This window comes from Equus przewalskii, chromosome 3, assembly GCF_037783145.1.
Source record: "Equus przewalskii isolate Varuska chromosome 3, EquPr2, whole genome shotgun sequence".
In the NCBI taxonomy this organism is placed as follows: Eukaryota; Metazoa; Chordata; class Mammalia; order Perissodactyla; family Equidae; genus Equus; species Equus przewalskii.
In genome coordinates, this window is record NC_091833.1 from 3,412,891 (window position 1) to 3,698,557 (window position 285,667).

Consider the following 285,667-nt stretch of genomic DNA (forward strand, 5'->3'; position numbering starts at 1 on the left):
TTGGGGTTACAAATAAATTTCAGCGAGTAAGTGAATTTGTAAGTAAAGAATCTGTGAATAATCAGAACCAACTTTATTTACTCGTCTATGCCTCCAAGTATTTGGTTAACATCTGTTTCCACCAAAGCACCATCTTTTTCACCAAAGATTGTTTTGTAATCCCAAAGGCCCCACAAAGATAGGTGCTTGTTAAACATCTGCTGAGTGGCTGAACAACAGCACATTCCTGGCCTCCAGCTCCAGCCCCAAGTCGGCCCCAGCATATGGCCTGCTCTGGGCACTCGGCGCACCTCTGAAGATTGGTTTCTTTTTTTTTTTTTTTAGGAAGATTAGCCCTGAGCTAACATCTGCCACCAATCCTCCTCTTTTTGCTGAGGAAGATTGGCCCAGAGCTAACATCCATGCCCGCCTTCCTCTACTTTATATGTGGGACGCCTACCACAGCATGGCTGATGAGCAGTGCCATGTCTGCACCCGGGATCTGAACTGGCGAACCCTGGGCTGTCAAAGTGGAACGTGCGCATTTAACTGCTGTGCCAGCGGGCTGGTTTGGCCCCTGATGATTGGTTTCCTGATGGGGGAACGTCCCATCTCACAGGGTCCTGCTCAGGCTCATTAACATGGTGATTTTGCTGCCAGGGATGGGAGCAGCATTTGGACAGGCTGAAGACCAGGAAGGTACTGGGATGCTCTGGGTAGCACAGAGGAAAAGACAGCACAACTGGGCCGGCCTGCGGGCTCCCAGCCTGGTCCGGGTACATGGGTCCTGGGTGACTCTGAGTGGCTCAGTCCGCAGCACAGATCCTCTCCAGAGGAGAGGGTGCCCGGCCCTCTCAACCATGGTCACCTGATTCCATGTCCTCTGACTCTGTCCTCAAACAGCAGCATCTACTTGTGGTTTGTTCAGAAATTTCTAGCCAGAATATTCTACTGTGGTCCGTGTGACCTTTTCTCCTCCCTGCTTCCTTCATCGTGGAGAAAGAGTTGAGCCTTTGAGTATCTCACTCCGTCTTGCTGTGCAGTTTAGTCACTGCAAGTCAGTCTCTGGGGTTTGACCACTCCCTGGTGACAGCGAGCTGCTAAAATCAAGCCCGGTCAAGGCTTGGGCAGAGCCAAGGGTGACCCAAACTTGGTACTGACTGCTCAGGAGGTCCTTCTCAGGCCCAGCTGGGCTGTCCCGGGACCACACCTGTCCCAAGGTCATCTCCAGTTTCCTCTACCCATCCGTACTCTCAGCTAGTTACTCAGCAACCGCTGCGTGTCAGGACCCACGCTCAGCCCTGAGGAAAACAGACATCCTCCCTGCCTCCCTTCACAGAGTTGTTGGTCTAGTAGGGGGACAGCTGTCACACAAAAATGACATTGTAATCAACTAGGATAACTTCTGGGGAGACATATGAGGGAATAACAGAGAGGATATGATTACAATTGGGGGCTGGAGAGGGCCTCTCCCAGAAGCCACATTTAGGTAGGAATCTCAAGGATGAGGAAGAATTAGCCAGGTGAAAAGCTAGAGGGAACAGTTTGTGCAAAGGCCCTGAGGTGGGACAGAGGGTGAGCCACTGGATGAATGAATGGAGGCCAGTGAGGCTGAGTGCAGAGAGCAAGGGGGAGGCCCCGAGTGGGCAGGGCCTGGGACGCCGTGGCAGGGAGTTTGCTCACGACCCTGAGGACATATCAAGGAGTCAGAAGGTTGCGGGGGGATGGGGGAGACGATAAGGTGTGACCCCCCTGGCCACTGCGTGGAGAAGAGATTGGAAACAGCAGCCTGGAGAGGGGCTCTCATGGTAGGACACAGTGGTGCCTGGTGGATACAACTTTCTTACCCACAGAATTGCTAAGGATCCGCTTGTTTGGCTACACCTGGGACCTGCGATGCCTTCCCCGCTGTTGAACAGCCTCTTAAGTGGAGGAAGGAACAAAAAAGTAAAACTGGAAAGAACAAGAGGGCACAGAGGCCGAGAGAAGGAGGCCTCCATTTCCTCTGTGGTAAGCGCTGAATTGGCGCTCACTCGGGCAGGCGCAGAGGCCGGGGAGGCCCCTCCGCCAGGAGAGGGGAGAGGGGAGGGGAGGCACGATATTGACTCAAGCGTGGGAGATTTAAAAGGCCCCTATGTTCCCACCTTGTGCTTCGCTTCTAACAGGCAGCCGGGGACCTTTGAAGTCGGCCGGCCCAGTGGGGAGCAGGCTTCTGTGGAGACAAGATGCTAAGGGGGCGGGGGAAGGGGGCCAGGGGGCGGCCGAAACTCTATTAGGCATGCTCTAGCAAAAAGAAAGGCAAATCCAATGATAATGTACATCTGTTTCAGGGAATTTATAAGCTTTGAACATTTTTTATGGGCAGATAAGTGGGTCCTTTTCTTACCATAACTTAAAACTTCAAAGCTGAGTGTGTGGATAATGCAAATTGCTGAAATATGAGATTTTCCCTACAAAGAGGTTTCCAAAAAAGACGAGGAAGAAAAAAAGAAAAGGGGAGAGGGAGCACGCAGGCTAATTGATGCCACAGTCTTTTATGTACACGGCCAAAACGGGACAGAAATGGATTTTTATGAAATAAGAAATTGATGGGAGATTCAGGGAGAGGAGGAGGCCACGAGGCAGGCTGGGGGCTGGGACTGCGGCCAGGCAGGTCAGCCCAGGCTGGGGGTTGGCCCTGGGTACATGGCCCCCTCCCCGTCGACCTCACCCTTTGTGAGGAAGATAAGACAAATGGACACAAGGACATGGACAGACACAAGGACACAGACGGACACAGACAGCATCAGCCCAGGACCTGGTTCATCCAAGGTCCCAGTGGGCTCAGGGCAGGGCGGAGCCTGGAGGCAGGAAACCTCCTGGAGGAAAGTGGCTCTGTGGGGCAGGCGTGATCCTGGGGTCGGGCACTCTAGATGGTGAAATAGCTGAATCAGGGGGTCCCTGGGGTTATGCCTCTGCCCCTCAGGCCCCACCACACTCAGCCCTCTATGCTTTTATTGTCTCCCCACCCTCACGCCTAAGAAGTAGCCCGTGAGCTCCTGAGGGCAGGGACAGAGTAAACACTCAGTACGTGCTTATTGAATGAATGAAGGAAGGAATGGCTGGATGAAGGAATGGATGGCCTGGAGGGTCAACCAGCCACTCTTTTCACTATTTCACCTGTCTAGGCAGGAAGATTCAGACTGGAAGGGAAGATGGGGTGTGTTTCTGTCCTGTGGTTGACCCCAACATCCTTTCTGCCCCTACGTGATTCGTCTAAGCCAGTCTTTTTTTTTTTTCACTTACTACAGTTTGGTTTCAATATTTACAAATTAACCAAATATGAATTTTTGAGCTTATAAAGTTCTTTCGGCATTACAAATTTGGGTTCTTTTTTTTCTTCTTCTTCTCTCTCCCTCCCTTCCTCTTCTTCCTCCTTCTCCTCCTTGTTCTTTAGCAAATTCACAGAAGTGGGGCACCTTCTCTCTTAATTTTATTGTCTGCCAAAGCCAGTCTTGGAAAGCCATCCCCTTTGCCAGTGATTGGGTCAGGGAAGGTCACGTGACCCTATTCTGACCAATGAGAGCTGAGAGGCAGTCTGTTGAGGGGCTTGTGAGAGTCCTGGTGGCCACCTGTCTTGCTACCAGCCTGAGGACGGCAGAGCACAGGCAGGCAGAGACCAAGTCCTGGGGATGTCACCGAGCTGCCACCTGGACGGCAGCTGGCAGCTACTCAGCAGCTGCACTCCAATTGTTTGGTTTTTTCTCAGGAGGAGATTCTGAGATGAGGATTTGAGAGCAAGTCGTTTATTTTGAGGTCAACTGGGAAATGCTGGCGAGGAAGTGAGATGGAGAAGTGACTACGGACAACTGGAGCTTAATCCTGAGGGCAACCCCGGGAACCCATGCGAAGCACACCTCAGAGTTAGCCACCTGAGAGCAAGGGAGCGGGGGTATCTATCCACCCATCGCTGTCGCCGTCAGTGAGGCTGCTCCCGCCCACAGGAGTGAGCTCTGGCGGCCAGACGGTCTTCCTTCTGCAAAGGGTGACGCAGGCGCTGGCGCTGGAAGGTGGACCGGCAGACACAGACGTGATTCATGAGGGGCTCAGGGCCGGACCCTGCCATTGTCTCTTCCTTGGGGTTTCTGGTGCTAAGAGCATCCTAATCCATGCCAGGTGATCATGGAGAGCGTCAGAGGAAAAGGTGCAGGCTTTGGCCATTTCCCTGGGAGGCCATGGGCAGCCATTGGAGGTTTCAGGCAGTGTCCTGACCGAGAATGTTGGAGGGGCTTGTTGGAGACGCCTGGGGTCCCTCTCAGGAAGCTCAGCTTCTGCCTCTGCCAACATCCTGCCAGCATCCTGGGGATTTCAGCACCTGTCTGGACCCTGAGCTCTCAGTTTTGTCACCTTCCCGCTTCAAGACCTCCTTTTTCCCTCTTGTCTAGCCACCCCCTCCTGCGCCCCACTGTGGACCCAGAAGTGTCCCACCTTGGAAGCCACAAAAATTGTCCCCTCCCGCTGTCCTTGCTCTTGTCCTTCTCACAGTCCCTCTTGGCTTTTCCCAACACACCAGCTCCCTTTGATGCCCCCATCTCCACCTCCTACTCCCCTGTGATGGCCCACGGTCTGGGCTCCCGCCACTCTCTGACCGATGCCCTCCGCTCCATCACTCCATCTTTCTGTCCCACCCCCTGACAGAAGCCGACTCTGGAGCACTCGAGATCGAGGGCTTTGTGATCAGATGGACAATTGTCATTATCCCTACCAAGTCATCGGCTTTTTTGTCCCTAAATCTGATGGGTATTTCAGTAGCTACCTTTCGTGACTTCTTGGCTGTATTTCATGACGGCAATCAGACCTCTCTTTCAGAACACGCTCTGCTCTTGGATTCTGGGAACAGGCTGCTAGTTTCTCCCCTGTATCCATTCTCCCTTTCTTCTTGGTAATAGAGCCTTTGCTTTTGAGTTCAAGAATAAAGACTGTAGATAGTTCTCAGACTCATTTGCAACTAAATTTTGTGACTACATCTAGTCAGGAGGAAGTGTCATGTGGCAGCTCCTGGGACTCTTCCGTAAGAAGTAGCTTATTTATTTCCATTGTCCCTGTTCCATTCTCTGCCTAGAAAGCAGATGTGATGGCTGGAATTCTAGCCACCATTTTGGACCATGAGGACAAGGACAACACCCTAGAGATGCTGGAGCAGCTGGAAGCAGCCTGGGTCCCTGAGGGCTTTGAGGAACAGGGCTTCTAGTCCGACCTGGGCACCTGCATTTAGACTATTAAATGAGGTAGAAATCAACTTCTCACTTGTTTAAACCACTCTCACTTGCAGCCAAACTAAATCCTACGTGAGATTGCCACCCTGACGTCCATGCTGCCGGGTGTCTCGGGCCTCCCTGGGCCCTTTTAGCAGGCGGCTTTGCCTAATCCTCCTCTAAGAATCACAGCTTTGAAACTGGGCACATGGGACCTCTCTGTACTGTCTTTGCAAAATCTGTAAGCATTTCAAAATAAAAAACTTGAAAAACAGTGGTGTTGCCCTGATCCCAGCCCTGGCGCCTTTATCTTCTCCAGGGACTCACTTCCTGGGATCTCATCCGCTGCCGTGGCCTTGATGACCATCTCCAGGCTGCTGACAAGGAGTTCCAACCACACGCCCCAAAGCGAACTTGTCATCCTACCCAAAACTTGTCTGAGCTCAGTAAATGGTGAGACAATCCACGCAGCAGCCCAGCCAGAGCCCAGGGCCCTCTCTCCTCCTCTCCCTCACCCCTAATCAGTGACTGAGACCCCTTAGTTCCACATCCTGAAGAGATTTCGCCTCTGCCCAGCCCCTCCGTCCCAGCGTCACGGACCTGGTGGAGAGCCTGGCAGCTGTCCCCTGGCCTGGTCACATCTTCCTCCAGCATTGCTCCCTCCCTCGGTCCCCAAACCTCAAACAGAAAGCGCTTTTTCAAACACCAGTCTGACCAGGCCACTGCCGCAAACCCCGCCGTTGCCCTGAGAACATGGTCCCAACTCCCCACCCAGCGGACCAGGCCCTTGGCCGGCTGGCCCTGCCCACTTCCCGCCTCACCTCCATCACCTCCTACCTTCCCTCTCTGCCCTGCCCGTCTGCACCTCCTGATGGTCCTTGAACAACCGAGGCCTCCGCTTCCCCGTCCGTCCCAGAACATGCTGCTCCCTCTCCCTGCCAAGCCTGTTCTTTCCCTGGGCCTGGCCGGGGTTCCTCAGGGCAGAGCCTGAGACAAGGACATGCATGGGCAGCTCATGTTTGTTAGAGCGCCGCCAGGATGAGGAGGGAGGGAGCAGGACTGAGAGGGAAGGCGACCGACGAGCCGACACAAGGCTTGCAGCCAAGGTTGCTGCTGGAGGCAGGGGCCCCTGGGATGTGCGCAGAGCGCTCCGGGGTGCCCACCTGCAGGACGGAAGGCTGGAGCGTGTCCACTGGTCCCAGCCCAGGTCTTGCGCCTGCCTTCCCAGGGGTGTGGATGCCTCCTCACTGCCGGCCGTGTGCTTGCAAGCAGGCTCCCGCAGGACTGCAGAAGGCCCTGGGAATCACCAGGGAGACGAGAGACAGCACCAGATGCGGTTCTCGGGGGCACTGCGAGCTGAGCTTGCTGGACTGTCCCTGGCAGCCACAGCTGAAGCTTCAGGGGGCTGTGGGTCTGCGGTGCATCTGCCCCACCCCTCCTTTGAGACCCTCTCCTCCAGGAAGCCCTCCCTGACCCCCAAGGCTGGGGTCAATGCCCCTCCTGGGCATCCCACGGACCCCCATATCAGGACCGCTTCTCTGCTGTCCCTGCTTGGCTGTAAGCCACTTCAAAGCATCCGCGAGTTGAGGCGATGGGGCTTCGAATAAGGGGGCAGAAGCCAAGGAGGAGCAGAGGGAGGCGCTGTAGAGACGCTTGCGTCCGCGGAGCAGTCACAGGGCTGCCGCGGTCTGGAGGAGCCCCCGGGGCGAGACCCCGCTGGAGGCAGCTGGAAGCGCTGGCCTGGGAGCCTCGCAGGAGGCCAGCTGCTGGGGAGGTGGAGGAATTGAGCCTGAGTCCCAGCTCGGCTGCGCATCTGCTCTGCCACCTTGAGGAATTCATTTCTCCTTTGTGAGATTAGTTTCCCCCTCTATGCAAGGGGGTTAATAACGCCATAAGCCACTGGCTGGTGTGGGCTGGGAGGGAGGAGAGAGCCGCAGGGTTTAAAGTAACTTCCGGTGGCACAGTGGTTAAGTGCGCACGTTCTGCTTGGGCAGCCCAGGGTTCGCCGGTTTGCATCCTGGGTGCGGACATGGCACCCTTTGGCAAGCCATGCTGTGGCAGGCGTCCCATGTATAAAGAAGAGGAAGATGGGCACGGATGTTAGCTCAGGGCCAGTCTTCCTCAGCAAAAAGAGGATTGGCAGCAGATGTTAGCTCAGGGCTAATCTTCCTCAAAAAAATAAATAAAATAAAAATAATAAAGTAATTCAGAGGGTGGTGACTCTTTATCCCTGCCCCGCCTTGATTTAGATCCAGTGCCACCTGCCCCGGGCTCCAGCCTGACCAGCTTCGGGGGCGGCAGCCGCCTCGCCTCCAGGCCCGCTGAGCCCCAGAATGCTCTGGAGGCCTCAGTGGCTTCCCCCATCTCATGGCAGGGATGGGGGTGGGGAGGGGGCGTCCTTCCCACAAACAGGCAGCCGAGTCACGTGCCACTCGCCCACGGCTGGCTTCCGATGTAGGGATTATGAAAAGAGAGAATACAATTTCCTGATAAAATAGAGGAGGCGATTAAGTTAATGAGGGCTCATTTTGCGGTTTGAAAACTATAATTAATAGGCATTAATTGCATATTTAGGGTTTAGCATGGCATGGGCTGGGGAGCCGGCATCAAACACGAGACCACGAGCACCTCCTTGGGCCCAGACTGTCCCCGAAGCCCTCGGGAGAGCTTTGCCGGGGGCTGTAAGGACCAGTGTGCCACTTGCTATGCTGCTCCTCCTCTCACGGCCGTGTCCTTTCCGAGATGCTCCTTATCACTGTGATTCGTCTTCGCTTAGATAGCGCGAGGCCCTGGCTGATGAACCCCTCTTTGGTTTTAACCAGTGACTCGGGACCAGCTTTCTAGTGGTGATGGTGGCGGCCTTACCGTCCCGTGGTAAGCTTTTCAACCACATCTAAGTCTGGAGAAAGGGCGGTGGGGGCGAGGGGCTTGGAGCTGGCCCTGTCTGTGTCCCAGGTGGTGGGAGAGCTGCTATGGCTCTCCTGGAACAAGCTGAGCCAGGAGCCGGTTCCGGAGATGCCCCGGAGGTCAGGATGGGCTGGCTCAAGCTGTCTTCAGGGGACCAGGCTGGCTGGAGGCCAGGCCGGGATAGCTTTGGCTGTGGCTGGGAGTCGGGCCCTCAGATCCTTTCCTCTGATAGAAAGCTCAAAGGTAGATGGAAGCTCCGCAGGGGCCACCCACCCAGGGGGAGGACGGGGGGCTGCTGAAGAGACTCGAAGGGAGTTGGGTGGATGGCCTTGGAGTTCTGGTTTCTTGCCCGCGGCCGCGAGGCCTCTCCGACCTGAGACTCGCTCTTCTCGTTACTGTGGGTGACTTCTATTTGGCTCTTATTATCCCCATTGTACAGATGAGGACACGGAGGTGGTTCATGGGTTGAGAACTGACTGAACTTGGTGAGCCAAGAAGGATGCTGATGCTGCGGCCAAGGGGGACACAGAAATGGGGGCCTGGGGAACTTTGCTGAGGCTTTGCTTGATCTCCCACCTCCTATCACCTGCTGTGAGCTCCTTAAGGCCTCGACCGGCGTCTGTCCCATCCATGGTGGTGGACGCAGGGCTGCGCATGCAGCCGCCTCTAAGTCAGTGCTCAGTAGGTGTTTGGTGAGGGAATGACTGATCCCACAGTAGGGGGTGGCTGAGTGGACCAGGGCCGGGGGTCCCACAGGTAGAGGTTTCTACTGCTCACCAGCCCCGCGTGCTCCCATGGCCCAGCCCTCAGCAGCTACGTGAGCCCGTGAGGCTCGTCCTGGCCAGTGGACTGCAAGTGGCGGTGACCTGGGTGGAAGTATGTAGGAGCCCATGTGTGTCCTCCGGTCCTCTCTGCCCCGAAGCCTTGCAGCAATGGTGAGCTGCAGGAGCGCAGCGGCCTGGTGTGCTGGGATGTCCCACGGGAGGAAAATGTCCTAGACAGTCGCTCGCCTTGCTTGGACTCTGGAGGACAAGACAGCGAGGTGTGCCGTATCGAGCCACGGGGCTCCCAGGCTGTGTTACTGCCACACAGCCCAGCCTTATCCTGACGCCACGAGGCCAAGTTACGGCACTGGACACGGGGACATCTGACCAGCTCAGCAGGCTGAAGGCCATCTGACACTCGGGCCCTGTGCGCTGTCTCCTCTCCGTGTGCCAGGCCTGGGGTCCCCTCGGGGCAGAGGGTCCTCGGGGGAGGCCAAGGCAGGTGGGCTTGCAGGGATGTGGAGGTGGTGGCTATCCCTTGCCTTGTCACCTTGCTTGGTGTGGGCCTATGGGAGAGGCACGGGGCCTACGGCTGCTGAGGGCCCCCGAGACCCTTGTGGACATGGAGTCCCCACAGCTGGGCTCCGGGCACCCCGCAACTCTTCTCCTCATGGAGCATATTTAATACATTTAAATGTGTGAACCAGTGGCGCTCAAGCTTTATTCAGCGCAGGAGTCCCCTGGAGGGCTTGTTAAACCGCAGACGTACCCCTCCCCCCACCACCACAACCCCACCATTGCTGACTCAGCAGGGCTGAGGCAGAGCCTGGGAGTCTGCAGCTCTGGAAAGTTCCAAGGTGATGCTGCTGCTGCCGTTCCGCAGACCGCACTTTGAGAACCACTGGTCTGAGGCATCGGTGGCCCAGTTCTCGGGAGACCAGGCTCTCTCCTGGGGGCACCTTGCCCTGGAGTCTGTACCCATCCTATGCATCCTGGTCTCCACCCAGCCAGCCTTCCTTCCCACGCTCCCAGGGGCTCTAACCCACCTGGATAACTGGGGAAATCCACGGAACGCCTGACCTTCCTGTGACAGGTCTTCCTGACCTCTGTGGCTGACTGGGTATAGCTGTTCCATTTGTCCCATGACACAGAGCCCCTCAAATATTTGAAGGCAGCTATATAATCAGGACTCTTTTGGTTGATTAAATAACAGAATCCCAACTCAACCTACCTTAAGTCTCAAAGAGGATTATTGGCTCTTGAAAGATCCAAGAGATAGGTGTAGGGCCTTCAGGCACAGCTTGATCCAGGAGCACAATCCATGTTGTCAACACTCAGTCTCCCTCTCTCCTAGCTGTAAGGTGGAGGGTTAAGTGCTGAGGGTGTGTCAAGATAAGGAGATGAGAGTAGGAGTGTCAGATGTTTCTTGTCCCTGCTACCTCTGTCTCTGAACCTGTCAAATGGGACTGTCAAGTTCAAGGAGATAGATACAGGTTGTAGGAGTCACAGGACTGTGAACACTTTTTATCCTCTCCTCTGGGTTGTCTCCTGGGTGGGAAGGTACCCAGGCAGAGACAATCCTAGAGGTGTGACCCATCCCAGGAGCTCTCCCTGTGGTATCCCACTTCAGTGGGCCTGGGTTTCCCCATCTGGACTTGTGCCCTCACAGACACTCTTCCAGTGTTGGTGAGTGATGAGCCTGGAAGGGGCTGAAACTGTGCCTAACAATGCGGCGAAAGTAGGAAATCGGATTTGCCAAGTCCTTGGGAGGAGGGAGGGGGCACTGTAGGAAGGGAGGTGCCTGAAGACACGTGTTCAAGTAATAAAAGATGAAACGGCCGTCTTTCGTCACAATGAGAGAAAAACCTCAACTCCACAGGTTAATGGAAAAAGGGAGTTTATTTCTTCCATATTCAGGTACAGTTTGATCTAGGAGCTTGAGATCATCAGGACTCAGTGTCTGTCCATTTCTCCCTCCATTTCTTGGCTCCATTTCCTTAATCCCTCTTGGGCAAGCTTGCTGGCGGCGCCAGGCCTGCACCCCTTCCCATCAAGACGGCTGCAAGGCTGCTCCCTCTCCCAGGACTCAGTCCAGTCAGAGCCCCAGGATTGCTTCCCTGTGGTTCTGGCTGGTTCGCACGCCCACCCTGGGAGAATGCAAGATTCCTCTCGGCTGGGTCTGAGTCACACGCACAGCCCACAGCTGGGGCAGGCGCCGACACCTCCTGCCAGAGGAGGGCGGAGGGAGCGAGGTTAGCAGAAGGCCCACTCGAGAAGCACTGCTCTGAAGAAGGGGAAACCCATGCTGGGGCGCCCACCCACCCTGTGCCAACTGCCGGCGCCAAATTACCCGCCTGCCTGAGGTCCATCCTCCACCCTTCCCGTAGCCTCTGCCCTTATCTCTGGACCCACTCCCCCAGCCCAAGACGCCCTGCCGTCCTCCTTCCTCCAGGAGAAGGAAGGGGGCGGCCATCGCACGCTCTCATTCTCCTCTCTGACATCTTTTGTCACCTATCATGGGAACAAGCAAGTCCTCTGATCACAGCAAAAGGAGAAGAGTATTTACAACACAGCCTGTGCGGATTTGCTGAGCAGAAGGTGGGAAAGGCAACCCGTGGCAGTTTTCAAAGCAGAAGCCCGATTCTGGTCTGCAGACTTGCCTGTCTGAGGATCGCGGGGGAGCAGGTGCCTGCAGCTCGGGGTTTAAATGGGCCCAAACCCCTCAGGTGCTGGGGGGGGGACCCCTAAGGGCCCTGGTCGGAGGGGTTCTTGGGGGAAAGCAGCAGCCTGGGCTTTGACCCATCAGGAGTCGGAGACCGTTAAGGCTGAATGGCCAGCCGGGGGACAGCCCAGAGCCGGGAGTCCGGAGAACCGGCAATCCCACTGGCGCTGTGTGGCCTCCAGACACGCCCCCTCCTTGCTCTGAGCCTCAGTGTCCGCTCAGGGTCAGGGCCGGGACCAGAGCTCAGAAGTGCCCTCGTCTTTCTCTCAGGACCCCTACAGTTCTGCCATATCCTCACCACCAGCCACTATTTACAAAGCTTCCCTTTTCCTAACGTAAACGCCTTTAACTTAAAGCACACTGATGTCATGACGATAAGTGAAAACACGAGACAAAACACTGTCATGCCCATAATAAGAAAAATAGCATAAAAATAAATACAGTGAAAGGCAACACGTCATCAAGTTCCAGCCAGAGACCGGTGCCCAGCGGACTCGCATGAGGAGGCCAGCTCCCTCTTTGTTATAACGGGAGATGGCGTCTGTGGGGGCTGTCTCCTGGCCGTAATCGGGAGGCAAAGGCATGGGCCTCTCACTCTGGGGCTCAGGTGGTTTAAAGAACTGGGCGGGCTGCACCCCACCCTGGGATAGGCTGGACCGATGAGCAGGTGGCCCCTCCTGGTGCTGGCCATCCAGATGTGCACCTGCCCATCCAGCTGTGCCCTGCTGACTAGGTGGGTCTCTCGTGTGGTCCCTGAGTGGCAGGAGCAGCAGGGCGGTCCCTGCAGCTGACTCCCCTCTCCCCAGCCTCAAAGGACTCTCGGCCCCAGGGCTCTGCTGCTGTTTCTGAGGCATCTTCAGGGGCCCAGGGACAGGGGCGTGAGGTTCGGTGTGGGCTCAATCAGATGAGGAGCTGGCCCGAGGGCAGCCAGTGCTCCAGCCCACCGAAACTACGTGCATGGAGAATCAGGGAGGGGTGGCTCCCCGATAGAGAAGAACCAGATGCTGTTTCCAGAAGGAGCCAGGCAGGTAAAGCCCAGAGACAACCAGGGCACGGCCCCAGCTCCTCGCCTGGGCTCTCTGGCTCCTCGTGGACTGGGGACTGCTCTGGAGCATCTTCCCACATCTGCAGACACCCGCAGCCTGTCTCTCACTCCAGGAGGTAGAGGAACTTGTGAAAACTCTGGGGAAATCTGCTCTGGGGGTAGCTGCTCTGCAGGGAGCTGGCCACACGAGGGCTGTACAGTGAGGTGAGGTGAGAGGAGTCAAGGGAGATGATCTCAGGAAAAGGAGTCCAGGGTCCCAGTGGACCCCAAGCTAAACATGACAAAGTAATAAACAGGGTCCTGAAATTTGAAGACTGAACAATTCTATCCTAGCAACTAGATGAGAAGCCAAGTACACCATTTTGGATAGAAAACTAAATTAGAAAAAAAACCTGGTTTATGCCTTCCTTTTGGAATCAGTGTTTTTGTTTTGGAATACCTGGAAAAGAAAGGCAAGCTCAGGGCTGAGAGGCAGGTGATCTGAGTTCAAGTCTAGTGCTCTGTGACCTGGAGACTCTTTCCCATCAGCAAAACGACCAGACTGGGCACCACAGTGGTTCTCAAATGGTGCTTCACGGAGCCCCAGGGGTGCCCCAAACGGGCCTGAGGCAGAGCTCCCCGGCCTCCCAGCCTGGAAAGCCTGGTTTTGGTCTCTCTTATGTGTTAGGTTTCTATATCAAATTTCATTTGGAGGAGTCTCTGTGGCTTAAAAAAGTCTGAAACTTGGACTGGATTAGCTCTGCCGTCCCCTAAACCCAAATAGTCTAAGATTCTCCATCAGAAGGACAAGTGTTCCGATACACTTCATCCTGTTTAGAAGCTGCTGCAAAGCATCCTTTCCGCTGATTGTTTCCTATAAACCGGCCTCCTGTTTACCTCTGGGAACCACTGTCTTCAGGGACACGACTGCTGTTGAGCACCATCTTCATGCTGGGGCACTGGGTGGTCCCCAGGGAGAGGGAAAGGCGAGCAGAGGGAGGGGTGGCCTTTTTTGAGATCCCGGAGTCTTGGTGTCCTGAGACTGGGGAAGATGCTCCCAGGCGAGCTGGCTGGGACGGGCAGGCAGGATGGCACAGTGGGCAAAGCACAGGCTCTGAAGCCAGGTCCCGGCTCTCTCTCATGGGCCAGGTGGCCTGGGGCCGGTCATCGAACCTCTTGTCCTCGGTCTCCTCATCTGTAACCCCGGTGGTAATGGTGCCTGCCCCACAGGGCTGCCGTAAGGGTGAAATGCGAGAGGGCGTCAGGTGCCGGAAGCTGGGCCTGGCCCAGGGGCTCTGCACTCCAGGCGTCAGCGGTCTCGCTGGTGATGTGGACGTGGAGGCTGCTCGGAGCTTCACAGGGAGCCCAGAGAAGTGGGTGCTGGGCGGACGGGTGCTGATCACTCCCCACCTGGGCGCCTCCTTTCAGGAACCTCTTCCAACGAGTCCTCGGAGCCCACAGCTGTCTACGGACAATGTATCAGTTAGCTATATCTACACAACAAACAGCCCCCAAATTCAGTGGCTTAAAACAACTTATTATTCCAGTTCACGAATCACATGATTGAGAGCCAGCCGATCTTTTTTTTTTTTTTTAAAGATTGGCACCTAGGCTAACAACTGTTGCCAATCTTCCTTTTTTTTTTTTCCTGCTTTATTTCCCAAACCCCCCCAGTACATAGTTGTATTATCTTGGTTGCAGGTCCTTCTGGTTGTGGGACGTGGGACGCTGCCTCAACGTGTCCTGATGAGTGGTGCCATGTCCGCGCCCAGGATCCGAACCCTGGGCCACTGCAGCAGAGCACGCGAACTTAGCCACTCGGCCACGGAGCCGGCCCCAAGCCGGCCGATCTTGACTGAGGTCCCCCATGTGACTGGGAGTCGGTGGCTGTCGTCAGGTCTCAGCTGCTCTTGGCTCTGCTCCCTGAGCCTCGCATCCTCCAGGAGGACACCCTGGGCACCTTCTTCCCCTGACAACAGTGCAGCTGAAACACCGAGGTATCTGGAGGCCAAGGCTTGGAACTGGCACACGGTCCCTTCTGCAACATCACAGTGGCCAAAGCGAGTGTCTGGGACAGCCCAGACTCAAGGGCTGGGGAAATGGACCCCGCCTCTTAGTGAGGGGAGCTGCAATGTCACATGGCCAATGGCCTGGAGACAGAGAGCGACGAAGCACTGGGGCTGTCCCTGCACCGACCCCGCACTAGCACTCGACGAGGCCCCGTGGGGCTCTCCCTCCCCCAGCTGACTGCAGCTCCCCAGCCGCCTTTTGGGACTCATTCCTGGGGCTCAGGGAAGGTGTGGATTTGGACCGGAGTCCCACGCCAGCTGTGTGGCGATGAAGTGTCTTGGCCTGCACTGTCCACTAGTTTGAATGTTTGTGTAATAACACGCCCCCCCCCGCCCCATGGTTTAGCCCAGGAGGCAGCACAGGCTGCGGGCGGAAGCCTCTGCTCACGCTCTGAGCGCCCAGTACTTGGTGTGTAATATGTATGGAGTTCATATCTGCTGCATCCTTCATTCTTTTGTTAAAATATCTTATTGTGACATATAACGGGAACAGAAAGTGCATAAGTATAGGTGTACAGCTTAACAAATTACCACAAAGCAAATATCCTCTAACTATCACCCAGAACTAAGAATAGACCATGGGCCTCACCGCTGAGATTTCCCCCGCCCACAGCCGCTATCTCAACTTTCACAGTAACCCGTGTCTTTTAGGGGTTTTGCATCTGAGTCAGCATCCTTAGCCCTCTGGTTTAGTTGCTCTTCTTCCTGGAGCCCTACACTGGCTCCCTGCAGCCCTGCAGGCTCTTCTCTTCTGAGTCTGGCTCCTTGCACTCAATCCTGCTGCGAGACTCGTGCACTCACGGTGCAGCCGTGCAGTGCAGCCTTTCACGGCTGTACCACGGTCCGGTGTTGACCGCACCACAGTTCACCCTGTTTTACTGCTGATGGATGTTTCGGTTGTTTCCCCGTTGGGGGATACTGGGAGGAGTTCTGCTCTGAAATCCTAGCTCCCGTTTTTGGGTGAACGTGCTGCCCATCTAGCTGTAGAGGATGTCCTTGAGAGGGGACTGGGGGTCCTCCGTGTTCTGCCTCAGTCCATGGTGCCAAATGGCTTTCCTTAGCGGTTGTGCCGATTTACACTCGAACCAGCAACGCAGATTTCTGTTCTCTCCCTCCCACTCTCTCTCCCTCTTCCTTCCTTCCATTTGCTTGCTCACTCAACCCGCCTTTACCAACAGTCTGGGACCAGGCCCGGGTGCCTAAAGGTGAAAAGAAGTCAAGATGCGCGGCCCAATTCAGGAGGCGGATAGATGGGGAGCCACAGAACCATCCAGGTCTCAAATGGGCGGAGGTGGGGTCTGGGGAGGAGCACGGCCCGCAAACCCTCTTTCCTGGAAAGCCGCGGGCCCACGCCCCCCCTCCCGCGATGGGGAGAAAGGGCGTCTCCCCCCACAGGGAGGGAGGCTTCGTTAAGCCCGGTCCCTCCGGAGCCAGCCGGGTAAGCGTCCCACCGAGCGGGGCGGCCCGGGCCCGGCACGTTCCTGGAGCCCCCTGTTTGATGCGCACCACTTTGTTAGCGGTTGTGGGTTCGCTTGCTTCCTCCCGATCAGCCGGAGGAGGTGGAGGGGCGGCGGCGAGGGGGCCTCTTCGGCCCCTTTGGGTCTCTGGGCTGCGGGAAGAGGATGGGGAGCAGAACCCCAGAAGCAAGGTCCTCAACCCCAAGTGGGGCTCCCCCGGGGACCCCAGCCAACACTGGCGGTGGGGCGTCGCAGTTAAGGAGGCAGCGAAGCATCAGCGCTTCCCAGCAAAACGCGCTCTTTCTGGCAGTATTTCAAACTCCTCCGAACGGTTTTTCAGTCTTCTCTTTTTCTTTTTAGAGAAATGCTCCATTTCCCCCGCGTTTCGTTTCTCCACCGCGGCGGCCGGAGCTTCCGGAGCCGCCGAGTCGGCAGCGCCATCTGCTGGCTGCCTTTTAAATTGCCGGATGAGATCCTCGGGTCCTTCGCCCCAGAAATGACCCACGGAAAGGAAAAAGAAACGTTTTTATAATCTTGAGTACAATAAAAATGAAAGTAAGGGGCTCGCCCGGTGGCACAGCAGTTCAGTTCACATGTTCTGCTTCGGCGACCCAAGGTCCACCAATTCGTATCCTGGGTGCAGACCTATGCACCACTTAGCAAGCCATGCTGTGGCAGCATCCCCCGTATAAAATAGAGGAGGATGGGCATGGATGTTAGCTCAGGGCTAGTCTTCCTCAGCAAGAAGAGGAGGATTGACGGTGGATGTTAGCTCAGGGCTAATCTTCCTCAAGAAAACCCCCAAACAATGGAACTATGAAAGATAAGGCAGAAGAATATTATATGTTACAGGGGTGTATGATATAAGATGTCCCTGCTCATGATATATATGTACATAAAATTTAATCATGCTCTAATCATACTTCAACTTTATTGTACTTGGCATGATATTAGAAAGGTGGATACCTGCCAGCGATGGATACATTTGTCCAAACCCATAGGAGGTACACCTCCAAGGGTGCACCCTGATATAAACTACGGACTCTGGGTGACGATGAGGTGTCAGTGTAGGCTCATGGATGGTAACAAATGTCCCACTCTGGTGGAGGGTGTTGATAACGGGGGAGGCTATGCGCATGCGGGGACATGGGGTATATGGGAAATCTCTGTACCCTCCCTCAATGTTTCTGTGAAATAAAACTGCTCTAAAAAGTAAAGTCTCTTTAAGCGTTTAAAAGCAGACTACAAAACCATGTGTTCAGACCCGTTTGTGTCGCGGGCTGTGGTCGCTGCCCTGGGGGCTGCCCGCCCGGGCTCCGCGGGAGGGGACAGACCGTGTTTGGTGCGGATCCTCCCACGGGGCCTCACACACCCTGGCTCGGGCTGCTGAGAAGGGAGCATGCGCGCCCTGTGCTGCTCCAGCCCGCTTGCCTCCAGGAGGAGAGCTTGTACAGAGAGAGGGCAAAGCGCAGGCAAGCAGAAGCAAGAGAGAGAAAGCGAAAGTGAGGGAGAGAGAGCGGTCTTGAAGCCGGTCTGTTCCTGCCCTTGGCAGATAATAAAGCTCTCCCTTGCCACATCACTCTGGCTTTCTGTCGCTTGGAACCAAGGGGGTCTGTGTGCCCAAAAGGCAAGCTCCCAGCTCGTCCACTTTGCAACAAGCCGGTTACTGGAGACGGCAGCAGCACAGACCTCTGTCGCACCCAGAACCTTCCTCTGGCAGGCACAGCAGGTGGCACATTGGGCAGGCGCCGGCCCAGGCCTGCCTTTTCTCCGGCTCTGTCCTGAGTCCCCAGGGGTGGAGGAGGTTCCTGCCTCAGGGTTGTGCTTCTGCACTCCCTCTGCCTAGAATTCTCCCCTGCCACAGCCCTGGGCTGCTTCCTTACCTCCCCTGTGGCTCCCTTACACACTGCCTCCTCTGAGAAGCCTGCCCTGACCATCTGGCTGAGGGAGACCATTCTGTCCCAGTGTCTGTTTGCCCTGTGAGTGGCTCCCACCTAACATGTCACCTTGATGAGGGAAGGGACTGGGTCTGTCCTGTTCCTTGCTGCATCCCCAGTTTTTCCCAGGGTCTGGCACATAGTAGGAGCATCATCAATTGTTGTTCACTGAGAAAATGAGAACATGTAGAGATAGGCAGATATGGCTGATGAGAGGGCCTATTCTGGGTGCTGACTGGGAGAGTGGGGCTGCGGCAGGGCCTCTTCAGGGGAGGGGCATTTTCTTGTTCTTATGGGGCGGGGCACAGTGACACCAACCAGAGGACATGCTGCCCGTTCAGGCTTTGACTGACCCAGAACTCCCTTCCATGAGGGGGGTGGTCTTACTGATACCAGGGTGTGTAGCCAGGAGCTGAAGCCAGTGTACCACCTCCTGACTGGGGTGTTGAGAGCCAAGGATGTCAATCAAAGCCCAAACCAGGCCCATGACCAAGGGGCTGGGGAGCACGCAGGGCTGAGGACAGGGCTTGGGGACTGGGGTACCAGGGCCAGGGGGCCAAGGAGCAGATGTCAGGGACCATGCGCGGACAGCATCGGAGGATCCTGCCACGTGGTCAGAAACTTATTTCCTTTGCAGTATTTTCCAGTCCTTCTGAGTAAATCAAAGAAGAGTCTCAGCTGGTGGTAACAGGTCTCTAACACTTGTCCCTGGGTCTGTTCACAAAGGCCCGGGGCAGCCTCCAACAGAGGCTTGTCTCAGACAGAGGCCTGAGGTGTGACAACAGTCATGGGGTTCACTGTGGTTATTTCTATAGTTACCTTCTCTAATTGTAGCAATTCTAATTCTCCATTTAGGGTAGTAATAGGGAGTTTCTTTTTCAAATAAATTTACAAAGGTAAAGGAGACCACTAAGAAGGAAATAGCAAGTGGATGCTAGAACAGGTGGTGGCATTGTTGGGCCCCAAAGGGAGGGGGGTGTGACTGAGCAGAGGATTCTGGGAAGATAGCTCCTTGTAGCTGCCGCAGGGGGACAGGAAGTGTCTGGAGCAGCCTGTGAGAGGCCGGCTGGGGCCGTGGGGGAGCCCCCTCCCCACCAGCAGGTGCAGTTGGAGCTGGTTTAGCTGCTCAGAGTTACGACCCTAGGGAAACAGCGAAGAGCGAAGGGCAGGTAGGCGTTGGGGCCTGGAGCCCACCTCGCACCGAGCCTCCTGGCTGGAGGGCTAGCCAGCCTCTGCCCAGGCCTCAATTCAGACCCTGCGACCCGAGGCCTGGCTGAGTGACCACCAACGGCCTCTTAGAATTCCAACCTGGGGTTATTCTTGCCAGATCCTATCTCTCTGATGTGGACACCCCAGTTCTGGTCCTGGAGCTGTCCCCACCATGTGGCCTTGAGTGAGTTCCCCTCTCCAAGCCTCAGTTTCCCTACCTGTAAGCAGAGACGAGTGAAATGACCTTTAAGGACCCTTAAGGGTGAGACGACCAGGGACATCCCCAACTCTCTCCTCCTGCTCCTCCAACATGGGGCTCGGTGAGGAAAGCACAGTGTGGGGTCACACGGGCCTGTGCTTCATTTCCTGCTCTACCTGATGTCAGCTGTGCAACTCTGGGCAAGTCACTTAACCTCTCAGGGTGTCTGTGTCTCGTCTGTTACATGGGATAAGAACATCTCTGAGCCGGGCTGGACTTGCAGCAATGAGGGAAGTCCTGGACACGCAGTAGGGCTCTGAAAGTGCTAGCGAGCTCTGGTTTTCAGTGCACAGGCAGCCACTGGCAGTGCCCTTTTTCCATCCTGGCTTGGAAGGTTAGCGACCTGCCAGCATCCCAGGCACGGGTCTCACAAGGATGCCTCAGGGCTCCGCGTCCATTGGGGAGATCCTGGGGCTCCACATCCAGTGGGGAGACCACGGGCCTCTGTGTCCACAGCAGAGACCCCAGGGCTCTGCATCCACAGGGGAGACCTCGGGGGTCTGCGTCCCGGCCAGCCGGCAGGAGGGAGCCTTCATCTGCACGGGTGCCCCTCAGGCACTGGGCCGAGTGCCCAGAGCTGGTTCCTGGGTGTGGGGAGGCTGGCACGGTGCTCCACCTCGAGCCCCCGGGCCCAGGCTCGGGCATGTGTGTGGAGAAGATGCACAGGAAGGAACCCGTACAGCAGACTGTCCAGGCTCTGCAGCGATTTTCCTCAAGGCAGCTTCAAGTCAGTTCAACACAGGGCTTCTCCAACTTGAACACTTGTGAAGTAAGGGAGGGGATCTTGTTAACACTCTCATTCTGATTCAGCAGTCTAGGGCGGGGCCTGAAGTTCTGCATTTTTAACAGGCTCCAGGGGATGCTGATGCTTGTGGTCTCGGGCCCCAGCCTGAGTATCAAGGCCATGTGCTCTTGCCTCTCCTGTGGGCTCAGCTTTTGAGAAGACAGGAGAAGAGGGTCCAGTCCCAGCTGCCACCAACCAGCCTGCCAGAGTCCCCTGGAAACACAGACTAAGCTATACAGGTGGGGTGGGAGGGGGCCCAGGCAAACAGGGCAGTGGGGTCCCGGTGGGGCACAAGGAAAGCTTCTGGGAGGAGGGGGCTTGAGGAATTCAAGGACATGTTCCAGGAACCCAAGAAATGAGTGGGTCTCTGACTTCTGCAGCAAACGAGAGATGCCAGGAGGAGACAGCCATCACGGGTCACGCCAGGCCCTTGGACACCTGTGGTGCTTGGAGACACAGTGTGTGTGGCCAGAAGAAACACCACTGGGCCCGCAGGCCAAGGCCTTCCAAAGAACTGGGAGCACCGAGTGCCACCAAGAAGAGGAGAGCTGGGAGCCCTGGAGCTGCCTGTGTGCAGTTCCTTTTCAGGAAGCAGAATAAGGCCATCCCCTGTGCACTGTGTATGGAGCCGGCCTTCTTCAGGAGTCCTGACAGGGAACTCCCCCATATGATCTGGTAGGTCCTTTCTATCTCATACGGGTTTTAAAAATTTTCTCTCTCTACCCTTCCCCCCATATATAAGTGATTTTGAGATGCACATTTCCCCCCACGTTTGAGCACCTCTGAACTCACTGGCACTGTACCCTGTCTATTGGCCTGGATCGATGCTGAGATCCTTCAGAAAGAATTTGCATTTGCTGGGCCGGTACCTGGAACACCTCCACCAGAGACCGCTGTCACGTGACCTCTCCGCTGGAGGTATTTTGGCCCATGCTGTGTGTGTTCAGACCCCAAACCTTGCAGTTCGCATTCTAGGAGGTTCCTGCCTTCCACCCAGTGCCAAGTCTGACTCCTCAAGTTCCCCTGTCCCTTTCTACGTAGCTGGCTTATTCCACGTTACCTTACACAGGGGTCTGGCTCTTTGGTCTCCCCGCATTTTGCTGGACTCTCCTATTAAACTCCCCATGGTGGGCATTTTTTCTTTCTTAGTGAATGCTTGGTGACTCTAACAGCTAACAGCATTTTATATTTGGGAAATAACGTGTAAAATCAGTGTGATCTTCACCATTACAAATAGAGTCACCGCTCTTTTATTTTTCCATTTAACACTTTAATTTTCTATTTTAAAGATTTTCAAGAAGTCCAATATCTCCCGCTTGGAGTGTCCTTCTGGAATAGATGGAGACACTTGAAGGCTGTCTCCGTGCAAAGGTGTCAGCCCGTCTCTAAGCTCCAGGATGCACCTGATGGGGCCACTACACTCGCAGCCACACGGTGTCGCTGTTGGACACGTTCTGGTGCAGCGTGGCGAATGCCTTCCACTCCTGCTGCTGTGACTTTGCTGAGCCAGATCCCTGCACAACCAAAGTGGTGCCCAAGTTAGAGCCTCTTTAGTTCACCCTCCTAAGCTGGGCCAGATGGTTTAGGTCTTCAGGGACTTCCAGCCTTAAACACATATTGGGCCCTAACCAGCCTGTACCATCAGCTTCAGGCCCCGTGTGGAACCAGGTCATTGGTCCAGTCTCCTCTTCACTTGGGAACCCTCGGTGCCCTTTCCTGACTGCAAACTTCAGTCAACAGCATCCCAGCCCATCAGACAGGTCCCGAGAACATTGTCCCTCAAATGGGGAGGCATGTCTCTTTCTACCCAGGGGCCCCACTGAGTATCTCCCCACCCCCCTTCAGGGCCACATCTGTATAACCCAGGGAGCCCATGCAAGGGACAGCTGCCTTGTACATGAACCCACCCCTAGGCTGTGAGTTTATCATCCTAACCTAATGATAGATCCTAACCATTTCTCTAATCGTTGGCCACTCCCCTCACTGAAGGCACCTTGTGTCATAGGATCTGACAGCACGACTGCATTCCAGCCCAGGACGCTCCCACCCCTCGAAGGGCGGCACACACCCCACCCCAGGGGTGACGCTGGCCTTGGGGAGCCGTGGATGAGCTTCTGTTTTGCTGAGTTGGGTCTACACACGAGGAGGGAGGAGCTAGAGTACTTAGGGCAACGGCTGGGGATATCTGTAAGCAACATGGAGGGGGAGGAGCAGAGAGAAGAGCATCAGGACAGCTGGGGAGAGCTGTCAGCCAGGAACAGGAGCACGCTCTGTCCGCGGTGTGCTGTGAGCCTCCCCTCCAGCCACTTACAAAAACGCCAGCAAGGTGGATGTCTCTCTCCCGTGTTTTTGCAGCTAGGTTTGTGGTTTTGAGATGAAGTGGGACTAGCATCACGGGGACACAGGCCAGAAGCAGAGACTTCCAAGGATGCCCAGGAATGCCTCTGCCCAACACAGATGGGGGACCGGAGGAGGGGCTTGTCCGAGTCGCCCAGCAAGTTACGGCCCAAAGAGGCTCTTCCCATTAAAAACGAGCCCCACACAGCCCGCCGAGCACGGGGCTCCCGCATCTCAGCTCCCCGCCAGCGCGGCTCAGTACAGATACTCTCGGACGGTGAGCTCCTTCAGGGTGAAGCCCAGGGGCGTGGGCTTCCGATGCTGGCTCTCCTCCAGCCTCTCCTGCAGCGACACGAAGTCCTTGCCCAGCGTGTAGGCCAGGCGGATCATGGCGTCCAGCAGCGGGGCGTAGTAGCGGTGGCCCTCGCGGGCCTGCAGGCACTGGAGGGCCCGCTCGCCGGCCGCAAAGGCCTCCGCAGGGCGCTCGAGGTCGCGGTGGCACACCAGCATGGCGCAGAGGGGCGGGACCAGCATGGCGGGGCAGTGCGTCGTCAGCTTCTCCTGCAGCGGCACCACGCGCACCAGGATGTCCAGGGCCTTGGTGTACTGGCCGGCGCGCAGGCAGCCGAAGGCCTCCTTCAGCTCGGGCCGCGTGAGGAAGTCGATGAACTCCCGGGACCGGCGGACGCAGCGGATGGCGTAGAGCAGGCTGAGGTACTCCTTGAAGGCCAGCTTGCGCTCGGAGATCATCTCCTCGCTGAAGTTCCCCATCAGGTGCTTCTTGGGGAAGACGACGTCTTCGATCTCTTCTCGGAAAGTCTTCAGGAGGCTTTTCTGGAGCGCCTCGAAGTCTGAGTAGCGCCGTTCCAGGACGGCTTTGTTGCTGTCAAAACTGCCTGTCTGGATGACGACGATTTGGTACATCTGCGGTGCAAAGAGAGAGAGCCTTTGACTGCATCCTGACGGAGCGTTTCAGCTGACAGAGAGAGCTCCGGCAAACAAAAATAATGCTGATGGTAATTTAAAGCATACCCTGAAAATGGGTTAGGGTTGTGTGCAATTCTGTGTTCAATCGCCGTCAGCATCAGCTGAGCTATAAAGCGAATCATGACAAGAGTCAGCCTGAGAATAACGACACAGAGACGTGGGGGCATCTGAGGAGACAGGGTGCAGGAGCACGTGCAGGGGCCTGGGGCGCTCTCGGCTTTCCATCGTCAAAACTGGGCCTTGGTTCCTCAACTGGGGTTAGACCTGAGCTTGGACTAGGTCTGTGCTTTCCACGTATGGGACACTTGGGAGAGGGTTTGAGGAGATATACTGGCGGTGATCTTACCTGGTAAGAAAATTATTCCTTTTCAATTCTCTTTCAAGAGAATAGTGATTAAGGGCACAGACTGCCTGGGTTAGAGTTCCAGCCCCACCACGGCCCAGCTGTGTGGTCTTAGGTAGGTAATTGAATCTCTCCAAGCCTCAGTTTTCTCAGCCATAAAACAAAGACAGTAATAGTACCTACCTCGCTGGGGGAGGATTAAACGAGTTAATGCACTGAAACCAGGTGGGACTGAGCCCTGGGTGCGGTCAGCACTCGGCAACAGCTATTGCTGCTATCCTGGTCCAACCTAAGGGCGGGAGGCTGGGTGTGGCTCTCCCATAGTGTCAACGTCTCCCCACCACAGGCCAAAGCGGGCAGCCCCAAGCACGGAGCTTCTCACCAGCCACAGCAGCCGGCTGGACTTTAATCATAGCACTTAGCTCTCCCTGTATTTCCTTTCATGATCACCTTTTCTTTATGCCACGTGGTACTGGTTTTCCATTTTAGGTATTTCCCCTTGAAATAAATATATGTAGTATTTTAAAAAAGTGATACAATTTAAAGAAAAAATTGGGTAATTAATAATATAAATGATACAGGGATATGGCAAAGACGGTGAAGAAGAGACTCAGGTGACTAATACTGGACAACGTGGGGTCGATCTGGGCTAGCTCCTTCTTAGGATCAGGGATGTGACTCACATGTCTCTTACAGTACCTAGGTGCTCACAGCACCTAGCACAGTCCCAAGTGTGCAATCTTGCTTTTTGACCATTTCCTTCAGAAGAACTCTGAGTTACACTGCATCAGCCCATGTCACAGCTGGGAAAGCTGAGGCCCAGGGCTGGGAAGGAGGCTGTGGAAGGCACTCCATCCTTTCTTGATCTCTGCTTACCACGAACTTGGAGACCTTCCTCTCCTCGATGCGGGCGGAGCTGATCTCAAAGAGCAGTTTCACGCGCTTCCAGCAGCGCTTCTCCGTCCGCCAGTAGTCCTGCAGCTCCCGCGTGGTCATGCTGGAGTTGGAGCTGGGGCTGCTGTGGGCCTCTGGAGGGACAGCATCGGGTCAGTGCGCTTTGGGGACAAGGGCTTGGGGAGATGGCTGGGTCTGTCTGAGAATCTGGAAGAGCGGTGGATATCTGCCTCCCCGATCCTACCCTTTATGGGCTCGATTGGGCATCAGCCAGACCCTGTGCCCAACCTGGCTGAACCCACCCCACCACGGACAATTCCAAATAGCCTGTGCTCCCCATGTGGCTTCGCAGTTGTGAAATGCAGTGTGTTTGTGTTGCGTCGTCCACTTCCGGCCATTGTGGACAGATTGGCCATTGTGAAACTCCACGCTCCCGACATGCAGGGACTATGGTTGTGCACTTCTGCGCTCCCCACAGCACTGACTCAGCGCCTGCTGCCGGCCACTGCACATCGCTGGGTGGTGGAGGGAGCTGTGAGGGTGGTGGGCTCCCCACTCTGCCTGGCTGGCCTCTCCTACCTCTCATCCCACTTGCCACATTCTAGGCTTTTTCTCGCACAGGCCCCTCCTTCTGCCTGAAGTGTAATCCTCCCCTTCCCCAGCCTGGGAGACAAACGCAGTGTTGCTTAAAGCGCACTTGAGCGTTGAGACTGTGAGAATTTTAGGAAAGATCAGAATCTGTCTCCACCAGAAATGTGCAAATCCTTGTGCACTTTGTCTCGAGGCCCACAGGCCCCAGGAGCCCTTCTCCCATGTGTCCTTCAAGACGCAGCGCACGTGTCACCTCAGCTGCCCCCTGGCCTTAGAGTAAGAGCCCCCTCATCCCTAGAGCCTTTTCCATGGCATCTCAGGTTACTTCTCACGGATGCGTCTCCCTAGCAAACTCGAGGGCAGCGCAGTGTTTCATCTGCCCATTTCCCCAGGGCCTTGCACAGGGCCAGCGCAGAGCAGGCGTTCAACAGGCACATGCTGCACGATTGCACAAATGAGTAAATGACTGAGCAGAGACTCGCTCCAGGGGCGGCGCCATAGCGGACGCTGTCAGTGCTGGGCCTGCCCCTTGGCACTCACAGTTCTGAACACCCCACTGGCTTCCTATCGGACTGTCGGCTGTCACCCTGTGGGCTTTCTCGGGCCACAGCAGCGTGTTCTGGAGCATCCCTCAGTGGATGAGGGATGGCACTGGTGGATTACAGCCTGGCCTCCTCGCCTCTCAGATGGGACAACTCTGCGGCTGTTCCAAACAGTCTCCCAGAGGACCCTGTTGGGACCGAGTCCCAGTTGCCCTCAGCGGTAATGTGTTTATGCACACCCTGTACTGGCTTCCTGCCCTTCCCTTCCTCACTCTTCACTGCCCTGCGATAGCTCCTACGATCATCTCCCAGATAAACCACTTGCACCAAGTCCTTGTCTCAGTGTCCACGTTGGGACAACTCAAGTTGAGAGAGCTGCACTGCTCTCTTGTGTCATTCATTGAAGTATCCACATCTGTATTTCAAATGTCTTCAAACCTCTATCCCTTGACCAAACCCCAAGCCTCGAACCCACCTAAGTGCCCTTCAGGGCCTGGACGTGGGAGGTCTGCGCCAGTGGCTGATGCTTCCTGCTTGGTCCCTGCCATGCACTGGGCTCTGGGGCCCATCCATCCAGGGCTCCCAGGGTGCTTGGGACTTGCCATGCTCCAAGGCTGCCGGAGGGACAAGAGAGAACAGTGAGTTCCCACTCAAGTTGGGGTTCCTGGTGGGTCCTGAGGTGCCCAGCATCTGTGTCATGGTCTCCACTGCCAACCCCTCCGCTGCCCACTAGCTGTCCACCCAACCACCAGATGCTCAGCCCCGGTCTGGCCTGTTGCTGGCCTGAGCCCTCCAAGGCTGAGCCGACTGTCACCTTATTGTTCGTTTTTCTCCAAACTTTAAATGAGGTGATTTCAAGCACAGCTAATGGCTTCTGTGGTTACTTAGGAGAAAGATTCTGGCTTGTCCAGAAAAAGTCCCAATACTCCATTTTCTATTACACGTGTAAACCAAATCTCAGCGTTCAAAGCAGGGATGCTCTCTCTACTGACCGCTTGTTACACCCACTTCATGCTCACGTAGGTTCTTCACAACCACCGTCTTACTTAACACCCGCAGAAACCTACCATGACTTCCAGTAACAGACGAGGAAACTGAGGGTTAGCCCAAGGTCACGTGGCCGGTGCATGTGCCCAATAAGCAAAGCCAAGTGCTCCTGACGTGCCAGGCTGTGCGCACCGTACTCAACACGCACTCTCTCACTTAATCTGACTCTGTGTGTGGTTAGAATTTTTAATCTTCATTATGGTAAAGGAACCGAGAATTAGAGTTGCTCACGATCGAGAGCCAGCAAGTGGTGGGCAGGACACAGACGCAGGCTGGTCTGACCTCAAAATCCTCTCCACCCCCTCGGGGGAGGCAGGCAGCCGGGGTCCTGGGTTGAGTTTGTGCAGTAACTGTCTGTGACCCAGATAAGTGAATGAGATGACCTGGTGCCTGGCAAGTTACTTAACTTCCCTGTGCCTCAGTTTCCTAAAAAGGGGCATAATAGAACCACCTTCACAAGGCTGGTGCAAGGGCTAGGTTAGGCCGACCACAGGGGGCATCAGCTCGGGGCCCACACACCAGGCACTGCCTAATAGTTCCTCTGATGTGTGTCTGACGCGTGGCAGAGGCTGTGAGAAATATGTGAGAAATAAATGACTCTAGAGTAAGGTGTAAGTTGGAATAGAATTTAAAATGTCTGAGACAAATTAGAAAAAGGAACAATTAAAACATTAGCTCAGATGGGGCGAGTCGCTGGGGCATCACTTAGGCACAGAAATTCAAAATAAGACGGGTGCAGTGAGCTCGTCTCCCTGACGGCATCTGAGAGCTGCGAGGGCCCAGGGGGTGCCTGGAGCGTCAGCCCGGGTCTGTCCGGTTCCAGCGCCCAGGGGGAACCCGATGCTGACTGTGGCCTAGAGGGAGGTGGGGCCCCTGCTGCTCCAACAGCCTTTGCCACGTCCCTGGGTGTGGTCAGAACCTGTCCCCACTCCAGGGTGAGTGCCTCCTGGAGTTGGCCAGGCCTGGGGAGAGGAGAGGTCAGCTGGGGCCAGGAGCCCACGCTCCAGGGGCAGCTCTTGCTGTGTCAGGTGAAAGGATCCCTGGGCATTCTCCAGGTGGCTCTGTGCAGTTGTCCAGTGGGCAACTCTTGGGTACTCTCCGTCCACCCTCACCTTCTACGGATGGGAAGCTGGGCATAGGGCGGGGCGGGGCTGGCTCAGGGCTGCACACGCTTGGGCCTGCCATAGCTTCGTACCTCGTCTCTTTCCCATCTTCCCTCCCTCCCCTCTTGCCCAACTGTGGGTGCATGGCCCAGGTACTTAACATTTCTCCATCTGAGAAGTGTGGCCATAGCCCTGTCCTGCCAACAAGACGATGGATGGCTAGGGACAGGGTCCCTACATTCTGGTAGGTGTCCAGAAAGGTAGTTTGTGGTCCACATACTCTCTTACCTAATAGACTCTTGGTGGCTGAGATTCTTGGGGACCCAGTGTTTCCTGTGGGCTCTCCTATGCACCTGCCTCAGTTAGCACATCTGTAAAATGGGTGATGGTGAGTGGCATTGGCCTCAATGATCCCAGCCCTTCCAGCTCTGCTGTCGTGATCAGGCAGCTGGTGTCAGGTCAGCAGCAGGGTACTGTCTGCCTAGGGACCCTGTGAGACAAGGGCCTTGGCTGGACATTCCAGTAAAGATCTGGGAAAGCTGAGCATGAACCCAGGGCTGAGAATTAAAATCAAATTCAGCAGCCACAGGCAGCTCCCTTATGTTTTGTCATATGGGATCGACCGGGAGTTGCCCCCTACAGAGGAGTGAGGAGGAGAAAGTCATGCACTGGTGCATCCACGGAGTCTCGGGCAGCTTCCTGTTCCTCTCTGGGCCTCACTTTCCTCATCTGTGAAGTGGAGAAAGCGATCCTGTCACTCCCAAAGCTCTTTGGGGACAGCTACTCAGGGAGTTCTGTGGGCCCTTCCCGCCCCTCTCCACACCCTGGGTAGCAAAGATTTCTCGACTTTACAAAAAATACAGCAAGTGTTGGTGCTGTTGGCTTAGGAGCCTGTCCTTGGTCCAGGGCACAGAGCAGCTTCCCAGCCCCCTTGGCCATCCATCTCCTGTGTGCGGTCATTCCGCTCCTTCCGTCCCAGGTGCCCCGAGCATCGCTCCTCCCTCGTTGCCTGCCGTGGCCGTGGCCAGTCCTCTTTTTTTTTTTTGAATCTTGAGTTCATATTTATTATGAGTGTGGACATTGGGGCCACTTAGAACAATATCCGATGCCAGGGGAGCTGAGAGGACATTTGTGTGTATGTGTGGGTATATTTAAAAATGCACATCAAAGGTAAGTCATGCATACAAGACTGTAAATCATATACAATTTCAGTTTAAACAACATTGATAAAACAAACACCAATGTGACACTATCAGCCAGCTTAAAACGTAGCCCATCAAAGTACCTTAGAGCCCCCGCAGGCCCTCCCTGCCTACCCTCCCCCACCTCCAGAGGAAGCCGCTGTTCTGAGTTTGGGGTTAATCATTCCCTTGTATGCATGCGTGCGTGTGTGTGCGCGTGCGTGTGTGCGTGTGTGCATGTGTGCGTGTGTGTGTTTTAAATAGTTTACCCAGGGCGTATGTATCCCTCTAAACAAATTACTCAGGTTTGCCTTCTTTGAGCTTTATTACATATTGGACCATACTTTTGCACTCGTCTGTGCCTTATTTTTGCTAAACACTATGGCATATTATTCTTTTTCTGCTGTGCTGTATGATATTGCATGAATATGCCACCATATATTTGTCCCTTGTCCTGTCGGTGGACATTTGTGTTGTTTATTTTTTGTTGCTCCCACCGCCCCCAAATACTGCACTGCGGATGAGGCACAGCCTCATGGGCAAGACGTCACCCATCCCAGGAGTGGAAAGTTTTGTCATAGGTGACATCCAGTCCTTCTTCTGCTGGGCACACTGGGCCACCTTCAGAGCCCATGCTACCTTCGTGAGGGGGCGGCAGAGAACTTTCCATCAGGGGTGGGGGTCCAGTGGAGCAGAGTGAAGCTCCCTGGCCTGACCTGGGAGACACACGATCCTGGACATTAGATGGGCATGCTCCCAGATGTGACTGTGCAGCAGAGCCTTCTTGGGGGGTGGGGGGTGCTGGGTGCTTGTAAAAAGCGTATTTCCTGGCCCCCAACATCAGAGAGTCCCGTTTGCAGGTCTGGGAGTGGGCCCTGGAGTCTGCATTTTGCACATGTCCCCCCAGGGATCTGCTTATGCAGGGGGTCCTGGCACCACTTTTTGAGAAATGAAGGTGTGGTGCATTATTCCCCAGGCTCTGGAGGGGAGTTCTGGCACTTCAAAAGGAGCTGGGGCAATGGAGGATCCAGGGGCCATCCCTGCTCTGCCCCGGTGCGCTAAGGAGAGCCCTGCACATACAGGCTACCACCAACCCTTCTCCGTCCCACCCTACCCCCAACAGGTACTGAGGGAGGCTCCCAGGAGGAGGGGGCGCAGAGGCCCACTGAGCCTGGGCTCAGACACTGACCTGAAGCCTCTGCCTGCGTGTGTCCAGGGGTCCTGGAGGGGCCTCACATGGCCTCCTTCAGCTCTCGGTTCTGAGCTGGGGGCCAGCAGTCGGTGGCTGCCGCTTCGCTCAGTTCCCGGTTTGAAAACAGGAAATAGGCTGTGTGACCTGCTGCTCGTCGCCCCAGCCCATTGGCTGCTGAAAAAGGATATATTGAACCCACTGACAGCCTGAGGCGGCCTCAGGGCGTGCAGGACGGCAGGCGGGCTCCAGCTGTGAGGGTCCAGCTGGGCCTCTGGTTTCCACGGTCCTGCCACAGCCCGGCTGCTCCCCGGAGTCCTTGACAGTCTCTGGCATTGGGACAGGAGCTCCCAAAGCTCTTTAACATTCATTATGCTACCCTACACACCTGGCATCATGGGCCATCGCGCCCCAGTGACAGATGGGGAAACTGAGGCTTGGAGTACAGAGTTGGTGGGCGCGGGCCAGTGCCTGAGGTGGAGGGGAGGTAGGCAGACTCACGGTTCCAATTGGTGCCCTACTCTGGGCAAGGGTAACCCCAAGTCTCCCTACAGAAAGGACCAGGGCAGCCAGTCCTCTGGGCAGCGGTGTGACTCACGCCAGCGGTACGGTGGCCTTGAGGGCAGGAGGTTGCGACAAGAAATTAGGACCTTGCCAGCCCCCTGGAATCTACCATGTGTCTCCTCCCTCCCTCCCCTGCAGAGGTGGTCACAGCCCTGATTCTGACGGGGGTCACTTCCTTGCCTTTTTGGTAAACGTCAGCTAGGAACAGACCCCAAAACAACAGAGTCTCATTTTCGAATGTTATGTAAATTGAGCCCTACATACTGTTTGTACGCTTTGGGATCTGCTTCTTTCATTTCATATTTATGTGAATAAGATTCATCAGTGTGTTTTTGAGTAGGTGGAGCGTTTTCATTTTTATTGCTGTGTTGCTACATTATTTGAATACATCATTATCCTTTTTTTGGTCTGTTCATGCGTATTTGGGTTGTTTCTAGTTTGGGTCATCATGATCAGTGCTGCTGGGAATTTCTTACACAATTATCCAAGTGCACGTTTGTCTGAGGTGAAATTACCGGGTCTCAGAGCGTGAACAGCTTCAACTGCGCCAGAGTGTACTAGATTGTGCCAAGCCCTTTCCTGAGCGGCTGCGCCATTTTGCACTCCCACCAGAGGATGTGAGGGCTCCCTCAGCCGCACTTGACAGGGTCAGTATTTTCTGTTTTAGCCATTCTAATGGGTATGCAGTGTTTATCTCATTATGGTTTAAGCTGCATTTCCCTAATGACTAGCGATGGTGAGCATCTTTCACTGGCTTATTTGCCATCCTATACCTTCGTTGGGGAAGTGTCTCTTCAAGTCCGTGGCTCATGTTGGGATTGGATCATTTTCTTTATGGTTTGCAGGTGTTCTTTATGCATTCTTCTGGGTGCAGGGACTCAATGTGCTTTCCCATGCTGTGGGGCATCTGTACTCTCTTAGCAGGGTATTTTTAAAAAATTTTTTATTGAAATAATGGTAAGTCACAGTCTTGTGAAATTTCAGTTGTATATTATTGTTTGTCAGTCGTGTTGTAGGTACACCCCTTCACCCTTTGTGCCCACCCCCCCACCCCACCTTTCCCCTCGTAGCCATTAATCTGTTCTCTTTGTCTACATTTTTAAATTCCTCATATGAGTGGAGTCATACAGAGATTGTCCTTCTCTATCTGGCTTATTTCACTTAACATAATTCCCTCAAGGTCCATCCATGTTGTTGCAAATGGGACGATTTTGTTCTTTTTTACGGCTGAGTAGTATTCCATTGTATATATATATACACCATATCTTCTTTATCCAATCATCTGTTGATGGGCACTTAGGTTGCTTCCACATCTTGACTATTGTAAATGATGCTACAATGAACCTAGGGGTGCATGGGACTTTTGGAATTGCTGACTTCAAGTTCTTTGGGTAGATACCCAGTAGTGGGATAGCTGGATCGTATGGTAGTTCTATTTTTAATCTTTTGAGGAATCTCCATACTGTTTTCCATAGTGGCTGCACCAGTTTGCATTCCCACCAGCAGTGTATGAGGGTTCCTTTTTCTCCACAACCTCTCCAACATTTGTTACTATTAGTTTTAGATATTTTTGTCCTTCTAATGGGTGTAAGGTGATATCTTAGTGTAGTTTTGATTTGCATTTCCCTCATGATCAGCGATGATGAACATCTTTTCATGTGCCTATTGGCCATCCGTATATCTCCTTTGGAGAAATGTCTGTTCACGTCTTCTTCTTAGCAGGGTACTTTGATGAATACAAGTTGGCAACTTTAAAGTATTCAATCATATCAACCTTTTCTTTCACAGCCGGTGTCACACTTTGAGGTCCGGAGTTTTCTTCTTTATTGTTTTTCTTTATCGTTGCTTCTGCAACAACTTCACAGGCCATTGTGAGGCTTAAGATGAGTTAGGATGTGCAGAGCACTTAGAACGAGGCTGGTATGCAGTCAGCACTGGACCAGCGCTGGCAGTTCTTGTTATCCTAAAGCCTTCCTAGTCTGCCTGTCTCCTTTGGGCTCTATCATGCACTCAGAGTGGACTTTCGTGTATGGTGTGAGGTGGGAGGGCTGGTGTTTTTTTTCCCGTTTACCTATTTGTCCCCGTTTGTTGAAATGGTCATCCAGTCCCACTCTCTGTGGCGCCATCCTTGCTATAAAAAGAGGACCCACTTGCGTCAGGGTCTGTTTAGCTCCAGGGGAGAGCCGTGCACATGTGCCTCTGCTCTGCTAGCTGGTGAGCCCTGAGGGCAGGGCCTGCTCTCACTGTCTCTGCCTCGCACTGCCCCCCACACGGCGGAGGCGAGGCTCCTACATAGAGTGAGGCTGGAACTCCCTCCCCCCGCCTCCCTGGGTCCGTCCCACAGCTCTCCAGTTTTTTCCCCCACTCTCTACCTGAGCCTAGAGTCTGCGAGAGGCCAGGGTAGACTCTGAGCCCTTCTCTGCAGCCCTGTACGCCTCTCGCCAGCAGCCAGCAACTGCGGGGAAGGGTGTGGAAGCCGCTGCTTCCTCTTCTGGAAGCGGGAGACACTCTTTGGAAAGCCCCAGACACGCAGGGGTGTCTGGCCTGCATCGGAAGGACCCAGCTGGACCAGAGCGGCTGGGAGGACAGGCAAGGGCCCGCTGTCCTGGTGGGAGACACAGGGTGGGCGTCTCCCACTCAGTACTGAAGCCAGGTGGTGAGAAGGGGAGGCAGGAAGGGAAACGCTGCGTCTCAGCGCCTAGGTGTCTCTTGTCGTAATCTAACTCTTCTAGATTCAGACTTCTTGGATCCTCAGTGGCTTCCCACCACATTCAGAGTAAGTCCAGACTCTCTACTGGGGCCTCTGTGGTCCGCTGCTCGCTCCCTTCCTGACCTCATTCTGCACCACTCCCAGCATCGCTCACCACACCAGCCATCTCGGCTTGCTTTCTGTTCCTCAAACACCCCTCCTGGCCTTTGTCCTTCAGTCCCTCTGGCAGCAGCACTTGGTCCACGACCGGTGCGCTCATCCTCACCTCGCAGTGTGGCTGCCTCTTCTTTGAGCAGCCTTCCCTGACCCCTACGCCAACATTGATCATTGTTAAGTTTACTTTTTTATTGCTGGTCTCAAATGCCGTGATGGCGGCGAGTCTGTGTCAGCATTCTGTCCCCAGGGCTTGGGCAGCGACTGCCCCATGCTGGGTGCTCAGAGATGTCGTGTGAACGAATGAATGAGTGTGTGAATGTAGAGGCGTGGTGACCACGGCTGAGGCTCCAGCTCAGCCCTGGCTCACTGTGTGACCTAGGCAGCCCACCGCCCTCTCTGAAGCTCAGTTTCCCTAATTGCAACGTGAGATTAAGTTAAGGATCCTCCTAGCACCCCTGGGCCAATCCTGAATCCTGTAAACCACCGCTCACCACCGCTCCGGTGTCTGACAAGCTGGGACTCCAGCACCGACATGCCTCCTTCGAGAAATTCAACAAGACTCGATCGCTCGCGGCTGTGCCTCCATGGGTCTGGCAAAGAAAACCCAAGCCGGCGAGGTGTGTGTTTGTAGGCAACACAAAATCCAGTCACATCGATCTTGTTTTTCCACAGTTGGGTGTACACACATAAACCACTTAAAAATCTCAAAGGTTTTCTGCTATATCATTGAGCAATTCTGCTTCTGGGTATTTATCTGAAGAAAACAAAAACACTAACTCAGAAAGATATATGCACCCTCATGGTCATTGCAGCGTTGTTTACGAGAACCGAGATGTGGAAACAACCTAGGTGCCCGTTGATGGATGAATGGATAAAGAAGAGGTGGTTTATGTATACAACGGAATGTCATTCAGCCACAAAAAAAGAGTGAAATCTTGCCATTTGTGACAACGTGAATGGACCTTGAGGGCATTACGCGAAGTAAAGCAAGTCAGATGGAGAAAGATAAACACGTATGATCTCACTTTTATGTGGAATCTAAAAAAAAGCAACCTTGTAGATACAGAGAATAGATTGGAGGTTGCCAGAGGTGGGAGGTGGAGGCCGGGAAAATGAGTGAAGGGGTCAAAAGGTACAAACGTCCAGTTACAAAATAAATAAGCCATAGCGATGCAGTGGACAGAGTAGCAACTATAGCGAAAAATACCATTAACAATACCATACTGCAGATTTGAAAGTTGCTTAGAGAGTACATCTTAAAAGTTCTCATCAGAAGAAAAAAGAATTCTGTGATTACGTATGGTGATGAATGTTAACTAGACTTATTGTTGTGATCATTTCACAATAATATACAAATACGGAATCATTATGGTGTCCATCTGAAACTAACATTGTTGTTAAAAAAATTCCCTTTCAGAAAAGAAATCTCAAATTTTCTTAATAATGTAGGATTTTAAAATTGGGGCCACAGACAGAGCAATGCGGGGCACTGCTCTGGTTCTACTGGGACGTAACGGGCGGGACCGGGCTGTGGGCCTCGATTCTACAGTGCAGGTTGGGAGGACGCCTCAGCCCCTCCTGGGCCTCGCTCAACTGCAGGAATGTCAGTGCCTCTGATCTGCGTAAGCACTCGGGCGGAGACGCAGAGAATCTGACTTTATCGGCAGAGTGCGCACACTGTGTGTTCCTGGGAAATCTGTTTGTTTGGGTGAAGATTTTGATGAGCGGTTTGGGTGGGGGCTTAGGGCCATCGTATACAGTTTTAAGGTTTGTGCCCTACACAGAGCGCATGCAAGGGCATGAGCAGGGCTGAAACCCAGCCTTCTCTCTGCTTTTCCAAGCCAGCACCTGTGTCCGCACAGAGGAAGGGGCGCCTTTTTCGATTTGAAAAGAAGCGTGATACGGGCTGGCTGTGAGGAAGTGTTTTTCCAAGACAGTGAGTTCAGCTGGTGGAACATGTTATTTTGCTGAAGTGGAATTTGCTAGTGGGGTTAGAATGGAAGAGTTTGGGAAAAGGGAGGTGATTCCAGAAACCATCTGGGAGAGGAGAAGAAGAGAGAGGAGGCAGAGGGGGGCGTCTGTCCTTCACGGTAGGTGGGTTATGTTTGCTGGGTGTCTGATCTTCAGCAAAACCTGCCTAGCTCATGGGTGAGCTTGGAGCTGGGTTAGGGCACAAGGTGGGGGAAGCGACAAAACGCTGGGTCTGGTCTCAAGGTGGGGATGGGGTGAGACCAGAGACTGCCCCAGAGACCCAGACACATCGGGTGCCCCAGGTTTGAGGCAGCTCAGGAGAAAGCTGCGTGCTCTGATGCGTCCTTCCCTCATGCATCCCTCTTTTAATAAGTCACTCAACAAACAAACTTGGGCCAAGCACGGGACCAGAGCTGAGGTCCAGCAGTGATGAAGGGATGTCCGGAGCCCTCAGGGACTTATAGTCTGATGGGAAAACAGGATGGACACTTCAGCTGTGAGCTGAAACAGAACGCCATCCAGGCTGAGGGCAGATGAGAGTGCCCGCAAGCTGCTCCTTGGCCGCTCAGAGGACTGGGAGAGTCCCGTGGGGACAGCGGGGGTCCGGGCAGCTTCCTCGAGGGAGGCAGGCAGTGAAGGATGGGTAAGGTCCCAAGAAAAGAAGGGAAAAGTGGGCTTGGCCCACAGTTCCGCCATTCTGTAGCTGGATCACTATAGGGAAATTACCCCTCAGAACCTCAGTCTCTTCATCTCAAGAGTGGGGACCAAGAATAGCCCCTTTTCCGTAGATGCTGTGAGGATCACATGACGGATGAGAGTACGGTGCCTGGCATACAGTAAGTGCTCAACAAATGGTAACGTTCATCTCATAAAGTGTTTAGCGCTTTCTCTGGGCAGGAAATGTGCCAAGTGAGTTGTCAGCACCACTTGACTGTTTGGGGAAACTGAGGCCAACGTTAAGTAACTGGTGCAAGGTCATAGAGCTAACAAGCAGCAGAGCCAGGATTCAAATCCAGGTTCCCTTCAGTCCAAAGTCCATGCTATTTCCACCTGTTGCCTTCCAGTGGGGCACAGAGTGAGCAAACCACAGAGGTGGGAGGACCAAGAGCGTAGAGATGCTGTGCATCTGGGGGCGGCCGGGAAGCCTTCTGTGTGTGCATTCATCGGGGCCCGCCTGTGGAAGGGTTTGGACTCCAGTGGGTGGGTGGGCTGCTTGGAGTGGGGGAGCAGCATGGTGACTGCTGCCCCGTGTGAGGCTGGAGTGACCACCTGCGTGGGCAGCAGCAGCTGTGCTGGGCAGGGCCTCTTCCATCCCAGAACTGCCAGAGATAGTCCCGCCTCCTGGGGCATCCCTTGGGCATAAGCCGCTGGCAAACCTCGCTCCAGCCTCCACCGGCCTCCTGACCTGGGAGGACTTTAAATGACACAATCTAGAGGGTTCCTCCTGCAGAAGCAAAGTCTCGGGCCTGGGGACCCCTAGAAGCTTTGTCCCCTGCCCCTTCTGAGCACTGCCTGACTGGTGCCTGGGTCAGAGCACACGGAGCCAGCAATGTCACCAGGGGCTCCCCAATGCCTGGTGGCACAGGGTCCTGCATACAGGGAGTTGTTAATAGATGCCCCTTAACTCACTGAAGTGAAAAGTTTTATAAAATTATTATTATACAAGTAATACATATTTATTGGGAAATATACGTTAGCAAAAAAGAGGTTTAAAAGTCCACCTACAATCCAACCATAAATTTGGAAAGACAGTCTTTTAGATTTTTCAACACACATATTCATAGATTTTTATTACAGCCTAGGAGCACATTACACAAAACATTATTGAAACCCACTTGTTCTGTGTTGAGATATGATTCAAATACGATAAAATTCACCCTTTTAAGGTGTACAATTTAGTGGATTTTAGTACATACACAAGGTTGTGTAACCATTAACCATTATTATGATCTAACCCCAGGACATTTTCATCATGCTGAAAAGAAACCTGGGGCTCGTGAGCAGCGATTCCCCCCGTTTCTCCCTCCCCCCCCCGGGCCCTGGCGACCACAGCTCCCTGGGTTTGCCTATTCTGGACAGTTCACATAAATGGACTCATACCATATGCGGCCTTTTGTGTCTGGCTTCTTTCACTTAGCATAATGTTTTCAAGGTTTGCCTATGTTGTAGTGTGTTTCAATACTTCATTCCTTTTTATGGCTGAATAATACTCCATCCTAAGGATGTACCGTTTGTGTTTTTCCACTCATCCATTGATGGGCTTTGGGCTTGTTTCTGCATTTTGGCTGTTATGAACAACACTGCTGTGAACATTGGTGTAAAGTCTTTGTGCGCATACATGTTCTCCATTCTCTTGAGTATATACCTAGGAGTCGCTGGGTCATATGGTAACTCCATGTGGAAATTTTTCAAGAACCACCAAACCGTTTTCCACATCAGCAGCACCATTCTACATTCCTACCAGTCACGTGTGAGGATTCCAACTTCACAGCCCCGTCAACATTTGTTATTTTCTATTTTTTTGATTATAGCCCCCCTTTTGGGTGTAAAGTGGTATCTCCTTGTGGTTTTAATTTGTATTTCCCTGATGGCTAATGATGTTGAGCATCTTTTCCTGTGTTTATTGGCCACTTGTGTACATATCTCCCTTGGAGTCATGTCTATTCCAATCCTTTACTCATTTAAAAAATTGCATTAGTCTTTTTATTGTTGAGTTTTAGGAGTCTTTTGTATATTTTGAACATGATTTGCAAATATTTTCTCCCATTCTCTTGGTTGTCTTTGCACTTTCTTGATAGTGTTTTTTGAAGCACAAAAATTTGTGATTTTGCTAAAGTCCCATTTGTTTATTTTTCTTTGCTTGCTTGTACTTCAGGTGTCATCTGGGAAATCACTGCCTCATCCAAGGTCATGAAGATTCACACCCGTGTTTACTTCTCAGAGCTTTAGATGTTAGCTCTTACATTTAATCCATGTAATCCATTTAATTACATTTAGTCTTTGATCCATTTTGAATTAATTTTTGTATGTCGCCTGAGGTGGGGGTCCAAATTCATTCTTTTGCATGGGGCTATCCAATTTTTGCAGCACCATTTGTTGAAAAGACTGCTCTTTCCCCTTAAGTTGTCTTGGCACTCTTCTTGAAAAGCAACTTGCCTTTTAAACTTTGTCTTATATTATGGGTGTCTCTCTATACTAATAAACATACCTCTACAGCATCTTTTAAAAATTAATTTTTATTAAAATATAACAAGCATAAAGGAAAATGCAAACATCATTAAGTATTTAGCTTAATCAGTTTTCACAAAGTATTCATACCCATGTGACCACCACTCAGATAAAAAAATAGAAAGTTACTAGCACCCCAGAAGTTTCCTTTGTCCCTTTCCTCGTCGTAACCGCCAACCTCCTCCCCAGTGGCAACCTCTATCCTGGCTCCCATCACTATTACTCAGTTCTTCCTGCTTTTGAACTTTAAGTAAATGATGTCAGACAGTATTATGCCTCTGTATCTGGATTCTCTCACCCAACACAATGTTTGTGAAGGTGCACTTCCTGTGGGCTGGAGTAAGTCATTCATTTTCATTGTTTATTAGAATTACAGCATCATTTTTGGTATGCTCACATAACAAATATTTATTGCATACCAGGCCCCATTCTAGGCCCTGGGATGAGGCAGGGAGCAAGATAGAAAGGTTCCTGTTCCTTGGAGCTCCTGTTCTTTCGGGTGAGAGACTGACAGCAAAGACAATAAATAAGTAAATATATAGTACGTTGTGAGCAGATAGGTGCTGTAGAGAAAGATGCAAAAGAAAGCAGGGGAAGGGATGCAGGGGGAGGCAGTCGCAGTTGTAGACGGGATGGTCAGGGAAGACCTCACTGAGAAAGCCACATTGAAGCAAAGGCCTGAAAGAGGAGAAGGAGGGAGCCATGTAGACTTCTAGAGGAAGAGCATTCCAGGCAGAGGGAAGAGCAAATGCAAAGGCCCAGAGGTGGCGGCAGGCCTGGCATATTCCAGGAACAGCCAGGAGACCAGGGGCTGGAGCAGAATGAATGAGGGGAAAGAGTGAGGAGGGGGCCAGAGAGGGCACTGGGTGCAAACAGCAATTGTAAGGACCGTCATTGACTTTTACTCTGAGAGGGGACTCAGTGGAAGGGTTTCCGCAGAGGACTGACATAATTTGACTTTTTTTTTAAACAGACTCATTGTGGCTGCCATGCTGAAGAAAGATTGCAGCTGGGATCATAGAGAATGGCTGGCAGCTCTTGCCTTGACCCAGGTCAGACACAGTGATTTGGACCCAGGTGGCAGTGGTGGATATAACAAGCAGTGGCTGAATTCTGGATATATTGTGAAGCTCAAGCTGAAAAATTTGCTCCAGTTTGCTCCCAGGTTGGATGTGGGGTATGAGAGAAGATGAGTTGGTTAAGTTTTCCTGGTTCAGTTGCTCTGTTAATTTTCTTTTTTCTTTGGTCAGGAAGATTGGCCCTGAGCTAACGCCTGTTGCCAATCTTCCTCTTTTTTGTATGTGGGATGTCACCACAGCATGGCTTGATGGGCGATGTGCAGGTCCATGCCAGGATCCAAACCGTGAACCCTGGGCCACCGAGTGGAGCCCGCCAACTTAACCGCTAGACCAACGGCTGGCCCCTGTTAATTTTCTTAAGTAATCTCCTATTATTGGGTAATTAGGAGCCTTCCGGTTTCTCACCGTTATAGAGAAGATAGTGGTGAACATCCTTGGAGACAGATCTGTACACCATCCAGAGGGATTTCCGTGGGGTGGTTTCAGTCCTTGTAATGCAACATTCAACCTTCGACAGCCAACTGCGCGCCCCCGTGCAGGCATTTACCTGGAGGCAGTGCACGGTAGCGGTTAGAGCATGACTTTTGGCGCCAGATACTGGGAGCAAATCTTGGCTCTGCGGTCACTACTTGGGCAGGTGAATTGACCTTTCTGTGCTCAGTATTTTCATCTATAAATTGAAGATAACGACAGCCACTACCCTGTCGACGGGATTAACTGAGTTAATGTGAGCAAAGCCTGGCACACAGTAAGCACTTTGTAAATGTCAGTTATTTTCCTGTAAATTGACTTCCATTTAAAATTTTCCAAATACAAGTGTTTTAAAAGGAATTTTTGTGTTAATATCTTCAATGGAAAACCAGCGTCACTTGCTCGGAAGAATAAGAAATCATAAAACGAAGCGAACTTAATTTAAGGGGAAGGACTGGGCCGTTCAGCGTCGGTCGGACGTCGCGGCAGGTGGGCGCCCCTCCTGGACCGGCAGAGGTGCAGACAGGAGCCGCGGACGCCCCCTGCCCTGGCGGAACCGGTCCCGCCCGGGAGAGGCTGTTCGGGACCTCACAACAGCAAGGCTCTGGAGGCCCGCGGGCGCGCTGACCGGTGCTCGGAGGCTCTGGGTCCCCGCGGCTGGAGGGGGCTCTCGGGACGCGGCTCACCGGCCACGCGGGCCGGCCCCGCAGCAGCCCGGCGCTGCCTGCCCCTCGGCCGGGCCCGGGGCGGCTCGGGGCGCGGGGCGGGCGGTGGGGGTGTGGCCGCGGGCGCGGGGCGGGGAGCGGGGCGGCGCCCGGGGCAGGGCCAGTCCGCGGCCGGGGACGGCGGGGCGCGTCCAGCGCCAGCACGGCTGGGCCAGAGCGCAGTCCGAGCCGGAGTCGCGGCGCCGACCGCGTGGAGGACTCTGACGCCGGGGGCCCGTGGTGAGTGCTCCTGCGCCTGGCGCGGGGATGGCGGGGAGAAGGCGCGAGTGCTCGGACACTTGGCTTCGGAGCCGTCCGGGCCGCCAGGCTTAGGAAGGGGCTGCCTCGGTTGCCCCTCGGGGAGTCCCAGGGTCTAGATGGGAGGTAGAACGAAAGGGGGCGTCGGCTTAGGGAGAGCCTGCCTCGGTTTCCCCGTGGGGAGTCCCGGGGTCTAGATGGAAGGCAGAAGGAAAGGGGGCGTCTTGAGGATGGGGAGCACCCTGGCGGGCTACGGCTCCGGAGGATGAGGTGGCTTGGGGATGCGGGCGGAACTCCCAGGCCCCAGGAGCCTTTGAGGTCAGGAGAGAGCTGTGATTTGGGGTGAGGGGCTGTGGAGGGAGAGCCTGCGGGATGAGAAGTCCTGAGGCACCTGGCCGGCCTGGGAACGAGGAGACCAGGCTTCAGATCTCCCCCAAGGCTACTCGCTGTGGAGTCCCTTCCTCTCTCCGGGCCTCGGTTTCCTCATCTTTCCCATACCTGTGAATGGAAGGGTGTGAGAGACTGCCTGGATGACCTCTAACCCCATCAGCGACCTTGTAACTCCTGGCAATCTCCTGCCTCCTCCTCCCCCTCCGTGGGTGCCCAGACCCCTCCTCGTCCCTCAAGCCAGACAGGCCCACACCAGGGGCTGCCCAGTGTCACATCCTCTGTGCCTTTGGCCCTCTTCTATGCCCGGCATGTTGAGAAGCAGCCGTCTGGTTCTCCTTGCTTTCTAGCAAATTAAAAACCCACCAAATCCCCTGGGGAGGGCCTCCCACAGCTGGACCCCTGGCACTGAGTCTGCTCTCGCTTCTCTCCCTCTTTCTGAGCCCTTAGCTTCTCCCTGCCAATGGCCTTGGTCTCCCTGTGGGCTGTTCCTGGCCATAGGGTGCTTGTTCCATAGAGGGCAAAAGCCTGTCGTATCACCCATCCCTGGCCCCGTGGTGAGGAGGACCTGAGTGACGTCCCATGGTCTCTGCTCTCCTGTCCCAGTCGCTCCACCCCTAAGTTTGTTGCTTACTCAGATCCCCTTTGCCAATCTGCACACTGGGATCTGAGACTGGAAGGGACCCCACCCAGCCCACCTCCTCCCCGCACAGTGCAGGACGCCTCTGCTGCATTTGCTCAGGGACAGCGAGCTTGTCTCCTTTGTGAGATGGCTGTTCAGTGTCCTGTGGCTCTGGTTTCATCCAGCTAAAATCTGTGCCTTGCAGATTCCGCCCCTTGGCTGCATTTCTGCCTCCTGGGAACTGCAGAGTAAAGTCATTCTTTTATTCCTTCAAACAATCTTTATCAATGCACTGGGTGAGACACTGGGAATATTGCAATGAAAAAATCAGACCCAACTCCCTGCCCGCGTGGAGTTCTTACTCTAGAAAGGAGTGGGAAGCAGTCAAATAAGCAAATATATGATATGCCGGCTGGTGGGAGGTCCTATGGAGAAGAGTAAAGCAGGCAGGAAGGATGAGGTGTTGGGGTGGGTATTGCAATTTTATATCTCATAGTCAGGGCTGGCCTCCCTGAGATGGTGACAACTGAGCAAAGCCTTGAAGGGGGGCGTGAGCTGGGGGCAGGGGGACAGTGCACTTGCAGAGGGAAGAGCAATGCAGAGGCCTCCAGGCAGAAGCATGACGGACAGGAGCAGGTCTGGCTTGTTCTAGGAACAAGGAGGAGGACAGTGGTTGGAGCAGGGTGGGTGAGGAGCCCATGGGGGATCAGTAGGAAACGAGTGCAGAGAGAGAAGGGGGGATGTGGGGGTCAGTGCGTGGGACCTCGAAGGTCACAGTGAGGGTGGGGTTTTCACTGAGTGCGATGGCAGCAGATGGCAGCAGCGAGGAGCAGAGCCACCTGCTCTCACTCGGGGATAGCAGGCTCGGCTGGCTGTGGTGGGAGAGTAGGCTGGAGGACGTGAAGGCAGAAAGCGGGGGCCAGCGAGGGGTTTGCTGTTGTCATTCTGGGGAGAGCCCATGGGGGCTTCTACCCGTGCCCATGGCACAGAGGTGGTGGAAACATCTCAGATTGTCAGATTTGGGGTATGTTTTGGAGATAGAATCCATGGATTTGGCTGCGAGAGAAGAGTGGAGTCAAGGTGGAGTCAAGGACGACTCGGAGGGTTTTGGCCTGAGCGTCTGGAAGTTTTGAGCTGCCGTCAACTTCAGGCATCCACATGAAGAGGTCCAGTAGGAGTCGGGTGAGGTTTCGTGGAGAGGTTGGAGCCGGAAATAAATTTTGGGCGTCCTCGCCCTGTAGCTGATATTTAAGGCCGTAAGAGCCAGTGGGCTCACTTAGGGAGAGTGATACGGAGGAAAGCGGTCTGACCAGGGACTTACTCCCAGTGTGAGGAACCAGACAAGGAGACAGTCAGGGCAGCCAGTAGATGGGTGGAGAAATCAGAGGGCTGGGCTGTCCTGGATGCAGTGCGGAAAGTGCTCAGAGGAGGAGGGAGGGAGTGAGTATGACAGCTGCCTTTGACAGAGCAAGCAAGACAGGGGCTGAGGACGAAGCAAGGTGGACCTCACTGGTGACCCCGAGGGAAGCAGTCTGGGGAGCCGCAGAGGCCGGGTTGGCAGGGGGTGGGAGGGGAGGTCTTGAGGACAGCAGTACAGACGACAGACAGGGAGTCCGGCTGTGAAGGGGGGCAGAGAAATGAGGTTAGGGCTGAAAGGGGAAGTGAGGGTAGAGAGAGGGCTTGACTTTTAGAATGGAGGGACGTCTGCTTGTATGCTGGTGGGAAATGCTTTCCCAGAGGGACGCTGGGTGAAGGGGGCGAGAATGGAGGATGGCTGCAGGAGGTCGGGGGATGGACCCAGTGCCCCAGGGAGGCTCGGCCCTGCTCAGCCGGGACAGTGCAAAAGCTGGCCGTCCCTGGGCCTCCCTCCGGCTCCTGTGTGCAGGCGCCCAGTGGACTGAGATTTCACCACTGAAGCACATTAACTGGCTCAGGGCCCCAGAGAAACCAGGCAGGCTGTGGTCTCAGGAAGGAAGGGAGTGTCAGGGCTTGGGGACAAGGGAGGACCCACGTGGGTGGCCCCTTCTGCTGGGCCCTCTCCTTCAGCAAGGAAGTGCCCCTTTCTTCGCATGGATGGGCTTCACCTTCCTGGAGGAGAGACTGTAATGGCTCCACAGGTGTAGTAACTGACGTGGAAAAGAGACGGCAAGGTGATAGACTGACGTATCTAGTCTGAAGAGGGGGGTTCTGAGCAGGCGATCAAGGGCAAGAGGCAGGATTTCAGGGACAGTTTTCATGAAATAGGTGATGAGTGGACATCTCTTTTCTCTCTTTCCCAATTTAAACTGAAGCAGGAGAAACTTAAGTTAGATATAATGAGGAACTTCCTGAGCAGGTTAGTGAGGCCAGCAACAAGGCCAGATCCTCCCCACTGGCTGTTTAAGATGAGAAGGGACAATGCCTGCTCAGAGACAGGGGCCTGGCCAAATTGGTCCTTGGGGATTCTCCTTGCTCTGAGGTTTCTGGGAGAAGGCCAGGGCAGAGATGGAACTTTCTAGCTGCTGCTAGGAAGACAGAGTTTCAAACCTTGTGGCTTGGGCCCGCCTCTCCCTCCTGGTGTCCACAGAACCCTGATGTCGCTGGCTTGGGTGTGTGGGGCCCGAGCATCCATTGGGCTGCCCCAGACTTGGTGTGTTCAGGAAGGGCCTGTTCACTCACAGCTCATCCCCTTGTGGGCGTGCACGTCTGTGGGCGTGTCTCAGGTCCCAGCCTGGTCTCTCAGTACAGGTCACGGTGGATGCACAAGGCTTTGTGCCAGAACTGCTGAGAATTACTTATGTCTGCACAGCTGGTTGGCCAGCTCTGGCTGCTGGCTCATCCTTCCGGGGTTTCCCCGGGCAGGAGGTAGGGTCTGTGGGCAGATCTAGGCCTGCCGGTCCTGCGCCTTTGCCTTCTTGCTCAAGGCCTGCCCGCCGATGACTTGGCCATCTTGCTCTGCCATGCCTAATGAGCTCTGCTGGAGGGCGGGATGCTCCAGGCTCTCCCAATGCGGAGGAGAGAGCAGCTGTCGTCCTTAGGGATCCCCGGGGTGCGAGAAGCCAGCACAGTCCTGTCTCTTCCTAACTTTCAACCTCGTTAATTCCTGGCTATGCACATGCCCTCCGAGCGTTGGGTCAGAAGGAGAGGACTGACCCCATTTCTGGGCTGTTCCCGTTTCCGGGTGAGTGGTTCTTTTCCCCAGGACCTGGGTGGGGGGTGTGGTGGAGCCGGTGTTTCCACAGCTGAGAACCACTGCAGGGCCAAGCCCAGAGCTCCTGCTCCCCTTTCCTGTTCTCTCCTCCCTCCTCCCCACCTCTACCCTCTTGGCTCCTCGGCTTGGCGTGGGCACAGAAGGCAGCCTGCTTGGCTGGAGAGAACTATTTTCGTTCCTGGTTTAGAGTGCCGTCTGCATCGGGGATGCTCTCCCTCCCAAGCTGCCAGACACGCAGGTGACCTTGCTGCCTCCAATTCTTTTTGTTTTTTAAAGATTTTATTTTTCCGTTTTCTCCCAAAGCCCACCGGTACACAGTTGTGTATTTTTAGTTGTGGGTCCTTCTAGTTGTGGCATGTGGGATGCCGTTCCAGCGTGGCTTCATGAGCAGTGCCGTGTGTGCGCTGGGCCCCTGCCTCTGTCTCTTATCTGGCCAGCACAAGGCCTCCAGCCTGAGTGTTGGCAGCATCCTGAGTTGGAGATTTCCCCTTTCTCTTACCTTGGCCAGCATATGAGGGTGGCACAGAGTGTTCCAGCCTCTTCCCTTGCTCAGTGGATTTTTGATTCATGAACATTCCCGCTGTGCCTCCCCTGGGCCCAGCCCTGTGCCAAGCTTACGGATGCCAGGATGAATAAGACCCAGGCTTCCACTCGGGCCAGGAAGGGAGTGAGACACGTAAACAAGAAATAGGAAAGAGGCAAAATCCCCAAGCCTTTTGGCGTCTGCTCCCTTGAGTGTCTTGGAATGTCCCTGTTTTGTAAAAAGCGGCAGATGTTTCTCCTTTTTCCATGCCCACACTCTCACTTTCGTTTTCTCTGGGCGCCACACCAGCCCACATCCCTGGACCCTGTGACACTCGCAGAACAGAACCTGCTGAGCGACTCTCTGCTGCTTGGAACCCTCCCAGGGCTTGGAGCTCCGAGAGATCGAGTTCCCTCGAATCCCCAGAACCCGGAGTCTGACGGCTGAGGCCTGTGTGAGCCAGTGGCAGAGACGACAGCATGTAACGTGTGGTGGTGAGGGGGTGGGAGGGAGGTGACGCTGGGGGGCAGGTGGGAAGGGGCAGTGATAACTGGGGGCAACACACCTGCAGCTTTGAGACGGCTTAGCTTGCACGCAGACTTTTCTTTCACCTGGGTTGGGATCTTTATAGCCATGTCCTGGGTCTGCCCCTTGTGGTAGTGGTGGGTTCCTACACAGGCCTGGGCTCTGGGCCCCTGTGCCAACCCAAATATAAGGGAATTGAAGGCATGCATTCTGGTGTCACCCTGCTTGGGTTCAAATCCTAGCTCCACCTACTGTAGCTGTGAGCCTTTGTACAAGTCACTTAACCTCTCTGTGCCTCAGTTTCTTCATCTGTAGAATGGGCTGATGGTAGCACCTACTTCAGAGTGGGGGGCGAGTTGAATGAGTTCACATGTGAAAGCGCTTAGAGTGGTGCCTGGCACACTGCGTGCGCTAAGAAATGTAGCCATTATTGAAGAGAGAGCTGCTGTAGCCCCAATCCAGCCAGCAGGTTAAGGCCCCTCACAAGGCCTCAAAGAGAATTAATTCTCTGCTTCCTTGGGAGACATTGCTCCTAACGTTAGCTCCATATTTTGAGCTTCTTAACTTTTTAAACTTCTTAAGCCAGCGATGTAGCATGGATGTGGGAGCCAGGTCTTTTTTTTGTTTTTGAGGAAGATTAGCCCTGAGCTAACATCTGCCGCCAATCTTCCTCTCTTTTTTGTTTTTTTGCTGAGGAAGAGTGGCCCTGAGCTAATATCTATGCCCATCTTCCTCTATTTTTATATGTGGGATGCCACCACAGCATGGCTTGATAAGCAGTGCGTAGGTCTGCACCTGGGATCCAAACTGGTGAATCCCAGGCTGCCAAAGCAGAGTGTGCGAACTTAACCATGCGACACCAGGCTGACCCCGTGAGAGACAGGTCTTGATTTAACTCTTGGCTGCTTCAAATTTTCTGTGGGACCTTGAGGCAGTTTTTTGACTTCTCTGGGCCCCAGTGTGTACATGTGTACAATGGGGAGCTAGGGTTGTGTGATGTCTAAGGGGAGAGCTGTGGCCAGCTTGGGCTCAGGGTGGGGCTGACTTTCGGCCTCCACTGCCCCCGCCTGCTTCCGGAGCAGTCCTGCCCTGACCTCACTCTCCTCCCCAGGTTGTGAAATGTGCACGCAGGAGGCTTTCCAGGCGCAGAGGAGCCAGCTGGTGGGGCTGCTGGTCTCGGGGTCCCTGGAGGGCTTCGAGAGTGTCCTGGATTGGCTGCTTTCCTGGGACGTCCTCTCCTGGGAAGACTATGAGAGCCTCAGCCTCGTGGGCCAGCCCCTCTCCCACTTGGCCAGGCACCTCCTGGACACTGTCTGGAAGAAGGGTGCTTGGGGCTGTGAACAACTCGTCGCGGCTGTCCGGGAGGCCCAGGCCGACAGCCAGTCTCCCGAACTTCCTGGGCACTGGGACCCCCACTCACCCCAGCCAGCCCAGGACCTGCAGAGTCACCGGCCAGCCATTGTCAGGAGACTCTACAGCCATGTGGAGGGCGTGCTGGACCTGGCGCACGAGCGGGGCTTCATCAGCCGGTACGAATGTGATGAAATCAGGTTGCCCATCTTCACGTCATCCCAGCGGGTAAGGCACTTCTCTCTTGGGTAATCAGAATTCACCAGAAAACGGTGCTTAGTCACGAGACATGTTTGTCTTTGTGAAGTCAGCCCTGTCGGGAGACCTGGGTCATGCGATTCCTCCTCAAAAGGTAGCCAGGCCAGTAGAAGTTGCTCAGGACTTTTGGTATCTTACCTCTTGTGATGATAGAAGGTGTTGTGTGGGGGCCAAGCGTGGATTCTGGAGTCAGAATGACGTGGCTCAGGGCCTGCTCTGTGTGGCTGCTGGCTTCTCTAGGGACACTCTCCACCCTTCATCTTTCCTGTTCCAGTTTCCTCACATGTAAAACATCCATAAGGCTCTTGGGAGAATTCAGTGAGTTGATCTGTGGGACACTTAGAACAGTGCAGTGCACAGGGAGCTCTCCTCAGCGTGACCAGCGGCTGCTGTCAGTTCTGTTATCAGTGGCAGTCTGCTTGTACACTTGCATTGCCGTCTGTTCTAAAGTAACAGCTCAACAGATCATAACAATTCATTGAATTAGACCTGTATTCAGCAGTTGTTGTAGCGCCCCGTGTACTCCCATAGTTTGAACACCCGCATAGGATTTCCCATACGAAATCGCATTAGATCTTACACGTTCCGAGTTAGGATGTGACTGCCTCTGAAAACACCGTTCCATGAGAACGGAAAAGTGTCCACTGGGTATTTTTGAAACTCTTTGTTTTATTTTCCCCTAGACAATGACCCTCAGGCCTCCTGTGATGCAGCAGGAACGGTCATTAACATTCCACTTCATAGACTGGGAAATTGAGGCCCAGCAAGGTGGTTTGAGTAAGCTCACAGTAGTTAATGGGAAGGCCAGGGCTGGCCCTGGTGCCTTGGTTCATTCATTTATCATTAATTTCTTCATTCATTCATAGATGCCTTCTATGTGCCAGGCTCTGTCTTAAAGCTTATTGTGCTCTGAGTGCCTTGCACATAATAGGCACGCAATCAATACTTGTGGATGAAATACATGAATTACTGAGTGAATGAATGAATGGGAATTACATTGCAGTGTTAGGATGAGCTGGGTTGGGGGGCTTTCTAGTTTTTATTTTTGTCTGTTTTGAAAAAAATTTATTTACTGTCCAAGTGAGTTTAGGTAAGCCTAGGTTGAGACTGATGGAATAAGCCAGTCTGTCTTCAAGGCCATTTTAAAGCCAGCTCAAGGTGGCCAAGTAGTTAGAGAGCAGACATGGTGTGGTCTGCATGTGAAAGCTACAGTCACACACTGAGCACCATGTCTGTGAGCCTGGCCCTGTGGGGATTACAGAAGACGTGTTAGTTATTGTACCTACCTTGGTATCTTTTGTGATCTGTTGGTGGGATCGAATCAGCCCACATGGGAAGTTAAAGGGTTGTGTCTTACCCTCTTTGGTCAAGGGCCCAACAGTGTGGTCTGGTCTGGATGCTCTAAGGGGTTTGGAGAAGATGGCCTGGAAGCCTGGGGCCCAGGGGAGCCAGGGCATGAATGGAGGAAGTGTTTGGATTGAGGAAGAAAAGAAAATAGGATGACTGATGAGTCAAAGAAGAAATCATAACAGAAATCAGAAAATATTCAGAACCAAACAGGAGTGAGAATATGATTTATAGAAATTACAGGATACAGCTAAAGTAGAACATAGAGGGAAATTTATAACCTTAAATGCTTATAGTAGGAAAGAAGAAGGGCTGTATTTTGATGAGCTAAGAATCCATCTTAAGAAAGGGCTAGGTAGACAGCAAAAGCGTTGAGGGCTGGGATGGAGCTGAGCACGTGGAGAGGATGGCAGACGACGTCTGAGGGTTATAGGGGTTTGTAAAGGGCCTGGGCTGCCTGAGGTTTGTGTCTGTAGAATCAGGGCTCGCCGAGCCTCCCTTGAGCTCTGGCGTTCTATGAGTCTCTAACTTAGTAGCTGAATTTCTGATTCACTGTGGGTGGCACTTGTGGTATACCCAAGTAACGTATCTCCCCAATCCAGGACTGCCATGTATATTCTCGTAATAATTTCCTATAAAGAGGTGATTGTCATGGATTGTGGGTTGGGGACTAAAAAATGTTGTGGAATGAAACAAAATGCAAGTAAAAGAACGGGATCCCTAAAATGCCCGTGGCTGCTGTTCACTGAGCAGCTGCCTCCTGCGTGCCAGGCCCCACGCTCAGCCCTTTCTCTCATTTAAGCCACACCTCAACCTGCCAGGGTGTCGTGTGGCTCCACTGTTTCTTAACCATGAAGAAGCTGCCCAGTCACCCATCGGGGAAGTGGCCCAGCTGGAATTTGAATCCAGGCCTGTTTGTCTCCATAGCTCGTCCTCTTCTCTCTCTGTCATGAAATGTGAGGACTTCATGGGGGTAAACTTGCTCTGCTGGGCATAACAGTTGTTAGCAAACCTGAGGCTCGAACACCAGCTGTAATACCAGCTGTCCATCTGACTCGTGCAACTGCTAAAGTTGATAGGACTGGGGTGTCAGACTGAATCGTTTGGCTCCTTCACTATATTAACCCAACAGGTTTAATGTGGGAAAGGTACTGTGCCTACAGAAAAGTGTATAATTTCATGTTATGGCAGAATCGTATTCCCATCACCCAGGTGAAGAAATAGAAAGTCACTAGTACCTTACTCAATTGAAACTACTAGTGTAACAAGTAGCCCAACTGTTATGTTAATCATTTGTTTGCTTTTCTTTATAGTTTTAACACATTATACAATAAATCCCCAAACAGTGTATTGTTTTGTTTTGAAAAACTGCACAGCAAGCACAAACATAGCTGTGTCCGGAAAGGGCAGTGTTGCCTTTCCTTCTTGGATGAAGGCTCCCAGGAACAGGGAAGCTGGACAGGGTCTCAGGGTCAAGGTCGGGCTTTACCTTCTCGGGGAGCTTATAAGGGCCCCTGCTGGGAAGTCAGTGGGCAAAGTCGATAGTGAGTCCTGGGAAACAGAGGGCTCCCCACAGCTGGAGGATCTGGTGGGGTGGGTGCGAGTCAGGGGCCGGATGTCGAGCAGGAATACGGTCAGAGGAAGTGGGCTGCTCTGTACGTTCAGCTGTAAGCTTGCCAAAGGCTCTTCCAGCTCCCAGGCATAGGGCAAAGCCAACCCTCTGTGGGGTGAAATGAGTGTCCTCAGCTGATCCAGGGAGCAGGGGTTGACAGAAAGAATGGTATTAGCCATGGTGCAGACAAGCCAAATACAGATAAAGCTTAGAGCCAGGCCTGTCTGGACATCTCATGGGTAACTGCCTTCAGCACGTCTGTGTCTTGGGTCACACTGGTCCAGTCTGTCTGGCCGGCGGCCCTCTACTTGTAGTACAGAGCTGTCATCCTGAGATTTCCCTTTCTAGTCCCCCTGCGTTGGTTCTCCTGTTTCCTGAATACCGTGTCTTCTTTCTTGGTTTGTTCCAGTTTGGTGGATCACGTCCTCCAGTCACTTCTTCAGAGTGAATGTATGGGAGTTAAAATGTCTGAGCTCTTACTTGAAAGGTTTCCTAAGGCTCAATCGATAGTTTGGCTGGGTATAAAATTATGGGTTGGTCATCATTTTCCTTCATAATGTTGAGAGTGTTACTCCCTTATCTTCTCTCTTGTAGAGAAGAATTGCTGGAAGGATTCCAAAACCATTTTGTAACTCTTTCCGGAAGCTTACAAAATTTTATTTTGGTCCCTAACATTCTGAAATTTCACAACTATGTGCGTGGTGTTCTTCCATTGTGCTGGGCACCCAAGAGGCACTTTGCACCTGGAAACTCATGTCTTCATGTTCTGGAAAATTTTTGTGATTAGTTTATTGATGATTTCTTCCTATTTCCTCTCTTCTATCTTTATGGAATTATTTGAATTTTGAACTCCTGGACTGATCATCTAATTTTCTCCTATTTCTCATCTGTTTTCCATCTCTGTGTCTTTTTGCTGTACTTTCTGTATGATGCCCTCAACTTTATTGTTAAACCCTTGAGTTTTTCATTTTGCTGTCATTCTTTTAATTCCAAAAGCTGTGTTTGAATGTTCCTTATTATAGCATCCTGTTCTTGTTTTATGGATGCAATATATTCTCTTACTTAAGGATCATAATGATAGGGTGTTTTCGTAATTGCTTTTCACCCTGCATAACCTTTTTATCCTACAAGTTGCTTTCCCCTCCCCTACTTGTTTGGCTTATATCTCCCATATTAGATGCTTTCTTTGGGCTTATGATAATCCTTCGTTGTCTGCTCATGACTGAAATAGAATACTTTAAAACTTACTGGAAACTCAGAGCACGCAGCTGAAGCTTGTCTACTTTGAGTTTCACTGTAGAAATCTTGGGAAATGGCAGTGTTTGTGTCTTTAGACCTTTCCTCCTGGGTTGGTCAAGTTCCCGGTGTAGACTTCCCAGCCCTCCCACCTAGAGGTAAAGGTCTGACTGCCAGAGCTGTGGAGCCAGTGAGTGGGAGAGCTGGGCAGTTACAGTCGTGGGATGCTCAGCATTCAGTATTCACTTTGCACATGGTCTTTGTTTTGGTGAGGAAAGTTGGCCCTGAGCTAACATCTGTTGCCAATCTTGCTCTTTTTGCTTGAGGAAGACTGTTGCTGAGCTAACATCTGTGCCCATATTCCTTTATTTTTTGTGGGACGCCACCACAGCATAGCTTGATGAGCAGTGCTAGGTCTGTGCCTGGGATCCAAACCTGTGAACCCCGGGCTGCCGAAGCGGAGCATGCAAACCCGACCACTATGCCACCAGGGCAGCCCCCACACTTGGTCATTTAAAACCTCTGTTTGGGGTATGGTCCCCACCTCCTTCATCTGTACCTGGTACCTCACAGTCCAGGGGCTCTGTTTTAGCTTTTCCAGGATATAACTCTCCACGCTTTGCCATGGCAGGGCAAGCACAGTTGCTAGTGGCTTGGCGTGTGTAAGGGCAACTGGAGATCCGTTTCATCAGGCACTCTGACTCAGCCTTCCTTGGTTTAATCATTTCCTTGGTTCCAGAGGTCCCTGGTGCTCTTAGTTCTAGCAGGCTTTGCAGATTCTGAGACACAGATTGTGCGGTTTTCAGTTTTCCCATTGTTCCTTAGGATTGGGCGTCCTGGACTCTTCTAAATCTATTACTATTCGTTCATTTGGCAAGTCCTGGATCACCAGTTCAGGCACTATTCTAGGCATGGGGGTTACAGCAGTGAACAAAACAGACAAAACTCCTTGTCCTGGAGATGCTAAGATGCCAGTGGGGAAGAGAGACAATAAGCCGGAGGAAGTGAATCACAGAGCGTGTTGGAAGGTGGCATGTGCTGTGAAATAAGTAGAGTGGGTTTGAGAGGCGCAGGGGCGGGGGTACGTGCTCGCCTATTAGAGCCGTCAGGGAGTTCAACCTGAGAAGGTGAACTCTGAGCAAAAACCTGAAGGAAGTGACGGAAGTAGTCATGTGGCTAGCTGGGGGAAGCGCATTCAAGGCAGAGGGGACAGCCAGGGCAAAGGCCCAGAGGTGGGGGCCTTCTTGATATTTTCAGGAAACAGGAGGCTGGTGTGCTGAGTGGCATGAACAAGGGGAAGAGGAGTGAGAGGTGAGGCCTGAGAAGTAACCAGGCTCCAGATGGTCGCAGGTGGGACTTGTCTGTTGGGGCCTTGTCGGCTACTGTTGGGCCTGGGTTTCTACTCTGAGAAATGAGGGAAACATTGGGACATATGTAGTAGGAGTGGTGTGATCGGGCTTTTATTTTTAAAGAATTACTCTCTAACTGTGGTGTTGAGAACAGATGGTGGGGACAGGGACAGGCACAGGCAGCCCGGTGATGCAGCCTTTGCAGTTTTCCAGGTGAGCCATGCTGGTGGTTTGGACCAGGACAGCAGTAAAGGAGATGATAGGAAGAGACAGGGCTCTCCTGCTGTGCATCCGCCGTGGTAGACACTGGTCACTTGTGGCTGTTGGGCACGTGAAATGTGGCCCGTCCACAATGACATTCTATTTCAAAGACTTAATACGAAATTACATGTTGATATGGTAATATTTTAGCTATGTTGGATTAAAGAAAATATATGATTAAAATTAATTTCATCTTTTTTTATCTTTAATAATGTGGCTATTAGAAGATTCAAAATTACACACGTCTTGCACGTATCTCGTTATATTTCTACCACGCAGTGCTGTTCTGGATCCACTCTGAAGGTGGAACCAGCAGGATTGGCTGGTGGCTTGCAGAGGAGAGGCTTCAACGATGACTCCGAAACTTTGGGGCTGAGCAACTGGAAGGATGGAGTTGCCATCAGCTGAGATGAGGAAGGCTGTAGGTTTGGGGTGTGTGTACACTTGGAGTTTAGTTTGGATATGTTAAGTGGTGGTGTTTATGAGACATCCAGGTGGAGGTGCCGAGTACACGGTTGGATGTGCACATCCAGGGTTCAGGGGCGTAGCTCAGGTTGGAGTTGGGAACACGGGAGTCCTGCGCAGAGATGGCGCTTCATCCAGGAGACTCAGTGAAATCACCTCTCTTCCAAATGATTTCCAGCTTCTAGGATTGTTTTCCCTACCCTCGTAGGTTTGTAGGTTTATGTCTTTTTTTTAAGTAATTTGCTCTTTCAGTGGGTTTTGGGAGGCAGCCTGACTGGATGTGTGTGTTTAAGTATTCATTTCACCCCCCAGTGCTGTATCAACTTCTTTAAACCCGTCCTGTTGTTTGGATGTTTTTCTGGTCTTTTATTGTGGTGGAAGAGAGAGGCCTATGAAATTGTGGTAATCAGTAGAAACCTTCCCACACCTCTCTATCATCTTTTCTGGAAAAATAATGGCTTTTGCTTTCCCCATAGGCAAGAAGGCTCCTCGATCTTGCCACAGTGAAGGCGAACGGACTGGCTGCCTTCCTTCTACAACATGTTCAGGAATTACCAGTCCTGTTAGCCCTGCCTTTCCAAGGTATATATATGGTCTTCTCAGCTCATCAGAAAGGGAAAGAAAAGCCATATGGATTTATGGTTAAGAGCCAAAACTCGGGAGTGAGACGTGTCTGTTAGAATCCCGCTTACTGGCTGTGTGAGCCTCCGTTTCCTCATTTTAAGGATAACACCACTGCCGTCTCTCTGGGCTACTGGGAGGATTAAAAGGATGAACATGTGTGATAGGGGTTAGCTTTTATTACTTCCCACACTGCAGAGTGATCACTGAAGCTGCCTTGTTTTGAGGGCTAATACAGGAGTTCCTTACGAGCCAAACATTATCTGTACTGAAAAGATGTGCATACACCTTTTGAGACAGGGCTGGTATCTCTTGATCTCTGCAGTTCAGCTGCTCACTATCAGAAACGCAAGGACCGGGGCTGGCCCCGTGGCCGAGTGGTTAAGTTCGCGCGCTCCGCTGCAGGCGGCCCAGTGTTTCGTTGGTTCGAATCCTGGGCGCGGACATGGCACTGCTCATGAAACCACGCTGAGGCAGCGTCCCACATGCCACAACTAGAAGGACCCACAACAAAGAATATACAACTATGTACTGGGGGGCTTTGGAGAGAAAAAGGAAAAAATAAAAAATCTTTAAAAAAAAAAAAAAAAAGAAACGCAAGGACCAAATGGATTTAGATAATGTGGGATCTCTCATTGCACATGGTCACAGCCGGAGTCAGGACTGAGAGAGGTGGATGGCACAGCCTGGACATCCAGGCATCCTGCTGGGTGCTTTGTTTACGCTATCTGTCCTTTGCCTTGAGAAGTAGGTATTGTTTTCTCCACTTTGCAGACGTGAGAACTGAGGCGGGGAGGTTGAGTGACGAGGTAGGGGTGGGGGGGGTGGGTCTGGTTTTGGACTGTCTCCACCTCTGCTTTCTCTTTTCTTGGGAGGAGAGCTTGTCAGCTGTAAAGAGAGGACGCAAGCCTGGTGCTCTTCCAGTCTCGTTCCCATGTCACCGTAGGGAAAGCTCAGTTGCTGGGGGCCCGGACCTGTGCGGGTGCTAGCAGGTGGATTTCTCTCCCTGGGCCCTGCCCTCTGGGCAGTGGGCATACCTGTGGGAGGGATGGCTGGAAGCCAGTGCGCAGCGCCTGGGTGTGCACCCTCTCACCCGAGGACAGCACGCAGATGTCAGTGCAGGGCAGGGGTGCCCGGCCTGGCCCTTGGTTAATGTCCACTCTTGATCTCATTGAGCACACCTGGCCGTCCATGAGTCATAGCATCGTGCTGTGGTACCAGACTCCCCAGGGTGATGAGCTGAGCGGTGACGACTGACATATGTGTGTTTGTTTTCAAAATGAGAGACAATTTTTTTTTCTGGAGAATTTTGATATTATTAGTGATGGCTGGAAAACCTGCATTGGAAATCAGGATATTGGAGAGGAGACAAGCTATTTTGTGGTCTCCGTTCAGTGCTCCTGGTCTATCCAGAGGGCATTAAGAGCAATGAGCATTGTCAGCCCTGGGAGCAGGAGAGGAAATGCAAGCACAGGGCACGTCCTTTGTGTGACTGCAGATGCAGCTTCCGTGTGCGCAGAGCTCTCTGCAAGAGTTAGCTGTTCACCTTAGGGCTGAGAACAAATGTACAGAACTTGGTTGGGGGCAGTGAGACCGTGGTCATGAACCATGCTCTGAGGTCCCACCACCCTGGACTCTGGACTACCACTTCCCCATTTCCTAAAGGGGGAACCAACCCCTGACACAGGAAGTGGTTTGCTCATGTTGGCATTAGGGTGATAAAGGAAAAGCAGCAGCCCTGTGGACACACCCTCCTCATGAGAGCTCAGACTGCAGACGATTGTGTGAAGAGGATGGGGAAGGGGGTCTTGATCAGGGGACCTTGGCCAAGTGCCTGCCCTGGGCATCCCGGTGACCCTGAGGCCATCCAGTCCTGGCTCCACGCAGATAATCCAGGATAATCTCCCCATCTCAAGGTCTTCAGTTTAATCACCTCTGTCTAGTCCCTTTTGCAAGTAAGGTAACATATTCATAGATCATGAGGATTAAGATGTGGACATCTTTGAGGGGCCCCTGTTGTGCCTACCACACTCACTCATAATAATGGTAATAAACACCATTTTCTGAGAGTCTGCCATATATCAGACATTCTTCTAAACTCTATTTTATCTCATTTCCGCCTGAAACAATCCTTCAAGGTATGAATTGTCCCCATTTTTACAGATAAGAATCTGGGGGCAACTGGGGCTGGCCCAGTGGCATAGTGGTTAAGTTCGTGCTCTCCGCTCTGGAGGTGGCCCAGGGTTTGCCAGTTTGGATCCTGGGTGCAGACATGACTTATCAAGCCATGCAGGGGCAGCGTGCCACATACAAAATAGAGGAAGATTGGCACAGATGTTAGCTCAGGGGCAACCTTCCTCACCACCACCACCAACAAAAAGACTATGGAAGCCAGAAAGGCTTGCCTAAGCTAATGGCAGACCCAGGTTTCAGGCTCGGGTCTGTTTGCAGAAACTGGGCTCCTGAGCCCTTAAACCTCCTGTTTCCCTTTACAAAGATGCACCTGAGGCTGAGTGGACTTATCTAAGGCCATTTAGTCAATATGGCAGGACAGGCATCGGAATGCAGGTCTTGTGACCCCAGCCAGGTGCTCCTCCTCCTCTCCAGCCCTTCCTGATGTAGTAGTTACAACAATGCCAGCTAGCGTCTTTGGAGCGCACACTTTGTGTTGACACTGAATGAAGCATTGACATGCATTATCTTAATTGATCCATGTAGAAACCCTATAAGGTAGGGATTGCCATTTCTTTCACTTCACAGGGAAGGAAACTGAGGCATAGGAAGGTTACGTGACTGTCCTCAAAGTCCATGTGAGTGGAGAGCCAGACTGGCACCTGCTGGCTGTTCCCTCCCATCTGTATCATCACATTACCCCACGCAGCCCACTCTCTGGTCAGGTCCCATCTTCCCCCCGGTCCCACATCATCTCCCTCTTCTGTCTTCCAGATGCCGCATGTAAGAAATTCATGTCCAAGCTGAGGACCACGGTATCTGCTCAGTCTCGCTTTCTGAACACCTATGATGGGGCAGAAAATCTTTGCCTGGAGGAAATATACACAGAGAATGTTCTGGAGATCCGGACGGAGCTGGGCATGGCTGGACCCCCGCAGCAGAGCCCTGCCACCCTGGGCCTAGAGGAGCTCTTCAGCACCCGTGGCCACCTCAACAAAGATGCGGACACCGTGCTGGTGGTGGGCGAGGCGGGCAGCGGCAAGAGCACGCTCCTGCAGCAGCTGCACCTGCTGTGGGCTGCGGGGCGGGACTTCCAGGAGTTTCTCTTTGTCTTCCCGTTCAGCTGCCGGCAGCTCCAGTGCCTGGCAAAACCACTGTCCGTGCGGGCACTGCTCTTTGAACACTGCTGTTGGCCTGACCTTGGCCAGCAGGACGTCTTCCAGTTTCTCCTTGACCACCCTGACCGCGTCCTCTTAACCTTCGATGGCTTTGACGAGTTCAGGTTCAGGTTCACGGATGGCGAGCGTCACTGCTCTCCGACCGACCCCACGTCTGTCCAGAATCTGCTCTTCAACCTTCTGCAGGGCAACCTGCTAAAGAACGCCCGCAAGGTGCTGACCAGCCGTCCGGATGCGGTGTCGGCATTACTCAGGAAGTACGTGCACACGGAATTCACCCTCAAGGGCTTCTCGGAAGAGGGCATCGAACTGTACCTGAGGAAGTGCCATCGCGAGCCTGGGTTGGCTGACCGCCTCATCTCCCTGCTCAGAGCGACCTCAGCCCTGCACGGTTTGTGCCACCTTCCTGTCTTCTCATGGATGGTATCCAAATGCCACCAGGAGCTGTTGCTGCAGGGTGGGGGGTCCCCAAAGACCACCACGGATATGTACCTGCTGATCCTGCAGCATTTTCTGCTGCATGCCTCCCCACCAGACTCAGCCCCCGGTGGTCTGGAACCTGGCCTGCTTCGAGGCAGGCTCCCCACCCTCCTGCACCTCGGCCAGCTGGCTCTCTGGGGCCTGGGCACGTGCTGCTATGTGTTCTCAGCCAAGCAGCTCCAGGCAGCACATGTCGACAGTGAGGACATTTCTCTTGGCTTCCTGGTGCGTGCCAAAAGGGCTGTGCCTGGGAGTGCGCCCCCCATGGAGTTCCTGCACATCACTTTCCAGTGCTTTTTTGCTGCATTCTACCTCGTCCTCAGTGCTGACGTGCCGCCATCCTCCCTCAGATACCTCTTCAGTTGTGGCAGGCCAGGCAGCTCGCTGCTGGCCCGGCTGCTGCCCGCCATGTGCGTGCAGGGCTCGAGGTGCAAGGAGGACAGCGTGGAAGCTCTGCTGCAGGAGGCCGAGCCTCACAACCTCCAGATCACAGCCGCCTTCCTGGCGGGACTGTTGTCCCGGGAGCACCGGGGCCTGCTGGCCAAGTGCCAGGGGTCTGAGACTGCCCTGCGCCAGCGCCAGGCCTGTGCCCGGTGGTGCCTGGCCCGCAGCCTCCACAAGCATTTCCACTCCATCCCACCAGCTGTGCCAGGTGAGGCCAAGAGCATGCATGCCATGCCCGGCTTCATCTGGCTCATCCGGAGCCTGTACGAGATGCAGGAGGAGCGGCTGGCACAGGAGGCTGTGCGTGGGCTGGATGTCGGGCACCTCAAGCTGACATTTTGCAGCGTGGGCCCAGCCGAGTGTGCTGCCATGGCCTTTGTGCTGCGGCACCTCCGGCGGCCTGTGGCCTTGCAGCTGGACCACAACTCTGTGGGCGACGTTGGCGTGGAGCAGCTGTTGCCTTGCCTCAGCGTCTGCACTGCTCTTTAGTGAGTGCTGCTGGGCGATGCCGGCTGGGCACGGTGGGGATGCCACCATGGAGGCGCCGGTGCAGGAGCACCATGCTGGGATGCCCTGCCACCCTTTCTGTGCAGCCCTGCCCGGGCCCCCTCTCCAGTGTGGGTGTTAGTTTAAACAAAGGATAATGATGGGCGTAACTCATTGAACGTCCTATGTGATGGTCGCTGCGCTGGACGCTTCCCGGAATTACCCCGTTCAATCCCCACAACCACTCTGGGCTGCAGCAGAGACATTCTTAACCCCATCATCTTAGATTTGAGGCTCAGAGAAGCGAAGTAGCTTGTCCAGGGTCACATAGAGCTGGGATTCACAAATTATGCCTTTCTGGTTAGAAGCCCTGCTCCCCCCAAGCAAACTGTCTATGGACGGGCTTCAGAGGCTCCGTGACAACCTTGAAGTCACGTGCACAGTTTTGTGTAATATGTGTCTGTATTAGGAACGACCCCACATCAGAGGTGACGAAGATCCCAATGAGATGGGAATTTCGGGACCCAAGAAAGAGAAGTGGCTGCAGAGTTTCGTCTGCACCTTTATTCCCTATGTAGCGCTGTGTCCAACGAAATCTTGGCATCACCCATGCTACTTTCTGCCCCCTGTTGGAAGGTGTGGGGTCCCCCCTCTGGAATGTCGGTGCCCAGCACTCGGGGGCCTCTTTCCATGTCTTGGGCCGGGTGAGGGCCGAGAGCGTGCCCAGGTGTGGCAGCCAGCTCGCCACAACCTCCCAACTTCTTGTCCAGCCTTGAAGGGGGATGTCCTGCTCCGTATTTGTAACCTCTGAGAAAGCAGAGGTTGTAGCTTAAGGTTAATGTCTACTCACAGCTTCCCAGGGCTTTTGGTCCTCTCCGGGTGACCTTATTTGACCCTAAGCAAGGGACTTATCTCTCCTGGAATATATTAGGATGACATACCTTCTCTAGGCCAAGGCAGCAAGCTTTCTTTTCTCAGTGAAGCAGACACGCAGATATCTACTAGAGACTGTGTGGTGACCTTTGTCATCTCTTACATAGGGACCGTGGCCATAAGTTTATAAATATGTAATAATAATAATATAATCTATAACATATAGCAAGTTAATGTGTCTATTATATGTAGTTAATACATATGACAAATATGAATATATCAGGGGAAACAGAAGATACACTTAAATCGGGTGATTTGAGAAGAGTTTAACAAAGGACTGTCTACAAAGGCCTGGGCAGGCATTAGGAAGAGCAGAGAGGACTGGGGCAGGGTGCTGGGGCGGGGTGGGCGGGGTTGTTCTCCTCCTGGGGCCTGGATGGGCAGGGAAGGAGTAGTCACTGGCTGCGAGGAAGGCATGGGGTGGCAGCCGCCCCGAAGCGGGGCCTGGGGGAGAAGCCTGGCCCCTGCTCTCGTCTCCCCTCCTGCCTCTGCCAGGGCCTTCTGCTGGCTTGACTAAGCAGGGGGCCAGAGTGGGTGCCTGTCGCTGCCGGTGACGGGAGTCCGCCCCCCAGGGCTGAGAGCCAGGCAGAGAAGACATTTGAATGTGCATTTTTCTGGATAGAGGATGCCTGGTTCTCATAGGGGTCCTTGAACCCCAAGAGGTCAGGAACCGCTGGCCTGGCTGCTCCTCACAGAGCCTTCCTGAGAATGAATGGATCCTTTCTCCTCGGTTAGGAAAGCCCACGGGACTCCCACGGCGTGTGGAGCTGAGGGCCTGTCTCTATTTTCAGAGAAATGCGAGGACGGTCTGGCTGTAGTGCTCAGAGTGTGGTGTGCAAAGGGGCTCGTGGAAGGCGGCTTCTTGGGCCTTTCCCAGCAATTCCCATCCTGTAGGCTGGGAGCCCAGGAATCTATGTTGTTAACCTAGTAATTCTGATACAAGTGGTTCAGAGGCCACGCTGTGAAGATGACTGGTCTGTGGGCACCAGCCTCCTGTTCCGTTAGCAGTTAAAGTCCTCGACCACGTTCCACTGCTCTTTACCCTGCGCTGTGGGGGAGGGGAGGCAACCGTGAGGCTGCTGAGTGGGCCTTTTCTGTGTGTGAGAGAGGGACGGAGACAGAGACAGACCAAGACTCAAGACAGACAGTGGTGGGGGGGCCGCACAGAGAGACTGTGGGAGGCGGGGAGGGAAGGAAAGGGGAAGGGGGGCTGGAGACAGGCCTCTCCTCGCACACAGTCCCGCCCAGCTGCATCTCTCCCACTAGAAGTGTTTCCCTGACAACCGAAACCCTCAGCCTCCAGGAAGCCCCGGAGACAAAGTGTCCCTCTATAGGTTTCTTTAGACCCTGGCTCTGTCTCTAGGGGGATGGCGTTCAAAGTGTTGTGGCTGTGACCCATAGTGAGTAAGTAAGGCATGTAAAGCTGAAACAAAGGCTTCAGAGAATGACTTTCCCTTATTCACTCTGATACACTCTGCTCTCTTCTGTCCTTTTTCTGTTTTAAAAATGCTGCTCAATACCTTCAAAGTTGATTTCATGACCCATCGGTGGGTTATGAAATCTGACCTTAGAGCCCAGAGAAGGCCAGAAGGAGAGCCACACAATGCCATGGTTAAGAGTAAGCTTTGGGGCCGGACCACCTGGGCCCAAATCCTTTAGGCGCTGTGCAGCCTTGGGGAAGTCACTTCACTTGCCCTGCCTCAGTTTCCTTCTGTCTAGTGGACGTCTTCATAATCCCTACTTCATGGGCTTTGAGGATTAAATACTATTACTCTTGGGAAGTGCTTGGGACAGTGCCAGCACATCAGATGCGCTGTCCATGTGACCCATCATGGTTACAGGTAGCTTTTACCTGGTGCCACGTGCTCACTGGGTGCACTGTCCGGTGCACTGTCTCTAAATCCTCACCTGGCCGGTGAGGTCAGCAATGCCATCCTTCCCTTTCGGCAGATGAAGGGACCAGCAGATAGTATAAGTGGCCACTCAGGATGGGCACTTCCACTGAGGGAGTCCGAGCGAGCCTGAGCTGTCACCTTTATCACTTAAACCCCCCCCAAGTTTGCCTGAAGGGGAAGACCATGCGGACCCCACGAGACGGTATTTCAGGGGCACTTTCAGACAATCTTGTCATTGGGTGAGTTTTAGGAACGCTGCCCCAAGAGGAGCATCAGAGGGGACCTGCTGGGCGGGATCTGGCCTGCAAGAGTGATGTCATTGGAGTGAAGGGCTGGTCAGTGGGGCCTCACTAGCCGCAGCTTGCATGCTGGTTTTCCAGTTTTGGCTGCTCTCCTCTAGCTGGTCTGCCATGTGCTCGCCTGGACAGCGGTCACCACCACTGCCCCCAGGGGTCCCCTGCCTGGTTCCCTGGCACCTTCATGGGCATCAGGTGCTTCCCACCTCAGAACCTTCTGCGAGGCAGCTGTGATTCTCGTGTCCACTTTGCAGAGCTGGAAACTGCCTCGGATTGGGGCGCTGACTCCCGGGGGTTCCGTGTCTGTCAGCAGGGCTCTGGGTCCCCACTTCCTGAGCCGTCCCCCGTGTAGTGTGTGATGTCAGTACCCTGCCAGGGGTGGAGGGAGTCTCCCCTTTGCTGGGGTGCTCCGTCTTTGTGGTGTTTCCCAGAAGCACAGATGCTGGCACTTTGCAGACGAGTAAAAGTCTCTTTTGGGGTTTTGTTCAGGATCTCATCAGCTCGTTTTCAAATTTATTTATTTTGTCTCTTTTAGCTTGCGAGATAATAACATCTCAGACCGAGGCATCTGCCAGCTCATCGAACGTGCCCTTCACTGCGAGCAGCTGCAGAAGTTAGCGTAAGTCAGGCTGGCCATGGACCTGGGGCCCAGTGTCCCCAGCCTCACTCTCGGCCGTGCCTCCTGGGGTGGGGCATTCGGGAGGCTGGAGGGCTGGAGGGTGCCGGCTGACTCCTGTCCTGAGGGAACAGGCTACCAGGGGTTTGGGTGGTCACTCTCCTTGTCCATGCTATCTCCATGTCTCCTCTTTCATGGAACTTTCTAGTCTGTTCAACAACAAGCTGACGGATGGCTGTGCACACTCCATGGCCAGGCTCCTTATGTGCAAGCAGAACTTCCTGGCCCTCAGGTGAGCCCAGGGCTTCCCTGCTCCCGAGATTGTTTCCCACAGCCAAGCAGTCGCTCTGCTCTGGGCCCTGGCTTGCCACTGCTGGCTCCTGCTCTCCCAGCTGGATACTGGTGGGGTCTCCTTTTGAGCAGGGTTTGCAATGCTATGACTCCCCAGCAAACTCCCGGAGCGCTCTGCTGAGGGCTCCCTGCCCTTTGACCTTTAGTCTCCAGGGCTGAAGAGGGTTCTAGGCCCTTTTCCTTCCCTGTGTCTAGGAGTATCACAAACTCTCTGGGCTTCCCTGGTGTCCATGGAGCCCGTGCTGCGGGGGGAGGTACACGCCAGACACTTGCCACCTCAGCTGTGACAGCAGTGGCCGAAGAGCTCTCAGGAGGCCCCATCACTGCTGGCGGGTGCGGGGTTCCACGCAGCCTGGGAAGTCTGTGCTTCCGCTCCTCCTCACTCTCCTGGCCTCAGCGGGAGCCTCTCTCCTGTCTGACACCATTGCATCCCTGCTCCAGCGGGTCTCCACGTTGGCCTGGCTTCTCTTTCTCTCTGGGATATTCTTGCCTCCTGGATTCACGAGGCAGTAAAAGAAGACAAAGTGACGAGCTGCTTCCATCCATTCTTTCTACCCACGGGGCTGGGTTTGGGCATGGGAACCGCCATTTTTAAATTGTTGACCACGTAGCTCCGTCTCAGGCGGGGCTGCTAAGGCCAGTGCCAGAGGTGCCATTCTAACCAAGGACTCTCTTCTGCCGCCACCACCGGCTCCCCCAGACTCGCAGACCTGAGAGTGGCTGTGGCCAGACCTGGGCTAGCCCAGCCCCCTGGGAGGGCTGTGGGCAGCGGGAAGGTGCTGCACTGGGAATTCGAGGCCTGGGGTTTTGGCTAAGAGAGCATCGTGGTTGAGAGCATGGGGCTCTGGAGCCAGATGGAGCAAGGTTTGAATCCTCATTAGCTGTGTGACCTCGGGTCAGCCCAATGTCTCTGTGCCTCTGTTTTCCCTTCTGTAAAATGGAGACTAGTGGTAGCTACCTCACAGGTTGTTGTGATGATTAAGCCAGTTACTCTACGTATACACAATATAGTGGGTGCGTTACAGGGTGAGCTCAGTGGCTGAGAGAGCGAGAGTGAGTCACATACGTTCTCAGTGTGTTTATCCTATTTAGTCCAGCCTCCCAAGGAGGCCTTCGATGTGTAACACATTTATTGGGAAAATGCCTGTGAGGGGAAACAGGGAAGGGAGCCGCAGAGGTGGGGAGAGTCATCAGATTGCTGCGCAGGGCTGACCCTGAGCGAGGGAGAGAGGAAGGGAGCATCTGAGACTTCCCTGCCTTTCTGAGAGAGTATGGAAGGTTGCTGGGGAGGCCTCCAGCGAGTCTGCCCGGCGGAGGCATCGCCTGTCTCCTGGCACTGGCTGGGGGCAGGCTGTGGGAGGCAGGCCCTGGTGCAGAGGTGGCAGTGAAATTCCCAGCACTGCAGTCACGAAAGCTGGAGGTCTGAGGGGCTGACACACCCCTTCTGGAAGGGGATGATAATGCTGCCCTGTAGGAGTGTAGTGAGTGGGAGTGGCTTAAAGGATGTGAAAATTCTTTGAAAAGATGAAGGCGTGTTATTATTCCAGGAAGCCTGAGTTTGTGGGTGAGAGTTCTGGGGATCTCTCCGAAGCTCTCTGAGGTGTCTGGATTTTGCTGAAACCCCCTCCCCACCCCCCGCCGGAAGGCTCAGGAGGATCCCTGCCTGTCTCTGAGCCCCTGGGCCTGCCCCAGGCTCTTTCAGAACAGGTAAATGCTACCTACAGTGGCAGTGGATCCTGAAACGCTGCAGGGGGCATGCAGGAGTCTAGTGCCAACAGACCAGCGGACGCTGAGACAGGAAAAGATGTGACAGTGAGTCACTCGTGCTCCCCCGGGGGAACTGCCTCCCGGGACAGCTGCCCACTGTGCCTCCTGCTCTACTGGTCGCACTGCTTTGCAAAACAGGCTCCCCCACTCCTTTCCCTCTGCTGTGGAACACGAAGTCGCGGGAGCCAGTGCGTAGGCTCCCCGCAGCCCCCAGCACAAGCAGCACACACTGTGTCTGCTGGGCAGCGTGAGAGGAGCGGATGGCTCCTGTGTCCCAGAGAGGGCCTCCAAGCTTTGTTCCATGTTTCTCTGACCAGGCCACACCTTCCCCACCAGCCCAGGCCTTGAGAGCACTGATGGTCCTCATGTCCTGCCCCCTTTCTCAGCCTCCTCTGTCTTCCCTTCCAGGCTGGGGAATAACCACATCACTGCCGCGGGAGCCGTGGTGCTGGCCCAGGGGCTCAGAGCCAACACCTCCCTGCAGTTCCTGGGGTAGGTTGGATTCCGGGCAAAGGGGCCGCACAGAGGGGCTTGGCGCTTGTGACGATGTAGGGGCAGGTGAAACCCTTCCGCCAGAGGGCCCCAGAGGCAGCCCGGGCTGCAGTGAGGAGGGCGAGGCAGGGAGAGAGTGGGTGGCCCTTGGCTCCCTCGGTGCTTGCTTGTCACTCGATAAACAGGAAGTTCAGGATGTCTGGGTTGGGGGAGGGCAGTGCCCACGCAGTGGCAGGAAGCGTCTGGTCCTCGGGGTGCTGGCGCTGTGATTCTCACCTTTTTCTGTGCGTTCTAGCCACTTGGGAACTTCTGAAGAATGCCTTTGCCTGGGCCCCACCCCAGATGAAATAAATGAAATGCAAGGCCCAGGAATCAGTAACTTTGAAAAGCTCCCAGAGGCTGTGCAGCCAGGGGTGAGACAGGAGGGAAGAGGTGGAAGTGGGGAAGGCTGGAGACTGGAGCCAGGATGGGAGGGGGCTTTACCAGCCCCTTCCGAGCTCTTGCTTGCTGCAGGGCCTGACAGGGAGAGGAGGGGAGTCAGACACAGGTGGGAGGGTAGTCCGGCAGACCGCAGGGCCCCAGAGTGGGGCTTCCTCTGTTTGCTGGCCAGAGCAACTGCTCGCCAGGGTGCCTCCCATGCTGCCTCCTGCAGCCCCTCTCCTGTCCAGTCTTGCCCTCGTGTGAACTGGGATCCATTTGACAAGAACTGGGGGTTTCAGAACCCGAGACTCCAGGAAGACAGAATAACCATATGGCCCAGGTGTTCCAGCCCATTTCACAGGCAGGGAAGTTGCCCACAAGCTGAGTTTGAGCCAGGAGAGTGTTGCTGGAGAGATCAACACCTTTTCCCAGCTGCACTGGTAGCAGCAGAGTCTAGAACGAGGTGGGCCACAGCCTCACTGAGCACTTTCCTGCTTGAGGTCACATCTGGCAGACCTGGGTCTTTATCCTTAGTATTTATCAAGGCCCCTGTCTGGGCCAGGCACTGTGCTAAAACCCCAAACACTATCATGTGATACAAACTGTTCTGTAACTTGCAATTTTTTTCTTAACAATATATAGACATCTTTTCACACCATATGACCTCATTTTTCAAAGACTAGCTGCTTAGTGTTCCACTGGTTGGATGTCGTAATCTATTTAACTGGTCCCCTGTTGGTGCACACTTAGGACGTTGTTTGCTGTTACGGCATCATGTCCCTGGAGCACAGAGCTCAGTAAATATTTGCCTGATGGATGGGAGTGCAGGGAACGTCCTGGGTCAGCTCTCTCGCTCGCTCGTGCGCATACCTGTGCAGGCTAACTTCCCATATGGAAAATAGCTGGTCCCACGGTGTGAACTGGGCTCCCCCTCTGAAAAGGGATGTTTCCAAATTACAGTAGGTCGGAGGAGGATGACCTCCAGGGTGAAGGAGCTGGATACCACGCAGGAACTGGGGATGTTAAGAAAGAGCAAGCAGTAAAGAGCCGGCCGTGGGAGAAGAGTTAGACTTCCGGGTGGTCCCAGAGGGTAGTTAAGGATTTGTGGGTGGCAGTTACCAGGAAGCCGATCTGACCTAAATGTGAGGAAGAATGTCACAACCATGTGAATTGCCACGGAGAGTGAGGTCCCCGTCCCTGAGGGTTTGTGCTGGGTGGGCCTCTACTATTCTGTAAATCTAATTTAAAGCAGTTAAAAACATCTGCGTGAAATTTGGCCATCCCTCCGAAAAAAAGGAGGCAGGTCTACTTTGCTGGGACCTAGGAGCCCCATTGAGACCTGTCTGGAATCGAGTGGTCCTGCCCCTCTGACTGGGACCCTAGAGAGGAAGGACATTGTTAGCGCCTGTCTAGAACATGTGCTCACGGATGCTCTCTGTTGACTCCGTTGGCCTTTTCAGGTTCTGGGGCAACAAGGTGGGTGATAAGGGAGCCCAAGCCTTGGCTGAAGCCTTGGGTAATCACCCCAGCTTGAAGTGGCTCAGGTAAGCGTCAGTGTCTGTCCTGTAATTGTCATGGGGGAGCCAGCATGAGGAGGGAGGGGCTTGAGGAGCTTGGGCCAGTTTCGAAGGTCCTTGAAGTTCAGTTTTACCCTCTGTGTTAGGCAGTGAGGTGAGAAAGAACGACCATGTCTTTGGAATTGGAGTCAGGACACTTGAGTCTTTGTGGGTGACTTTGGAGATGATGTCCCTTCAGCTCTCAAGAGTCTTGGTTCCCTATCTGTAAATTGCAGATCTTGGGCTGGATCAGATACATTTTATCTCAGTGACCAACTCCAGTCCATCAGAGGTGGCTGCCCAGTACACCATGTTGGGAAGGATGCTAAGCTGCTTCTGGGCTTAATGACAAAGAGCACTGTAATCAATTAGTGATGTCTGAAGTGGAGCAGCTGAGGACGTGGGGCTGTGTGCCGCGCATTTTGTGCTTCGTGGGTCAGCTTGTCTCTGAGGTCCCTCCCTGCTCTGGCACATTTTTGTTCCTTGGTTACATCCAGCCTGGTGGGGAACAGCATCGGCAGTGCGGGTGCCCAAGCCTTAGCAGTGATGTTGGAAAAGAACGTGGCGCTGGAAGAACTCTGGTGAGTTTGGGGGAACCCCTTCTCTGGGAGGCAGATAAGAGCCTTTCCTCCTCCCCTGGCCTCATCGCGGGAGCAGTTGTGTGGATAAGACAAGGGCGGGTGATGGAGCAGGTGGGTGATTAAGCTTGTCTGTCTGTGTCCTGAGTGGCACGAAGATTCTGGAGCTTGACATATAGGCGGTAACTCTTTTGATTTAATTCTGTGTATTAGTTTGTTGGTTTGTTTACTGCTTCCGTGTGGCATAACGGTTGAGAGCAAAGACTCTCGAATCAAGCAGGCTGAGCTTCAAGGCCTGCTGTGATCTTGGGCAAGTTAAATAACAATCTGAATCTCAGGTTTCTTTCCTGCAAGATGAGGGTATGAATGCTTCCAACTATAACACACTTCTGTGGAAATTAAATGAGGTAATGAGTGTAAAGAGCTTAATATAGTGCCTGGCGTATGAGTAAGCACTCCATAAATGTTAAATTGTAATAGTATGACTACTGCATTAGTTGTGTTACTACAGTATTGGTACTACAGTATTAATAGTACAGTACACGGCATGACTACAGCATTAGTTGTATTACTACAGTATTAGTACTACAGTATTAACAGTACTGTACACGGTATGACTACAGCATTAGTCGTATTACTACAGTATTAGTACTACAGTATTAATAGTACTGTACACGGTATTACTCCTACTATTGCTGCTGCTGTTGCTACTACAGCTACTACTAGTACCATGACTGCTAGTAGTGTTTTACTATTTCAGAGTGAAGAGGATGGCCAAAGAACAGTGGGGATTAGAGTCAGGGTCACCTTGCAAGGTGGAGTGGAGCTTGGGGGAAGCTAAAAGATGAACCACGAGTCCTATTTACACTGTTGACCCAAAACTTATTCCAAGTTTTCCACGCTTCCGATGCCTCTAATCTAGTCTTCTTGTGACATGTTCTTGGCAGTTCCAAATTATATCAGGGAGATAAAATGCTGAGTTTTTCGGAAAGCAGAAGGGCCCTGAAACCTATGAGCACTGTCACCGATGGTGTTGTCCACGGGCCTTGGCTGTGGGCAGAGCTCACTAGCTCCGCTTTGACCGTTGATTGGATCCTAACTGGATTTTGCCACCTGAATTTCTTGTTAGAGGAGTACCCTGCTGTGAGCGTCTCAGCTATGACTAGAGTGGGCTGCATGTAACGGAACCTCTGTCTACAGTGGCTTAAGCCAGTCAGGATTTAGTTGCATGTACAGGCAGTCTGGAGGTAGGCAGCCTAGGGCCAGTGTGATGGCTACACAAGGCCAGCAGGGGTCTGGACTCTCTCTCTCTGTGCCATCACATCCTCAGTCTGTGGCTTCATCCTCATGGTTGGTTGCCTCATGATCACAAGGTGGCTGCTGCACTTGCAACACTACTTCTATATTCCAGGATTTAGTCTGTATATCCAGAAAGGGCAAAAGGCACAGGCCAGCTGGCTCTCTCTCACTTAAAGGGCAGTTGCTGGAGCCCCATCCGTCAGCTTCCCCTTTGTGTTAATGGATGTGGGTGTCGCTTGGCCAACCCTGGCTACAGGGGAGAGTGGGAAATGTAGTTTTTCACCAAGCACACGGCTGCCCCAAACAAAATTAGGCTTCTATTAATAAGAAAGAAAGGGAAAATGGATACCGAGTCACGGGGACATGAGGGAACTTCTTATGCAATGGAGCCCTGGGGCAAATTCTTTCCCAAAGATGTCCCTGGAATTGAGAACCCTGACACCGTCTTTTGTCTGTTCTCACTTTATTTGTAAATGTAGGGTTTCAGATGTGGGATTTTCCAAATGGGGGGTACGTGGGTTCATCTTGATTGACATCACCTTTTATAGTGGACATTCCCATATCCATTGGGCTTTCTCTCTTGTTTTTGCCAGTCTGGAGGAGAACCATCTCCAGGATGAAGGTGTGTGTTCCCTCGCTGAAGGACTTCAGAGAAATTCAAGTTTGAAGGTCCTGAAGTAAGGAACCGTAAGCAGGAGCCGGGACAGTGCTGACTGGCCTTGGGAGGGGGGTTTCTGCATCAGAGATCTGGGCAGCTCCCCAGCCTGCCAGCTCACACACGGTGGCCTGGTGGAAAACAGCTGGTGTTGTCTGGGTTCCCCAAGCGCAGGCAGGGACGCCAGTGCAAGTTGTTTCCTTCGAAGGTGATTCCAGCCGACACTGGTGAGAGACTAGTCAAATGAGGCGGGGAAGGGAAGGGAACCAAGAAAGCGGGTGTCATCAAGCCAGTTGTCACTGAGGGCAATGGACTCGTCCTGCTGGGGAAGCACAGGCGCCCCGGCCCAGCAGGGTGTTTATCCACCCACTGCCTGTCCTTCGCATGTTGAAGTATGCTTGTGGGGTTGTCAATTTTCCAGCACTTCCGGTTTGCCCTGTGCATGGCTGAGCATGCTCCCGGGGTCCGTAGAAGGGTCTCAGGCAGAGAGTAGAAGTTTTCCCAGCAAGCGGCTCTCGGAGTTGGAGGTGCAAGCTGAGCGAATGTGTACAGGTTACGGACCCCCTCTGCTACAGGGCTTGCAGAAGAGCCCCTCCCCACTCCAGGGGCCTCTCTGGCTCGGGAAAAAGAGCTCCTCTTCTGGTCATCTCCAGTGGTTCCTGTTGTGCTATGCAGGAGTGCTTGCATTTATTCACGTGTGCATTCATTCGTTTGTCATGCGCTCATACATACATTCATCCATTTGTGTATTGATACAAGAAATGTTCCTGGAGCACCCACTTTGTGCCAGGCACTGACTGAGGCACCTGGATAGAGTGGTAGAAAAGACAGAGCAGGCCCCTCCTCTCATAGCTCTTGAATTCTAATGAGATACAGATAATGAACAAGTAAACAAATACATAGGTAATTTCTGTTAGTAAGTCATGCGTCGTGCAACAATGTTTTGGTCAACAACGGACCACATATACGATGGTGGTCCCATAAGATTAGTACCATATAGCCTGGGTATGTAATAGGCTATACCATCTAGGTTTGTGTAAGTGCACTCTATGATGTTTGCACAATGATGAAATCACCTAACAACACATTTCTCAGAACATGTCCCCGTCATTAAGCTGTAATAAGGGCTCTACAGAGAATTTGAGAAGGTGTGACAAGGAGGACTGGAGAGGGTGGGCTGGCTGCTGCTTGGGCAGGCCTCTCTGAGAAGGTGGCATTTGCTTTGGAAACTGAATGACAGGAAGGTTTCTGCCCTGCTGAAGTCTCAGGGAAGCGCATTCCTGCTGCACAGAGCAGCACATGCAGAGGCCCTATGGCAGAAACGAGTTTGGAGGTTTTGAGAACAGAAGGAGGGCCTGTGTAGTTGGACTGTAGTGGAGAGTGGAATGGGGCAGAGGCGGGGGACAGGCCACATGGGCCTCAGAGCCTTGGAAAGGATTTCAGGTCTATTCTAAGGGCATTGAGAAGCCTTTGGAGGGTTTTAATGAGGGCAGTGACATGATCTGATTTGCATCACAAGATCTTCCTTGCTGCTTTGTGCAGAACAGGTGGAAGAGGGGCAAGACGGAAGCAGGAAGACCAGTCAGAAGGCTCCCTCTGTCTTCCAAAGGAGAGAAGGCGGAGACTTGGCTCTGGCGGATGGCAGTGGAGAAAGCTGGTGGGAGGGGGCAGGAGCTCGTGAAGGTCCTGTGGGCCCAGGGGCTGCAGGGCTGGACAGTGGCAGTGTTGGTGAGGAAGTGATCCGGGACCACTGGTGGGGGACTCAGCGGGCAGGGACCCATTCCACGAGGAGAGGGATGGCTGATGTGAGCAGGAAACCAGCTAGTAACCCTCACAGGCTTGTGTCAATGCTCTTTGAGGCTGGCACCACACCAGCCACGGTGCCAGAGGTCCCATTTCACAGAGACATCATAGCATCATCAGATGGCTCCTTTTGCTAGAGGAGGCTGGCATTTGCCCTGGCAAATATGGCCCAAGGAAAACACCCTCCTTCAGAGGCAGGCAGACAACTGCCTCTGGGAGAGCATCTGCTTTGCTGCCAGCCTGCCATCCACTCTGGCAACACTTGTTTGTGCTGCTTTGCAGGGCCTAGGAAGTTGCCAAATGTTTGGGGAAAACACTTCCAGTCATCACATGGGTGACAGTGGGCCGAGAGGCCCGGGGGAGGCCGGGATTTGTCTGAGCTGGGATGCCAGGCTTGGTACACAGGGGGCCTTTGGCAATACTGGTTTATTATTGACCAGGCGTGGACATGGTGAATTTGTCCTCCTTCATTGTCACAGATTTACCGCACCCGACCCCCATGGTTGCCAGGCAGTGGCAGCAGGAGTTGTCCCACGCTGCCTTCTTGAGAGTCTTATATTTCAGCATCACTGAACTATATCATCCCCCACTGTTTCCCCATAAAAATCGAGCTCCTCATATATCTTAAAAAAGAAAAAAAAAAAGATGCCTACGTGCTTCTTTTTCCAGGCATAGTCATTGCCAAGCATTGGTTATGAAGCAGGCTCTGGATCCTGGCGGCCTGGGTCTGCACCCGAGCCCCCCGTTACGTGTGCTTCTCCTTGGACTTATGCCTCAGTTGCCTTGAGTGTAAATGGGGATTCTAATGGGACCCTCCTCCCAGGGCTGTGCGCGTGCACCGAGGTGACGTAGGTGATGAGCTGGCACGTAGTAAGAACTCAACAAATATTGGCTGTTGTTATTGTCGGCATTGCTTTGTGGTCAGCTTTGGAGAAGTTCCTGGAATTGTGGAGGTGGAAGGCAGGGGGTAGGGATTATCTAGAAGCCCACGCTCTGAGCCAAAGAACAGCATGGGGAACTGCGGCTCTTCTGCTGCTGCCCGTGACAGTGTGCCATCTCCCTCCCATCCCAACTTCATATTCTCCCTAATCTGTGCCCCGAAGGCCTCCCAGATGAAAATGTTACTGATCGTGGACTGTTTTCTATCAAAGTACAGCGTCAAGTGCTTTCGAATAGGCCATTCTTTAATTCTTATACTCCATGACGTGGGTACCCTTTCAGGTCCATTTTACAGATGAGGAAATTGGGACTAATTTGCTTGAGATCAACAAGGAAGTGGTATAAGCAGGATCTGAACGCAGGACATCTGGCACCCAGGAAGTAAAATGCCTGTCCTTGCCCGCCATGCTGTATAACATCTTCCCAAGGGAATAGCTACTGAATTAGAGAAACACATCTGGTGAATGGAGGAGAGAGGGGTGCATTTCATCTTAGGCATTGAGCCTTGTGGACGAGCTCATTGGGAATCTCGGACAGGAGAGGGGCAGGCCGGGGGGCAGGTGGCGTGCAGTGGGCCAGTCAACTCCCAAAGCCTCCTTTAATTGGACAGGCTCAAGAGGAGAAGTGAGCATCCTTGAGGCTCACCATTCCATCTTCCTCTCCAGGCTGTCCAACAACTGTATCACCTACCGAGGGGCAGAAGCCCTCCTACAGACCCTTGAACGGAATGACACCATCCTGGAAGTCTGGTAAGGGCCCTGGGCAGGCCTCTTTACTTCTGTGAGCCTCAGTTTTCCCATCTGTAAAGTGGGGTGAGGAGAGAGAGGAAGTTGAGCATTTCTAAGACCCCTTCCAGCTCTGACATTCCGTGGTTTTCTGCATGTGATGGATCTTGTTCTCTGTCTGGGAAAGCTGTCTTCACATCTCTAAGCAGGGACCAATTCTTTTATTTTCAAATCATGAATTCAGAAACATCTCTGTTCTAGTCAATAGTGTGGGAAGAGGGATGTGGTTGAGGAGTGAAACAGAGAAAACTCAGCTCCTGCCCTCCTGGGCATTACATCCACCTTCACGGGTCGAGGCTGTTGTGTCAGACCGTCTGCAGTTCTGGATGGAGGCGACACGGTGGAAACGGTTGCACAGTGTTCCCAAATCTTTATAATTAAAAGCCATATTCCTTCGTGTATTTGAAAAAAGCTTTGAGTCACAACTTCAAAGATTTATCCTCCTTCTTTCCATCACTCAGATGATAAGTAGAAATTTTTCCGTTGGTTTAACATGGTATGAGTGAATGTCACTATATGTGTTTCAGGCACTGGGCTAGAAAGCAGTATTTTAAAACTGGGAGATTCCCTATAAAAATCTATATTTTAGGATTTTCTCAGAAAAACTGGCAACTCTGGACCACCATTCAAAATGCCAGTAATTAAGTAGAGGAAGGCCTGACTCCGCTGAGCTGGGCAAACCGGCTCAGGCTGACCACAGACCTGCCCAGCTGATTGTTTTGGTCCAGGTCCCGTTGGCTGCTGTCTCTGACCTGCCTCATCCCTGGAAGCTTGCGTCCCCTGCTATAAATACGCAGACTTGTCCCTCCCTCAGAAAGCATATCAAGGCAGCAGATATCAAATAGGTAGATATCAAATGATGAAGTCAAAAATAAAGACTTCTAAAAATCTGTCCTGTGATGGAGAGATGTTTCTCTGTACAGTTGTGTAATCCCTGTACCCTGTGAGATCCTCAGGTCCTGGGCAGAGTCAGGATATTTTTTTAAATCCATTGCACAGTCCTGAGGAATGTCACCTTCTGTATCCGGGCGGAGGAAGCCAGCATCGGGTTGATATTTTAAGGGTTCTGATGTTATTTGCTGCCTGTTGGTGGAGCTTGGGAGGCATCAGGACTTGCTCATTGCATTCTTGACAGATTCTGCTGTTGCCTGAAAAAGAATCACCGGCCTTGGGGAGTCGGGGCCGACTGGGCCACTGTGGACTCTTTGTGCCGAGTCAGGGAGCCTTGTTTCATCCTGCACGATGATTCATGAGCCGCCCCAGCCGGCAGAGGGTAAAATGAGCACAGACTTCCCTTGCAGGAGGGCCGCAGCTGGGCCCAGGGTCCAGCCGTCCAGGCACGGGTTTAGAAAGCAGCGGCGTCCATTTGAAAGCGCTGCTCTGATTCTGCCCTCACTCCCAGCTCTTTGCTTCATTCCCTTTAGGCTCCGAGGAAACACTTTCTCTCCGGAGGAAATTGAGAAGCTCAGCCACAGGGACGCCAGACTCCTGCTTTGATGTCTCTGGGCCAGTGTTCCTCTCACTTTGTTTGCAAGCAGGCCGGGGGTTTGGAGCCCAGCGGCTGGATTCCATCTGGCAGCAGCCGGTTCTGGCAGAGGAAGGAGCATCGGCGCCCTTCGGAATAGACTTTTCCACAGCCTACCTTTGCCATCGAGTTCTTCCCGAGATTCCATCCATGGGAAATAGCAGAGGGGCAGCCCTGGCTACGTCATGGGCTAGCCTCCTGCTGATCTGGCATGGGTCCGTGGGCCACGCATGGTACTGAGTACCTCCTGGGGTAGAGCCCTGGCTCCACGTGAGAGGCTCCTTCCTACTTCCTTCACAAGGAAGCGGGATTCAGGAAGAAACTTTCTGCCATGTCTCAACTCATGGTCATCCCTCGCAGCTGTTCCCCACATATGGTTCCTCCACTCATCCTGGACCCCGCACATGGCACTTCCTCTGTGGTTGAGGATTCAAAATATTGGTGTCTTCGGCTTTGTTATTTCCCTAATAGCCACGCCCTACCCCCTACCCTTGTTACCCAGAGTGGGAGGGGCTATAATTTACCCTGCTTTCCTTCCTGGTATTTAAGACATTATTGGAAGGGGACACACGGCAGCCATTTATTCCCCAAGATAGTCTAGATTTGCAGGAAAAATATGACCACACTACAGCTGGTATCACACGTGGACTTTTATTTCCAGTAAAATCAATTACTCTTTGGTTAAGCCTTTGGAAGCCAACCCTGGTGGTCTAGTGGTTAAGATTCGGTGCTCTCACTGCCGTGGCCTGGGTTTCCCAGTCAGGGAACCACACCATCTGTCTGTTGGTTGTCACACTGTGGTGGCTGCGTGTTGCTGTGATGCTGAAAGCTGGGCCACTGATATTTCAAATACCAGCCGGGTCATCCAAGTGGACAGGTTTCAGTGGAGCTTCCAGACTAAGACAGACTAGGAAGAAGGACCTGGACACCACTTCTGAAAAAATTGTCCATGAGAACCCTGTGAATGGCAGTGGACCACTCTGATATGGCGCCGGAAGGTGAGAGGATGGCGTAGAAAGACCGGGCAGGGTTCTGCTGTGCTGTCCAGAGGGGCGCCAGGAGTCAGAATCGACTCACTGGCATGACTACAATAAGCCTTTGGAAACAACTTCCCTCCAAATGTAGGCGTTCAAAATTAATCTGGGTCAGAATCTTTTTTTTTTTTAAACATTAGCACCTGAGCTAACATCTGTTGCCAATCTTCATTTTTTTTTTCTTTTTCTTCTCTCCAAAGTCCCGCAGTACATAGTTATATATTCTAGTTGTAGGTCCTTCTGGTTGTGGCATGTGGGACGCTGGCTTAGCATGGCCTGATGAGCGGTGCCATGTCCGTGCCCAGGATCCGAACTGGCAAAACCCTGGGCCACCGCAGCGGAGTGCGCGAACTTAACCCCTTGGCCACGGGGCTGGCCCCTGGGCCAGAATTTTGAATGGCTTCACCAGCTCTCTGGTGGATGCCTGTGAGCTGAACTCTGACAGCAGATTTCAAAATATATTCATAAGAGACACTTCAGTTTTATTTGTGCCAGAATGTTTTAGGATATAAAGTTATGGATCAAAAGTTTACAGGGGCAAATTGAAGGCCCTCCTTTATAAAACAACTATTTTTCTGGATTTTTCAAAATGATGCATGTTGAAGCCTTTGTAAACTGTCAAATGCTGTACAAGTGTTATTATTTTAAACATTATTCATGAAAACTGGTTAATGTTTGTAAACCACTGTTTTATTCTCCCAAGATTATATTTTTATAAAAAACACGACTATGAATTTTGTGCTGTAAATAATCACAGAGGAGAAAACCACTGAGTCACCCAAGCTATCTTCATTGTGACCGAACATTTTAAAATATTATTGAAACGTGTCAAATCTTAGAGCACAATTTTCTACTTGAAGGGAGAAAAATGATGTTTTCGACCAGATAATTTATTGCTTAAGGCAAAAGCAGTTCTTAGAAATAGGCTTGCAATCAGAACACGTTTGGCTTCTGCTTAGAAAAGTCTGACTTAGCATGATGTTTTGAGCTGTGCTGGAGCCGCATGTTGCCCAGGCCAAAAGGCTGCAGTAAATGGGAACAGGCCCCTGGGCCTCCCCTGACTCTCCAAGTGGCTCAAGGAGTCTTTTACCAGAAAGATGGAGACGATTTGGGAAAGCTTTCCTCAGCAAGCAGCCTCCTGTGTAGGCCTTGTTGAAATAATTCTTAGCTGCATTTAATGAGCAACGGCTCAGGTGGCTGCTTACCTTGAAAGGTTTCATGTGTGCCTGGCTCCCTAAACGGCGTGGCATCTCCCCGGGCTCCTGCGTGTGACTGTGTCTATGCGGTCTCTTTGTTGGTGGTGTGAGGTTCTGTGCAGACCGTTGCTCCCGATAGAGAAGATCAGGAGGAAGACGGAGAGGCTTCCTGTGAGGAGTAAACACAGAAGCCTATTTGCATGGCACCATCTCGGATTGTAAATTCATCTTCCTTAAATTCAGTCAGCAATCTTGTGTTAGCCAGTTATGTGAGGATAATCGGTAGATGAACAAAACAGACACGGCCCCTGGGCTCAAGGCATTTATGGTGAGGGGAGAGGGAGAGGCAGGCAGAGAACAAGTAAACTGGAAAATATATGAAATAAGGTCCACTGTGGTAAACGCTAAGAAGGAAATCAAGAGAGAGGGAGACCTTCAGATTGAGGGTTGGTCAGAGACAGGTTCTGTGAGGAGGTGACAGGTGAGCTCTCAAGGATGAGAAGGGGCTGGCTGTGTGAAGAATGACAGGGAGGGGAAGAAGCTGTGTGAGGACCGGTCACAGGAAAGAGCCTGGTGCGTGTGGTAGGCTGGATAACGGCGTCCAAAGATATCCAGGGCCTAGTCTCTGGAACCTGTGAATGTTGCCTTATATGGCAAAAGGGACTTTAAAGATGTGATTAAGTTAACGATCTTGAGATGAGGAGATTATCCTAGATTCTCTGGATAGACCCTAAATGCCACCACAAGCGTCCTTATAAGAGAGAGGCAGAGGGAGATTTGACACAGAAGAAGGTAATGTGGCCACTGGGCTGAGATGCTACCCTGAGGGCTTTGAAGGTAGAGCGAGGGGCCCATGGGCCAAGGAATGCAGCTCTAGAAGTCGGAAAAGGTGAGGACACAGGTTTTCCCCTAGAACCTCTGGACGGAGTGCAGTCGTGCTGCCACCTTGGTTCCAGCCCATTTTGGACTTCTAGCCTCCAGGACTGTAAGAGAATAAATTTGGGTCATTTTAAGCCACCAAGTTTGTGGCAATTTGTTACGGTAGCATAGCCAACAAATGCGTTTGAGGAGAGCTAAGGGGAGAGTGTTGCCAGATGGGTCTGAAGAGGTAGGTGGGGCCAGTCACGAGGGGCCTAGTTGGCCATGGCAAGAGTTTGCTCTTGATCTTAAAATAATGGCAAGCCATTGGAGAGTTCTAAGCAAGGGGGATGCAACCCAATTACATTTAAAGAAGATCTTTTTTGTCCTGAGTGGAGAAGGGACTGGAATGCATAGGGGTAGGGGTAGGGGGAGAGAAAGTAGGGAGACCACGTAGGACCACCTAGGAGCTACTGCAGGTGAGAGGCAGTTGGTGGCCTAAGGTGGCATCGGTGGAGGTGGAGAGAAAAAGACAGACTCCAGAGACAGTCTAGAGGTAGATTCCCAAGGGTTTACAAATGGATTGGATGGGACGGAGGAGGGAAAGGGAGGAACCAAGGATGACGCTTAGATTTCTGACTTGAGTAACTGGGAGACTGGAGAAGACAGGGAGGAAACTAGTTTGGAAGTGGGAGGGACTTCTGTTTAAGATTGTCAAACTTGAGACACCTAAGTGGAACTAACAAGTTATGGTGTGAGTCTGGAGCCCATGAGAAGTCACCACCGGATACAATAGCATGGGTGTCCTCAGCATCGAAAGAGGAATGGGGTCCTTGGGCTTGGAGGACATAATCCAGGGGGAGATTATGGAGAAAATAGTTCAAGAGGGCCCAGGTGAGAGGGCTGCTGAGATTCTGATATGTGAGGAACACAGGTTTCCTAACTTGGGGAAGTCCAGCAGATCCACTGAGAGCATTCTAGGCCTGTGCAGGTAGCCCGTGACCCAGGACTCTTAAGCTTAAACTTCTCTGATAGAGAGGTTTTCTGGAAGGTGTGTGTTCAGGGCCAGTGGCTTATCTGGGAGCAGACAGACCCTAGATTTGTGGCTAAGAATATATGCAGGAAAAAAGGTATCAGAGCAGAAGAATTTTTTAAAGAGCCTCATACTTTGATTACATTCACCATCATCCTAGAAGGAAAAAAAAATGTCAGTCTGAGTGTTTTCCCCCCGTAGCGTCCAAACCAGATGCTGAAATGAATACACCCCACAGAAATGTGGGAGGTGAATCGTATTCCGAGCAAGCTGAGTTGAGACTACAGCATCATTTCCTTATTGCACCAACACATCTTACCGCCTCCCTCCCCACTCAGGGGATTGGCGCAGCCCAGGGGGTGAAGCACACAGAAGTCAGGGTACACACTCTGGAATGCCCACACATGAGAGAGTGCGTGGCCTTGGGCCTGGGTGGCAGGTTACAGGTGAACAGCAAGGACATGAAGGACATCGGGGACTGGTCTGAGCATTTGGAGAATTACATGGGGAGAGACAGCAGCTGTGCAGACTGGCAATCCAAGTCTTGGGATTCCCCAAGATACCGTTTTTCTTTTTGCTCTAAATTTAACCCCAACCTATCATCGCTTCCAGAAAAATCCACAAATCCAATCCCCTAAACGTCACCCCTCCCCCATCAATTCCCCTGAAAATCCTTCCTCTCAGGAGGGCAGCAGCTCTTTTTCATTTGCAACTTCTTTCTTGGCACCTTCAGTTCCACCTCTCCCTCCTCCTCACCTGCTCTCCCCCACCCCCAGGAAGCAAGCGGCTCCTTTGGGGCCCACCCCTGCCTGGATTACTGCATCAGCATCCTGACTGATCTCCCTGCTTCTGCCCTTGACCCTTGGACTGAGCCTGTTAAAACATAAATCAGATCAGCCACTGCTCTGATCTAGGCTCTCCAGGACTTCCCATCTGGCGCACAGTGAAAGTCAAGCTTCCATGCAGGCCTGGACCACCCCTGTGTTTTCTCTGGCCTCCCCTTTGCCACTCACACCCCCATTCTCTGCAGTCTGGCCACACTGCTCCTTGGCTGTTCCTTGACAATGCCAAGCACACTGCTGCTTCCAGACCTTTGCGCCCGCCTATTGCCTCTTATGGGAACACTCTTCTCTAGATAGCGGTATGGCTGGCTTCCTCATTTCCTTCAGGTCTTTGCTCAAATGTCACCTCATTGACGGAGTCCTTCCCCAAACAATCTACTTAAAATAGCAGTCCCGACCACTCTCCTCTCCGCAGCCCTGCTTCATGTTTTCTTCTCAGCATGCACTACGTGATGTACATGTGTTTCTTCCTTCATCTAGAATGTCAGCTCCAGGAGAACAGAGGCCATGCTCACTGCAGTGTCCTCAGGGTCTCGCAGTGCCTAGGGCATGGTAGGTGCCCAAATATTTGTCGACTGAATGGTAGGTGCCCCTACTTAAAGGGGGCAGATTATAATAATGGATCATCTCTTTCCTGACACTGGTATCATCTCCTTCCTAAGGGGGGAAGGTTTCCTGGGATGTGGGGTCATTCCTAACGTATCTACTGCCCAAAATGGGATTCCAGATGTGGCGCAATGGTCCCAAGGAAGAGCATTAGACCCTTTTTCTGTGTGTGTGTGTTTTTCAAATCACATAGAAATCATTTGTCATTGATAACAGCAAATAAACAGGAGAGCATGGATTTATAGTTCAGTGGGATTAGTTTAAAGATGATTAAGGTAATCTCTTTTATCTTATCAAAAAGAGCTTTTAGGTGGCTGGAGGCAAAGCTCCCAGACAGAATGTTCAGTTGCACCTGGAATTTTCCCTCACTAAGAGATAAGCCCGCCCTGGAGACAGAGGACTCTCAACTCACCCATTGATTGATGCACTGGGCTGGACTGGAGAAAGCCCTGGTATGGTGCCCCGGCCTGCGGGGATGCTGGCCACTTAGCCCCGTGGTTTAGAGTTCACTCGGAATGTGCCCATTCTCAGGAGTGCTGGGAAAATGGTGGGAAGCATGGGAGACTGGATGACCAACTGGAAGTTGCCATTTACTGAGACGGGGAGGGCAGAAGGACAGCAGTGGGAGTGGGGAATATCAGGAATCCACTTTGGCTGTGTGCAGTGGAGGTGCTGAGTAGGCAGTAGGGTATAAAATAAACTGAATTTGGTGAGGCGGGAAGTAGGAGGGGGCCTGTGGTAGCCATTTGAGAAACGGGGGGCAGGGTCTGATTAATAACCATGACCAGTGCTACTGAGAAGGATTTGTTGAGTCCTGACTAGGTGTAAGTTGTGGGTCCCCACAGGCTCCCAGGAGGTTCCCAGCTCCTGGGGGAGAGAGCTCCATTCCATTCAATGGCTTTTGGTTGGGCTCCTGCTTCTGCAATGAGAGAACTATGCCACACGGTTTAGAATTGCAATTAGCTACCCTGCCTACAATCCTTCAAACGGTTCTCACCACTCTTGGGATCAAGACCAGCACTTGGCCGTGGCTCACAAGGCTGTGCCTGACCGGCCCTTTTGCACCCCCATTTTCTGTGCTCTGCCTCTTTCAGTTCCTTCAACGTGTCACGCATGTTCCTGTTCCCTCTGCCTGGAGTGCTCCCCCTCACCCTAGACCACCAGCCACCTTTCCTACCTCCTCTTAAAGGTGACTTCCTCAGACAGGCCTCCCTGAGTGCCCAGCCTCCCCGAGTGCCCAGCCTCCCCCTGTGTGTGCTCAGAACAGCACTCCTTCTGAGGCTAACTCTAACCTCAGTAATTAAGCAGGGGATCGGGTCATTAGTTGTTTAAGGTCTGCCTTCCTTGCCAGAGGGCAAGGGGGCATCTGTCTTATAGCTGCTGTTTCCTGGTACCTGCTCAGTAACTCAACCACCGGTCATGTGAACCCAGGGCCAGGCAGAGTGGAACAGGCTGTGGAGTGGTGGGCACACAGAGGTGAGCAGCGGGGCCTGGAAGCATCTGGAAAGCCCCTTGGAAGAGGGTGGACTTTGGCTGGGCCTTAAATGAAGGGAGGATTTGGAAGGCAGAGAGGATGTGCGTTTCACTTGGAGAATCCATTTGAAGAGCCGTGGCTTGAAATCAGGAGAATCAGGGTCTCGGCTCATCTCCTGGGTGAATGGGGACAAGTTATTTTGCCTGTCTGGCCCTTAGTCTCTGATCTGTAAAATGAGAAGCTGGCTTATCAGGGACTGCAAATAATAGCACCATGACACTGTTCCCCCATCGCACCCCCTGGCAGACATCTCTCTTCCCCGTGAGCCTGAATACAGCTTCAGAATTGTTTTCAACACAGTGTTCTAGGCAGCCATTACCAATTGATAGGAGACGGTGATTGACACAAGCCCTGTTTATCAGGCCTGGCTTAGAAGAATATCTCTTGGATGAAGTCAGGCCCTGACACTGTCTGAATCAGGGAATGCGTGACAGGAGGACTGAGCAAGGGATCTGATCACCGCTCAGCAGCACCAAACGTCATCATCAGAAAGTACAGAAAGTTGTTTTAGATCAAGGGTGGCAAATTCAAATACCTTCAGGGGTCAGTAGACAATGTAAATGAGAGAAGTGGGCCAGGAGGATAAAATAGGGAATGGTGAGGAGTGTGGCAAACCAGAGAGAGGAGAGTACTGACCTAGTCTAAAAGGATTCAAAATCTTCCTCTCCCACTCTGTTCTTCTCATTCCTCCTCCTTACTGTGTGCGTTAAGGAAAAAAAAGGTTTCAGGCTGAATTTTTCTCCTTGACAGCCGGACTGTGACCTCAGAGTCCCACTGACTTTATTGGAGAATCCAGATCCCGAAGAGACAGTGTTGCCCAAGGCCACACTGCCAGCCACGCCTGCTGATGCCCACTTTATTGCTTTCCACTGCAGTATGGTCAGGAGGCTTGGGAAATGGGATAAGGATGGACTAAGGAGGGACAAGAGCGGATTGAGGCTGAGGTTTTCAGAAGATGTCCATTTCATTCTGGGTGCTTATAGAGAGAGGTGGTCTGTTTACTACCACTGTTAGTAATCACTCGTGTCGTGTTTTACATACTCACTGGTTTAAATTCCCCAGATCTTCGGAAATGTCACTTTCCACTGGGGAAGTTTTCCCTCTCGTGATTAAACACACACACACACCCCTCTTCCTCCCTCAGTATTAATCACCTTCTCCTATAATTGGTACTTAAAATGTCAAAAGAGAAGGAATTAATTAACGGGAGTATCCAGTGCAGCAAGGCATGCTGCAAGGCTCTGGGACCGATTATAAAAAGCACTTCCTTAAATATTTTGAGCACTTTTGGGAATCAGAAACCTCCCTTCTAATTGAAAGATCCTTAACTACACCCCAAGTTCTGGCTGGTGGCCAGGGGTGCACAGCTGAACGAGGCGGTGTTTTGAAATCCCTTCTTCACCACCCCAGGGAGACCTCCCTCGGAACCGGGATGGGAAGCAACAGAGGGCCAGAAACAGCAGGGTTCCCAGGCCAGATCTGAGAAAGAGAAAGAGATTTAACACGTCTGTGCTGCTGCTGTGTGTCAGGAGCCTTACACTCGGTATTTCACAACAATCCTGTAAGATAGGTGATTCCATTATCTCCATTTTACGGATGACAAAATCGAGGCTCAGCGTGGTTCTGAGTTCTCTACGTCACGCGGTTACTAATTGGAAGCGCAAAGACTTCAAACTTAGGTCTGATTCTAAAGCTTTGCTTTTTCATGGAATCCTGAAATCCTATTCCCAGCTCGAGTCTGGACTGCTCCCCAGCCCAGCCCCAAACTCAGTCTGCGCGGGTTTGACAGCTAAGCCGAGAGCTGAGCCCGGCCCCGGAGGCGCAGCGGCGAGCAACCGAGCGCCCCGCCCCGCTCGGGCGTCGACCAATGGTACGCGGCCCCCGCAGTCGGCCGTCCAATCAGCCAGAGCTCTCCGCCCCCACCCCCGCGCCGCCTCCCCGCCCCTCCGCTTTCCCTTTGGCTCGACCGAGCTTGACCGAGCGGAAAGTCCCTTCAGTCCGCTCCGGGCCGGCAGCCATTGGAGGAAGGTCTGTCACAGGGCGGCCCAATCAGAGCGTGCGCAGGAACGCAGCTCGGGCTGCGATTGGGTGGCTCGATGGGTTGCCCCTCCGCCCACGCTCCCTCCCTCCCCGCGGGGCGGCTCGGAGGCGGGGCAGGTGGGGGCGGGCCCAGGTAGCAGGTTCGGCTGCGCGGGGAACGCGCATCGGAGGTAAGTAGTAGGGCGGAGGTTGTGGGGCGCCGGACGCGGGCTAGCGAGGCCGGGAAGGGGCGACGGCCGCCCCCGAGGTGAGCGAGCGAGCGAGCGGGCGGCGCAGCCGGCGACCGGCGGCGGCTCGGGTTCCGCGGGCGCCCCCAACCCCGGCCCTCGGAGCCTGGAGCCTGGAGCCGCGGCGCGGCCGCCGGGCCCTCAGCGCCGGCCCGTTAGCTGCGCCGGCCCCAAGGCGGCCCGGCCCGCGGGGCCCGAGCCCGCTGACGTCAGCCGGGCTTCCCCCGGGCGTCCCCACCCCCGGCCTGCCCGGAGGGCTCCCGAGTCGGGGAGCGGGGGCGCCGCCGCCGGACCTGCGCGCAAGAGGGACGCAGAAGAGAGCCCTGTCTCTCCTCGGCCCCCTACAGCTGGGGAAACTGAGGCACGGGCCGCTGGCCGGCCGCCGACGGCCCGGGATGGCGTCAAGAGCCGCGGCCGCAGTGTGTCACCTCGGTGCCGGGGGCGCATCGACCGGGCGGTTTGGGGTGTTGGCGGCTCCGGTCCAGGAAGAGCTCGGGGCTCTGGCCGCGTTAATGGCGCGTTCTGCTTTTTCTTTCAGTTTCCCCTTCCCGGGGTGAGGATGGCTTTACGCGACAGCCGGGAGTCCTTTAGTTGAAAGGTGCTCTCTGTTCACATAAGGTACTCTTTCTTTTCCTTCTTGTTTTCTTTATTGCCATATTAACGATCTGTGGGGAGATCGCGAAGTCTGGGCGGAAGACAGTGTTTCTGAGTTTGGTTCTGCGCTGGGTCAGCCGCCCGGTTCTTCGTGTTCTTGGCGTCTTTTCTGTTCCACGCCGCGCATTTACAGGTTTCAGGATGGTGGTCACCTTCCAGCCGCCCAGCCCTCCAGCCTCGGCCCCGTCGCTCCTGCCCCTTGCTCTCCCCGGTCTCCCGGAAAAGTTGGATCCTTAGCTGGGCTGAGGAGCGTTCCCTGCGTTGCTTTTATTCCGGCTAATAGGGATCTTAATAAGATTGTTCCCTCTGCAGTCATTGGCTCCCAGAGGAAAAATCCAGGCCTTGAGAGAGGGTGTTCATTCAAATGTTGCTTTTCTGCACACCCCCTCACGCCCCGAGTGCATTGAATGGCCCTAAGAATTTAGCCTGCCAGTTCCCAACGGGGAGTGGGTGGGTTTGAACTAGAACAGTATTAGGAGAAAATGATTTGCTGGAAATTCTTGTTAAAGTTCATGTGCTGTGAATGTTGATAACACCCAGAACGTTCTCTGATGTTCTGCTGCAGAATTATACAGTATCCATGCGAAGAAGGCTTCCTTTGGATGGTTACTTTTGTGAAGAGCTGATAAGACCAGGGCACTTGTTATATAAAACAGCAGACGTTCAGCAGCAATGATTTCTTGTTGGCATGCCCGACGGAGCTGTGATTTTGTTTGATTTAAGGACGTCTTTAACACAAGAAGAGAAACAGGAGTAATCATCATATTCATCAAACTATTAGTATTTCGTTCCTGATTTTCACACTGTGTTCTTAACTTTGTTGAGGTATTTTCATTGGTTGTACAGAATTTATAGGCATCAGACATGGTTTGAGGATCTAGGGAGCCAGTTTCAAATGAATCTCAAATTGTTTTCATAATTGTGAAGTTTTCCTTATTTGTTTCTTCTTATATATGTAACGATGAAGTGGTGTAGAAATTGACCATGATTTATTTCATCCAGAGAATTAGAATTAGTATTTATCCAGAGAATTAGGTAAAAAATCATTAAGTACTGTCAACTTCTGAGTCTTTTTCTTTTCTCTTTTTCTCCTTTTAACTTGCAAGAAGCTTTTGGTCACTTAAACAGTTGGGATAGGAAATGAAATTATGGCTTTCACTGTTGTCACCTGAGTTCAGCAAGTCATTCATTGGTTTCTCCTGAACTGATGGCCTACCATATTGTCAGGCACCGGTGTGGGCGCTGGAAACAAAGATTAAGGCCTTGGGGAATTCACAGTTTGGAAGTGTAGTGGCCAGGTTTAGCTTTATCGAGACAGCAGTGTTCATAATTTTCTTCTGACATGAATATGCAGATACGGGAGCAGATTTTTTTTTTTAACCTCATACATCCCACTTGTTTCAGGGACTGAATACTCATGTACTTGGGTCACAAGTTAATCTATGAGGAAAATTAAAACTGTCTCTTTTCTGGTCATGGATTCTCTGTATTTCTATTCTTCAGCTTTTTAGGAATATGACAAATTGCTTTTTTAGTAAGAGATATTCTTTCTTAAAATGGTAATTGTGCCAGCTCTCTAGAAGCGTTGGGAAAAAGTCCCCGTGTGTCTTCTTTCTTTGGTATTCACACTGACCTTCCTACCTCTTTGACATTTATAATTAGGGGCAGTATTTTAGTATTGTCATTTTTATTCTGAGTTAGATAGCCTCCTTTGATTTTTAGAACAAGTCAGATTATCTCAGGAGATGCAAAACATTTTTGAATTAGATCTTTGTTTTCTGTATTGAAGTTCTTTGAACAGTATCTTGAGAATCAAAATGGCATTTATCTTCTAGATAGTTAACTGTTGTCAATTTTATGTATCTAATACTGTTCCATTGTACTGTAATCTTTTAGAACATAATTCTGACCTTTAATATTTTTGTATCAAACTTATTTCTTGATCGTCTTCTTTTCTTTGCACTGGCAGGAAACTGGTATTTGTTCCTTCAACACTCATCTTGGTTTAATGACTTTATTTTAATACAATTAAATTCTCCTTTACTCATAATCCAGACCATCAACAAGCTCAGATAACCAGATATATTTTCAAATCTATGTGACCCTGAACTGTTCCCTCATCTCTAATGTGCTCAAAAGAAAGGCCTTCTGTTCAATATGGTTTTAGGGTTAAATATGTTATTGTATTCCCACTCTTTGGTAATCTTCATTTAGTACTTATAATAATTATCAGGATATTCATAACCAGTCAATCTTCCAACCTAAAATAAGTAGGATGGTATTTAGTTGAATCATAAAGTGAAGTATATTATTAGAGGCAATTTTTAAACAATGACCTGAAAAGTAGTAAGAGAACACAAATGAGGGCAGCCATCGTATCTTAAATCTTCTGTATTTTTCAGTGTCTTACGCTGTGCTGAGTGCATAAAAATGCTAAACAAAATGATAAACCTTCTTGATTGATAAAGAACTCATTGACAGTTGATATAAATCTTTCCCATGTAGTCTGCAGTCAGTTTTTACTGCTTGGGGCTCTTAAGACTTAGTTTACCTGTTGTGTCTATCCCAGTGAAAGAAGAATGTTGGCATTATATTCATTTCTGCTGTGGGAGGAAAGTCTCTTTATTCTGCTGTATCGTCAGTATATTGAAATATTAGTGATCATTAAATTTAATGTCTTGTATACGTCTAGTAGAGCCATGAAGTTCCCCATTCAGCTTTCTCTGTCAGTTGCAATGAAGAGCATCAGTTGTTAATATGGTAGTTCCAAACCTATTCTTTCTAAGAGAAGAAAGACCACATCCTTTTTATTTTTGGACAATGCTTTTTAAATATTTTATAACTCTTGCTCTGGCTGTTGTAGTTGTCTCACGTGATCCATCCTGTTATTGAGTTTAAGCTCTCTCCCTCTTGTGCTATTGCGGGTTAGAAAAAGGTTACTGCTCCTTGTAGAGTTCACTTTAAAATACGGTTTTTGATAACTATTGTTAAATTGCTCTCTATCTTTTTATAAACCAAAGTAGTTAGATCAGATTTTGTTGTGGACTCTCTCTTGGATGACTTGCAAAAAGCACTTTGGTAGTCCAATTCATTTAAAATACAGTGACCTAATGCATGACACAGAGTAATTTGGTTTTGTCTTGGTAATATTTCATTAGCACTGGTTGTTCTTATTGTAAGTTGTGACGTGAATTGTTAAGCTGGAGAACCAATAGAGTAGGAGTTCTTGGCATATAATAATTATTAAGATGTAAGGAAGTTATTAATTTTAACATTTGAAGGTATAATTTTTAGGAATTAAAAAATTTTTTATTTTCAAAATAGAATTGCCATACTTTAAAAACAATTTTTGGCCAAAAATATTTAAATAAATTTTAAAGAGAACAAAACATCAACTCAATTTTTTAGAAGCTGCTTTTTGACCATCTCAACCTGCCGGGAGCAACCAAAGGAATGTCTATGCCGTAAAGTCTGTGTGCTTACTCCCCAAAGACCTGTTCAGAATTTATGGATTCCTCTTTTTGTTGTTAGTTATTGTTATTGTTGTTTTGTTTGTTTTTCTAAACACTCAAACGTGTTGTCATCACCTGGCTTCTCAGAACTGGTTAGAAGCAGTCGGTTGGAAGGCCGCAAGGTCATAAAAGGAGTCAGATGCACACTGCAGGGAACTGCGAAAATGGCTGAGTGCAGGGGAAACTACGGGTGGAAAACCTACAGAAAGCAGACACCAGAACTCAGAAAGCACAACGGAAAGCCTTTTAACCAAGTACCAAACACCTTTACATACTGAGAGTCATACATAATAATTTATATCTATATGGATAATTCAGTGATCAAGAAAAAAATGAAGCTATTTCCTTGTTGAAAGATGTTGACATTTAGAAAGAATTTTATTCAGAAATAGCAGACAGTTCATTTTGGTATTTTAAAGAGAGAGAGCCAAATTGAGGGTTTGGGTCTGTTTGGGTAGCCCTCATAAGGGGTTTTGCTTATATGGTACCAAGATAGAGGTTTCCACAGGTGTCTTGTGTAAGTGGCAAATATAAATTGATCCTATTCCTGCCGAAGTAGACAGTGCCCTCAAGTGGAATTAAGACAAACATATTATAAAAAACGAAAAAAAAAAACCCAGAGAACCACTTTATGCTAGCTCTGCCCCTGCCCTCGCTAAATGGTGCTGGTGCGCAGATATTTCAGTAAGGGTCGTGCGAAGGGGTGCCAGACTCTTTACCCTGTCTTTGGTGATCTCCATGTCTCAGTTTGGCTTGTCGAGGGACGGACTTTTAAAAACTGCGCCTTTACAGGGTACCTCATTATCAAGCAGCGCATTCTAAAAGAAATGCTGTTCTCTGTATAGGTTTGCCAGATTATTTAATTATTAATTTAAATGGTTAAACTGAAAATTTGGTTCTTTAGTTTTAGAAGTAATTGTTTTTTAATTCCAAGAATAAGATAGATAAATATGATAGTGCGATCAACTGCTGCTGTTACCCAGAATAATGGAAATGGATACCTCTGCCTCCAAGAAGGATGGAATAAGTACCCTATTTTGAAACCAGATAGCCACAGTTCGGTGGCTGTTGCATAGGAACTCTTGTTTTCAGTGAGATAATTAATTAATGAATTTTAAAGTCTTAATTTGAATTAATGAAATTGTATAGTGTTTTTCCTTAAAGATTGGCACCTGAGCTGACAATTGTTGCCAATCTTCTTCTTTTCTTTCTTTCTGCTTTTTCTCCCCAAATCCCCCCAGTACATAGTTGTATATTTTAGTTGTGGATCCTTCTAGTTGTGGCATGTAGGACGCCGCCTCAGCATGGCCTAAGGAGTGGTGCCACGTCCTTGCCCGGGATCCAAATCGGTGAAACCTTGGGCTGCTGAAGTGGAGCTCGTGAACTTAACCACTCGGCACCGGGCCGGCCCCTGAAATTGTATAGTTTTTAACCATCAATTAAAGTAGGGTTGAGAAGGCTATTTTAATTGTGAAAGATTAGTATTCTTGTAAAAATTTTAAATAAAAATTTGAAACTGAAAAAGAAATCATCTTTTGTACATTCCTTTCTAGTATACATGGTTAAAATTGTGGTATGAAAACATTTTGTTCCATACTATACTGCAATTCTATTTCCTTGTTACATAGTGTGAGTTTTGATGGCTACAAAATTGATATTTAAAGATATCTTTAGTATAATCAGATTTCCAATATCTGATATTTATGATTGTAAGAATTTTTTTTTTTTAAAAGATTGGCGCCTGAGCTAACAACTGTTGCCAAGCTTCTTTTTTTTTCCTGCTTTTTCTCCCCAAATCCTCCCAGTACATAGTTGTATATTTTAGTTGTGGGTCCTTCTAGTTGTGGCATGTGGGACACTGCCTCAGCGTGGCCTGACGAGCGGTGCCATGTCTGCGCCCAGGATCTGGGCCACGGAAACCCTGGGCCGCCGAATCAGAGCACGCGAACTTAACCATTCGGCCATGGGGCCGGCTTCTGATTCTGAGAAATTAAATGATAGCTATGATTGATGTGATTAACATTTGCCTATCTTAAGGAAAAAATGTATAAGATTAAGGAAATGAAACTGAGTCAGAGATAAAATGTTCCATTTTCAAAATATGGCGCACAGATAAATGAATTGTGGTTAACGTTTCAGAATGTGATTTTATGATATTATTGATAAAGATGTTTAACATAATAATTATAAGTTTTTACTTAAACTGCATGTACAGAAACAATAGCCTTTTTGATGTATGTGTGTTTTGCCCAAACACAGCAGCTTATCCATTTAAGTTAGACAAGGATCTATTACAAATGCTACTGTTTAAGGTTTAAAAATGTCAGAATATGTATATAAGGTTATGTTTTACTAGAATTTGACTTTATAAATTTTGGTGCCTTGGGAACAAACATTAGTGTATTGTCTTTGAAGATACTTTACAATTGGATCTCCTTAACTGAACATGCAAAATTATAGTAGATACAAGTAATATTTATCTTTTAACCTTTTTAGATATTTTTGGAAGTATTTCATTTGTGTGTTTTTGCTAGTCGAATGAGATTTTCGAAAGTCTTTAACCTTAATTGTAGCTCATGAATGAAGTGTAAAGTTTCTGTTTGCTTGTCCTCCAGGCGTTTTGATTTGCTGGTTTTTTACAGCATGGACACCAAATTGCTAAAAACTTGCTTTGGAACTGCCAGTGAATTTGTCTTTTGCGGTTTTACTACAAACTTAGTAGTTCCCTTTTTTTTGAGTTAATATTTTGGAGTTAATATCACAATGAGTTCGGGTTTATGGAGCCAAGAAAAAGTTACGTCACCCTACTGGGAAGAGCGGAGTTTTTATTTGCTTCTTCAAGAATGCAGTGTTACAGACAAACAAACACAAAAGCTCCTTAAAGTACCCAAGGGGAGTATAGGACAGTATATCCAAGATCGTTCTGTGGGACATTCGAGGATTCCTTCTGCAAAAGCCAAGAAAAATCAGATCGGATTAAAAATTCTAGAGCAGCCACATGCAGTTCTCTTTGTTGATGAAAAGGATGTTGTAGAAATAAATGAAAAATTCACAGAGTTGCTTTTGGCAATTACCAATTGTGAAGAGAGGTTCAGCCTGTTTAAAAACAGAAACAGACTAAGTAAAGGCCTCCAAATAGATGTGGGCTGCCCTGTGAAAGTGCAGCTGAGATCTGGGGAAGAAAAGTTTCCTGGAGTTGTGCGCTTCAGAGGACCCTTATTAGCAGAGAGGACAATATCGGGAATATTCTTTGGAGTAGAATTACTGGTAAGTTCGATAAACCATTTTAGTGAGCTGTGTGTCTTTGTGTTTGTGTGTATTTGTATCTGCACATTTTTTCCCCTTTTAAATACAAAATAAATTTTCCCAGAAATCGTCTGTAAGTTTTATAATATTCATCATCCTTAGGATTTACTTTCTAATGATAAATTGAGATGATCCAAAGATGACGCATTGAAATCTTTTGAAAAACTACCCACCACAGTAGGAAGTACAAATAGATCACGTAATTATTGAAGACTTTCGTGTCTTAGAAATTTTAACATTGTCTATGTTAAAAATGAACTCTACCTATTGTAAACTAATTAATCACTTCACAAAATTGCTAATTGTCTTGTGACATTATCATCTGCATGTTTCTCAGTTTTTCTTAATGTGTGCTATTGGGTAATACAATTTGGATGTAAGATTTTTTTTTAATGAGTAGCATCAATTTTGACTTGCTTTTAGTTGTCCCTGATAATATATGTGAAAATCATCTTAGAATTTATTCCTACTGAAAAGAGAACCAAGAACTCTGTGATACGTTTCCAAAATTAATATTAATTCTCAAGAACTTAAATGTCAGTTACATTTTGACGTTCTTGCAAATAGAATGTCATGCCTTGTTTGCATCTTGGTTTAAATTTAAAGCAATAATTGTAAAACAAGTGGAGATTTGAATCCCAGCGAGTCCCTTTACTAGCTGGGTTGCCAGGTTAGTTAACCAAGCTGCTTCTCTAAATCTGCTTCCTCATCTGTAAGATAGTGATACTAGTACACGGCTTGCAGTGTTTTTGTGATCCATTGATTCAGGTTCAGCACGGTGGCTGGCTCAGAGAAAGTGCTTACCAAATGGAGCTATCATTACTGTCTTTTAAAGTAAAGTTTTCTTTTTATGACAGAATTACTGTTAAAACACAAATTAGAATCCAGCCCAGCTCTCTCACAGTGGAATTATATTTGAAATTATCAAGTAATTTTACTTCAACATCAGATACAACTTCTTCCTTATTTTTTAAACACCCTAAATCCAAAAGCAACTGCTAATAATTATATTTCTTGTGTGTCATTTAGAATTTTTCCAGTGATTTCCCTGAAATTCCCTGAGTAGATATTTTATCTTATGGATCATCTTTATCTGTCTGTCTGTCTTATCTATCAATTGATATTTCTCTCTCTCTTCCTCTCTCTCTCTCTCTGTCTCTCTCTCTCTCTGTCTCTTTCTCTTTCTCTCTCTCCCTTTCCCCTCCCTCTCTCTCTCATTTGAAAACTAGGACGAAGGTCGTGGCCAAGGTTTCACTGATGGGGTGTATCAAGGAAAGCAGCTTTTTCAGTGTGATGAAGATTGTGGAGTATTTGTTGCGTTGGACAAGCTGGAAATCATAGAAGATGATGACAATGGATTGGAAAGTGACTATGCAGGTCCAGTGGACACAATGCAGGTTGAACTCCCCCCTCTGGAAATAAACTCCAGAGTCTCTTTGAAGCTTGGAGAAACTATAGAATCTGGAACAGTTATATTTTGTGATGTTTTGCCGGGAAAAGAAAGCTTAGGATATTTTGTTGGTGTGGACATGGTAAGAAACTTTTGTATTATATTATCTTTGTGACTATATCTCTTAGTTTTATGGCCAATTTAGATACAAATTAAACACTTTGAATATTTAAAATGGACTAATTTGGAGTATGTAAAGAATATGTTCTAATTTATCTTTAGTGAAGGAACACTGCTACGGGACAAGAGTCTAGATGTAGAATTACATTTCTTCTTTTTTCCAGTTTGAATAAACTGGAATAATGTTTTCAGTCTTTAAATTTGCTGTGTGATAGCTGACCAGTAGACAGAAAAAAACCCACCCAAATACATTACATGATGTCTTATTTTTCTTTATTTTGAAAGGCTTTTTTCTTTTTTTGGTAATCTGTGTTTCTCTTTTTGTAATATTTTGCAAAATTTTATTGACTGATCTGATTTTAATGAGTAGTGTAAAAATCATATGCAGAAAATACCTGAGCAGAGGAAAAGCACATTGCTTTACAGGAAAAGACAATTTGAATATTTTCTTAGGATGTAACTCACTCAAAAATATATTTTTTTTACTGTGGTAAATTATATGTAACATAAAATTTGTCATTTTAACCATTTTTAAGTTTACAGTTCAGTGACATGACGTACATTCACATTATTCTGCAACCATTACCCATCCATCTCCAGAACTTTCTCCTCATACCAAACTGAAGCTCTGTCCCCATTAAACCCTAGCTCCCCATTATTCCTCCCTCAGCCGGCAGTCTGCTGGAACCAGTATTCTGCTTCTTGTCTCTGGGAATTTCCCTATTCTAGGTATCTCATATAAGTGGAATCATCCAATATTTGTTCTTTTGTGTCACTCATTTTTAATGTTACCTTATAATCATATTTGTTAATAATGGATACATTCCTATATGGCATGTTGAATGATACCTGTGGAGTTAAGAGAAGGAGAAGGAAAAAACTGAGAACATTATAGATTATAATTATAGATTGGAAATATGGACAAGAACTTGTTAGATATAAAGAAGGAGATTCACACAGAATTATTAAACACTACAATGAGTTAGGAGAGGATGTGAGTAATAGACTCTTGTCCTCACGATGTTTTCAGTGAGTACTCACATCATTTTAGTACATTTAGTTTTATCTATTCAGTTATACTTTTTGACAGGGTCTGAACGTTCTAGCATAAGTTTCTGTTATCCTGTGCTTGGAAATTCTATTTGATACCCATTAGTTAGACAAACATCGCTATGTTGTTCAGACAAACATCTACCATGTGAAAAGTTAGAGCCAGAGTAAAACATGTGAGTCCCTCAGGATAGCGAACAATAGAGCACACCTTGAAACCACTCTTCTTTAAATATTCAGTATTTGTTTAGAGGAGAGATTGTGGGCTGGTAGAGGGATTGGAGAAAGAGGACCACTAGCCATTGGGGTTAGTTTCCCCTTGCCGCAGGTCGTTTGGGCCCTAAACTTGGTTAAAGCCAGGTGGGCCTTCCCTTCCTAAGCTGATAGACTGGGGATCATGTTGTTTACTGGGGCAGGCTGCCTAGAGGTTTGCCCCAGCAGCCCCTTCCATGCCTCTGTCTGTCTGCCAGCTAGCTTGTGCAAGTATTCATTCCAAACCTTTCTACTGTACTCCTGGAAAGGAATGTTCTGGCAAATGCAATATTCTTCATCTTCTCTTTCCAAAGACATTTAGCATGTTGTACTTGGTGGTGCTTAGGGCAGTTGTCTGACTGTCACATCTCTTAATCTTGCTCCAAGAAAAGCACTGTGCTAGTTGGTGCTACATTGGAATATAAGATAGTTAAATATAAAAATCTCCATTTTGGAGGGAATTCTTACAGACCCATAAAATGACGAACAATTAAAAAATGGACTTTCCAAGTATAGAAAGGCGTACAGGAATTCAAATTGAAGATTTAAGAGCTCGGGGAATATAAAGGAATGATTAGAGCAAGCTAGGGTTAATTAGGGGCAGGTTTCTGGGTGAAATAATGTATTATTAATAAATCTTCCCATGCAGATGGATGTTATTATATAGACTGATATTTGTTGTCCAGTAAAGTATGACAAATACTTTTGACTCCTTGCTCATCTGTGGGTTTACTGTAGTTGGTTATTCTTGGATCTCATTTTTCCAAAAACAAAAACAAAAACAGAGATGAATAAACATAAACAAAACCCCTTATTACTGTGGCAATTATTCCTGATATATTCTTTTTTTCTTTTAGGAAAAATGGTTAAAATTTACCAATGTAAATGTTTTGGAGGATCCTTTTATGGAAAATACAGACTTTTATATTTATGCTTTATTGGAGAGGGTTTTAAAGTTTATTCTATTGCTTAACTTGTAGGATAACCCTATTGGCAACTGGGATGGAAGGTTTGATGGCGTGCAGCTTTGTAGTTTTGCAAGTGTTGAAAGTACAATTCTCTTGCATATCAATGATATCATCCCAGGTATGTTTTCTTTGTGTTTTATATATTAATAAGGCAGAGTTTCTAGGATGTGTTTTGTTATGAGGGTGTAAATATAAGCTTCAAATTGCGTTTTTGGAACTTTTCTATTATGGAAATGTTATTAAATAGAATATCCTTTCTTACCCCCAAATGAAAACAATACTTAAAGATTTTTATTTCCAAAAGTATGTGAGTATGGGTTAGTATTTATACCTTTTCATTCACTTTTTCATCACCTGTCCATTCTAAGTGGGGAAAAACCCCTTTCTGATAATTCGAAGGGTCAAACAATGTGATGAGCTGCCCCCTGTGTGAGTGAAAGCCTGGTGGGGACTGGGAGCCCTTAAGCAGACGCTGGTCGGTCAGTAGAATCTAATGCACTGTGGGCAGGATTCTTGCTGGATGCCCTACGAGATCCCTTCCAGTTTCGAGACAGTGTAATTCATCAGCCTTCATGACTCTAGTCAGAAACAGATCATTTCAACTTTACATCTTAAAACAAGTCAGAAGCAACCTTTTGTTTTACCTCAAACAAGAGCACCTATTGGCTGCTGTCAACTAATGAAGAAATTCCTATTGGTAGCCACATCAACAGTACCTTCCCCCTGCTCTCAGTAGAATTCTAATTATAGGCTAGTCAATTAATATTATGTTAGTCATAAAACTAACAGAGGCAACCAGAGGTGGTGATTCGTATTAAGCATTATACAATTATGAGTAAATGTCAGAAAGCTTGCATTCAGTAGCCACAAATATATGAATCCTTGAATTAGATAACATCTACTTTTTTACATTCTTGACAGACTTATTAGGAATGTCTTAATTATCCCCATCTTGCTGATAAGAAACTGGGGCTTAGATAGGGCTAAGATTGCCTAGGATCAAGTAAGTGGTGGAGCCAGAATTCAGATGCAGACCTGTCTGATTATCAAGCTCTGCTCTTTTCAGTACCTCCTCACCCCACATCCCGTGTGTGTACATAGGTTGTGAAGACCTGCATAGAAAAACATCCTTCTCAGCCTCGCATGTATACTTGGGAATATTGTTTCCATGGAGATGTATTTTGTCTCTAATTCTATAAAAGCTGAATTTTACTATAGCAGGGATCACAGCTGAACAGAATGATTTTTTTCTTCCAGTGTTTTTCCGTTATTGCTAATTTTGACACAACACTTTTCGGTTCCCCACAGGTCGTTTCAGATCCTCAGTTTCTTTTTTTTGTAAAAATAAAGAGGCTAATACTAGATGATCCTTAAGGTTTCTTCTAGCTTGCACTGTTTGCTCTTCCTGTTTTCCTGTTGGCTTGGCAAGTAAGAAATGCTTGTTTTGCTGAGTTAGTAAATGCTTTCTACTTTAGCTTGTAGCTTTACAGAAAGAGTACATTAATTTAATTGGAGGCATGGGATCAAATTACTTAGACTTTGTAAAAGTCTAACATACTTTGCTTTTCTTGATTTCTTTAAAATGAGTTTTTAATTTCTTGCAAATTGGATTCATAAGTATTTCTTTGCTTCCTTTTGGGAACTAATGGTTTACATTTAGGGGAAAGCATATCTGTGCTTGATGTTTTATCTAGTAATATTTAGTTTACCTTTTCATGCTTGTTTTTGGAAAAACACAATTTATGATTTTATGTATCAGAATACTTTTTGGTGTTATAACAAATGCTTATTGTTTAAAAAGCAGCTTTCGAAAAGGTTGTTCCTTCATTCAAGTATTATAAAGCCCTTACTTAGGCTTCTTTTGGGTGTTGAGGATGTATATGGTAGAAAGCAAAGTAGATAAAAATTCTCCCCGCATCGAGCTTTCATTCTAGTGAGCGGAGGCAGCCAATAAATAGGTAAAATATATGGTCAATTAGATGGTGGTTGATGGAGAATGATAAACAAGGTAAGGGGGAAAACGGGGTGCTGGTTTGGGGGATGGGATTTCCTGTTTTCTCTTGTGTAGTCCCAGTGAGCCTCTCATGTGGTGGCATTTGAACTCCTGAGAGGAAGGAGATTTGAGAGTGAACCATGTGGATTCCGAGGGAAGGCCTGAGGCTGCACCTAGCTTGGCTAGTTTGAGAAGTAGCAAGGGATTCCTTGTGGCTGGAGCAGGTCGAGCGAGGGACAGGTAGTGGGAGCTGGACCAGGCAGGGCCAAGGGGGCTGGTGTATGGATTCCTGGCTTTTGCTCTGCGGGAGATGGGGAGCTAGAGGTGGGTTGCGAGCTAAGGACGTGTTACCTTAATTGACGTTTGAAAATGATCCCTCGGGCTGTATGTCAGAGGGCAGGAGCCGGGAGACCAGGGAGGAGGCTGTTGCAGTTATCCGTGCGCTAGATGATGTGGCTTGATGGGGGGTGTCTAATATGTTGTTTAGGTTAACCTGTTTTTAAACCTGATGTAAATAGAATCATACTGACTGTCTTCTCTAATTACTTGCATCGTTTACTTAAAATGTATTTTGAGATTCTTTCCTGTGGATGAAGGTATTAATGGTTTATTCACCCTCTCTGCTTCATACTATATTTCATTGTGTGAATATCTCACGATTTAATAGCCCATTGTATTGTTAATGGGCATTTGGGTTTTGGGTTATTTCCATAATCGTCTTCAACACTGGTGCTGATTAAATTTTTTGCCAATATGATGCCTGAGAAATGGTGTCTCAAGGTGGTTTTAATTTGTAGTTCCCTGATTAAAAGTAGGATTGAATAACTTTTCATATGTTTATGGAACATTTGCGTCTTCTATTGAATAGCCGTTTGTGTCTTTCTCATTTTCCTGTTTATTGATTCATGAGTTCTCTATTTTAAAATTTCAATAAAATATTTTTCAACATTTTATTATGAAAAGTTGAAAGAATTTTGTACTCAATATTCCTATTTCTACCACCTAGTACAATAAACATTTAATTGTACTTTATCATATATCTATCCATCCGTTATCCTTGCACTAATCCATCTTGTTTTTTTATGCATTTCAAAGTAAGTTACAGGCATCAGTACACTTCCTCCTAAATACTTCAGCATGCATATCATTAACTTGAGATAAGTATTTAGGTTTTTTTTCTTTGAGATAAAAAACATTTCATAAAATGAAATGCACATTGTATCATTTGAGTTTTGACTAATGCATATACCCTTGGATTTAGTAACTATTAAGTTACTAAAATAAGTTTTAATAAGAAATACATTCACATATCTCAAATCAAAATAATAAAACATACAGTGGAATGTCTTGTTTCCATTCTTATCCCGCTACCTCATTGCCCCCCACTCCGTCCCTTGCCTCCCAGTAGTAACTTTGTAGTAGTTTCTTGTATATCTTTCCAGAGTGTCTTTTTACAATATAAATACGTATTCTCCCTCCCTTTTTATGCATAAAGCATAGTATTTACGCTATTCTGCACCTTGCTTTCTTCTCTTTATATCTTGGAGCTCTTTGTGTGTCTGAATAGAGGGGTTCTTGTTTTTTTACAGTGTATAATTTTCCGTTGTACTGTAGTTCCATAATTTATTTAACCAGATTCCTATTGATGGGTTTTTGGATTGTTTCTAACTTTTTACTATTACAAACAATGCTGCAGTAACCTGTACGTATGTATTTCCCACATGTGCTAGCATATTTATAGGATAAAGTCCCAGAAGTGAGTTGTTTGGTTAAGAAGTGCATGCGTTTGTATCGCTCTAGATATTGCTAAATTGCCTTCAATAGTGAATATAACAATTTATATTCCTACAAGCAGAATATGAGGGTGACTTTTTTAATAATCTTGCCGTGAGAGTATGTTGTTAAATTTTTTTCCCAGTCTGAAGGTGAAAAATGTATTTCAGTATAGTTTTAATTTGCATTTCTCTGATGAATGAGGTATGAACATCTTTTCATGTGATTAAGGGCAATTTGTATTTTTCTTTCTGTGAACTGTTTATTCATATCATATGTGTTATCTGTTTTTTGAATTGGGTTATTGTTCTTTATTCTTACCAATTCTTTATGTGTTGAGGAGGTAAACTTTTGTGGTATGGGGTGCAAATGTTCCCCACTACTCAGTCTTCATTTGTCATTAGTTTTCTGTCATTTTTTAAATTGTTTATCTGGTTGTCCTCATGTTTTAAAATTGTGGCAAAATATACGTAACAAGATGTACCATTTGAACTATTTTTAAGTGTACAATTCAGTGGCATTAAGTACATTTACGATGAAGTGCGGCCGTCACCACTGTCTCTTTCCAGACTTTTTCATCATCTCATGCAGAGACTCTATACCCATTGAGAAATAACTGCCCGTTCCTCCCTTCCCTCAGTCCCGCTAACTTCTGTTCTCTAATTTCTGTCTTAAAAATTTGCCTGTTATGGACACCTCATATAAATGTAATCCATACAATATTTGTCCTTTGTATATGGCTTGTTTCATGCCATCTTTTCACTTTGCTTTAGGTGTTTTCTGTCATGCAGGACTTTTTTGTTTTTTTGTAGTTGAACTTATCAAATTTGTTAATGGCATCTGGGTTTTGAGTCACTCCAAGGTTATAAAGGAATTTCTCCATATTTTCTTAGTACTCTTGTGGTTTTATTTTTTACAAATATATCTTTGATCCACTTTTATATGTCATATGATGTGAAATACGCATCTAATTTAGCTTCCACGCCCCTGCCCAGATAGTTACGTAGTTGTTCCAACATCATTTATTAAAAGTCCATCTTTTTCCGAGTCCTTTGAGATGCCATTTTCATCCTAGGAAACTTCCACGTGTCCTTTGGTGTTTTTCTGGACTTTGTTTTTGTCTGCTCGTGCTTCAGTGCCACATTGTTTTAATGATTCTTCACAACACGTGTTAATATGAGTACCAGTCCCAGCTCGTTGCTCTCAATTTCCCTGCTGTTCTACATTGTCTTGTGAAAGTCTAATAGTTTTGCCTTTCACGTTTGGTCTGTAGTCCATCCGGATTTGATTTTGTGTGTGGTATGAGGTGTACATACCCAGTTTGATCGACCGTGCTTGCTGTGCGTAAGTCAGGTTTCAGCATATGTAGTCTGCATCTCTTTCCGGGCTCTGTGCTTCCCTGCACTATGACCTAGAGGTCTTCATTATCAGGGCTCCAGAAGTCGTCTTGATAGTCGTCAGAGTACATTTCCCTTCTGGTTCTTTTTCTTAATGTCCTGGCTGTTGTTGGCCCTTGACTCTTCATTGTAAATTTAACAATCACTTCTCAAATATTATTAGAGTTCCTTTGGGATTTTAATTGGAATTGCAGTTAATCTGTAGAACAGTTTGAGGAGAATTGCCATTTCTATTATGTTGTAACCTCGAATACATGAAAACAGTATAGCCTTTCATTTATTTAATCTCTTTTTAGTAAAATTTCATACTTTTCTCCATTTCTTGCCTGTGTTCTGATACATTTAAAGTAAAACATATTTTCTAATAGTTTTTTTATAATATATAGAAACTGACTTTTTTAAAGAAACAGCTGTTTTGGGATCTAATTCACATACCATATAGTTCCCTCACTTAAGCTGTATGATTCAGTGTATTTTAGTATATTTGCAGATATGTGCAATCATCATTCCAGTCAATTTTAGAACATTTTCTTCTCTTCAGAAAGAAACTCTGTACTTTTTAGCTATCGCTCCACTATCCCTCTACCCTCCTTAGTCCTAGGCAACCACTAATCTGTTGGCTGAGGAAAAAATCACTGCAATTTAAACAGCAGATATTTCTTCGGGCAGTTGGAATTTGGGAGACACAGATTCGGGTAGAAACCTAAAATGTGCTCTGGGAAGACACAGGTGGCAAGGGTTTATAAAGGAAAAGAGCGAGACGTTACCCAGGTTGTTCTGCTAGATTCGTGATTGGTGCCGGCAACAACTGTGACTTCTTGGCTGTACGTGGTTGGTCACTGAGGCCATCTCTAAGGCAAAGGTTCTTATCTATGGGAGTAAGCACATTTCTTGAAAGAAGGTCAGGGTGACAGTAAAGCACAGTTTAACAGTTACATTTCATCTGGATAGAGACATGCGTAAGCCCCACTTCCTTAATGGCCTCCCAGCTCCATTTTAGAAGTCTTAATATATGTTACTCCATTTTGCTATCACTGTCCACACTACTTTCTGTCTCTGTATGTTTGCCTATTCTGGAATGTATAAATAGAATCACATAATATGTGGTCTTTTGTGACTGGCTTCTTTCACTTAGCGTAATCTTTTCAAGGTTCATCCATGTTGTAGCATATGTCAGTACTTCATTCCTTTTTATGCCTGAATAATATTCCCTTGTATGAATATATCATATTTTGTTCATTCATCTGTTGATGGATACTTGAGTTCTTTCCCTATTTTGGCTATAATATATAATGCTGCTACAGACATTCATGTACAAACTTTTGTGTGGATGTGTGCTTTTGTTTCTTCTGGGTATATATCTTGGAGTGGAATTGTTGGGTCTTACGGTAAATTCTGTGTTTAATCATTTGTGGTACTGCCAGACTTTTTTCCACAACTGCTGTTCCCACCAGCAGTGTAGGAGGGTTCTGATGTCTTCACATCCTTGCCACCGCTTGTTATTATCTGACTTGTTGATTTTAGCCGTCCTAGGGGATGTGAGGTGATATCTCAGTTGACTTTTTTTGTGGGCTGGGTTTTGTTATAAACAATTTTATTAAAATCTTTTATTCACAGTTTGTCTGTAGATTACTTTTTAAGTGACCAGTCATATCATCTGCAGATACTAACAGTTTTGCCGCTTCCTTTTAATTCTTCTATTTTAAAAATGTAGTTTCTTATCTTACTGTCCTAGCTAGAACTTCTAAATATAACATTGAATAGAAGTGGTGATCACAGGCATGTTGGTCTTGCTCCTGATCTTAAAGGGAATGCCTTCACTAGCAAGTATGAGGTTTGTCATAGCATTTTATTGTTGCAGCTGTCATTGGTCAGGTTAGAGAAGTTACCTACTGTTCCCCATTTTCCAAGAGTTTTATCACGCTGTTTTTGTTTTGCCAAGCTGTTTTTCTTTATCTATTGAGATAATCCTCTATATTTATTTTCTTTTAATCTTCTAATTTTCTAATATTAAATCAACCTTACGTTACATATACATATATATATATATATGTATATATAAATCCAACTTCATCATGATTCATATGCTGCTTTGTCTGGTTTGCTAATTTTTGCATGTTAAAAGTTTTTTTTTGATTTAAAAATTGCATATATTTAAATTTAAAAAGTCTTTTTCTTGTGATAAAATACACATAACATAAAATTTACTATCTCAACCATTTTATTTATTTATTTATTTTTTGTGAGGAAGATTCCCCCTGAGCTAACATCTGTTGCAGTCCTCCTGTTTTTTTAAAATTTTGCTTGAGGAGGATTAGCCCTGAGCTAATATCCGTGCCACTCTTCCTCCGCTTTCTATGCAGGATTCCTCCACTGATGAGTGGAGTAGGTCCGCACCCAGGATCTGAACTCGCGAACCTGGGCTACCCAAGCACAGTGCATGGAACTTTAACCACTTGGCCACGGGGCTGCCCCCTCATCTCAGCCATTTTTAAGTGTACAGTTCATTGGTATGAAATGCATTCGTAATGTACAACCATCCATATCCATAACTCTTTTCATATTGTGAAACTGAAACTATACCCGTTAAACAATACGTGCCCCTCCCCAACCTCCAACCTCTGGCAACCACTATTCTACTTTCTGTCTCGATGATTTAGACTACGCTAAGTACCTCATATAAGTGGAGTCATACAGTGTTTGTCCTTTGATGACTGGCTTATTTCACTTAACGTAATGTCCTCAGGGTTCATCCATGTTGTAGTATATGTCAGAATTTCCTTCCTTTTTAAGACTGAATAATATTCCATTGTGTGTGTATACCACATTTTATTTATCCGTTCATCTGTTGATGGACTCTTGAGTTGCTTCCATGTTTCAGCTATTGTGAATAATGCTGCTATGAACCTAGGTGTACAAATATCTCTTTGACCCTGCTTTCAGTTCTTTTGGGTATAGACCCAGAAGTGGAATTGTTGAATTCTGTGGTAGCTCTGCTTTTAATCTCTTGAGGAGCTGCTGTACTGTTTTCCTGGTGGCTGCCCCCGTTTGCGTTCCCATCAGCAGTGCACAAGGGCTCCCTTTTATCTACGCCCTCACCAGTAGTTATCATTTCTTGTCTTTTTGATGATAGCCATTCTAACTGATGTGAAGTGATATCTCATTGTGGTTTTGATTTGTATTTCCCTGATGATTAGTGATGCTGAGCACTTTTTCACGTGTCTGTTGGCTCTTTCTGTGTCTTCTTTAGAAAACTGTTCAGGGGCCGGCCTGGTGGCACAGCGGTTAAGTTCGCACGTTCCACTTCTGCGGGCTGGGGGTTCGCCAGTTCAGATCCTGGGTGCGGACATGGCACCGCTTGGCAAGCCATGCTGTGGTAGGCGTCCCACATATAAAGTAGAGGAAGATGGGCATGGATGTTAGCTCAGGGCCAGTCTTCCTCAGCAAAAAGAGGAGGATTGGCAGCAGTTAGCTCAGGCTAATCTTCCTCAAAAAAAAAAAAAAAGGAGGAAAACTGTTCAGTTCCTCTGCCCATGTTTTAATTAAATTGTTAGATTTTATTTGCTATTCAGTTGTATAAGTTCTTTATATATTTTGGATATTAACCCCTTAATTTGTAAATATTTTATTCCGTTCTGTAGGTTGCCTTTTTGTTTTAATGATGGTTTCCTTTGCTATGCAGAAGCTTTTTAGTTTGGTGCAGTCCCACTTGTTTATTTTTGCTTTTGTTGCTTGTGCTTTTTCTGTCATATTCAGGAAATCACTACTGAGACCAACGTTAAGGAGCTTTTCCTTTGTGTTGTTTTCTACGAGTTTTACAGAGTCAGGTCTTAAATTTAAGTCTTTAGTCCATTTCAAGTTTGTTTTTGTGAGTGGTGTAAGATAGGAGTCCAATTTCATTCTTCTGCATGTTGTTATCCAGTTTTTCCAACACCATTTATTGAAGAGACTATCTTTTCTCCATTGAGTTTTCTTGGCTCCCTTGTCAAATATTAGTTGACCGTATATGTGGGGCTTTATTTCTGGGCTGTCAATTCTGTTTCATTAATCTGTGTGTTTATTTTCCTGTCAATACCCTACTCTATTGATTACTGTAGCTTTGTTGTATAATTTAATTGGGAAGTGTGATGCCTTTGGTTCTCTTGTTCTTTCTCAGGATTGCTTTGGCTATTTGGGGTGTTGTTGTGGAAGTTTTATTTTGTTAATGAATGTTTCCATTTAATCTTTGTTTTCAAAGTTTTTGGTGTACAGTTACACCTTGGAGGTACTGCCCCTTCAGTTCCAGACCACCACGGTAAAGTGAATATTGTAATAAAGAGAGTCACGTGAATTTTTTTGTTTACCAGTGTGGATAAAAGTTATGTTTACACATGGTAAAGTCTGTCAAGTGTGCAATAGCATTGTGTCTAAAAATACCATGTACATAGCTTAATTAAAAATAGGCTAACCGTCATCTGAGCCTTCAGGGAGTCACAATCTTTTTGCTGGTGGAGGGACTTGCCTCGATGTTGGTGGCTGCTGACCGATCAGGGTGGTGGTTGCTGAAGGTTGAGGTGGCTGTGACAACTTCTTAAAATAAAACAACAGTGAAATTTGCTGCATCAATAGACTCTTCCTTTCATGAACGATTTCTCTGTAGCAAGTGGTGCTGTTTGATAGCATTTTGCCTACAGTAGGACTTCTTTCAAAATTGGACTCAGTCCTCTCAAACCCTGCTGCTGCTTTGTCAACTAAGTTATGGAATATTCTAACGTTCTAAATCCTTTGTTGTCACTTCAGCAGTCTTCACAGCATCTTCACCAGGAGTAGATTCAATCTCAAGAAACCTCTTTCTTTGCTCATTGAAAATAAGCAGCTCCTCGTCCATTAAAGTTTGATCGCAGATTGCAGCAATTCAGTCTTATCCTCAGGCTCTGCTTCTAATTCTGGTTCTCTTACTGTCTCCACCACATCTGCGGTTACCTCCTCCACTGAAGTCTGGAACCCCTCAAAGTCATCCACGAGGGTTGGAATCAGCTTTTTCCAAACTCTTGTTAATGTTGATGTTTTGTCCTCTTCCCATGAATCATAAATGTTCTTAATGCATCTGGAATGGTGAATCCTTTCCAGAAGGTTTTCAATCAACTTTGCCACAAACCTTCAATTTATAGAAAACAAAGTATCTGTGAAGCACAGTAAACGAGGTATGCCTGTAGCGTTGTTCATAAAATCCTCTCATTTTGTGTTAAGTATCTGCAGCATCTGCAGTTATGTCCCTGTTTTCATCCAAAGAATTGTGCCCTTCTATTTGCTTCAACAGTCTTCAAAGTGAGAAACCTATTTCTCACTTTCATTTCTTCATAAAACTGTCTTTTGGCTTTCTAATCCTTTCTAGATATATTTGTTTTCTATTTTAGTAATTTGATTTTTTAATTATTTTTCCTTTGTCTTTTTATGGATTTATTCTATTTTTTCTAACTCCTTAAGTTTGAGAGCTTAGCTTATTTTTAATCTTTTTTCTAGTATAAAGCATCTAAGGCTATAGATTCTGTTTATGTGCCCACTTACACAATATTTGAAATGTATTTATCTTATCACTAAATTTGAAGCCTTTTATAAAAGTTTCATGATTTTTTAATGTAACTTGAGCTGTTTTAAAATGTGCTTTTAAATTTTCAGGTGTCTGGTTTTCTTTTTTGTCATTATTAATTTTCAGTTAATTCGCAGAATGGTCAGAGAATATGATACCATCCTTTGACATTTGTTGAGGCTGGCTGTACGACCTAGTACAGGATCAGTTTTCAGAAGTGTCTGTGTATACATGAAGAGAATGTGTTTTCTCCAATTGTGGTTTCATGCATTGAATGCATATTTTATGTGTCCCTTAGGTCAATTTGATTTATTTATGCTATTCAAATTTTATGTATCATTACTGAGTTTTTAATTGCTAGATCTATCAGTTACTGGACAAGGTATGGTAAAGCTTCCCAATATGATGATGGATTTGTTAATTTTTTCTTAATTCTTTAAGTATTTGCTTTAATTTTGAAATTGTTGTTTACTGCATCTAAGTCTAGAACTTTTAGATACCTAGAGTTTGGAATTGTTATATTTTCAAGGTGATTTGAACTGGTTTTCATTATGTAATGACCATCTCCATCTCTAGTAATGCTTTTTGCCTTAAATTCTGTTTTGTATGATATAGATAGGTTTTCTTTGATTAGTATTTTCCAGGTATTTCTCTCATTCATCATTTATGTTTTATGTATGTCTCTTATGACAGCATATAGTTGGTATTCTTTCTTAGTCTAGTTTATCAATCTTCATATTTTAACTGAAGATTTTAATCTGTTAATCTTTATAATTATTGATAACTGGATTTATTTCTAACATCTCATGTGTTTTCTATTTGTCCTACTTTTTCTGCCCTATCACTAATGTGCTTTTGGATTGAGATGTTTTTCCCCCTTCCTCATTCCATTTTCCCATTGTATTCTACATCATTTTTTTTAGACAGTATATAATTTTTTAATCCATTCTAATGATCTGTGTCTTTTCAATGTTGTGTTTAATTTATTAATGTTTAATGTAATTTGTTACCATTATTGGGTTTAGAACTATCTTTTTATTATCTCTTTCCTATTTGTCCCTCTGTTTTTCATTCCTTTTATACTCCTTTTATGCCTTTTCTGTAGATTATTGAAAAATTTTAATTGTATGGTAATCTGTTGGTTTTTTAGCTACGTTTCACGGTGTTGTTACTTTTAGTGGTTTGCAGTATATATCCTTAACGTTTCGGTCTAGAGTTAATATTGTCCTGCTTTATGTAAAGTGTAGAAACCTTCCAGCCGTGTAAGTCTAGTTACCTCTTCCCCGTTCTTTTTGCTATTGTCACATACATTACACCTATGTACATTAAAAACCTACAAGAAGATGTTATATTTTTTTGCTGAAATAGTCGTATATTTTTTAAAGAAATTAAAAGATCCAAGTATCCACCTGTTATCATTTCCCTTGCTCTGGAAGAACTCTGTGTGGTGGTTATTGAGTGCAGGTCTCCTAGAGATGAATTTCTTTAAATTTCTTCTGTCTGAAAATGTCTATTTTCCTTTCATATTTGGAGGGTATTTTGGGTGTATATAGAATTCTGGGTTAGTATGTTTTCTTTTCTTTCTACTTCAACGTTGGTTTTCTAGTACTTTCTGGCCTCCATAGTTTCTGATGAAAAGTCAGCAGTCCTTTGAATTGTTGTTCTCCTGTATGTAACGTAACATGTTGTTTTTCTCTGGGTGCTTTGAAGATTTTCTCTTTATGTTCGGTTTACAGCAGTTTCACTGTGATGTGCGTAGCATGGTTTTCTTCATTTATCCTGCTTGGAGTTTGCTCAGCTTCTTGGATTTGTAAATTTGTATCTTTCAACAGAGCAGGAAACATTCTAACCATTATTCCTTCGAATACTTTTTCTATCCCTTTCAGTCTTCTCTCTTTCTGTGACTTTAATTAGATAGATGTCAGGATTTTTGATATTGTCCCTTAAATCCTTGAGGCTCTGGTAATTTTTTTCAAAGATTTATCATCCTGTTCTTTAGGTAATTTTTATTCTTCTATCTTCAATTTTAACTGATTTTATTCTCTTTTATCCCCATTGTGGTGTTTAGCCTATCCAGTGAATTATTTTTCAGATATTGTCTTTTTAAGTTTTTAAAAGTATTTTTAAGATTTTCTATCTGGTTCTTTGTTAGTTTCTTTAAATAATTTTTATTTCTCTAATGAGATACTGCTGCCTTCTCCTTCACTGTGAGCATATTTTCTTTTACCTCATGAAGCATAGTTATAAAAGCCTCTTTAAAGTTCTTCTCTCCCAATTCCAGCATCATCATCTATGGCGTTTTCTTTTGAGACTGGGTCACAGCTTTCTTTTCTTTTGGTATGTTGAGCAATTTTGGACTATATCCTTGTATTGTTTTCTTCTTCCAAATTTTGACTCTTCTCCATAATCTGCCTGCTTTTTTCCCCACTCTCCAGTGCCTGTAGGTAATTGTTTTTAGTGTTTTGTTAAAGTTTTTATCTGTTATTTCAGGAGAAATGGTCTGGTATGAGCTTACTCCATCATAACAGTTATATTTTTTTAATATGTATTTTGGAATATGGGGAACATTTATTCAGGAAAAAAAGAGGGATTTCTCTGGGTGAGTATGATGGCTTTTATGATTAGATGTTATTTTTATAGTTTTTGGTTGAAATATGGTATTGTTTCACACTGTAACTATTGCATTTTTAAGGTTTTTTTCTTTCTTTTTTTAAGCATTAGTACAAAACCTTTATAAGAAGATCATTTCAGTTCTAAGCCAGTAGTTCTCAATCTGGGGTAATTTTAGCCCCAGGGAATATTTGGCCATGTCTAGAGACATTTTTTTTCTTTTTTTATTATTATTTTTTATTGAGTTAATGATAGGTTACAATCTTGTGAGATTTCAGTTGTACATTATTGTCTGTCAGTCCTGTTGTCGGTGCTCTAGAGACATTTTGATGGTTACCTCTGGGGTGGGAGTACTTGAATCTAGTGGTAGAGACAGAGATGCTGCTACACATCCTACAATGCAGAGAGCAGCCCCTCACAACAAAAAATGATTTGGTTCAAAACGTCAATATTACTGAGATGAAGAAACCCTGTCTTAAATAAATTCTGTGAGTTATACTAATTTTATAATGTTAACTTGCTGTGTGGCTAAGGGGAATGCCATGTAAAATAAAATTTCTTTAATTATATATTCTTACGGGGGTAATCAATTCTGTGCTAATACTGTTTCTGCAAAGTCACATGGATAAATATAATTTCACTTGTCTTTCCAAATAAAATATGTTTGTGAGTTTCCTTTTTCTTTTCTTTTTTTTGAAATTTCCAAAGGGTACTTTTGAAAGCTCGAAACCTTATTAGTTTAACCATCCTTTTACCTACCTTAATTGAATTTCTTTGAATATTGCATTTTACAGCTGAGTATAATGCATTATATTGAGTAAGTTGGGAGACTAGGGAAATCATTAGCTTAGATTATAATTTAAGACAGAAAAAGATACCTGAAATATGAAATTGGCTTATGTATAATTGATTGTGTTTCTTTTTAGTCTGCAGTAGAATAAAGATTTGAAATGCTTTTCTATTTTTTCAAATCCAGAGCTGTGTTTCTTTCTGTATATTTTTTCCACATCTCAATTTGGTTTGAAATGTAAATGATCTCGGGTTCTACAGTGGCACATAAAAAGAAAAGGAAAGAAAAAGCTACCATTTCTGTTATTCCTGTGATGGAATTGTATATAACCTGACAGGGAATTCTTCTTTAGTAGTATTTATCTTCAAAAACATTTACAATTATATTTTATTTAAATAGTGATGTAGGATTAAAATAATAAAAATTAGTTACATGAATCTCTTGGGAATCACTTGTCAGGCACATTTGATCTTATAGATCAGTGGCTGTCATTGTCATTATTACAGCCCTCAGAACAGTGACAAGAAAGGAAAATAATGCTTTTCTTTCTTTTAAAACTTGATTTTCATAAAGCCCGAATAGAAGATAATTAAAAATGATACCAACTTCTATAACATAATACACACATTATACTTTTTTGCCAACAAAATAAAGCTTGTAAATAGACTTTTAACAAGTAATGGTGTCTAAACGAAATTAATTTAGTTTATTTGAATGGGTCTTCATCTGTATTTCATGTCATCATTAACATCCTTTTTCTTGGGAGAAAAAAAGAATCATAGTGTCTCCTTTAGTTCCTTCATTTCTTTTTCTTGCCAAATTTTCTTCATTTGTAGGACAAAATTAATATTTCCATCTTTTAAAACATTTTTTTGAAGGAGTTGAACAGCTGGTGAGATTAGGAAGGAATTCAGTGAATTGCTTGTCGCAGTGGGCTTCTGAAGCATACCCTTAACTCAAAGGCATTGAGGGGGAGTCTTGAACCTGTTACAACATTTTTCCTCTCTTCGTTTTTGTTTCAAATGTTTAAAAGCTCTAATGTGTCTAATTTGACATTATGTTGAGGTTATTAAAACTGTTGTGATGAAGCGTATCATTTAGTGTCACCCCTACATTATGCATCTCTCCTTTTTCTAGTCCAGTGTGTCTTCTGTTTTAGTTTTGGAGGTTGGAAATGTAAGGCTAATTTTGTTTTTTAGACTCTGCAGTGCATCCACATTTGCACAGAATTTCAGCAGGGTATATGAGAACTTTCCCTCCTAACAGTGACCCCCCCAACTTCCTAATTTCCTTTTGTGTCCTTCTTGATTAATTTTTTCTTTGTGTTATTCAATGTTTGCATGTTTTTTATGCTTTTTGCACCTTCTTTAAAAATTTTTAACGGTTTTGGTGAGATATAATTGACATACAACACGCTGCACATGTTAAAGTATATAATTTGATATGTTTTAACATGTATGCGCACATGAGACCATCACCACAATCAAGATAGTGAGCATATGCCCTTTGTCATCACTCTCTCCCGCTTCTGCTTCCTCCCCTAAATCCAGGCAACCACTGATCATCTTTGTGTCAGTATACATTTCACATTTTCTAGAATTTTCTATAAATGAAGTAACTTGAGATGTACTCTTTTTTGTCTGACTTATTTCACTGAACATAATTATTTTTTGACTCATCCATGTGTCGTTTTTATTGCTGAGAAGTATTCCATTCTGTGGTGTGAAATAATATACATATTTCATATATGTATAAATATATATATGCCTCTGTCCCCGATTTTTGCTGATATTTGGTCTTTGACCTAGATTCCTGACACGGAGCTCCTAAAGCCCTGTAATATCCTGAGTGATGAGAGGGTCTGACACAGAGCTCCTAAATCCCTTGGAATTTCCTGGGTGATAGGAATGTCTTTTGTTCTAATGAGGTGGCTCTTGGTGGGCTCCTGGATGAGGGCTGATCCCTAGAAAGACCAAACTAGGATTAGAAGCTTGAACTTTAGTCCCAGATCCCATCCTCTGGGGAAGACAGGGGCCTGGAAATGGAGTTTGTATCATTTATTATATCCTTGATAATAAGCTGGTAAACATAAATGTTTCTCTGAGTTTGTGAGTCATTCTAGCAAATTATTGGACCCAAGGAGGGGGTCTTGGCAAACCTGATTTATAGCTGGTCGGTCAGAAGTACTGGGAACAACCTGGGGCTGCAGTTAGTGTCTGAAGTGGGGTCTGAGCCCTTAACTTGTGGGATTTGTTGCTAATTCCACGTAGATAGTATCAGAACTGAATTGAATTGTACGACACCCAGCTGATGTCACAGTTTGGTGTGGGAAAACTCCCAACACATTTGGTGACCAGAAGTGTCAAAAGTGTTGTTAAGTGTGAGAGTAAAGGAAAACAGTGTGTTTTCCCTATAAACATATGGATATACCAGTTTGTTTATCCATTCATTTGTTGATGGACATCTGGGTTGTTTCTAGTTTTTGGCTATTATGAATAATGCTGCTACGAAAATTCTCATGCTAGTCTTTGTGTGGACATAGGCTTTCATTACTCTTCGGTAAATACCTAGATGTAGAATGGCTGGTATTATTAGAGGTGATTAACTTAAAGAAAAGCAAACCTGCCAAACTGTCCCTCCAAAGTGGTTGTACTGTTTACATTCCCACCAACAGTGCATGCGCATTCTAGTTCTTCCACAGCCCTGTAACACTTGGAGTGGTCAGTCTTATAAATTTTAGTTATATCTAATTGTGGTTTTAATTTGTATTCTCTGACGACCACTCATGTTGAACATCTTTTTATGTGCTCATTTGTCATCTTGTGTATCTTCCTTGGTAGAGTTTCTGTGTAACTCTTTTGCCAATTTTTTTACTGGTTTTTTTTTGTTATTGAGTTTTGAGAAGTTTTTATAAATTCTGACTATAGGCCCTTTATTACATATATGATTTGAAAATACTTGAGATTATTATAATTTGCATGTGGTTGTAAGAAATAATACAGAGAGATCCTGTGTGCCCTTTACACAGTTTTCTCCAATGGTAACGTCTTGTGAAACTAGAGTACAGTATCACAACCAGCATCTTGACATTGACACAGTCTGGATACAGGACTTTGCCATCACCACAAAGATCCTTCATGTTGCCCTTTATCGCCGCATCCTTCTCTCATACCCCCCCCCCCCTTACCCTCTGGCAACCAGTAATGTGTTTTCCATTTCTATAATTCTGTCACTTCAAGAATGTTATATAAATGGAATTGTGCAATATGGAACCTTTTGAGATTGGCTTTTTCAACTCGGCATAATTCTCTAGATTCATCCATGTTGTGTGTATCACTGATTTATTCTTTTTTATTGCTGAGTGATATTCCATGCTGTGGTTGTACCACTGTTTACGCTTCACAGATATTGTGTTTTTTACAAGATCCACCTGCAGAAAGAATATGATTCACTGAAGGCTCAGATGATGATTAGCCTTTTTTAGCATTAAAATATTTTTAATTAAGTTATGTACATTGTTTTTTTAGACATAGTGCTATTGCATACTTAATAGACTACAGTAGAGTGTAAACATAACTTTTGTATGCACTGGGAAACCAAAAAAATTCGTATACCTTGCTTTATTGCAGTATTCGCTTTCCTGTTTAACTGGTTTATTTCCAGTTTTTTGGCTGTTATAAATAATGGTTTTTATAAATATTTGTGTACAGTGAACACAGGGGACATAAGTCTTCATTTCTCTGGCATAAATGTCCAGGTGTGCAATTGTTGGTCATATGGTACTTGCCTGTTTAGTCTTTTAAGAAACTGCTAAACTTTTCCAGAGTGGCTGTACCATTTTACATTGCCACCAGTAATTTATAAGTGATCAGTTTTTCCACATCCTCACAGCATTTGGTGTTCGCTATTTTATATTTTGGCCATTCCGAGATGTGTGTAATGGTGTCTCATTGTGATTTTAGTTTGAGTTTCCCTGGGTGGCTCACGATGTTGAACATCTTTTTATATGCCTGTTGCCATCTGTAATAGCAAGTGAAATGTCTCTTCCTCTCTTTTGCCCATGTTTTAATTGGATTGTTTGCTTTTTTACTGTTGAGTTTTGAGAATTCTTTGCATAGTCTAGATACTAGTCCCTCGTTAGATATGTGGTATGCAGATATTTTCTCCCAGTCTGTAGTGTGTCTTTTCATCCTCTTATCAGGGTCTTTCACAAAGCCAAAGATTTTGATTTTTATGAAGTCCAACGTACAAATTTTTCTTTTATGGAGTGTGCTTTTGGTGTTAGGTCTAACAACTTTTGCCAAGCTCTGGATATGGAAGATTTTCTCCTAAATTTATTAAAATTGAGACATAATTCACGTCGTAATATTCACCCCTTTAAAAGGTACAATTCAGTGACATTAGGAACATTCACAGTGTTGTGCAATCATTGTCACTGTCTAGTTCCAGAGTTTTTTCATCACCCCAAATGGAGACTCTGTACCCATTAAGCAGTCACTCCTCATGCCCTCCTCCCAGGAGCAGCAACCAGTGATCTTCCCTCTCTCTCTGCATTTGCCTATGGACGTATGGACATATGCTATATGGACACTTCATATCCAGGCATACCTTGGAGATATTGTGAGTTTGGTTCCAGATCACTGCAGTAAAGCAAGTATTGCAATAGAGAGAGTCACATAACTTTTTGGTTTCCCAGTGCATGTAAAAATTGTGTTTACACTCGGCTGTAGTCTATTAAGTGTTCAATAGCTTTATGTTTAAAAAAACCATGGGGGCTGGCCCCATGGCCGAGTGGTTAAGTTCACACGCTCCGCTTTGGCGGCTTGGGGTTCGCCGGTTCGGATCCTGGGCACAGACCTAGCACCACTCGTCAGGCCATGCTGAGGCGGCATCCCACATGCCACAACCAGAAGGACCTACAACTAGAATATACAACCATGTACTGGGGGGCTTTGGGGAGAAGAAGCAGGAAGAAAAAAAGAAAAGAAGATTGGCAACAGATGTTAGCTCAGGTGCTAATCTTAAAATAAAATAAAATAAAAAAATAAAAAACAATGTACATAACTTAGTTAAAATACCTTACTGCTAAGAAAGGCTAACCATCATCTGAGCCTTCAGTTAGTCATACCCTTTCTGCTGGTGGAGGGTCTTGTAAAAACACAGTATCTGTGAAGTGTGATAAAATGAAGCACAATGAAATGAGGTATGCCTATAAATGGGATCAAAAATATATATGGTCTTTTGTGTCAGGCTTCTTTCATTTAAACATTATCTTTTGAAGGTTTATCCATGTTGTAACATGAATCAGTCCTTCAGTCCTTGTTATGGCTGAATAATATTCCATTGTATGGATATGCTATGTTTTATTTATCCATTCATCAGTTGATGGACATTTGGGTTGTTTCCAGCTTTTGGCTATTTATGAAAAATGCTGCTATGAACATTCATGTACAAGTTTTTGTGTGGACATATGTTTTCCGTTCTCTTGGGTATGTGCCTGGGAACAAAATTGCTGGGTCATATGGTAGCTGGAGGTTTAATCATCTGTGGAACTGCCAGAGTGTTTTCCAGAGTGGCAGCACATTTTACATTCCTACCAGCGATGTATAAGAGTTCTGATTTCTTCACATCCTTGTTCTTCTATTATTTAACGGTTTGATAGTCTTTCATTTTACATTTAAGTCCATGATTCATTTTGAGTTAATTTTTATGAGGTATAAGACTTAAGTAGAGGTTCTTTTTTTTCTGTTTTTAACCTCTGGATGTCTAATTGCTGCACTAGTGTTTGTTGAAAAGATGTCTTTCTTCCATTGAGTTGCTTTTGTTCCTTTGTGGGAGATCAGTTGGGCACTTTGTACGGTCTGTTTCTTGGTTCTTGGTTCTGTCCCATTGGCCTGTGTGTCTGCCTCACTTCCAGTCCAGCACAGTCTCAGTTACTGGAGCCGAAGAATAAGTTCTGCAATCTGGTGAACTGGATTCCTCCTGCTTTATTCTTCTCTTTCAAAATTATTTTAGCTCTTGTAGAGGTTTTGCCTTTCCATATTAGTTTTAGAAGAATTCTAGGTACATCTCCACAAAATCTTGCTTGGATTTTGATAGAAATTGCATTAAACCTATATATAAATGTGAGGAGAGTTGACAACTTTGTTATCTTGAGTCTTCCAATCCATAAAAGATGGTGCGTCTCTTCATTTATTAGATTTGGTTTTTTATTTCTTTCGTCAGTGTTGCGTAAATTTAGCATAGAAGTCCTTTACGTGTCTTGTTAGAGTTACACCTAAATATTTCGTTGCTTTGAGTGATTGTAAATGTATTTTAAATTTTGGATTCTCCCTGTTCATTGCTGGTATATAGAAATACAGGTAACTTTTGTCTTGCATCTTGCTGATGTTAGTCCAAGGAGGTTTTTTTTTTTTTTGTAGATTCTTTGGGACTTTCTACATAGATAATCATGTTATCTGTAGATAGAGACGGTTTTATTTCTTCCTTTCTGATCGGTATGCCTTTTATTTCCTTTTTTTGGCTTTATTGCACTGGATGGCACTTCCAGCACTACGTTAAGTAAGAGTGGCGAGGGCAGAGATCATTGCCTGGTCTCTGATCTTAAGGGAGAAAGCATTCAGTCTTTTCCTATTAAGTAAGTAGTTAGCTGTAGGTTTTTTGTAGATGCTTTTGTCAAGTTCAAGAAGTTCCCCGCTATTCCTATTTTTCTGAGAGTTTTTGTCGTGAATGGGAATTGAATTTTTTCAAATGCTTTTTTTTTTTGCATTCATTGATATGATCATGTGATTTTTCTTTAACCTGTTAATGTGATATATTGCTTTGGTTGATTTTCAAATGTTGAAACAGTTTTGCATCTCTTGAATAATCTCCTCTTGGTCATAGTGTATAACTTTTTATTTGCTAATATTTTGTTACGAATTATTGTGTTTATTTTTATGGGAGATATTAGACTGTAGTTTCTCTTTTTTGTACTGTCTTTGGTTTTGGTATCAAAGTAATAGTAGCTTTGTATGAATGAATTGGGAAGCTATGCTAAATTGAAATGAATTGGGAGATGTTCTCTCCTGTTCTGTTTTCTGGAAGAGATTGTGTAGAATTGGTGTTAATTCTTTAAAATTTAGTAGAATTATCCAATTAAACCATCTATGTCTGAAGATTTTTTTTCTGTGTGTGTGAGTTTTAAAATTATAAGTCACTTTTCTTAATAATTACATAATTTTCAAATTATTATCTCATATTGAGTTAGTGCTGGTAGCTTATGTTTTCAAGGAATTGGTCTGTGTTATCTAAGCTGTCAAGTTTCTGTATGTTAGTTTTTCATTGTATTCCTTTATTATTCTTTGGATGTCTGCAAGGTTTCTAGTGATAATCCCCTGTTTCATTCCTGATAGTGGTAATGTGTCTTCTCTCTTCTTTGTCAATCTGGCTAAAGGGTTGTCAATTTTATTGATCTTTTCAGAGACCCAGAATTTGGTTTCACTGATTTTTCTCTGTCTTTCTATTTTTAATTTTATTGATTTTTGCTCTTTATTATTTTCTTCTTTCTGCTTGCTTCAGGTTTATTTTGCTCTTTGTCCAGGTTCTTCAGCTGAGAGCTTAGATTATTGATTTGAGACTTTTCCCTTTTTTTGGTGAGGAAGCTTGGCCCTGAGCTAACGTCTGTTGCCAGTCTTCCTCTTTTTGCCTGAGGAAGATTGTCGCTGAGCTAACATCTGTGCCAATCTTCCTCTACTTTATGTGGGATGCTGCCACAGCATGGCTTGACCAGCGATGCTAGGTCTGTGCCTGGGTCAGAACCTGCAAGCCTCGGGCTGCTGAAGCGGAGCACTTGAACTTAACCACTATGCCACTGGGCCAGCCCCTCTTCTTTCTTAAAAATTTTATTGAGGTTATGATAGTTTACAACGTTGTGAAGTTTCGGTTGTACATTATTATTTGTCAGTCATCTTATAGGTGTGCCCCTTCCCCCTTTGTGCCCACCTCTATCCCCTTTCCCCCGGTAACCACTAAATAGTTCTCTTTGTCCATGTGTTTGTTTATCTTCCACATATGAGTGAAATCATACAGTGTTTGTCTTTCTCTGTCTGGCGTATTTCGCTTAATATAATACCTTCAAGGTCCATCCATGTTGTTGTGAATGGGACGATTTTATCCTTTTTTATGGCTGAGTAGTATTCCATTGTATATACATACCACATCTTCTTTACCCAGTCATGAGTTGATGGGCACTTAGGTTGCTTACACGTCTTGGCTGTTGTGAATAATGCTGCAATGAACATAGGGGTGCATAAGTCTCTTTGAATTGCTGATTTCAAGTTCTTTGGATAGATAATAGCTGGGTCATACCCCTCATCTTGTTTAATGTAAGCATTTAGGATTGTAAATTTCTGTCAGCACTGCTTTAGCTGTGTCCCAAACATTTTGCTAGGTTGTGTTTTCATTTTCAACAAGTTCAGTATATTTTTTGGTTAACCTTGAGGCTTCCGTTTTAACGCATGAATTATTTAGAAGTGTTGTTTTGTTTCCAAGTGTTTGAAAATTTTCCTGTTATCTTACGGTTACTGATTTCTAGTTTGTTTTCTTTGTGATTAGAGAATATACTCTGTATAATTTCAAATATTTTAAATTCGTTTTATGGCCCAGCCCAGTATATGGTCCAACTTGGTATATGTCCCATGGGCACTTGAAAAGAATGTGTGTTTTGCTGTTATTTGTTGGAATGTTTTATCAATGTTGGTTAGATCTTGTTGGTTAGTGGGAGTGTTGAGTTCTTCTATATTCTTGCTAACTTTTTGTCTACTTGTTATGTCAATTGTTGAGACAGTAATGGTGAAGTCTCCAACTATAATGGTAGTATTAGTCTTTTTCTTCTTTCAGATCTATCAATTTTTGCTTTACATATTTTGCAGGTCTTTTGTTTGGTGTGCATACATTTAGGATTGTTATGTCTTCTTGGTAGAGTGACCCTTTTATCATTATATAATGTCCCGTCTGTATCTAGTAATTTTTTTTGCTCTGAAATCTACTTTATAATAGGTTAATATAGCCACTCCTGTCTTTTTTGTATTAATATTTACAATATATCATTTTCCAACCTTTTACTTTGAACTTGCTATGTTATTATATTTGAAATGAATTTCTTATAAACAACATATAGTTGGGTCATGTTTTTTAATCTACTCTGCCAATTTCTGTCTTTTAATTAGTCTATTTAGACTATTTACATTTAACGTAATTATTGGCATGTTAGGACTTTGACATTTTGTTTTCTGTTTATTCTCTCTCTCTTTCATCTCTGTATTTTTTTCTGCCATCCTCTGGGTCACTTCAACATTATTTAGAATTCCATTTTGACTTATCTGAGGTATTTTTGAGTGTACCTTTTTGTATAGCTTTTTAAGTTATCCCTCTAGGTATGACATAATGTATACCAATCTAATCACATTTACTGGTGTCATGATTTTGCCAGTTTGAGTAAAGTATAGAAACCTTATCTTCCTCCTTTATATCCCTTTACTCTTTTCCATTTGTTATTGTCTCACATATTTCCTTCATGTACATTTAAAACCACACCAGACAGTGTTTTAATTTTTGCTTCAACCAGTAAGCATAATTTAGAATACTTGAGAGAAGGGAAGCCTATTATATTTAATCATATTTTTCTCTTTCTGTTGTTCTTTCTTCCTTTCTAATGTTCCAAGATTCCCTTTTTTTTTTTTGGTGAGGAAGATTGTCCCTGAGCTAACATCTTGCCAATCTTCCTAAGTTTTGTATGTGGGATGTCACTGTAGCATGGCTTGATGAGCAGTGTGTAGGTCCATGCCTGGAATCTGACCCTGCAAACCCTGGGCTGCCAAAGCAGAGCACATGAGCTTAACCACTACGCCACCAGCCCAGCTGCCCAAGATTCCCTTTTTGATCATTTCCTTTTTCTTTAGAGAACTTTCTTTAGCCATTCTTTGAAGATCGATCTACTGATGACAGAGTATCTTAGTTTTCCTTCTTCTGAGAAGTCTTGATCTCCCCTTCGTCCCTGAAGGATGTTTTCACTGCTTATAGGCTTGTGGGTTAACAGTTCTTTTCTCTCTGCACATGAAGAATATTGTGCTGCTTCCTTTGCTCCTCCCTGGTTTCTGATGAGAAATCTGTCATTCAAATGTTTCTTTCTCCTACAGGTTTTGTTTTTCTCTGGCTACTTTCAGGAGTTGTTCTTTGCCTTTAGTTTTCAAAGTTTAATTATGCTGTGTCTTGGCAAGAATTTCTTTGGGTTTATCCTGTGTGGTGTTCACTCAGCTTCTCGAATTGAGAAGTTTGTGTCTCTTGCCACATTTGGTCAGTTTCAGCCATTCCTTCTTTGAGCACTTTTTCAGCCCTGCCCCGTTCTCCTCTCCTAAGATTCTTATGACATCAATGTTAGATCTTTGTGAAGCCGTGCAGGTCACTGAGTCTCTCCTCTGTCTCCTCCATTTTACTGTTGAGCATATCCACTGAGCCTTTTATTTTGGTCATTGTATTTTTCAGTTCTAAAATTTCCATTTCATTCTTCTTTATATCTTCTTTTTCTTCGCTCAGACAGTATTTCTTTGATGATGTTTCTCTTCTTTCATTTTTTTCCAAGTGTGTTTGTAATTGCTTATCGAAGCATTTTTATCATGGTTGCTTTAAAATCTTTGTCAGAGAATTCTAACATCTCTGTCTTCTCAGTTTTGGCATATATTGACTGTCTTTTAAAATTCTTCTTGGGCTCTTCCTAGTTCTTGGTATAATGAGTGATTTTTGTTGAAATCTGGACGGTTGGGTATTATGTTCTGAGCCTCTAGATCTTATTTAAAGCATGGTTGTAGCCAGCTGTCTGTGACACTGCTTTCACCAGGGTGGGCCGGGTGCGCACCATCTCATTATTGCCAGGTGGAGGTGGAAGCCTAGGCTCCTCACTTGGCCTCTCTTGAGCAAGCTGAGGGGGTAGCTTCTCATTACTGCTGGGTAGAGGTGTGTGCTGTGGCTCTCCACGTGGACTGACACTGTGATGGGTGTGGCCTCATGGCTGCTGGGCTGTGATAAAAGTCCTGACTCTCCACTGGACCTCCTCTGGTACCACTCCAGCAGGTAGGCAAAGCTGGAGGGCTAGGCTCTCCACATGGTCTCCACTGCCACCATGACCATGAGGGAGGGCGAACTTCGTTGTCAGCTGAGGGGATGAAGTCTAGCCTCTCTACTTGGCTTTCTCTGACATCAGCCAACTGGGGTATTGGAGCACTTTGTAGCACCCTCACATGAGTAGAAGTCTAGGCTCCCTACTTGGCCTTGGTTGGAGTGGTGGGGCCTCTGTTTTTTTGTGGTGTTTGGCAGGAGTAGAATGATTATGGTCTAAAAGTTTTTTGTCTTACTAGTTTTCCCCTCTTCTCATTCTTTGACTAGAGAGAGCTGACTTTTGCTGGCGCTTTCTTTTGTCTGTGCCTGTTGGCGTTTCCAGGTCGTCAGCTTCTTCAGATCTAAGTCTGGGATGTATGAGGCAAGAAGAAAACCCGGGGAGATCTCCACCATGTCGGTCCTGAGGTCCCGAGTCCCCAGCTGATATGCCTTCACCTCTCCACCTAGTCTTCTAATTTTTGTTCTATATGTTACGTTCAGTTTTTAGTTGTATTTATCAGGAGGAATAGGAAAAAGTATTTCTACTCCTCTTCCCAGAAGTGGAAGTTGCACTTTTTTTTTTTAAAGTTAACAATAGGTCTTAGGGATTACTTCATATTAGTACATAAATTGCATACCTAATCCTTTGTTTAAATTATGCATTGTATTTCATTTTATGAATGTACCGTAAATTTTTTAACCAGTCCCCTACTTATAGACATTTAGGTAGTTTTCAGTCTTTTGTTATTGTAAATAATGCTTCAGTGAATAACATCATATATGTGTATCACTTTGCATGTGCACCAGTATAGCTAAAAGATAAGGTCCTATCTTATTATCCATATCTTCTTTTTTTTTAAAATTTTATTTATTTATTTATTTTGACGAAGATTAGCCCTGAGCTAACTACTGCCAATCTTCCTCTTTTTGCTGAGGAAGACTGGTCCTGAGCTAACATCCGTGCCCATCTTCCTCTATTTTATACATGGGACGCCTACTACAGCATGGCTTTTGCCAAGTGGTGCCATATCCGCACCCAGGGTCCGAACCGGCGAACCCCGGGCTGCTGAGAAGCGGAACATGCGCACTTAACCACTGCGCCACCGGGCTGGCCCCTATTCATATCTTCTTAGGGAGTTATGTTTTCCTTTGATAGAAGAGTCATTATCTCCTAAAGGAAATGAAAGTCTTTCATTTTAGACAGATCTCATTGTGAGAAAGTCACTTCTCTGTGATGTGTACCTATATTTACCTTCCTACAACTTCCCTCATTGATTCTGGCTCTGAATGGGGATGAAGATAGGACAGATGCAGCCCCTCTTCCTTACGACAACCCTCAGATATTCCAGGATGAGTGTCTCTGACACCTGCATCTTCTGTTCTCCAGCCTGCACGGTTTGAGCCATTGTAGCCGTCTTTCCTATGGCGTGGTTTCCAGCTGTCCTGAGGGCGGCCTGGTTTGTTGGAGATAGCTTTGCACTTGGACGCCTAGAGGGGAACAGAATACTGTCCTCCATCTGTGGGCTAATGGCTGCTATAGAACAGGGCATTGACAGAAAACATTTGGGACAGCCCTGTCACAGTCTGAATTAGATTCCCAGACACTGTTGTAGTGCCTTCCCAGCATGGAGTAGCTAGTATTTCTTGACTGAATGAATGCACTTATAAACCAACGAATTAATGAATACTGAGCTTACTCTTGACTTAAATCCCCAATTTGGTTCACATGTACTTCTGCTTCTACACTTGTATGGTTGATTTGGGGGACATAAGGCAGGACTTTACATTTGTCCTTGTTAAGCTTTATGTCACTAGAGCTATCTAGTTTTCCAGCATTTTCAGATCATTTTGGATACTAATTCTGTCCTTTCATGTATTGTCTCTCCCTCTCAACACATGGCATCTGTAGATTTTTCCTGTGTGCCATCAGGATACTCATCTGAATATTTAAATGGGCTATGTTTTGTTCATATTCCTATAAAATATTCATAAGATCTTAAAAAAAGGTAACTTCCTGGAAGTAGTTTCTGGGCCGAACGGTATGTGTATTTACATTTTGATAGATGGTGCTATATGGCCTTCCATAGAGATTGATTGGCAGTCGGAATCACCCTGAGTTTTGTCTCTATAGGCAGGATTCCTGCTCACATGAAACTCGTAGAGCCCAAAGGTTATTTGAAGTACTGCATCTCAGTATGCACCTCGGGTGTTATCTGATGGGATCTTCCAGCATTTCTGGAACAGTTTTTCATATAAAATTGTCTAAAATATAATGAAAGTATTTATTTCGATCAGTGATCTTGCCTTACAGAGATTTCTGGATAGTTGCTCTGTATACTATCTTGGTATCAGGTTTTATAAGATCTCATTCTACCCAAGTAAACGTATGTTTTCTTCAGTAGATTTCTCTATGGATATTAAATTCTCATTTGCACCTGAATTATGCTCTTGTGGCTAATAATGTTAAGCAGTATATCAATTAAGCAGTTTTTCTCAATTTAAATTTTTCTCAATTCATATTCACAGACATTTCTTGTGGTTTGATTGTTCTTCTCTAGTTTATTGTTATGATTTCTAACCCAAGATTCTCCAAGGGGGTGTTCTTTTTTGATTAAACCAGCAAGAGTGACGGGTGAGCTGCTGCTTTTATCATTTTGAGTGCAGTCCTGCTGGGTATATATAATGGGTACTTTTGATGTAGTTCCTTTCACTCAACACTGTCTGTGTTGTGTATACCAGTAGTTTATTCTTTTTTATGGCTGTGTAGTATTCTGTTGTATGACCAGATCATAACTTGTTTATCCATTTTCTCAGAGAATGGATTGTTGCAGCTTTTGGTTATCATGAATAAGTTTTTGTGCATGCCATTTGGTGGACATATCATACTGTCTTTTTTAATATCTCTTAATCTCACAAAATTCTCTGATGAATTTATTCCTTGTCCTGTTTACTTTCCCATACGTACCTTTTCCTGAGATGGTAACCTCTTAAAATTCGTTCAAAGTAGAAGGCTTTGGTTTTGGATCATGAACATAGTTGTGACAAAGAAACAAGACGTATTTGGTGTATAATTGCTGGAGGGCAAGATAGATGTGGCATGTGACCCTTTATCTGCATAGAATTCTGTAGGAATGTCCTGTTCCTCAAAATTGATATTTGACCCCCTCTCAGATGAAGTCTTTGGCAGAAGATAACCACTGTTTCCAACTCCAGTGCCCTCCATATTCCCAATCTTTGGAGCCCTCGTCTAGCATCACCAGCAGCTCCGTCACAACTGGCTCATCCATTTGGCCCTCTGGTACTGCCAGGCTGCCTTAGCGAAGATCGTTTGCTGCCTTTTTTATAATCACCACTAACTCTATAATGTATATAGATTATAGTGTGTTTGTGAATATCTTTTTAAAATGGACATACATGCAATTAATTTCAGTTAATGGTGGAAATTAGTTTTCTTTAGTCAGTTTACATGCTGTTATTTGGAAACTTTTACCCTTCACAGTAACTCTCATATATGACATTTGGAGATATTTGAATGGTAACATCACAAAAGTATTAATCAACAGCTTTTTCTTTACTATATCACTTGACTGAAATCATGGTTATTCAGTATAATTTTTGAATTAAAATAATCCATTTGATCATATTCTGAAATGTTTAAGATAGAGTATAACAATGCAATCCCCTCTCCTTCCAACCATGGAAAAAAGTTACCAAGCATCACTTATATATAATTAATTCAGTATTATTTCCTTTTTTTTTTTTAAATGGCCTTTTCCTTGTGTTTAAATATAAACATTTCCTATTTTTCTTTCTGTTCTCAAAAATCCACTGTGGGTGATACTGTTTTTGCTGATACGCAGATTTATCAGGTATGGTTCTTAAGTGTCGTGTTGGACTCCACAGATGTGTTGTTGAACTTTCCAGGGGAAAAACTTTCCAGACGGACTTTTCTACATTTACTTAATTAGTATTTGTGAATATCTTATGAAAATTGCTGGCCTTTCAGGTTTAGAGTGGTCTTTGTATCAAAAACAAGTTTGCCAAATTTATTATACCTACATTTCAAAAAGAAGTTTTGAGTGTTTTCCTCAAAAATGTTATTGATATTTGTCTCTGGCTTTCTGCATTGTTAATCTGTGCATGATTCTCTGTGTTTTTCCTATTTATATGTATATGTGTTCGTATACACATTGGCGTTATTCTTAACATATGTATATTTTTAAAAACTGATGCATATTCCTAACAAGAAGTTTTTCCAAACTGTGTTGCATGAAATACATTATTCTGAGATGCTAAGTAGAGTGGCACAAAAAATATTGTCAAATCAGTTGACTGTCTCTCTTTCTGAGAGGTTCACAGTGCGCATCATTGTATTAAAGGTTCTGGTGGTATGCAGTAAGGAAGTCTGTTTATCTTTGTTGTTCTCAGCATCTTCTAGAAATAGTTGAGTGTGGAACGCTTGCTAACACACACAGGTGTTCTGGGATACCAATTTGGGAAATCTCGCAAAAAACTGAGTAAGGGTTTCTTTGTAGTGTTTTAATACATCAAATAAAATTGACTAAAAGTGATTAAATTTTCAAGAAGTTAAAACATTTAGCTGAATTGTATTTGGGGACTGTATTTTCTTGTAGAAATTACATTTTGGAGTACAGCATTGATTTTTTTTTTCAGTATTATCTCTTTCGGTACTTTGGATGGCTTTTGAGAATCTGTAAAACTACTCCAGAAATGCTGCTTTTTTGTTGGAAAGAGATTCTTTGTTGTTGTTGTTGTTGTCGTCGTCATGGATTGCTCGATTGTTTCTCTTCCATGAGAATTTGCCCATCTTCAAAAACATGTTTGCTGTTTCAGATAGCGTGACACAGGAAAGGAGGCCTCCTAAACTTGCCTTTACATCAAGAGGTGTTGGGGACAAGGGTTCATCCAGTCATAATAAACCAAAGGCTACAGGTATGGACTAATAGAATATAATTCTTATTTATGTAAATCTGATTTGCCACGGCATTGAAAAATTGTTAAAAGGTATTACTCCTTAATGTATATGTTAACTGTCTTCTTTCAAACATTTTTAGTAGTTTACTAAAAATTTTTTATAGATGCTGTTGCTTAAGCCAAAAGTTCCCAACCTTTTTCAGTTGATGAAGTTTCCCGTGAGGTCCTGTCTCTTTTCCTGTCCATATCCAGCTGCTTTTTGGAACCCCCTACCTGTAACATTTGTATACATAGAGTTGCAACTGTACAAAATAATCATATATGGATAATTTTGTATAGGATAAAGTATACTAGAGATTAATTATGTGGATTTCGCTAACTAGATGTGGTGCAAATTGAATTCCACATTGTTAAGCAAGAATTTTTGTCTTTCTTCCAGAAACCTCCTTCACAACACATGTAGAGTTCTTAGCTCGTTTTTTTTTTTTAGCGTCCACGTATTTCGTAAATTTATAGGGTGGTAGTTATACAAGCTGAACAGCTCATTTAAAAAACTAAGAATTTTTGTTAGCTCAAATGTGGGTTAGGGGAAGAATATTTTTTCTTCAATTATCTAGTGAACAAAGCTAATTTCAGCTTGTTTGAAAGGAAATTGTTCTTTAAGAGCTATTTTATGTGACTTTGGACCCTGCCGCACTTAGAATTAAAGGGGATATAAAGGTAATAGTATTTTTATGTTCACCTATAGATCTAGATAGGATAGCTGAAACTTGCTGCTGTCACGGAAATAGAAATAGCCCGAAGATTTTCTTAGGACACGCGTGTTACTTGTGTTGTAGCAGATCTTACTTATTGGTGTAAAGTATAGAACTATCTGCTTTAAATTGGAAAAAAAAGTCGGATTTTGTATGGGTTCTGAAGACCTGGTGCACTGTTCTCAACTGTGGCGTTTCCTCCTCATACTGAGGCTGGGTAATGTCTTGAAATGTCTGTGACATACCTACACTAACTCTTTCTTATATTTAATAAATCTAATATATAAGAAATAATACTGCTTCACTTTTTCAAAGACATGAGGAAATTAAGCAAGGAATTTGATGACCAACACTTCCAAAACGTTTAAATCTTTTAAAATTTTAAACTTAAACTTTTAAACTTAAATCTTTTAAACTTAATTTGTGCACTGATTGTAAACAACATGTGAAGATTACCTTCTTCTGAAAGCAGCTGTTTTAAAATAATAGATTACATTTGTGAACCAACAGATTCATCAACTGAAATTGGGGAATGGTGATTCTGACGTTTGGAAATAAGCATAGTACCTGAAATGATTTTTTCAAGCAGTTTGTTTAAAAAAAAAAAAAGAGCTTTTCCTAACTTACTCCTGTTCCCCTCTTATCTTGACTCTTGGGTGGAAGACTCTTTTTGACGTTGCCAAAATGGTGACAAAAGTTTTAAAAGCTGAAGACACTAAAATTAAATTGCGTTTGTATACATCTGATGGTTGCGTAAATAGTTTTTAACATGATATGCATATTAATTTCTCTTATGGAAAAACTTCAGACTATATTGACTTTATTTTTAAAAGGAACTTTTCTTGTTCCATAGGATCTACCTCAGACCCTGGAAATAGAAACAGATCTGAATTGTTTTATACCTTAAATGGGTCTTCTGTTGACTCACAACCACAATCCAAATCAAAAAATACCTGGTACATTGATGAAGGTAATCTGTAATTTTAGTGTTCTTTATAATGATCCTCTCCTTTTAACTCATCAGAAAAAAATAGTTTTTTCACCAGTATATATAGCTTTTGGAAACAAAATGAGTAGAGCATTCTTTGTTAATATTGCTGAACTAAAATATTGTACACAACTTGAACTGCACTGCTGTTAAGATTAATAAAACATTTAGAAAATGTATTAGCAGCTTGTTCTCTTCCCTTCACTGATCTGTTTAGGGTAGATCTCTAGAATCAACTGAATCATTTAAAGACTTTTCTGTCTGGGTCTTTGTTGATCTTTAAAGCGCTCACTTTTTTTTTTTTTTAATTAAGATTATGATAGTTTACAACCTTGTGAAATTTCAGTTGTATATTATCAGTAGTCACATTGTAGGTGCACCACTTCACCATTTGTGCCCTCCCCGCCTTTTCCCTGGTAACCACCGATCAGTTCTCTTTGTCTATATGTTAACTTCCACCTATGAGTGGAATCATACAGAGTTCGTCTTTCTCTGTCTGGCTTATTTCACTCAAGATAATACCCTAAAGGTCTATCCATGTTGTTGTGAATGGGACGATCTTGTCCTTTTTTATGGCTGAGTAGTATTCCATTGTATATATATATACCATATCTTCTTTATCCAATCATCAGTTAAAGCACTCACTTTTAAAACTCTACCTTCCCTTGGTTCTGGGACATCATTTTCTTCTGGTTTGTTCTTTTCTTTGTTCATCCAGTCAACAAATCTTTATCAAGTACTTACTATGTGCCAGGCATTCTTCTAGGCACCGAGGTCACAATGGTGAGAAAAAATAGACATGGTCATGTCCTTTCTGAGTTTATGATAGACTTTAATAAAGAATCACAGACACACATGCAGAACTGCAGTTGTGTTGAGTGCAGAGAAGGCACATGATGCTCTGAGAGTATATTAAAGGGTATTTACTTAGGGGGCTCAGGGATGTTTCTCTGAGGAAGTGGCATGAGCTTAGATTTACCGAGGAGTGGTAGGCACCAGTGAAAGGGACAGAAGAGCCTTTGTAGGCAGAGGGAATAACACAAAAGCCTCCTGGGAAAATGGAGCCTGGTGTTTCAAGGACTAAGAAGAGCTGGAGAAGTTAGAACAGAGAGAGGTATAACATTTTATGAGATGAGAATGGAAAGGCAAACAGGGCCAGGCCATGTGGAGCCTGGTGTGCCCTGTTAAAAGGAAATGGGAAGCCACTGAAGGATTTTCAGCAAAAGGTGACATGACCAAGTTTGTCTTTTGAAAAGATCATTCTGGCTGCAGAGTAGACAAGGGTTGAAGCAGGGACTGTGTGAATGCAAGAACACCATTGAAGGCTGTTGGAAGGCTCAGTCATAGATTGTAGCAGCTGGGACTAGACTTGTTGGGGAAGAGATGGGGAGAAGCTGATGGCTGTAAGAGATTTTTAGGAAGTAAATGGGTAGAACTTACAGAATGGAAGTGAGAGCTGGGGAGGAAAGAAATGTCAGTGATGACTCCTGGTTTTCTGGCTTGCGTACTTAAATGACTATGGAGGAAGGTAATGAATTTGACTTTGAATATGTTGAGTTTGGGGGGCTTTTTAAACTTCCTAGAGCTGATTTGTCAAGTAGACAGTTGTATATACAGCTCTGGAGCTTAGAAGAGAGATAAGAGCTGGAGAAACAAATTGGTAGATTGCCCTCACATATTTGGTGATTAAAGTCTGTGAATAATACTACCCGAAGAGAGAGTGGGGATGGAGGGTGTGGGTTAAGACTGAGCCTTGAGGAACTTAAGGGCTGGGAGGAGGAGCAGTCTTCAAAGGAGACAGAGAAAAAATGACCAAAGGGATGTGGGGAAAACTAGTAGGTTGTCGGAGTGTTGGGTCCAATAGTGGATGGACAGCACTGATGAATGTTCCTGAGAAGGCATAAGATGAAGACCACACAAATACCTCTTGGATTTAGTCAATGGAAGTTATCAGTGACCTTAGTGAGTTGTTTTTATGTAGCAAGGAAATGGAGAAGTGAGTCCAGTTGCCTGAAATAGAAGCTTGGGCTTCATCCTGGACTTCCTCTGTTTCTCTCGTTAGTCACATCCAGTTGTCACCAAGTCCTCTGGATTTCCTCCTTTTCCACATCACTAGAATCTTCCCCCTTTTCTTTATTTCTGCCTTAGTTCAGACCCTTTCTTTGTTGCTGTCTGGACTAATACAGAGACCTTCTAATTGGTTTGTCTGCCTCAGTCTTGCGTCTTTTAAATTTGTTCTGAACGATAGCAGCCATCATCATCATTGACCTCTTCACCATCACTGCAGCTGACATTTCTTTAATACTTACTCCATGCTAGGCATTGTGCTAGGCACTTTATGTGCATTATTTTATCCTCATAACAACCTTATAAAGTAGATATTTTTACTTTCTCTGTTGTCACAGTGGTTAAACAACTTGCTCAGGGTCACACAGCTGGTAATAGTGATGCCAGGATTCCAGCTCAGATCTCTTTGACACCAGAGCTCATGCTTTTGATCACCACACTGTGTTTCTCTTCACATTACTCTCCGAGTGATTTTTCTGAAGATATATGTGTTCATGTCTCTCCTTCGCTTAATATCTATTGATGTTTCCCTAGCCCTTGATGATAAAAGTCCAGATTCCTTACTTTGGCCTGTTGGACTCTTTCTGGCTGACCTCTTACTCATCTGTGTTGTTTCCCTTGCAATCCTGCTCCAGCCATGCTGGACCAGGACCTTTTTTGAAACGGGCTGTGCTTTCTCTTTTCTTGGCGCATGTTGTTTCTGCTGCCTGGAAAACCTTTTTCCTGTTCCTCCTCCTTCATGATCTGGTTTACTTCTGTCCATCTGTTAAATCTCAGCTTGAGCATTAGTTTTTCCTGAATGCCTTTCCTTTCCTCTCCCACTTCTCCCAGATTAGGTGAAGTGTCATCGTAACTGTTTTGTTTACTTGTCTGTCTCTTCTGCCAGACTGTGAGTTCCTAGTGCCTAGCACAGGGCTTGGCATACCCCAGACTGAATAATTGTGTGCAAATTAAGTGAACAAAAGAATTTAAGAGTACTCTAGAACTCTATAATGACTTTTTAGCTGTCATATGGGCTTAGTTATAGTATCCATCCACAGATGTTACAGTACAAGTCTACTGTTACATATATGAGGTCAGATACTCACATGGGAAATTACTAGAGTGAACTCTCTTTGATTTTCTCTTCTCCATGCCTTCATTTCTGCTTCGGTAGGTGTTGTGAAGATAGGCAGTCAGGGCCTTTGATCCCAAGAAGTCTTGCTAGGCACAGAGCAGGAAGCTTATTTAAGTGATGCTTCTCCAGGAGGTCCTGTCTCCTGATAGACTACTTTCATTAAGATTTGGCCCATATGTTAGCAGTTAGCAATTTTCTAAAAATTCTTCTGGAGAGTTCTGAAGCACAAAGGACAGGCAGGTTCCTTTGGTGAGTCACCGCCCTGCTGGCCTCTAGATGTGTGTAGGGACTGTCCAGGGCGGTTATGGTACAGCCCCACTCTCTTCCCCTGTAGTTACTGGCAGATATGCTAATGCTTTTCCTATGTGCTGATTTCTTTCCAAGGAAAGGGAACTAGTAAAACCATAGTTTTTTCATAATCTAGGTAACATTAATTCTTCAAATTTCTATAATTTTATCATTCTTAGACATTTTCTGTATTGTGGTAGAATATTCCTAACTTCTTGATTCTACTAGAGTCTGGTCTAACGTGTAATTTCATGTAGGAATGTTGGTCATAAAGACCTAGATGGGACATATAAAGTAAAGAAATTTGTATGGAGTAGGCATTCATCCTTAAAGTAAAAACAAAAGTAATTTAGGTGTAAAAGAGCATTGTTTCTGTACTTAATTTCACTTACAGTTTTAAAAGAATTTTCTCTGTAACATTTGATTCATATATTCACTTTTTTTTCTTTACAAATATTGAGTATTTTCTTGTGTTAGTGGGTATACAAAGTGCTATGGATTCAAGCATGGAAAAGATTAACAAAAATCCTGTTCTTTTTTTTTTTTTTTTTCCTGAGGAAGATTCATCCTGAGCTAACATCCATTGCCAATCTTCCTCTTTTTGCTTGAGGAAGATTAGCCCTGAGCTAACATCTGTGCCAGTCTTCTTCTGCTTTGTAGGTGGGTTGCTGCCACAGTCTGGCTTGATGAGTGGTGTAGATCTGCGCCTGGGTGCTGAACCCATGAACCTGGGCCGAAGTGGAACTTTAACCACTTGGCCGTGGGTCTGGCCCCCCGAAATCCGATCTTATGGAGCTTATATTCTAGTTGGTATGACAGACAGTAAATGTATAGATGGACAAGATAATAATTGCTTGTGACATATGCGATGAAGGAAATGAACAAGGTGATTAGTGACTGGTAGGAAGCAGCTACCATAGAGGGGTTTAGAAAATACTCTTTGAGGAAAGCGTATTTGGGGTTGAGGTCTGGATCGTGAGAATGAACCTGGGAAGAGCATTCCAGGCAGAGGAAATAGTAAGGGCAAAGGCCCTGAGGTGAGAAAGTGCATTTGAGGAACAGGAAGTAGGCCAGAGTGGCTACAGCATAGTAAGCAAAGAAACGAGGTATGTGAAATGAGTTTGGATATGTAGATAGGAGCTACATCATCTAGGACCTTATAGGTCTTGGTAAGAAATTAAGTATTTATTGTAAGAATTCTGGAAAGACATAAAAAGGTTTTAAATAGGGGAGTGATGTGAGATCTTTAAATTTTAAAAATATCTCCCTTAGTTGTTTTATGGTGAATAGATTGGAGAGGAGCAAGAAGGGGACAGAGAAGCCAGGTGACAGACGGGTGACAGGGTGAAAGGCGCTGGCGGCTTGGATTAGGAGATGACGGCAGAGGCGAGGAGAAGTGCATGAATTCGAGAAATATTTTGCAGATAGAACCAACAGAACTTGCTTTATGGATTTGGGTTTGGGGTTGGGAGTTGAGAATTTCGGAAAGAAAAGAATAACTTTTAAAAATCTTAGATTAAATATCACTACCGAAGAGTCTTAACTGGGTAAGTTATAAAGAACAATGAGGTATATAGTACAATGAACACCTATGTAGTCTCTACTCACTTTAAGAAAAAACATTATCATTACCTTTGAAATCCCCTCAGCCCCTCTTCCTAGTGCCATTCTCTTCATTCTATCCTCTGAGCTACCATCATCTTTAATTTAGTGTTTATTGTTCTCTTGCTTTTCATTGCATAGTTAGTTCTGCGTGTTTTTGAGCTTTATATACAAAGAATCAGATGTGTGCGTGCTATGTAACAGCCACCCCTGACATTGTTCCTAAGATTCATCCAAGGTGTAGAATGTGATTACAGTTTATTCATTTTCATTGCTGTAGAGTAAATGGAATTCTATTGCATTCCATTTCATCGCTGTGAAATATATGCATATACCACGATGTAATTATCCATTCGACCATTGATGGATATTTGAATTGTTTTTATTTTCCTGCTATTATTAACAGCTTTGCTCTTAACATTCTTACACATGTGTAGGGTATATAAGTAGGAGTGGGATTACTGGGTCATGGGATATGCACATTTTCCTTTACTATATAATGCTAAATTGTTTCCCAAGACAGTTAACCCAGGTTACATGCCCATCGGCACTGTGTAAGGGTGTTGTTTGCTCCTCATCCTCACCAACAGTTAATGTGTTAAGACCTCTAGCTTTTGAAATGTTATCTCATGTTGGTTTTGACTTTCTTTTATCTATTTACTACTAGTGTGGATAAGAGTCTTTTCATTGATTTGTTGGTGATTTGGGTTTATTCTTCTGTACGTTGCCCTTCCAGTACTTGGTCCATTTTTTCTAGTTTGATTTTTTTGGTCTCTTTCTTATTGACTTCTAGACCTTTTTAAAATCTAATCCTTTGTCAGATATACTTTGCAAGTATTTTCTCGTTGATTGTAGCTCATAGTTTCACTCTCCCTATGATGCCTTTTAATGAACAAGTAACTTAATTTTAATGTGGTCATGTTTGTCAGTCTTTTCCTTTATGGTTTGTGAATGTGTGTTTAAGAGATTTCCCTCTACCCTCAAGTTGTAAAGAACATTCTTCTACACTGTCTTCCAACAGTTTATAGTTTTGCCTTTCACATTTGTCTTTAAGCCACCTCGAAATTATTTTTGTGTAGAGTCTGAGGTAGGAATCCAATTTAATTTTTTAAAAAATACAGATGGTTGGTTATCTCAACAGTGTGTATTAAGGAGTTCATTCCTTCCCGACAGAGCTGCAGTGCCGACCTGGCAAGTGTGTCAGTCACTTTAAGGAAACAGCTCTGGCTCTGCTTCTCTTTGTTCTATGTTTGTTTTCGCTTCATTAACTTCCGGTTTTGTATTTATTCTCTCTCTTGATTTCTTTTTGGGAAGCTCTTCTGTTCTGACTTCTTAAGTTGTATGTGGAGTTCATTAATATTACCTTTTTTTCCCTAAAATAAACTATTAAGTCTATAAATTTCCTTTATCAAAATAAATTTAGCTGTGTTCCACAAGTGTTCATTCTTTCTTTCTCTTTTTCCTTTATTTTTAAAACTTACATTGTCATTTCTTCTTTGATTTATTAGTTGTTTAGAAGCATCTTTCATAAGTTTTTGGTATTGGTTTCTAACTTAATTGTATTATGGACAAAGAATATAACCTATATGGTACCAATCAATAATAGATTTTTTTGGTTTGAACAGTTGAGTGCCATTTACTGAGGTGGATAAATTTGGAGGTGGGGAGGAGAATCAAGAACACTGTTGTGGAGGTATTAAGTTTGTGATGCTTTCGAGAATCCTACTGCAGAGCTCAAGAAGGCAGTTAGACTAGATAGATATATTAATTTTTAGCGATGTAAGGCATATTTAATATTCTTGAATAAATTTCTCTAATTAAGAATGATTTTTTATAGTTGCTGAAGACCCTGCAAAATCGCTTACAGAGATATCTCCAGACTTTGGCCATGCGTCACCACCACTGCAGCCTCCTTCCATGAACTCGTTATCCAGTGAGAACAGATTTCACTCTTTACCGTTCAGTCTGACGAAGATGCCCAACACGAATGGAAGTATTGGCCACAGTCCGCTGTCTCTGTCAGTTCAGTCTGTGATGGGAGAGCTAAACAATGCACCTGTCCAGGAGAGTCCCCCACTGGCCGTGTCTTCTGGGAACTCACATGGTCTGGAAGTGGGCTCACTGGCTGAAGTTAAAGAGAACCCTCCTTTCTATGGGGTCATCCGTTGGATTGGTCAGCCACCAGGACTCAATGAAGTACTAGCTGGGCTGGAACTGGTAATTTCATTTGACCGAAAACTTGCAATTCTCTCTCTGGGTTTTGTGCAGGTTTTTCTCTACTATATGCTTTTGGGCAAAGTGTTATATTTGTCAAAAAAGCCATCACTGGAGAAAAAATTTATTATCATGTTGCTCAACTTCCTTTGCCACCCATTAAACATCTCACCCACTTGTTCTAATGTTAGTTGATCTTTGTTCAAGGAGTGAAAGTAGATTTTTAGGCTAAATGTTTAGGCTCATTATATTAAACAGAATACTGGAAGAAAACAAATCTGTTATCAGCTTTTCTTTTTCTTTCTCAGCCTCTCTCCCTCAGCCTGTTCCAATATTCATATGGGCTTTAAGATCAATCGCCGTTTTTAGAGATCTTTTGAGATCTTTGGTATGGGGAAAGATTTTCCCTTTGGAGATTAGGAAAGCGTGTTGTCTGGCATTCCATAATCAGGAAAGGAGAATTTGAGTACATTTAGCTTTTATTTAAATTTAGCTCTTGGTTTTTTTTATTTGTTTGCATGCTAGTGAATGCTGTTTTTCTCTTTGGGTTGTTAACATAAATAGCCTCCCCCCCCCGCCCCTAGTTTTGAAACTCGTGGAAATGGTGCAGAGAGTTAGTTAAAGGGAAGTTTAAGTGTGCATCCTGAGAGGAAGCACAGCGAGGACTTCATGCTGGAGAAGCAAATTAATTCGTAAATCGTTAGCTGTGGGCTGCAGCACCGATCAGTCAGCTCATTTTCCAGATGGAGTTCTCAGGACAGGCGAATTCTGAGAAAGGGTGAACTGGGAACAAATCTTAGAAACCTTAGTTCTTTGTGTACCGTCTTTGCAGTGTGCAGAATGACGCTTATGGAAGCATTTCGTTTTCAGGAAGACGAATGTGCAGGCTGTACAGACGGGACCTTCCGGGGCACTCGGTACTTCACCTGTGCCCTGAAGAAGGCGCTGTTCGTTAAGCTGAAGAGCTGCAGGCCCGACTCCCGCTTCGCGTCCCTGCAGCCGGTCTCCAATCAGATCGAGCGCTGTAACTCGCTAGGTATCTGGGCGCTTCTCACTTCTCCAGCAGGCTGGCATCACTCTAATTCTCGTCTCACGCCATTTTACAGCAGATGGCAGTGACGCAGTTTAAACATGTTTCCTGCCAATGTTCATCAAGCTTTTAAATTAGTGAAAATTGTTATTTGGTGTATAACAAAGTTACACTTACCCTAAGAGGAGACATTTAAAAAAAGTATTAGGAGAGTGTGTTCGAGACTTAAAAAGTGAAAAATACTGGGATTTCTTCTTCTCTTCCTGTTGATGCCGACGTTTAATGTTCAGCAGCATGGGAAGCAGAAGTTGGAATTTGGCCTTTGCTTGGCACTGATCCCCCCTCAGTGTGCTGCTCAAGTACGTCAGTGAGCGTGTCTTCTCCAGGAGGCAGGACTCTTATAGGTGGCTCTACCGCGATTGACGAGGGACAGCTCTCCCCATCACGGGTAGTAGGTGGCAGTTTCCTGATGCTGTCCCTTTCTGGTTGTGATTAATGATGGTGAAGCATCCTGAGGGTTAAGCAGGTATGCATAGGAAAGCCATCTTTAAGGAAAACATTTTTCATTACAGTTGAAATAGTACTTTAGAATTTTTTGTTTTCTTTTCCAACTTGAAAGTGAAACATCTTCAGACAAATGATAGAGTATTTGGGGAACAAAATATTTTACTTGGCAGATGCTTCTTACACATTACTTAATACTCTAAAATGTTTTTTAAATTGTGGAGGAGGTGAGGTTGAAAATGAACAGTAGCATTTTTTACAAGCCAAGCTGAATAACAATTAACCAAAACCTACTTTTAACTTAGTTCTAAGTTGAGAAACAAATTTTGCATCAAAATACAAAAATACACTTTTAAAATGCAGAAATATATATGGGAATACATACTGTAGTAGTTGGAAAGAATTCTTTTCGTTTTCATTTTTATCTTTTCAGCATTTGGCGGCTACTTAAGTGAAGTAGTAGAAGAAAATACTCCACCAAAGATGGAAAAAGAGGGCTTAGAGATAATGATCGGAAAGAAGAAAGGTATCCAGGGGCATTACAATTCTTGTTACTTAGACTCGACCTTATTCTGGTGAGTTTAAAACGAATGCAGTAGGTATAGCTAGTGCCATGGGGCAGGGACACCTGTGTGTGTGTGTGTGTGTGTGTGTGTGTGTGTGAGAGAGAGAAAGCAACTGCTAACTACCTCCGAATAGAGAAACTGAGTGGCTGGGGATTGTCTGGGAAGGAAAGCGATTTGCGTTTCATTATATACTCCTTGGAACGTATTGAATGTTGTCTCATGTGCCTATATCCAAAAATTTAATATAGAAAAGTAGTGAATGACGAGTGAGAGGTGAATGACAGCATTACAAGTGAAACAGATATTCTGAGGGTATCTGGGAAATCATATAACAGAAGAGAATAAGTACAGTATCTTCGTGGACATATCAAATAACATGATTTGCAATAAGCCCTCGGTTGGTGTGTGTTTGTTTTACTGGATAGAGGCAATCATAGAATTACTTTATTTTAAAGAATTATTTCAGTGGAAGCACAGTTGCTCTCGTATATATAATTTATTCCAAAGTGGAACAACTTAACATGGCAAGAAGTTTTACACTCTGAAGTTTGAACCAAGTACATTGCCAGTTAAAATGAGTGTAACCTGCCAGCCCTGTACAGCCATGTCATAAGAATGAGGAAGTTAATGGGATGTTAAAATTTTAAAAGTAGGGAGAAGAAAAAATTGGTGAGCCTTTTTTCTTTTTTGGCAGAATATACTTTCAGTCTCTCAGATGTGTTGACAAAAACAAGCCTTACAAAATTGATGTCATATTCTTTAGAGTTCCTGATAAAAATCTCTATTAGCCAAGTTTTCTTTTTCTTTAATACCAGCAAGTTACCACTGGTAGTCACTCACAAGTGATTTTGGCATTTAAAGAAATCGAGCTCTCCGCAAAGGGGCGTGGGGAGAGAGAAGTACACACCTCCAGTGGTCCTGGCTTGGGTGTATGTTTGCCTTGGGAGGTGTTCCCAAACGTCCTCCTCGGCTGTCTGTGGTAGTTTGACTCAGATTTGTAGGCCCTCTTTCAACTTTTGTGCAGAAGTTTTCTTGTATACTCTACGCAGGTTTTTATCCTGTGGCTTGCCTTCTCGATATTAGTATTCTCCTTGACCTGGAAGGACCTCTAGGCCCTGATGATTGAACTCTAGGAACCTTAATAGGGGTCTTGGGTACCTGTGTTAATGAAAATCACTAATTTGTATGTTATTTTTCTCCAGACTTTGCATTTTTTCTCTTCACATTCTTTTTAGTATTTGTTTCTCAAAAAAATATGTTTGTAACATGAGGAAAAATATCCTTATTTTGCAGCTTGTTTGCTTTTAGTTCTGTTCTGGACACTGTGTTACTTAGACCCAAAGAAAAGAATGATGTAGAATATTACAGTGAAACTCAAGAGCTGCTGAGGACAGAAATTGTCAACCCTCTGAGAATGTAAGTGGAAGATACATAGTTATTCTGCCTTTGGATGTTGTCCTATTTGCTTTTTTTTGGTACAGTAATAATTGATACCTTGCTTTCATTTAGTAAGAAATGGGTGAAAATTAGTTCTCTTGATTAAGTATTAACAATTTTTTTAGCCTTTTGGTCTTTGTACTGTCTTAGCTTATTTAATTTATTAAATCTGGCCAAGGTGTAGCACATAGTGTATGCCATGAAATGATTACAACATTTGGTAGACGTATACTACCATTTAGCAATTGCAATAGGTTTAGGAAAGCTGATGTGAGGTACTTGGGATTCTTATCTTCGGAAATAGTTTATTCCAATAGCACCCCTAACAGTCATCATGTTTATTAGTCCAGTTGGTACTGGCTTCTTAAACAGAATTTTTTCAGAAAGAAAAGGAGCAAGGGGAGTTTTATTTATAGAATAGCTAGTATTTAATCCTTTTGTGTTAGAAACAGATGAGATGTATTTTATTAACATATTTTTTGGTTAAAGGAATATATTTAGGCCTCCCTCCACCTTCCTTACACAGGTGATGTTTTGGTCATTTCCTAGTTTAAGAATTATAAATATCTTTCTTTGGCCACAGGAGGCAATTTGTAATGGTATAATCATAAGGGACAAGACAGCTAGTAAAGATTTTTGATAAGTAATAGTAGTTATGGTATGATAATGTCACACTATAAAATTTAAGTTCTGAAGAGTAGGGCGATAGACCATAACACAAATCTGTTCATTCAGGAATACAGAGAAAAAATTACGTAATTTAAAGTCCATATTCAGATGAATTTAAATTTTGTGACATACTTTTCTCATTTAACAATTAAAATTTAAAAATAGTTTGATATAAGATTTTGACCAAAAAATGCAGAATACTTGAACTGTAGCGGGCATTCAGAATGACCTAATATAACATGACCTGGAAAGTAAATTTTAAGGGAATAAACTTTCCCACTTCTATCTTTTATTTTCCTTAAATTCTGAAAATGATGAAAACGACTGTAGTTTTTACCCTTTAAGATAATTATGAGTCTTGATTTTTACTTCAACTATTTTGTCTTATGCAAATTTTTAAACTTATTGTCTATTTCCCCCCAAATAATTGATGTTAGAACAAGACAAATCAAATCCAAAACTCTCAGACGTGTTGCCACTTCCTTCTTTGTCTCCCAAATACCATAAGTCTGTTAATGAACATTATTTGGATACTATTGTCCAACTGTGTTGGACAGTACTGTGTCCTGTATTCAGACAAAAATGAGAGAAAGTATCATAATTATGATTGGTTTGATTGCATATTTTAGATTTTCAGTTTCTTAGCAATGCTTTTTCCATTCCTCTTGGTGGCTGTTTTATCCTTTAGAATTAAAAAGACTCTGTCAAAATTGTATATTCTCTTTATAAAGTAAATGCTTTAATTTCTTAAGGAAATAATATTAAAAAACCAGTCATCATAAATTTAAAATATTTTTTCTTGTATTAATATGTGACAGTTATTTTTATGGTATAATAATGTGTCTGGGATAATTCTGATTTTAGATTTTTAATTTTTCAAACCTCAAGAAGAAACCTATAATTGTATTTTTCAAAATAATTGTCTAGCCTATTGATTTATGACATGTTGGAGTTATAGAAGAAATGTGTGATTATAGAAATGTGTTATATTAATTAAATATATATGCCAGTATTAATTAATTAATAGTTTTTTACTAACGTAGATATGGATATGTGTGTGCAACAAAGATTATGAAATTGAGGAAAATACTTGAAAAAGTTGAGGCTGCATCAGGATTTACCTCTGAAGAAAAAGGTGACTGTCTTAATTTATAGGATATGCATTAAAAATAACTTGAAAGCATATGCTAAATTACTGGCTGAAATGTGTGTCTGTGTAGTTTTAGGGGTTTTATTTTAAATTAGAAATTTCTTTCTATATGACGTACAATTTTCTCCCCTTTCTGTAAATGTTTTCTCTCTTCTAAAAGTGATGATGTGGAATAATAAATTCCTTTAAAAAGCTGGCTGGTTCCTGTATATTGGATGAATACGTAAGGGGTTCTTTCCTGTCCGTCTGGCAGTGATATTCGGAATTGTTTCCGTTTCCGGGGTGAAGGGTGGCATTGAGTCATCTGCATCTTCCCACTTAGCTTCCCTTGCTGTAAAGGGAGTCACAAAAGAGCTGGCTTACCTTTCAGAGGCAGTGTTTTATCTAGTCATTGCTGATGGGTTATTTACTCAGAGAGTCAACTCCTGACTTTGGATGTGTTAGCAGCATAGTGTATCTAGCTATAATGTTTAGAGACTTGATAATTATTTAAATAGCAGGAAAAAACAAGGTCATACTTCAGGTTTTATTCCACTTATCTTAAACCTCTCAAGAATTTAAAATTATTTCACTATATGTGAATTATTATACCCTTTCAAATGCAATGTTATAACAAAATTGGAACATAATACTTTATCATAACTTTTAAGTATCATTTGTATTTTCTTTAGGAAAACTTGAGAGCTATGATTTTTTTTTTTTTTTTTTTTTTTTTTTTTTTTAAAGATTTTTTTTATTTTTTCCTTTTTCTCCCCAAAGCCCCCCGGTACATAGTTGTATATTCTTCGTTGTGGGTCCTTCTAGTTGTGGCATGTGAGACGCTGCCTCAGCGTGGTCTGATGAGCAGTGCCATGTCCGCGCCCAGGATTCGAACCAACGAAACACTGGGCCGCCTGCAGCGGAGTGCGCGAACTTAACCACTCGGCCACGGGGCCAGCCCCAGAGAGCTATGATTTTAATTGAAATAATATTGATCATGAAATTGAATTCAGTATAGGAATATGACTGTTATAAATAAAAAATGGAGGATTTGAAAATTTTATCTGTGGCTTTATGATTTTCTGTTTTTTCCTAGATCCTGAAGAATTCTTGAATATCCTGTTTCATCATATTTTAAGGGTAGAACCATTGTTAAAAATAAGGTAACTTTTAAATTGTTACAGAAGTCTTGGAAAAATAGTCATTATCTCCACATCCATCATTCAGTAGAAACGATCTCCTTAGTGATTACTTAATATCGTATTTGCTTAGGGATCTTAATACGTTAGGTTCCTACACTGCAAATTAATTTAATTTGTTAAACTAAATTGGATTTGTTCTTCTTAGTATCATACTTAACTTGAAAAACGAATCCAATGTAAACTTGTGCTTTTAATTTTAACCATAGTAATGACTGCTATTGCAAATCATTTTATTGTAAAACTTTATGTAAATTTTTAATTTAAATTCATGAACCCTTTAAGAGAATCTTATTCTAACCTAATCAAACACCGTGACAACACTAATTTTGACTACCTAGCACTCAAAGAATTAATTACCTTAATTAACTCCCGTGTTCCCAGTTTTGTAACTTGGTCTTTTCTCCTCCCTGAGGCTGAATGAAAGCCTTGAATCTAATGCAGTAAAGTTCTTGGTGAGATGTTTTAATGGGTGAACTTTCCAGCTAGTTTAATTTTCACAGTTTAAATGCTGCGAAGGCTTCTAGGTTTACATTTCAGTCTAGGTTTCTCTCTTGGGAATCTTGCTAATATCCTATTTACTTCCCTAAAAGCTAACCACAGACAAGTGCTCTTACTCATCTCTGTTTTAAGTGATGTCCTTTGATGCCAGTGTCGAATTGGTGGATGAGAAGAAGGAGCGGTAGATAATACCACCGTTATAATTTGATATTGTTTTGGAAGTTTTAATGAGTGAAATATGACATGATATGTAAACATCAAGAATAGATATTTATTATCTATTCAAAGATGGTAATAGCCACATGTACACCTAGAAAGTCCTAGAAAATTGTTTTGAAATTGCTAGAATTAAAAGAATTTTTAATTTGGCCATATAGAAATTAACCATAGAAATTAATATCATTTCTGTATATCTTCTACCAAATATAGAAAAGGGATAATTTTATACTTCATGAAAGTATAAAATGTCAAGAGGTCAATTTAATAAAATTTAAAAAACTTGTTGAGAGCTAAAAATGATTTGATTAATTAGTGAGAAAGATTGTGTTCCAGGTAGGAATATTAAATAACTTAAATATATTAATTTTTTACATAATTTGCACATAAGCAAGATCTTAACCTTTTTTTGGAATTCAGTAAAGTGATTTTAAAGTTCTCTACAAGATGAAATAGGTGAAAATATTGAAGTTTTTAAAAAGAGTTCTATTATAAGCTATAAAGGCAAAGCAGTAGACATTAAAACAGTGTGATACTGGTATAAAATTAGAAATATGGATCAATAGAACTGAATAGAAAGCTCAGAAATAGAATTGACTGTATGTAGTATTTCAGGGTAAGTCAGCCTTCAAACACAAATGGGGACAGAAAGATATATGTTTAATACTTGATGTAGGGAATCTAGTAGTCAATTTGGAGAAAAAAAGGCCTTTTGGTTTTCATTTTGAAGAGATAAATTCCAGATGATTAAAACAGTTGTCATTCTTTTTTTTCCAAGCCCACCACACCATAGGGATGTAATCCACCCCCAGTAGTAACATAGGATGAGTACTGCAGTGGTTCCCACAGGGGTGGGGACGGCTCAGATACATCTGGGAACACGTCTCAGTGTCTGGAGGTCTTGTCGAGTTTGGAGGAGGCCCTGGGAAGTTCTGGCACCCCCTGAGAGGTGCACTGCCTCCCCTCACCCTTCAGCAGCCTCTTCATACTGAGAATCACTGGCTTCAAGATTATAAAAAGACACTTTGAAAGTTAGCCTTTTGTGTGTGTGTCATTCTTCCCCTCCACAGACCTTTCTTTTTGACTGAGGGAGAGTCAGCTGATGCAACAAGTAGGAACATGAGTACCTGAAAAATCTGAAATAGGAAAACGGTCTAAAAGAGACTATAAAATATTCTTAAATGATTGAAGAGACAAAAGGACTTAGATGCCTATGGAGGATAAATGCAGATTGGGTAACAAAGAAAATCAAATAAACAAAAATAGAATTCCCAGAAATAGAATAAAAAATATATCTCCATATGTATAATATATGGATGGGAGGGTACAGGTACCTCACTGGATGCAGTATGCACAACTGAAGAGAGAATTGCTCATTTGGAAGACAGGTCTAAAGAAAGTATCCAGAATTTAGCCCAAAGGAATAAAGAATTGGAATATAAGGGAAGATAAGAGACATGGAAGATAGATTCTAATTATAGTTTTGGAAGGAGACATTAAAGAGAGTAGGGAAATAAGTAATATTTTGAGAGATAATAGCTGATATTTTTCAGAATTTTTGACAGACTTAAATTCTAAGAATAAAGATGCACACAATTCCTGAGCAGGAGGAACCAGGACTGAATTACCACTCAGAGACTTATTACAGGATATACTTTAGTAAGACAGAACTGAATTTAGAATAAAGGAGTTATATGCAAGAAATAAGGGAAAATCAAGATATTGGTAAATGTGGGTAAATTAAGCCTTCATATTTAAAAAACAGTAACAATGAAGGTAATAGTAATAATAATGACTAATCATGTGTGAAGTGTGAAAGATAAGATGAAACTGAAGTCATAGTCACTAACGAGAGGGTAGTGAACAGAGGCAAAGCGTTCCACGAAAAATGATGGGATAAAATCAGCAATCGAGGAGCACAGGCATGGGGCAATCTTCAAACTGTGCTACTGAGGACCTCTCCTTGTAGAACATGGTCTGGGTGTTCTTATTACACAGATGTGTTATATTCCATAGTGCTAGATAACCCAGAATCTGTAGCGAATTTTAGTGGCCGCCCATTATGGTCTGTGTTATGAAAGTAGATAAACCAATATTGTACAAATACATGAACGTTTTTATCTTTTCTGTAGATGTTTGTTTTTTCCTAAAGTAATGCAACATTTGTACCCTTCTCTTAGATTTTCTTAGTGGCAAATGGCAATCTAAATTGTACAGTTTTGGACAACAGCACCAACTTTGTTGAGATTCTTGTATATGTGTGTCTTAGTGAGCAGCTAATTCCTCTAGGGTTTTAGGCTTCGGAAGCTTTAGTGATGGGGTTTGAGTGGTGGTTGTCCGCCCAGCCTCCCAATTCTTCTGCCGCAGTATCACAAAGCCATTTGTCTCACATCCTCACTTCTGGCTCTCAGTGTGCGCCACTGGGTGCTCCCTTCAATCACCATCCCCTCCTCCGTCACCCTTATTATTTCTAATCATTGCAACTATTGACCTCTACTACTTTCTGCTTTCTTAGTTTCTGTTTTTTTTTTTTGGTGTTACCTACTAATTTTTTTCATGCTTTTGGCTTTCATAGAAAAATGCTGGCCTTATATAGTATCAACAACCAATTAAAATATTGATATGGCATAACCTTCAGGTTTCTTCTTTATAATTTGTTTTTATTTGTTGTGGGTTCTCAAGAATGTCCTACTTTATCACCAGACAAGTTTTGTTTATTTAAGGGTATAAGTTCCTTTGGGAAGCTGAGGGTTTCTGAAGGTTGGACTCTGAGTAGCTGAGGTTTTATTATGAAAACTAAAATGTCTTGAAATCTAGCTATAAATAGTCTGATTCTATACCCAAAAATTCTGCTAAAAGGGTAAATAGTAAACTTAAAGATCACTAATCCTTTTGGTAGAGTTAGTCTTAAAAATAATGGCATTCTATAGTTAAATATTTAGATGGGAAAGTGTTCAATAACACCGTGATTGGCATAAGTAGGCGCTCACTTGGTCTTTGTGGAATAAACGAGTGGCCATCTAAAGAGGCAGCTTTCATGGAAAGACTCGTAAGTGGTTGTTAGGACGCGCTCTGCCTTGAGATGCTGGGAAGTGATTCTTCTTCCCGAGATCTGAGGGCCTTCATTTAGAACTGAAAAGTTTGGCCTGAAGGTCTCTAAGGGCCTGTCCACTCAGGCATAGAAGAATTTATTGTCCCATTTCAAGCATTACGTGCAGTTTGCTGCTCTCTAGATTTGGACAGTTAAGTTGAACCAAGTGATTTTAACTTCTGGTTATTACTGTTCACACAGTGCTGCCTGATTGTGGGTGTTACTCCATTATTTTTTTTGCTGATCACTAAGGGAATTTTCAGTATGAAAACTAAAATAAGAAATCATTTTTAAGGTCTTATGCGCAAGTATGTTTAGTTATTGAATCTAAATTATTTTCTTTCTCCTGTTGCTCTGACTATCCAAAGTTGCACCATCAACTTCATAGCTTTTCTGTTCTCAAATACTGCTGGTACAACTTCATGTTTTGATTTAAGCATTTCATAAATAAATTATATGTGTTTTTTCCTGCATATTTTTAGATCAGCAGGTCAAAAAGTACAAGATTGTTACTTCTATCAAATTTTTATGGAAAAAAATGAGAAAGTTGGAGTTCCTACAATTCAGCAGTTGTTAGAATGGTCTTTTATCAACAGTAACCTGAAATTTGCAGAGGTTAGTGATAATTATATTTTTTATGAAAGTCCTTAGTATTCTTAAGACTACTCTTAAGATAACTATTAAGACTACTCAGTAACTGTTAATTTTATTGCACTGGGAACAGTTAGAAACAAACTGTTAACAAAACACAAATTTAAAAAATAGAGTGTTTTAGCTGTGTCCTTAGAGAAAATGACTTAGAATTAAGCTTGAATCTTTTGGATTTTTGATGCCAAAGAAAATAGCAAGCTGGTTGGTATCTTGAAAATTTTAAATTAGTATTCAAAGCAAAAGGAAAGGATTTTTCTTTTACTGTTTACTGAGTGTCTTCATGATCTTAGTAGTACATGCCTGTGGTTTGTTTTTATTGTATTCATTTTTGAAGGAATGTTGCAGTAAAACCCTAAGAGCCACAGTTATTTATTTACTGAAATTTCAGGAATAGTGTTGTTCACACTATTGACAGTTTCTTATACTTGCACACACAGTTTTTTCAAAACCTTTGTTAAATATAAGCCCAAAGTAGACTGTCACTCTGGATCGCTGTCGTCTCATTAGAGGCCCACGGCTGTGGACCTGCTGCGCCTCTGGGTGTTTGTATGTCCATGGGTTTGGAATGTTTGAAGACTGGTGGGTTTTGGAGCCCGGCCTCCACACTCCACTTTCACGTGTGGGTCCTGTCGTACAGGCCATCAAGGTTGTGGTGAAACCACTGCTTGGTCTGACAGCCACACCTGTTTCAGTTTTATTGGGAAAAATTTTTTCAGCACATTGTTTCTAAAAATATATATATATTTTTTTAGGCACCATCATGTCTGATTATTCAGATGCCTCGATTTGGAAAAGACTTTAAACTATTTAAAAAAATTTTTCCTTCTCTGGAATTAAATATAACGGATTTACTTGAAGATAGTAAGTATAAGATTTTTTAGTTTGTTTTGTTCGTTTTTCCAAAATAGTCTGTCAGGTCATTCTCATTAATTGTCAGAGTCCAACAGGATCCAAGTCTTCTAAAAGGCAATTCAGTAACTGAGGAGCCTGGAAATATTAAGCTAATACTTTCAGTTCTAGGAATTTATTCTGAGAAAATAATCAGACATGCAAATAAATATTTGGTATGTAAATATGTTTATTGTTACATGACTAAGAAATTAGAAACAATCTATGTATTAAAAGAAGAGAGTAGTTAAATGAATTATGACGTAGTTGTACAACAAAACTGCTGCCATTAAAGCTCATGTTTTTGAAGACCAGTGTGTGTGGAAGCAGTCATGATGTAACATTGAGTGAAAAGGTATGTTGATGCTCTCTACACGAGGAGCTGCACACAATGTGGACACACACACACAGAGTTCTGTAAATATGCAGATATAAAATTATTGGAGAAAATTCACGATAGTATTGACAGTGGTTATCTCTTGCTAACTGAAAGTGTAGATGCTTTCAGTTTTCTTCTTTATACTTTCTTGTGTCTTGGAGTTTTCATCAATAGACATTATTTCATTGGGAGGAAATACTCTTGAGTCTATTATTTTACAAAATTGTCATTTGGTCAGAGAAAATGTCTTTAAAGATATCCTGAATCCAACATAAAGTTTATGGAGATGGGAAGGGGTAGACTTCTTTGAGTCCATGAACATTATCTTTTTTAAAGCTTGACTTTTCTCTTGAATGTTTTTAATGAAAGAATGGGTCTTTGAAAGGCCCCTAACCACCCTCCGCTCCCACCGTTTAGCCCCCAGGCAGTGCCGCATCTGTGGAGGGCTCGCCATGTACGAGTGTAGAGAGTGCTACGATGATCCTGACATCTCTGCTGGAAAAATCAAGCAGTTTTGTAAAACCTGCAACACTCAAGTAAGTTTGACTTTGTTGGATGGTTGTTCTTTTAGTAAAAAGTCAATTATTTTTGGTTGAAAACAGATTTAAGATTTTGAAAGGCTGTCAAAATCATAATTAAGTTTAAAAAATTCGTAATTAAGTGATATTGTTTATGCGTCTTCTGTTCACTTAGACTTCTCTGAAGTACTTGGTATTTACAGGGATGTATTCAGCTAGACTGAGTGGAGGCGGTTCACTTGAAACATGGAGTTTGGCTCATTAATGGCATTATCTTCATGTTCCATTTTAGGTCCACCTTCATCCCAAGAGACTGAATCACCAGTATAACCCGGTGTCACTTCCCAAAGATCTGCCCGACTGGGACTGGAGACACGGCTGCATCCCCTGCCAGAAGATGGAGTTATTTGCTGTCCTCTGCATAGAAACGAGCCACTATGTTGCGTTCGTGAAGTACGGGAAAGACGACTCTGCCTGGCTCTTCTTCGACAGCATGGCCGACCGGGATGGTATTTAGAAACCTTTCTTCTCTACGCTGCGCCATTTGCGTTTGTCGTGGGACAGTTCGTAGCGGGGTGGCCTGTTCTGAGTCATCAAGTAGGTTGTGTGAAAAGCCCTTCAGGAATATCTTGGTGACACAGTCTTAAATCTAGAAGTGCAAACAGCCCTGCTACCAAACTGAGGAGTAATAGTGTTGTGGTATGTTGACATGCGTATGTATGGTCTTTGCTAAAAAAAAATCCTAAAATTCATATTTTAGGGCTGAGCGGTTTTATTTTGGGCTTTAGCTTCTGTTCCTTTCAGGCTCCTCTCATTTTCTGTACAAGCCGTAGCGGCTGTTTACTGAGTGCTTACGTGCCAAGCTCTCTGGGAAGTACATTAAGTCGTTAGACCTAAACCCTTACTCGGGGAATTATTCCTGGTTTCCTGTTACTAAAGCTGAGGTTTCAGGTGCCTGAGGTCACGTAGCCTGTGTTTAGTTCAGTCTTCCGGACTTCAGTGCTCATGTTTTTATACTAAACCATGTTGTCTTCCAAACGATAAAGCTAAGAATAGAAGTAAATATCTTCTTTGGTAAAATAAACTATTCTGTGTGTAATCCTTCCTGAGATGGGGAATATACTGAAGCTTCTGGGGCATTTTCTAGGATGCTTAGACATTATTTAACACATACCTGATGAGTGCGTGTGAGGTGCTGGGGCTCTCCTAGGTCTCGGGAATGAAACGGTTGTCAAACAGCCCGCCCCTGCCTGTCCGGAGGTGCAGATGAGGACCAGCCCTGGGCAGGGGTGCAAGGTGTGACTTCACATTCCTGCCTTCTTCTCATGGCCCGGTTTTTCTTTCAGCCACTCTCTCAAGCTCCAGTCTCCTAAGGACACCCCCTTGTGGCAGCCTCTTGACCAGAGGCCCAAGCTCTTCACCAAGTGTTCTCAACATTTTCTCGGCTCCCAGACACTTGAGGGACACAGCACAGCCCCGTCTGTAGACGTGTCCCTACCTCACTGAGCATTTGCCTCAGACAGGGGGCCTCCAAAGCATAGGGGTTGCAGATGTTTGGGAAAGCTGTTAGGAGGCTACACCAGAACAGCCTTTCCTGGGCTTCCGAAAACCGCCCCGCACCATCTTCGTTCAGTCTAATGATACGTAAAACAAAACCTGCACAAGTTGCACAGATACATTTTTAAAACTGAGGGAAGTGAAATAGTGTTCATTTTACTAGATGTGCTCTGAACTGGACAGTCTCATGGTGGAGTGTGTGGGGCGCTTGCTTCTGGGCTGGGCTGTGGGAATGTGGGGAGCTGAATGTTGTGTGCATCTGTTTGTGTAACATTATTCCCTAATTGGATACGGAGAGAAGCCTGCAAAGTAGGTTTTGGACTTTGCTAAGGATATGTGTGCTTTTACCAATTTTGTTCACTATTGGTCCCAGAATTCTTTCAGAAATCAGAAAATGAGAAAACGGTTAAAAAGAGGCTCAAGTAAAATAAGGTCTTTCACATCCTCAAAAGTAGCCTTCACTGGGTTATAGAATTGTGGATTGCTGTGGTGGGGGGTTAGAACTGTACGCTGCCCTGAGTACAGCTCTTCCTCTTCTCCGTAGGTGGGCAGAATGGCTTCAACATTCCTCAAGTGACCCCATGCCCAGAAGTAGGAGAGTACTTGAAAATGTCCCTGGAAGACCTGCACTCCTTGGACTCCAGAAGAATCCAAGGCTGTGCGCGAAGACTTCTTTGTGATGCGTACATGTGCATGTACCAGAGTCCGACAATGAGTTTGTACAAATAAACCGGGTCGTCTGGGCAGGCGCAGAAGCCGCACGCCAAATTCTACTGCTGCGTTTTCCCCGAGCTGGGGGTTCTGGTCACCGTCCATTGCCGGCAATGGACATCTTGGTGGTGATGATCCTTGGGCAAAAGATTCCTGTGTTTAAAGACAAATCGCTTCTGTGTTACTGAAGTATTTAATAAGAAGCATTTTGCACTCTAGAAAGTATGTTTGTGTTGGTTTTTTAAGGAGTCTAAATGAAGTTATTAATACCCGAAGCTTTAAGTTAAGCGCATTGATCATATAGATATTTTTGGAAGCATAAAGTTTTAATTGTGACAGTTTAAAACCTCTTTTAGTCCATTGAGAATGTAAATAAATGTGTATTCTTTATGGACCAAGGATATGAAGTCATTTTTCCTTTGTAGCTAACAGTTGCCTTGAGGAAGAAATATTTTGGTTTTAGAGTCTACTTTCAATCCAGTTATTAAAGTTGTACTGAGTTTGATTTGTTAATTCTTTCCTATCTATTGCTGATTCCTGCATGGCTGTAGTCTGCTGAGTTTGTATGTTTCTGCAGTAGTGGTCAGAAAAGTACTTACATTCTCTTAATGATGTTGTTTTCTATTTGTTTTGGTTTTGAGATAAATGAGTGATTTTGTCATAAAAACCTCCATTTTTGGTGTAACCTTCCTGGGGGATTAGAGTGTACAGCAACTGAAACTCTTCTTTCATAGCAGTAACTGTCAGCTAACGGTTTTTTTAAATTTTATTTTAAAGCTCTCTATGTTGTAGAGATGGGCACGGTAAATTTTATTAAAGGAGTGGGGTTATAAATATGATATATTCCTACTCAAATATATGGTCCATAAGAAAGTAAATTTGGCATATAGAATTACTCATTAAAATGTCCCTGAAGAGGTGTGTTGGACATCTGAACCGCTACTATTTTAAATAAAACTGTCCAGAATTGATGTTCGGTCAGTCAGTCAGTCAGTCAGTCCCCTGACTAAATTCGGTTTGATTTCACTTGAGATAATGACAGTTATGAATCTGTTATGAATCTGATATTGTACTGCAGTGTTAGCAGCAGCTTAATCGTCCTTCTGGTTAAATAAGTAGAAAATGGGTGTTTCCTTCGCTAATGTTGGTAGTGTGCGTCTAGATCACAAGCGGCTGTTTAGACGAGGACCGCAGACTGTAAGTGTCAGTGCTGTGCACCGTGTATTCTCTGAGTGTTGTTTTGTGGTATCGTCTCTTTGGAATGACTTCTTCACCATGCAGAAAGACAGGAAAGTTGTCATATGTATATAGCATATGACTTCATAAAACATTTAATTTTTTAAAAATGGAAAGAATCTTTACAAACCCTGCGTTACATTTTTTAAGGTACGTTTACCCTTTGGTTCTACCATTCCATTTTGCAATATTTATTAGCTTTATAAATCATAATGTAGAAAAGTTATTTCATCTTGTATTTTTTTCATTTGTGAAATGAAAAAGTGCATACATTTTGCATGAGGTTTTGCTAAATGCTTGGGTGGGGTGGTGAGCAGGATAGATCAGGGTTGGGGGTGAGGAGCCCTGGGCTGTAGGGCTGGCCCTGCCTCACTCGCCCTCGGGGAAACGAGGGGCGCGGGATGCAGGATGTCTGAGGGCTCTTCTAGTCTCGCCATCTGCAGGTCCAGTCACCCCTTCATAAATATGGGCGAATGAGTAAACGGATCAACGAGCTTATCAGTGTGATTTTAAGAGATTATCTGGAGGGATGATTAGGGATCTGTGTCTAGGAAGGCTGGAATTAACAGTTAAAAGAAAAAAGAAGAGAAGACAGTTCCTCTTCTGTAAAGATTAGAACAAAGTTCAAGCTGAGGAAGGTCCATCCTGCTGGCCGCTTGTGGCCGCCCTTGAAGAAAATGGGTTCACGTGCACGCACGGCTTCGCTGCGGTGTGGGGGCTCGCATGGAGAGGGGCCCCATCCATACATTATTTCTAAGGACGTTTTCTTCAGGAGAGCTTTAGTGTCACCTGGAGAGGGAGTTCTCAGTAAGGGGTGCCGGGCCAGCTGGGGGCGGGGAGTTCCTGTGGAGGCCTGGCTCCTTCCCCTGGCCCTCGGGGTCCTTCTGGCAGGCCCTCCTTGTCCCTGCTCCAGCACAGCTCTGTGTGTCAAGTGGGCACAGACAGGGCTGGGCTGTGTGGCACCAGTGGCCCATGTGCCAGTTGAATATTTTTAACCTTAAATTTTCTTTACTATTTTCCTGTGAGCTTTTTAAATGTTTTGGTTATCCTTTTTTCCATGTCATATCTACAATCAAGATGGCAATATGGTAGAATTATCTTATTTATAACATGGTTCATGATTCATAGCTACAAGTAGAAAATATAACAAGTCGTGTTCCCCCACCTCTAAACGAATGCACATACGGAAGTGTGTGTGTGTGTGAATATGTAGATATGGGGGAGGGGAGGGGGAGAGAGAGAGAGAGGAGCTGCCATGTTGTAGCACAGATGCTGCGTGTTTTGTCGCTCACTATCAGCTTTATAAAGGAGGTGACTCCACCCACAAAAGAATGTTTTATAAGACTGGGGAAACACATTGAAAACCAAGAGAAATGTAACAGAACTCAAAAAAATATAGTTGTTACAATTGCTAAGGATTATCTCCTTAGAATAGCTTAGGATTTTTATAATTCATATTTGCCAGACCTTCTAGGTAAATGGCTTCTTTCTATCCCTTGGATTCATTTATCTTTTCATTAGGTCATATAATTTAGGAACAAGCGGAAGACATGGCAATTAATCGTATGGAACCTGTATTGTCATTGAAATTCCTGTTGTCTGAACCTGGCAGCTTTATAAATCCAGGAGTTACTACCCCTCTCAGGTGGATCTCGATATCCAGCTAGACAATTCTGCATCTGCTTGGAGGACTGTAGACAGAGATGTGAGCAGCGAATACAGTATTAGGCCTTAGATGAGTGACTGCCAGACAGCAAGTATTTATTAGACATTTATCACCCGGAATTGTGTAAGGAGGAATTTGAGACATGGTCCGTGCCCTCGAATAGCTTGCCACCTACTTCTAACGACAGAATGTCTACTAATGGCTGCTTGGCTGAAGTGTCATGGGGCCAGGGCCGGGGACAGCTGTGGGAGGCGTGTGGCGTGACACAGGAGACCTGGGTCTGGTGGTCTGACAGCCTTTGATGACATCCTGACGTGTTAGGACCTCTGTCCTCCTCTGTATAACAAGGGGGTTGGAACATCAAATTTTATAGGGAAAAAAATGAAAATTTCTGGGTCCCAGGCCATGCCTGCTGGGTCTGCCTCTTCGTGGACGGGGCCTAGGGGACGTGTTAGTGCAAAGCTCCGCCAGGTCAGCCCGATGCTCAGCCAGGTCTGAAAACCACTGACTGAAGTACAAGACCCCCAAACTGTCTTTCTTTATGTAACTGTGTGATCATATAGTGTTATGGTATTAATTACTCTGCATAAACGGGGGTAATTGGATGTTTATCAAACTGTTTATCTGTGTTGACGTATGAATTTATGTAAGAAATGCATTTCAGTGTATATACCTCAGCATGCTGTTTCTTAGAGATGTTAGCATTCTTTGGAACACATACAAGTCTTAAGAGGACACTTGATGTTATTCACCCGGACATTGACCTTCCATTTTATTTCTTCAGGGGAAATTGAGGCCCTGAGAACCAAAGAAATGGGAAAACAAAATTGTCATGCAAAGTTAAAGAAAAAACTTCAGTTATTTCTTACTACCTGCTACTTTATGATGAAAATTTTAACGTTATATGAGAAGATTCTCTGCCGGGGTAATAGGTCCTCTTATAAAGTAAAAAGACCTTGTTAAAGTAGGACTGTAAGGCTTATAGTTAAAAGTAAGACCACCTTCTCTAGGGGTTGATGGTGTTAGCAACACACCCAGGACCCTCCTTCAGTGAAAATAGTACTTGAATTCCCCAAGGCAAGTGGGGGCGTGGAGGAGGAGAGCACGTTCAAATGGGAACCAGTGCGCAGAAGGGGCGAAGGGAGAAGGGCAGCTCCCCGAAAACGTGTGCCTGGGGCTCTGAAGGCAGGGGTGTCTGTGTCTCAGGGGGTCGTGTCACTTGTCAGAGACTAGGATTTTAGAGGGAGAGGCTGCCTGCGGGGAGCTAGCATTGGACTTGTCGATTTACCTCGAAGATGCTTTTTTGGAGGAAAAAGAAAAAAAAGACTCCCGTATTTTAAATCCTGGAGCAGCTGAAGGCCCTCTCGAGTCAGAAAGCAGTGGTGAAAGCTAGCCAGCAGATACGGCCAAGGGTGCCGACGCGGCGGGAAGGAAAGACGGCCCCCCTCCCGGCCGGCCGCTGGAGTCGGCGCTCAGGAGCCTCTGTCTTCACAGGCAGTGGTGCCATTTTGCTGCGCGGCGTTCGAAAGGTCCTGCCTGCAGGTCAGGAAAGGCCGTGGCGGCAGGATCGGCCTTCCCAGCCCCGCAGCCTCCGATGTGAGTCTCCCGCACTTGTAGACACCGTCCACTTCCGCTTTTTATTTTTTCTAGAGAGATTGTTGGAGACTCAGCTGTCCTTGGTTTTATTCCCTAAAATAAATGGCCTATGGTACTGTGGAATTTTAGCTCCAGAAAGTCTTAGCATCCTGTCATAAACATTCATTTTTTAAAAAAATTCTCATTTGAAACTTCCTAGGGAAGTTGTGGTTATTAGTAAATGAGTATAGAGGAGCACATTTTGTACTGTATTTCCCAGGTCTGGTATCTTGTTCAACATTTTTTTAAAGTTTTTGCCTGATGAGCATCCTATATTTATGAAGACATTCTTTAAAAATAGCATCATATGAAACATCCCTTTACTGTCAGATCGCTCTGATTTAGCCTTAATTTTGTTAAATTTTTTAGAGATGAATGAAGTGCTGCTGTGGAAAGAAATGTACTATATACTATTTCTCTATCATTAAAATTAAATTTTTATGGTTCCTTTTCCTTGATTTCTTTGGGGAGGGGTTTTGGGTTATGGGCAAACTGGAATGGAGAACAATTTCTTAAATTTTGCAGTGGTGCCAGGAAAGAAGGTTCCTTTAGGAAAATGCTGGACCTGGACACACCTGTTTCTTTGTCGAGCCTGTGCCATCGTTATGATTGTTTTAGAAAACCTCAGACTTTGCTTGTTCTGGGAGATGTGCCAGTGGTCTTGGGGTTGCCTCCTGGCCTCGTGACTCTGTGTAGCTTCTGAAGTAACTTGGCATCTCTGAGCTCTTATCCTAGCTAAAGCTCAGCTCTTCCAGTCTGTAAGCAACTCCAACCAGAAATTGTTCCTCCTGTGCTTCATGTCATCATCTCTACACATGAGCTCAAAGCTATTTACTATGGAATAGTGTGTCCTGCTATCCCACAGCTGCCGGGGAGGCAATTCAATGCTTTACTTTTCTGTATAATGCAGAAGAATGATTATGGGCTTTATGGAAAAGTTTTATACTCTCTCTCTCTCTTTTTTTTTTTTTGCTGAGGAAGATTCGCCCTGAGCTAACATCTGTGCCAACTTCCTCTATTTTGTATGTGAGTTGCCACCTCAGCATGGCTGCCGACGAGTGGTGGACCAAACCCAGGCCGCTGAAGTGGAGCACGCCAAACTAAACCAAACAGGCCACAGGGCCGGCCCCTAAAAGTTTTGCTTTTATCTTCTTTTGGGTAACTGATATAACAAGTCTTCCACAGGAGTTACTTGGCGTTTCAGTCACTTCTTATGCCAAAGTAGGAAAGCTAGAATGGTCTGTGTTGGTAATATTAGTACTAATAGCACATTCAAGAACTTTCCTGTTTCAAAAATCCGTAGTGGGATGAACACATGGGTGAAAAAGAAACCATGTCATGTTAGCACCACTCCGACTTTCCTTCCGTCAGACTCAAGGGTTTGCACACTTTTTCATAAACCCCATTCTTGCTGACTCTGGGGGCATATTAGTGTGACCGTTACAGTAGACAAGTGTCAGAGGAGAGCTAAGCTGGCAGAGGAACCCCTGGCCCAGCTCTAAGCCTCTCTTCCTGGGGCCTGGCTCGTGCTCTTGTCCTGACTCACTGAGGCACGTTGTCCATCATGAAAACCTGAAGAATGCATGCGCCGCCTGGAAGAGGTGTCCTTGGTGGTGGCTGGACGTTGACTTCCCATGTGGAGACTGTCAAGAGCCTGAAGCCTGTGCCCGCCCACTCCTGTCAGAAGCTCTGCCACGGGGCCAGGTGCTTGGAATCCACAAAGCTCGGGATGTTAGTCCAACATGCAGCCGGGAGTGGGAGCCACTTGTCAGGAGGGGTGGGGCTTTTTGAGGGCGACATGGTCTACTTGTGGTTCCTGGTGGAACTTCCTGCTCGGGTAAAAGACAGAGGATTGTGGACTTGGACAAGCTCCAAGAGGAAGTAGAAAATCTGTCGGGCTCGTGGCCCAGACTCTTGAGGAGGAGCCTTGAAAATGCACGTTGGACATGATCCGGAGGCAGGAGGAGGCGTTTGGAAGCAGGAAGAATTTCTCCTTCTGAAGGGACTTGAATGAAGACTTCCTTAAAGAGCTGTGATGAAGGTGCTATGTTCTTTATTCAGGAAATATTCCAAAGTGTGTATAAACTTAGATGTTGTAAAAAAGAACCAGCACCAGGTCGATGAGGTAAGGAGCAAGAGAGCCCTCGCGGAAGGACTCGGTGTTCCGGGCAGCCTTCACCCTGCACTGTGGCGGGTCGGGTCTGTGAGAGCTGCCAGTTCCGCAGGGCTGTTTGCAGTGCTGCATTTTATTGGAGAGGGGGAGTATTTTCTGAGGTCTAATTAATCAGGTGAGCGAAGACTGAACTGGACATCATGAAAACAGAGTAATTCATCAGTGACCATCACAAAAAGCACAACCGAAATTTGCACATTTTGTCCACTACTTTGGCCTTGCCCATTTTCTAGGAGTTTATGAAAACTCTTAAATTTCATGCTTCAAATAGTCACTTTACAAATAACACCCAGGTCTGTTTTACATTTGCCTTTTCCAAAGTAGTTCGAGGTTGCGCTCGGGTTTAAAGAGCTGGAGTGGGAGTTGACTTTGCCGGTGACGCCTTCCTGAGCCCCTCTCCTCCATCCCTCGCACTGCGTGAGACCTTGAATGGGACCTCTGAGGTCTGACTTTGGGGGTTCCATTTGGTGGCAGGCGGGGTCTCACCAGCCTGTGGAATAGACGAGGTCAGGCCTTGGGCCCCGAGGCTTGGCTTCTCAGCCGTGCATTCTAAACGGCTAGTGAGAGGCGCGCTGCTCCGTGGCGGGTGGCCTGGTAGAGTGATGTGTTGGGATCTATTTTAAACACATGCGCATTTTGCTCTTTCTGGCCACCTCTGCAAACTTGAGGCTCTTTTGTTCAGGTGTTTCACTGTGCCCTGCAGGTCGCCCAGTGGGTGCAGTGGGCAGCTGCCGGAGGGACCGACCCCCTGCGGTTTCAGCTTTCTGCTAGAGCTCACCTCCTCAAAGAGGCCTTCGCAGACCACCTTAGCCAGTGACGTGCCCGCTAATGTTTAACCACCCGCTCTCCAGGGTCCGAAACAGCCCTGATCCATAGCCTTTGCTGATTTTGTGGTGTAAATACTCTAACCATGGCCAGTTGCAAGCTACCAGTATGACGTCCCTGAGGGTGGAGTGAGAAGAGACGCAGGCAGGATCAGCACAGGAGTATCAGAGACGATGGAGATAAACACCGGGCAGAGGCCAGGGGTCGGCACATTATGGCCGAGAACCACACCCAGCCCACTGCCTGTTTCTGTAAATAGCATTTTATTGGAACAGTCATGTCCATTCATACCGCACATCTATGGCTGCTTTTGCGCTACAACGGTGGAGTTGAGCAGCTGTGACAGAAGCTGTATGACCTGCACAGCCTAAAATCTTTACCATCTGGTCCTTTACAGAAAAGGTTTGCTTACCCCTGGCATAGATAATTGCAAAATGTTCAATAATTAGGAAATGATGAGTTTTGAGTATTTATTACCTTTGTTTTAAATGTAACATTTAATTATAGTTAATTATAACTTTTAAATATAACATTTACTTGTAAATTTATATAGTTTAACTTTAAAAATGGGTGTATTTAAGAACTGACTCACAAAATTCCAGAAAAGTTAACAATTGGCTCTTGCGAGCCGGTGGGAGCCAGCTCCAGTTGCCCACTGACATCGTCATACACCTGCCGGCACGTTTTGGCCCCGGTTCTCTTCATTTTCTGCACAGCACCTCCCCCCAGGCCTGATGACTCCTTGTGCTTTCTTTGCACTAGATGCAGGGACTTCCTCTGGGTCCTTCAATTATCTCTCCTTAGTGCCTTGAACAGTGCCTGGCACAAGGTAGATGCTCAAATATTTGCTGAATGAAGAAGGAACTTTCAGCCTTTTATGCTCAGAAGCCACCCATTCACTATTGTTGATGTGGCCAGAATTAGAGCATTGTCCCCATTTCTTTTGAGAAAGCACAAGAGGTCCCAGCCTCTTGGTTCCCACATAATGCTTCCTCTCAGAAGTGGAGACCTCGTCGAACTTCCTTTACACGGCTTTATGAGCTCGAAATGAAACCACATTTGCAAAGTGCTTATCACAGCCTGGCACTCAGCAACCCCTCAACAAATGGTAGCCTCTAGGAGAGCGGCAGCAGTGGTGGTGTTATAATCATGAATTAGAAGGACAGGTTGCAAGCTCGATCAACATGTCTGTTTCCACCTCTCTTTCCCCCGCACAGTCTTATTTTCAGGTCATACTCTGAAGTCTTTAAACTGCTTTGAAAGATTTAGATTTCTTAAGCATCCTGTCGCTCTGGAGCAGCAGCGCCATCTTGTGGTCATAATAGGAAATGGCACTGTCCTAGATCTTAACTTCCAACTAGCTACCAGCAGACAGTTCCCAGGGTTGGGAAGCAGCAGGTGATTTTTGAAACAAATGCAGCAATTAGTCAGGGCTACACCCTGGATTACAAATCACACACAGGAGGGTTTAAGCTCCCTCTACATCGTTTCAGCAGATTAGTGGTGGACATTTCTGCTTGTGATTGTCCTTTCACTGTCTCTGTCTTGCCCTTTCTCTGTCTCTCCACCTCTTGAGCTTTCAGCCTTTTACAAATGGTATTTAAGAAGAGTTAGTGCCACCTACTGGGCAAATGCTGTAAGGTCCGATGTGAGGTCTCAGGGATCTTTGGAGGAATGAAGTACAGATCTTTAGCTTTATGGGAAGAAAGTAAGCAAGTGATAGGATCCCGATGTCAGGCCCCTTAATTGGTGCGCATTTCTCCCTTTATTAGAAACATTCTTGTGGGGAAATGAGGTGTGGAGAAGACTGTCAGTGTGAGCCTAATATCTACTGTAAAACTTGTTAGGGTCTCAGTATGAAAATCAACAACATTCTCATGAATGACCACCTGCATCTGAGTCATCGGAGGTTTTAAGAATGCAGGCTCAGCGGCCCCGCACAAAACCAACAGGATCAAACTCTGAGAGTGGGGCCCTGGAATCTGCATTTTGAACACCTCTCCTTCTCCCCCTACCAAGTGTATCTTACTCACACTGAAGTTTGAAAACCACTGCCCTAGACCCTGCCACTGTGGAAAAGACTTTTTTCTTTCAGCAAAATCCAGAAAGAATTTGCGTTTGGATTGAGGCTTGCATAAACCGCGTTTTGTGCATGTAAGAGCAGGAATCATAGTTCCCACCTTCACTCATTTTGGGGTGGGGATTAAGTGATGACGGATCCAGAGCCCTTGGACCAAGCTCTGGCACGTGGCAGGAGCCCACATTGATTGCCGCTGCTGCTGCTGCGAGCCACGTCTCCCCCACCCACTGCTCCCACTCTGGCTCTGCAGGGAGCAGTCCACACCCCCATTCCGAGGCTTGGCCTGCCCGTCGCCTGCTCCTCCTGAGGGGGGCTCGCTTTAAAGAGGGCATGATCTATATGGGAAAGACTCCAGAGCTGGAGGTCACCAGCTTCCTCGGTGGCCTCTCTCTCAGCTTCAGCATCTCCATCCTTAGCACAGGTGGTCGGACTCGAGTCTCCACTGCCCTCTGCCACGCAGGGGCTCCGCTGCTGTCTAAGCACCAACCCCGCATTGTTGCACTCCCGTGGGGTTGGGCCTGGCAGGTGCCAGAGCCCTCGTCAGACCACTGACTTCTCTCGCTTTGGTTCTTCCTCAGCCCCCCGACCCTAAACAATTACACACAAATTGTGAGTCACGTGGGTGTTCAATGCACGTGTGCTTACTTTTCAAAAGCCTTAATGTTTTATATACCTTATACCTGCCAATTCTATTGCTAGGACGTGATGATCACAGGGTGCCCAAGACTAGCTGCAAGGCTGCAGGCAGCGCTGGCTATAATGTGGCTGAACGTGAAAAACATAAATGAGCAGCACTGACCAATTCATGGTGCAGCTAGGCTACGGAGTCCTCGGCAGCCATTAAAGATCCTTCCAGAACATCGTTTTTTAATGACATGAGCAAAGGTCCACAATATATTAGGTGAAGAAAAGTGGGTTATAAAAACTTATGTATCAGAATAGGTCTAATTTTGTTTATAGAAGTTTTGTGTGAGGGCACTGAAAAGCTTGTTGGCAATGACAACACTGAGTGCATAGGTTACAGTGACCACAAATGATTCTTCTCGTTTTATTCTTTTCCTTGCCAGTATTATCCAAAGTGAACCTGTGGTTGACTGAATGACAGGATGTGCAGGATGCAGGGGTGCGACAGGGCAGGGGCCATTTATCAGAAGGAGACCACGGACGTGAGAAGTTTTGTGAGCTATAAATCAAACACTGTTGGGACGCTGGCAGTTTGGAGTCAGAGTTCTGGAGGTCATTTAGCATGATAAAGACCCAGGTGCATTTCCACCGGCTTCGGAGGCAGATGTCCCCATCTCCTGGCAGTCCCGGGGAGAAAAGACTGCTTTGGGGAAAAGGAAAGGACGGCTGGAGGGCCGTGGAGATCAGGGGGCTTGTACGACCCCAGGAAGGGAGGGAATTGCAGTTGGCACGGAGGGCGAGGCGACCAAGACCTCACCGCATCAAAGGTGGGGGCGCGCTGGCGGGAGCGGGGCTCCAGAGTGCCGCGCTGCCGATGGCGGGATCAAAACAGAAGCCGTTCCCAGACCAGGAGGACCATTCTGAGTGAGGGATCTCCGAGGGGCAGCATAAACCGTCGGGATCGCGCTGGGGAAACTGAGGCAGCCGAGCAGTCGTCAGGCATGATGAAAGAAAGAGGAGGACTGTGTGCTTGGGGTTTGGTGTTAAACCTACTCGACCGACCGCCCGGGGGCCCTGGCCGCGCCGCTCTCTGCCGGGTGCTCAGCTCTCCGGGAGCCTGAAGCCACGATGCCACCCTCACCCACCCGCTCCGAGCGCGGAGGGAGCCGCTCGCCTTGCAGGTGGAGAAACCGGGGTGAAGGAGCGGGCTTTGGCCGGAGCTCCAGGTGGGCCGGACTTGGGCCGTGCTGCTCTCGGAAGACGTCACCCCGCCTTCCCGGGCGGCGGGACCTGAGCGCCGGGCAACGGGCCGCCTGCTTCCCGGGAGAACGGAGGAGGGAACGCGGGCCCAGCGTCGCCGCCCTGCCCGCCTCGGGCGGGGATGCTGCACACGGGGCTCCTACCGAGGAGCGCTGGGGAGGAGGGAGGGAGGCCTGAGAGGCCAGGTGGTTTGGGCCAACATGAGGGGCACCGGTGGGTAGGAGCGTGTGTCCTGGGCTCCCAGAGCGGGGACGGGAAGGAACGTGCTCCTGCGGGCGTGGCTGGAGGAGCAAGCACAGAGCTCTGCAGCCACAGCTGCGGTGGGCGCCATGCACACTGGCCCGTGAGCGAGGCGTGTCTCTCTGCTCCCCGAGTCTGTTGCCCAATTTGGTGACCATCAGGCCACAAGGTTAGGTGTTTCCTATATGTGCTCTCTCATTCTTATAAGAACCTCATCTTCAATTCCCAGATGAGGAAACTGAGGCCCAGGCAGAGCCAGTAGGACTTGAATTCAGGGCCACCTGGCTCAAGAGGCCTGGCCTTGACCTTAAAATGGGAGTGGGGGGTGATTAGCCCAAGATAGTTCCCTCGGGTCCCACTAGCTTCTGCTGTATTTCTGGACACAGCTGCAGGACCCTGCTCCATTCAGGACCCCTCTAGCAGGGAGCCATGGGCAGGATCACTCCTGCCCGCCAGGTAAGTGTCCAGACTGATGCTGATGGTGTGGCCTGGTGTTTGGAGCCATTCTCTGTCCCACACACAGAGAGCATGACATCACCCCACCAGCGAGGGCGCCTGTATGCGGCATTGCTCAGCTAGGGTAATACTTAGGGATCCTCTGCTCATCGCAGAGCAAGCCCCTGGACTGTGCTGGAGCCTGGGAGTGGCACAGCTCTGTGCCTGTGATGTTCACCATTGGCGTCCATCCGTAGTCCTATTTCACTGCTGTATGGTGCTCTATTCTGGAAATATACCATAATCTGTTATCAGTTCCCCTGCCGATGCACGTTGGGTTGTTTCCACGTGGGGCTATTACGAGTAAGGCTGCTCTGAGACTTCCAGAGCGAGCGCAGCCCTTCTCCCGGGAGCACCAGGAGCGGATCTGCTGGGTCACAGGAGAGGCGTGGCTCTAACTTCTGGAGACACAGCCACTCCATTCTCCAAAGCGGTTTTCCAATAATACTCCCTCCTTTTTGTTTTTAAACCAAACTTAAATTAATTAAACCACGAGGCCATTGGACTGGGGCGGCGGTAATGCCTTGGTGGCCTAAGTCAGCAAACCAAGATCTCAGCCACAGTCAGGCCATCAAATCCGAGAAAATGAAACGAAGAGCAAGGGAGCACAGGCAGCACTCAGGCTTTCCCAAGTGAGGAGTGGCTCCAGTTGCGGCCATCAGGTCCCCTCCTTGCTCTGCTTTGCGACCTCTCTGTGAACCCTCTCCCCAGCTGGTCTGCCCTGTCCAGTGGAGGACCTGCCGCCTGTGATTTGGTGCTGTGGATTCCAATCCATGTCAGCTCAAAGAAGCTCTTGAAAATGTAATGTGCCTCAGTTTCTCTCTTAACACCCACTTCACTGAGGTATAATTTACATACAATATTTTAAGTCAACACTATAATGACTTTTGACAAACTTTCTATTTGCATTAAAGTTCAGTGACTTTGATTAGTTACCTCCAGCTCAAAGTGTGTGCGTGTGTGTGTGAGTGTGTGTATGTATGTGAATGTGTGCGTGTGTGTCCCCTCTGTTTCTTTTTAAAACACAGGCCCAGCACAGGATGAGAAAACTCTCCAGAAAGTCAAGTGTGCAGGCAGGCCTTGTCTGCAGCACTGTTAGCCTCAGGGCCCCCGGTCAGCGGAGGGTGGAGATTGGGTGCAACCCTTTATTTTAAAGCTGGAGACCTGCAGCCTAGGCCTGTGGAGCAAGGGCCTGCTGGGCTGGGGCCCTTCTCTCCTGGGGGCGTTGTCTGCAGAGCAGCCCACTTGCAGTGTCAAGCTGTGGGAGAACAGCTGAGTGGGGCTGGTGGTCCTGTGCCCTGCAGGTTTTCCTAGGTGGAGGTGGGCCTGCTCCCGTGTGTGATGGGGGCTGGGCCTCCCCGCAGTTGCAGGGGTGGGGTGGCCCAAATGCTGACCTTCCTTGGGCTTCTTGGGCTGTAGGGAAGCCTGACAGAGGTGGCCTCAGACACTCGCTCCTCAGCCAGAGCGTTCGTCTCTAGATCCTGGTTTGACAAGTCACCCGTGTCTTCCCAGTGCCCTCATGAACATGGCCTCCCCGGCCTCAGACCCTCTCCACCCCACTTCTCCTGCTCACCAACCTGCACTGCCTGCCTCAGGTTAACACGGGAAGGATTCAAGACTTTCCCCATCGAAATGCTCTTCTCACTTTCCTGAGTGCAGAGGAAAGCCTGGGCTCACCTCTGGATCCTTATCCCCAAGATGACCCCTGCCCCAGAGACCCCAAGACTCCTTGGACTTCCACAATGCCTTCCACTTATCTGTTGGCTCCAGTAGGGGGCGACCAGAAGCCGAACGCCTTGTTGTCCCTGTCTCCTCAGCATCCACCGCAAGATGCCCCAACCAGGGGCGCTCCGCGCTCATGGGAAGACTGAACGATTCACAGAAAGGTCATCTTTCAAGGACATTTCCAAGTTGAATGTTCTTTCGTGCCCGTGCTATTTCAGTTGTGAGCACTTCTCTCTTCTGGTGCCCTCCGACCTCCTGCCTCAGAGAGCCCGTGTGCAGGTACGGGAGAATTTCCCCCACGCTTCTCCAGCCCGACGGAAACGTTTGGGCTCGGCAGGACTCAGCCTGTTGTTTCCAGTTGCAAATATCCAACACGTTGGTTTTGGTCCATCCTGCCCAGCGTTTCAGCCTCGACCATCAGTTCACGGCACACAGCCTCCTCCTGCCAGGCCTCACCCACTCCACAGCAGGGACAGGGGCCACTCACAGACAGGGCCACCTCCCCTCGGGCCCCCAACTCGGCCTGGATGCTCTGTGAAACCAGCCACACCCGGACTGCTTGGCGCCTGGTCACCATGTACTCCCTGGTGAGACTCTCTCTCTGGGCCTCAGTTTCTCCACTGACAAGTGAGGAGGTGCTCTCAAGTTCCCACAGCTACAGGGACCAGGCAGGTGGTGGTAGGGGAGAGGAGCGCAGGTGTGGCGAAGAGAGTGGGGGATGCAGGCTGTGCCTTCTGCCTTTTCAAAGGCAGGAACTTCCTAGAGAAGTGAGATCTCCCAATTTGTAAAATTCTGGCAAACATCGCATTTTTTGTTTGTTTTTAAACACCATATGGGCCACCGATTCATGAGCTATGGCCTAAACATTCTGTCCTCGTCCCTCCCTTCTGCTTCTCTGAGTCTGTATACCTTCCGTCGTCAGGGGCGTTGGCTGGCGGTGGCCGCGTAGGAACCCCAGAAACTCCTGGGGTTGAATTCTGCCTGCAGCTCACCCCTCCCCAGCTTGCCAGCTGTCCCACCACAGGCGCCCTCTGCAGCCCGGTCCCCTCCCTTCGGGGCGCCCGAGCTAACATATGAATTTTTGATCAGATTGCCTTTTGAATGAGTTGACTGTCATGAATAATAGGGCAAAGGGCGCCAGCATTGTGTCTTTAACTATAACTGTTCCAATTAATTATGGGTTTAATTAGCATACATCGAGAGCAGCCCTGGAAAATAATACTTCATGGGTTACAGATGCCCTGGCAGCTGTTACATGAAGTGTGATACCGGGCTGGGGTAGAGATAGTTATTAATAAATTACTCCCATTGTCAGAGACCCTTATTTATACAAATTAGCAGGGGATACATAATCAACTTTAACTGTATAATTTATAATAATTGATTTCATTTTGACTGACCACTAGTCGCTTACCAAATACCCTCGGAAGAAAAATTGCCCTATTAGGATAAGTTTAATCCTAAACATAGCTAATGAATCCTATTACTTTAAGGTCATATTTGAAGCTTTTGTTAATTGTCAGAACCATTTTAAATTGATTAGAGTTAAATTAAATCAATGTAATGTTTAGAAAAACAATATTTCTAATGGATGAGGCCAGGCTGACCTCGAATAAACATATTTATCAACCGATTCCTGGTGACGAGAAAGGGAACAGCTGGGCCCATAATTCACATTTGTCTATAATATGGGAAATGTCACCAGGCAATTAGTTATGTCAGGTAATGAATAGGGAGCATGAGGACTCCCCTCTGGCAGCTGGGGTGGATGGGGGTAGAATGTTCTGGACACAAGTGGCTGCTCACCTCCTGACGGCTTCCCTTTCCCCAGCCTCAGCTCAGAGCTTCCAAGCTCCCTCATTCGCCCATCCCCCAGAGCTCACCTGCGCTCCCTCCACCCTCCACTCTCTCAGGTGCCCTGGCTTTCCTCCGGGGGCTGGGATGCTGCCCCTTGGCATCACCCCTCAGGTTTCCTTGAGCATCACTGGCATGGGGAAGCCTCGCTTGACCCCACTGGCTCCATCAAGCCCCCCAAGTATAGGCTCTCAGGACAGCACGGTACCCATCCCAGCTGTCCTTTTACGTCCGTGTGACTCTGCCGGCCATCTGGCTTCCGCACCAGGCTACAAGCTCTGTGTGCGCCGCCGTGTTGCTTTACTTTGCACTGTGTTCCAGGGTTCTGAGGCGTAACAGGGACTCAGGAAGACTTGCTGAAGGAACGAAGAAGGGAATGGTACTGGAGATCATGCTGCTCTGCAAGTTCCGGCTGGAGGGAGAAGACGGCCATCTTCCACTTTCTGAACATTCACCAAGGCAAGTGGCTTCCAGACGTCCTGCTAGTTTTGCGACACTCCTACGAGGTGGGCATTGGAACCTCCATTTTACAAAGTAGGCATTCACCCAGGATGTCTCAGCTAAGCAACGATGGAGCCAGAATTCCAACTCGGGTCCAAGAGAATCCAGAGCCCTTTCCGGGGCCTTCGTCTGCTCAGTGGGGCTTCCAGCAGCGGGTCGTGTGGGGAGCCTTGAAGAAAGGTTTGGATTTCCCGAGGGGACCAGGCGGATGCTCTAGGCTAACTCCCGAGGGAACAGACCAGGGCAGGAAGCGCAGACGTGGAGGGGAGGAAGGAGGCGGTTCATTCCAGCGGCCTCCTGCTCTTTCCCCGGCCCAGAGGGATGAGAGCTGCGGTGGGGTGGTGGCCAGGGTGGGACTTCCGGGGGGGCCTAGACCTGGGCCGAGTCCTCACCCAGACACTTACTCATGTGTTGACTTGGGCGGTTCACTCTGGCCTCAGTTTCCAGGGCTGCGAAATGAGCTCCCAGACACTCACTGCTCCGAGGAAGGCCGGGAGCACAGCCCTGAGTCCACCACCCTGGCCAGGCAGACCCCAGCCACAGGAGAAGTGGGTTAGCTGTGGGGGATGGTGATCTCTCACTTCATCCAGCTTCTGCTTGAGACCCTGGGGGTGGAATAAAGGAGGCAGGCAGGCTGGGGTCTTCCCGGCCTGCTGACGCCTGAAAGAGGCCCCCTCCGAGAGACTGGGACACCCAGGATAGGAAAGACGTCTGGACCGCCTGCCTGGGAGACCGCTCTGAGAATCAACTGGACGCAACTTCATCATGTCCCCCGAACTCAGTAGCTTCCAAAGCTCTTACGTCTCCACCCCTGAGAAAGGAGGACCGCAGCTTCAGGAGCCCGCCTCACTGATGAGGACACTCAGGCCTGGAAGGGGACACAGCTTGCCCCCAGTGGCAGAGCCAGAGGTGGGCCGCCCATGAAGTCAGGCCTCCTGCCTCCGACCTGACTACTTCTGCCAGGCCTGGCCCTTCCTCTGGGGTGGGGCCGACCCTCTGCTGCTCTCGCTGATGACCAGAACCGATGGGGGGAGGTGGGTGTGCAGAAACCTGGAACCCGCCCAGTGCCCAGCAAGCAAATGACAACCACAGCTTATGGGTACCAGGTGCTCTCCTGTGCCAAGCGTTCTAAATGCTTCCAGATACTGTCATAATCAAAACTTACAACAATTTTGCGGTAGGAGGTGTTATTATTTATCATAATCATCTCATTTTTTGGCTGTTTCAACGAGGCACTCAGAGGTTAACACCTTGCCCAAGGTTGTACACCTTGTAGGTGGCAGAGCTGGGCTTTGAACCGTGGTCTCCCCTGGGGCCTGAGCCCATCATCACTGCCCAGTACCTTCTCCTCTAGCATTGAAGACTGAGGCCCGGGAAGAATTTCTGCTGATCTCAAGCGACCGCATCCCTGAGCACAGCCTCCTTAAATAGTTGTAGGTTTTTTCATTAAAAACCATTTCAAAAAATATATATAGCCAAAGCCGGAATAATCTGGGCAACAAAATAAATAGCTGCAGTGTTGGACTATAACCCAAAGAATAGAATAAATACCCATAAGGCTATATTTATATAAATACATGATTGAATAAATAAAACAGTGGGGGAGAAGGGACAAATCTCTTTCAGGAAATTGCAAACGACAGATGGCCCCAGCTCGAGGAGGTGGAGCCCCTTGTCCTTGAGTGTTGACTGGACTCAGGGACTCGCTTCTGCAGAACAGGGTGTGGAAAGGAAAGGAGGGCAGCGTTGGTGGAGAAACTGGCAGACACCCACCAGGTGATGGCCGGCGGGCAGTCGCGTGGCGCTCACACCGCGGTGTGATGAGAAGGGCGCGTCAGGTCCGTGCTTCTCCTCCCCACACCCGTACCTCCAGTGTGATCACAAGAAAACAGACCAACCCAAACCGAGGGGCTCTCAGCAGGACAACTGACCCCCTTGCCAAGAGGGTGAGGTCATGAACGCAAGGAAAGTCTGAGAACCTGTCCCCCACTTGGGGGACGAAGGAGACGTGGCGACTCAGTGCGTTCCTGGATGGGAACCCGGAAGAGAAGGAGGCCGTTGTGTATGACCCGGTGAGAGCCAGATAAGGCCTGTACCCATGTCAGTTTTTAGCTTTGACAAATGTACCATAGTGACACTAACGTTAAGGGAAACCAGATGAAGGGGAGATGGGAACTCCATTATCTTCGCAAACCTGTAAATCTAAAAATATTCCAAACAGAACAAGTTGATTAAAATCTCACTAATATAACCATATGGTTAAACTGACGTCAAACAGTATAAACATGAAAAGCAAACTGCCCACCCGCCTGCCCCCAGGCCCAGTTCCCTTCCCTGGAGTTAAACCTGTGACCAGTCTCTTCCTTTCTTCAGAACACTCTTTTCATGAACAGACACGGGCAAATAAACGGGCACCGAACGGGCCCCTCTCTGCACTTGGCTCTGGGCTCTCCCTGCCCCTCTGTGCGCATCCCAGGGCGCCTTGGTCTCGGTGTGCAGCCGCGGCGTGTTCTGTCGTTGGCCGTGCCATCACTTACTGAGCGTTTAGGTTGTTTCCAGGCTGTGGCTTTTTCTTCCTCTTCCTTTTTTAAGGATTGGCAGGCGGCAGGACAGAAACTGCTGTGCTAGGCGCTTTTATCCTGTCACAGGCCCTCTCCCAGCTGCCTTGAAAGCCACCCAGATGCCAGTGGCCGTGGGGGGAAGAGCTTGTCTTTATCAACGCCAAGGCCTTCCATCCCCACACCAGCGTCACTGGAGGGACCCACGCATCCCTTCGAGCAGAGGTGGCTGTGGTGGGTGGGAGCGAGGCTGGTAGAGGGGCTGGCCAGCCAGTGGGCAGCTGGCAGGGCAGCGGGGCCTTGGGAGGACAGTCCCATTACTGTAAGTGGCCCCTGCCTGTGTCAGGTGCCTGCTGGCCCCGTATTGGTCTTTGTCTCCAGCAGAGAAAGGGCACCTTGATCGACACACCCCAGAGGCAGAGAAAGTTGGGTTCTGACCTTTATGACGTGGGAGGGCGGGCGTGGGAGTGGGGGCGGAGCTAATAAGCCTGCACTTGGGAACTGAGGAGACTGGTGGGTATGGAATGTGGCCCAGGCCGCCGTGGGGTGGGCTGGCCGGCCTTTAAGGACCAGATTGGTCTGTGTCTCCAAAATTTCTACCCCTGCTGGGGGAAGCGATGGAGCCTGTGAACTGTAGTCTTTTCTCCGCTGTGTGGAGGTTGCCAACTTGAAGCCTTCACAGTATTTGGAAATAAATGGCAAAAGTTACCAGAGTTTAAAAAATGGAGTCCACATAAAATTTGGATCTTCAGCTTTCCTTGAAAAACTGGAAGAGTTGGCGTGTTGGGGCCTGTTTTCTTGAAGGACAGCCAGGAGCTGCAGCTGGCAGCAGAGGACCCCTGTGGCAAGCCCTGTGCTCTGCCATCCTGCCTGGCCGCCTTGCCCAAGGCCTGGACACCAGAGACAAGTGAGTTTTCAACCCCTGGCATAAAGAGAGGGGCCCCAGGCTCCACGTACCCTATCTCCAGGAAAGGTTGACACTGGTCTTACTTTAAGGGGAAGGAAATCTCATAGCCTCATGTGCTAATGGGAAGGAGCAGAGATGTGACTTTTTCTGAACACTGACTCTGTGCCTGGCACTGTAAAGGGCACTTCATAGATACACAGCTTATTCTTCCAGTAACGTGTTGGTGGGTTCTAGTTCCATTGCACAGATGGGAAAACAAAGGCTGTGAGAGATCAAGACTGCGTGCCTGACATCTGGCCCATCGCTAGACCTTCAGTAAATACTTTTCAGGACGAATGAATGAATGAATGAATGAGAGCGTGAATTGTGTGACAGTTGAATATGTGAATATCAAAGATGGGCTGAACTCTGCGTGTGGGGAGGGGTTGTCCCACGTGGAGTAGAGAAGTTTGCTCTTGCGTCTCAGTTAGAATCTCCACCCACCCACCCAGCCCTCTCCCTGCTGGCGTCCCGCTCTCCTTGGACCTCAGTGGGTTGCCAGGTAACCTGATTTTGCTGAGGTGTTAGTGGGTGACTCCGGCTCCCTGGGTCCCCTGCCAGGTGGTAGGCTTGCATTTTAGAGGGTTGTGGCTTCTGGCTTTTCAGGGGCCCCTTCCGTTGTGCGAGTTTAGAGGGTCGGGGCAGATTCAGACAAGTGGAAACTGATTCCTGTCCGGTTAAGCAGCTGTAACTAAAAACTCTGCCCTAATAATAATGTTTTATACATATTCTTATTTCGGATTAATAACAATTCTATGGCCAGGTATTATTAACACCATTTTACAGATGAGGAAATTGAAGTGCAGAGATCTTAACTACTTGCCTGGCACCTGTTCACATTTGTAGCTAGTTCGTGGTGGGGTGAGAACTCCATAAGAGGTGTGTTTGACTCCACAGTTGACATCCTTAACCATTTTATGCTAATGAGAGTGTTTTAGGCCCACGAAAGAGGGAAGATTCATTTTGCGGGGATAGGCAGTGTATTAATTTGCTAGGGCTGTCATAACTAAGTGTCATCAAGTGGCTGGTTTAAGCCACAGAAATGTATCGTCTCACACTTCTGGAGGCTGGAAGTCCAAGCTCAAGGTGTCCGCGGGGCTGATTCCTTCAGAGGGCCATGAGGAAGGACCTGCTCCAGGCCTCTCCCGCTGGCTTGTGGGTGCCTATCTTCTCCCTGGGTGTCTTCACATGGCCTTCCCTCCATGCGCGTCTGTCTCTGTGTTCAGTGTCCCCTTTTTTTACAGACACCACTCTAATGACCTCATTTTAACCTTTTTACCTCTGTAAAAACACATCATCTCCAAATATGGTCACATTCTGAGATATGAGGGGTTAGGACTCTAACAAATCTCTTTTTGGAGGACACAATTCAACTCATAATGTGTGACTTTAGGAGCCAACTTCATTTGGCCAAATGAGTGACAGTTATCTTGCTTTCTCCTCAGTGCCACATAATTCCATTGAGGGGGGACTTGTACATCACTGTCCCCCTTTCCCGCGTCTATAGCAGACATCAGTAACTGATCACAGAACTTCTTCATTGAGCTTGGCTGTGGCCTCAATCCCTCTCAACACAGCTCTCCTGGCACCTTCTTCTAATCTGTTCATCGCATCGGACCAAGGTCGCATTCTGCCTGCCTCAGTTCTGTCCCCTGTGCTTGGAGTGCTCTCAAAGCCCAGTTCGGGTGTCTACTTTCTCCCTCTGCAAAGCATTCCCTGGATATCCAAGCAAAGACTATCTCTTCTTCCATGTGCCCCAACAGCACTAGTTCTGGAATTTTCCCTGTAGGAAGGGTTCTCATTGGAAGGAAGGGACCTGGGGATGTATTGATATAAACTTTGCCCAGGAGTCAGAAAAACTCAATTGTTCACCTCAGAGTAAGGGAGATGGGCTGATGGGGTTGGGGGGCAATGCCCCTGCTCTTTCGTCACCCTCTGTCACCCTTGGTACCTAGGATTCACCTCATTTATCTCATTCGTTGTATCCTGACAATAACCTGTTATCTGTGTAGATGATGAGAACTTCTGGTCAGATGGAAAATGACACATTAACCTGTTTTGCCTGTGAAGGAGGCCTGTGGCCTGTTCCTGGGGTGATCTGATGGAGCGTGGGCCTTCCCCGGGCTGAAGGGGAGCATCCTCCTCTCCTTCGGGCACTAGGGAGCCAGCAGCGGTGTTTTTAAGACCAGGCCGCCCAGCTCTCAAGAAATGGGGATCTCAGTCTTTGGCTTGCTAACAACTTGTGCTCTGGGTTTTAGTATCAGAAGGCGATTCTTCTGGAACGGCCGTGAAGGGGCGGGGCTGTGAAGGGGCGGGGCCGTGAAGGGGTGGGGCCACGAAGGGGAGACAGGCAGGTCCCTCCAAGCTCAGTCACTAGCTCAGTCACTAGAGGTAGCGCCTGGACGAGGTGGGTTGATTGTGGCTTCCAGAAGATGTGTCCACTCCGGACCTCAGAACCAGACTTTATTTGGAAAAAGTGTCTTTGTAGATGTAATTAAGGTAAGGCTCCTGAGATGAGATTATCTTGGATTCCGGTGGGCCCTCAATTTAATTGTGTGCTCTTATAAGAGAGAGAAAAAAGAAGACACAGAGTCACACAGGAGAGAAGGTTATGTGAAGACAGAGGCAGGATCAGGGTGATGAGTCCGCAAGCCAAGGACGCCAAGGAACGCCTGCTGCCGCCGGAAGCTGGAAGAGGCAGGGAAGGATGCTGCCTCAGAGCCTCAGAAGGAGCGTGGCCCTGCCCGCACCTTGATTTAGGACTTCTGGCCTCCAGGACTGTGAGAGAATCTGTTTTTCCTGTATTAAGCCACTAAGCTGGTGGTAATTTGTTGCCACAGCCCCGGGACACCAATACACTGGTGACAAATTTTGTTGACCTGACAGTTGTTAAGACCGTGATGAAAAGACCCCATGTGAGACAGGACCGTGAAGCTCACAGCAAAGGGGGGTGCATTTTTTTGTGCTCCTTCACAGCTTCCCGAGACCTGCGCCCCATCTTCTGTCAAGCCTTCTCTGGGATCCTGGTGTGGCCTCAGGCTGAGGGCCTTTGTGAGAGAACACAAAAGGACACACCTTTGGCGGGAGGCTGAGGGCTGTGGGGTGGGTCAGGGCATTGGTGGGAAGGAGCAGATTAGGTGGTTGGGAAGAAAAAGCCAAGGAGGCTGGAGCCCTAAAGCCTGGGGCCTCCAAAAGTGAGGCTGCTGTCTCAGGCAGAGAGAAGGCCTTGAGGGGTGCTGCTGAAACACCCCAAAGCTGGTTGGGTTGGAGCCCTTGGCACCTGACTACAGATAGCTCCTGTAGGTCAGCAGCAGTCCCTGAAATTTCGCTGTGCAGTCCTCCTGGCAGAGCGGGGAGGGGTGTCCCGCAGCAGTCACACCTCAGTGCTGTCTGCTGTTTATAAATCGCAGCCGTGATGCATGGTCGGCTCCCTCTGACTTCAGTTTTCTAGAGACGCAGTGAGGATTTAAAGACACTTGCAAACAATCTGAATACCTGAGCTGACGTTTCCAGGATATTTTCTCTTAATGTTTTATAGTTCCCTTGCCCACACCTATTTCCACAGCAAGGTTTAAAGCAAATTACCCTTATGGAGTCTTCAAATTAGATGCACTCAAATTACTTTCAAAATTTTTCGTATTCATATTTCACGGATTGAATACTATTTAATTCATTTACAGGAACACTGGCGTAAATGGGTTTGAGGACGTACACAATTGATTCTCTGTCATCATCCATCTCAAATGGGGGGGGTGGAAGCCGAAGTGAGCTTGTGACTAGACCAGAGCTTCTCAAGCTTTCGTGTGCCCAGGAATTATCTGGGGGTCTGGTAAAACGCAGGTTCTGACTCAGCGGTCGTGAGCTGGGGTGTGAAGGTTTGTATTTCTAATCCCTCCGGGCGATGCTGAGCCTGTTGGTCTGGGGACCACACCTTGAGGTAGGAGGCCGAGAGCAGCGTCTCATCCCGGCGACAGCCACCATGTTCCCTGGTGGGGAGGGAGAGCCTCGGTTCACCAGGAGTTATGGTTAGGAGGACGGCTGCGTTGAGCGATTTCTGTGTTCCCATCCTTTGTCCCTTGCTTTCAGCCCTGGTCTTGGAACCCTGAAGAATAAATCGCTAAGTGACTCTAAACTTCTTGAGAACAGTGTTAGCTCAGTGCGTGGCATGTAGTTGGAGCTCCTTAAATTTTTTATTTTCATCAGGTTTATTGAGGCATAATTTACATACAGTAAAAATCACTTTAAAAAGTGTGGCGTTCGACAAGTTTTGACGATATACACAGTCACGTAACAGGCATAGTTAGGATACAGGACATTTTCTGCAACCAAAAATATTCCCTCCTGTCCTTTTGCAGTCAATTCCCTCTCTCCAACCATAGTTTTGTCCACCACTGATTTGGTTTCTGTTCTTATAGTTTTGCCTTTTCTTGAATATTATGTAAATGAAATCATGGAAATTGAGTGTGGCTTCTTTTACTTCCCATAATCGTTTTGAGATTCATTCTATCGCTGCATGCGTCTGTGGTTCGCTCTTTTTATAGCCAAGCAGTATTCCAGCCCATCCATTTCATTGGCCAAATCTTTGAGTGGTTTCTAGTTAAGGTTAATATAAATAACGTTGCCACAAACACTTGAATATTAAAACTTTGTGTGAGCATATGTTTTCATTTCTCTTGGGTAAATACCTAGGAATAGAATTGCTGGGTCATAAGATAGGCATAAGTATGACTTTATCAAAGAGTGGCAAAATGTTTTCCAAGAGAGTTCCGGCTACTCCACATTCTCGTCAACACTTGGATTGTCTGTTTAATTTTAGCCATTCTAGGAGGTGTGCAGGGGTCTGACATTGTGGTTTTATTTTGCATTTCTTTAATGACTAATAGTGTTGAGCATCTTTTCATGTGCTTATTTTCCAAACATATATCTTTCTTGGTGTTGTATCTGTTCAGATTCTTGCCCATTTTTAAACTGGATTCTTTGTCTATTATTGAGTTGTAAGAGAGCTCTTTATGAATTCTAGATATGAGATTTCTATCTGATGTTTCTCAATGTATTTTGTAAATATTACCTTTTCCCCTAAGGAGGCTTTTTAGACATTTTTTCCTAACGCCCCCCCATGAAATTTAATACCATGGGTATACTGTGTATCTATGCCTTTTTGGAGGGCCACACACCATTGTAATGTTTAAGATTTTTTAGTCCCCTGAGAACCAATTTTTGACCTCTTGAGAGTGATATCACCTCCATTAAGAATACATACCTTAATCAGATATGTGTTTTGCAAATATTTGCTCTCAATCTGTGGCTTCTCTTTTCATTTTCTTAACGATATCTTTTTAAGAAGAGAGTTTTTAATTTTGATGAAGTCCAATGATTTCTTCTATGGTTTGAGCGTTTTTGTTTTCCGTCTAAAAATTATTTGTCTAAACCCAAATCACAAACATTTCTCTTATGTTTTCTTCCAGAAGTTTTATATTTTTAGCTCTTGCGTTTAGGTTTATGATCCATTTTGACTTACTTTTTGTATATGGTACAACATAAGGGTGGAAGTTCTCTTTCTTTAGAAATGAATGGCCAATTTTTTAGCACTATTTGTTGAAAATACTATGATTTCCTCAATCCATTACCTTTGGCACATTGTTAAAAATAAATTGATCATGTATATGTGGGTCTACTTTTGGACTTTTAACTCTGTTCCATTGATCCATATGGCGATCACTATGCAAACACCACACCATCATGGTTACAGTAGATAACTTTATAGTGAGTCTGAAATTAGTGTGATTCCTCCAGTTTTCCTCTTCTTTTTAAAAAATTATTTTGGCTATTCTGGGTCCTTCGTTGTCCGTGTAAATATAGAATCAGCTTGACAATTTTCACAAAAAGCCTGCTGGAATTTTGACTGGCATTGAATTGAATATTTGGGGAATTGACATTTTAACAATATTGAGTCTTCTGATCCATGAACATGGTTTGTCTCTGCATTTATTTTGGTTTAAAATTTTTTTTTCTTTCAGTAATGTTTTATAGTTTTCAGCACATGAATCCTGCACATATCTTATTATATTTATCCATAACTATTTCAAGTTCATTGAAGCTATTGCACATGGTATTTTAAAATTCCAATCCCAGTTGTTCATTTCCAGCACATGGAAATATCATTGAGCTTTTGCATTTTGATCTGGCATCCTGTGGCTTTGGTAAACTCATATACTAGTTCTAATAACTTCTTGGTAGATTTGATGGTAGAAGAAGTCTATGGTAGAATTTTTTTATGTAGATGATATTATTGAGTGTAAACAAAGACAGTTTTATTTCTTCCTTTCCAATATGTATGCTCTTTATTTCTTTTGCTTCCCTTGTTGCATGGGCTGGGACCTCCAGTAAATGCTGAATAGAAGTGGTGTGAGTGGACATTCTTTGAATCTGTTACTAGATCTATTGAGATGACCATTTCATTTTTCTTTTTTCAGTCTGTTAATGTGGTGAATTGACACATTTTTTAATGCTAATACAATTTTGCATGTCTGGTATAAACCCCACTTAGTCATGATGTTATATTCTTTTCATACATTGCTGAAGTTTTCTTTTTTTTGGTAAGCAATATTGGCCCTGAGCTAACATCTGTTGCCAAACTTCCTCTCTTTTTTGCTTGAGGAAGATTGTCCTTGAGCTAACATCTGTGCCAATCTTCCTCTATTTTGTACATGGGATGCTGCCACAGCATGGCTTGATGAGCGGTGCCATGTCCGCGCCCAGGATCCAGACCTGTGAACCCTGGGCTGCCGAAGTGGAGCACGCCAACTTAACCACTATGCGATCAGGCCAGCCTCTACATGTTGCTGAATTTTATTTGTTCATATTTTTAAAAGTATTTTTGAGTCTGTGTTCATGATGGACACTAATCTATAGTTTTCTTCTAATATCTTTGTCTGGTTTTGGGATCAAGGTAATATTGGCCTCGAAAAGTGAGGTGGAAAGTACTACCTCTTCTATTTTCTGGAGGAGTATTATTTCTTCCTTAAATGTTCAGCAGAATTCACCAGTGAAGCCCTCTGGGCTTGGATTCTTGTTTATGGGAAGATTTTAAAGTGAGTATCAAATTTCTTTATGGAAAGTTATCCATTTCTTTCCAGATAAGCTTGGGAATTTGCGCTTCTTAAGGCATGCGTGTGTTTCATCTGAGTCATCAGCTTTATTGGCATAAAGTTGCTCTTGATTTTTTTTTTTTTAAGGATTGGCACCTGGGTTAACAACTGTTGCCAACCTTTTTTTTTTTCTGCTTTATTTCCCAACCCCCACCCCCCCCACCCCCCGGGTACATAGTTGTATATCTTAGTTGCAGGTCCTTCTAGTTGTGGGATGTGGGACGCCACCTCAACGTGGCCTGACGAGCGGTGCCATGTCCACGCCCAGGATCCGAACCCTGGGCCGCCGCAGCGGAGTGTGCAAACTTAACCACTCGGTCACAGAGCCGGCCCCAGTTGCTCTTAATATTAGCTTATCATTCTAATTTCCATGGGGTCTGTACTTACATCTCTGCTTTCATTCCTAATATTGGCAATTTGTAGTCTCTCTTTTTTCTTGATCATTCTGCCTAGAGGTTTATTGGTTTTATGGATCTTTTCAAAGGAACAGATTTTTGTTTCCTTGATTTTTTTCTACTGTTTGTCTATTTTCTATTTATTGATTTCTGCCTTAATCTTTACTATTTCCTTTCTTCTACTTTGGTTTAATTTTCTCTCCTTTTTTTAGTTTTTAGGGTAGAAGCTGAGATCATTAATTTGAGACCTTTCTTCTTTTGTAATGTCAGCACCATGGGGTTTACCGAGCCAGTGGCCCAAACTGCAGGACCTGCAGTCCAGCTGGACCTGCTGTAGAACCCTTCTTGCTTTGGGCTCACTTAAGACTAGCATCCTTCCACCTGACTCAATGCGTGGGCGGGAGCAGTCTTCCCAAGTGTGGGAGCACGCTGCCTCCAAAATCCAAACAGGTCCACCAGCCACTCAGCTTCTTTCTTACTGGCAGGAGGTGCACAGTACAACCTTGTGCCTTATTTTGGAGGGAACCTGCCATGACTTCAGATAACTGGACCCTTCAAGCCTTTGCTGATGCGCATCTCTACACCCTTTACTTCCCGTGCTTTGGAGAGCATGTATCTAACCAGGGCATCCAGAAGACTTGCCTCTTCTTGCTCATCTGGTCCAATAGCCATGATGCCATTGAGACAGGGAACTAATGTCAGGTTCTGTAAAGAGCCCAGATGGTCCAGGTCACTTCAGATTACATTATGACACAAATCAGAACTTCCACATTCCAGGGCCGGTTGTAAATGGATGCTATTTTCCACTGGATGTAAATGCAAATAGCTTCTGATCCTCATTTGTGATGGGTACATGTAGTGGGTTGAATGGTGGGACCCCTCCATCCCCAAAGATATGTCCATCTGGAACCTATAAATGTGACCTTATTTGGGATAAGGGTCTTTTCAGACGTAATTAAGTTAAGGATTTCAAGATGAGATCATCTTGGATTAGAATGGGCCCTAAGTGTCCTTAGAAGACAAGAGAAGATGACACACAGGGGAGAAGGTGATGTGAGGATGGAGGCAGAGATTGGAGTGATGTGTCTACCAGCCAAGGAGCACCAGGGATTGCTGGCAGCCACCAGCAGCTGGGAGAGGCAAGAAGGGATTCTCCCCTCGAATCTTCAGAGGGAGCACGGCCCTGCTGACACCTTGATTTCAGAGTTCTGGGCTCCAGAACTGGGAGAGAATAAATTTCTATTGTTTTAAGCAACCAAGTGTGTGGTAACTTGTTAGGGCAGCCACAGGAAACTAACGCCGTGTGGAACAGGACACCTTTGCCGGATCAGAAGCTGCGAGCTGGCTGCCTGAGGCCATGTCACGTTGCTCTAGCAGCACATTTGGCGCAAGAACTGCAGTGCGGCTGCCACGTGGTTGATCCTTTCCTCCACCTTCCGCAATGATGGTTCCAGCATCTCGACTTCATTTCATGTGAGCAATCACTTTTTCCAAGCTTTTAGGAGCCATCCCGGCTGGGTGTTAGGTCTATTTCCTGGGTGTTAAATCCTGTGTCAAAGGAGAGGGTTCCGTTATCAACAAGCCTTCCCTTATCCAGCATTGTGCTCTGTCCAGCTTGACCCAGCCCCCTCCGGATCCTCCTGGGCATCATCTCCCGGTCCTGCCGGCACATGCTGACCACGTCCTGCAGCTGCTCTGGCTTTGAACCTCCAGTCCCTCAGCAGGCCTGGCACAGTTGACTCTGCTGAGATTTAACCCTCGACACTTGTCTGGTGGCCAGGAGGGGAGGTGGCAGTGGACTCTGAGGAGGGCTGACACAGTCTTATAAGTCTCATCTGAGGCTTCTCGGATAGTCTTCTCACAAGGCAGGTGGGCCACTTCTGCTGACCCAGGGGACTCAGAGTTCTTGAGTGCGTGAACTTGGATGACCCTATCCCAAGTTTCAGAGTCCTCTGCCTTCCTTACCAGGGTCCCGACTTTGGTGTGGAAAGCGTGCCTCGGCTGAGAATTGATTCCTCTGCAGTGCTGTTCCTGGCGGGCAGCGCCGTCTGGTGGTCAGTGCTGTTCCTGGCGGGCAGCGCCGTCCGCCTCTAGCTGCAGGAGGTGAGGGGCTCTTGACTGCTGCCGCGGGGCTCTCAGCGTCTTATGGCCACATGGCCTCATGATTGATGCCCGGAGCCTGCCTTTTCCTCTTTGTAAGGCATCTGTGGTGTTCATCAACAGGCACCTGGTTCTAGGTCCTTTTTCTCCCCTACTTTGCAGCGGCAGAGCTCTTGCATAAGGCAGTGCACCGCCTCGCCTGTAGCCCATGCTGCAGGTGGACCACAGGTGGAAGTCTTAGCAGGTGCGCTGCTACTGCAAGCCACGGACCATTCTCCACTACCACCGGTGATGGCGTCGTCATTTCTAGCAAGCTGGTGACTTCAGAATCCCATCCCTTGAGTCTGTTTCCTGCCAGCACTCCTGGTACCAACTACATTAGCTCAGCTTCCTAGAAGCAGAGCCCGAGGCAAGGATTCAGGAGCACATAACTAACCAAGAGGGCTCTCCTCCAGAAAAGCCTGTAAGGGAGGGAGTCAAGCAGGATAAGGAGAGAAAGAGCAGGGCAAGGTGGTACCCTCAGGAAAGTCCAATCTCGTCTGAACTATGACGACGGTCACGCTGCGGCTGTCCCCCCTCGAGGCCAGAGTCTTTTGTCCCTCCTGACCAGCCATCACTGGCTGTGGGCTGCCCTTGCTGCCTGCTGGGGTTTGACTTCCAAGGCAAAGTACCTCCCATCCGCTGAGGGCAATTCACCAGAGAAGGGGCAGCTGGAGGCCAGGAGGTGCTCTGGGAGGGGACAACAGCATCCTGAAGACCCCATATAATTCAAAGCCAGCACAGTTCAAGACTGACTGTTCCATGAGGTGGTGTGTGTTGTATTCTTGGGACGCAAACAATACAATGATAGTGAATTTTTTTCAGCAATGTTTCTGACATTTTACAGAGCGTGGACTCCTAAAATCACAGCATATCATGGCGGTTGTTTGGTCTTCTTCAAAATAACGTTATCCTCTCCATTCTCTAGCCCAGACTTACCGATGTTTAGCGGGGGGTGTGTGTGTGTGTGTGTCTGTTTTAGCACAAACTCTAGCACTGCTACCACCCTTTAATAAATGCTTGAGTAATGTTGTTAAAAGACTAAAATATCTTTTGAATCATAAGATCAGTTAATGTTAATGATAATGCACATTAGTCCCCAAACTTACTGTCAGAAGTTGTGATGGGGGAACAACTGCATGGGTGACACAGTAATGACAGAGGATGGCAGGTCCTTCTTTCCACCAGCTAAAGAGACATCACCATGATGTAATTACATTTATATGTAATCACCATATAAATGTAGTTTCAGCTCCTATGGCCTACTAATTTTGAAATTACACAATTCTCAATGAGTTGTTTTACTTTGGGGGGATTTCAAATTTTGCATGTAACATGGAGACTATTATTTTTATATAATGTGATTTCAAAATCACATCATTCAAATTCACATCAAATATAACACATGGTGTCTTCTAATACTTTTCTAGATTTGCTTTTTACAGTTAGCTTCATAATCTGGTAGGAATTTATTTTAATATATGATGTGAGGTAGGGGTCGGGCCTTTTTTCAAATGGAAAACCAGATGTCACGATCTCATGTATTGAAAACTCCATCATTCCCCTGATTGTGCCTAAAACATGTGTCTATTTCTGGACCTTCTATTCGACTTTTCTTGGTTTCTTTGCCTAATTTCATCTGTTTCGTGCTCTTTTAAATACTTTATGGTCTATTTTAATATTTAGTAGAACAAATGCCCAAACAATTGTTTTTCTCTCTCAAATGATATTTAGCGCCAGCTTGTCTGGTTCCATAAAAAATTCTGTAGAGATGGTGCTTGGGCTGGGAGTGAATTTATGGTTTGGTTTGGGGAGACCTGACATCTTTACAATATTGAGTGCCTCCATCCAAGTCTACGCTTGTGTCTTTCCATTTATTTGGGTCTTTTTTTATGTCCCTCAGTAAATTTTTAAGGTTTTCTTCTCATAAGTCCTGAACATTTCTTAGTGATGTTTTTTCCCAGGTATTTTATATTTTTTGTTTTCATTGTGAACGAGCCTGGGGGTTTCTGGGCTTATACTTACATCATGGCCCAATTCTTTAGGCTTGGATGAAAAGAAACGTTTCTAGGTCCTGAGTGCAAGTGGCTGTCCCCCACTTGGCAAATCAGAAGGTAAAACTGACCGCAGAGGCGGGCTCAGTTTCTCCAGTGTGCAGTCCTTGGCTTTGACCTGGACTAAAATGCCTCTGCGCTCCCGTCTTGGGTACGGGGACAGTTCGCTGCATCTGCTCCAGTGAAGATGGGTTCTGAACATAGTTATGTTACTCATTTCTCTGATTGCCCTACCCTCTGCTCTCCCTATTTGTTTCCTCAGACACAAGGTTGCTTTGGTCTTCTCTTGCTTTCTCAGTGGCTCTGGTGGTTGTCACTGTGGTTTCCTCTGCTCCTGCCGACCTCATTCCATGTGCTTCCCATCTTCCAGGAATTGTGGACAGGTTCTTGTTTCTCCAATGTGGATTCACTCTTCCTCTTTTAAATACAGCTCTGCTTTTCAAGGTTTGGGGCAGGAGGACAGGGAGATGGGAACGCCTAGATTGTCCTCCCGATCCTGTTTTGTGTATCCATCATTCTTAAGCCAGGAGAATCTTAGATATGTTTCCATGGTGGCACGGGAGCCCGCAGAGCTGGGAACGTTGCACATACTACAGGGAAGAGGCAATAACCGATGTGATGCGGTCCCTTGGGGACCACGAGGGGCAGGGTTCAAAGGTCAGTGGCTTTAGACAGGCAGCATGGGTCCAGGGTAGGCACAGGTTCGCAGGTTTGCTGGTGAACATGAGCTGTGTTCTCATTTGTTCCTTCTGTGTTCGCTGTGAGACAGGACGTGAGGTTATCATGGGGAGAGGGAGAGTGTTGAAGAGAGGAGCCAAGGGGTCCTGGCAAGGGGCAAATGGCTGGAACCATCGCTGCGGAGAGCGTGAGAGGGAGCTGGTGGGGAAGCAGGCTTCCCGGGGTGCGCAGAGAGCCAGCCCTCGGAGCTGACGTCCAGCCCCCAGGGGCCGCCCCGGCCCAGTCCTCAGCCACTCTGAGAAGCGTGCTGGTTTGGAAGCTGGAGAGCTTGGCAGGCTCTGGTTGACCCTTCCCGCCTGCGATTCTCTCTACGGACCCAGGTGGACCAGGCTCAAGCTCTCACGCTACGCTTGGAAGCTGTGGGACGCTGGGAAAATTGCCCCCCTTTCTAAGCCTCTTGTTCTCTCCTGTTCGGAGGCAATGGTGACATTGGCTTCACGGGGTGTCTTTGAACGACACAGGGCACGACGTGGCATGTTCAAAAATTCGGGGGACATTGTAATGAATTGGGCTGTACTGATACCTATGGCTGACCATTCCTTTCTAGGATAGAAAAGCATTGCTGAGGTCAAATCTGGGAGGAAAGAGAGAGATTGAGACGGATAATAACGTCACCCTCTGGTTATATTTTGACACTGACCCTTATTTCCACCCCACTCTGAGGCCTTTTCCCTCAATTCTGTGGTGTCCCCTCGACTCTGTCATGTCCAATTTCTCCTCCTCCTCTGCTCGCAGATGAGAGCTGGGATCAGGCACCTGCATCTCAGGGGCAGTTTCTCTGACACTTGGTCTGGGGGGCAGACAGAGGGTCTCCCTGCTGATACTGATGCTCTAATTGCTCCCCTGGCCCCAGCATCCAGCTTCGACGTGGAAGCCTCTTGGGGCTGGGTTCCTTTGGAGGGTAAGCTGAGCACATTCAACCCACGCAGAGGACCATGCTGCCTTGTAAATGGCATTTCTGTTCCAGGGACGGCGGCCTCTCCCTACACGCGCTAACCAGGCAACCACAGATTCCACTTGCCCCCAGCCAGGTGGGTGCCTGCGGGGGCCGCCAAAGTGTGACCCTGTGCACCCACTGGAAAGGCTCTGGCTGAGCTGTGGTCACAGGCTCAATTTGCTTTGGGTACAACTAGCCATATCCATGGACACTTTTTCTCATCATAGTTTTAAATCTGGAGAGAGCTCCAGAATAAACTTTCCAGAGAAGTCCTGAGCATCGCTGGCTGTGTCTGCACTTCACTCCTAGAAAGCAGGAGTGGTCAGACAGAAGTTGGTATCATCGGCAGGGAAAGAGCACAGTTTCGGACAGCACGATCTGATCCGTAGCTTCTGCTTCTCCATGCAGCCTGGCCCCGGGGCAGGACTCTCCGGCCTGTCCCACAGAGACTTCATGGAGAAGTGAGAAACCTGTGCCCAGTGCAGGCAAGTTGGAGAACTTCAATGCGTAACTCGTTCTTCTCCCAAATTCCTCTTTTCCCCTTATTTACTTTTTTTCAGAAAACGTGTGATTTTATATGCTTTTCTCTGCATGTATTAAACAAATTGCACAGCTGAATAGCTTTTCTTAAAACCTGGACATTCACCAAAAAGAAGTTTGCCAGCATAGACAATTAAGCTTTCTTCTTTGAACAATGGAGTGACTGACTGGCACATTTGAAATGCAAGCGTGTTTTTTTATTCCACTGTTCATCCTTCAAGCTGATAAACAGCAACAATGGGAAACAGCTGGGACAGGAAAACATTTGAGTTTGTATTTTCAAAGCAAGCAAGAAAGAAACCCGTCAGTGTGGGCCAGATCCTGTCGTCCGCCTGAGGGCGAGCCGGCATTTGGGGAGGGAAAAATGCTATACATATTTCTAATCAAACATTACATATTTATTAATGTGCAGCTGGTGCATTGTATTCGGAGGGTTGGGGGGGGTGTCTCCCCCACCCCCACACCACCCGCCTTGTTCCTCTAATGTGTCTTGTCTGGCAGGCTGGTATTGTTCCATAACTGACATCACTTTATAAGAATCCAGAGCTGCACACACTTAATAGGAGTCATGGAGACAATTGCTCTCTGAGCACTTGAGTCCCTGGGACGTAGGTGCCATCTGAGCCTCACTTTCTGTTCTGGGAGCAGGATGGATGGGCAATGGAGGTATTTTTAGGCAGGTGAATTGGGGATACTGTCTGTGGGGAAGCCCTCAGCACCTTCACTGATGCCCCGACACCACACACTGGGGTCCCTTCTGTGATGGCAATGCCTGCTGCCCACGTGTCCGTGTGCTTTCTAAACGTGGCAGCAAATTTATTTTGATGCTTATTGAGATTGAACTTGCTGTGCATTTCATCGGGAGCAAGGGTTGCAACTGTTCATTAGGTGGGGAGGCTCACCTTGTCAATTTCCATCGAGCGCTGGCACCAGCGATCACTTTATCATCATTTGTCAGCAGCCACGACAGGTTTTACTCAGCTCTGATTCCTCCCGGGCCCTGCTGTCATAACTTCATTGGCTTTATGGTGGCAGCTGAGCTCCCTTGTGTGACTGTCTGATAGATCTACTTTGGCTTAATATTGGTAATACGTTAAATGCAAAAGAAGGCAGAAGAGAGGCGAAAACATGAAACAGCAGACAAGCCACACTCCTGCAACGCCCCCGGCCCCACCCTAGCCTAGCGTCCTCATCCATCTTTGGAAATCCCATTATACTGAGTGAGGGAGGGAATGGGCCTCTGAGAGCTTGGAAAAATTGAATCTGAGACTTTAGCTTCCCTCTGGTCTTGTGACCCAAAGGAATTCAGTAGAGGAGGGTAGAAAGGGTTCTGGTGTAGGGGTTGGGGGCACTTGGCTGCTGGGGCCCGGCTGTGGCCTCAGTCTTCCCATCTGTTTACTGAGAGGAGCAAGAAGGATATCAGGTTCTCACCCTCAGATTCATACTAGCGCCAGGCAGCCATAGAGATGAGCGAGTGGGCCCGGTGAGGACTGCGGTGAGCTGGAGGCCTTACCTTGGTGACCTGCAGCTGAACGTTGCCCTGGGTGAATGCAGGTCCCGCAGACCCAGGGGGTTGGATTTTTAAAGAGAAACTAGAATCTGAATTTTTATGTCAACTGTTTTAATTGTTAGTGTTGCACTGAGTTAAAAAAATGTAAAACTCCCATGCTGTTGATAAAATAAAATGTCTTGGGCCGGCCCTGTGGCCAAGTGGCTCAAGTTCTGCGTGCTCCACTTTGGCAGCCCCAGTTTGCGGTTCAGATTCCGGGAGCAGACCTACTCCAGTCATCAGCCATGCTGCAGAGGCATCCCACATACAAAGTGGAGGAAGACTGGCATGGATGTTAGCTCAGGGCTAATCTTCCTCAAGTGAAAAAAAAAGTCTGCTGGCTTTGATTAATGATGATGATATCATCTGATGATGATGATGATCAATGACAGCTAACGTTACTGAGTGTCATCGCGAACCAGGGACTGCTTCAGACAGGTTTCGCCCTCACCACAGTGCTATCAGTCAGGTACCGATGGCGCCCCTGTTTCACAGTGAGGAAGTGGAAGCACAAGAGGTAACTGGCCCGAGGTCCCTGTCCTTGCTCTCAGCTGATCTGGTAATTTACTTCCAGTGACTTGGAGATATACTGACAAGGGACTGGGCCCGTGTGGGAAGTATCGCTTGCATCTGAAGATAGATTTCTTGACAAAGGCCAACTTAATTCAATGTTCCATTTAGAAAAAAACCTATGCTGCCCTTTACAAAAAATATGTGTTTTCTGGAATTTTCCATCTCTGTACTATCACTGTCCTTCAAAATCCTGGGCTTTCCTTAAGTATCAGGGACTAACCATGTTAATTTCTGAGTTGTAGGGCAGCGGTGAAGGACTTGGCTTGAGGTTTCCTGAATTTATCACAACCTACCTTCCTTCATAGCGTAGAGCTCCGTCTCCCGTTTAAAGAACCGCGTGGAGACTCGAGCTGCCTGCTCCGGTCCCTGCAGTTCAGCGGCTGGGCCTCCTGATGGACATTTACCTGAAACTTATCAGACCCTCAACAAACATCTGTGGATGAATGTTTGGTGAATTAAAATTTGAATGTAGGGTGTTGTGAGCAAGGATTTCTTTTTTCTTGGCCACTGACTGTGTTTAATTTTTTTCCTGTCATCTCTGGTTGTCATTCTTTGCACATACTCTCACAGACCAACACACACACATGCGTGCATACACTTATCTGTGGTTCAACACATGCCTAAGCACAATGCTTACATGTGGCCACACATATACATGTGCACACACTTACATGTGGCCCAGCACGTACACACATGTGAATGCACGTACTTACATGTGGTCCAACACACACGTGCAAATGCACACACTTACATGTGGTTGCACATACACGCATGTACCTGGTTGGTGTAGTTCAGATATACCTGTGGGGCGGGGGTTTCATTGCATCCCTGAGTGATCCTGAATCCTGCCCCAGGCTTGGGAGTGATGAAGTAAGTTTCTCTTGCCCTAACATGGGGGAGAAGGCTGGGGGGCTGTTCCTGTTTCTTACTTGAGCCTCTTGGCTGCCCCAGTGAATGTTTGACATTGGCTGATACCCAACACTCCCAGGAGGTGGTGGATGATGTTCACTGGTCTGTGTAGCGTTCCCAGGAGCACCCTTCGGCTGTGTGCAGTTCCATCCCGTGAGTCCATCCGGAAAGACCTCCCGGAACCCTGCAGGTGGGTGGATGAAGGGAGGCGGGACTTTCTGGGGTGTGATGTGGAGATCGACCACACAGTCAGCGTTCTTTGTGCATAAGCATGTATGTACGCACACACGCTGCAGCAGGTGCCCACAAATGTGTGCAGGCCACTATGGGATGCTGCCGGAAGGAACCTGTCCAGTGCAATGTGCCCTCTGCTGGCTTGACCAGGGAACAGCGGCAGCCTGGGGCTGAGCTGGGTCACGTGGTTCCCGCAAGCGCCACCTCAGGAGTCGGATTCCAGGAATGGCTTCGTCTCCCTGGGGAAGCGGAGGGTGGTAGGATCCTTGCGACTCCGGCCATTAACCTTTCACCTGGACTCGCATTTCATTCCAGGCCTTTGTGGAGGCAGTCTTTCTGTAAAGGAGTGCAGGTATTCAGGCAGGCGGCAGGAGATTCTGTTAGACTAGGACTGTGGAGGTTGGCAGGGTGGGGGATGAGGGGTTCCTGTCCCTCTAAACCCACTTCAAATGCGAGGATGGAGAAACGGAAGGAGGGGCTGGTGAGGAGGGGAAAGTGGTCGTACAGAGAATAATCGAAGATAATAACAGTTGTCGATAATGCAGTTGGAGCACTTACTGTATACCCATACTGTGCTAGGTGCTTTCCACAGATAATTTTTAACACTGACAACCACTCTATGGGTCGCTATCTTTAACATCTAGGTCCATTTCTCGGATAAGGTAACTGAGGCTCAGAGAGCTAACTCAGTCCACACAAACTTACACAAAGAGTGCCTGCAGAGTTGGTCTTCAAACCCAGGGCTAAAGGACTCCAAAGGCCTCTCCTGTCCCCAGAAGACGGCCAGCTGCGGAGCCCCGCAGCCCTGAAGGCTGGAGCCACCCTTCCAGGGCCTGCCTCTCCTCCTGTTTCCTGGTTCCTAGAAGAGTTAGCTCAGGGGCCGCCCCGTGGCCAGGTGGTTAAGTTCGCCCGCTCCGCTGCGGCGGCCCAGGGTTTCACCGGTTAGGATCCCGCTGGGCGGACACGGCACCGCTCATCAGGCCACGTCGAGGCGGCGTCCCACATGCCACAACTAGAAGGACCCACAACTAAAATACACAACTGTGTACTGGGGGGACTTGGGGAGAAAAAGCAGGAAAAGAAAAAAAGGAGATTGGCAACAGATGTTAGCTCAGGTGCCAATCCATAAAAAAAGAAAAGAAAAGTTAGCTCAGTCACCAGCCTGTCCTCAGGACCCCACAAGCCAGAGCTGTCCCTCCACTGGCTGGGAGGGAGCGCATCCTTCGGGATACTTTGTGTTTCCGGGAGGAGAGAAGCTGGGAGCGGCCTCTGGCTGCGCGGCGGTCAAGGTTACTCGGCCGCGCCGGCCTCATCTGCATGGGCGCTGGCGCCCGGGGACGGCAGATAAGGGCCAGGCGGGCTCGCGGCCCCGCATTATCACCCGCTTCCTTCAGCGCGGATGAATATGTAAACCCTTCTGCGGCCCCTGATCGCAGGAGCCGGGGCGCGTCCGCCGCAGCAATTCCGAGGGTAAAATTGATTAATATTTGTTTTCAAAATGACACGCGGTGATGTATGGGCCCTTTTACAACTTAAATTAATACTTTAAAGAGATGAATGGTCTCTACAGAGGGTGTTAAAGTTCAAGCCCGGGGAATTTGCATATTTATATTACAGCCGACTGATAGTAATTGTGGGAACGGGCTGTAATGCTGTTCGTTTGTCATTTTCAGCGGGGCGCGCTTCAGCCTGGGACCTCATTAACTCCCCAAGCCTCAGCCCCTCCGCCCCGCAGGACACGGGCTGGCGGCTGGGCACTGAGGGCCTGTGTCCAGGCCGCAGTCCCCCGTCCTGGTCCCCAGGAGGGTGAACCCCCCTCAGGCCTGGGCACCTGTTTTTGGGGGGCAAAGACACATGGGCAGGGGTGAAAACAGGTGCCTTGAGCCCAGAGACCCCACATCCTGTTTGTCTTAAATCCCTCTCCAACGTAGCCAGGGTCTGACCCGTTTCTTACCGTCTGTCTGTGCGGCCCGCTCTGGCCCCTCCCACTCTCACAGGGTCCTGCCATCCTCCCGTCTTAGTGTCTTAGTGAAGGTTCTTCCAGAAGGACATCCGAGACGAGTGTTTGAAGGCAAGTGGTCTGAGAGGCGATGCCAGGAAGCGATGGTAGGGAAGGGAAGGAAGCCATCGAGGCCAGTTACCAAGCAGTGACCTCCCGGAGCCCCTGGGCGCAGTCCTGCTGGGGCACCTGGGGCAGGGCTGTGGGGCACACTTGGGCTGTCCTACCTGGAGGTGAGGAAGCTGGCATGTTTTGTCTTCGACTTCCTTTGTCCTTGGCTGGGGCTGCTCCTTGGGTATGAGTTCCCGGGCCTCCTGCTGTCTAAGTTCTGGCTGCAGGAGCCCACAAGGGAGAGTCCTGGGCGCTGCCACTGGGCTGGATGGGCTGGACTGCCACCGGGCGTGGTGGGGGCTGCAGGCAGCACCTAACCCGCCTCCCAGCTTCTGCCCTGGCCTCCCCCAGCCCCTTCTGCCCTCCACTTGGCTGCTAGGCCCATCCTTCTTTTTTTTTTTTTTTAAAGATTTTATTTTTTCCTTTTTCTCCCCAAAGCCACCCCCGGTACATAGTTGTATATTCTTTGTTGTGGGTCCTTCTAATTGTGGCATGTGGGACGCCGCCCCATTGTGGCCCGATGAGCAGTGTCATGTCCGTGCCCAGGATTCGAAGCAACGAAACACTGGGCCGCCTGCAGCGGAGCGCGCGAACTTAACCACTCGGCCACGGGGCCAGCCCCAAGGCCCATCCTTCTTAAATAGTATGAGTATGAGTCTAGGTCAGGTCGTTCCTCTGCTCAAAGCCCTCCTCTGGCTCCCCTTTTCTCTTTGGAGTAAAAACCAGTCTCTTCGCCATGACCAACGAGGCCCTGCACATCTGACCCCCTCCCTCTCTGACCTCACCTCCTGCTCTCTCCCTCTCATTCCTTCCTTTGAGCACACGGCCTCGTGTTGTTCTGTGAATACTCCAGTCAGGCTCCTGCCTCAGGGCCTTTGCACTCACTGTTCTCCTTCCCTGGAAGGCCCCTGCACCCCAAATTCCCAGGCATGGACCAGTCCCTCACTTCCTTCAGGTCCTTACTCAGACGTCACCTTCTCCGGGAAGCTCTCCCTGCCCACTCTAGTTCCTATCCCACCTCCTTACTCATCCCCTGAGCCCTGGCCCATCCTTCGTGTGTCTCTTCCTGCTTTGTTTCTGCTTCCGAGCCCTGCTCACTGTCTGACAGAGGACATGCTTATTGAGGTCCTCCATGCGTGTCGTTTGTGCCACCTCTGGAATGTAAACTCCACCAGGGCAGGGACTTGTCTGCTCACTCACGACATCCCTGGCTGTAGGAGAGACCCAGTCAGTCTGTATGGAATGAATGAGTGAAGGTGGGCCCAGCAGGGACTGTGTGGGGGGTCCCAATGGCCGGGTGGGAAGGCCAGGGTCAGGCCAGCTGAGGCAGCCTGGCAGGCAGGGCCGGCTTCGTCGTGCGAGCTGTGGAGGGCCCCGTGCTCAGCGGGGCTCTGTGCTTCGCTTAATGCTCTGCTGTTGTCCTCTTGACATTTTTAATGATCTTGGAATGAAGGACTCTGCATTTTCATTTTGCAGTGGGTCCCGCAAATTATGGAGCCGGCTCTGCTGGCAGGGTTACCCGAGGTTAACTCATTCCACACCTGCGCTAAGCACTGGGTCTGGGCAAGGACTGTGTCAGGAGTTTCCAGGTAGAGCTGCCGCCAGTGATGGTGACCTGCCGCTAAGAGGGGTTTGGGAGGACAGAGGAGCGGGCTTTAACAACGCCCACGTGGGAGCAGCCGCTCTGCAGTGGAGACGCTTTCTCTATTTCTCCTCCACATGCACCTCCCACAAGCCCGTGCGCTCACGGACAGACCTAGGGGCGCACGCATCTTTCGGTAGATTACTTGCAAAATGGGCCCCAGCTCTCCACCTCTCCCTGTCTCCAGGACGCTGTGACTTTGCAGCTCCTCCTATGACAGAGGGGAGTCTGTTTCTTTCCCCACCCCTTGAACTTGCGAGTTGCTTCGGCCAATAGAATACAGAGGAAGTGACCTGTGCCAGCTCTGGGCTCTGTCCTTTTCGGCCTTTGTCTCTGCATGAGAACAAGCCTGGGCCAGCTGGCTGGGGCGTGAGAGAGCACATGGAGCGGAGAAGAGTCAGCCAAGCTGTTCTAGCTGGGGTCTTGGAAGGGCGCCTGGAGGGGATGAGCAAAGCCGTCGGTGGTCCCACAGCCGACCGCGGACGCATCAGTGGTCCCGCAGCCAATCGCGGACGCATCAGTGAGTGCTGCTCACCTGGCCTAGAGCAGAACTGCCCGTTTGACCTGTAGATGCGTGAGCGATAATAAACGGTTGTTAGATAAGCCACTGACTTTTAGGGTAGTTTGTTATAAATGATTATTGTGGCAATAGATCATTGATAACCTGACTCATACTTGACTAGGCAACTGCTTGCCCAGGGGCAGTTGACCACATATTTGTGCATCCATACCGAAGGTCGCAGACCCCCAGTGGGTTGTGTGGGCAGAGGGAGGGGCCAGAGCTGTGGCCAGAGCTGCGTCTCAGCCCTGTGCTTGCTGGGGGAGGGAGGGGCGGCTTCGGGGGAGGAGTCAGGGGCTCCACAGTTCTTCCCTCTCCATTCAAGGAGGGGAGGACAGGGTGGGAAGCTGGTGGGAAGGGGGCCGGCCAGAGCGGGACTGGAAGACAGAGCAGGTTCCTGGAGGGAGGAGAGGCTGTGACAAGTCACAAGGTCAGAGCTGGATGGCAACAGCCCTGAGCACCCACTCGGCCGATTTGGACAGGATGAGCCAGTCCTCAAAGGGGCGGCCAGAAAATGAGGACCGCCCATGTCACCACCCAGATGGTGACACAACAGACACACACACACAGAGCATGAACGGGACAGAAGGCAGATGGCACTTTTTATTTAAAAATGCTTTTTTGGGGGGAAAATCTCCAGCCTATATAAACCTTCAAGAATAGTACAATGAATGCCTGTTTACTGTCACCTGTGTTCGCCAGTTGCTAGCATTCTGCTTTATCTCTCTTTCTGCGTGTGTATAGAATTATTACGGTTATTGCTGACTCCTTGGGGAGAAAGTACGGGTATCATGACCCTTCACACCCCTACGTATTTCAGAGGATATCTAAACACAGGCACTTTCCCTTACACATCCAAGCATGCTAATCCAAGTGAGGAAAGTTGAGCTGCTGCAATGCAGTTGTCTGACAGGCTGTCCCCATTCAAGTTCAGCGCTCGTCTCCGTAAAGGCCCTGAAAGCACGTGCCCAGATCCGGAATCCAGCTGCGGAGTGAGGGCTGCCTCTGCACGTCACGCCTCCTTTGTCCCCTTTCATGGGACAGCCCCGGCCCGGCCACCCCTTGCGTCTGTCACACGGTGATGCCGTTGAGTTGCTCAGGCCAGCTGCTTTGTAGAGCATCCGCCCACTGGGGTTTGTCAGATGGCTCCTCCTGTCTGCGTTCAGGCTCCACACTCTGGTGAGAACGCTGGATACGCCGTACTGTGCAGGGCGCCCTCTAAGACCATGGAGTGTGTGTCCTGGCCACGGCAAGGCTTTGGGCCACCAGCCCGAGCATCACCCTCCAGAATGTCTTCCTGTTCCCCGGCCCCAAGAGCTTTACTTCCTTTTTCATTCATTCAGTGGAGTGATGTGGTTAAGAGGCCAGATTCTGGAGCCGGAGTCCTGGGCTCAAATTCCAGCTGCACACTTGCTCTGTCACCTTGGGTACAATACTTAACCTCTCTGGGCCTTACTTTCCTCAATTATATAATGAGGATAATAGTCCCTACCTCTTATGGTTGTCTGAATTGAGTAAGCTAAGCTATGTAACGCATGCGGAGAGTACTTGAAACAATGTTTATGGTACTTATCAATGCAGTTTAGTAAACATTTCTGGCTCCCTGCCTTGCAGAAGCATGGCAAAGTGGCACATCCTGTCCCCTTGAAAGCCGGCGCACGGAGCTAGCTGTGGCCAATGAATCATTTGTAGAAGCTATGTCGTCACTTCCTGGGCCAGTGTACTTCACTGCGGGTGTGAGACCCCCCTGAGCGTGCTCTCTGGCACAGCGACTGCGGCCTGTGAGAGGGTGCCTGCTTCACTTGCCGCAGCTTTCAGTAACTATACAAGCAGAATCTCCTCCTCCTTCTCTGCCCCCACCTCCCATGCCAACATACACTGAACAGTTGCGTGAGCAAGCAATAAACCGTAGCTGTTTTAAGCCACTGAGATTGTGGGTTTGTTTGTTACTGCAGCATAACCTGCTTTATCCTGGCTAATACAGTGCTGCATGTATGTTGGACATCATCACCATCCTCAGTATTCTTTCTTTTTTTTTGAGGAAGATTAGCCCTGAGCTAACATCTACTGCCAACCTTTCTCTTTTTGCTGAGGAAGATTGGCTCAACCTAACATCCGTGCCCATCTTCCTCTACTTTATGTGTGGGACACCTGCCACAGCTTGGCTTCACAAGCAGTATGTAGGTCTGCACCCAGTATCTGAACCAGCAAATCCCAGGCCACTGAAGTGGAGTGTGTGAACTAACCACTATGCCACTGGGCCGGCCCCACTGTCCTTCCTGTTGTTAATATTATCATCAGTACTTCTTGTGCCCATATCACTCAAATCCTTCCTACTGGTTTGGGATCATCCGTTTAGGTTCCAGCTCCCTCTTCCCACCCCTGACTGGGAGTTTCTCAAGGTCCATATCTTTCTGTCTCTGGGATCCTAAAATCCCAGCTCAGCGCCAGTCACAGACTCGGTGCTCAGTGCTCAGTGAGTGAGTGTTTAAATGCCACTGGAGAAATCTGAGCTCTAAGTAGCTTGAAACGGCCTGCCTTTGATTTCAGCGATTTTAGTTGCACAAACAGTATTGTAGCAACAACCATAACAATTACAGGCAGGAGAGAGACCTCCACCATCGGTCGGAGCTTTAAGGCTGGGCCTGCTCTCTGGGGCCGTCCCCGCGAGCGCGCAGTTTCTGTGATCCCACTCCCAGCCGGGTCGTGTTCGTATCCTGCATTTTTCTCCACTTAAAATCCTCTCAGGAGGACCTATTTCCACAGAATTTATGAAACATTTATTCTGGAGCTTGCATCCATTTCATGGGGTGGGTGAATCCCTGTGGCTTGAAGGGGCTTTGCTGTTTTGGACATTTAAGCATTTTCCACTTCTTTGCTGTTTCAGCCAACACTGATCTGAGTGGCTCGTGCAGGGCTGGGCCCCTCCCCCTGCACCTGCCAGCTGCTCTCAGGTCCCCGAATCTGGGTAGAACATTCTAGCATGTTGTGCTGCCACCTCCACCACAGAAGAAAAATACAATGGAGTCACGGAACGGTTGGATAATGGTGTTAAAAGGAGCTCTGCTGTTTTGAAACTGCCTGAAGTTTTCTTTCTCTGTTGGTGGCCGTCTCCCCGTCTTTTGAGCCCTGCCCTGAAGCAGCCTTGTGACCTGCTTGTCCTTGTTTCCATGTGCAAGGAAGGCCTCAGTGCTGCTTCATCCCAGACTGACGTAACATTATGCCTCTACCTCACCCCGTTCCTTGCTTTCTTAAACTGCTTCTCGTTCTCTTCATTCCCCACCAGCATCACCAGTCGGCTTTTTCCTTGGGGCTGTGTCATGGAGAAACAGGCTTTTATCATTTCACGAGAATTATCCTGTATGAGTAAATGAGTAGTGAGCAACCAAGATGTGTGTCCTGGGGCTGCCAGGCCCCTCACTCCACTCCCTCCTGCTCTGTCTGCCGGGTGACAGGGGGCGCCTCCTTGTGGCCCAGCCAAGTGCCAAATCAGCCGCTTCATGGCTCCTTGCTGCTCACCCAATGGAAGGCGGTACGTGGGGCACCCCGAAAGTGCAGGGCACAGCATACATCTTGGGGGAAGGCTGGGACTGCATAGCTGGGGGTGCTCCCAGCACGGGGCTCTTGTCTGCTCTACACCCACCCGGGGCCTGGCCTGGAGCAGATGCTCAATGCCTGATTGTTGAGCGAATCATTGAATGATAGGAGGAGGCGTCCAGAAAGAGGAGGCATCGCACTGGGTCTTGTCAGATGGAGTCTGTGGGGCGGAGGAGGAGGGAGGTGAAGAGAGAAAGGATTTTCAACAGGGGCCTTGTTCAAACGGCAGCAGAGGTGGGTGTGCGTGTGTGTGTCTTGGCTTCAGTTCCACTTGGGGCTGGATAGAGAGATTGATCATTCACTCATTCAACAAATATCATTGAAGTGGCTAATATGCACCCGGCTTTATCCTTGGCAAACATTCCTGCCCTCATGGGGCTGACATTCTTGTGGGGGGTCAGACAATAACTAAGGCAAAACAAAACTCAGCAGAGAGCCCATTAAGTGATGGAAAGTGCCATGGAGAAAATGAGGCAGGCGCCAGCCACGCTCCCGCTCTTCGTTTTGTTTCCTTTTTTGCATTTTAGTTTGTTTAAAAAAATTATACAGGCAAAAAAATGAATACCTTTGCACCATAAAGAATTCATGCAATCAGAAATAGTGTGGAGGCCATCAAAGGAAAGGCCCCTCCACCCTCCCTGATCCACCCCAGTCCCGGTCCCAGAGGCTAAGTGTCTGTCCTTCTAGACCTTTCTCTGTGCACTTGTATACCTATACACACACATTCATATATTAAAGTTTTTCTTCAACACAAGTGTGATTCTGCTAGTGGATTGCTCTTGCTTTCTTTCACTCGGCAGCATTTTGAGGCCCGCCCTTACGTTCAGAAGATGCAAGCCCACCCCTGCCTTGTGTAACTGCGGAGGACATCAGAGCCGGGGTTCTGGAACCGATTTAACCGCTTCCCCGCTGGGGACCTTTGGTCTGTTTCCCGCTTTTCGAGATCGCAGGTGACGAATGATGCAGTGGACGTCTCTGGGCGTGTCAGCGCTTAGGCAGCACGCAGACCTAGAAGGGGAGTCGCTGGGTTCAAGGGTCGGTGGGTCTTACATTTTGATACATGCTGCAAAATTGTTCCCCAAACAGACGGCCCTAATTTCCACCCCCAGCCAGAGGGCCTGTTTGCCAAAACCCTCACCAGCTTGCACCTCTTCCTTCCCCTGAGGGGCCTCCTGACAACTAAGCTTTGTTTCTCTTAGGTCAGCGTCAAGGTGGGACAGTGCTGCTAACAGGGAGCGTTGTGTCACGAGGGCTCACGGGGCGCACATGTACCTCACAGAAGGTCCGAGTGGGAAAGACCTTCTGAGGCCAGCTGGTCCAGCCTGCTCACAGTTGGGATGGGGAAACTGAGTGCCAGCAAGGAGACAGGACTTCCTCTTAATGCACAGCACGTCAAAGGCACCCGGGACTAGAACCCAGATCTCCTCTCTTTGCTTGGAGGATCCTTGATTCTTTTTAGTTCAAGCGTCTAGACAGGCTGTCCAGATGAATACTTTTGTGAGAGATGGTAGAGTATAATAATTGAGGGCTTGGGCTCCAGAGTCAGGTGGCCTGGAGCTAAATTCCACCTGCCATTTAGAGCTGTGTGACTTGGGACAAGTTGCTAAACTTCTCTGAACCTCTGTATCCTTATTAGTAAAATGAGTCTAACAGTAGCACCTACCTCAGGGGCTGTCGGGAAGACTGAGTCATGCACGTGGACCGCGTGTTAGAGTCGGGTCTGCACTGTGGGTGCTAGTCATTCATCTTCCTCCTGGAGGGAAACCCTATTCATTCAACATTAAGTGTCTTGCTACCCACGTCCCGTCATGCGCTGTGCTGGGCACGGCCATCAGAGACGGGGAGAGAGTGAGAAAGGTGAGGAATCACCAATCCAAGGTCATGGGTTCTTACCCCTTGTTTTCTTCTAAGAGTTTTATAGTTTTAGCTCTTACATTGAGGTCTTTGACCCAATTTTAATAAATCTTTGTATATTGTGTAAGGTAAGGGTCCAGCTTCATTCTTTTGCATGTGGCTGTCCAGCTGTTCCAGCACCATTTGCCGAAAAGACTATTCTTTCCTCACTGGATGATCTTGGCACCCTTGTGAAAAACCGGTTGACCATAGACGTGTGGGTTTGTTTCTGGACGCTCACTTCTGTTCCATTGATTCCTGTGTCTGTCTTTATACCAGCACCGCATCATCATGATCATTGTTCCTTTGAGGTAGGTTTGAAATCAGGAAGTGTGAGTCCTCCTCCTTAGTTCTTCTTTTTCAAGATTATTTTGGCTATCCATGACGGCCCCTTGTAATTTTATATGAATTTTAGAGTCAGATTGTCAATTTTTAAAAGAAGTCATCAGGGATTCTGGTGGAGGTTGCATTGAGTCTCTAGATGAGTTTGAAAAGTGTTGCTGCCTTAACACCGTGAAGTCTTCCAATCCATGAACATGGGATGTTTCTCCAATTCTTTAGATTTTCTTCAATTTCTTTCGACAATGTCTTGTAGTTTTCAGTGTGCAAGTTTTGCACCTCTTTTGTTAAATTTATTCCTATTTTATTCTCTTTAATGCTATTGTTAATATAATTGTTTTTAAAATTTTATTTTTGGATTGTTCATGGCAAGTATACAGTTAATCAGTTGGTATTTCTATATAGTGGTCTTGTGTCTTGCAACTTTGCTGAACTCCTTTATTAGTTCTTACAACTTTTTAGTGGATTCCTTAGGATTTTCTATATAAAAGATCATGTCATCTGTGAGTAGAGATAGTTTTACCTCTTTCTTTCCGGTCTAGACGCCCTTTATTTCTTTTACTTGCCTAATTGCCCTGGCTAGAACCGCTAGTATGATGTTGAGCAGAAGTGGTGAGAACAGACGTTCTTGTCTTGTTCTTGATTTAGGGGAACACATCAATCTCTCACTAGGAAGGACGATGCTAGTGGTGAGTTTTTGTAGATGCCGTCGAACGGCTTGAGGCAGTTCCCTTCTCTTCCTACTTTGTTGAGTAGTTTTGTCATGAAAGGGGGTTGAATTTGTCAGAGGCTGACTCTGTGTCCGTTGAGATGACCATGTGGTTTTTGTTTCTTGCTCTATCAATAGGATGCATTACGTTAATTGACTTTCAGATGCTGAGCCAACCTTACATTCCTGGGATAAATCCCACTTGATCATGGTGTATAATTCTTTCTATATGTTGCCATATTCATTTTGCTAATTTTTTTTTTAAAGATTTAATTTTTTCCTTTTTCTCCCCAAAGCCCCCCAGTACATAGTTGTATATTCTTCATTGTGGATCCTTCTAGTTGTGGCATGTGGGACGCTGCCTCAGCGTGGTCTGATGAGCAGTGCCGTGTCCGCGCCCAGGATTCGAACTAACGAAACACTGGGCCGCCTGCAGCGGAGCGCGCGAACTTAACCACTAGGCCACGGGGCCAGCCCCTCATTTTGCTAATATTTTTGTTGAGGATTTTTACATCCATATTCCTAGGAGATATTGGTCTCTTGTTCTCCTTTATTGTGATGTTCCCTGTGCCTTTAGCCTTCTGAGAATCCCTTGGAGTTTGGATTGGCCATCCAGGTCCCCATGCTTGGGCCAGATTGTCAGCTTCCCCCGTAAGAGGGGTCCCAAAGCATCCTTGCAAACGTCTACACAAGTGCTGGGAGGCAGAACCCACTGACACTGACTGAGCGCTAGGCCCTTCTATGAGTATTCTCTCACTTGACCCTCTCAACAACCTGTTGTGAGTGTCATCATTTATGTCCATTGTACAGATGGGGAAACTATACATGGTAGATCTATCGACTGCCCCCAGAACAGATGCTTTTGATGACATCTCATTATATAATGCATGCACAATGGACTGAATGGTAGTTGGAACCCCCCAAACCCATGTGTTGAAATCCTAACTCTCAAGGTGATGATATTGGGAGGTGGGGCCTTTGGGAGGTGATTAGGTCATGAGAGTGGGGCCCTCATGAATGAGATTAGTGCTCTTATGAAAAAGGGCCCAGAGAACTCCTTGCCCCTTCCACCATGGGAGGTTACCGTGAGAGGACAGCTGTCTATGAGCCGGGAAGCCGGCCCTCACCAGACACTGAATCTGCTGGCATAATGATCTTGGACTGTTAGCTTTTAGAACTGCGAGAAACGCTTGTTGTTTATAAGCTACCAAGTCTGGGGTATTCTGTTGTAGCAGCCTGAATGGCTAAGACAGGATGTATAGTCAGATTGTTTCACTTTCTTGTTTTATTTCAAAGAATAATGTAACAAACATCCCTACTCGCATTGCTCAGCTGTTACTGTTTCTCATATTTGCTTCCAGTTTGTTTTCCTCAAAGAAATAAGGCGTTAAAATAAAGCTAACAGCCATTTAACCACTCCCTCTCCCCACTCCCCAGAGACCATGGTTCTCGTGATTTTGGTGCTTAATCTTCTAGACAGGCCATTTTTATACTTTTCTATGTGTAAATATGTAACTAAAAATAGCATATACTTTTTTGCATTTATGGGTTTTTTGCGTTTATGTTTTTAATAATTTTTATTTCATATATACAAACATTTATATAGCTGCATGAATTTGGAGGTTTTAGGTTATTATTTATTTTACAAAAAATGAGATAATTTTATATATACTTTCTTGCTTTTTGCTTTTCATTGACATCTTGAGGAAATCCCTCTAATTCTGGCTTAGTTCTAATTCGCTTTTGTTAATGGCTGTATGACATGGATATTATCCATCCATTTGCCTTTCATGGGCATCTAGTGTCTTGTCCTGGTGAACAGTTGTGTGATGAGCACATATATGTTCTTAGGTACTAGTGTTTTTATTTTTATAAGATATATTTCCAGGAGAAAGAGTGCCAGGTCAAAGAAAATATGTATTTTTACATTATAATGACTGTCACTGGGATGCTCTCCCAAGGCCCGAAATAATTCCCATGTCCTAGATTTGCACAAGAGTACCTGTTTACCCCTATCTTCCTGGCAGTAGATGTCACTTTACTTGAAATATATGCCAGTCTGATGGTGGAAAAGCATATCTCATTTTTATGTCAATTTCAAACCCTGAGTTTGAACATCTTTTCATAAGTTTGACCTTTTCCATTTGCTCTTCTGTGATTTGCTCATTCATGTGATTGTCCCAGTTTAACATTAAAAAGGAATTCCTTCTATTTTTAATACGTCATTAGTATATGATAAATATTAACCTTCTGTTTTCTGTATTGCAAATATTTCCCCAAAACTATTATTTGTCCAAATTGATTTTGTTTATCTGATGTCAAAAATGTTTTAATTTCTATATCATCCAAAATATTTTGATGCTTTGGAGTTTTTAGACTGAAGAAAATCTCTTACATTGATTTTTGGAGTAAACACACCCCTGGGGTAGCGAACCACCGGACTTGTTATGTAACACTGTCGGTAGCCACCAACTTGTCTCGGTGTGTTAGGACCAATTCAATAATAGTAATAATAATAATTCACTCAGTAAATATTTATTCACCTTACTATTTATCAGCTTCCATAGAACCATACGTGTATTATTTCACTGACCCTCCGAAGCTCTCTGTGAGGTGGATGCCATTATTCTTTCCACTTTGTAGATAAGGAAACTGAGGTACAGAGAGGTTAAGTAACTTTCCCAAGATTACAGAGCAGGTGAGTGGCAGAACTGGCTGCTGAATCCTTACCCCTGCTCTGGAGCCCATGCTGACAACCACTGGGCATGTCGCCACAGAGGGAGGTTGGGGTCTGCACAGGCCCAGAAACAGACTTTGACAGAAAACAGACCTGTTTGGTAGGACTGGTCCCCAGAGTGTGGCCAGTGTGGGCTCGTCAGGAAGGACTGCCTTTACTGGGGAGGTAAGCTATGCCTGGGATCGGGTGGGGGGGTTTTGCTAACTCCAGATCGGCATTTACTGTGACCAGGACAGGGGACAGCTCTTGGCTTTATGGCCCAGAGGCAGTGGGGTGAATGGAGGCACTCCGTGTGGGGCTGAGGCCAGCTCATATTTGCATATAGATCAATATCACTGCTGGCTGGGGGTGGCTGGCAACCCCCACCCTACCTGCTTGTAATGCTTAATTGTATGTGTCAACTTGACCGGGACACAGAGTGCCCAGATAGTCAGTCAAACATTATTCTGGGGGTTTCTGCGAGGGTATTTTTTATGAAATGGTCGTTTTAAATGGTGGAGTAAAGCAGATTGCCATCCATCATGTTAGGGGGCCACATCCAATCGGCTGAGGGTCTGACTAGAACTCAAACCAGCCCTCCCCCAAGTTGGGGGAGCTCTCCAGCAGACCGCCTGAGGACCTCATCTGCACCGTTGGCTCTTGGGGCCCACGTGCCGATCTGGACGTGCAGTCTCCATACCTGCGTGATCAATTCCTTGTGATAAATCTCTTTCTATATAGAAGGCGATCCTGCTGGTTCTGTTACTCTGGAGAGCCCTGATTAATACAGTGTGGACTGAAGATCTTCGCTCTGCTCCTGAGGGCCAGGGCGTCTGCAAGGTTTCTGCTCTGTGGGGCAGGGCTTGCTATTTACAAACACGAAGAAGACCTTTCTCTGGCAGCAGCATGAGAGATTTGGGCTAACTGTTGTGAAGGATTTCCAGGAGGTGAAAAGTGCTATGACACATTCAAGGGGAAGAGGAAAGGGGTTCTGTTTGCTTGAGGACCTGGGAATGGGGACAAGAGGGTCAGTGATGACCTCTCTAGAGCTTTTCTGAGTCTCTGAGAAGATCCAGAAGGCAGTAATTGTTGCCTCTACTCATGCTGCACCTAGAAAGGGCCACATTTTCCTGCCAGTGCTCAAGACTGAGCGCTCCTGCTGAATTCCAGAGATGGGGAGGGGTTCCCAGGGTCGTGATGAGATGGCATCACCAGGGGTGGGCCTCCTGGGCTGGACCCTTCTGCAGTCTTTGGTGCTGTGGACGGTGAGATGGGCACGGAGCTGTGTCGGGCCCAAGATATCAGGACATCTTTCATCATCGATGTCAACCCCCTGGTGGACCATTCTGGAGCCTGGGGAGTCTCAGGACAGGGAAGACGGAGGGAAAGGATTTTATGTTCCCTGAGTGGGAACTCCCTTCAAGGCCTGGGGTAGGTGCCTTTCTTGCATTGAGGTTGTTAATCCTCACGTCGTCTCTTTGAGGTGGGTGTTGCTGATACCATTTAAAAATACACATTTGTCTGTATCATTATTGCAAACTTAACGCTTATTTCTTATAAGATGGTTAAACAACACACCGGTATATAAAGTAACAGGTGAAATTCCCACCTTCCGTTCTACACCCCGCCCTTTATTCCCATCCCTGACAATGTGGGACGCATCCTTTCAAGCTTCCCGCAACACAGGTACAAACACACACAGACACACACATGCTTTTTAAAGAAAATTTTGGTAGAATATACCTAACATAAATCTTAGCTTTTTTTTGTTTTGGTTTGATAATTTTTTTCTTTTTATTAAGATTATGATAATTTACAACCTTGTGAAATTTCAGGTGTACATTATTGTTTGTCAATCGTGTTGTAGGTGCACCCCTTCACCCTTTGTGCCCTCCCCCCACCCCTCCTTTCCCCTGGTAACCACCAATCAGTTCTCTTTTTCTAAATGTTAACTTCCACCTATGAGTGGTGTCATATAGAGGTCGTCTTTCTCTGTCTGGCTTATTTCACTTAACATAATACCCTCAAGGTCCATCCATGTTGTTGTGAATGGGACGATTTTATCATTTTTTATGGCTGAGTAGTATTCCATTGTATATACATACCACATCTTCTTTATCCAATCATCAGTTGCTGGGCACTTAGGTTGCTTCCACGTCTTGGCTATTGTAAATAATGCTGCAATGAACATAGGGGTGCATGGGCTGTTTGGAATTGCTGATTTCAAGTTCTTTGGATAGATACCCAGTAGTGGGATGGCTGGGTCATAAGGTGTTTCTATTTTTAATTTTTTGAGAAGTTTCCATACTGTTTTCCATAGTGGCTGTACCAGTTTGCATTCCCACCAATAGTGTATGAGGGTTCCTTTTTCTCCACAACCTCTCCAACATTTGTCACTTTTTGTTTTGGATATTTTTGCCATTCCAACAGGTGTAAGGTGATATCTTAGTGTAGTTTTGATTTGTATTTCCCTGATGATTAGTGATGATGAGCATCTTTTCATGTGTCTATTGGCCATCCTTATATCTTTTTTGGAGAAATGTCTATTCATGTCCCCTGCCCATTTTTTGATCGAGTTGTTTGAGTTTTTGTTGTTGAGCTATGTGAGTTCTTTATATATTATGGAGATTAACCCTTTGTTGGATAAATAACTTGTAAGTATTTTTTCCCAATTAGTGGGTTGTTTTTTTGTTTCAATCCTGTTTTCCCTTGCCTTGAAAAAGCTCTTTAGTCTGATGAAGTCCCATTTGTTTATTCTTTCTATTGTTTCCCTCATCTGAGGAGTTATGGTGTCCGAAAAGATTCTTTTGAAACTGGTGTCAAAGAGTGTACTGCCTATATTCTCTTCTAGAAGACTTATTGTTTCAGGCACAATCTTTAGGTCTTTGATCCATTTTGAGTTTATTTTTGTGAATGGTGAAAAAGAATGGTCAATTTTCATTCTTTTACATGTGGCTGTCCAGTTTTCCCAGAACCATTTGTTGAAGAGACTTTCTTTTCTCCATTGTAGGCCCTCAGCTCCTTTGTCAAAGATAAGCTGTCCATAGATGTGTGGTTTTATTTCTGGGCTTTCAATTCTGTTCCATTGATCTGTGGACCTGTTTTTGTACCAGTACCATGCTGTTTTGATTACCGTAGCTTTGTAGTATGCTTTGAAGTCAGGGATTGTGATGCCTCCGGCTTTGTTCTTTTTTCTCAGGATTGCTTTAGCAATTCACGGTCTTTTGTTGCCCCATATGCATTTTAGGATTATTTGTTCAATTTCTGTAAAGAATGTCATTGGGATTCTGATTGGGATAGCGTTGAATCTGTAGATTGCTTTAGGTAGTATGGACATTTTAACTATGTTTATTCTTCCAATCCATGTGCATGGAATGTCTTTCCATTTCTTTATGTCGTCATCAATTTCTTTCAGGAAAGTCTTGTAGTTTTCGTTGTATAGATCTTTCACTTCCTTGGTTAAATTTACCCCAAGGTATTTTATTCTTTTTGTTGCGATTGTGAATGGGATTGAGTTCTTGAGTTCTTTTTCTGTTAGTTCATTGTTAGCGTATAGAAATGCTACTGATTTATGTATGTTGATTTTATACCCTGCAACTTTGCTGTAGTTGTTGATTGTTTCTAATAGTTTTTCTATGGATTCTTTGGGGTTTTTTATATATAAGATCATGTCGTCTGCAAACAGTGAGAGTTTCATTTCTTTGTTGCCTATGGATTCCTTTCCTTTTATTTCTTTTTCCTGCCGAATTGCTCTGGCCAACACCTCCAGTACTATGTTGAATAGGAGTGGTGAAAGTGGGCACCCTTGTCTTGTTCCTGTTCTGAGAGGGATGGCTTTCAGTTTTTGTCTATTGAGTATGATGTTGGCTGTGGGTCTGTCATATATGGCCTTTATTATGTTGAGGTACTTTCCTTCTATACCCATTTTATTGAGGGTTTTTTTATCGTAAATGGATGTTGGATCTTGTCGAATGCTTTCTCTGCATCTATTGAGATGATCATGTGGTTTTTGTTTCTCATTTTGTTGATGTAGTGTATCATGTTGATTGACTTGCGGATGTTGAACCATCCCTGTGTCCCTGGTATAAATCCCACTTGATCATGGTGTATAATCTTTTTAATGTATTGTTGTATTCGGTTTGCCAAAATTTTGTTGAGGATTTTTGCATCTATGTTCATCAGTGCTATCGGCCTGTAGTTTTCCTTCTTTGTGTTGTCCTTGTCAGGTTTGGGGATCAGGGTGATGTTGGCTTCATAGAATGTGTTAGGGAGTGCTCCATCTTCCTCAATTTTCTGGAATAGTTTGAGAAGGATAGGTATTAAATCTGCTTTGAATGTTTGGTAGAATTCTCCAGAGAAGCCGTCTGGTCCTGGACTTTTATTTTTGGGGAGGTTTTTGATTACTGTTTCCATTTCTTTACTTGTGATTGGTCTATTCAGATTCTCTATTTTTTCCTCCTTCAGTTTTGGGAGGTTGTAAGAGTCTAGGCATTTATTCATTTCTTCTAGGTTGTCAAATTTGTTGGCATATAGTTTTTCATAGTATTCTCTTATGATCCTTTGTATTTCTGTGGTATCCGTTGTGATTTCTCCTCTCTCATTTCTGATTTTATTTATTTGAGTCTTCTCTCTTTTTTTCTTAGTGAGTCTGGCTAAGGGTTTGTCAATTTTGTTAATTTTTTCAAAGAACCAACTCTTTGTTTCATTGATCCTTTCTACTGTCCTTTTTGTTTCAATATCATTTATTTCTGCTCTAATTTTTATTATTTCTCTCCTTCTGCTGACTTTGGGCTTTGTTTGTTCTTTTTCTAATTCTGTTAGGTGTCATTTGAGGTTGCTTATCTGAGATTTTTCTTGTCAAACTTACCGTTTTTGAGTGCACAGTTCAGTGCCGTTAGGTCCATTCACATCGTTGTGCAACCGTCACCACCACCCATCCCCAGAGCTTTCTCATCACCCGGGACTGAAACTCTGTCTCCATTCCGTTAAACACCAACTCCTCCTCCCCTCCCCCGGCCCCTGGCAGCCACTGTTCTACTTCTGTCTCTGTGAATCTGTCTGCTCTGGATGCCTCACAGAAGTGGAATCCTACAGTATTTGTCTTTTTGTGACTGGCTGATTTCACTGAGCATCAGGTCTTTGAGGTCCATCCGTGCTGCAGAATTTCCTTCCGTTGTCGGGCTGAATAACACTCCATTGTACGTACAGACCACATTTTGTCCATCCGTTCATCCACCGAGGGACACGGGTGGCCCATGTTTTAGCTGTTGTCGATCATGCTGCCGTGAACATGAGTCTACCATATCTGTTCAAACTCCTCTTTCAATTCTTTTGAGTAGATACCTGGAAGTGGAATTGATGATTCATATGGTAATTCTATGTTTAATTTTTTGGGGAACCGCCATATCGTTTTCCACAGCGGCTGCACCATTTTACATTCCCGCCAGCAATGCACAAGGGTTCCAATTTCTCCACATCATTGCTAACACTTATTTTCTGGCTTGTTTTTTTTTTTGATAATAGCCGCCATAATGGGTGTAAAGCGGTGTCTCATTGTGGCACACATAGGTTTTAATCTCACAAAAATGGTATCATACAATGCAAATTGGTCATTGAATTTTCACTTAAAAACACAGAATGGTGGAGCTGGCCCAGTGTGGCATAGTGGTTAAGTTCATGCACTCTGCTTCAGTGGCCTGGGGTTCGCCAGTTCGGATCCTGGGCATGGACATAGCACTGCTCGTCAGGCCATGCTGCGGCAGCATCCCACATAGAAGAACTAGAAGGACTAACAACAAGTATGTGCTGGGGCTTTAGGGAGAAAAATAAAAGAGGAAGATTGCCAACAGATGTTAGCTCAAGGCCAATCTTCCTCACCAAAAAAAAAAAAAACACAAACCAACATAAACACCCCCTACGGCTTGGTACTTTTTCACAGCAGCACATCCCAGACGCTATTTATTACCACTATTCTCAGGTCACAGATGAAGAAACCATGGCTCGGTGCGTTAAGAGACGACAGCAGATCCATCTGGGAAGGGGTTGGGGAAGTCCCTGCTCCAGTGACTCGGGCTACGTTACAGCAAATGGCCCCAAACATAGCAGCATAAAACAGCCATTTGCGCATAGCATCTGTGGGTCCGGAACAGGGGTGCTTTGACCCATGATGTCTGGGCCGCAGAAGGAAGCCTTAATGGCTGCTGTATTTTCCACTGCTGCCACAGCAAATCACCACAAACTCAGAGGCTTAAAACCACGCAAACTTATGATCTGACATCCTCACAGGTCAGCGGTTGGGCGGGGTCGGCTGGTCTCTGCTCAGAGCACCCCAGGCTGAAGTCAAGGGGCAGCGGGGCTGTCTGTGCTCTTTGCGGAGGCTCTTGGGGAGCATCCTTCTTCTCACTCACGCTGTTGGCAGAATTCAGATCCTCGCGATTGTAGGACTAGGTCCCTGCTTCCTTGGCAGGGTTCTCAGCCTCCAGACGCAGCCTGCACTCCTGGCCTGCAGCCCCATTCGTCCGCTTCCAGGGCCAGCCACAGCAGCTGGGCCCCCGCATGTTGAGATCTCTCCCGCCCCGCCCCTGTGGCGTCTCTCTGACAGGCGTCTCTCCCGCAGTCTCTCCCTGATGCTCTGTCCGGCCGCCTTCCTTGCTTCTCAGATGCGTGTGACTAGATTGGGCCCACCTGGGTAACCAGGCTACTTTCCCATCTCCAGGTCCACACCCTTCATTCCACCTGCTGTCCTTTGGCCGGGTAAGGGAACAGTCATAGGCTCTGGTGATTCGTGCGTGGAGATCTTTGGGGGGCTGTCATTCTGCTGGGACTGGACTCGTTTGAAGGCTTGTTCACCCATGTGTCTGCTGGTTGACGTTGGCTGTTGGCTGAGACCCTCCTGGGGCGGTCAGCTGGGAGCCCCACCTGGTCTCTCCACGCAGCCTGGGCATCCTCACAGCATGAGAGGGAGGGGTGAGCTGTATGGTTCTTGTGTCCTAGCCTAGCAGTCGTACAGCACCTTTGTCTCTCCTCCAGCCCCAGACGGGACGTCACAGGCCCTTCAAGAGCACACGGGACTGAAAATGTTTTGGAAAATACAGTCTGCCATACCTTCCTAGATGGTAGCAGTAACAATGATAGTAATTACTGAGTTCTTACAAAGTGCCGGGCTCTGTTCTGAGCACTTCACCCACATGATCTCATTTTAACCCTCTCAACCACCCTGTGGTATAGATATTTTCAATGTTGACATTTGCAGATGGAAACTGAAAGAAACTTCAGTGGAAGCCGAGGCACAGACGGGGAGCTGGAGAGAGTCAGGTAACAGCCAGGTTTGGGGGGATGGGTCTCGGAAGCAGTGGACTTGGGATGGAATCTGGGGTGGGAAGTGGAGGAAGGGAAACAGGCTGGGCGGACTGGGTGAGAGGGTGGCCAGCCTGCGCCCCACACTGGATCCGGGCTTTGAAGGATGGATCCAACTGGGGGCAGCGGTGGTGGGGGAAGGCTGTTCCATGTTTAGGGCACAGGCTGAATCGGAGGCTCGGAGGCCAGACATCCCCTGGAGACAGGAAGGACTGGGCACTCTGGCCGAGGGTAGAGGAAGAGGGGGGATGTAGGGAGAAGCGATGGAGGGCCATGAGGCTGGCTGGGACGTCTAGGTGTCTGCTGGGGACTGGGGAGCTATGGCAGGTGTGAGAACAGGGAGGACAGCAAGAAGGGCTTTTCTGTTCTGGAGGGGCAGTCTTAGGGGAAGGGACGGCAGCTGAAGTTGGACCCCTGGCTGGCCTGAAGTCTCGTCCTTATCTCCAAAGAATACCACCCCTCCACACACACTCTCTTCCTTCTCCTCTTTCCTGGAGGGGGAAAGTGCAGCGAACCCCCAGTGTCCCCACAGCGACCTGCTGAAGGCCGGCTGGGCAGTGGGCCAGCGGGCAGGGCCTGTGAGCTGGGCTGCTGAGACCCAGTCCCGCGGGCTCAGCTGTGCTCGGGGCGGTAGGGCTGTGCGCCCAGCCAGGCTCCGCGCGGCTCCCTCTCCTCTCTGAGTCTCTCTGGCGCTGTGTCTGTCCCCCTTTGTGGCTGTCATCCCTCCGCTTGCCCTCGTGCAGGTACGTGTCTCTGCTCGTGTCTGAGCCCCTTTTACAGCTGAAGAAACTGAGGCACCGAGGGAGGCCTCTGCAGGAAAGCTGGCTCCGGGGCTTTGGGGCAGTCGGGGTGCTGAGTTCTCTGTCGGCCTCTGCTGCCACACTGAAAGCCAGCCCGCAAAGCTCACCGTCCCGCCTGGGTTAGTGCTGGGCCTGGAGGGGACTCGGTGCCTCCTCAGGGAGCTTGCGGGGCGCTGGCCTGAGTTCAGGCTCTGCAGCCACAGCCCACTGCTGGCCAGATGACCTTGTGCCAGCTGCTTCATTTCCCCATGCCTCTGTTTCCTTATCTGTCAAGTGGGAGTAACCCAAGTGCCTCCCTCACGGATTATGAGAGATTCAGAGGATGGTGCCTGTGGAGTGAGTGCTGGGGAGAGGTCCTAGCCCCTTGGGAGAACTGCATAAGCATTTGCAAGAAAATATGCATTTTTGGTGCACAGCAGAGCCCGCTGGTTGGAGCATAGGATTTAGAGTTTGCTGCACACTCACCGCTCCCTAACTGTGCGATCCCAGGGGGGTTATTGAACCTCTCTGAGCCTCAATTTCCTTATCTGCAAAATGGGGATCAGTCAGAGTTGGAACAGAAGTCAAATGAGATCATGCAGCTAAAGTGTCTAGCAGATAGTAAACGCTCAATAAACCGGTTGCTGGGATCCTCTTCCACCCCCAGTCAAGGGCAGGAAGAGCTGCAGCCGCTTGGTCAGCGGAGGATGGGCGGTGGTGGGAAGAGTCTTCGGAGTGTCGGGGTGGGACTTGCCTCCTCCCCAAACCTCTCTCCCAGGCCAGCGGCCTGCAGGGATTTGCCCCTCACCACCGCTTCCCCTTTGCTCTCTTCTGGGGACTGCTTCTTCCCCCCCCCACGTGATTCTGACCGCCAATCAACGCTCCTGCCTCTCCACCCCAGGGCAGATCGTGTGATTGCAGCTGGCTGATCCGGAGACCGGCAGCCTGGAAACAGTGACTGGTCCAGAACTGGGCGTGTGATTCAAGGAGGGCCAACCAGAGTTCATCTGAGGGAGATTGCTAGCGGTGTTGGGAGAGAGGACCTCCGTGAAAGCCCATTGTTCCCTCCACTAGGAACTAGCCTCCTTGGTATTTGACCTGTCACAGAGGAGAGCAGAACTGAGACCTGGGGAGAGACACGGTTCTTGAGGACGTGGAACCTCTGGATCCAGCCATGCCTGAAGATGGCATTGGGTTCCCAGTTAAATGAGCCAATCAATGCTCTTTTTCACTTGAGCCGGTTTGAACTGGGTTCTGTGACTCAGCCCAAAGAGACCTGACTGGCCCAGAGTCATGCTTGATGTCCCTTCCTCCACCATCCATCTGACCATCATCTGGGCATCTCCCTGCCTAACCTTGCTCCTCTCTGTCTCCTGGTCCTTCACCATCCTTCAGGCTTTTAATCTACTTCTTTCCACTGGTCACCAAAAGTGAGAGGAGATGAGGGAAAGGAAGACACGGTGGAAGGAGGCAATGGAATGGGGAGGCAGAGATGTGTCTTTCGAGTTGAGGGAGCCTGAGAACTGAGGATGCAACCGTAGCAACCTGGTGGGTTTACACAGCCTGGTAGTCAACAAGCTGCTCTCCTACCCGGAGTCCTCTCCTGGGTCCCCGGGGTGATTTAGTAGGTAGGTTGCTTATTTTAGAGAGGAGAAAAACTGACACAGAGAGGGTGAGTGACTTCTTCAAGGTCACACAGCTAGGAAGTAGCAGAACCAGGACTAGAATCTGAGTCTTTTGGCTTTAAAAGACCTCACAAGACCTTCACCGTCACAAAACCTCAGACTGTCAGAAGGGGAGGCCTCACTCAGCTTCCGAATATGCAGATGAGAAAACCTGAGGCCAGATGGGAAAGAGGCTGGGTCGGTGACTCCCCAGTAGAGTGCATGGCACAGGTGTGAATGTGCACACACACACACATACACACACTCACACACAGCACCTCTCTCACTCGTGTGCTCAGGGAGTGACTAAAACCATTCAGGGGGACGGGGACGGGAAAGCGGAGGCACGGTCAGGAGCATAAACAAGAGCTCTTTAAGAAAATAGTGAAAACAAGAGAACAGTGCTGTGCGGCTTCCCGTGCAAAGCCCGGCCTCCCTCCCTCCCGGATGGGCCAGGCCTGCTCCCCAGAACCTCCACGTCCACTCCTGGTCCGGTCCCCTGACCGCTGTCCGTGCCTCTAACTGCTGCACGTCTGCTGCTGTGGCCGTGGTCCAGGGCCTCCCGCTCTGATAGAGGAGGAGTCCCTCCCGCTCGCACCCTCCGCTCTCCACAGCCTCCCAGGGTTAATTCTCGCGCTCCCAGCGCTGCCTTTCTAACTTTGAGGACTCTACGCCCCACTCTGTTTCCTGGTGCCGTGATGCTGGCCGCCCCTCCCGCAGCTGCCAAAGCCCTTTGTGGTCGGATGAGGCTCTCGAGCGCCCGCCTCCCCTGACGTCCAAGCACGTGCCCGTGGGGACTGGCCAGTTACGATGGTCCTGGAGCACTGGGTCCTGGGTTCCTTTTCCCATCGCTTTGTCCTCCCTCTGTTTCTCCCCGACCCCAGGCTGTGCCACGGCCCCCTGCGTGGTCAGTCTGGCCAGAAATCCTGCAGCCTTACTGTGGACATTCAACTTCTTGGGGTCCAGACTGTCTCCAATGTCACCTCCCCATCTTCCCCATCAGCACTTTGAAACAGAAATGAAGGTCTCCAGGGGGCTTTCTCATATTGTGAAATTAGCTGGCTTCATTATGTCATTAGAAAAAGAGGAAACCAAAACACACCAAGGACTGACAGGCATTTGACTAGGGTCAGCTGCCAAGGCCCGAGCACGCTCTCTGAGTTTGCAATTGCTTTTCTCCCCCACTTTACCTTTAAAATATGAACAATGGGGCCTTTTGTGGGGGTTGTCGCTTCTGCTGGGCCCTTCTGAGTCACTGCATATTTTTATGTGTTCAGTAATATATAGAGTGAGTCATTCTCCAGCTTGGGGGTATTTTGGGACTTGTGCTGTTTTACTTACAATTGCAGAAAAAAATCAAATATTACAGAGGTGATAAAAAATACAGCAAATTCATATGACCCAACTAAGTGTGTGTATGATACCAGGGCTGGGAAGGGAGCTGGGCATGAAGTCACTGCAAAGTGCTCTGGGGAAGGGTGACTCAGGTTGAATGCCTAGCCTGACCCCTTTTTGCTGAAGTCAGATAAGGGGGGTGAATATGACGTGCCTAAGAAATCTTCTCATGCCAGGGCGGAAGGTGCCTGCCTCTTGATCCAGTTCCTGGGGGCCGGGGAGGAAGGAGGGGCTCCTCCCTCAGTGGGAGCTGTGCCTTCACATTCTCTAGTCTTTCGACGGGGTGCGTTGGGGTGGGCAGGGGTTGGGTGGAAGTGGGGATGGAGGGAATGGAGCTGAGGGTCTGTTTCCCCCAGTGGGCCAAGCCTTTAGGCTGCAGTGTGCCCTGACAGACCCCCATCTCGAGGGGCTAACGTGGCTGGCCCCAGCTGGGCAAAGGGCTAAAGCTGGAGCATGTGCTTTGATAAGATTTCTAAGAATGTGAAGGGCTGCTGAGCGCATCCACAATAATGGAGAAACTGAGTCACAGTGTGAGAGGCTCCTGAGAGGCAGTCACAGGGCCCCCCCTAAACCAGGGGTGAGCATCACCTTCCCCTCCCTGCATGTTGCTCCTGCTGCCATGCTGCCTCTTGTGCCGCTGACTTTGGGTCAGTCCCTTCCCCTCTGTGGGCCTCGGTCTCCCCATCTGCAACCTCAGACTCTCCGATTGGTAAAGGCTGGTGCACCCTGGGTGCTCTTCTTCTCTGACAGGCGTCTGTTTATCCGGCTCTGGGCCCTGGAGGTCGGGGCCCCTGTCCTTCTGGGAGCCCAAGTGTGGAGGGCACTGGGGCAGGTCCTAGGGAGCCAGGCGTGGCCTGGTGCCGGGGTTCCAGCATTAATTGCATTCCGAGCACATGTCTACCTCTCGGAGCTGCGGGGCCTGTCTCTTTCTATTAGTTTAACAAGCCCTGGTATTAATGAGATTGCTCTATAATTGAACCTTTTCACGGGTCCCTCGGTAATGAAATTATGCTAATTTGCATTCAGCACCATCAGGCATCCATCACGCGGGATCAGCCGGGAGCGGCCGGTGCGGCAGCGTGAATGCACCGCTAATTATCACTGAAATGAACAAACCCAGCAGTATTATTATTTCATCTTCTGCCCCTTCCCTTCCCCGCTACCCACCTCCCCCGCCCCATCCATATTTTTGTCTTTTCATCCGCGTGACTTCCCGGGGTCGGGGTGGGGTGGGGTGGGAGGGGCGCCGGGGAGGGTGCTGCGTCTCCACTGTGTGGCAGCACGGGCCCGGGGAACCGCCGGCTCGGGGACTGCTGCCTGTGTGCTGGGGGCGCGCGGGCGTGTCTGTGTGTGTGCACGTGCGTGGGAGAGCACGCTGATTCTCAGCATATGTGTAACGTGTGCTGTGGTCTGGGTGTGCAAACACATCTGCATTTGTGTGAGAACCTGTGGGTGTGTGTTTGTGCTGTCGAGATGCGAGCGTGTGTCTGTCTCTGCAGGTCTGTCTGCTTGTGTGGGAGTGTGCCTGTGTGATTATGGTGCCCGTGTCAGTCTCTTGGCGGAGGGTGACAGTGTGTCTCTGATGTCTGGCTGAGAATATATGCATGAGTCTGTGTGTGCATGTCTTTGTGAGTGTACGTATCTGTTCAAGTGGGAACCTCAGCAAATATCTGTGCCTGTGTCATCGTGTGTGTGTGGTGTAGACATATGTACATTTGTGCATGGGTCTGGGTGTATCAGTAAGTGTCTGTAGGTGTGTGTCTAGTGAGCGGGGCTGTGTGGTGCCTGTGTCAGTGTGAATGGGGCTGCCAGCGTGTGTCTCTGTGCCTCTGTCAGCTTGTGAATCTCTGGACTGTCTCGGTGTGTGTGAACATGCACATGTATGTGTGCATGTGTCCGGCCACATGTCTGGGAGCATCCAGTTTTCTAGGGTTACTCAGTGGCATGGGAACGGTGGCTCGCTGAAGGATGCCACACCCAGACTGGCTCACAATGAAGTTGCAGGGAAACCGTGATGAGGGGGAGACAACAGCACCCCTTCCCCATTTGCTGGGCCCCAAGGAACCCTCCTGGGCTCCCGGGGGAACCTAGAATCATTGAGACTGATTTTTGGCCAGGCCTTCTGGCCGGGGGCTTAGAGAAGTTTTGTTTGATTTAGAGAAAAGAATTTGACGTCCCTTGCTAACCTGAGTACGTGCAGTAAAACTCACCCTGGCTTCAGTGAAAATATTTGTTGGGTGTCCCTCCGTGGGTGGGGGCTGGGAGGGAAGGAGGCCCCTGGCCCCTCCCTGACTGTCTACCAGGACAGAACGTGCTCCAGCTGTGCCAGCAATCAGGGATCCACTTCCGAGAGCCTCTTCCTTCTCTGGGTCTCAGTTTTCCTGCCTGTGAAATGGGAGTGGGAGAGACCTTGGCTATTGTGATTTCTGAGGTCCTTTCCAGCAATGCCGTGGCTCTGAGCATCGTGGTTTAGGTGGAGCTGCTCTTCTCATGTGATGGACAAAAGTCTGGGCTAAAATGAGATCAGTAATGTAAATATTTAAAAACTAGCTTGATGAAAAAACTTGAGTGTATGTGAGTGTATATATAAAATAAAATTTACTTATATGAAAGAACGCAGCACACAATTTACAAATAATAATAAAGTATATAGTATTTTTTATTGTGATTTCCATATGGTCAATTGATTCTTCTAGAATGCTTTTGCTGATTTTTGGCAAACTCTCCCATTCATAAACAACCTGTGGTCACAATTGTTGAATGAGTGTAACTCTGAAAAGTGGAACAACTAAAATGATATCAAAACTTCACTCCTTTGTCAATGACGTGAGTGCCTCCTTGCTGAATTAGCAGTTTTTAAATACTGGAAGAATATTTCCTCAGTGTTTGTGCTATTAGTGATATAGTGGCTATAGATGCGACACACCTTTAAGTTTAATATGCACTATTAACATTTTCCCCATCAGTTCCTTAAGTGTAGACAATCAACAAAACAGTAAATCGACCCCTGCTTTGTAATGTTTGCCGATTTCCATGGTGTAAATACTCCCACCACGACCAATTTCAAGCCACCAACATGATGTCACTGAGCCTGGAGTTGGGAAGAGACAGGCAGTAGCAGCACAGATATATAGTATTTTCCCCATAAAGGTACAATAGTTGTAAATAACCGCAAGAGCACAGATAATAGTAACATAATTAAGAAGCGATGAGTGCTTGAGTGTTCTGATTTTTGTTTTTAATGTAATTTATTTAATTGTAAATGACATAATTTCATTGTTAATAATGGCTGTGTTTAACAATCTGCTCACGGTTTTTTGGAAAATATAACAATTGACTCTTGCAAGCTGGTATGAGCCAGATCCAGGACAGGCACTGAAGGAAATAAAACACCGTGCAGCTGGCTGTACTTTCATCACTCGATACAAAGTAGCCGCTAGTGTTAGGGTTACTACCACAAGTGCTGCTTCTTGCCGGCGCTCAAATGCCTGCACTGAAGATGCTGGTTTAGACACAAGTTCTTTGTCAGTGACACAAGTTCTTTGTCAGTGACACAAGTTCTTTGTCAGTGATCTCTTCTCTGTCTGGTTCCTAGAAGTCCGGATAAAATGTGGGAAACCAGTGTGTGGATGCTGTGGGTTCTAGAAACTGGGTGGGGCCAGGTGGGACCACAGAGAGGGCAGCAAATATAGACAGCTTACTTCCCTGATTTGTGTGTGTGTGTGTGTTAACAAAATTCAAACGCTGGAATGCATAGATCTTAAGTCTGCACTTTGATGAGTTTTGACAAATGTGTAACTAATACCCCAATCCAAACATAGGACATTTTTATCATCTCAGAGAATTTCCTGATGCCCCTTCCCTGTTGAATCCCTTGCTTTCACCACAGGCAACCAGAGTTCTCGTTTCTATCAACATAGATTTGTTTGCCTGTTTTTGAACTTGATATAAATGCCGTCATACATATGCAGTCTTGTGTACCTGGCTTGCTTTGCCCAGCGTTATGTTTTGAGATCCATTCATGTTTAGTAATGGTAGTTTATTAGTTTTATTTGCTGAGTATCCCATAATACGTTTATAATTCACCTGTTAATGGACATTTAGATGGTTTCCAGTTTGGGATTATTATGAACATTCTTGTAATGTATTTTGGGGCACTTATCTTTGCAGCTACCTTGGGCAAGTACTCCTTTGGAGTGGAATTTCTTGATCCTTGGGTAGTATATGGTTATTGGGACATTTATCTAGAATGGTTGTACCAATTTACACTCCTACCACAGTGTGTGAGACTTCTGGTTGCTCCAGATTTTTGCCAAGATTTGGTGTTGTCAATCTTTAATTTTATCCATTATGATGGGTATGCAGAAGTATCTTATTGTGGTTTGAATTTGTGTTTCCCTGGAAATCAATGATGTTGAGAACCTCTTTGTATGTTTACTGGCTATTCATGTATGTTCCTTTGTGAAGGGTCTGTTCAAATCTTGCGCCTATTTAATGGATTGTTTATATTTATTATTGTAGGAGTTCTTTATAAATCATGGTTACTAGTCCTTCATCAGGTATGTTTTTCACAGATTGTCTCCAGGTCCATGGTTTGCTTATTAGTATTTTTTTTTTAAAGATTTTATTTTTTCCTTTTTCTCCCCAAAGCCCCCCCGGTACATAGTTGTGTATTCTTCGTTGTGGGTTTCTCTAGTTGTGGCATGTGGGACGCTGCCTCAGTGTGGTCTGACGAGCAGTGCCATGTCCTCGCCCAGGATTCGAACCGACGAAACACTGGGCTACTTGCAGCGGAGCGCGCGAACTTAACCACTCGGCCACGGGGTCAGCCCCTGCTTATTAGTATTTTTAATCATGCCTTTTGATAAACAGTTTTTTTCATTGATGGAGTCCAAGTTATTATTCTTTTCTTTTATTGACTGTCTTCTGGGTATTGTCTAATACACCTTTGCCTACCCCCAGGTAGTGAAGATACTCTCCCATGCGTTCTTCTATGTTCTTCTAGCTTTAGCTCTTACATTTAGGTCTATGATCCATCTCAATATTTGTGTATAATGTGAGGTAGGAGGAGGTCCCTTTGATCTCATGTATTTATCCAGTTGTCTCAGCTCTAATTGTGGAAAGCACTTTCCTTTCTTCATTTAATTGTCATGATGACTTTATTGAGAATCAAATGATTGAATATGTGTGAATCAGTTTCTGGGCTCTCCAGTCTATTGTTTTGATTTATTTGTCTATACTTTTCATTATCATACTATCTTGATCATTATAGATTTATAATAAATCTTGAAATCAAATAGTATGAGTCCTTCAGTTTTGGTCTTTTTCCTTCAAGGTTGTTTTGGCTATTCAAGGTCCTTTGAGTTTCCACATAAATTTCAGAATAAACTTGACATTTATACAAAAATAAACTGCCTATGATTTTGATTGATATTGTGTTGAATTTTTTTATTAATTTGGGGAGAATTGACATCTTAACAATATTGATTTTCCAGTCCATGAACATGGTGTTTCTCTCCATTTATTTAGGGCATCTTTCTTTTCTCTAAGCAAAGTTTTGTAGTTTTCAGTGTAGAGGTTTTGTCTGTATTTTGTTAGTTTTATTTCTAATTATATTATGTTTCTGTATAAAATTTAGCATAATTTTAAAATTTTATTTTGTAATTGCATCATTTTATTTACTACTGTATAAAGATATGATTGGTTTTTGTATATTAATCTTATATCCTGCAATCTTACTAAATTCTTTTATTAGTTCTAACGGTGGTTTTGGTAGATTCCTTAGAATTTTCCTTTATAAATAATGTAATCTGTAAATAAATGCAATGTTTCCTTTCCAACATGTATGCCTTCCAGTTCTTTTTTTTTTTACCTTATTATACTGACTAGACTCTCCAATGCAATGTTGAATAGAAAAGCTGAGAGCAGACATCCTTGTCTTGTTGTTGATCTCAGGCAGGAAGGATTCAATACTTCACCCTTAAGTATGATGCTTGTTGTAGAGTTTTTTTTTTTTTCTTCAAGTTTCCCTTTATTAGACAGAGGACATTACCATCTGCTTGTAGTTTGCTGCAAGCTTTTGAATGGGTGTTCAATTTTGTCCAATTCTTTTTATGAATCTATTAAGATGATCCTATGATTTTCTTTTTTATTTTGTTAATGTGAGAAAGTACATTGTATGCCTTTCAAATATTAAATCAATTTTGCATACAGATAAATTCCACTGTTGTCATGACGTGTTATCCTTTTTACATAATGCTGGATTCTGTTTGCTAATGTTTTTTAATTATTTCAGTGTTTGTGTATAAGAGGAAGATTGTACATACTGTTCAATTTCATTTTATTGTAATATCTGTGGCTTTATTTTTGTGGTGCTTTATCTTTTTTATTGTGGTAAAATATACATAGCATAAAATCCACCATTTTAAGCATCTTAAAGTGTACAATTCAGTGACATTTAGGACATACACAATGTTGTCTGACCATCACCACTAGTTCCAGAACATTATCATCACTCCCAGAGAACACTTCCTATCCGTCAAGTACTACTCCCCATCTCCTTCCGCCCTCCAGCCCCTGACCACCAGCAATCTGTTTTCTGTCGCCATGGATTTGCCTATTTTGGATATTCCATATAAACAAATTATACAATATGTGACCTTTTATGGCTGGCTTCTCTCGTTTAGCATAATGTTTTCAAAGTTCATCTATGTTCTAGTGTGTTTGAGTACTTCATTCCTTTTCATGGCTGAATAATATCACATTGTATGTATATACTATATTTTGTTTATCCATTCATTAGTTGATGGACATTTGGCAATTTCCACCTTTTGACTATCACAAATAACGCTGCAATGAACATTTGTGTACAAGCTTTTGTTTGAACACCTGTTTTCAGTTCTCTTGGGTATATACTTAGGAATGGAATTTCTGCATCATATGGTAATTCTATGTTTAAATTATTTAAGAACTGCCAAACTCCTTTCCAAAGTGGCTATACCATTTTACATTCCCACCAGCAATATATGAAGGCTTCAAATTCTCTACATCAAGACCATCACTTGTTAGTTTCCAGTTTATTTTTTATTATAGCCCATCTAGTGGGTGTGAAGTGCTATCTTATGGTGGTCTTGATTTGCATTTCCCTTATAGCTAATAACATTGAGCCTCATTCCATATGCTTAGTGATAATTTGTATATCTTCTTTGGAGAAGTATCTCCTCACGTCTTTTGCTCACGTTTTAATTGGGGTGTACATCGTTCGGTTGTTGAGTTGTAAGATAATAGATACTGGATACCAGATCCTTATCAGGTACATTATTTGTAAATATTTTCTTACATTTTGTAGGGTTTTTTTTTCACAGTCTCAATAGTGTTCTTTGGTGTATAGAGATTTTTAATTGTTTTGTGGATTCTTTAGAGGTTTCCATGTATAAGATCATCTCATCTGCAGTTAGAGATACTTTTACGTTTTTCCAAGTTTGAGGGCTTTATTTCTTTTTCTTGCCTACTTGTTCTGGCTAGAACTACTTCAAAGTTGCATAGAAGTGGTGAAAATGGAATCCCTGCCTTGTTCCTTAGAGGGGAAGCTTCCAATCTTTCACCACTGATTAAGATGTTAGCTGTGGGTTTTCTATAAATGCCCTTTCTCATGTTGAGGACGTTCCCTTCTCCTCCTGGTTTGTATTATGAAAGGGTGTTGGATTATGTCAAATACTTTTTCTGCATCAATTGAGATGGTTATGTGTTTCTTTTCTTTTGTTCTATTAATGTAGTGAATTATATCCAGTGATTTTTTGAAGGTCGCACCACCCTTGCATTCCTAGGATAAATCTCACATGGTCATAGTATATAATCCTTTAAATATGCTGCTGGATTTGGTTTGCAGTATTTTTTTGAGGATTTTTGCATCTATATTTATAATGTATATTATTCCATAGTTTTCTTGTATTGTTTTTGTCTGGCTTTGGTATCAGGGTAATGCTGACTTCATAAAATGTGTTAGGAAGTGTTCCTTCCTCTTCAAATTTTTGGAAGAGTTTGATAAGATTGGTATTAATTCTTCTTTAAATGTTTGGTAGAATTTACCAGTGAATCCATCTGGTCCTGGATCTTTCTTTGTTGGGAGATTTTGATTAGTGATTCAATCACTTTACTTGTTATAGGTCTGTTGAGATTTCTGTTTCTTCTTGAGTCAATTTAGATAATTTGTGTGTTTCTAGGGATTTGTCCATTTCATCTATATTACATAATTTGTTGGTGTGCAATGGTTCATAGTATCCTATTTTAATTCTTTTTTATTTCTGTAGGTAATAGTTTCAGTAGTAATGTCCCTACTTTCATTTTTGATTTTAGTTATTTACGTCTTCTTTCTTCCTTTTTCAGTCCAGCTAAAAGTTTGTCGGTTTTGTTGATCTTTTCAAAGAACCAACTTTTTGTTCTATTGATTCTGTTGTTAGCTCTCCTATTTTATTTATCTGATTCCAATCTTTATTATTTCCTTTCTTCTACTAGCCTTGGCTTTAGTTTACTCTTTTTTTCCTACTCCCTTAATATGTCAGTTAAGTTTTTTGATTTGGCATCTTTTTTTTTTTTTCCAGTATGGCCATTTAAAGATAAATTTCCCTTGAGATTGCTTTTGTTCACTCTCATAAGTTTTCACATGCTGTGTTTTCATTTTCATTTGTCAGAAAATACTTTCTAATCTCCCTGTGATTTCTTCTTTGATCTGTTATTTATTTCAGTGTGTTTAATTTTGAGATGCTTGTGAATTTTCCAGTTTTCCTTTGTTACTGATTTGTAGTTTTATTCTATGTGGTCAAAAAAGATACTTTTTATGATTTCAGTCTTTTAAAATATATTGAGACTTGTTTTGTGACAGAACATATGGTCTATCCTGGAGAATGTGCACTTTAGAAGAACGTATATTCTGCTGTCATTGGATGGATTGTTCTCTAGATGTCTGTTAGATCTAGCTGGTTTATAGTGTTGTTAAAACTCTTTACTTTCTTCTTGACCTTCTGTCTGTTTCTTCTATCCATTATTGAAAGTTGGGTATTGAAGTTTGCAACTATTACTGTAGAACTATTTCCCTCTTCAATTCTGTCAGTTCTTTTCATCATGTTTTAGACTCTAAGTTAAGTGTGTATAATTGTTATATCTTCTTGGTGGATTGACTCTTTGACTAATACGTAATGTCCTTTTTTATGTCTTTTAAAATTTCTCACTCAGTCTATCTATTTTGTCTATTATTTTAGCCACCTCAGCTCTCTTTTGGTTATTATTTGTGTGGATAATCTTTTTTACATCCTTTCGCTTTTAACCTATTTGTGCCTTTGGATCTAAAGTGAATCTCTTGTACATAGTGTAGAGTTGGATCATGTTTTCTTAATTGATTATGCCAGTCTCTTCCTTTCAATTGGAGGATTTAATCCATTTACATTTATGGTGATGACTGATAAGGAAGGACTTGCTCTACCAGCTTGCTGTTTGATTTCTGGATGTTATACTTCTCTTTTGTTCCTCAATTCCTCCTGACTGCCTTCTTTTGTGTTTAACTGTTTTCTGTAATGTACAGTTTTGATTCTCTTCTCATTTAATTTTCTGTATATTTTTAAAGTTATTTTCTTAGTGTTTACCCTGAAGATTACAATTAACCTCTTAAACTTATAAAAGTCTATCTTCAATAAATAACAACCTAGCTTTGGTAGAAACAAACCTCTCTTCTTATACTTCTCCATCACTTCCCTCCTGTATGTTCTTATTGTCAGAAATTATATCTTTATACATGTGTGCTCATTAACATAGATTTATAATTATTGTTTTATACATTTATGTTTTAAATAATAATGGAAAGAAAAAGAAAGAGGAATTACAAACCAAAAATACAGCAATACTGGCTTTTATATTTCCCTATGTTGTTAGCTTTATTGATGTTCTTTATTTCTTCATATTGCTTCAAGCTACTGTTGAGTGTCCTTTCATTTCAACCTGAAGGGCTCCCTTTAGGGTTTCTTGTAGGGCAGGTCTACGAGTGACAAACTGCTTTAGCTTTTGTCTATCCGAGAATGTCTTAATTTTTCCTTAATTTTTGAAGGGTAGTTTTGCCCGATACAGAATTCTTGGTTGACAGTTTTTCTTTCAGCATTTTAAATATGTTATCTCACTGCCTTCTGGCCACCATGGTTTCTGGGAGAAATCTGCTCCTGATCTTATTGAGGATTCCTTGTATGTGACAAGCCATTCTCTTTTGATGCTTTCAAGGTTCTCTTTGTCTTTTGATAGTTTGATTAAGATGCATCTTGGTGGCTCTTTTGAAGTTCATCCTACTTGGGTTTTGTTGAGATTCTTGGATGTGTAGATTCACGTCTTTCATCAAATTTGGGACATTTTGGCCCATTATTTCTTCAAATGTTCTTTCTATCCCATTTTTTTCTCTCTTCTCCCTCTGAAACTCCCACTGTGTGTGTGTTGGTTTACTTGGTATTGTCCCGTAGGTCTCTTAGTCCCCGTTAACTTTTCTTCATTCTTTTTTCTTTCTGCTCCTGAGGCTGGGTGATCTCAGTTGACCCATCTTTAAGTTCAGTGAGTCTTTCTTCTGCCTGCTCAACCCTGACGTTGGACCCCTGTGTGAATTTTTCCTTTCTGCTGTTATTCTTTTCAGCTGCAGAATTTCTGTCTGGTTCCTTTTTAAATGATTTGAATCTCTTTCATAAGATGTGTTAAGACATTACTCTCCTGTTTTCCTTCAGTTCTTCGTCCGTAGTTTCCTTTAGCTCTTTGAGCACATTGAAGACAGTCGATTTAAAGTCTTTGTCTAGTAAGTCCACATCTGTGCTTCCTCAGGAAGTTTCTATTAATTTCTTTTTTTCCCCTTTGAATCGGCTAGATATTCTTGCTCCTTTACGTGCATTTATTGTTACAACTGGACATTTGGAATATTTAGATATGTACTCTGGAAATCAGATTTTCCTGCACTCTTGAATTTATTGTTGCTGCTTGTGGCTTGTAGTTTGTTTAGTGACTTTTCTACACTATTTTTGTAAAGATTATATTCTTTGTCCCATGTGGTCACTGAAATCTTTGTTCTGTTAAATTAGTAGTCAGGTAGTGATTTGACAGAGATTTCCTTAAATGCCTGAAACAAACAAACAAAACCACACCCATGCAGGCACAAAAACCACACCTATGCATGCATGAAAACCACACACACGCATGCATGAAAACCACGCCTAGCCTGCCCTGTCTCAGCAGATTGGTTCTGCATTGGGGGCATTTTTCAATGCTTAGTAATGTCTTCTTTTTCTCTCTGCTCATTTATAACCCTACCACAGCCTTCGCTTCAGGCTTTTATGGAGACCAAATGCAGCCAGAAGTAAAAGCATAGAGTCTCATCAAAGCTTTCCTGACATGCATCCAGACCTGGGCATGTGTGCCACCTTCTAGATGCCCCAGGATACACGGGAGCTTTTCAGAGCTTGTATCCTCCCATGCATCTCCTTCCCTAGCTTCTTCCTTACCAGATTATTTGGTTTGTCTGCCACTTTCCCTGTTTGTTATCTCTTGCCCTAGGTGGCTGCAGGTAGACTATTTGCTTTTAAATATTTTGACAGATGCCACTCCAAGAAAGTTTTGAGTTTAGGAAGACAAAGGCAAGCCCCTGGAATGATTCCTCAGGTTGCCACAGGATAGGTCAACACACACAATCACAGTTCTTTGAAAACAAGATCTGTATGCCCCTTTCTGGCACCAAAAAGCCACACCAGGAATGTGGGCTGATGTCCACTGCTGAGCTGGTGACTGGTGAACGGCAGATGAGTAAGTTAAGCTGCCACAATGCTCTCATACCAAAGTTTAGAAGCTTCTTTGTTAAGCATTCCTCTGCTTGTTTAAATTTTTGATTAGATTCCAAAGTTCTGAGAAAGTTGATTCTGGCAGTTTTTGCTTAATTGTTGCTTTGGTGGAGGCATGGAATTTTGGAATGCCCTACTCCACCATTTTTGGTATGTCACTCCTCCTCTGTCTGGTTTTGATATTAGGGTAATATTGGCCTCATAAAGCATGTTGGGAGGTTTTTTCTCTACCTAGGTATTCTGGAAGATTTTGTGTAAGATTGAGATTTTTTTCCCCCTAAATGTTTAATAGATTTTACCATTGACATCATCTGAGCCTGTAGTTTTTTTTGTGGAAAGATTTGATAATAAATTGAATTTGTTTAATAGGTAAAATGCTATACACATTTTCTATTTTGTTTTGTGTCCATTTGGGTAAGTTTTGTTTTTAAAGAAATTTTTTCATTTCATTTAATTTGTTGAATTTATTGGCACAAAGTTTTTATTTCCTTATTATTTTTTAAATGTCTGTAGCATTTGCAGTGATTTTCCCATTTCATTACTGATATTGGTAATTTCTGTTTTGTCTCTTTTTTTTCTTAATCATTTTTGCTGGGGTTTAATCAATTGTATTATTAATATTTTCAAAGTACCAACTTTTGGTTTTGCTCTATCGTCTATTCATTTTCAACTTCACTGACATCTGTTCTTATTTCTGTTATTTCCTACCTTCTGCTTACCGGGGTTTAATTTTGTCTTCCCTGTCTATCTCCTTAAGGTAGAAACTTAGAAAACTGATTTAAAAAATTTTTTTAGAACACTGATTTTTTTTTTTTTTAAAGATTTTATTTTTTCCTTTTTCTCCCCAAAGCCCCCCGGTACATAGTTGTATATTCCTTGTTGTGGGTCCTTCTAGTTGTGGCATGTGGGATGCTGCCTCAGCATGGCTTAATGAGCAGTGCCATGCCCGCGCCCAGGACTTGAACCAACGAAACACTGGGCCGCCTGCAGCGGAGCGTGAGAACTTAACCACTCGGCCACGGGGCCAGCCCCCTAGAACTTTCTTTTTTTCTGATATAAATATTTAGAGCTGTGACAGACCCTTGAAGCAGTGCTTTAGCTACATTCTCCAAATCTGGACATTTTGTGTTTTATCATCTGATTTGAAATACTTTCTAATTTCCTTTGTGATTTCTTCTTTAACCCATGGATTTTCAGAATTGTGTTGTACAATTTCCAAATCTTCTTGGATTTTATAGATATATTATTTATTGATTTCTAAATTAATTTTATTGTTATCAGAGATTTTACTCTGCAAAATTTCAATCTTTTGGAATCTATTGGACTTATTTTCTGGCCAAATATATGGTCTGTTTTGTGACTGTTTCGTGTGCACGTGAAAAGTTGTTGAGTGTAATGTTTCTGTAAATTTCTGTTAAATCGAGTGAGTCGATGTGAAGTTTACGTATCCTTACTGATGTTTGTTTGGTCTTTTTATTAGTTACTATGAAATATGTTTTAAAATAAATGACTATGATTGTGGATTTGTCTATTTTCCCCTTAGTTCTGTCAGTATTTGATTCATGTACTTTGAAACTCTGTTATTAAGTTTATAGGCATTTATGATTGTTGTGTCTTCCTGGTGAATTTTCCTTTTAGATTTCCTTTAGAGTTATGAAGTGTACCTACGTTTATCTGGAAATACTCTTGCAAACTGTCAATAAAAGAAACTGGTGTTGCTGTATTAATATCAGTTTGCAAGGTATATCTTTTCTTCCTTTTAATTGATGTCTTAATATTTAAAGTGTTTCTTTTGTATGAATCAAGTTCATCTTGCTGTATGATTCAGAATGACAATACCTGCCTTTAAGTGGAGCAATTAGAACAGTTACATTTAATCTAATTATTGACATGGTTAGTTTTAAACTTATCTCACTGTTTGTTTTCTATTTGATTCATCTTTTTTTTCTTCTATTTTCTTTTTCTGTTTTAATTTGGGCAGTTAGAATACTTTTGTATTCCCTTTTATTTCCTCTATTTGCTTTTTAGTTATACCTTATACCTGTTTCTATTTTTAGCTATTGTGCTCATCATAGTCAACTTAGGGTAAATATTCTGCTTCACCTAAAATGTAAGAACCTGATACCATTACAGTTCCATTGACTTTTCTCTATTCTTTTGTGCTATTATTTCCATATGTCTGTATCTATAAATATCTAAAATATCTATATACAAGATATGTATCATATAGATGTGTATTTATTATAGTCTATGAATATTATAAACTCCACAAAACAATGCTCATATTCTTGCTTTAAATAGTCAATTGTCTATTACAAAGCTGAAGAGAAAAAAAAGTAATCTTTTATACTTAATCACATTTACCACTTTCAGTGCTCTTTATTCCTTCTTCACAGTTTGAGTTTCCGTCTGATGTAATTACCCCTCAGCCTAAAGAACCTTTACTGGCATTTTTTTCTTTTATTGGTGGTGCAGGTCTGCTGACAATAAATTCTCTAAGCTTTTATTTGTTTGAAAATGTTTTTATTTTGCCCTCATTTTTGAGGGATACTTTTGCCAGATATATGATTCTATAGATTGGTAACTCTTTTTTTCTGTCAGTGCCTTAAAGACACCACTTCCTTTTGCTTTTTTCCCTCATCTCTGTATTTTGGATGAGATTACCCATCAATCATATTATTCCCTTGCCTGTGCTTTGTCTTTTCCTGTGATTGATTTTTAGATCTACTTTTTTACCATTTTAACTATGAAATGCCCAGGAGTGGTTTTCTTCTAGGATATTTATTCTTGGATCTCTCAGCTGATGTTTTCATCAAATTGGGAAATATTTCTTCAAGCATTTTTTCTTCTTCATTTGCTCTCTCTTAGCCCTATGGGATTCCAATAGCATGGATTTTATACCATTTAGGGTTGTTCCACAGTTGCCGAGGCTCTTTTTCTCCTCTCTGTTCTTCAATTTGGATAATTTCTACTGATCCATCTTTAAGTTTGCTGGCTTTCTTCTGCTACCTCCAATCTGATTTTATGGCCATCTAGAGAATATTTTGTTTCAATTATGATACTTCTCAGTTCCAGAATTTCCATTTGGTTTCCTTTTGTGGTTTGTATTTGAGAGACCCCATTTTTTATTCATCATGTTCATATTTTCCTTTAAGTTCTTTAACATATTTATAATGGCTGTTTTAAAGTCCTTGGTTGTTCATTCCATCTTCGGAACATCTTGAGTTCTGCTTCTATTATCTGCTTTTCCCCTTGATTTTGGGTCACCTTTTCCTGTTTTTTTTTGTGCGTGTAGCAATTTTTATTGTATTTTGGATATCCTGGATTTTGCAGTCTTCTTTTAAGTGTTGCTGAATTTTGTTCTGGCAGATAGTTAAATTACTGGCGGATTCTCTTGATTCCATTAGGCTGGATTTTATTTTTTATTAGGATAAGTCTATTTAGGTTTTTTCCTTAGTCTTAGGACATGATCTTGTTCTAGGATGTGGTTCTTTTTTATAATGATAGACTTTCTCCTGTCTCAGCTGAGTGCCCGAGATGCTCAGGGAAGGTCTCTTTGCTGGCCAGGCTGGAGCTCCCTGCATGGTGCGATCTCTGATGCTCAGCAGTCAGCCTTCAGCGGCAGCTCTTAGCCTTGCAAGATCTTGCTTTGCACATGCATATCCCATCTATTCATGGGATCCCAACAGAAATTTCTGGATCCCAGCTTTCAAGCAGCCCCTCCTACTCCTTGAAAACCTGGAGTTCAGGCTGGTGAAGTGTCCAAGGGAAGAACTTGAGAAAAGGAGAAGACTCCTACAATGTGTTCTTTATCACTTTCCAGCTGTGTCATCAGGGCAGCTTGCCTAATTTCCCCTTGCCTCAGTTTCATCATCTGCAAAATGGGGATAATAGCAGTACCAAACTGATAGGGTTATATTGAAAATTAAGTGAGGTAACACATGTAAAGTTGTTAACGAGTGTCTAGCAGGTAGTGGGTGCTGTAAAAGAATTCTCTGCTATTTTTCCTCCTGGCGCTGCAGAGCTGGTCTGTGGCTCGTGCACACGGTGGGAGCACTTGCAAGATGGGGCTTCATGGTGAGAGAGGCTTACCGTGGGCCCTTTCCCCAGCTGCACGAGGAGCCTTCTGGGGTCTCTGAAGATCAGGAAGGTAGCCACACTCTAGAAGCATCTTGCTGCAAGGATGGATCCTTCAAGGAACCAGCTAGGTGACTGTCTTTTGGAGAGAAATAATGCCATTTGCAAAGGCCCTGCTCATTGCCACTGCGTCTGTAAAGCCCTCTCTGATTTCCTCAACCCGAGAGAAACTTGGGCTGGGCGGAGGCTGCCCCGGGTGAAGAGGTGAGGAGTCTAGGTGCTTTGGGACACTTGGCAGACACTGCTGCCTCAAGGCAGCCCTCTTCACGAGGTGCTCCTGACGTCCAGCCCAGTCCTCGACTGCCTGAAGAGTCTTTTTTTAAGACCTGGAATTTTAGAATGACGATAAAAGGATGCACTACAGATACTTGACTATCGCAGAGAGGGCTGTCGACTACCCCGCCTTCTCCCGGGGAGAGAGCAGGAGCTTCTGTCAGCATCCTGTCTGGGTTGCCTCCTCGTCCTGTTGACTCCACGTTTTGCATCCATGTGGACTCCAGGCCCTGGGTGGCACGTGCTGCCCACCTTCCCTGAAATGCACCCATGGCTTGTCTTCATTCTGGCTGTACCATGTTGTCTTTCCTGAGGCCAAAGTCAGACAAATTTGTGGCAACTTCGCCAACGTTCTGCTGGAAACTGCTCAAAATCAGGCCTCCATTCCCTGGACCTCATTGACTGGGCGTCTGCGCCTGTGCGTTGGCTGTCGCAGCCTGCGCTCAGTGGACCACTCGTTCCGAAGACTCTTAGTGGAGGACTGTGGTCACAGAAGTTTGGGAAATACAGGTTAGACAGAGAGAAACAGGATTATTTGCTGAAGGATTATTATTACTCTTCTCACTTGCCTCGTGACTAACACGCAGAAATCAGTGTGTCCGTATTTTCACTGAGCGTCTTCTCGGGATTAGTGTCCTGCCCAGGGCACCTGCGGAAATGCTGGGTCTGAGCCCCACAGTAGCAGGAACTGCCATTCACCTTGGGGCAACCTGAATGCCCGTGGCTTTTGTGTTTAACCCTTTCATTTCCAATAATTGGCTCCGTGTTGGTTCCTAGACTGCTTTGAGGATGAGGAACATTTAGGTGTCTTCTTTTCTTCTTATCCTGTAGCACTGGGGCCAGGTCTGCACACACAGGAGTGGATACAGATACCACTTGCCAGAGGAAAAAAGGGCCCAAACAGCCTTGCTTTGCCTCACCCTTCAGGCACTCTCAGCACGCCGAGCTCTGGCGTGATCTCAGTCTGAGGGGAACTGAGAACCGGGATGCCCTTGGAGGCAATCACATTCAGCTCTTTCATTTTGGAAAATGAGGAAACTGAGGCCTATAAGGGGAGGCCCTTGCACGTGGCTGTGCAGAATCAGAGACCCCTGAACGTTCAGGCACAAGCCCATAGAGCAGCGCTTCTCAGCAGCGGCTGCATTCCAGCCTCTCCAGGGGCATTAACAAACCCTGGTGTCCAGGCCACAGCCAGGACCAATGGAATCAGAACCTCGGGAACGGTTTCTAAATCTCCCCTGTGATTCCAGCGTGGGGCCAAGCTTGAGAACTGGTGCTTTGGAGAGTGTTGACAGCACCAGGAAAGCTAAGGGTTCGCAGAGTGGCCTCGGAGGATGCTGTGGAGGAGGGCAGGGCGTCTCCAGACCCTCTTGTTTCATCTTCCTTGAAGCAGCTCTGCGTGCTTTTCTTTTAGTTACTGCTCCCTATAAAACATCACTTGAAGGAAAGCCCCCGGAGCACCTCTCTAAGTGCACCCCTCCAACTTCGCAGATGGGGAAGGACGTGACCTGCTCCATGTCACAGCAAGACCTTGACGCAAGCAGGATTTGAAACCCATCTCCTGACTGCCAGCCCAGCCTCATCAGCCACGCCTTGCCCTCAGATTCTTCTCTTTTTAATGACTCAACACCCTGCTGCTTGTCCACCGAGCGTCCTCTTGTTTCCTCTGGATCCCGCAGGCCAGCCATGCTCTCCTGTAGACCAAATTCTTTGCTTTGGGCTCCGCAGATTAATCAAGGCTGGCTGGTGGTCATGGGGCATTTTGGGTGTAGAGATTATGTAGGGGCTGTGAGTTGGGGGGGAGCAACTGACATCGAATTAGCCTTCATTTTAAGTCTTGTTGCAGCAATTATGACTTCTGAATAGCAGTGGTTGTTACTGCGGATGGTCGCCTGAGCAGTGCACGTAATTATTATAATTACTGTGTACTAATGATGCCTAATAAGGAGCAACATCACACAGAGGCGCGGTGGCTGCTCAGCCTGGTGGTCTGGGCTCCGGAGGGGGGGTAGTGGGGTTCCGATGCCTGCGGGGTCTTTCCCAGGGACGCCAGGCTGCCTGTCTGCTGGAGACCAGGGCCGCACAGTGTACCGGAGGAGAAAGCTCCCAGAGAGAATGTGCTGGCATCAGCTCCGAGGCAATGAGTGTGCAAGTGGCTAAACCGGAGCTGTCCTTCTTCATCCGCTGACTTCGAGGTCCTCCGTTCGTGCTAATTCCAGGCCCTGTGGGGAGTCTGCTCAGGGAAGGCCGAGGTGGGTAGCGTTTCATGGACTGGGCATGTGTGTGTATCTTTATAAAAGATAATCACTAATTTTTATAGAGGGCCATGTGCCAAGCAATTTACATTTATCATCTCATTCAATTCTCGCCACAACCCCATTTCACAGATGGGGAAATTTTGGCCCCACGGTCATCCCAGTGATGAACATAGCTGCCGTTTCTTAAGCACTTTAATATCTTCCAGGCCCTGTACACAGATTCTCTCACTTGATGCCACAACCACCTGCTCAGGTAGGTATTAGTATTGCTGTTTTCTTGTTTATTCCTATTCTATAGATGAGAAACTGTGACATGGGGAGGGAAAATGCCTTGTCCCTGGTCAGCTGATGCATGGCAGAGCCAGGATTTGAACCCAGGCAGCATAACATCTCTTTCCCTTCCCTGATCAATACTTATTGATGATTAGTATAAGCCAGGCACAGGCCAAAGCCGATTACATTCTAGTCGGGAGAGATGAAACAAAATCAAATAAGCAAATAAATACATAATATACTCTCCACAGCAGCCTATACAGCAGGATAGCAGGATGGGGGACGGACAGGAGGAAGGGGAAGAGTTGGATCTATTTCAGGAGGGGAGACAGGGAAGACCTCACTAATCACGTCAAGTCTGAGTAGAGATTTGAACATAGTGAGAGGAGGAGCCATGCAGATATTTCAGGGAACAGTAGTCTAAGCAAGTACAATAGCCAGTGCAAAGGCCCTGAGGCAGGAACATGTGTGGCATGTTCAGAGAATAGTGAAGAGGCCAGAATGATGAAGCAGAGTGAGTGAGAGGGAGGGAGCTGCAAGGACAGATCAGGGAAATGGTCAGGAGTCAGGTCCTGTAAGGCCTTACAGACCAGGCTGAGGAGTTGGTGTTTTATTCCATCTGTGATGGGAGGCCCTTGGAGTGTTTTGAGCGAGGCGGGACTTGGCTTTACTTTGGTTTAGTTTGCTTGCTGTGTGTGGAGAAAGGACTGTGAGGGAGGGACCCAGAGACGACGGCGGCTTGGACCAAGGGGGAGAAGTGGCGGACTCTCCCTGTGTTTTGAAGGAAGCCTGATTTGCTAACGGTTTGGGTGTTGGGTGAGAGAGGATGAGAGCAGCATGGATGATTCCTGCGTGTCTTGGTCTGCGTGAGGAGATCCTGAGAGCAGGATTGCAGTGCAAGGGATTTATTCGAGAGGAGCTTCCAGGGAGCACCCACAGGGCACAGAAGTGAATCGGGGAAGCAAAGACAGCCAATACGGATGCAGAACCGAGAAGTTACCGTGGTGGGCACATGCTGCTTAGTCCTGCTGGGGACTTGGGGAGAGAGCATGGGGCGCACATCTCAGACCCGAGGGCGAGGGGCCGGGTCCCCACCTGTTGGCACTGTGTGCTCTCCGCGGTCACAGGACTCCGTGGTGAGCAGCTCCAGGCCTAGAGGCCAGTGCCCAGGGCACACGGGTGGGGTACTGACTGGTTAGCTACACCAGGATTTGGGGCAGAGAATTGGGTAAATGGCCGTGCCATCTCCTGAAACACAGGAACTTGGGCTGTAGACAATGCTGCACACTGGACCCCAGGCTTTATTTGGATCAGGGGTCAGCAAACTCCAGCCTGAGGGCCAGATTCTGCCCTCTGTGCGTTTCGGTATTTAAAGCTTTGTTGGGACCCACTCAAGCTCCTTCACTTCCTTCTTGTCTGCAGCTGCTCTCCTGCTGCAGCCAGAGCTGAGCGGGTGGGACACAGACTGCCGAGCCCGCCGAGCCGAAAACGTTTACTATCCCGCCCTTGATGGGACAAGTTTGCCGACTTCAGATTTAGATGCAAAAAGCAAAAAACATATTCTGACCCTAAGATTCAGAGGTTCCTTTGGAATCAAGATGCAGGAAGTAAGGCGCTCGGAGGACCAGTGGTGGCTGACACCATCTCTGTCCCCAGGGCGGTGTGGCCGTCCCCGCGGGAAAGCTCCCCGCCCTGCGCAGACGGAGCGCCTCTGACACACACGGAAGTCTGCAGGGTCCGTGCTTCCCTCACGGCCGCCTGCCCTTGGCTTTGGGCACGTTGATCAGATAAAGATGCTGCTCCCTCCGGACCTTGTCTTCCCCGAGCCGCCGCTATCTGACTGGCACGCGCCTAGTTTCCAATTCCTCGGAGGGAGGTTGTCATTGGCTCATCTTGGGTCAGACCCTCTCGCGGTCCAATCAGTGTGTGGGGGCGGAGCCTCGTGGGAGGTCAGCGGTAGGCAGGAGGCAGGGGCGTGGCCCTGCGGAGGGGTGGTGTTTCCTCGGGTTCTTCCGGGTTCTGGGACGCCCCGAGGTCACCAACTCCCCGTTTGGTACTTTCACTGCCCTTGGCACAGGATGGGTGCTTAATAAAAACCGTAATTCAGATAATCTTGGGTCCTGCCTCTAGTTTTCCATCTACTAGTTGGGTGACCTTGGGCAAATCGCCTGATTTCTCTTAGCCTCAGTTTCCTCATCTGGTTGGTTGTGAGAACAGCCAAAGATACCCCTGGAGTTAGCAGGAGGAGGCATCTCATCAGGGATGCGAATAAAGCATGAGCCCCCACGTCCTGGGCATCTGGAAGGAGATACTGATATTCGCGTTGTCCTGATTAGTACCAGAGGGCGGCCCTCCCCCTGCCCCCCGCCCCCCACCTCCCCAATCTCGTCCCAGAAGCGCTCTGGCCCGCCCTGCTCCCCTCTCTCCCTCTGCAGTCCGTGCTCTGTGCTGCAGGCTAGCGCCTGGCCTCCCAGTTAATGGACTATTGTCCCTGCCCGGCGGGAACAAGGCGAGCTCAGCTGGCCCTAGTCACAGGTCAATTGCTTCATACAAATCCGCAGGGACCTGCGGCTGCTCTGACGAGGGCCGAGTGCGGGCCGGCTTCGAGTCAGGCGCAGACACAGCTCCGGGTGCTGGAGGCTGCGGAGCGGAGACGCCGGCGCAGGCGTGATTGGCGCCGTCCTGAGGACCGAGTTCCCCGAACCCCGAGCTCGCGCTCTCGGAAGGAGAACAGGTGTCTCCTGATGCGGGTTTCTCTCCCTCAGCGCTGCGGACGTCCTGAGCCTGAGGTCTCCACTGTGGGCGGGGTCCTGTGCGCTGTGGGCATTTAGCATCCTCTCTGGCCTCTGCGCGCTAGGTGAGAGTGGTCCCTCCTCGCCCCCAGTTGCGACAACCGATAATGTCTCCGGATGTTGCCAAATGCCTCCTGGGGGCAAAATCACCCCTAGTTGAGAACCGCTGCCTTAGAGGATGAGGCTTGGACCTGTTTTCTGGAACAAATCCCATCAGACAGCCAGGAATCACACCTGGGCAAGGCTGGGCGAGGGAATCGACTTAGGCCTGGCCCTCAGTGTCCACCACTGGGCAGAGGCTGTGAGCCCCCGAGAAGTGATAGAAGCAGCCACTGTCGATGCCGCAGCATGGCTGCGTGTGGGGTGGTGGGGGCTGAGCTGTGCCCAGGGTTTCCTGGAGGAGGTAGGAAGGAGGCTGGCCCCAGGAATGGGCTGGACTGGGGAGTAGTGCACGCAGGGGGACATGCCAGGTGTTGGAGAAAGCCAGAGCAAAGGCCCTGGGGCATGAAATGAGTCTGGGACAGTGCAAAGACAAGGTTGGGCGTGGGCTGGGGAACTGTCAGAGGAGAGTGCGAGTAATAATAATAATAGTGGCAAACAACTACCTTGTTTTTGAGTACTGACCATGTGCCAGATGTTTTCTAAGCACTTTACCTACATCCTCTCATTTAACTCTCAAAAAATCTCTATGAGGTAGATTTGATTACTATTCTCAGCTATCAGGTAAGGAAACCAGGGCTCCAGATGTGGGGTTCGCCGAGGCCCCACAGCCCATAAAGGCAGGTTCCGACTTCACGCCCAGGCTGTCGATCGTCTGGCCTCGCTCAGCTCTGCTCCTCTATGCCCTCAGAGCCTCTGCCGTGCTGCCTGGGATTGAGGTGAACCCGGAAGGCTCCCCTCCCCAGAAGATGGGACGCGGCTGATCCACCGGGTGAACGAGCACGTGCACACCCGGATGAATAACATCTGACTCCTGCCGTCCGCCTGCCATGACCCTTTAGCTTTGGGGGCATCATGTGGCGCCTCTGTGTTGGCCCGCGCCTGGAGGTGTTGGAGCATGAGTGCCCCATAAGACGCTGGTCTCCTTTTTGTCCCTGGCCAGGGCATGTTTGAAGAAGGGAGAGAAACAGCTAGACAGCAGGAAGGACTTCCAAGTGCTATTAAACACTGGGGCCCTGGATGAGTGGCTGGAGGCCTGTGAGGCCTGGAGCCCAGGGTGTGCAGCCAGGGAGAGCTCTGCCACGTCCCTCTTACCACTCCTGTCCCTCAGCCGCGGGGCTGGCCCCTGAGACGCCCTTTCCTCAGAGCTGGAGGCACAGACACAGCAGTGCGGGGCCGAGGGTCTCCCACCCGCCTTCTCCTGACTGACTCAGCGCCGTGGCCCCGGCCTCCTTTCTCCTCCCTCCGCTGCGATCACAGCCCCGCGCCCCCTTGCTCCCCGGGGAAATGTCTGATCAGAGTCTATTTGATTCAAATTCTGAGAGTGTGTCTTGCCAGGGCCTTGGCCCGCGATCCTCCTTATGCTCAAAAGCCGGGAACGGGGAGCCCTCAGGGAGCCCCAGGGGCCTCATTTGGTGACAGACGCTGCGGCAGGTCTCTGCTGTGTGCCAGGCTTCCTATTACAAGCCACACGGGAGCTTTCACCCAGGCTCTACCAGGCGGAGCCGGACATCTGGCAGCGTCTTGGATCAGCCTCCATAGGCCCCCATCTGTCCTCAGTTTCCCCATCTGCAAAATGGAAATGTCAATAGTTGTATTTCAGGGATGAAGAGATTATTTAATATTTCCCAAATTTCAGTCCATTGTCTGCATCCTCGTGAGTTTTACTGTGGCCACATACTACCTGTGCCATATTTATTTGTCATTAATTATTATTTATAAAAACAATTTTTTCTAAAAATCATTTTTGTTTTAATAAACATTATTTAATTCATTTTCCTTTAAATGGACTGACTTTTGAAAGACTTAGATTGATCTCTTTCAAAAGGAAATTTTTGTTATTCACATAAGAGGAAGCTTGATGTCACTTATCACAAAGGGACAGCAATAAGATAAGAGACCCCACACTGACTGTTCACTCGCGTCCCAGCTCACACCCTTGTGAGCGAGAGCCGTGCTGCGCCTCCTGCAGTGTTTGAAGCACGTGGACGTGAAGTTCTCAGTGGAGTTGGCGTGTGATGAGAACTCAATGAATGACCGCTACCAGGAAGAGAGTGAAACCAGTGTGGTGTCTGCCCCCGGGAACTTCCTCGAGTTGGTCAAGGGGAACAATTTTGCTCCAAGAAACTGTCGTATTTCTTCTCTGATAATTAGGGCTATTCGATCTGTCATTGTGGTAAGTCACAAAACTGGTAACAGCCCTTTACTCCTCCCGATAAGTGGTGGGGTCTGGACTGCCCTTGTGACTTCCTCCGGCCAACAGAGTGTGGCTGGAGTGACAGGTGCCAGTCCTAAGCTTAGAGGAAGAAGCCTTGAGCTTCCACCCTTGCTGGTCAGACCGTATCCTCGGGCGTACGCAGGTCTCCAATATTTAAGAGAATTGAAACCACGCCACTGCCGTGTGGACAGGACTTGGCCAGCCTACTGGAGGATGAGAGACCGTGTGCAGCAGGGCTGAGGTGAAGCCCATCTGAGAGCAACCAGCAAAGGTCATCCAACTCCAGATGCATGAGTGGGCCCAGCCCAGGTCAGCCTGGCCTGGCAGAGGGCAGAGCTGTCCAGCTGACCTGTCTATCTGTGAGGAATCACAGGTGTTTTAAGCTCCTTGGCTTTGCGGTGGTTGGTTATGTAGCAGTAGCTGACTTTCCTGTTTCACCTCATCTGTTGGGGAGCTCACACCGGGTTCTAGGGCCAGTCACAGCAGCTCTATTAATTCGTGGGTTCAGTTTATCTTGTTTTCTCTTGAATTCTCTTTCCTTCCTTTTCCATTTCTTTGTGTGTGTGTGTGTAGGCACACATGTGCATTTTTAAAAGACATCTTTGAGACGGAAGTAGGGTGTCAATAGCAAATTGAAAATTGAGCGGAGAGTCAGCCTGAGTGTCCCTTCCTTTCTTGAGGACAGCCTAAGGGGACACGAGGAAGCAGGAATGTGGAGAGCAACGGAACCGTTAGTGGTACCAGAGGTCGTTTCTCTGTGAAATGCCCCACTTTGCTCACATCGAGTTTTGTCTTTGCAACAACCCTTGAAGGAGGGTATTATGATCAACTTTATCCTTCAGGGTAAAGAAACCAAGTCTCAGAGAAGTGAAGTGACTTTCTCAGGATCAAACAGCCGGTCAGTCTCGGAGTCAGGCCTCAAGCTCAGGTGTTCTGACTCCAAGCATCATGCTCGCTTGGAGATGTGACCCTGCCAGTGAAGCCGCTGGTGGGGGTAGGGGTGGGGCGGCAAGGACGCGGTTGGCTCCTGGTGTTGGCCAGTGGGCTTTTGCTATTTCCTGGGCACGGACTGACACCCGAATCCAGACTTGGATTTTCCTGTCTCGGAAACTGTCCACTTTTCTTTCCCGCAGTAACTCTGAACAAACCTTGGGGATCTCTCCCACATCCCACATCTGATCGGTCAGCAAAGCCCTCAGCTCCCCATCTCGTCACCTCCTCCACTGCTGTTCTGTTACTTCCCCTGGGAGGCACAACAGTCCCTGGTCCGTGTCCCTACTTCTGCCCTCCCATCCGATAGGGCCTCCCTGGGCTCCAGCTTGGCCACGGAGAGGCCCAAACCCCTTCCTGTGTCCTGCAAGCTTCCACATCGGGGGACCCAGGCCCATCAGGCCTGGTCTCCTTTTCTTCTTTTTCTTTTTAAAATTACACAGGCAAGGAAACACTCCTTACCTTGTGCTGAAAGGAAATTCGTAGATAATATAAACTATCTATACATATAATTTAAATAAAGCCACATAAGCCATATAATGTCCCAACTATACTCTAGAAGAGACTTAAAGGCAACGAATTGATAATAAGATATAGTTGGCTCCATATGTAGCTATTTCAGCCCAATTCTCCTGCAAGACCAGGGAAGGCGTCAGAGCTCGTACCTGCGCGGTGGATGCTCTGCGAATGCGAGGCTACAGGTGCGGACTGGCGCTCTGCCGGCGCGCAGACTCCGCAGGCCGCATGGCTTTCAGTGGTGGGGTCGCTGGAAGGGTGACCAGCTCCTGCGGCAGCCCCAGCAGAGTGCAGCACAGCCTCCCTTCATTTACACAAGAGCAGAGGTCCTAGAAAGTTCAAGGTTAAACAAAATTGTGCAAAAAATAAAAACCCTTTGTGCTGAATGTGAAATAAAGTTAGATTCTTGGCTCCAAATGTCGTAACTAGGTTTTCAACTCCCTTGACATCCAGTGGATAATTCTTTGTGTGAGGGTCTGTCTGCACGTTGCTGGAAGTCTGGCATGCTGCGCTCTTACCGCTAAATGTTGTTGACATCCCCCAAGCTTTGTGATGAGCAAAAACACCCCTGTACAATTTTGAGCTCCCCACCCCACCTGTAATCTGGCTGCCCTGGGTTCCTCTCTGACATCCTTTCCTGCCACATCCCTCCTCACCTGCTGCACTCCGGCCACACTGGCCCCCCAAACGGCGAGTTTACCTGAGTGAAGAATGCTGCAGGCAGAGGGAATAGCCATGCAAATGTCCTGAGGTAGGAGTGTGTCTGGCATGGGCCCCAAACAGTAGAGAGCCCAGTGTGGTCAGAACAGAAATGAGTGAAGCATAGAGAAGTAAGTGATGAAGTCAGAGGGAATGGGGGCCAGATTGTAGGACCTTCAAAGTCATTAAAAGGACTAACATTTTAAATCCAAATTGACGGCTTCTTTTGAAAGGTGGGAGATTTGGCAAAACTGGGCCTCCATTCCTGCAGAGCGACCATTGGCCAGGTCTGTCTCCTTTGGGAGGGACATTTGCTCTTTAAGTTACCACAAGCCCCACCAGTCCCTATCGCCTGGTACATCCACCTGCTTTGCTCATGTGCATTGCCTGTCTGCCCCTAGAGGCCTCTGAGTTTGTAACCCCTGGGGGGAGAGGGTGCCAGGAAAGAGATTGGGATGGGTGTAGAGGGAGAAAGTAGTTTCGCCCCTTCCCAGATCTGGGGCAAACGACCCCAGGCTTCTCCAAGAAGGGGCTCTGGGGGCTGTGGGTGAGGTCTCCTCCTGCCGCCGCCGCTCTGCGTGCTCCTCTCCCAGGCCGCCCGCCGAGAGAGCGTCTCAGCAGGGGAGGCCGCGGCAGGGCGCCCATGGGGACGCCTCGAGGAAACAGTGAAAATATTTTCCCAGGCAAAGCCAACGCTGGTATTTGTTTTAGTTGCTTAAATTATATGTGTTATTTATTTTTTAAGTGGTCTGTCATTATTGGTGAATGGGGAAGGCACGCGGCCTCACAATGCAACCAAAATTTTAGATATTGCTATGTAGTTATTAACAAATGAACTTTTCATCTTTGGAGAATGCGCTGTGTGCAAAGCCCTCAGGGGCTGGCTTTCTCGTCATCGGGTAATTACAGCCCGTGAGGAGGGGTGGCCTGGTCTCGGGAGGCAGACAGGGTGGGACTGCTCAGACCCTCTGTGTCTCGGCTCATCTGTCCATTCCTATGTTCATTCAAAAATATGTATCGGGTGCCTTCTGTGCGGGAGGTACAGTTCCAGATGCTGGGAACAAAGCAATGAACGACGATATTAATACACATAACGAACCCCTACTTGAACGGTGCTTCCTAGGGTGCCATGTGCTGTTCTGAGTGTTATGTGTATGTGGACTTTGATCATCCCAGCAGCCCCGTGAGGTAACATTATTCCCATTTTACAGGTATGGAAACTGAGGCACAGAGAGGAACAAGAGACACGGGCTTCCTTTATAGTGGAGGCAGACAACATGCAGGGCATTTCAGTGCTGTGAGAAAATGGAGCAGAGTCATGTGCTGGAGAGGGGTCAACTGCAGGTGGGATGGTCAGACAAGGCCTCAGTGAGGAGGTGGGGAGAGGCACCAACCGCAGGGAGAGCTCGGGAAGAGACTAGCAGGTGCTAAGGCCCTGCGGTGGGCATGAGCGTGGTGTGAAGGAAGAAATAAGGAGAAGGGGGCTGGGGCAGAGGGAGTGTGCTTTTGCTGAGGAAGCCGGATACCCTCTGCCCCGGGCTTTCCAATGGCCCCGTGATGGTCCTGGGCTGGGGGCCTCAGCTGCCAAGGCCGGAGGTGGGAGCATGGCTGGAGGCGGGGGTCCCCCAGCCTGCAGAGAGGACACTGGGGGTTTGAGTTGACCCTCACATGAGGGTGGTGGCCAGGGAGGTGCTGGGACCTCAGGCTGGGTTTCTCAAGGTAGAGTTGAGAGACATCCACCTTTTCCACTTAGAAACGCCTTGTGGCTTTTTTTCCAAATGCAGGTTCTGGGTTCACCATATCTTCCTAATGCTGGGTGTCAGATGGGAGGTCTGCGGGTCTGCAGCTTCGACCTAGAAGATTCTGGAGCACATGACGTTGAGAACCGTGTAGCCAAGAATTCCTGACTAGACCACAGATCCAAGAAGGTTGGAGATGGTGCTCCCCCTGCTGCTGTCAGAGCTTCTTCGGGGCTCCTGCTCTCAGCTGCCCCTGTCGAGGGGGCTTCACATGCAGGGGAGCTCAGACAAGGGCGTCCAGGGTGGAGGGGGCTCCTGACGTCATGGCCCACGAGCCACAGTTAATGGCATTTTCAGTCTGGAGCTGAGGAGCTGGGGTGGGGACACTTGGAGCTGAAGGCGCCCACCTGCAGGGCCGTCTTGCTGGAGAGGAGCTGGCTTCAGCAGGGAGACCCCCAAATGCAGAACCAGGACTGAGGGGCACAAGTTCCAGGAGATTTTACTTCAAGACGGTGAAGAACGTTGTGACGGCTGGAGCTGTCCAACGGCCGGAGACGTGGGCTCCAGGGCGGGCTGGCCGGGCCGAGGCTCTGCCCCGCTCTTCTCGGTTGTCCCAAAGATGTAATCCCTTCTGCCTAAGCTTTCTCGTCAATAACATGGGGACAACAGCAGCAGTCACTCATGGAGATGAAGCGAGTTAGTACACGACAGTGCGTGGAGCTGTGTGCAGCCAGCGTTCAATAAGTGTCAGCTGGAATTGCTGTTGCGTCCCTATCACCAAGGATGGAAGGACTTGCCGTATGGGCTGATGGACCTCCCACGATGCTGGAACACTCCTTGTTGATTTGAGGGGCATCTGGAAGACCCTTCCACCCTAAAGTAAGGTTTCCAGTTGTCTGCTATTGTCATGGATCAAAATGGGTTTTGCCTCCCAGCCTTGGCCTCTCTGGAATGTCTCCTAGGACCTGGGGAATAAATGGGAAGAGTCAGTGTTTAGACCCAGCCCGGCCGTGGTGGTTCTCCCGCCGTCAGGTTGCCATTGGTCAGATGCCCATCACTCGGACATCACCAAGTCACCTAGAATTCTTAGGCCTTTGAGAAAAAGTGTGCCGTGCAGGTCAGTGGTGTGACTATGGGGCCAACATCTCTCTGCAGGGATCTAGGCTTGGGGACCGGATGCATTTCACCCCGTGGACACCACTAGCAGTTCCCTCTGCGACGGGCTCTGTTTGGTGAGAGCCTGTAGAGACGGAGATGGCAGGACAGCGCCTGAGGATGAGGAGGGCGAGGATGGAGGAGAAAATGACGAAGATGACAGTCCTTACCACTGTCACTCACCCTTTACGAGCGCTCACAGTGTCTCAGATACAACATGCAATGTTGCAGCAAACATTGAGGCAGATGCTGCCGTCTCCACTTCGTTTACAAGCGGACCGAGGCTTGTGGAGTTGAAGCTCCATTTTCAAGACTACCAAGCAAGCAGGAGGTAGAGACAGGATTAGGACTCAGTGTGGGTGTCCACGCCCTTAACCACTGAGCAAGACTGCCTGGACCAGCGACCTTGGTCCCTTGCTCAGGTAAGACTAGCTCCTTGAGAGAGAAGGACCCATGTGTGGCACAAGCTTGGTGCCAATGAAGTGAGTTGGAGAGAGGGGCCGTGGAGGGCCGGGGAGTGTGAAGGGAAAGACTTCTCAGCACAGGCTGGTCCGAGGAGAGGCGCCTCCATCACCAAGATCGGCCTGGACCACATCCTCACCATTTCACATTCCCTGGATGTTGCAAGACAAGGCAGTGATAACCACTCGATTTCAACTGAAATCACTTGTTTTTTTCCCCCTTCCCAGCTGGGCTTTCCCCTGAGACCCAGGTGTTAATGAATCAAACAAAATGAAAATGGGTAAATGATTGCAAAGCTATGAACACCTCCGCAGGGCCATGCCTCACTAGTTTCCAATACCACCTCATTCGGGGGGCTGCAGAGGAGCCGAGGCAATTTCATCCCGTGGGCGAGGTGTGGAAGGGAGGGACAAAAGAGACAAGATATCGCAATCAGGAGGTCGCTGACCCCGGCTTTTGTATAATTATAGAATTTCATTTCGGGCCAACTGGACTGACGGCTGAGGTTGTTGGCAAATTAGTGGTAAAAAATAAAGCAATTTTTAGTATCCTTGAAAGAGTTGCCACTCCGATGGGGTGTCAGGGGCCCAGGTCGGGGAGGAAGGGAAGAGACGGAGAAGAGAGGCCCAGTTTGGGATCAGCCAGTCATTGGACTCACAAGGCAGATATGTGTTAATTCAGGACCTGGGCAAATGTGCCCAGTGCCACCCCGAGGGGATGAGTGTGGCCACCGTCGGGGTTTGTCTTGAGAGCACGAGGTGCTGAGACAAGGCTCTGGCCACACTGCCCTCTTCTCCCAGAATCGGGGGGCATTTTCCTTTTTTCCAAATAGTGCCCAGGCCAGTCTGACTTGTATGCCTGGCTTTGCCTCAGTTTTTCCTTTCCTTGTAAAATGAGGAGCGAAAATATTCACCTCGTAAGGTAATTAACAACCCAGTCTATCATAGATGGAAGGTGCTCTGTGCGTTCAAAAGAAATATGGTCTTTCTTGCTATTATGCTTTCCAAGCTTTTATGATGAGACTTGCTTTTAATTTTTAGCAAATATATTTGGCATTGAGTGTTGCTTGTCACCCTTACCATCTGTTACCTTTACTATGCGTTGCGATATCTCCTCATGTACCAATTGTACAGTTATTTTGTTGACGCTTTTCTTTAGAGTGTCTTACTTAAAAATTTTTACTTAAATAGCCCTGCTAAGCTTTATGCCAAAATATCCATGAACTCATAGGTTTAGTGGGCGAGTTGTGTATTTTCTAAAACAGATGAAAATAAATATCTATTATTATTTAAAAATACTCTTCATTAAATTTTCTCAAGTGCCACTCAAATCCACGTGATAGCGCTTGTCAAACTCTGTGCTGAAGAAAGAGGGGTCCTTCTTCTCCCCCGTCCACCTTGGGTCGATGCACGAGACCCGCGTGGGTCTGCTTCCTGAGGCTTCCATTCAGATCCCGTCACCTGCCCCTTGCCACCTGAATGGGTCTTTATCCTGCTCACAGAAATGAGCCCACAGACCACGCTCTTGGATATTGTGGTGATTCCAATAACATTTTCTAAATATTTACCTTCAATTTCTGTACTAGACACAAATCAATAAGAAACAGTTCACGAACCAGCACTGTCTGCCGGCCACACTTTGAGCAGCCCAGGTGTGCAAATACTTTGTAACATGCCGACCCTGCAGAAAGAGGGGCAAAGGAAGAATCGGCAGATTCTGCCAGTGAGGACTTAGAATTTCTTGGGTGCAGCTTATCTTTCTATAGAATGGGTCAAGGAGATACCCTGTGCTGCTCCCAGACTGCTGACGTTCCTTCTCCTGCACCAAAGGACTTCACCTGTCCTGGCAGCATCCCTGCTCTGGGCGCCTCATAGGGGAGGGAATGACACTTGACATCAGGTCTACTGTGTGAAACAGATGAGGAAAACTTAAGAGAGAGAACTGCAGACTTCCTCTGGCTGCTCGGACAAGCAATGGGAAGCCCAGAGCTTTCTTTTCAGCCCATGGCAATCCAGGGGTGCCTCTGACAACCCCCCGGACTCCTTGGAACAGCTGGGCAGGTGGAGATAAACTCCAAGGTCCTCCTCTCTCTAACAGGCACATGGCACAAGGTAGAAGTGGGAAAAACAGGCACAAGAATTCCCAGTCTACTCATTGATTTTAGAAATACTGAACAACACTGGGGAGAAAATTGCAGCTGGGTTTGTGGGCTCTCTAGTGGGGCTGTGCGTGGACATCTGGGGGCAAGAAGATCACTTGTCATTAGCCCCTTGATGATTTGATCACAATGGCTACCTCTGGAAGGGTCCCAGAACAATTAGGGGCATAAGAATACCCCCAAGGACAGCCATCAGTGAGCATGCCTCCCTTCTAGAAACTAGCAGGGGGGAACCATGGAATATTTAGGGAATATTACGAGATGGCACACGAGAGAGAATAATATAACACGTTATAACATCCTAGGTGCAGTTGGCATTGTGAGGAGGGAAAGGCTGGAAAGTTGGAGTAACCTGGGAGGGCTCCCTGGAGGACGTGAGACTTGATTAGAGCCTCAGAGGAGAGAGCATTAGCAAAAACTCTCAGCTGCAAAGTTCAGAAAGCCCAATCTCAACTTGGTTAAACCAAAGTACAAAACAATTGGGGGGGGGGGGCCTTAGGTAACCAACAAGCATCGGGTAGAGCACATGGACCCAGGTGCTCCAGAGGTGTGGTCCGAGCTCTGTTTCTGTGCCTTTCTTAGCTCTGCAGCCCTCTGATTGGAGCCATCATTTAGCAGCTCCCTACGTGGGGCTGGAAAGATGCCCTGGCAGCTCCGGGTTGTAAGGTCCTTGTACCCTGTGCCTCAGAAGAAACCCATGGGATTTTAATTTATGGAGGGGTCTGAGTGACGACATGGAGACATCGACGCGCTGAAAGAAGACGTTTAGTACTTACAGCTCCTGAGAGGAGGGGCGTGTCCTGCCGCGCAGGGAAGCACCAATTTCCATCAGGAGGCAGAAGCAGCAAAGGGAGGGGAAGTCTAGCCAGAGCCTTCGTGGGTTTCCAGGGCACAGGCGAGGTGGGGCAGGGTGACAGCTGGGCACTGGCTAGTGGGAATAATCCCGGTGGCTCTGGGGTGTCGGGCTGTGCCTGGATTTCTGGCGTCCGCCCTGGGTGATTCCAGGTGTGGTGGGAGGGAGTTAGGTGAAGGGGGCGGTTGAGTATGGGCTTGGACTGCTTGGATGCATGTGCAAGGCGTGTCTGCAAGCAAGTTATTTACCATCACTAGGAATTAGCTGGCCCTGTCTCTCCCCAGTCAGCGAGGCCACAAAGGGTAGAGCATCAAGAATACAGAAAATAAGCAAATATAGTTAATATAGTTGGCCCTGTGATGGATGGATGCCAAATAGGCAAATACAGAATCTAACAAAACACAGTTGGGGGCAACTCTTTCTTGGTAGGTCAGGGGGGTGGAGTCCTCCGATTGGTCAAGCTCAGGAGATGAGCCCACCCCTGGGAGGCCAGGTGAACCCCATCGGGAACACAGGAACAAGCTCCTGTGATGCTGGGAGGGACGGCTCCCAAAGGGATGGTGCTTGACTGGAAAACGCATATCCAGCGGAAAGAAAGGATCCTGTATTGGGTGGGACATTCCAGACACAAAGATGGAGGAGTGGGACCAAGGTGTCATCAATTTACAAAGGAGTCTTCATCTACTATGGCCTTCAAACTCCATTGCACCTTCCTTCTCTTATCAGCATCTCAGACAGATGGCTTTGCTCTCCTGTTAACTTTTGTAATTAAGAGTAATTTTCAGGTGTGAAAACGTCCAGCGCTGTTTCTATAAAATTCAGCCTCACGGCCAGCTCCAGTCTGCTTCCCTCTCCTTGTCTCAGCCTGACCCAAGCTAGAAACCCCACAGGAGGGAAGGATGGGGAGCGGGGTCTGGCTGGCACTCTTCCTTCCTCTTCCCCCTCACCTGCTGCTTTGCCCTGAAGCAGCAGGTGCCCTGCCCCCTGTCCTGTCCTTTTTGGGGCGCTAGGTGTCAGGTCAGATGTCATACTCCATATGCTGTTGTAAAGCAGCCATCAATGCCATCAGTGAGTGGAACTTCGTTCCGGCTTTCATGGGGGTCTCTGCGTGACGAATCTTCTGGATGTGGGCTGCCTACTCTCTGACGCCCTCATAGGACCTTCCTTTTGATCCTGTTCCTCAGGATACTCCACAAGTGGCCAACATGGTACCATCAAGACATCTTGAGCCTGGCTCCCTGCCACGGCATATGTGGCTCACAGGAGGTCTTGTTACATCAGAATGAGGTAGTGTGGGTTGCTCGCTGCCACCCTCTCCCCTCACCTTAGTGTAGAGGGCCGCCCTGGCCCACCTCCTGCCTCCAGAGTTTCTCCAGGTGAGAAGTGGACCGTCACAGGCATATGCGAAGCCTTGCTGAAACCCCTCTGTGGCTTCCTACGGCCAGCGCCTGTGACTCTCATCTTGAGGGTTTTCTCTGGTGTTGATAGTGTGGCTGCATGTGTTAGGGGAGTTGACACCCTGGAGCAGCCCTCAACCGAAGATGGACAGGAGTTGGTGGGTAAGTACCCTGGCTTCCCTGCCCTCAGGTGGGACAAGGTATGAGTGCGATACGGTCCTCCGTGGCGCGGAGCCCAGGCCCACAGCAGTGATCACTCATTCGTGCATTGAACTGGCTTCCTTCTCATCCCTCTTTCATTTCCCCACTCCCCTCCCAGTGCTTCCTGGGATCATTTCTCAAACTGCTTGCACTCAAATCCTTAGTGTGGGGCCTGCTTCTGGGGGAAACGCAGCCTGAGACGCATGTTTCTAAGCTCCCAGGCACATATTCCCAGGATGGTTCTTGTCTCATCTCATCCCAGCCAGCAGGAGGACGGGACAGGCTCACAAATGCCACGGCTCAGCAAGCAGCCAGCCAGGGTATCGGGCCAGTCCCTACAGCCGACCTCTTGTGCAGACTCCATGCCTTGGTGGCCGGTGGGCCTTCCACGTCCCATCCCTTTCCGTCCCTCCTCATGGGTCAGAGCACTCTCTGCCTGGGCTGACAGTTCTCCAAGCTGGTGATTTTCATACTTCCCCATATTCCTCTCAAAGGTTTACTCTTCTCTGCATGTGGACTGGAGTGGGGGATGGGTGATGCTCATAGGACCTGTTAAGCCACACCTTATAGAGTTTGAGGGGGTGTGTCCTCCACTCTTCTATAGAATGCGGGGGTGTTTATCACCTATTGTGTTATAGCTCAGCTCAGAGGTTTGAGTCAGGGAGAAAAGTCCCATTTACCAGCTTGCTTCCAAAATATGGTTAATGCACGTACACCTACCCTGTGGCCTGTAATTCCACTCCTGGGTATGCAGCCAACAGAACTGTGCTCGGATGTCCACCAAAAGACACGTGGAAGAATGTCCACAGCAGCATCTTCACAATAGCACAAAACAATGTCCATAAACAGTAAGAGAGATAACTACCTCGTGACAGAATCGCGTGGTGGAATACTACACAGCAAAGACAATGGGCGAGCTGCAACCTCACTGAACAACTGGGGTGAAACTCACAAACATGGTGAGGAGCCAAAGAAGCCAGACACAAGGGAAGACACACTGCGTGGTTCCACTTATCCAGTTCCAAAACCAGACAAAATTAATCTATGACATAGAAGTCAGGCTCATGGTCGTCTTTGGGAGGGACGGCAGTGGCTGGAAGTGCCACGAGGGGGCTTCTGGAGAGCTGGTCATGTTATATTTCTCGATCTGAGAGATGGATGGCTGGGTGAACTTCATGAAAATTAATCCAATCGTACACTCAGGATCTGTGCACCTCTATGTGTATGATATGCTTCAGTTTCTGTAAAAATATATTAGCACTATCCCAGTATAAGCCTGCTGGGGACATGCAGGGCTTGATAAGAGAGGAAAGACTTTACATGCCGAAGGAACTGCATGAATTCGCAAGCGTTTACTGGCAGGAGTGGGAAAGTACCCCTGGAACAGGATAGGAACTGTTTGATCAAGGGGACCAGAACATGACTGAATAAGCAAAAATTCATTGAATTGGGGACAATTTTTTCAGACACAGGATTTAATACTCAGGCAAAGGCTACAGGAGATGGGGCTAACTCCCTGCTGGGGAGGATTTTAGAAGCCTGGAGAAAGCAGTGGCTCATCCTGGAGTGAAGTAGAAATACCTGAGTTGCTCTGACAGACGACAGAGGAAGGAAAAGGCTGAGGGAAATGGACGTGTTATCTGAGGCCGGAAGATCCACCTGAGAGCCGAGTTCCTCTGGGGGCTCCAGAGAACACACCCTTCACCGATGAGATCAGGAAGGCACTGACGAGAGAGAGGGACGTCACCATCACTGAGAAACTCGGTGGAGACTCTCCTCTGCAGACCAAGGCTGCTGGTAGGAGAAGTGGCTGCAGAACTGGGCTCACTCATAGCCATGGGGAAGGTGGGTCCCTGAAGTACCAGAAGCCAGGAAGCTGCAATTATTATAATGACTGGCAAGGTCAGAAGGGCAGCCGTGGTGTCTTGACCTGCAGGGAAGTGAGAAGATGAATAACAGAGCACGGGGTCCCTAGACGCAAAGCCGTCAGGCAGTCAATAAGGCTGCCACTGCACATCCAGAGACAGCAAAGGCAGATCCAGAGGCGGAGGTATAGAGAACTGCTGCCAGTCGAGATGGAGGGTCAAGTTTCAGATTTGCCTTTGTGCCTGAAATAGCCAAAAATGGACCAAATATATGAGACAATGGTTTGCAAGCACTGAACTTCAGGCAATGAAGAAGAGCAACCCCAGAGACGTGGAAATCAAATGCTGAGCTCTGTGATCACCCCTGTTTACTCCCTGAGTGAGTTCCCAGGCCACGGCGCAGGAAGGGGAAAGTCAGGTGGACCCCTGAGTTGAGAGGGCAGAGCGCAGAGTCTGGGAAGACAAAGGCAGCTGGAGTTTGTAGGACAGAGAACTGGAGGGGAGAGAGCTGCAGAGAGGGAAACCTCCAGAGATCTGTGGAAAGACCTTTCGAGGACTCAGCAGATGTGTTAGCACATGTGTGTGAGGAAACTGCCCAAGGCTGGGGATAGAACCACTTGAGAGGGTTGTAAAGAAGAGTACCCCATACTCACACAGCGCTGAGGGTGGTAGTGGTTCCCTGCAGCCAGGATTGAAAACCCCAATATCCATGAGCATCAAGTAGAACACACAGAAGAGTCCTGACTCATGTGGGCATAGCTAGCCCTCCACTGATCACTGCTCATAGCTAGCCCTCCACTGATCACTGCTCATAGTCAGCCCTCCACTGAGCACTGCTCATAGTCAGCCCTCCACTGAGCACTGCTCACAGTCAGCCCTCCACTGAGCACTGCTCACAGTCAGCCCTCCACTGATCACTGCTCATAGCTAGCCCTCCACTGAGCGCTGCTCATAGTCAGCCCTCCACTGAGCACTGCTCATAGTCAGCCCTCCACTGAGCGCTGCTCATAGCCAGCCCTCCACTGAGCGCTGCTCATAGCCAGCCCTCCACTGAGCTCTGCTCATAGTCTAGCCCTCCACTGAGCGCTGCTGAAGTCAGCCCTCCACTGAGCGCTGCTCACAGTCAGCCCTCCACTGAGCACTGCTCACAGTCAGCCCTCCACTGAGCACTGCTCATAGCTAGCCCTCCACTGAGCACTGCTCACAGTCAGCCCTCCACTGATCACTGCTCATAGTCTAGCCCTCCACTGAGCACTGCTCACAGTCAGCCCTCCACTGAGCGCTGCTCATAGTCAGCCCTCCACTGAGTGCTGCTGATATCTAGCCCTCCACTGAGCACTGCTCACAGCCAGCCCTCCACTGAGCACTGCTCACAGCCAGCCCTCCACTGAGCACTGTCTGGTCCTGCCCAAGAAGACTTAAAGCAAGACCCAAAAGAATCAAACTATTTCCAAGTTACTTAACTATATCCCAAACAGAGCTCAAAAATATTTTTAGGAATATAAAAATATCCAACATACAATAAAGTAAAATTCACTATATTTGACATGCAATCCAACATTACAGGCATGCAACAACAACAACAACAACAACAACAAAAAACCAAAAATCAAAACCAAACTGACACAGAAGTTAAAATTAGACAGATAAGGACATTAATATAATTATTATAACTGTATTCTATATATCTTAAAAGTTAAGCAGTGACATGGAAAAAATTTTAAAAGACCCAAATTAAACTGCTAGTACACACAGCCATGTATGAGATGATAGGTACAGTGGATAGGATTAATGGCAGATCAGATATTGCAGAAGAAAAGATTAGCGTATTTGGAGACATAGCAATAGAAGCTATCTAAACTGCAACACATAGAGAAAAGACAGCAACAACCAAAGGGAGCAGAGCATCAGAGAGCTGTAGGACAACTTCATGTGGCCTAATACAGACACAGTCCTCAAAGGAGAGAAGAGGGAGGAAGGCACAAAAATTTTTCTTGAAGAAATGATGGCTAAGATATTTTCCAAATTCTGATTTAAAAACCGTAAATATACAGATCCAAGAAACTGCATAAGACTGAAGCACAAGAAACATGAAGAAAACCACATCAAGGCACATTAGCATCAAACTATTCAAAGTCAGATATAAAGAGAAAATTTCAAAAGTAGCTGGAGAAAAAGAACATTATATACAGACGGACATAAGGATGACAGCAGATTTCTTATTGGAAACAATGCAAGTGGGAAGACAGTGGAGAAACAACATTTTTAAAGAAACGAAAGAAACAAATCCTGTTAACCTAGAATTCTATACCCAGTAAAATTATCTTTAAAAGGAAAGAGAAGTGACTTGAGCTGGAAATATATAAAGATGCCTGGGCAGAGGTCAATGGCCTGGCTGACTGGTGAGAGCCCTGGAATGAAAAGAACTGAAGGATTGGAAAGAAGGAGGTCTGGGGCAGAGGCGTGAGGATGGACATATGGGGGTGGGCGCAAACTCTGAAGATTTTTGTATTGCACAGTAACTTCCAGCAGAAGCTATCCATCACAGAAGAGGCAGTGAACACCTTAGTAGACAAAATGACTCAGCCAGTTGACTCTAATCACTGTTCATCATTGACCACCCTGGAACTAGCATGCTGGGCAAATGAGTAGAATGGCCAGGATGGTAGAGATGAAGGTTGGTTTGGGGCCAGCATTATAGACTCCTGCTTAGGAAGGCCAGTTTAGTTATTGCTGCCACTGAATGTCTAACTTGCCAGCATCACAATGAACACTGAGTCCCTTGACATGGTACTATTCCTCAAAGAGACCAGTGGGCTACCTGGTTACAGGTCGACTACATTGGACCCCTTCTATCCTGGCACAGGGCCTCAGCCAGGACAACTATCCAGGGACTTAAGGAATGCCTGATCCACACGCGTGGACTTCCACGCAACATAGAATCTGTCCAGAAGACCCACTTCATAGTGAAGAAGGTGTGAGATCGTGCCTATGCCCATGGGGTCTACTGGTTATGTCATATACTATACTATCCAGAAACAGCTGCCTTATAGAATCTTAGAATGGCCTTCTACATGCACAACCGAAGTGCCTGCTTGGTGGCAAGGCTCGGGTGCCATCCTTCAGAATGCAATATATGTGTTGTATCAGAGATGTCTGTATGGCACTGGGTCCCTGACAGAAAAACTACATGGATCCAGGAACCATGGGGTGGAAGTAGGAGTGACTCCTCTTACCATCGCTCCCAGTGACCCACCAGGGGACTTTGTGCTTCCCATCCTCCCAACTCTGCACTCTGCTAAGATTAAAGGTTCTGGTTTCCAAGGGGATACACTCTTGTCAAGGGACACAGCAAGAGTTCCATTGAATTACAAGCTACAGCTACTGCTAGGGTTTCGGGACCCCTTGTGTCCAGGGACCAGCAGGGGTAATTGACCTTATTACCAGGAAGGGCTAGGGCTGCTGTCACACAGCTGGGACAGAGAGGAATACGTGTGGACCCAGGTGATGCACTTAAATGCCTGTTAGTACTCCCTTGACCACTGTAACCATGAGTGGCCACGTGCAGCACCCCCAGCATGAGAAATGCATGATTACCAAGGACACAGATCCTCATCAGTGAAGGTAGAGTCCCATCTCCTCGTAAGTCTTTAAGACCTGCCAAGGGTGGAAGGAACGTTGAAAGGAAAGTGGAGGAGGGAGAGGCTGGTGCCACTGCTGCCCTGAGACCAACTGCAGCAATGAGGCCTATAGTTCAGCCCACACCTTGCCCCGGTAAGGGTCGCCTCAGGAAGAGAGGCCCATGGCCTATGGAGCAGCTGCTTTCCAAACATGCATGGAGAAATGCGTCACCAATGGGTGAACTATGGTGGCCATGGAGGTGCCTCCTTCAGCTCTCTCATCAAGGGAACTCCACCTGCCACCCTGTAGGACCCGCTGGACCATTCATGACTCCTGTCACAGAGCCTGTGACTGGGCACCCTGGGGGTCCTGAGCTGGCCCGGTCCCGCCTAATGCGCATGCGCTTTGTTCAGGTCCCACCCGTCAACCTCACCGAGACTCTCGCAGACTCCACTGCAGAAGGCAACTCTTCTTACTCAGCCCCTCCTCTCACTCTCCTTTCACAGCTGCCGGACCCACCTAGCCTCTGAAGCTTCTCCCCTCCTCCCGCTCCTTCCTCTTTTATCCTTCGTGGGGGTTTTGCCCAGTAAAGCTCTCACACGCACACTCCTGTCCAGACACCTGCTTCGGAAGACCCGGACCAGCGCGCTTTCTCTGCCCACCCGCCTCAGACTGATGCCTGTCTGCATTTCCCCGCCCCGGGCCCCTCCTTTTGCCCTTTCGTGGCTCTGATCTGAATCTGTGACTGTTTTGTATTGGTTTTCTTGCGTATGGTCTGCCTTTACTCTGGACTGGGACGTTCATGCAGACGGGGTGCTATGCAGAGCTCCCTGTGCCCCCAGTGCCTGGCACGTGGCAGACGTTCTATGGAGACGCGTTAAATGAAGGTTGGCTAAGTGGTGGGAGAATTGGGGAGCATTAAACATATGAAAATGCTTTGAAAAGCCCCTGATATTCCACTTTCCAGAAGTGCCAACTTCTGACCTGGTGTTATTGCCAGGGCTGGTCCCTGGGGACGATCTCTGCGGCTGTTGGCGGCGCACGCCCTGTCCCGGCACAGGCAGGCAGATACTGAAGCGTCCTGCTGCACCCACCAGAGCCAGACTCAGGGTCTAAGGTCGGGGAGATGAGCCACCATCCAGCTGGAGCGGGCACCTTCGTAACACTGCCCCTTGAAAAGCATCTCACTGGGATAAACACGGAACAGGGTATTTATCTTCAGAATGCGAAACGCATGCAGTGCTGTAATTAAACCAGCAGGAGTGGGGACAAAGCGCTAGCTCCAAACGGTTCCTTTGAAGATGAAAGTCATTAGATTTCAATGAAAATCTAGGATATAGCATCCCACCGACACGAGAATATTTAACCTACATCCCGGAGTGGGGCCGGCAATTGATAGTATGATTGATAACAACTTGATTGCAGTAATTGTGAAGGGGAATTTGAAAATGGTTAGATGAGCAGGAAGCAGGCAATGAGTTGATGGTATCTTTGTGGAGCCAAATTTTCTTAGAATGTTGAAGTTCCTCCACATTCTGTTTTTTGGCCAAGAAAATGCTGAACTCACTCTCTAAGTGGGCAATCCAGGAGCCAGACGGTCCTAGAACCTCACCCAAACAAACCACGCAGAGAAAACACAGCCAGAGGCTCCTTTTGGTAAACCACTGAGATCGGGGTCGCCAACCACCTGGTCGACAATTCTGCCATGCCAAGCCCTGGTTTTCACTGCTGCAGCTGACTCTGTCGGCACCTGCCCACCCCTGCAGCGGATTGCTCAGTGCACACCACCAGCTTCCTGCTGGTGCATCTCTCTGCCTGCCCAGCAGCCTTTCTCAGCTGAGCACAGGGCAGCCCAGAAGAGCCAGAGTTGTCGCCCCTGGAGCAGCCCTCTGCTGACAACAGACAGATGGAAGTCAGCGGATGAATTCTCACCTTGCTGTCCTCAGGGGGGACACGTCCGAGGTGTGCTCTCTGCAGTCTCTCGGAATCCGCCAGGGGCATGAGTTCCTGTTGCCCACGGTGGTCACTTGCTCATTCGCATACCGTGAGCTGCCTTCCTCACTGTCTTACGGTTAGTTCCTAAGGTTCCATCAGAAAACATGACCCGTGCCCAGATCTTTGTCTTTGGATCTACTCAGGGGAACCCAAGTTGAGATAACCACTGAGTATTTTCAGGATGAGAAGCAAAGTATTGCCCATGGGTTTAGCTGGGACGCTGACCAGTCAGAAGGGCTGCCAACCACAGTGCCAGGCCTTGCCCCCGACTTGCTGCATTGCTCTGTGTTGGGTATGTGGCGACCCACATACAAAATAGAGGAAGAATAGCACGGATGCTAGCGCAGGGACAATCTTCCTCACCAGAAAAAAATAAAATAAAATAAAGACCTTCCAGCTGTGGGAACTGCAGAGGATGAGCAGGTAGTGACCTCCCCGGCACTGCAAGGATGCCAGCAGGCCTGCACAGCCGCTGTCAGGAGTGCCGTGGGGCAGGATCCTGCCGGGGTGGGAGGCATTCGGAGGGTTCGGGGGTTCCTGTGGCCCCCTCTCTCTGGTCACCCTGGAGGACCCCGGGAATGGCTTTGGGCAAATTGGGCAGCTGCAGCTCCAGTCCCTGCCTTCTCTCCTGAGCCTGCCGCTGGGGCCTGGCAGGCGCCAGGTGTATACAGGGCCTGCAGTGCGGGGGCCCCTCTGGAGAGTCGCTGCCTCCTGAGACATCAGAGCCGACAGGCCTCCAGATCACCCCCTCCACCCGCTCTGAGGCTGGGGAGTCTCATGCTCCTTGAGAAAACAGAACACCTACCACCACAAGGTTTAGGGACTTTTGGCCTAAACTCAGTGGCAGCTGTTTGGCAGCCTGGTGACTTGAGGAATAACATTCCAAACTTTGCTAGTCAAGTGTCTCATACTACCTTGCAATTTGGGGGCTGGAATGAACTTCCAAAGACCATCCAGTCCAGGAATGACAGAGTTCATTTTGTGTGTTAATTCTGATTAGGTGCCCAGAGTGCAGTGTTGAGAAGGATTCTGAAGCTGCATTCTGGTTCAGGGGAAATTAAAGACATGATTGATTAGTAATGTCTAGCGTGGTCTAGAGATCCTGAAGGGATCATGTGCATGTCAAAGACTTGGCCTTCGTGGTATGGTTCAAAGTCTCCTCCCGTAGCCCTAGTCATTGCTCAAATCTCTGCTTTAATGTTTCTAGATTCTTCGTCCATCCATTCCTCTAATAATGTAATTTTGCAAAAGTCTATGTACCACATGCTGAGGACACAACAAGGAATAAGGCATAGTCCTGGGTCTCAAGTGCCTTAAGGGTCCTGCCAGGGCTCCTGGGAGTCCCAGTATTGGAGGCTCACTCTCTGGATCAGGGACCTCACCGGGTGCAGGGCCACGTTTTTGGCCATGTCTGCGTAGCCCTTTATTCCTTAATACTGTTCTTTAGGTTGCCTTTTTATTTTTTAAGTTCCTTTTTTTACGTAATCTATTTGTTTTAAAAAGGAAGTTCCCTACAACAACCTTAAAAAAGAAATCTTTGTCCCTTGCATTAAATTTAAGTAACTGTAGAAAAGACTATATAACCATAAAATTAAACAAATGTTAGACCACTGATTGAGCGTTTTAAAATGGCTATAGTGCATCAGAACTGCACTGGCAGAAGGAGCCGGCGCTCAGCACGTTCCCCACAGCTCAGCTCTTAAAGCTCCGTTGACACTCAGTTAAAGGTAACACCCTCCCAGGTCAGCGGGGAGGAGGGGGCTGGGCCCTCCGGTAGTGGCGATGAGGTCTTGTGAAAATCCTGAAAATCGCAAGCCCCGAAGTCAAACATTAGCAAACTCCCCAAAAGCCTATCTGGAAGGGGCGCTAATGGCAGACTGAGGGAGCACACCAAGGCTGTCCTGTGAGGCTGGATCTTTCCTTCTCCGAGGACCCACAAGCGGCGCTGTCTCAGGGCCGAGGGTCTGATTCTCATCCCCTTCCCTCTGGCCGTCCCTGTCCCACAGTAGAGTTGTACTGTCTTTGGTATGGAGCGTGGTAGAGCCTTGGCAGTTCCAGCAGTTTTGTTTACAAGAACCTTAGGAGGAGTAAGATGTCTCCCCCGGATGAGCCCTGGTTGGCTGTGCTGGCCCGGCACAACCGCCGTCTATGGAGGCATCACGGGGCCTCTCAGCCTGTCTCCGTCCCTGTCACGCGGACCTCAGGGAGGCCTCCCTCCCAGGGCAGGTGTGCAGATGCCAGAACATCTGGACTTTTACTGGAGCTGGGCCGCCCGGGGCCTCGCTCCCCTCCCCACTCTCTGACCCCTTGCCTGCGGTTTCCTTTTTGCTGGATTATCAGAGGAACTGAGTCTCAAAGTTAATTCTCTTAATGAATTGTAAATAACAGGCCAGTATGGAAAATGCTAACGATCCCCTTTGAAATTCTAAGCATGTCTGTTTCCAGTTTACAGGCGATTCTCTGAAGAGTCTGGGAGTTGAGGCCGTCACTGTCTTACGAGGGGCCAGCCGTACCCTGCCCTGCACGCCTGGCCACCTAGAGCACAATGCCGGCCGAGCCCAGCCTCGAGAGCTCTGCCTGGTGCCTGGCTGGGGACTAGTGTACATGCCTGTCTGTGTGTCTGTCTGCGTGGCCCAGCCCTCCCTACCTCTCCCCCAGCCCCGCCTTCCCCACGATGGGTCCCCCTCCCCCCAATTTTGTCAGAACCCTTTTCTTTCCCAGCAGCTGGTGAAGCCAGAGATGGGGACTGAGACTTTGGTTTTGAGACTGCCATTAATCAATCTGAATTTGGCCAGGTCATTTTCTCTCTCCAAGCCTCAGTTTCCCTATCTCTACAACGAATTAGACCAGGGGTTGCAGACTCAGAAGCCTCAGGGCTGGGCAGGTGACGTCAAGTGAGGAGAGCAGAGGCTGGGCTGGGCCACTGGCAGAGGCGTGCCCGTCTGCAGGGCCCACTGGGTGGGCAACAGCTGACTGCCACCACAGGGCAATGCCAATCTAATGGGGCTAGTTCTTCTGAGGTTTTTAAAGAGAAATTGTGATTTTTTTTTTTTTTTTTTGCCAAATCTCCCCATTTAAAAATACTGGCAACTGGTTTTTAAAAATTTAAACATTGCCTGGCTGTGGGCAGAATGCTGCCTGGGGGCCTCCACTTTGAGACCCTGGGCCTACAGCTCTGCCCATTAGAGGTCTCAGGACTCATTGCAAGGGCCAAGGACCTCACTTTGCTCCCTGACCCCAGCTGCCCTCGTCCGTTCCTCCTGCCTTGGAGGTGCTGGTGATGAGGGTTGATCTTAGATACTTGGTTTCTCCTCCCCATCCTCTTGGACTCAGCTGTGGTCATGTGACTTCTTTTGGCCAATAAAATGGGAGCAGATGTTACACGTGGGCAGAAGGCTGGAGGGCCAGCACAAGCTTCCCCAGGCTGTTTTCCTGTGCCATAGTGACTGATGTCATTCCACCTGGTCCCAGAGGATGCAATGCAGAGCAGAGGCCCCCGCTGCCCTGTGATGGACACGTGGAGGGAATGAGAGGTCACGCGTGTTTGTCACTGCAGCATGACTTAGCTGATCCTGACTGTCAGAGCACCCTTTTACCCACAGTGATTGGGTTTACGGCCAGCCCTCTGGAGCCCAGGGAGACAGCTCAGCAGCAGCAGCAGATGGAAAGCGTGGCCTTTTATTTGGTTTTTCTTCTCTGCTGTGTCTCTAGTGTGGAGTGCAAGGCCTGGGACACGGCAGGTGCTCAATGAATACTTGTGAAATGGATGAATGTATTGGCATGAAGGACAGTTGAGGCACCCGGGTGGGTGGCCATGACGTCCAAGGGAGGCTGCAATTGACTACAGTGCTTGGTGCGCTTGGCCGGGCCCCTGAACAGTCTTTCCTTGATTATAAACGACTCTCGAAGTTCTAGGGAGAGACAGGCCCCGACTCCAGATGCCACGCTCCTAACCCGGGGCTGTGGGAAAACCAGAGCGTCCTTGACTGCGATTCCAGCGAAGCTCTGCTCTTCAGAGGCCAGGAGGCCTGGGGAAGACCCTCTGCCCTCTGCTTCCTCGTCGCAACCTCCGCACCGGCAAGGGCTGCCTTCACAGCTGTGTCACCTCGAGGATCATTCACTTAGTGCTTTGTTCTTTCTTTACTTACCCACTTTGTCTTCAGCCTAAGCGATATTTCTGATCCGTGATAAATCGATAGCTGGGCAAAGCTTTTGCATCACTCTCGGATCCTAGGTCTGCCTCTTGCACCACATTCAGTCTCAACGTTCTGTCTGCATTGCCTCAAAAACCCACCCCTGCTCTCGCTGGCTGCTGCTCTTCGTTATGCTTCTCGGCCCAGGCCGCTGCAGGGCCCCGACTCCAGCCTCGCTGGCCTTCTTTCTGCTACTAAAGCTCGCCGGGCTCTCTCCTGCTGGACGGCCTCTGCGCAAGCTGCTTTCTCAGCCTGTGACACCCTTTCCTGGCTGGATCCTTGTTATTTCGGCTTCAGTTTAAGTGTCACCTGGTCTCTACCTCATTGCCCTGTTTTATTTTCCTATTGCCTTTATTATGCCTGCTCTTTACTTGTCCATTTATAGGTTTATTGTCTCTTTCCACTAGAACAGGATCTCTCCACAGCAGCTCTACTGGCATTTGGGCTGGATCATTCTTTGTTGTGGGAGACTGTCCTGTGCCCTGTAGGATGTTTAGCAGCATCCCCGCCCTGTAGCACCCCCTTCCCAGTTGTGACAGCCAACAAAGTCCCAGGTAAGGGCATAGGTACAATCGCCCCTGGTTGTCGAGAACCACTGTTTGAGAATGTGCGTCATAAGAGCAAGGCAATCACCTGCCTTATTCGTCTTTGTACCGCCAGCAACCAGAACATGGCTCCGTAAGAAACAGTGAACTGAATGAATTGGTGAGAGAATCATGAAAATAGGGGGAAATTTTTGTGTAGGACCTGAACTCATCTCGATGCCCTCAGAGGCCCAGGAGCTGCGTTTTGGGAAATGCAGACAGTGTGAGCTCTCAGGTCGCTTCCGGCTTGACGAACAACGCTGAGCTTCTCCCCGAGCAGGGGTCTCCTCGGGGCCGGCCGCGCCTGAGAGGGGAGGCTCCAAGCACCCTGACGGGCTGTCAGTTTTTTAATGCAAAACTGAAAGAAAAGTTTGCAGCCCCGATATGGCACAATCTGAAGAAGATAAATCACAGTTACTTGCAGCCGGCTGACAGCAGTTTAAGCCGCTGCAATCACCGGGCTCCCGGGGAGAAGCTTCTTTTATCTTACTAAATGCAAAAAGTGGAGCTGAAATTGGCAATATCGCAGCCCTCTCCGCGGCCCGGCTTTTTACATAAATATCAGCAAGCAGTAAGTAAATTCTGTTGACGAAATGTAATAAAACAAAGACTGTTTCAAATATGACCATTCCCTGATGCATTCCAAAGCCTCGTCCCACTCACTTATTACTCGCTGCTGAGATTATAAGGTTTGCTTTTATCTGTCAGAAATCAATATTTCAAACATCGGATAAAAGAGGAAATTGAACTGGGAATAGGCTGAAGTGCTGTAAAAACTACAAAGCACAATTATCAAAAAGCACTTAAAGTACTTAATAGGACACACATATAAAAATGCTCAAATTAATGTCAGGGAGCCATAATGAGAACTTTTCCTATGCTTTTTTATCCCCACGCAGTGTAATTTGAAGGCTGGCCAGTCCATCAATATGGTTTTCAATTTCTACGATGCCCTGAGGACCCTGGGCTCGCCATTTGTTAGAGATGAACCATTACATATGATTGGTTAATATTTCAGTTTATTGAAGATACATTATTTTGTATGGAGTGTTTAAGTTGTTGAGGGTTAACCATTACAAACAGTTATGACAAAAATAGATCTTGGGGTAAACAGCCTTCACAGTCGTGCTTTTAATAAGCACAGCAATAACCAGGAAACTGGATTTGCAGGAGCTGGGAGATGGGAGGGCGAAATGTTGTGGGGAGAGCCAGGGTGAAGTGGGAAGGGGCCCTCAATCCTTCTTTGCACCCACAATACGTTTTGGAAAGTTGACAGGCTGTCTTTTTAAACCAAATTTTGTTTGGTTACTTTATTGTTTTCCTCCTAAAAGAGAGGAACATTTCCCCCCTGGTGATGATAACATATTCACCCGTTCCTAGAGAGGAATTGTTTATCTGGCGTCGTTCTAGGCCGAGGAGCAGCAAACTGTTTTTGTAAAGAGCCGGATGGTAAATATTTTAGGCTTTGCAGGTCAAGAGGCAAAATTAAGGATGCTATGTGTATAGGCATGTATAGAAGAACCATTAGAAATGGAAAAGCTGTTCTCAGCTTGCAGGCTGTGAAAAGCCAGGCGGCGACTCCTGCCTATTTGTCGGCCCTTTTCCAGGCGGAAGCGTATGCTTGCGTCACTTTCATAACACTGTGTTTCATCATCAGGGCAGACGCTGGATAAAATCCACAGCTCCTTGGTCCGGCCTATGAGGCCCATGACCTACGACCTGTGACCTGCCCACTGGCCTCCTCCCTCCGTCCCCAGACTCCCCTCATCACGGTGCTCCAGCCACATGGGTCGCTCTCTGCTGCTCCCTTCCCGTCTCAGCACTTGGACTTGCTCTTCCCTCTGCCTGGAATATTCTGTCCCCCGACCCTGGACCCAGACCCGCTCTGGTCCGGCTGCTTCTCAAATTTCAAATCTTGGTTTGAATGCCCCCGCTCAGAGCGGCCTTCTCTGGCCAGCCGGGCCTTTCCAGCACACTCCAGCATGAATTCCTGTTGAGAATTTTTGTTTATTTATTCATTTAGCTGTTTCTTGTCTACCTCCTTCACTTTCAAGGGCGGGGATTGTGCCCACTTTGTTTACCTCTGTGTCCTTAGACCAAGGACAACACGGTTCTAAACACGGTTTGCACTTGTCTCAAGGTCAGTTTCACCAGGCTCCACAAACATGCTGACGGAGCGAATGAAGGAATGAACGAATGAGACAGTGAGTGATACTTCATTAGCTCTCCTGGGGAGCTGGCCGCAGTTTGCTGACATGAAACTCTGTGGTCTTGTTTTGCTCCTGGCCTTGGCATCTCTCAAGAAGGATGGTTTCTTTACTTTGTTCAGAGTGTTCCTTTTGCCTGGGGTGTGCGTTCCCCTCATCCCCCACCTTGTCCGTGAATATCCAAACCTCCTCACCCTTGTCTGGCTACATGACCTCTCTTCCAGGAAGCCCTCCTAGATCCTCAGGTCATGCTGATGCTGGGCCTACCTGGGGCCCTCCGTGCGTCTGCGCCTTACAGGCACATCTACCAGATGCCCGGGCTCACCTAGCGGGCATGGTCCCCTCCGTTCATCTCCCTCCAGGACTTTGCATGCAGGGTCCCGGTTAGTACTGGTAGCTGAACAGCCAGTGGTGATGGCATCAACCTCCAGAATGGGGACCTGACCTGAAATCTGTCCCCAAATCACACTGCTTTAGTTCACACAGCAACACTGGTCCTGAGGCCCGAACCACGCTCAGAGCCTCAGCAGGTGTTCTTCAGGCCCTGCAGTCATGCTCTAGGTGTGCGCAAGGTTCTGCAACGAAAGGAGGTACCAGTGGCAAAGGGGAGTCCCCACAGATGTCTGGAAGCGAGACACGAGGGCCGGGCGTATCCGTGTGTGGTTGGTCCTCCGCTTTCTCTCTGTTCACAGCTCCGTGACCATGCCTCACTTCAGTTCCATGTCCTTGGACTCGAAGGCGTTCCTCTTTGCACATAGAATCAGGGAGGAGGAGGCCCTGCGGCTGCTGGAACAAGGTGGGCCAGGGAGGGGAGCTCTCCCTCGCTCGGGGGTGCGCTTGCACACGGGGGTAGAGCTTGCGTCTGCCTGGATCTCTCGTCTCTCCATAGGCAGGTGGCTCCGGCTGCGGGAGAGGCGGCTGCTGTCCAGAGAGCGCTTGCCTTTGGAGGGAGCCAAGGAAGGGGGGACATGGCAGATGTGGAGAGGGGCTTGCCTCAGGAGGCTGGTGCAATGGGAGCCCTGCCCTTTCCTTGGGCTGCCACCAGTTTGCCACAAGACTCTGGCAAGTCCTGCGTCACTTTTGTTTTCTTTAAAATGGGAGAGTGGACCAGATGCTCATAGGGCTCCCCCCGCCCTGGTGCACATCTGCTGGCATGAGGTGGGGAGGAGGTGGGGGTCCATGCAGCTGTGACATCAGAGCCCTATGGGTTGTGAGTGGCAGAGACTGAAGTCAAACCAGCTGGAGCCCAGAGGGGTTGAATCCAAGAAGGGCTGGACAGTCACATATGTGGAAGGACAGAAACATGTCCGGGCCCCAGGACAATGGAGCCAGGGGCTCAAACGCTTTGTCTCCCATTATTTCAATAACGCAGCCTGTGCTTGTCAGGGGCCTACTGCCTGCTGGGTGCCCTGCCACCACCTGAGTAGACACGAGGGAACAAGACCAACGTGGCCCTCGCCCTTGTGGCTGGTGGCGGGTTTCTCTGCAGGGACTGCCTTCTGTCTTGCTCATTCCTTCTTGGCCAGCTTTCTCCACCTGGGGAAAACATGGCTGCAGACCCTGGGACATCTCACAGCTGCACGAGGCTGTCTTGTTCCAAGTCCAGACATCCATGGGAGGGAGTCATGTGCCCCTTCCTGGACCAGTCAGGACCAGGGGCTGGAGTCCTATTGTATGAACACGGGGACTGCACTATGCACAGTGGATAGTATCTCCTTTTTAGAGGTGGAGAAATGAAGGCTCAGAGAAGGTGATGAATTTGCCAAAGATCACACAGCCTGTGAGTGGGAGAGTCAGGATTCAGACTCAAGTCAATCTGCCTGCACAGCCTGTGCTGTCTCCATAAAAACATAATGACTGAGGGGCCGGCCTGGTGGCACAGCGGTTAAGTGCACATGTTCTACTTCAGTGGCCCGGGGTTTGCAGGTTTGGATCCCAGGTGCAGACATGGCACCACTTGGCAAGCCATGCTGTGGCAGGCATCCCACATATAAAGCAGAGGAAGATGGGCATGGATGTAAGCTCAGGGCCAGTCTTCCTCAGCAAAAAGAGGATTGGCAGCAGATGTTAGCTCAGGGCTAATCTTCCTCAAGAACCCCCCCCCCCCAAAAAACCATAATGAAGGATATTTGATGCTCCAGGTCCACGGGGGGGTGGGGGGTGGGGGGGTGGGTGTGGGCTTTGGAGTTGGAGAGGAGGGGACCCTCATGGAATCAGTAGGGACAGCTCCCTGGGTCGGAAGTACAGAGGATAGAGAAAGGGACACTAAGTTTGGTGAGCAGGCGCAGAGGGCTAGCACATCTTTGCCCAGCTGAGGAGGATCAGGTTGCAAGTCTGGGGTCAGAAGGAGGGTGAGGGTGCTCCGACATGTATGTGGCATCCTCCACGCCACGTGGAAGTCCTTCACCTATGTGGCTTCTTGCAGCATCACACTCACCCAGAGAAAGCCCAGCCAAGCTGCTCTGGACCGCCACTGCTGTCCAAAGTCGCTGTGCCCCTCGTAGGATGAGGAGAGACTGTCCTGTGGGGACCATTGAATTTCACTTTTCAAAGCAGCAAAGTGCCTCTCAAAGAGGAGAAGACGAGAGAAAAGAGATGTCTGCTCCCACAAAGGAGGAAGATTACTCTAAATAGAGGATTTTGTAATTATATTCATTTGAAATAATCAGGCATTTCCACCTATTAAGGGAGTCGTACAGGAGGCACTGGAGAAAGTGATGCAGCCATTTCCCAGGGCTGCTCCTCATTGTTCATGTAAGAAAAGGAGCTGCATATACAGATTAGCCTCGTCTGGAAAGGAGGCGGAAGGCCGCGATGGAGCCCGGAGGAGGCCCAGCCTGGGGTCACTGCGCCCCAGCAGCTCAGAAGCCTGCAACAGGCCGGTGGCTTCACTGAAAGGGACCGTCAGGCGCCGTGGTGGGGCCAGAGCGGTCTGAGGGGGATTTAGAGCAGCAGTGTCCAAAAAAACTTTACACAGAGATGGACGTGATCCATCACACTGGCTGTCCGGTACAGGAGCCGCCAGCCACGAGTGACTTTTGAGCACTTAAAATGTGGCTACTGTGACTGAGGAACTGAAATTGTAATTGTATTTACTTTTAATTAATTTAAATTTAAATTCAAACAGCCACATGTGGCTAGTTGCCCCATACTGGACAGGAGAGAGGCAGAGCATGTTCCAGACGGCGGGCTCTGGAAGATAAGCCCCTGTGGGGTCTTGGCAGGTGACATCAAATTCAGTGAGGTTACTAGGCAAACAAGCAAAAATCCTGTCTTGCATTTTTCTTGCCACCTGCTGCCCTCTTGGCCCATCTTTGGTTTTCCCGCTTTCGAGAAACAGCGGGGAAACGGTAGCCCTGGTTCCTGGGTGACCCCTCGGGGCTGTCCCAGGGACCCACATTTCCGATTTCACTTTCCGCTTAAATCAGTCCGCCCATTTCTGTTGATTGGAATTAAGATTCTAAATGACACTTTCCTTCAAGGTGCAATCCAAGCAACTTTGTCCAGAGAGTTTAGGAAATGGGTCTGTGGGAGTCCTTGTTATCTGACTGTCTGCTGCCCCGGGCCCCCTGTTCCAAGGCTGCGCAGATCAGCCAGCACGGCCAGAACACGCAAAGGCATTCCTTAACAAACTGACCCCGTGTAAAATAGCGTCTCTGGAACAGCCCCCTCCTCTCCTCACCAGTGACACCTGCACTGGGTGTGGCAAACGGTCAACGTTAAAATGTTTGTTGATTGCAAACAGAATTAGCTGACCTTCCTAAAGATGCAGGATTTAACAGAGTCTGCAGAAATGATATTGGAGAACTGCTGGACTCCCACACAGGCCACTGGCCGGTGACGACCTGCTGGGAGGAGAGCCCAGATCATCAGGGACGACCACAGGCTGAGCGCCTCGGTGTCACATGTTCAATAATTGATGGCCAAATCCTTTAAATGTCAGAGATGGAGTGTGGACTTGGGAAATTGATGCGGCCGTTGAGTAGTGTTGCTCTTTATGCCTGTGCTGTGGAAACCTTCCATGAGCGGAAAAATGTTACGTGCTGCTATTAAACAATTTTGACTAAAAACTACCCCCCCACATCAATACTTGAAGTCTGCCTTTATTCTAAGAATTAACACTGCATTACATTGATTGCCTGTATTTGATTTCATAGAACATAAAATGAAGTCATACTCGTAACTTTTAGTTTCAGTTTCAACATAAGGCCCCAGTCAAACCTTTTATCCACTCACTACTAAGAAATAGGGGTTCCCACGTTGAGTAGCCTTGAACAGGTGCCGGTTATCCTCGGCCAATGAAGATGTTCGCCAGCAGCCTCTATTCTACGCCTAGCCCTCTGTCAGGTGCCCTGACCAGCATCGCTGCTGCCCACAATGCCCTCCAGCTGTGTCCCATTGGCCCCTGATGAGTCCCCAAGGCCATCCCAGCCCGGCTGGGTGCCCCATGTGGTCCTGGGCTGTAAAATCCAGAACGCTTGGGTCTCCAGCCTGGTCTGCCTCCAGTCCCCTCTGCTCCTTCACATTCCCGCCCGACCCCTCCACAGCAGGCAGGAGCCAGGCAGCATGGCCGCAGCTGCTCGGCAGCCTAGGGCCACCCAGGGATTCTGGTCACTGCGGCTGCTCTAATTGCTTTTTCGTCCTGCCCCCTTCTCGGGCACTCTGCATGCTGATGGTGCGGCCCCAGTCTCCACTGGGTTGGAGTGGTATTTTTTTAGCGTCTCAACCAGTGTCCGGTTGACTGAGACATTTCGGGGAAGAAGCAGGTGCATTTACTTTTCACGTATTATTTTACTAATCAATTGAAAAATTACCTTCATGAATGACAGAAGTGCAGACCTTTGGAGTATTTCATTAAAGGGAGCAAACATTAATTACGAATCCAGCCCAACCTTGCACAGACATAAATTATGGGCCTGATCTATTTTCTCTGTGCTTAATTGCAAGCAGTGACTAGTTCTTTAAATTATTATCTGCTAGGCCTCCAATGAAAAGAGAATTTATGGAGTGGTATCTTGAGGCTTTACTGGTGTCTACACTGCTCTGTGGGGATAGAGCAGGAGAAGGCCACATCAGAGGACTCAGGGTGGCAAGGGTGCCCTGGGGAATGAGTCACATGCATTCAAAGGATAAGGAAGGGAACGTTTCCCAGCACTGGGCTTCCAACAGCCTCTCTGGTCTGATGTCTCTCGAGCTGGCTTAGGTCTCGCTGAAAGGGGTGAATTAGAGACAAGTTGCCCCTTGCTCAGCTCACTGACTGCCACCCGCCAGGAAACAGTCACAATAGCTAGGTGACCATGCAGGAAAGGATGCCCCCCAGAGCTGTGCAATGCAACTCACACAGCCATACCCGAGGCCCTTAAGGGATATGCATTAGTCCGCATGAAGCTCGCTCTTTCTCTCAGGTTGTTTCTCTCTCAGGTCTAACCCCCATCTTGTTTAGTTTACACAACTGGTGGTAAAAATCCCTGAGCAGGCGGAAGTTCAGGCTTTATCCTGGAGCAAATGGCCCCTTTTCCAAGGCTGTGACTCAAATCATAAAGCCCTCTGAGCTTCATGTGAGCGGCCGCCTGGAGGCGGGGCCGTCCACGGGGCTCGCTCAGCAGTGTCGTTCTCTGCAAATTAGCAGTCCCCAGTCACGCACGCCAGACAGTGACGTGGAGGCTCAGGACGTTCCCGGGGGAGAAATATGTGCAGAGCTGGCTACGTGACAGGAAGGAAAGCCGGCCTTGGTTGGGAAGGAGGTTCTGGGCCGTAAGGAGTCACTCCCCTGCAAGCCCAGAGCAGGCAGATTTGTTGTCCTAAACATAGGCCCAACAAATGTGAGCGTACGGATTCAGGAGCACGTTGGCAGTCCCTGCTCCCTCATTGGGGTGGGAGGCAGTGAGTGGTCCCAGGCTGTCCCCTGCACCGTGTGCCAGGCTCAGCCTGGGGTCCCTGGACCACTTGGACTCTGCAGACAGGGCCCCATGCTGCCAAACTGCATGGGGATCATGGGGATCAGAGGCTGCCTCTGGCTCGTCTCAGTCTGGGCCATTTGCATCTGGGTCAAATGGGTCGAATGAGGGTGGATTGTAGGTGGAGAAACATGGGTGACTCTCTTCTCTGTGAGTGTTTAGGTAGCTGCAGCCTAAGGTATGTCACCAAGCCCTTTCCAGATCCGAATCAAGTCCTAGGGCGGCCCAGGCCTGCTCATCATTTTGCTGCCTTTAAGGATCTGGCATTCTGACTATTTTTGAACCCCTGGAATAGCTGTTTCCATGACGTCTTCCCTCAGCCATTTGTAGGAACTCCCTGGTTTATGGCATTTTCCCCAACAATGACAGATCTGAGGCCAACTGGACAGGGCCCAAAAGTAACAAGAGTACTGTGACAAGATTACCAGATGCCAGGGGGTCTACAAAAACCCCACCAACATTCTGGCGCAGGCATGTTTGTCTAAAAAAAAAAATAAAAGATGATGCACAATTCAATATGATGTTGCCTTTCAAAACCATGAAGCAGATTATCTCTTAGTGGAATCAGAGTTGCTTTATATCAGCCGGAGTCCTGGCTGGAAACAGATGGCACATTCAAACGGGGGAACCAGGGGAAAGTTTGAAACTGGGGCTCTTTACAAAGGTATGGCAGGAACTGTGCCCCTGGAGGGTGGGGAGGTGGAGGAGGCATGAGTGAGGGCACCCATGAGGGGCAGAGTTTCTGGTGCCTCCCATCAGTTAAACCCCTCCAGAAGCCATAGACAGGATCCCAGTTCCGTGGTTCATCCATCTTGGTCCACAGGGCCCGGAGAAGGGTGGGAAAGGGTAGAGAGAAGATTTGGGGCAACGAGCAGAGGACACCTAGCACGTTCGCCCTTGACTCAGGCTGGGGGCAGCACTGAAGCTCACACTGACATTGAGAGGGCGAGTCCCACTGTCCCTTGTCCCACTTGCTACCACAGGACTTGCCTGCTCCTGTAAATCTCTCCCTACCCGAGGATTCTGGGGAGTCCTTGGGGGAAGTCTCACGAGTGTTCATCGACAGGTCTCCCCCAGAACGCTAGGTGTGAGTGCTGCTCCGGCACTACTGCCAAGGCATCAGAGCCCCGCGGGGCAAGGCTTCATGGTGGTCTGCAGAGAAGAGGGGGGAAGCCCTCCCCGTCCCAGGCTACGCTCCCAAAGGAGTGATGTGGACTCCAACACCTTGTGTGAAGTTTTGAGTAAATATCTTTTTTGTTTTTTACCTTCTGCTCTCGTGATCTCAGAGCTCTGATGATAGTGCCCAAGCCTGACCCATATGGGGAACAAACTGATCTTCCTACTTTTTTTTTTTAAAGATTTTATTTTTTCCTTTTTCTCCCCAAAGCCCCCCGGTACATAGCTGTGTATTCTTCGTTGTGGGTTCCTCTAGTTGTGGCATGTGGGACGCTTCCTCAGCGTGGTCTGACGAGCAGTGCCATGTCCGCGCCCAGGATTCGAACCAACGAAACACTGGGCCGCCTGCAGCGGAGCGCGCGAACTTAACCACTCGGCCACGGGGCCAGCCCCAGATCTTCCTACTTTATTTAGAATCCAATCCCTTCCCTAAATTCTAGGTCTCCTTCCTTGGTCAAGCTGGCCATGCCTGGACTCCTTCCTCAGGAGCTCTTCAGTCTCACACCACAAGCACTCCTGCAGCCGCCCGTGAACGCAGCACCTGTTTTCCAGATTCACTGAACCACATTGTGGTTTCAAGCTAGGACCCTTGCTACATTGGGAAATGTCACGTGGCACAGGTGTTCGAATTAGACGATTCCATCCCATCCTTGCTGTGTGACCTTTGGCAAGTAACTATCTTCTCCAGGACTCATCTTCCACATCTGCAAAATGAGGCTAATAGCTCCTACTCCTATTGGGTCATTATGAGGATTATGTAAGATGATATACGTCAAGTGCTCAGCACAATCTCTAGAACATGCTTATGTTCTATTTTGTACAAAATTTGGAGCATATTAAGAGTACATGCTATTAGTCAGGCTCTTTCAGTGGCAGAAACCATTCCAAGCTGGCTGTAGCATACCTTTAGCAATCCTTTAGGCTGTTTTATCTTTGAATCCTCTTCCCATGTTTGGAGAATTCCCCACCTATTGAAGCAGAGCCCACCTTCCACTATAGTAGTGGAAAAATGCCATCTATTAACTTTCCTAGCTTCCTTTGAGGCTAGAGTATGGTCACATGACCTAGGCTCCACCAATAAGACATACCTGTCCTCGACTTCCCATCATGGAAGCAGAGACTTTTCAGAATCCATTCTGGAAAAGAGCATGGCTATGTTGGCAGCTGTACCCAATTCCCAGAGGCAGCAGGAGCAGTAGTTAGAGTGGTAGTTTCAGGATCTGGCATCAGGAGTGTCAACAGGCAAGGTAAGATGCTGGTGCCCAGTGCTATCCCCCTGGCTCCAGTTCTGCGGCATGAATTTGGGCATCGTCCCAGCAGCATAGCTCCCAGGCCTGGTTCTCTTGCTCTTATGGAGTGTATGTGAGCAGCCACCAACCTTTAAGTACATTTCTTCTCGGGTTAAGTCAGCCAGAAAGGACTTCTGTAGTTTATGACTAAGAACTCTGATCGAAACGCTTGCTGAGTGAATTAAGAAAATGGTAGCTGTTATTACAAAGAAGGCCAAGAACTCTGGTGCCTTAACACCATGGGAGGTTGCTTCTCCTTCACCTCAGCCCAGCTGGCAGTGGGGAGGTGGCACCCTCCTCCATATGGTCATTCAGGGGCCTGCCTGCTGCCGTTTGCAATATGTGGCTCCCAAAGTTATCCTGGCTGTTTTGCCATTTAGCCAGTAGATGGAAAAAGAGAGTGTGAAAGATGACATGGAAGGTTTGTGGCAGTGGCATTCTTCACTTCTGCCTCCACTTTCATCAACCAGAACTCAGCTGCATTGTAAGGCACTTGCAAGGAAGGCTGAGAAATAAAGTTCCTGACTGCGTGATTTCTTCCTAGCAAAAACTCGAAAATCTTTGGTGGCTGTCCCTGTCCAAGTACAGGGAATTGACTGCCTCTCATCACTGTGAAGTGCAGAGTATTTAGCCTTAGGAGTGGCTGCACACCGAGGTCCAAAAAATATAAATGTATATCATCAAAACGCAGTTTCTTCTCACCTCTTGCCTTTTCCCTCCATGTGTTGATTCATTTAAAGAAAGGCTCTCCAGCAGGATGAGCATGCAGGATGCAGGATGGCATGGTGGCCAGAAGCTCCAGGATAACCTCTTACCAGTTTAGCAAAACCAATGGAAAGACAATGCCTCTTTCCTAGTAGTTCCAGCCAAAATCCTAGGGCTGACTCTTATTGGACCACCTGGAGTCACATGCTCTTCCCTGAACCAATCGCTTTGGCAGGGAGATGAAATAAGCTGATTGGCCAGGCCTGAGACATGTGCCTATGTCTCATGAAGCAGATGGATTCAACCCCACCTAAGCCTCCTGGACTGAGAGTGGGAAGGGAGGAGGTGCTTCCCCAGAGAGAAATACAGGTGCTTTTACTAGAAGAGAAAACGATGAAAGCAATCAACGTCTACCAAACACTTGTAAACGTTTCCTCTTGGCTGTGGCCTGTGAAGAAATCATCCTGGGAACCTGGGGGCTGGTCCTACAGTAGAACATTAATTAATACATAGAGGGTGATTCTGCCTTTGGGATTTTCCACACAAAGAATAATAGTCCCTAGCATCTGGGTACCCGGGACATGTCCATTTTTCTAATTTATCAGCTACTCAGTTATTCTGGGACTTGGGAAGCCTGGGTCCTGGCCTTGTTCCCACCACTATTCCTGTGTGTGACCTTGAATAATCTCTTCCCTCTCTGGGCCTCTGTTTCTCATTCTATGAAGTTGAGGGCAGGCATGGACCGGGTGACAGCTGAGTCCCTCCAGCTCGAGCATTCCAGGGATCTGCAACAGGCAGTCTTTCTGCTGCTCTTTGTTCAGATCCGGCCAACCCAGCCTGTGCCTTCAGCACTAACAGGAAAATTGAATGAACGCTGTGCTGGTGCTGAGGATTCTTGCTAATCCTTGCTTTATTTTTGTAACATAATTCAATTCAGCAATTCAATTCTACAAATATTTATTGAGTGCTTATCAGAGTCAGGATCAACCCAGCATTTGGAGAATTACTTTCATGTTTGTGAAATCCTTTCCCCGCTAACATCCTATGCGAGCTGTACGGGTGGAGAGAGAGGCCCAGAGGAGACCTCTTTCGTGGATGAGGACCCTGTGCAATGTCGAATCCCCCGACTCAGCCTCTCGTGTGCCTCTCCTGGTCACAGCTGTAATTTCACAACTATGTCATTTATGTGCGTGATTATTTGATTAATGCTCGTCTTTCCCACTAGGGTGTTTGTTCCAGCAGGAGAGGGATCAGGGCTGTTTTTGGACTTAACACAGTTCCTGGCACATGGCAGGCACTCAACAAATGTTTGCTGAATGAATGATGGTGGGAAGAAAGAAAGGGAGGGAAGGAGGAAGGGTGGGAGGAAGGAGGGAAGGAAGGGTAGAGGGAGGGAGGGAGGGAGTTTCAACAGGTCACCGAATGATCTGCTCCTTTCTGTGGGACCTTGGCCAAGACCCTTTTTCTCTCTGGGCTCAATTTCCTCCTCTGTCAAATGAGGGAGCAGTCAATGAACGGTGATTTCCCAGCAGGCTTTGCATCCCAATCATACCTGGCACTGAACAACAATATGGCTGCCTTGGCCACACCCCAGAGTTTCTGACTGCAATCCCCGAGGGTGGGACCAAGTGTCTGCATTTTGATCAAGCTCCCAGATGATTGTACTGTAGCCCACTAGGCAGCAGACGTTTGGAACTCCTAGGCAAGAAAACCTCTCAGGATCTGTCTAGTTCTGACATCCCGGGATTTCCAAATGATGCCCACACCAAGTCCACGTCAGCTCCCCCCCACCCCCCGCTCCTCCCCACCCTCACTCCTCCCTACCCCCGCCCCCTGCCAGGCCGGCCTCTCTGCTTTACTGAGATGGCACCAACCAGATTTGCCCTGGCAGCTCCACTGCCTCATTCCGCTCCAGTAAGCACCGGGTAATTTGTGTCAAATTTTATTCTCCTCTCCCTATCCTTCCCCTCCATCTCTGGGCTTTTTTGGGCAAACTCCTGAATTTCACCTTTGGATCACAGCGCTCCCATGCTGTGCAAATTACATGGGGGGCGTGCCCACTCCAGTGGGGCCCTGCCACCTTCTCAGGGAGCTGCACACTGTAATCAGGGCGCAGGGCAGAGCTCAGCCATTTCCCCAGCTGGAGAGAGACAGCGGAGCCGATGACTGGCTGGCCGTGACTGCCAGAGAAGGGAGCAGGCGCAGGCATCACCGCCAGCGCCGAGGGCAGTGCCTGCCAAGCCCGAGGCTCCCACTTTGGACAGACCAGCAGCCTGGGAGGGGCAGTAGCTCAGGCTGGAAATACCAGCTGCCCTTTAGGAGCACGGGGCCCCCTGCCATGCTGCTTTGAAGGTGGTGTGGGGAGTGCAAGGAGCCTGCGCTGGGCATCATTGCACACTTTGAGCCTCAGTTTGCCCATTTATAAAATGGGATCACACCCTTTGTCTACATCATGGGACACTTGTGAGGAGCAAGGGAGAAAAAAATGTAACTGTAACTGAGCAGTCTACAGCTACACGACATTCCTGCTCCCTTGTCTCACCCCCCGAAATGAGGGCCACAGGCAGCGTGTCCACAGATGGCTATTTGCACAGTTACTCGGGCACGTTTTCTTTCCACTCCAGTGAAGTGTGCACCTCCAAGGGCGAGTCCTCACGTTGGTCGTCTGTGTTCCCTACATATATCGGCAGTGCCAAGGAAGTGACTGAGGACAAGGCCCTCCATGCCCCGTGGGGGTGGTCCTGCCGGCTGGGCATCCGTCTGGAATGAGTGACCATAGTTCCAAAGTCCCTCCTCTCGCAATCAGCACCCATGAAGCAGGCAGCCACATATTCAAAGAAAACTGACTTTGGATTGAGTTCATATAAACGCGGGGAGTGGGAGCAAGATTCAGAACTCCAGTGAAAAAACATAACGTAGTTAATGTTAAATACAGAGATTGGGCAATCCTTCCCCCCTTTTCTCTTTTATGGTTTGAGCCGATGTGTCCTTGATCAGGGCCTGTTTTATGATTAATGAATGACTCACCTTGAGCTGCTTTTTGTTTACTCCATACTCTTTATGAATTTGAAGAGGTCATGTCGAAGCTGGCACCCAAAGGGAATGCTCAGGAATTTAGGGGAAAAAGTGTTGGCAGCTCGGAAGCCTTCCAGGGGAAAAGGGGTGCCAGCCTTCAAGGTCCCAAAGCAGGATCTCTCAGTTTGCAATCATCCTCACGCCGTGTATTTATGGAGCATCTGCTCTAGCCTGGTACTGTTCTGTCCTCACAGAAGGCTTGAAAGAAGGGAACGCCATCACCCTCAACATGCACACACAAACAAGACACATTTTAGCGTGGGTCTTCATTCTGCCTAACGTTGTCCATTTTTCTGAATGAGCTTGACAAGTTTTTTTCCCCTCTCCGGGCCTCAGTTTTTCTGCCTTTATAATGGGACTTTCTCTGGGGTCCTTCTGGGTCTGCCATGTCCGGATTTCCAGAGCTCTGGGACACAGAGACTGTCTCCTCGCTGCCTCGCTGCTGGTGAGTTTGCTGACTAGGTGAATGATCAAACAGAAGATGGTGGTCCTAGGGTGGGCAGAGCCGGTTCTCTTCCTGGTGCTGCCCATCTCTCCCCAGGCGGCTCCGAGTGGACTCTGCCTCTCTTTAGGGGTCAGTTTCCATCGGGACAATAAGAGAATTGGCCTCCACGGGCTGGAGACTGAGTGTGGCCCGCCAGGGGCTTTGCATTTGGTGCAGCACTAAGGTGATGGTGATTGAATGCTTTCGGGCAGAGCATCCACTCTCCCGGTGGGGCCACAGGCCAACCATTCCCCAGAGGCTCATACCTGGTCCAGTCCCCTGTAGTAGTTACCTGTGTAGTCCTGAGTGTGCGATCCCCGGAGCAGCCATCTCTCTGAGTCCTCCCTGCTCTGACGTTTTGCGGTTTCAGGAAGGCGTGGGGAGGGGTGTGGACATAGCAGTGCCTCACTGCTGCGGCCAAGGTCTGGATTCCTGAGACGGGCCGTGAGGGTTGATTTGTACATCACCTTGATGGGACAAAGTAAAAGTTTACTCCTGATACCCAGACTAGACATGACTTCTGGTGTGTCTGGGGCGGGCAGGGGGGTGTTTCCAGAGAGATTAGCATTTGAACCAGTGGACTGAGTAAAGCGTATCGCCTTCCCCGATGTGGGTGGGCGTCTTCCAATCTGCTGAGGGCCTGAGTAGAACAAAAAAGGTAGGGGAGGGGGATTCCCGCTCTGCCTGGCTGCTCTGAGTGGACACCAGCCTCCTGCCCTCAAACGGGACTTACACCGCGGGCCGGGCTGCCTGCCTGCCTTCCTTTTTTCCTCTTCCCTCCACCTTCCCTTCCTCCTCCTTTTTCTCTCTTGATATTTATAAATATCCTATTGGTTATATTTACATATCCTATAGGTTCTGGAGAAGCCTGACTGATACAGCCCCCAAACCTCTGAGTACCTCTCCAGTTGTCGGGTCCTCCTGTCCGTGCTCTCTGACCCAACAAATCCCAGAGGTGCTCAGCTGCTCCCAGCCACCTGGCTCCCTCCAGCCTGCTCTGAAGGAATGCACAGTGGGGCCAATGCGGAAAAAACCCGGCTTCAGAACGAATGGGGAGCAGCCATCCCTCCCCTTCAAATGGGCCCTCCAACGGGCATCAGGAGGGCAGGCAGGGGCAGGGATCCCAGAGGCCTGATGCGGGTGTGCGGCGGGGATGGGACAAGCCTCCAGAAGCAGCATCAGAACAGGCACTTCCATCTTGGCTCCAGAGCCCAGGAGCTGTTTGATTTTGTGCAAGCCCCAGAGCCTCTGCCTTCCCACGTGCTGCAGAAGGGGCTTAAGACTGACCACTCATTCATTCACCCAACAATCCCAGAGTCCCCGGTCAGGGTAGGAGGGACCTTGACGGTCCTTTGGCCCAAACACTCTTGTCCCTGAGGACCTTCCACAGCACACCCACCAAGTGCCTGGACAGCTTCGGCTTATTTACTAAGTACCTTCCTTGTGCCAGGCATGTGCAAGACACTCGGACTGTGAATTTCCCACCCTGAAGGATTTTAATTGCACCGTGGATGCAAATTATTACCAAAGGCAAAATCTATATGATCCCAAGGAGGGACATGCTGTATGCCCCTGAGGTTTCAGAGAAGAGGAAAACTCCATCTTCTTGGCAGGCCAACGATGTGGCATTTGAGGGACGGGGTTCCTCATGTAGGGAACAACCTGAACAAATGTGAGAGGCAGCCCTGGGCCAAATGTTTGCCGGGAAGGGTGAGGGCGTCAGTCCTGCTGGAGCCAAGGGCATTTGGAAAAGTTGCTTTGAGGCCACTGGAGGGGCATGAGGGGCTCCGAGGACTCGAACAATGCTCTGCGGCACTCACATAACCCACTCCAGTTCCCTAACTCGTCCCACACCTTCTCCCATTTGATCTTCGAGGTAAGGCTGTGGGGCTGGGAGCTGGGCAGGCTCCCCGGTGGCAGCGGATCCCCGGAGCCACATGGCGCGTCATTCTTGGACCCAGGCTGGCATGGGCATGTTCAAACCCGGTGTGAGTTGTGTTAGGGTCGCTGGAGCAGATGCCCCAAACTGGATAGCTTAAAACAACTCATTCTCTCACAGTTTCAGAGGCTGGAAGTCCAAAAGCAAGGTGTTGGCAGAGCCACGTTCCCTCCGAAGGCTCTAGGAAAGAACTCTTGCTTGCCTCTTCCAGCCGTGGTGGCTGCCAGTAGCCGCTGGTGTTCCTTGTCTTACAGCTGCGTCTCTCCAATCTCTGTCCCCATTGTCACATGACCTTCTTCTCTCTGTGTCTGGCTCTCTCCTCTCCTCTTCTTATAAGGGCACTAGTCATATTGGATTTAGGACCCACCCTAATCCAGTTATGACCTCATCTTAACGGCAGTGGATTCTCATTATTTGTGGATTCTGTATTTGCTAATTCACCTACTTACTAAAATTTGTTTGTAACTCCCAAATCAATATACATGGTCATTTACAGATATGCACAGAGCCATGAAAAATTAGAGTTGCCTGACGTGCGCACCCTAGCTGCGGGGGAGCTGCTCTGCCTTCGTGATTCAGCTCTCATAAACAAGTGTCTTTTTTTTCTGGTTTATTTAGTGCTATGTTTTTCTTAGTTTTGTGCTTTTTATCGGTGATTTTGCTGTTGAAAATGTCCCGCAGGCGTAGCGATGAAGTGCTGTCTAGTGTTCCTAGGAGTGGGATGGCTGGGATGTGCCTTATGGAGAAAACGCGGGTAAGACCATCTCCACTGGGGCCTGAGGTAGAGCGCTGTTGGCCCTGAGTTCATTGTGTCTGAATGGCCAATACATGATAAAGAAGGGTCTTCAAACAGAAATACACAGAAAACATGCTAAAAATATGCATAACTGGTTGATGACAATACTGTGGCCAGGGCTCCAGGGAGCCTGATCCTGCGTTTCCCCTGGGAGCACTGCTCCGGGATTTGCTGATTCATGGGCGTGGTGACTTTATAGAACAGAATTTACCATGAATAATGAGAACTGACTGAAGTTACGTTTACAAAGACCCTGTTTCTGGATAAGGTCACATTCTGAGGTTCCAGGTGGTCGTGAACTTTGGGGTACACCATTCAACCCAGTACGGACCCCAAACCTAGGTGCTGTCTCTCTTATACCAACAACTTTCCAAATCGGCCAGTCAGCCCTTTCTCCTCGGGGGCCTGGTTAAGAATGCAGGCTTTTAGGTCCCACCCCCAGGATTATAATTCAAGGTCTAGAATAGGGCCCAGACATCTGCATTTTCATAAACCCCTGGTCCATGTGATGACTGCTCAAGCCTGGAGACCTTTATTCTCTCTGAACTGGCAATTATTTCTGTAAAATGGGCATATTGACTCAGAGGGTTATGAGAGGATTGACTAAGACGATTCAGGAAGTCACCTTGGTACCACAATAAGCTTGCAATAGATGTTAAGCAATAGTGTCAGTGGGAACTTCTTAAATGTCTGTATCTTCAAATTGCTCCATTTTCCCCCAATACTGTCACCTTTACTCTCTCACTTGGTTCTCTTAAGAACCCTACAAAATAGGTGAGATGGTACTTGCTTTTCTAGATTATCCTCATCCCCCAAAGTTTAACCTTCGGGATTAATTTCCTGAAACCAGGAAGAATCAAAGAAATATCTAGAAGAATCAAACGAGATTGCAAGTAATTCACAAACTTCTTTCCCTGCTTAGACTCTCTTGACTCCCGCTTTATATCCAGTGTTAACAAGAACTGGTTTCCTATGAGAAGTAATTGGAAGTAGTTCATTAGAGATGATTTGGGGTTGGGTGTAGGTTCCTAGAGGACAGTGGCAAGAAAGGGCAACCGACAGTGAGAGAGGAGGCAGATTAAGCTTCAAAAAGGCAAAGTAACTCAAGAATTACTTTGAGACTATTTTGTTTAAGATATCTACTGCACACTTGCTATCACCATGGGATTTCACTACGTGGTCATGTTCTCTAACGGCGGGCGCTTTGGGATGTAGTGGGAAGAGTGTAAGCTTTAAGGTAGACCTATCTGGGCTTGAATCCCACCCTCATCAGCCTCATGATCTTAGGTTAATCAGCCTGGGAGAGCCTCTGTTTTTCTCTCTGTACAATGGGATAATAGCATCCCTGAGGCAGAGTTGGATGATGGGAGATGATGTTTGTAAAGCATCTGTCACAGTGTCTGGGGCTAGCATTTTACAAGGAGGAGTTACATTAATAGAATACTTAATTTCCAAAGCATTTCCACACGTGCTCTCTCATTTGCTCCTCACAGTAACCTTTCATCCATCCATCATTCATCCATTCATCCATCTATCCATCCATTCTGTGATTGGCACCAGCTAGTTACACAGTAGTGAGCAAAACATACAAAAAGTCCCCACCTTATGAGCTTGAAGGCTGGTGGGAGAGAGACCACAGACAGGTAAAGAGGCCATCAAACAGCTATGGTAAAATGCAAATTTTGTGACGGAAATAAACAGGATGCTGAGAGAAAACAATGGGGAGGCTCTAGTTAGAGAGAGAGGACCTCCTTGCGAGGAGAATATTTAAGCTGAAAACAAGAAAGGGCAGCACGGGAGGACTCAGGAGAAGGGCATTTCAGGCCACGGGAACATACCCAAAGGCCCTGCAGTTGGGGCAGCTCCGATCATTGCGTGGATTCATCATCCATTTGTTTGGAATCCCTGGAGGCCTGGCTCCTCTGTGAGGTCCTGCTTTCCTTTTGTATCTGAGGAACCCAAGGGGTTAAATGTGAGCTCGAGGTCCCAGGCCAGGAAGTCCCACTGAGTATCTGAGCTCTGGTCCCTGCTGCCCAGGTGGGCCACCGCCAGGAAATCAAGAGTGGCCTCCATGGCTCCAAGATGCCTTGCACAATACTGTAAGAGATTTCCATTCCTTTGGCCAGAAAAAATGAATGTGGGCACCTGTTGGGGATAAAAGATTCCTTGTCTGGAATGTCGCACGAGGGTAATTAATGCCCCCGTCCCTAGTCCTGCCTTGTAAGTGGTATGTTGCTTTACAATTAGCCTCTTCCACACTTGGAGGAAGTTGAGGCCAAGAGAGGCAAAGAAACATGGCCTGATCACTTGGAGAGTTCAGCGTGGGGTCCAACCAGACCGTTGGCCTCTTGGCTGCTCTCTCAGGGTTTCTTCTTCCACTGCTCAAGCCACAACTCACCTGCCCCACTCACAGGACTCCCAGAAGGCCAGGCCCGTTGTCTCCCGTTCCCAGCCAATGCAGCTCTTACCACATGCTCCTCTGTTGGTTTCTCCAGCCCCGACCAACCAGGCCATTTTGGCGTTAGTGTTACAAAGTCCAGTAGCCACATTCATGTTCTTTCTTCCAAGAACAATTGCATCTGGGATTGCTGATAAGCCTGGGTGCCTGTTGACCATCATGTGGTTTCTGACTTTCCACCAAATTTGTCCAGAATGATGTGGGCTTTGACCACTAATCTGTGACCAAGCATTTCCCTGCTGGTTTGGGAAAGTAACCAAACCTAGTATCTGTGCATGGGGCTAATGGGAAAGCCACACGTCGCTGTGTCACTTTTCTGGCGTATGTGTGGATGGCAGCTCCTCACAGTGGCCTCTCCTAGCGTTTTCTGAGACCCTACTCCTTCCCAAGAAGGGAGTCTGCAGGGGCAAAAATGTAGAAAAGAGAACCGTGGTAACGACCCCCATCGATCTCAGTCAAATTCAGCCCTGGAAGCAGAGTGAATGCCAAGCTTCGTGTGCTTCCAACATGCCTGGCCAAGTTCCAGGGCAAGAGAGCAATGATGTCCTGCCTTGCAGCCCAGTGTCACATCCACAGGCTTGCCATGCCATGGTCTGGCCTTTGCCCCTCTGTCTGAGCGGCTGTCCAGGGCCCGTCACCACAGGCCCGAGGCCCTCCCTCCTTTCTGACCAGGGGCCTGCATTCCAGAGCGCACGGGGGATGTGTAACTCTGGCATTCACCCTTCGCAGGGCCCAAAGCGGGGGTGGTGAGCGTGGCCCGAGGGTAGTTGAAGTGCTCACGTGATGAGACTCAGGTTTCTGAGGCAGACGCCTTGGGCTCCAGGCCTGGCCCGCTCCCGTGGTATATGAGGCCCTACTGCACGGGAACATTCTCCAAGGCTGCTCGGAGCTTGCACTTCAGACACAGACAAACCACGTGTGCTCTCTTTACCATGTGACATTGGGCAAGTCCCTGCCCCTCCTGGTACCTCAGTCGTCTCATCTATGAAGGGGGAAACTCATGGCATTTGCTGCTCTGGGATGTTATGAGGATGAAATGAGAGAACGTGCCATTTAGCAGGTGTAGTAAGTCACAAAGCAAACGCCAGTGAAGATTCTTACTTAAGCATGGATTCCCTCAGGACACGGGCTGAAAGCCTTGGCCTGAAGGGAGGGGTGATGAGGCCTGGCCGGGGCAGGTGGGGAGGGCTGCTCGGCTGTGCTGCTGTCCAGCAGCCCATAGCCCTGGCCACATGGAGGACACACGGAGACGAGTCCACAGCTGTGGCTGCCAGCCCACAGAGTCAGGTGCCACATAACTACCCTGAGCTGGTGATCACAGGGACCCCCTAGCGGATTCTGTTGATGCCCCGTCCTGCATCGCCTTGGCCCGTCTGAGCTGGCCTACAGGTGCACACAGCTCCTGGTAGGCAGGCAGCTTCCCACCCCAATCATCTGCCTCTTCCTCTTTCTCTTTCTCTTTTTCTCAGGCGCCTAGCAAGTTTGCTTGGGTAAATGCCAGCGCAACCCTGTGTGTGTGTGTGTGTGTGTGTGAGTGTGTGTGAGTGTGTGTGCGTGCTCGTGCACTGGGGCCACCTTCAGCCAATGGGGATGAGAGTCAGTGGATAAATGGCCCAGCTCCCTGCCCTCCAGGGGGTTTATTCCGAGGCATCTTCTGCAGGGTTCCTCAGATGGCCCTAGTGGGATTGAGCTTGTTGCCCACAGCTGTCCCAGCACATTGACAAACCCTATACCGGCTTTCCTCCCTTCACTGCCTCGCTTTCCCCACTGCCTCATTGTGTTTCCTGGGATCAGCCCCCTAATAAACTATCTGCATCCACCCGGATCTGCTTGCAGGAGAACCTAAACTAAGACAGACTCGAAATGCCTGCGCCAAGTTCCTGGGACCCAGGGCGCCTGATGCCTCAGCTAAGGGCTCCAACTGGCCATGCCATTTATAAATGACTGCCACGGCCGACATGAAGCATTTTGAATCACACAAGCTGCCCTCAGCCAGGCTGCCTCTTCCTCAGGCCTACATCGCCCAGGCTTCAGGCGTCCTGTCGCTGGGAGGGGTTAGCCCATGAAACTGAGGAATCTAGAGCTGGAAAGTCGTTGCATTTCAACTGGTGTAAAGACAGCCCGCAGCTGTGGCTCTGCCTGCCATTCTCCAGGTCCATTCTCAGGGCCAACGCTGCCAACATTGCCCACTGCTCTCCCCTCTTTCCCTCTGAGTCTGAATGTAATGTTGTGATCACTCCAGGCAAAGGATGGGCAGGGCCAGGCCAAGAAGTCATGAACAGAGCCCTGGGGAGACAGGGATGAACAAGACAGATGGGCCTCCTGCTCTCGTCGAGCTTGCAGACCAATGAGAGTAGACAGCAACAGACAGGTAGGCAAGATAATTTCAGGTCATGGTGGGTGCCGAGAAGGAAAGCTGCCAGATCTGGAGGGAGGGACAGAGGGTCTGGGGGGTGGGAACAAGGGGTCCTGGCCAGATATGGTGTCAGGAAGGACGGCAGGGCAGGCCACCTGGGGCCAAGAGTGTGGACTCCAAACCCGCTGTGAGGACAAGGACGTCACTAGAGGATTTTCAGCGGGGGAATGATATCATCTGATTTGCGTGATTTTCTTTTTGCATTTTTAACAATTGAGGTACAAAATACACTCAGGGCGTGTGTCGGTGCCCACACCTTGGTGAACATCTCAGTGAATTTTCACACGTGTGCATGTGTGTTGCACCCAGGTCGAAACACAGGAGAGTTCTAGCATCCCGGGGAGGCGTGTTCCTAAGTGGGAGCCCTCCGGCTGCTCTGTGGGAACCAGTGCAGGGGGCGAGAATTGAAACAGGGAGAATATTTTCTGGTGACTCTGGTCATCCAGGCTTGGGTTAGGGTAGACACACTGGAAACAGAGAGAAATGGTAGGTGTGGGATGCTTTTTGTTGTAAGAGCCAGTAACAGCGATTAACGGAGAGGCTAGGACGAGACAGAGCAAGAGAATTGAGAAGATGACTCTGATTTTTTGGCTTTGAGAACAGGCAGATTGTGGGGCAGCAAGGGGAAGGAAGGTGTTGGGGGCTGGGATGGGGCAATCCGGATGGATAACGCAGGGCAATCCCTGGAACTGGTTAATGCAGGGTGCCTGTGGCTGCTCTCTGCCTCCCCCAGTCACAGGATGGTGAGGTCTGACAGCAAAGGTCCCTGCCGGGCTTAAGGACATAAGAACACAGCCCCTGGCTAGCCCGAGGGCGTTGGGAGAGGTAGGGGGAGGACTGCTTTGGGTGAGCACTGCTTCACTCTCCGCTGTGTTCCTTGGAAACCTCGGTCGCTGGAAGGAGAGGCGGCGAGCTGGAGGTGACGTCTGCTCCTCACCCAAGAGCCATCTGCTCACGAATGCAAACAGCCCGTCTGTCAGGCAAGGCGAGAAAAAATGACTGGGGCAGCCCCACCGCGTAGCCCAGGGAGAGGGGCCCCTGGACCCATGAGGTAATCCCTCCGATGATGTATGGCCCAGAGAAGAGTTGGGTTAATGATCTTCAGCAGGAGCCGGGAGTAAAACACAGTAATTTCATAATACAGCATGTGATGGATTAAGGCGTGTTAATACCAGGAGTATACATTAAGGGAAATGATCTTGCTGGCATACTAAATGGCAAAATAAAAGCACTTTTAGAAACTTCCATGATTAATTGGTCTGCCCTTTTAGTTCCGAACCGTGATAAAGTAAAGCTCACTTCTCCTGGTCACCTCCCAGGCAATTCCTCTAAAGCTCCCCGCCCTCCGAGGACCCCCAGGCGAGGCCAGCCTGGGGCAGAGCCCAGCCCTGCAGCCTGGGACATACCCTCACATCATCTTCCTCATCCTCATCCTCATCCTCCTCATCAGGAGAGTTCACCGAGGCCCTGGCGCATCGAGCCATAGGGAACTACCGGTATTCGATGATTGGAGACTGGACAGAGATGGCAGCTTCGCACGGTTCAGCCTGGGACTATGCGCAAAAACAGGGGCAGACAGAGGTGAGCACTGAGACTCTGCAAGCACGCCGTCTAGTTTGGATACCAGTTCCTCTACTTCACAGCTGCGCAATCTGGGGCAAGTTGTATAACCTCTTTATGCCGCAGCTTCCTCATCTACAAAATGGGGATAACAAGAAACCTGTCTCACAAGGGCATAGGGATACAGGAGGTGATTTATTTCACAAGTGCTCATGTGCTATTTGCCGTGTGCTGTGCACTGTGAATGCCGGTCCAGGGCTTAGAACAGCACCTGTCACATAGTAAGTGCTCAGTAAATATTAGCTTGGGTGTGTCGGCTGTATTGACATCACTCAGCAGCCCCGGGGGCAGGTACTATTAATCTCCCCATTTCACAGGTAGGAAAAGCTGAGGCACAGAGAGTTAAGGAAATTGCTGGAGCACCTATGAAAGGGCAGGGCCAGGACTAGATACACACAGGCTGACCTCTGAACTTTTAACCAGGGGGCTCCCCAAACCTTGCACCCTTGTCTCCCCAACCCCCACCCAATCTCCTTGGGAGGAAATGGCCGCTCCGGCTCTGCTCAGAGGTGACAACTCTAGGACAGGGGCCAGGAAGAGCCTCTGGGGCTGCTTTCAGACACGAGCTTGCTGGAAGCTGCTTTCGTTCTCAGAAGGCCGGCTCCCCAACATGGCAGATCCCCATCTGGAGGCAGCTGCAACACTGTGGCAAAGAGGACCAGGCCAGAGCCAGGGTTCCCCGGAGGAGGAGACACGGGGAAGCTGCCTGCCTGAGACGCCTCATCCTCCAGGGTGGTGGTGAGGCATTAAAAAGACAAGGCAAGAGGGTGCTTTGCCACCTGCCAAGTAAAGAACAAATTCGAGGTAGGTTTAGTTACCCCTGCCCTGACAGGCTGCGGGACAGCCTGACCGGCAGGCCAGCCACCCTCCCTTCTGCTGCAGGAGGATTCATTCCCGAGTGGCGGAGGCCACGGGGAGCAGGAGGTTTCTGGCCAAGTCTAAGCTCCATTCAGGCCCTCCTCGTCTACCTGACTAGCATCTACAGGTAGCTTCATGCAGGCCCCTTCACCTGCTGGACACCAATAGTAGTTGGTTCATCAGACTTCTCGCGTGTGTCATTCTGGAACCAGCCTGCATCTTACAGACCACTTAAGCCTCCTTATTTATTCATCCGTCCAACAAATACTTACTGGGTGCCTACTCCTGCTCGGGCCAGCTGGGATGCAGCAAGAAGACAGCAGAACAAACTCTGGTCCTTGTGGAGTTTATATTCGAGTGGCAGTAAACAGAGACTGGCCATCCTTTTCAGGGCTTACTGAGAGAAGATGGGAACAGACTTCTATCTCCCGGAAACATTTAGTGTGAGGGTGGTAAACTCACACTCCTCCCAGAGGTAGGCAGGGAGTGTCAATGAATGAAGTAGATCTGGTGTGGTGCAAAAGGGAGTGGTGAGGACTGCGGTGCCCTGGGGAGAACATTCCTGTCTTTAGGAGGTGGCTGCTGCTCCATTCCAGCCAATGCCTACCATGTGGGAAGGTGGGTCAAGTGGTCATGTCTTCTGATTTTCCTAAAGAATGAGGAAATCTGGATTTTTTTCCCTTGAACTTTCCTGATTTTTAAGTATTAGCCACTAATTCAAAAAAGTTTCAACACATGCAGGTCAAATGAAACCCATCTGCTGACCAGATCTGGACCACAGCCTGAAGTCAGCAATCTCTAGTTTAGAGCATCATTGTGCACCACTGTCGGTTGGTCGACTGGCCCCTTTGCTTGTGTACAGCACTCTATAGTGGGTACAACACTTTCCCAGAGAAGCCCTCATTTGGTGCTCATAACAGCCGTGGGAGGAAGGCTCACCAAGAGTTCTCGCAGTGAACGTGACCTGAGACGGGCTATGTGCCAGCCGTTCTCCTAGGCAAGAGCGTGTTGAGCAAATAAAGCATTGGAGAAATCAAGCAACTCAAATATGCTGGGAACAGTGAGGAAAGAGTGGGCACCAGAACGCAGATCCTTTCTGGTATTGAGAAGGGTCACTCTCTCTGTTCCTGCAGGGCCCAGAATGTGAATCCCAGAGTGGCTGCTTGGAGTCAAGGGCTCCAGAGCTGGACAAGCCGGGTTCAAATCCTGCCTCTGCTGCTCCACCAGGAGCATATTTCTCAAATTTGACTAGCCACAGTGACTGCGTCTGCAAAACGGCCTGATGATAACAACTGTACTTACGTCATAGGGCTGTTGGGCGGACACACTGCAAGGATGCCCGTAAGCTCTTGGTTCACAGTCAGCACTCAGTGAGTATCGCCACTATCATGGGGAATTCTGCATCGATGCAGACTGCGTTATTTGGAAA

At 47.5% G+C, this 285,667-nt stretch overlaps 3 protein-coding genes and 1 long non-coding RNA gene across 32 annotated transcripts; 3 read left to right on the top strand and 1 right to left on the bottom strand.

Annotated features, from left to right (window-relative positions):
* The first annotated feature begins 20,723 nt into the window (after nt 1-20,723).
* Nucleotides 20,724-24,542, top strand: LOC139082167 (uncharacterized). The gene is made up of 2 exons (XR_011537898.1): nt 20,724-21,020; nt 21,635-24,542. It is a non-coding gene; the product is annotated as an uncharacterized lncRNA (long non-coding RNA).
* SNX20 (sorting nexin 20) lies at nt 21,594-30,704 on the bottom strand. 2 transcript variants are annotated; one of them, XM_070611855.1, is made up of 5 exons: nt 30,560-30,687; nt 28,478-28,918; nt 26,515-26,653; nt 24,889-25,040; nt 21,594-23,606 (listed from the first exon to the last, which is right to left on the bottom strand). In XM_070611855.1, the coding sequence occupies exons 3-5, from the start codon at nt 26,642-26,644 to the stop codon at nt 22,938-22,940; spliced, it is 951 nt and encodes a 316-aa protein (XP_070467956.1). In that variant the 5' UTR covers nt 26,645-26,653; nt 28,478-28,918; nt 30,560-30,687; the 3' UTR covers nt 21,594-22,937. The 2 variants fall into 2 exon arrangements, with proteins under 2 accessions (XP_070467956.1, XP_070467955.1); XM_070611854.1 differs by lacking the exon at nt 28,478-28,918 and having other exon boundaries at nt 30,560-30,704.
* A 10,851-nt stretch (nt 30,705-41,555) lies between these two features.
* NOD2 (nucleotide binding oligomerization domain containing 2) lies at nt 41,556-77,874 on the top strand. 18 transcript variants are annotated; one of them, XM_008528783.2, is made up of 13 exons: nt 41,560-41,682; nt 46,732-46,903; nt 48,059-48,525; nt 55,302-55,407; nt 58,393-60,208; nt 63,866-63,949; nt 64,155-64,238; nt 66,473-66,556; nt 68,437-68,520; nt 69,030-69,113; nt 71,003-71,086; nt 74,472-74,555; nt 76,016-77,874. In XM_008528783.2, the coding sequence occupies exons 3-13, from the start codon at nt 48,067-48,069 to the stop codon at nt 76,086-76,088; spliced, it is 3,042 nt and encodes a 1,013-aa protein (XP_008527005.2). In that variant the 5' UTR covers nt 41,560-41,682; nt 46,732-46,903; nt 48,059-48,066; the 3' UTR covers nt 76,089-77,874. The 18 variants fall into 18 exon arrangements, 15 of the variants coding, with proteins under 15 accessions (XP_070467969.1, XP_008527005.2, XP_070467958.1 ...); XM_070611857.1 differs by having other exon boundaries at nt 41,566-41,682; nt 46,732-46,916; XM_070611858.1 differs by having other exon boundaries at nt 41,569-41,682; nt 46,732-46,876.
* A 7,448-nt stretch (nt 77,875-85,322) lies between these two features.
* On the top strand, nt 85,323-156,059 carry CYLD (CYLD lysine 63 deubiquitinase). 11 transcript variants are annotated; one of them, XM_070611874.1, is made up of 18 exons: nt 85,328-85,429; nt 86,025-86,104; nt 92,268-92,919; nt 94,188-94,490; nt 96,811-96,916; nt 126,918-127,016; nt 128,607-128,723; nt 135,653-136,032; nt 136,900-137,065; nt 137,997-138,138; nt 139,423-139,545; nt 141,279-141,370; nt 142,461-142,527; nt 146,854-146,986; nt 147,775-147,883; nt 148,707-148,825; nt 149,100-149,316; nt 150,909-156,059. In XM_070611874.1, exons 3-18 carry the CDS (start codon nt 92,416-92,418, stop codon nt 151,091-151,093), a joined length of 2,862 nt encoding a protein of 953 aa, XP_070467975.1. In that variant the 5' UTR covers nt 85,328-85,429; nt 86,025-86,104; nt 92,268-92,415; the 3' UTR covers nt 151,094-156,059. The 11 variants fall into 11 exon arrangements, with proteins under 11 accessions (XP_070467973.1, XP_070467974.1, XP_070467975.1 ...); XM_070611871.1 differs by having other exon boundaries at nt 85,355-85,429; nt 96,811-96,929; nt 126,922-127,016; XM_070611879.1 differs by having other exon boundaries at nt 85,356-85,429; nt 126,922-127,016.
* The last annotated feature ends 129,608 nt before the right edge of the window (nt 156,060-285,667 follow it).

What these genes read in the sequence shown, in the direction of transcription:
- SNX20 (XM_070611854.1), bottom strand. Translation starts at nt 26,644, where the DNA reads ATGGCAAGTCCCAAGCACCCTGGGAGCCCTGGATGGATGGGCCCCAGA. An exon ending in AGGCCCTGAAGGGCACTTAG is followed by an intron (nt 25,041 to 26,514) that starts GTGGGTTCGAGG and finishes CTGTCCCTCCAG; the next exon opens with AGGCCCACAGCAGCCCCAGC. An exon ending in GGAAGGTCTCCAAGTTCGTG is followed by an intron (nt 23,607 to 24,888) that starts GTAAGCAGAGAT and finishes TTTGCACCGCAG; the next exon opens with ATGTACCAAATCGTCGTCAT.
- NOD2 (XM_008528783.2), top strand. Translation starts at nt 48,067, where the DNA reads ATGTGCACGCAGGAGGCTTTCCAGGCGCAGAGGAGCCAGCTGGTGGGG. An exon ending in ACCTCCCTGCAGTTCCTGGG is followed by an intron (nt 66,557 to 68,436) that starts GTAGGTTGGATT and finishes TGGCCTTTTCAG; the next exon opens with GTTCTGGGGCAACAAGGTGG. An exon ending in CCCAGCTTGAAGTGGCTCAG is followed by an intron (nt 68,521 to 69,029) that starts GTAAGCGTCAGT and finishes GGTTACATCCAG; the next exon opens with CCTGGTGGGGAACAGCATCG.
- CYLD (XM_070611872.1), top strand. Translation starts at nt 92,416, where the DNA reads ATGAGTTCGGGTTTATGGAGCCAAGAAAAAGTTACGTCACCCTACTGG. An exon ending in ATTTTGTTGGTGTGGACATG is followed by an intron (nt 94,491 to 96,810) that starts GTAAGAAACTTT and finishes CTTAACTTGTAG; the next exon opens with GATAACCCTATTGGCAACTG. An exon ending in GTAAAACCTGCAACACTCAA is followed by an intron (nt 148,826 to 149,099) that starts GTAAGTTTGACT and finishes GTTCCATTTTAG; the next exon opens with GTCCACCTTCATCCCAAGAG.